Source organism: Diceros bicornis, chromosome 28 (assembly GCF_020826845.1).
Source record: "Diceros bicornis minor isolate mBicDic1 chromosome 28, mDicBic1.mat.cur, whole genome shotgun sequence".
Lineage (NCBI taxonomy): Eukaryota > Metazoa > Chordata > Mammalia > Perissodactyla > Rhinocerotidae > Diceros > Diceros bicornis.
In genome coordinates, this window is record NC_080767.1 from 21,412,416 (window position 1) to 21,666,374 (window position 253,959).

Here is a 253,959-nt window from a genome sequence, read left to right on the forward strand (position 1 = left end):
CTTTCCCTCCCTTATTTCATTTTTTGTCTTTTATTGACTCTCTCTCTGTGAGCTGCCTCAAAGCCTTTGTGTGAAGGCAGGACACATTAATAAATAAATAAACAAATGGTCAATAAAAAAAAAAACTTCAGAAAAAGAAAATGTTAAGAACACTCCCCACCTCTGGCCTCACCTCTCTTCCACTGAATGAACCCAAGGGATGAAGAAGAAATCAGCTGGATTATAAGGGTTCCTGTTCTCTATTAATGCTTAACAGATTACCCCCAGACTTCACAGTTTAAACAACCATTTTATTTTGCTCGAGATGTTGTAGGACAGAAATTCGGGAAGGACTTGGCTGGACAGTTCTTGCTTGGAGTCTCTCATGCAATTTCACCGAGATGTCCACTGAGATTGAGGTCAACTGAAGGCTCAACTGGGCTAGACCTCAATGATGGCTTCACTCACGGGCTGGCAGGTGATGCTGGCTGGGAGATCAATTGGGTTGTCAACTGGGGTATTTACCCATAGCCTCTCCATATGACTTGGGCTTCCTCACAAAATGGCGGCCTCAGAGAATTCAGATTTTTTATACTTGGCAGCTCAGAGTCCCGAAAGTGAGAGACTGAGTGTACAAGGTGGAACCTTCATGGCCTTTAAAAAAACATAACAACTTTATTGAGATATAATTCATATACCATAAAATTCACCCTTTGAAAGTATACAATTTCAGTTGTGCAACCAGCACCGTTATCTAATTTCAGAACATTTTCATCACTCAAAAAGAAACCCGTACTCATTACCAGTCACTCTCTATTTCTCTCTCTTCCAGTCCCTGGCAACCAATGGTCTATTTTCTGCCTCTGCAGTTTTGCCTATTCTGGACATTTCATATAGATGCAGTCGTACAATATGTGGGCTTTTGTCACTGGCTGCTTTCATTAGTATAATGTTTTCAAGGTTCAAACATGTTGTAGTGTGTATCAATACTTCATTCCCTTTTATTGCCAAATAACGTTCCATTGTAGGAAAGGTGCCGGATTTTTTTTTTCAATTGTGATAAAATGACATAAAATTTACCATCCTAAGCATTTTTAAGCATACCATTCAGTAGAGTTAAGTACGTTCACATTGTTGTGCAACAAATCTCCAGGACTCTTTTCATCTTGCAAAACTGTGTTTTCTGACCCAGCCTCAGAAGCTATGTAGCATCACTTCTGCTGTATTCTATTGATTGTGAGTCACTAAGGTTGGTTCAGAGAGAACAAAAACTCTATCTCTCAATGGGAAGAATGTCAAAGAATTCGTGGTTTTAAGACCACCATACAAGTGAGGCATGAGATCTCAAGGCCCTATTTGGGATTATCCTGGGAAGTGTCTCAGGTACATTTGGGTAAAATGTCTGGAGCCCCCGGGGGCCCCTTTGCCCACCATAGTTGGGGGTCTCATCCCGCATCCTGCACATGCTGGTCTGAGGCTATAACAGCTGTTCACAGCTTTCCAGAGTTGGCCACAGTGCTGGGCCAGGTGCAAGCTGGGAGGCCTGGGTCACCTGGGTAATTGGGACTCACCATGGACCCTGGGTAAGTCCCATCCTCTCTCTGGGTGGCCATGTCTCCCCTTCTGGGCCCTGGATTGCTGCGAGGATCCAGAGAGAGCTTTAGCAAACTGAGGGAAAGTGGTTACAGGGGGAATTGTCAATGTGGATCCAGGGCGATGTTTTACACAAGAGGAATCAGGCAGATCTAAACGCCCTAGGTGATCAGCGAAAGGTATTCACAGCCTAGAAACTGACAAGAGAGAGGGCTTAAGGGGAGGGTGCCCTCTGGGGATCTTGTCACCCACCTGCCTGTCTCTCGTTTAAGTTTTCCTAAGACCTCACAACTCAAGACCAGGGCTTCCTGAAGGAGCCCTCACTTTTTTTTAACCCCCTCTAAATGGGTTGGATATTTATTTGTGCTATTGGTGGTCTCTCTTCCCCTGGCCTGTGAGTTCAGGAGGCAGGGCCATGCTTGGGTTTGCTTTGTCCCCAGCTGCAAGGCTTCTTGGAGTGGCAGCTTCTCCTTTCCCACGCTGGGGCGCGGCGAGTCCGTCCTGTCTGCTGAGCCCTACCCTGCCGATTCCTCCCGAGGCCCTGCCCTGGGGACCCTGCGGAAAGCTGGCCCAGAGCCCCTCACTCTAGGCCCCTCCATTTTCGCTCCCTCTTCTAGGCTGAGGTCTTCGGTGGCATCGGGGGAGGGCAGCCCTGCTTTCCCTCACACTTCTCCATAAATGATTTTCTCACTTCTCCAGCAAACTGCCCCAAACCTGCCGTAGCTCTCACAGCAAACAAAACCATCACGTCTCAGAGGCTGCTTCTGTTTCTGCCTCTTCCTTCCTCTGAAGCAATGAAGCACAGAGCAAGTGCCTGCCGGGATTCACTCATCCATTCAACAAATATCTACTGCAGTCTGCTTGGTGACGTGAACTGTTAAGGACTGAGGGTGCCTTCCTGAACAAAAGTACAGAAATCTCTGTTCTCCTTGAACTTCCATTTGAGTGGAGAGAAAGAAATAATGAATAACCAAATTAAATAGTACGCTACCAGGCGATAAGTACTACAGAAAAATAATACAGCAGACTGAGCAGGACAAGGGATACAAGGGGGACTGCAGTTTTAAATAAGGTGGTTGGGGGGCCGGCCCGGTGGCACAAGCGGTTAAGTGCGCGCGCTCCGCTGTGGCGGCCCGGGGTTCACTGGTTCGGATCCGGGGTTCACTGGTTCGGATCCCAGGCGCGCACCGACACACCGCTTGTCAAGCAACGCTGTGGCGGCGTCCCATATAAAGTGGAGGAAGATGGGCACAGATGTTAGCCCAGGGCCAGTCTTCCAGCAAAAAAAGAGGAGGATTGGCATTGGATGTTAGCTCAGGGCTGGTGACACTCAGGAAAGAAAAGGGGAAAAGGGAAAATGCAGGGGGAAAAACATACATTAGAAACCTTTTGGGGCTGGCCCTGTGGCTGAGCGGTTAAGCGCGTGCGCTCCGCTGCTGGCGGCCCGGGTTCGGATCCCGGGCGCGCACCAACACACCGCTTCTCCGGCCATGCTGAGGCCACGTCCCACATACAGCAACTAGAAGGATGTGCAGCTATGACATACAGCTATCTACTGGGGCTCTGGGTGGAAAAAATAAATAAATAAAATCTTTAAAAAAAAAAAAAGAAAGAAACCTTTTGGTGGCTCTTTTTTGTCCCAGAATCAATTGCTGACTTTAAACATGGTCTTCAGGTTGTTCGTGGCCTGGTTCCTGCTTTCTCCAGCCACACAAAGTCCACTACACACACACACACACACACACACACACACATGCTCTGTCTCCACTCTGACCAACTTCGAATGTGCATACTCTCCCTGTACCACACACAGCAGATGCACGCTACTCACAGCATAAATATAAAATAATAGAGGTTTGTGGGAGAACATGGGAGGTTAGCTGAATGGATCTACAAGGAAAACAAGCAGAAGTCCTAGCCATATAGTGTTTAACTCCAACGTCAAGCTCACTTATAACTGCAGATCATCTGCATGTGAAGGGGCAATTAGAGATCATCCATTCCACCCCTCACTGGGGCCCAGAGAGGGATGGTGGTGTCCCTGGGGTCACACAGCCTTATCTGAACATCAAGGCCAGAAATTCTGCTGCAGAATGACATCTTGTGCACGTGGTCATTTCATAAGAGCTCAAGTTCCTCTATTGAGCCTCAGAAGGAGCAACGTCTGGCTGATTTCCCCTCCACCAACTGACCGCGGATGAACTGAGCACCGGAGTTAAGGGGCCCCTCACCAATCTCTGCGACGCCCAAGGCAGCACCATCTTTCCTGACTGTAGATTCTGTCCAGGGGCTCTAGATTTGTCCTGGAAAGACAAGGGAAGACTCTCTGTTGTTCCTCGGGAAGAGGAAAGTCCACAGGTTGTCAAAATACAGAACCTGGAAAGAATCTCTTGCCATGGACCAAGGCTTGGCTGGCTGTGGTATGACCTTATGAGCTGAGATTCTTTGGCCAACATCCAGTTCTCTGCCAGGAGACCAGAGGAGGGGAGTCTCTGGTGGCTCAGAAAGAAAAGGGGCACTTTAGCACTTTGGGGCTAAGTGTTGTAACCCTAACACCCAAGAGGAAGTTAGAACTAAGTGTGAAGGTCATCAGATTGTGACAAAGCCAACAAAAACAGTCAAATGAATAAAGCTGTGTTGCAAATCCTTCGACCAGAGGATGGGGGTAGGGGGTGAGTGCACGGGAGCCTGCTTGTGTGAAGGTCAAGTCTTACTCCTACTTCCAGGTGAGGCCGAAAGAGGTGAAAATTACACTCAAATCACCAAATCCCTCCCAGGCTTCAAGAATACCCATAGCTCTTCTCCCCACTGCTTCTTCCACAGCCTGGCACATCCCTGACAGCAATGGGCCTCCCTCACAGTGCCCGAAGCTGCCTCCATCCCTCACTCCCTTCCAACCTGCCCTGTCTTTCAGATTGAGGCTCTTAGGAGCTGTGTAGCCCCTGAGCAAACGGCTTTTGCAGTTGGCTTCCTCTCATAGAACGGAAATATTCGCCGCTAATGATGATAACAGCTACCGTTTATTGAGCAAGCTCCCACTGCCAGGTTCTATGCTGAGAATTTCACACACCAGTCTTCAGTTAAGTGTTACCGCTCTTCTATGACAGGTTCCATTTGCACTTTACTGACCAGGAAACTGAGGCTCAGAAATGTAAAGCCATTTGCCTGAGGTCCCATAGCCAAAACCGGCTGGCTCAGGATTAGAACTGAGGTCACACTCCCGGCTCAAGGTCCCCTAGTATTTTGCCTCTGGTAAGGTCTCTCCAAGGAGCCAGCTTTCCTCATAGGACAACCGCCAGAGGGTTACTAAATACATTTTAAAATTAAATACTGTTAAAAGTCTCTCATCCCCCAGAAACCCCCAAAAACGGATGGATGAAATGGACAGACAATACACAAAAATAGAAATACCAATAAAAAAACGTTTACCACCCTAGTAAGCAAAGAAATACAAATTAAAATTACAACTGTGTATTGCTCTTTGCTTATCAGATTGGAAAAGATTTTTAAAAGAATGGCTACACTATAGGCCTGGGGCATAGTTTCTTTCATTTACTTCTAATTTGTTGCTATTATGTCCATACGATGGACTTTTCAATTTTTAACTCAACGTGTGTTAAGCTTCGCATGTTTACGACAATGAGCAATAAACATGTTTATGGTAATTGCCAAGACAAGTCAAGTGCAAAACAGTCAGGGGCCACATGGAATGGAGGAGGTAGCCCGGCTGTGCTTGCTGCTCTGGCCCCGCGGCGCGGCTGGGCTCCGGGCCTGGGGCTCCGCCGGGGGTCCGGCCAGTGGGTGGCCCGAGGCCGCCCGAGCCGGGCGCAGCGTGGGGACCACAACTCCCAGGAGCCCGCGCGCCGCCTCGCCCCGACCACGTGACCGCGCGGGGCCCCGGCGGCGGTCGCAGCGGCAGTAGAACCCACTCGGAGTCGGGAGACCCGAGGAGTCAGGAGACCGGAGCGAGAAGGCGCGGCCCCAGCGCCGGCCCAGCGCGCTCACCATGGAGGTGAGTCCGGGCGCCGCCGAGAGAAGCGGATGCGGGTGGGCAGCCGGGGTGGGGCCCCTCGAGCAGCCGAGGCGTCTGCCCCACACACCCAAGGGGGTGTGTTGGCAGCGTTGTCAACTGCGGGAACAGGGTTGGGGGGACGCGGGAGGCAGAGCTGGCGGTGACTTCGGGGGCTTTCTTTTTATTTGCCCCCTCTTGCTGGGCATCAGTCCGGCTAGACGAGCAGTTATCGGGCACCTGCTGTGGCGCAGCTGAGGGTGGGGGCGCGGTGGGTGAAGACAGCCCAGTCCGTGGGTCCCCTGCCCTGGACGCAGTGACATGGGGGAGATTCCGAGAAGGCTCCCATGAAGGGGAAGCCCGGGTGCATTTCAGCCTGCCGCCAGGCGCTCACACACCGAGCACAGCCCCCCTTGTCGGTTCCCTATCTTCACAAGTTCCTGGTCTGATTTTTTGGGAGAGAAAAAACCCAGACCCTGCTACTTTTGCATCCTCCCTACACTTGGGGCAGAAATAGCATTTCAGATAGAAACGCTTGGCAGAGTTCTCCTGGGCTGGTAGAGAATGACAGCTTGCAAGACTCTTTGGTCCTTGAAGAAATCATTTCATTTTCTTCATCCCATGAAGAATGTTATAGAATTTAAGATACAGGAAGCCAATACATACAGGTCATTTAGTCAAACGCCCAGCCCCACCTCCTTCCCGTTCTCTAAAAGGAGAAACAGATGGAAAGAGCTTGTGAAAAATTCACCAGCCAGTCAGCCACAGGACCGGGACCTTAATCTCCCCCTAAACTCTGGTTTATAAGTGAGGGAGCTTTTCTCAAAGTGTAAATAACCCCAAATGAGAAAATAAAGACGAAAACAAGTCCAATTGTTTGAAAACAAGTCCCAAGATTGCTCTCTTCTTCACCACAGCCCCTCCCTACCCAGGGTGGGGCTCTAAATAGCACAGAGAAGTTCAACTCAGGTGCTGGAGGCTGAGATCTATCCTAAGGGGGGAGACATAGAGCCCTGCTCCTTGCATATCTGACCACAGGGCCCTTTAACTGAAAGCTGCAGCCCCAAGTCAGGGTGTGCTGATTTGAATCTTTTTCTCTGGTGAAAAGCCCTTCAGGGCTGCTCACTCCCCAGTGAGGTGGAACTGGACCCTCTGTGTGGTCACTTCCAGCTTGGAACATACTGGACTATCAGTCTTACCCTGGCTGCCTCCTGCTCCTCCTGCTTCAGAAGTCCTAGCCACCTGCTTCCCCATCTGGGTTAGGTGTCCCCAGCACCCCCCAGGAAACGTCCCCCGTGCCTCCCTCTCACTGACTCCATATACCCTGTTGTCATGATCTATTCACTTCCCTCTCCCCTAATAGATGGTTCGAGGGCCAAGGACTTATCACATTCATCTCTGTATCTCCAGCATCTGCAGCCCTAGCACAACAAAAGTAAATGTTGGTTGAAGGAATTCTATTGTTTTATGGGCGTTCAGGTCTGCAACAAAAGCTGTATGGGGCCCCTGAGAGAGCCGGCCCAGGCCCAAGGATGATAGAAGGAACCCAGTTATGGAACCTCTCTGATTAATTAGCCATTGGGGACATTCCAATCATGCCAATTGCTTTATCAAGCCAACGCAGAGGAGTAATGGCGAAACACCCCTCCTCCCGCACCGCATAGATGGTGCTGGAGGCTTCTGCTGAAGTTGGATGAGAGCAGCTCCAGTGTAATGGAACTTTACAAGGTTATTTGTACCTGTTTGTTTTTCCATATCAATCTTTTGTGAACATTTGGCATGTCAACATTTTTTTTTTTTTGAAATCTTAACAAAGGTGATCTCTGGAGAGTAGGACTCAAAATTACTTTTGCTTTCTTTTTGGTACTGTTTCAGCTTTTGACATTGAGCAAGTACTGCTTTCAGATTAGGGAGATAAAAATCTACTTTTAAATTCTTTAACATGATTTTTAAACGGCTGCATAGGTTTCCATTGTTTTCCTGTGAGATCTTGGACAAATCCCTTCCCCTTGTGGGTCTCCTTTTTCCCCTGTGGAAATGAGATGGGAGTAGAGATAGGCTGGACCAGATCAGTGTTTTCCCACTGAGTTTCAGCAGAGCTCGGACCTTTCTCCCCTCTTCCCCCAGAGCCCAATCTTTTATATGGTGGAGTTACGAGGAAGATTTTATTTGCCAATGTTCCCTGGCAAAAAAGTTGAAAACCAGGGGACTAAAAATTCTCTGAGAAAATAAATAAGTCCTGGGGATGTAATGTACAGCGAGGTGGCTGTAGTTAATAATGCTGTATTGTATATTCGAAAGTTGCTAAGAGAGTAGATCTTAAAAGTTCTCATCACAAGAAAAAAAAATTTGTAACAATGTGTGGTGATGGATGTTAACTAGACATATTGTGGTGATCATTTTGTAACATATATATATCTCGAATCATTATGTTGTACTCCTGAAATTAATATAATGTTATATGTCAGTTATATCTCAATAAAAACAACTCTTTGAGGACCCTTCTAGCTCTGACGTTTGAGGCTTCTAATACTTGGCCGTTGTCTTAGAAGGTGAAGGCTTCCACTAGTTGATCCCAACTCAGCCAGGATCTCCTTAGCTGGGTGAGCACTCACAGTGTTTGCAAAGCTGCTGCTTCTGCCAGCTGAGAAGGTCTTACCTGGTGACAAGGGGGGACTTCCCTTCCCTGAGAGAGTGAACTAACTGATTGATCCGTCTGGCTTTAATCTTGCCAAACGCAGTCGGTAAGCCTGGAGTGGGCATTCAGAATCGCCACCCGGTTCCCATCTTCTCCTCCTTTCTTGGCGACCGAGGGGCAGCACGGTGTCCTGGAGTGCACAGGGCTTCGGCATCCAACTAGACCCGGGGGGGATCCCAGCTCTGCCAATTTACTAGCTCTGTGACCTTCAGCAAATTACTTAACTTTCCTGAGCCTAGTTTCCCCATTTTTCCTTCCTTTGAGATGGACCTAATCGTCCCTGTCACACAGAAGACTGTTATGAAACGAGATCATGTATGAAAAGCCCTTGATGCCATCCCCAGCACAGGGTGGAGTGGGTGCCCTTTGAAAGAGCATTCAGACAGGTGCTGTGTGGTCACTGCTTCTGCCTTCATTCTTTCTATAAGGCTCTGAGCTCCTCGAGGGCAGAGACATTAACCTTTGTCCATAATGCTGGGCAGAGAATTGGGCTCAGCAAATGTCTGGTGAATGAGTGAACAGATGTGGAGTATAGATTGAAGACAGCTGCTCCTGCGCTCCTCTGTGATAAACACCACTGGAGCAGAATAGCTGGGGCCCCAGGGGAAAGAAGGGGCAGTCAATACTCGGTCTAGTGCTTCTCCTTTGGGTTTGAAGGGCATGGAGGGGACATCTCAGCATGACCTGAGAGCACTTTGACCTGGTTGGCTCAGTGAAGATGGGCACCCCTCACACCTCACTTCCACCTGGAGCAGGGCCAGCTCAGTTAGAGCTCTGCTGCTGACCCACTGTGGGACCCTGTGCAAGTCCCTGCCCTGTCTCGCCTCACTTGGCCCTGATGACCACTAATGGCCCTTCCAGCACTTAAGTCCAGTGACCCCATTTTTCCGGACATTTAGAGGAGCCTGCTAGAGAGCATTAGGGACCATGATTTCCACTGCCCTAAGCCCCCTGTGATGCAGATTCCTTTCTCTTTCAGATGCATTTCATCTTCTCAGATAAGGTGGTGCTTCTGTTTGATTTCTGGAGTGTCCACAGTCCTGCGGGTAAGAACTGGGAAGCCCAGACTTGTCGCTCGGGAAGCCTGGTAGCTCCAGGCAACAGAGAACCTGGGTTCTGCTCTGTGGACATTTAAGTGAGCCTGACTCCTCTTGCACAAACATTGAGTGGGAACTTTGCAGTTATATTTCATTTGCAACCACTACCCTTCAGATTGCAAAGTGCTCCATTATCTCACTGATCCTCCAAAGGCCCAGAGAAAGGCCAGGGATGCAGCTTTTCCCTCTGGTCCAGGGGAAAGAACTGAAGCCCAGAGAGGGGAAATCCAGTCACACAGTGAGTAAGCCTCAGAGCCAGAACGAGATTAAGGCATCCTGTTGCCTCTTAGCACCTCCCTCATCCAAGGTTCACTGTTGAGCATCAGCTCAGAAGCCCAGAGCAGCTGCTGCAGCCTTGGATCTCAAATGAGACACCAATTTGAAAGAGAAGAGTATTCCTTTGACTTGAAAAGGCAGAGTTGGGCACTAATTCATGATGGAGTTATGTTTCTATTTAAATAACTGCATCTTAAAAATACACTGGAAATGGCCCAAATGCCCATCGTGGCAGGTGCTGATCAAATAAATTATGGTCATCCCTACAATGGGTTACTATTCCAGTAATCTATTGAGGAGTAAACCTAATGGCTTAAAACAACAGCAGTCATTTTATTATTCTTTCTCAAGGTTCTGAGTTGCCTGGGCTCAGCTAAGCGGGCCTCACTCAGGGTCTCTCATGAGGGGCTAGTCAGACAGTGGCTGGAACTGGAGTCTTCTTGGAGACTTCCTCACTCTCACGTCTCCCGCTTGATGCTGGTTGTTAGCCAGGACCTCAGCAGGGGTTGTTGGCTGAACACCTACACGTCTCGTCTCCTATGGCCTGGGCTTCCTTGTGGCACAGCAACCAGGTTCCAAGGGCGAGCGAGTGTGCCAAGAGAACAAGGTGCATGGAATTTTTAAGACCTAGCCTTGGAAGTCGCAGAGCATCACTCCACCTTTATTGGTGGAGGCAGTCACAGAGGTCTTCTCAGGTTAAAGGGGAGGGAACACGGAGCCACCACTTGATGGCAGGAGTGTTGACATTGTAAGAAGAGCATGTGAGGTGGGCAATAGCGAGGTGGCTGTCTTCAGAAAATATAATCTATCAGATGCTGTGAAGCCATAGAAGTAAGGTAGATCTGTGTGAACTAAGGGGCACCCATGTACGAGGTACAGTTGGATGATGACATCAGATGCAGAATAGTATGCACAGACAGGATGCTGTCATTTAGACAAATAAAGACTTCTGTATATACATTGAGTATCCCTGGAAAGCTACAGAGGAAATGCTAACAGAGGCTGCTCTGGGGAGGAGAACTGGGGTTTGGGGAGACTGGGCTGGGAAGATTAACTTTTCACTGTCCACCCTTTTGCACTGTTTGAATTTGCACCATGTGCTTGCAATTACCTGTAATTTTATACTTTAAAAACCTGCATCTTTCAGATGATTTCCTCCTGGGAGCCCAATAAAATACTATAGCTGAGCCATGTAGTATCCCTCCACTTGTAAAATGGAAGTAGCAATTAGCAGTTAATTTTACAAAGCAGCTTTAGTAAGCACTTAATGTTTTCTGTAAAATAACTTATTGTTTTTTTTCTTGCTATTATAAAAGTAATGCACACAGTAGAAACTTTGGACAATTAGGTGAGAAGAAAATAAAAACCTCCTCTATCCTAATTTGCTGAGATAATTATGACTCTTTCGCTGTATCTCCTTCCTTCTAGACTTTTCTGTGTACATACACGTAAACATGACCTTGCTATACACGATCTTCCCTTAAGAAGTCGTGACAGAGATTTGTGCCCTCTGCTGGGGGAGCAGCTGAGGGCAGTGGTGTGTGGCTTCTTCACCCTCAGCCCCTGGCTTCTCCAGGTGGCTCCTCTCCTGATCACAAAGCCACACGCCAGTACGCCAACCCTACTGAGAAAGGGCTGGAGCGGGAAAGAGACAGTGAAGAAGTTCTGAGCCCAACGAGGGTGGGGAGGAAGATGCAAGGGAGAGGTAGAGGGAATGGCTTCAGAGGGAATGGGTGGGGGTGCTCTTCTGCCACCTGTGCCAGGTCCCAGGGGAAGCTGCCAGAAGGGGAGCAGTGCTCGCCTGGCCAGGTCTCTGCAACTCAGCTTCGTGTGACAGGCATGGCCTTGTCGGTGTTGGTGGTCCTGCTCCTGGCTGTGTTGTATGAAAGCATCAAGGTTGGCAAAGCCAGGCTGCTCCACCAGGCTCTGGTGAGCCTGTCCATCCCCAACAGCCAGCAGCTCATCGAAGAGACAGACCAGGATTCTTCAGGCTCAGACTCAACACCAGTCGGCAAAACCCGCCTCAGGTAACAGGCACGGGGTGTGGGGAACGGGCAGTGCTCACATTCACCCTGAGAGGTGAATTAGCCCCACTTCACAGAAAGGAAATTGAGGCCCAGGGAAGGACCAGGACTTGCCGAAGTGCTTACAGTTGGTAAGCAGTGAAGTGAACTAGAGCTCGGGTCTCCTGGTGCCCAGGCCAGAGCTCTCTGTGAACAGCCATTCGGGAGGCTCAGATCTCAGAACTCTGGTACCGGCCTCAGTCTAGCAATGGGGCTGCTGTCCCCCCAGCCCTCGCCCAGATCTTACCAGGCTTCCTTAGGTCACTAAAGCTTCCAAACCCAGGATGGGATCTGCAGCTCTCCCTACACAAGTGATAAGAATTGCTGTCAGTAATGTACCCAACTTGGTGGGGGTGGGGCATGGGCAGCCTCGTCTTTCCTTTCTGCCCTTCCCATTCTGATAGGACAACCATTGAGGGTCCCAATTCTGCCCGCTTTCCAGCTCCCGCTGTGCTTCATGAGCCTGCCTGCTCCTTACGTGGGTGTCTTGAATATTCACAACCACCCTGCAAGGGAAGTATTCTTATTCCTTTTTTGCTGATGAGGAAATTTAAGTTCAGAGAGGTTAAGACATTTGTGCTAAGCCACATTTAGTAAGTGGCAGAGCTAGGAATCGATCTGTCACCAAAGTCCATGCTCTTTCCATTGTAATACTGCCTCCTACAGTGGATTCAGAAAAAAAAACTACCTTAGTGATGATTTTGTATTATCCCTATCAGACACGATAGATTACATCTCTCATCATTTTCCCTTTTTGCCTAGGATGCCAGGAAGCTCAGAGCCAAATGTGGTGGAGAAGTGATTATTCTGGACTCCTTGTACAAGTCCCTCTCCCCTCTCTATCAATGGTTTCTGATATGTCGCTTTCAAAAGAAATCTTGGGACTGGCCTGATGGCTAATGGTTGGGTTCACGCACTACACTTCGGCAGCCCGTGGTTCTCGGGTTTGGATCCTGGGCGGGGACCTACACACTGCTCATCAAGCCATGCAGTGGCAGCGTCCCACATACAAAATGGAGGAAGACTGGCATAGATGTTAGCTCAGGGACAATCTTCCTCACCAAAAAAAAAAAAAAAAAAAAAAAGTCTCTCCTGGGTTAAACATACAAATTATAAATAAGCTGGTCCCGTAACTGAGCTTCCAGCTCATTCCCAACATTAACTTGGCTCTCCTTTTTGTCTAGGTGGCTTTTGTGTCACTTTGGCCAGTCTCTAATCCACGTCGCTCAGGTGGTCATTGGCTACTTCATGATGCTGGCCGTCATGTCCTACAACACCTGGATTTTCTTTGGCGTGGTCCTGGGCTCAGCTGTGGGCTACTACCTAGCCTACCCCCTTTTCAGCATGATTTAGCTGTGAGGGCTGTGCAGGCACCGGGCGCTGGAGACAGCTGGGGCCCCCTCTTCCAGATGTTGAACTTCCAGCCCCACGTCTCCGTTTTCTTCTGATGGCTGTTCCTCATCCCGCTCCCAGCTTCTGGAAACTTGCAGCTGATGCCAGCACTTGCTCCCTGGAGTTCAGAGGCCATTGTAGCTACCTCTCTTCTCAGCCAGCCAGCCCAGGCCTAGTCTGTTGTGCCTTAAGAAGGCTGCTGCGACCAGAGGGAGAATGGAGAGAACAGAACCTGGAGGCAGGGTTGCTGAGCCCGTGATGACTTATCTTTGTGACTCAAAACTTGAGAATTTCCAAAGATCTTCAAGACAGGGAGATGGGTTCTGGGTGACGAAGAACATGGAACCTGGCTGCCCTCTGCTCTCCTGATTTGTGCCTTAGCTAGAGGAGCATCTTCCATTGGATTTCCTGACCTCTTCTGTCTTTGGGGACAGAGACCAAGCTGGCTCCTTTTTCTTACCTTTCTGCCTTTGGGACACACAAAGATGGTCTCTTCTGTGGATCATGTTGACACCTGAAGATTCTTCCTTTTTGCCTACTGAACTCCTGTTTGGCAATTTTGCACATTAATACAAAACAAAATTTTTAATGCAATGACTTCATTGTGTTCATGACGGATGGCAGCATCTGCTGGGACGTGTTTGCCTTTCTTGGGGGAGAGTAAGTGAGAGTGGATTAAAGGCAGAGAAGCAAGGCTGTTTCCAAGGCTCCTGACTTATCCTCTGGATGGAATGAGCTCTTCCCATCAGACTACACTGCCCGCAGTAGGAAGAGAGTCTAACGGCTTTAGGTGTCTAGGGGGCTCTTCATGGCCTCATGCCTGCTCTGATCCTGATTCCTCTTTTACGCAGAACAGACAACTGCGCTGAATAATAGTTAATACTTAATGTTCTCTATTTATTAACTTACCACTCACACATAACAATCTGGTGGGGAAATATGATTAATTCACTTAAAATACCAAGTAAGCCGCGGGGGGTATTGACTGAAGATGCCATAAGCAGTCAAACCAAAGCATTACGTTTGTAGAATTGGATGGGACTCTCCAGATACCTGAACCTCTTCACTTTATAGCACAGGAAACAAGAGACCCAGGGAGAGAACATCACTGCTGTGTACTGTAATGTCTACGCTCAAGTACCTCGCGGGCTAGAGGAAAGATGATCTTAAGCTTTGGGAATTAAAAGAGAAATACATTTTAATAAATATATTTTTAAACAATCTGTGACTGTGCTTTTTCTCCTCGTTTGAACAGCAAGCACACACAGCCCTTATAAGAACTGCAGGAGCTGAGTGGGGCGGGAGCTTATAGTGCTGGCTGTCGGGCTGTCTAAGGACTGAGTCTGTCCACCGCGATGAAGACAACTCGGCTCAGGGAACCCAGCCCTGAAATGCTGAGCCCACAGGCACACACCCCACAAGGCCAGCCTGGTCAACAGGCATTCTTTTGTTCGTGTGACAGACAGTGATCAGGTACCTGTTGTGAGAAAAGTCACTGTCACAAGGACTAGAGGCACCCGTGCTGGCACGATTATTAGTACCTTCTCTCCCTGAGGGCAGAAGCAAAAACATACCAAACCACTTTTTAATTGACAGTAACTGTCACAGAAAGGATAGTATGTGACACCTTTGGGATTGATCAGTGCATTCCCCCACACATGCAGGGAACTGGAAGGCTGCTCAGTGTCACAACAGGTGTGAAGATTTCCCATGTCCGGTGTAGTCTTGCTGATGGAGCCTCACGCATCCATTTATATGTCCTGACCAGCTAAGGCTCCCTCCCCTGGGCCACCGCTGAGATGAGCATCTCCAAGCCCTGCAATCGGATACAATCTCTTTACATTTGAGGCTTTTAGTATAGAGGGCTTTAAAAAAAAATCTATGCTCTAGAGAGACGATTATGTGGTTAGACGCAGTAGGCACTTCAACATTCTTCAGAGCCAAGTCACAAGAGGTGGCATTTTCTCTACTTAAATTTTTTTTTAATTGAACAAACAGCTCGGTAGTACTGCTTATGTGCCAGGCAGCGTCCTAAGCACTTTACAATATTAACTCACTTAATCCTCACAACAAAGTAGAAACTATTTTTGTCCTTGTCTCTAAGACAAGGAAACTGAGGCACAGAGACGTTAAATAAAGTCACCCAGCTAATAAGTGGCTGTAAGTGGGGATAAGAGTGACTTCTGCAAGAGTTGCTGGAGAGGAGACAGTATGTGTCAAGTGCTAAACAACAGTGCCATTTGTTAAACAACAAAGTTTAGCAAATGGTAGTTCTTACTGCCTCCCAGCCCTGCGTATGGGAGACAGGCTCAAAGCTGTCATCAAAAAGGATGATGTCAGGCCAGATGAGGTGGAATTTGAGTTCCTATCTTATAAACATTGCAAAGCAGGGAACATTTTTATTAAAATTATTCTACTGGTTGTATGGTCTTTGGAAGATGCTAGAATAAGTAAAATGACCACAAATATTTCCTCACTACTGTTCTCTTCACCAGTCCTGGGCCCAAGTTTAGAGGGAATGGAAGCTGCTCTCTAAGTGAAGAATCTAGGTGCCACGATGGATGACAGTGGAAGGGAGGGACCCTCCCACCTTCTCTGCAGGCTTCCTAGGGTGTAGAACCAGGTCTGCAGCAGCAAGTGGATGACAGGACTGGTCCTCAGATAACTACAATGCCCTGAGCCTTAATGCGGCTGGGATGAGCTGGGACAGCAGAGTGGTGACTTGCTTTGAAAGACTAAAAGTTCCAAGGTTAGGTACTAAAGGGAATATGTCACAATGCTTTTGAGCGTGTTAACTGACCCACGTCTTTTACAACTCCTACCCTTAGTTCCCAGACAGGAGCACAGACAGCCCTTAGCACCAAATTCAATTTCTCCCCAAGAGCTTGATGTCCTTCAAGACATTTATTTTAGGTTTGTTAATTTCAAATATTCATTGACTTCTTGTATGAGATTTAAGGCAGAGAAAAGACACATGTCCCAGGACTGCAGGCAAGGCTGTTAACTGAACCCGGGTTTAGATGGTGTAATTCATCCTTGGTTCTACCACGGACACCTCACTCCAGGTGACAGGTCCTGCTGCTGGGGCACAGTTGAGCACTGGCAGGCAGATCAGTCTGAGACTTAGTGAAGAGAATAAAAAGCTTGGAAGAGGGCAGACTCTTGTAGGTGACCAGCTGGAGGGGAACCTACCAGCCCTTCCTCCAAGTGGGCTTCTGAGGCGAGGCCACGGTCGCCTGCTGACAAGCCCAGCGTTCTGAAGACAGGCTCACACTCCTCTTCACCTGGCCGGGCAGGGGCTTCAAAGTTGTCCAACTCAGATATCTGAACTACTGTCCTCAGAATGCTCACCTTCACCTCACCCTGTGGCTCGTCTAGACCCAGGGCTGGCTGTGCAAAATCATGCTTAAGGAAAAGGTGATAGAGAAACCTTTGCGCCAGTTTCCTGGGTCTTCATCCCAGCCAGTCAGGGTCATCGTCATCATCATCATCTCCAAAAAGGGGTGTTGGGGGCGGGCGTCCCTTCATGCTCTGACAAAACAGGAAAGAGTAGTCAGTCCTCTCTTGTCCCTGCACCAGATGGACTTCCCGCCTCGGTACGGTGGAGGGAGCCAACATCTCGTCCCGGCTCCAGGGTGGAAAGAAGTTGCTGTTTAGGGTTTTAATGAAAGGACTAACCCTGAGGCCAGCACCTCGGCTCCCAGAGAAAGCTGAGACAAGCATGCAGAGAAGGGAGGCAAGCTTGCAACACAGAGACAAGAAGACCAACTCTGTTTGGCTAATTTTGTCATTTATTTGTGAAGCACATGTATTAACTTGACAGGTTTCCTCTCGTGGTAACTTACACATTTCGTGTGAGGAAAGAAGGGTCGGAGGGGAGAGATGGGAGCAGGAGAAAGAAAACAGAGAAGCAGAGCAGCCCTAAGGGAAGAGGATGCAGGAAGATGAAGGGAGGTTGGGAAGAATACAATCACATTTGAAAAGCCACATGTTGCGGCCTAAAGTAGCCTGTCTGGCTCTGGACGTGGCCCCATTATTTGAGGGAGTTGAACTTAGGAGCCTGACCACATTACCAAGTGGAGATTCCCAAGAGAAAAAGCCCAGGAACACGGCCACAGACTCCCACACCCCTGGTCTCACGGGCCCCTCCTTCGCCCTCCACCCAGGCAGGGGGAAAAGGGGGTTAACCGGCTACGGAGGAGACTCTCCTCACTTTTCAGGATTTGAGATCCTGGCCCTTTTCTCCTGGATTGGCGGGGCACAGGAGCCCTGGGGTAGTGGGGACCAATGCTGGAGACAGGCGTGCACTGAGTCTCCTCTAAGGTACTTTCTGCCCTGTGAGCTACTCTGGCCCCGGATCAGTGTGCACAGGGCCAGCCAAACAGAAGGCAGTGTGACACAGTCAGGGGTTCCTGGGCTAATCCCATCTCCACCACTGACCAACAGCCCTGTACCTCTCTCTGGGCATCAGTTAAGTGATCGCTAAACTCTGACAGTACAGCATTTTAAAATGTGGCTCACTGCTTCTGTTTTGTTCCAGCTAAATTTCTGGCTCCACATTTACCAGCTATATAACCTTAGGCATGTTATTTAATCTCCCTGAGCCTCAGTCCTCTTTCCTATAAAATGGGATAAAAGTACCTACTTCATGGGATTAGTAGAGGATTAAATGAGAATGTCTGTGAAGTAGTTTTCAGAGTACCCAAGAAACAGAAGTTAATGTGATGGTATTAGTATTAATACCAATAATATACTGCTAATTTAAAAATTCCAACTATATTTAGGGCAGTCATTTGGGATACTCAATTGCTTTACTGTTCTTTTTTAAGTGCAGAATTCACATTCAGAATTTTCAAATGAAAATTTAATTCTTGGGAAGAAAGGCTAATGGGAGGAACTGGTGCACTTTCCCCACAGGAACACAGGCAAGAGGGAAGGGTCTGGCACACGCAAGCCGATCCCAGCTCTGTCAGCCATTTTCCCAAGGTTTTGACAAAAGGCAAACCTACCCTGGGTAATACACGAGAGGACAGAATTTGCCCCTATTCACCTCATGTTTCTGTCCTGGGAATAGACTGGACCTGAAGCTGATCTGTGCTCTCCACCCACATCTCACTCGTGACATTCCCAGCACAGCAGCCAGGTGTCCTAATGAGAGCCAGGAATGCTTTTACTTCACACGATGGGGAAGAGCAGAGGCAAGAATCGGGGCTCTGACCCAGGCACGACTCACCCTCCTCGCCTTCACTCTGGAGCTTTGTAAAGCGAGGCAATGCTATCAGCCCTCAACCCATTTTCTGCCCTGGGATGTTGTGATGACAAAATAAGGCAGCAGGTCGGAAAGCAGGCCAAGGAAGCAGACAACGCTCAGAAACAGGTGGTCTCAGTAGCAGCCTGGGGTTTTAGGCCTGGCCCTGCCATTAACTCACTCTGGGGCTTTAGTGAAGCATCCTCCCGAGCCTCAGGCTGTCTATGAAGAAAGATGCCAAACAAGATCTTCAAAGTCCTTTCCAATTCTAAAATATAAATAATGTCCTAGCAGATCCGAGGAAACCTGAGGCTTTAGCAGCCAAACTTTCTTCACTTCAAGTGGAAATAACTCCTGCGTGAACAGAGATGATGACCCCTTTTCAAGAATAAAGTGCTATCTGCCCATCCCTGCTATGCTTACCGAGCAGCCCCCTCCCAGCCCCAAGCCTGCTCCCACAGGGCCCTGCACACAGAGCCCAGGTAGCGGGCCACCAGCAGACTCCAGTTCTCTTCTCCGAGCCGGCGGGGAAGGGCCCCAACGTGGTGGCGAGAGGACTTGGCAGTGCCTGGGATTTCCTTACCACATCGTCTTCATCCTCCTCCTCAGGCTGTGCTGTGGGCCTCGGAACCTTCAGAGTTGCCCCTTTAAACAGTTCATCCTCTTCATCCCCGGAAAGACTGAAAAATTGAGACAATCAAATCAGAAAATGTTGTTCCTGCTTCAGGCCACAGTGCCCACAGGCTCTGGGGTAAGAATCCAAGAGCTGTGGTGGTCACCCAGGAAACCCCATCTCCATGCTGGCCTCTAGTGCTCTTGACTCCTTCCATAACCTACAGCCAGAGCGATACTGTAAAACTCATCAATCACACCATGTCACTCTTCTGCTTAAATCCCTTTCATAGCTTCTCATGGTACATAAAGTCCAAACTTCTAACAGGGACACAAAATCTCACGTGACTTGGCCCCTACCTAGTTTTCCAACCTCAGCTTAACACCACTCTCCTCCTCCTATTTACTGTCCTTCTTTTAGTTCCTTGATTGTGTCATGTCCCCTCCTACCGCAGGGCCTTTGCATGTGCTGTTCTCGCTTTCTGTAATCTCTTCCTCCCACTCTTAGCATGGAAGGCTCCTTTCCATCCTCAGGTCTCAGTTTAAATGTTACCTTCTCAGAATCCTTCCCCAACCACTCAATCTAAAGTAGAATAACTCTCCCTTTATTCTCTATTATATGCCCTGCTTCTTTTTCTTTTTTTAAGCATTTATCATACTTTTATAATATATAAGTACTTGTCTTCCACACTAGACTGTAAGCTCCTCAACTGAAGAACCAAATCTGCCTTGCCCACCACACTATCAAAAGGCCTACCACAGAGCTTTTACAGAGTAGGCATTACTGAATAAATACACGAATGAATGAAGAAGTGAATCAGTGAGTGAGTCAGTTTCTGAGGATGAGTTGTCAGCCCTGGGGGACATACCTGGAATGCTGGGAAGAGTGGCTGGGTCCGAGGGCCACTCCTTCAGCTGGAGAACCTGCCTCTGTGCTCGACAGCTCCTTGGAGGGACCAGCGGATCTGGTGACATCCTCGTCTTTCTTGGGCTCTGGAGGCTGAGGCTCTCCTCCTGGACTGTCAGGCCCTAAGGCCAGTGGGTCCCCCTTCTTGGGGTCTGAAGTCAGGAACAGTCTTGTGGAGCTTTCTTGCTCCCCAACACAGGCATTTCCCAATGGGCTGGCAGCAAGTGTCTCCTCAGGCTCAGAGTCCACAGTCACAGGGCCCGGAGGCTTAGGCGGAATTGAAGTCGGGGGCCCCAGAGCTCTTTGGGAGGGGAGGGAAGCCAGTTTGGGTGGGAGGGAACCATCCTTTATCTCTGAGAGCACCTCCGCTCCTGAGGGCTCCCCTTCCCCTCTCTGTGCCTCATCCTGGAGAGGGGGGAGGGCCTGAGGAGGCAATGGGACAGCTTCCTTGACCACCTGCTCCGATGTCCCCACGGGGGACTCCTGCCTCTCCCTAGTCAGGGGTGCTTGAGACAGTCCAGAATTGGCCGAGACTGACTGCTCCTGGGAAGGTCGTCGAGGTCGCTCTTCTTCTTCTTCTTCCTCGTCTTCATTGCTGCTCTCTCCCTTCTCTGGCTCGTGTTGGTTTAACAGCTGAAGAGTCACCATCTGTTCAAAAGCCAAGGAGAAGGAGAGCATCACCGACAGGAAAACAGCAGCACTCCTAGTACTTGAGTCCTTACACAACTGGTCATCTAGTTCAAATGACTTTGCTTCTTCCTCTCACAGGAGGCTGTCCATACCTGTCCAGATAAAAGTCATTCCAGGCATCCTAATTACTGATGAACAGTCTTGGATAATTTTTTATTCATGATCCCTTAGAAGGTACTTAAGCAATAAGATACCCATTTCAATGAATCAACCAACCACTGGCCGTACCTTGATTGTATTCATGATGGTTCCCAGAATGGTCCTGCCATCATAAGATTCCTCCAGTTCAAACTCTCCCCGCAAGGAGTGGAATACCTGGTTCATGATCTTCTTGACCTATGTGAAGATGTGAGGAGAGAAAAACAGTATCAAAATGCATGCTGCCAAAATCAAGTGATTAAGGGATGCATGTACATTCCAGAGAGGGGTTTGGAAGGCTTATATGAAGCCTCTTAGAATTCTGCAGAGGAACACAGCTGGTCATGAACTGAGACCCTGAAGGCTGTCACTGTGGAGAGGACAATGTTAAATAATGAGCAGCACCTGACAGAAGGGCTATCAAGGATGGGTAAGCTGTGGTACATGTGCCAAAGACTGCTCAAAGACCGTTTACTGGTGCCTCCCTCCCACCGCAACCACCACCAGAGCTGCCAAGGGCTACAAGGATTAGTGGCTAGTAGACGCTGGGCACAATCCCCATTCCTCTCCTGTGATGTAGAGGCACTTTCCATATCTGTCAAAACCTCAGGATAGGGCCCTTCGGGGTCTGACACCAAAGTGGTAGGTTCCAAAGGGTTAATTTTTACTTAAGTTAGACAAGTGTATATTGCTAAAGTTAGAAAAAAAGCTATCACCACCACAAACTAGCTACATTCTTTCTGAATGCCTGATATGCACATTCAGTCCCTTGAGATGACATGGTTTGCTTCTTCAAAGTACCAGCTTACCTTCTCTGAGGGGTCAGTAGCAGCAGCCTCAACTCCAGACATCTGGGACTCATTCTTCTCCAGGTCCTTGAGGTGTTGTTCATTTTGCTCTGTCAGGGTTGTGACTTGGGCCTGGAGGGCTGAACACTGCAAAATGAACAGACTGTGGCTGTGGCCTCGGGAACCTGGACCACCAGGTGAAAGTCAGGAACCCCAGGAGGAGGAGAACCATCCAAAGAATCAAGAGTTAACCGCACACAGGCTTGCTGGTGTCCACACCCCTCCACCCCCACCCCAGGCCTGCTGACTCAGAGCATTCTATTTCCTCATCACTCAGTCTCAACTCACAGCTTCTCCTCTTCTTTCCCAACAAGGCCATGTGCCTTGTTCCTAATCAGCTCAAGAGTAAAATGCAAGAAGCGGGGTATAACTCTATTCACAAAGATATATGAACAATGGACATTAGAAACAACCCATTTAGGGGCCGGCCTCGTGGCTTAGCGGTTAAGTGCACGCGCTCCGCTGTTGGTGGCCCAGGTTCAGATCCCGGGCGTGCACCGAAGCACCGCTTCTCTGGCCATGCTGAGGCCGTGTCCCACATACAGCAACTAGAAGGATGTGCAACTATGACATAGAACTATCTACTGGGGCTTTGGGGAAAAATAAATAAATAAATAAAATTATTAAAAAAAAAAAAAAGAAACAACCCATTCAATGACCTATAAGACTGCCTGCATCATGTCCGAGTCAAAGATTTTCAACTGGATACTTGAAGGAAAGAATATGACCCCAGATATGGGGACTTTCACACCATGACCCTAAGCCATCTCCTCTCTCTCTCTCATTTTATGCCAGATGGCCCACTGTACCCATGCTCCATCCCATCTCTGTGCCTTTGCCCGGGATATTCTGCCACCTTCTGCACCTGACCAAAGCTACCTGTCCTTTGCTCTGCTCCCCTCCGCACTTCCACTTCTGGGCCTCACGGCACTTAACGCTTCTCTTTCTTTCTCTCTGTCTCCCTTTATTGACTGTGAGATTCCTGAGGGCAAAGTTCTTTGTAAGCCCTTCCCCTAACATAATGTCTGGAATACAACTGGCACACAATAAATATTTGCTTAATATATGAAGGATCAAATAATAATGGAAAACATGTTCCAGGACACTAGTGCAGCTTTTTCTTTTCTAGGTCACTGACCTGTCATCCCAAACAAGTATGTGAAAGATTACTGGTAAACTAAGAGTTGAACAAGTATGGTTTTGTTTTCAAGCTATTAACATCTTTTAGGTTCAAAAGGATCTACAAGACTCAACCTGTTTGCCTCAAATTAACTGGGCTGCCCAAGCCATGTGGCCCAGGGAAGACACCCACCTTCTCCTGAAGCTGGAGCAGCTTCTGCTGGTCGGCATCTCTCTGCCGACACACCTCCTGGTACTGCTGCAGGTGTTCATCCTTGGCGGAGGCCAACAGATGTTCACATTTTGCTTCCCACTGGGTCTGTAGCTCAGCCTGTACTAGAGACAGCTGCCGAGAGAAAGTAACCACCATGTCCTGGCAGGGTCCAGTTGCATCTAGGGAAGCCCATCTTTTATAAGGCAAAAAAAAACAAGCTAACAGCCCAGACTTAACAGAGAAGCAACTGTTTGAAAGACCTTGATTACTTTGAAAGTAAATGTACTTTTTTAATGTAAGTAGGAAGATGTCATTGGTTGTCAGGACTCCAAAAGGTACCCAACCAGATAAAGGTGTGACTGTCTAGACACATCCCTAGAGGGCAGGGCCATAAGGTCATCATACTTTTCAGGGTCTGGGCCCTCAACTTCCTAGGTTCAGGAGAAACTTATTCTTGTCAAAATTCCCACAGGTGATCAAGTTGAGGGCACCAATTCACTCTAATTAAACATACCAATATGAATTCATGAACTTACAAGGAGAAAGGCCACTGTCAAATGGACGAGATCCAGCTGTGTCCTGACACTATGCCTGGTTTCCCTGCTGATTATCTAAATAAATCTCTTCTTTTCAAGGACGATAATGTGCCTGAAGGATGGTGTCTGGTGGTTGAAAACACTGGCCTTATCATGTTTGGAAGTTTTTATAAAGACTTTTTTTTCATGTTTTACTTATACAATTAAATTTTCACTAAGCTTTAAAAAAGTAAAGAAGGTTCTCCATGTGACTTCTGGCTCTTCTGCATATATCTGGATCGCCTCCTCCCACCCTTCTCCAAAGTGACAGCATCAACTATGAGGAATGTCATCCTAAAGAATAAGGAAGCAACTAGAAGGTTTTCTGAGTCCTTCATGCCTTCCTTGTATTTCCAAAGTGCTTCAGTTTCCCATTACCTGCTCTGCAGCTGCCTGGTCTGTGGACACTCGAGCCTTTTTCAAGAGCTGTCGAAGTTTGTCCAGTTCCTCCTGGTAAGACTTGCGAATTTCATCTATCTCCTCCTCAGCCTGACAGCGCTCTTGAGCTGACTTCTTTTTCCTTTCTGAGAGGTTCTTAGGAACAAAAGAACAATCATCAGCTCTGGCTGTTTAACAGAGGATAAATGGAGATGCTGGTGGTGGTGGTAGTTATTAACCTCACTGAGTCCTTGTTTCTTTCTTTCTTTTTTTTTTTTAGTGAGGAAGATTAGCCCTGAGCTAACATCTGCCAATCTTCCTCTTTTTGCTGAGGAAGACTGGCCCGGAGCTAACATCCATGCCCATCTTCCTCCACTTTATATGGGACGCCACCACAGCATGGCTTGACAAGCAGTGCCTTGGTGTGCACCCGGGATCTGAACCCCAGGCCGCTGCAGCGCAGCACACGCACTTAACCGCTATGCCACCGGGCCGGCCCCTATTTCATTTTTTAGTTTCATTTTCCCTATATATTTAACATTCTTGGCTATTGGGTGAGAAAAATTGTGACAAGAAGAGCTTTATCTACCATTCTATTAAGAAATGGGGAACATCTTAACAGTGGTGAGGGTACAGGGAAGTGGATACTTTCACACCCTGCCAGTAGGAAAATAAACGGGTATACTCTCTTTGCATGGCATTTGGCAGTCTTGTGAAAAGACTTTCAAAATATGCACACCCAGAAATTCCAAAAATTGTAATTTATCTTAAGGAAGCAATAAATCATGTTAATAAAGACTGTGTGTTACAAGGATGGTCACTATAGTGGTATCTATAACAATGAAATACTGAAAACAGCCAAAAAATCAGAAGGAATGGGTTTTAAAAAACCTGATAAAATCATGGAAGAAACTGAAAATGCAGACCAAGATTTATCCCCTAAAAAAGCACTAGGCCAAAAGGGCTTTACTAGAGGGTTTTACTGAAACCTCAGAAAATATTTGTTCTTTTCATATTTAAACTGTTCTGGAACATAGAAAAAGACAGAAATGTTCCCACTTTGTTCAATGGGGCTAGTATTACTCTGATATTAACATTTCAACACAACAAAAGATACTATAAATAAAGTTAAACAGCCAAACGAGAAAAATATTTCTAACATCTACGGCTGACAAAGGATTAATACCCTTAACAGTGTTTACAAATCAAACTAATATTACAATCGGAAAGAGGGCAAAGGACGTTAAAAAGAGAATTCACAGAAGAAATACAAATAAGTATTAAGTAACTGAAAGCTTTACTACTAATAAAAATACATATTAAAACGAGATAGCATATTTTACCTATCAGACTATAAAGATTAGAAAAACTGACATATGCAGAGTTGAAAAAAGTATGGAGAAATGGGCTTGCTCACATAGTGCTGAAATGTACGCTAGCACACTTCTTCGAGAATAATCTGGCAATATTTTAAAAATTTAGATGTGTAAGCATCTCCTCTGATCAAGCAATTCTAATTCAAGCAATCCATTTTATGGAAATGCTCAAATGAATTCACATAAATAGTTATACAGTACAAGGATGTCCACAGCAGCAACACTTCAAACAGTGAAAAAACAGAAACATAAATATCCATCAATAGGTGAATAGTTAAATAAATTAATGATATAGCCCTACAGTAGACTACTAGGCAGTAGTTAAAAAGGAGAAAGATTTCATTATTAGTATATTGTCCATGAGATTAAAAAAAGCATTAAACATGATCCTATTATTGTTAACAAATTATATCAGTGTACGTTTTGTGTATGTATGTTTTAGTGAGTGCATATGTATGTTTTATACATATCAGTCAACAATCTGGAAGGATAATCATCCGCTATTTATAGCTATTACTTCTAATGCATGAGATTAGAGAGGAAAAAGATAAAATTTTATTTTTTATACTTTTCTATATTATTTGTATTTGTTACAATGAGCACATGCTACTGTAATTTTTAAAAGGAAAATAAAATATTTATTCAACAGCTAATCCTGGCCATTTGGGTCCAACAGAGAAACCTCAGTTGTAGAACTTACCTTTTCCAGAGACTCCTTCTCAGCTCGAAGGTCAGTCAGCTCCTCCTCCAGGGACGTCACCTTGAGTTCCAGTTGTCTCCGGCTTTGCTTTTCACTTTTGAATTTGGACTGTGCTTGCTCAGAGGTTTCTTGGAGCTCTGGGATATAACAGCAGAGATACTTGGCTGTAGAACCAGAGCTGCAGTGGGCTATACAGCATCCCAGCAGCTCCTTCAAAGCTGCATTCTGATCTCCCAATCCCACCATACGAGCATCTTCCACTCACTTCCTTCAGCATCATCTCACTGACCAGCAACAAGTTTATCAAGCCATAAAGTGACTTCTCCACCAACCCATATTTATCTCTGTACGTATGTGTCACCTTCCACACATACAAAATGGAAAAGAAATGTTCTAAACAGTCAAAGACCACCTCCAAAATAGATCACTCCCACAATTCCATTTTAGTCACCATCTCAGGACATTGGACAGATCTTTGTTTATTAGTATTGGTCCAGCCCTTTCTCACTGCCTGGCTAAGATATTCTCAACTTTCTTGGTAGTTGAGACATTCTACCAAGAGTTTACTTTCAAAACATTCCCTCTCAAATAAAGGTATTAGGAATATTGCTTAAAAATGTAATGCATCGAAATTAATTTTCTATGGAAAATTTTTGAGACCCTTAAGGTGCTCTTGTGGAAACTGGGCTAGGGCACCACAAAAGCATAAAAGAGGATATCTGTATGACGTTCAAACCTAAGACTGTCCCTCAGGTGTGCTCAGGTGATGCTCTAAAACGAAAGGGATTTATCTTCAAGGCTTCACTTTATCAATTGACATCAGTGTTGCTTAGCTCTGTTTTCAGGTAAGTCAGCTTTGCTTCTTCCCAGCTCTGCTGCTGCTCCAGCTACACCCTGCCCGCTGGTCTCCTCTGTGCCTCCCACATTTGTCTCCATACACTGAGGCGGATGGATCAACATGGTGGTCTCCACAAATCTTCTATTCAAGTCACCAAGTCTTGAGCAGCACCTCTGTGCCAGGCACTGAACTAACACTACTTTGGAGGAAAGGACTTCACAAAGATGAGCAAGGTGCCATCCTTGCCCTCCAGAGGCTTGCATTAAAAGGGAAAATAGACATTCAAATAGTGCTGATCAAAGGCTAACTCTGCTAATGGTCATAATAATGCACTCAGCAATAAAAAGGAGATCAAATGTTCCAGAACAAACTGGGAAAGTTTCTGAAAGAGGCAGATTTTGGAGAGAAATGGAGGTAAACATTGGTGATGGTGAGCACACCAAGTCCAGAGAACAGCATGAATAAAAAGCAAGACAAGAACTACAGGATGTGCTGAAGCAGCAGCAGGCTGGTTAATATGTCCAGAGCCAGGATGAACTGAGCCACATAATGGGAAATAAGCCAAGCTGGAGAGACCTTGAGTGCTGGGCTGAAGGGTTGTAATCCACCCTCTAAGAAACAGGCAACCATTACAGGAAGCACCTCCTTCTTCAACTTCCACTGAGTCACGAGTTAGAGGAACACATTAACTCTTCCAGGCTGATGAGGCCAATCATAAGTACCAAAGATAGGGAAGGCACCACTCTCCCAAACAAAGTGGAACTGTGGCCACTGATCAACTCTGAAGAACAGTCAGTTCTTTTGTCGTCCTTTATGTCAAACAATCATGTAGGTTTACACTGGTCCACCTAAATTTCTGGCTCAGTCTCCTTCACAAACTTCCTGAGCATTATGCCAAACTTATTTAAATGGTAAAAGTCCTAGCCCCCTCCACCAAGGACACACCTGAGAGCTCTGCCTGCAGTTTGGCAAGTTGGCCCCTGAGGAGGTCTGTCTCCTTCAAGCTTTCCGTCAGCCGCATGTGCAGCTCCGTTTCCTTCTTTTGCTGAGCAGTCATTTTCAGCTGCAGATGAGAGACCTGGGCAGTGGCTGCTGCTAACTCTTCTGTCACCTTGGCCTGAATAAGTAACAAAGTACGACATCACTTTAAACAGGGGTGTCCCTTGTCTCTAAGCGATGACCCAACCTCACATACTCTATGCTGACTGAACAGGTAGGAAGGGAGCTAAGGCCACCTTCAACTTGCATTAAACCAAAATCAAGCCTTCAAACTGTGCCAAGTCTCTGACTCGAGAATTCCTTTGCAGAAATTTATCCTTAGGAAACGTCACACAAGATTACAAAAATTTTGCTACGAAGATGTTCAATGCAGCATTGTCTACAGTTGAAAAAGAATGAAAAAATGCTGAAAAATGGGCTTGATTAAGCAAACTACGATATACACATCCTGTATGCAAATATTAAGAATGGTGCTGTGAAGGAATAATTAGTGGATGGGATAGAGTCACAACCTACTGTTAAATGTTACCAATCTGATACATCAGAAATGGTATTATTCACATTTTCTAACATTTCTATGAACATGTATTATTTTAATAAGAAAAGGATATTTTAAAATTTAAATTGAATGCCTTCAATGCCAATCAACTTCTGAGTCTGTAATTTCTCCGTAGTAGTACTATACTGTGAAAATCAGTCACATGAGAGTAATTGCTTTGCAGGTTCTTAGAAGAACAGCGCTAATGAAAGAAGGGAACACTGCAACGTTTTTAACTGCTCAATGTATTTTAAATGGTGCTCTGTACTAGCCAAACAGGAGCTAAATATTCTCAAGTAACATCTGATGAAACCAAAATGACTACCCTGGAAAACCCTCTAATGATATTCTGAGTGTTAAGGGTGATGATGAAAATGATGATGAAAAGAATGGTCAATGAAAAGGGATGGTAAACAAATGACAAATACCACATTCACTGCACCTGAACTGATGTGCTCCTATAAAAATCAGGAGAAATCAGATGACAGGAAAGGCAGTGAGTGGTTGCTCCACTGGTGAATAGTCCTAATTTTTGGACAGCAACATATTTACGGGGTTGGGCTGTCTCTCCTATACTATTATACTGCTACCACCATTACTCCTCCTATACTATTATACTTTACACACATTTTTACAGTTGCCTGCTTTCTTATTATCATTTGTTCCTTCTTATGGTATTTACTGTGCCCACCGCAGTTTTAAACTTATTTATTCCAAAGCCTTTATCAGCTTTCTAGCTTTCACTTAAAATCTGGTATTTTGGTCTCCAAAAAGTGGAGAAAATGAAATTCAAACTGTACATAAAATAAAAAGAAATATGCTATGAATGAGTATCTGAGAGTACACTGACAAAGACTCTCTCCTTGACCAGACTTTAGTCAGGCTCCTCTGAGCCCCTGACCTTGGCCTCCCATCCCGTCTTTGGCCTGACCAGCTCAGTTTTAGCAAGAATCCTGCTAAGTCAGTTCAGAGAGAATCTCTCCCCGAGATATCTGATCCAGTTCTTCATCTCCAACCTTTGATGTTTAAGTTCTCGGCCTGTCTTTAGCAAGAATCCTATTAGGTCAATTTAGAAGAATCCCCCTATCCATGATGTCTCCTCTTAGTAATTTTCCATCCACTGACCCCCTCACTCGGCTCCTTAGCTATAAATCCCCCACTTGCCCTTACTGCATTTGGAGTTGAGCCCAATCTTTCTCCCCTATTGCAATAGTCTTGAGTAAAGTCTTCCTTACTCTTTTAATTAAGTGTCAGAATATTTTTTTTTTTTTCGCTGAGGAAGATTTTCCCTGAGCTAACATCCACTGCCAATCTCCCTCTTTTTGTATGTGAGCCACCAGCACAGCATAGCCACTAACAGATGAGTGGTGTAGGTCCATGCCCGGGGACCGAACCTAGGCTGCCAAAGCGGAATGCACCGAACTGAACCACTAGGCCACCGGGGCTGGCCCAAAATAATTTTCACTAGGCCACCAGGGCTGACCCAAAGTAATTTTTTCTTTAACAGTATGCAATCTTTAGAGTGAGCTCTAAGATACTTATTTCTGCTGTTCAACAGCTTTAGGTTTCCACCTATTAAACACAGAGGACAACGGCAGCTAGACCTTCCAGATAGAAGACGGGTATTCATCTTTTTGCCCCAAACAGAATAAAAGTTTTACTTACTGTCCTGGTGGCAAATGGCCTAATGGATGCTGAACTAACACAATGCTCAGAGAGCTGTGTATCTGCCCGTGGCTCGGGAGTTCACTAATATCATAGTGAGGACCACTTGCACAAGGGCTCGCAGCAGCTAAGACCACTGGAGGGGATGAATTTCAGAGAAGAGGCAGTGGGATGGTAGTCACTCTCTCACCAAAGGTCAAGCAGAGTGCAGAGTCACTCAAAAGCTCTTTTTTATCTCAGGTCCTTAAATAGAATGGCCTATTAGAAGCATGAAAAATAATACTCTCACCCACACACATATGTGCATAGAGAAAACAGTGAAGGGGTAAATAATACATTAACAATGGTTATCTTTGAGGGGGAGGATTATGGGTGAGTTATATTTTATGCTTGCTTATCTGTATTTTCTAAATTTTCTAGAATGAACAGATGCAACTTTTATAATCAGAAAAAAGTATGTGTGAATACATATATGTGTGTATGTATAATTATAATTTTTTTAAAAAGTAAAGGTTTGCAATATCAAGTGAGAAAGGAAAATATCAAAAACCTACACAACGGATGGGATGGGTCCCTGGTTCCCACCCTGGATCAAATTCTGCTGTTGACATGGAGAGCTGGGAAAAGAACACAATGACAAGAAGAACCAAGAATTCAGAAAAACAAGTGAAAAAAACATTCAAGTCAGAAGCAGGAAAATGGTACCAGAGAGAGACAGTAATTTGATAAAGGAAAAAGCTGACTGGAAGTGAGACCCTGGGCAAGTCTTTTACTCTCTCTGGGCCTCAGTTTGCCCTTTGTGAATAAAAAGGTTAAACTAGATGACCTCTAATAGCTCCTCCAGTCAGAGAGACAAATAATTTCACTTGCCAAATATTCATTGAGCACTTAACTATAAACTTCTGAGCTGTGTCTGAAGGCAGAGAACTGCCTCCAGGGATGAAAGGACCTTCATTATTTCCCTTTAAGGGGAGAGACCACAGGGAAGATTCTTAAGTAATTAAGAAGTGGATCAAAAGCAAAACAGCGGAGAGTTGAGGCTTGCAAAGTTTCACTGAAATAAAGGTGACTAAGTGAAGCACGTGGTACTTGGTACCCGACTCACCAAGAACAGTGACACTCAGCTCAGGAGACAGCTCTCAAAGAGACATGTGTAAAGCACGGTGCCTAGAACCCAGTGGGTGTTTGACAGATGTTAGCTGTTATTACTATTGTTGTTGTTACTGCTGTTTTTGCTATTATAAATAGAGTATCCACCAGGTTCAATGCACTGTGCCAGACAGTTTTGGAGTTTATCAATATGAAACATTTGGGTGGATTAATTAGCTAATTCAGGGGGTTGGCAAACTCTGACCCACAATCCAAATTGGCCTGCAGCCTGTTTTTGTAAATAAAGTTTTATTGGAACACACACACACACACACACACACAATGCTGAAACTCAACAGGAGAGTCACATGGTGAACTTACTCAAAACAAAGGCATCCAGCTGCCACCTCTAGAGATTGTGGCAAAAGAAATCACTAACAAGAGTAGTGATTCCTACTTGGCTGTGTATCAGAATCAAGGTGAGTTTTTTAAAAGTTCAGATTCAGAGCTTGGCTAGATACACTGAATTAGAATCTCAAGGTGAGGTTTAAGAATATGTAACACTGAATTAGAACCTCAAGGAGAGGTTTAAGAAGATTTTTTTGTTTTGTTTTGTTTTTTGTGAGGAAGATCAGCCCTGAGCTAACATCCATGCTAATCCTCCTCTTTTTTTGCTGAGGAAGACCGGCTCTGAGCTAACATCTATTGCCAATCCTCCTCCTTTTTTTTCCCCCAAAGCCCCAGTAGATAGTTGTATGTCATAGTTGCACATCCTTCTAGTCGCTGTATGTGGGACGCGGCCTCAGCCACTGACGCGGCCGTGCGTCAGTGCACGCCCGGGATCCGAACCCGGGCCACCAGTAGCAGAGCGCACACACTTAACCGCTAAGCCACAGGGCCAGCCCAAGAATATGTATTTTTAATCAAGCTCCTCAAGTGATTCTGAGGCAGCCAGACTAGTGTCTGGGAACCACTGATCTGGAATAAGTTAATAGTAATCATTTTAGACCTGAACAGTAACAGCTAGACCAAGCAACATATTTGAGTACCCCTGCTAGGCCTAAGGATTAAAAAAAAAAGGAAAGAGAAAACAAAAGTAGAGGACGGAGAAATACTGATAAAAAGTACATTCAGTAGGGAGTGGTGAAAGGACTCCATTACTATTTAATGATACCAATTTCACAGGCTGCAGATCTTGGTCTAGGCGTTAGGGGTTAGCCATAACAAACAGGTGATGGTGAAAAGTAGCAATGGGACAGGATCAAGTTCAGGACTGGACAGAGCAGGGCAGGGCAAGGCATTGCTTATCTGAGGATAAAGGGTCAAAGATATTACTTGCCAGGATACTACGGCTGAGAGAACACAAAGGATAATAGCATGAGACATAAGTAAGGAATCCTCATCGTTACCAGAATATGAGAAAGTGAGTAAACCCCACAAGTTATGCAGTACATTCCACTCAACTCTTCATGTTTTCAAGAAAAATTCAAATACAAAATATAAACTATTTCTTAAACCTCTGGGAAAATAGCAGAAGAAAGGGCTGAGATCTGCCAGCTGAGAAGTGGTAGCCCACACAAAAAGGAATCCGTTCTGGATAAACAGTGTCACTGGGGCAAAGGCAGGAGGAATGGGCTTCAGAATCAGCCAATGCCAACCTAAGTCCTATTAGAGTCTTCCTTATAGCTACACTCCAGGAATAGGGCAAAATTCCTCATTCTGAACTGACTAAAGTCAAACAGCAGTACTTTAAAATGATCTGACAGACTCAGATGAAGGAGAAAACTAAACAATCTCAAATTTCACTAAAAACACTTGTTACATGGTATAATAGGAATTGTCTGTTTAGTTTCTAATAAGCTGTATAATTCTTACCTTAATCAAATTAACTACTAAGATCAGTGATAGTTTTTGAGTCAACTCATTTCAAAGCATATTATAAAACAAAAATCTGGATGGTAGATATATTAAAATCTGTCAGAAGATATCTAGTTCTCTTCCCAATGATGGCAAAAATTCTGCTGAAAAGCAGACTGGTAGGTACATACACGAGACCACTCCTGAGCTCTACACATCCTGATGGGCTTCTCTCTCCCCAGTTACTTTACCTTCTCTTGCTCAGCATGCAATAGTCTTGCCTGTGTGTTTTCTGTGGCTGTTTGAAGTGAGTTGTTCCTCTTCTCCATCATTAGGTTACTCTGCTCAACATATCTGTGAAAGAAATAGGCAAAACATTAACATTTATAAAGCACCAAATATATACCAGGCACAACCCAATGCACATTCAGTTCTCACAACTTTGGCTCTATACCTTCATCAAAAACAATCTAAAAGTATTTGGTTTCCCTTACATCTGCAGTAATCAAATTTGGAGGCAGGACTCGGAGCCAGAGGTGGACTGCTTTGCATAATGAAGAGAAGCAGAATTTGAAGCGTGTGTGGTAAGGGGGAATGAGAGAGGAAAGGGACAGGAGTAAGAAGGCTGCAAGGAAGAGGGGAGAAGAAAAGAAAGCCGACCCCCACACAAACACACCATGTGGGAGACAAGACACACTGGAGAAGAGAAGTATGGGAGAATGAGTTTTTAAATGAAATGCTATATGCTGTGACATGTTCCCCTGACTCCCCCAAAATCTTTAGAAGGAGATAGAAAAATTACAAAATGCTTGGGTTTCATATGGAAATCAGTGAAGTTCTGGTTGAGTTCTGGTTGATAAAATAAAGACAGCCCACAAAAACGACAGAAGAACTGACAAAGTATTTCTAAGAGTTTTCCAAGTATTAACACCACTTTTAGACATGAGTGAGCCAGGGCCAACAGGAATAAATAAAATGCCCAAAGCCACACAACAAATGAGGAGCAGAGCCAGGATTCAAACACAGGTCTGCCTTACATCACAGCCTACTGAGCTCTTTCTTCTGAAATACCTCTCAGAAAACAAGCAATAATTCACATGACGGGCAGGAAACAAGAAAGAGAAATACATATCAACTGCCCTAAACAAACATGTTTATTTAACTTGGGCATTTACAAATTAAACCCTGTTGTCCGTCTTAGCCAGTGCCCCGTACCTGTCATTACCTCTGATTTCGTTCAATTAGTTCACTAATCTTGTCATTCTGTTCTTCTATCCGACTGCTCTTTTCAAGGATCTCTTGCTTCAATCTTTCATTTTCCTAAATTCAAAATATATGATGTATAACTTAAGTTTTTAAGAGAAAAGTGCCAGATAAAAGGGAATCAACTTGAACTGACAGGTGACATTGTTACATATTTTGAGACAAAAAATTAGAACTTACGTTCACATAGATATAATACTTAAAATAACACATCAAATTATCCCGATGGACACAAATCACTATGCCCAATAGATTAAACAGAAAAATGGCTATAAAATGAAGCAAAATTCTGAAATATTGTCAAAAAGAAATGTTTCCTTCTGACTAGACAGTGATAAGTCACTTGGACCAAATTAAGCCATAACGGATTTTCTAGAATTTCCCAACTCAGTGTAGCATTTATCACATGCTCTCCGTTTTGGGAGTGGAGGTTTTAAAGGGTGCACATATTGGAAGAGAACAGGGGCAAGACCTCCAGCCTGAGTGTTCTGTTCTTGATCCCTCTCACCTGAATAATTCGTTGGATGTTGCTCATAATCATGCTTGTTTCCATTGTAACTGACATGCTAGGAATGAGCAGGGAATTGCCAGCACTATGCTTCTGTAACTCATCAACCTGCAACAGGGGTGCCAGACAGACTTTGTGAGAAATTTTTAAATGGAGAAATGTAATTTACCCAAGATCTGACTACCTGTTTAAGGCGGCTAATGAGTTTGAGACAATCTCTAATGTAAGCTAGAGTTTTCTTCTGCTAACTGGATCCCAATATAATAACCACCCTTCTAGGGAAATAACTACTAACTACTATGAATAGTAGTACCAAGAAAGAGTTTACCAAAGCCCTGGTTGCTCCCTGTTTGTACCCCCGATCATACCCCGACATACATCACAGCCCCAACCCTGACTCAGTCACCTTAGTCATGAGATGATCCATTTTATCTGCCACTCTGCTAACCGCCATTCGAATTTCAGTGTTATGTTGCCGGGCTTCAGTCATGAGAAATGAGGCCACATCACCTGATCCTAAACAGACATAAGCCAAAAAGAAACTTACAAAACTGGTGCAAAGGATATTGTATGAGGAAAGCCAACAGCTCATTTGGCAAAGGAAAGACAGACATGAACATTTCCAAATAGCAGGAAATGCTGTAGGTGAGTCACACTGTCAGGAGATGTAGAGAAGATAGAGGCAAAAGGGCTCCAGAGCTAACAATAACTAAGCCGTGCTCCTGCAAAATGCACCAAGGGATACAGTCTGGTCCAAGGGCACAAGATGCCCACTTTGCTCTGCCATAGCACTAGCAGCTCAGATTGCTCCTCCATTCATCCAGCTGCATGCCAGGCATTGTACCAGGTACCAGGGATAGAGAAATGAATAAAACATGGTTCCTGCCCTTGGCGAGCTCACAGTCTGGTGGGGAGACTCACATGTAAACAGATGATTACAACAGAGTGTTTTAAGTGCAAAAAATGGATCACGTACAAAGTACAAAAGGAGCACAGAGAAAAGCCAGATTAACTCTTTGGTGACACATATATGCACTTATGTCTCTAGGAGGAAGGGAGGGAGGGATGGTAACAATCAGGGAAGGCTTCACAGAGGAGCAGACAGATTTGATGGTTTCCCAGGTAGAGGAGGGGCAGGGCTTCTAGATAAAGTGCACATCCAGGAAACCCTTACCACTCCAGGACCATAAATTATGTTGTAGGATATATTCGCTTCTTCCTACCACTGTCCTAATACCAAGACAAGCTGCAGAACAAGAAGGTTGGATACCGTTCCAGCTGTTTACACTTCATTTTTTTAACACATGACAACCTCACTTGTACATGCATATAAGATACCTGACAAGTTACTCCACTAACTGCTAACAACAGTTTTCTATGGTCACGGGGTTTTAAGGATGGAGGACAGTAACTTGTTACTCTATACCCTTTTGTGTTATTTGACTTTTTTATAAAAGTATATCATTTTCATAATTTAAAAGTTTTAACAAATAGATTTCATTTGAGATACTGAACACCCACAAACAGTCATCATGCTTTCTCCCAATTTCCTCCAATGTTTTACTCTTTTACTATTTTCTATAAACCCTACAGAGCCACTCTGACAGAGGAATTAAAAGAGGATGGCCGAGAAAATGCAAGAAACAAAACAGAAAGTGGGCATGAGGGGTTTTTTGGTATGAGGAAAATGTTCTAAAATTAGATTGTGGTGATGGTTGCACAACTCCGTAAACGTACTAAAAAAGTCATTGAATAGTATACTTAAAGCCAGTGAACCGTATGGTATGTAAATTACACCTCAACAAAGCTGTTTAAAAAAAAAAACAGAAAGGGCAGAGATTAATCGGAGTAAAAATGAAAACGGGATGGGAGGAAGGAGAGCACAGCAAGAGCAGAAGACGAAAAACTGCCTACCTTGAAAATGGGGAGACTGAGAGAGTGGTGCTGGGTACAAGGGCCGAACGGGCTGCAGCTGGGAGGTGACGGCTGATGCCTGAGAATAGGCGTGGGCTTGCATACCTGCATAGGGCTGAGAAAATACCGAGGTACAGCCAGTTTACAAAACATTCATGTCCCGCTTTTCTGCTTAATTTGTCTTTGATGGAATAAAGTGGATAAGCAGAAAGGAGACTCAACTGGGTGAAGGTGGAGATGGATGAGCTTAAGGTTTGGTGGTAGACAGTAATTGCAGAGGAGAGTTACCTGTGTAATCCAGTGGTACCCGGTCACTAAAGGCCTACCCAGAAAGTGAGGGAAGGGGGTCTCAGGGCACTCCTCCATTCTCTGGTGATATGATTTAATTAAGTAGGAATTCATCCCCCAGCCATCGGGCCTATTGATGGTCTAAGAAATTTTAAAACTAAGCAAACTCTGCTTAGTTTTCATTGAGGTAACAGGAGAGGGGTTCATTGAGATTCCAAATTAAATCTACCAGTTTCCAAAGGATGCCTCTCGCCTGCTAGACTCTGATGCTTTTCTGTGTGACCAAGAACTCTCGTTTTCCTCTGAGCCTCGGTTATCTCAACTATAAAATGAAAATAATACCACTTCTTAGGGTTGTTGTGTGGACTAAAGGAAGTGATATATAGGTAAAGTTCCTAACAGCTGGTAAGTGCCTGGAGGATAGTAAATGCTCAATAAACAGCAGCTATCACTTCAATGATGATGGTTATTCTTCCTTGAATTAAGGAAATCCAGCTCATTTCCAGGGACAGACATATCTACCCATCTACCATAAAAAAAAGAAAAAATTTTAGTCTATAGGATAGTAATTCTCCATTAGGAAGTGGGGAGAAGATAAAGTGAAACTTTTTTCAATTCTGATATACCCCGTCCTAATGGGGCACAGCATACACACCATCACTTCCACTCCTCCATTAAGAATTACCAAGGAGGGGCCGGCCCGGTGGCACACGTGGTTAAGTGCCCGCGCTCCGCTGCGGTGGCCCAGGGGTTCGCCGGTTTGGATCCCGGGCACACACTGACACACTGCTTGGCAAGCCATGCTGTGGAGGCGTCCCATATAAAGTGGAGGAAGATGGGCACGGACGTTAGCCCAGGGCCAGTCTTCCTCAGCAAAAAAAGGGGAGGATTGGCAGATGTTAGCACAGGGCTGATCTCCTCACAAAAAAAAAAAAAACAAAAAAAAGAATTACCAAGGAAGTGAGGGCCTGTTATCACTGGTAGTATGTCTTATCCATCAAATGTGTTGGGGCAGAAGAAAGGGTTCACTGTCCTGGCAGACAGTCAGCAGAGGCAGACAGGCTGCTGCCACAGCCTTCTGTAAAAACAGAAAAAACCTACTTCAAGAAATCACTTTTGGAGGATAACCAGACAGCAGAGTTCAGCTGTATTTTCCATACAGCCTCCACCCTCAACTCATAACCATTCTGCTGAGTATAGTGCAGAATCTTAGCCTATCAGTTGTTTGATAGAAAAGAACACAGAAGACTTGAATACATACCCCTCGACTAGACACATGTGAAAAGGAAACAAACGTTGATTGGGCCTTTACTGTGTGCCAGGTCTCGAACCAGGTGCTTCACTTGTTCCTACATTTAATCTTTACAACAACCTGTAGGGTAGGTAATCCTTTGCCTGGTTTAGAGATGAGAAAGTGGTGGTTCAGGAAGGGGGAAAATCTTAAACTCTAATTGTAGGGAACAGCTGCTGTACGAATTGTGCTGGAAGAAGAAAAGAGACTGACTAGAACCATAATAAACTAAAACTTGTAACTGATATGGTTTTAAAATGTTGTTACCTGAAAGGATTGGGCATTTCCAGATACAGCTGAGTGGGAACCGAGAGATGCAACTTGCATTAAGGCAGCAGAGGGTGCTTGGAGCCCAGACACAGACGGCGGAGGTGCTAAGATAAAGCAAGAAGTTTTCACTGTTAGCCACCCCTAGCTTCTTGGTACGAGTCTGGACTAGCACCTTACATACACACCATCACACTTCAGACTTGACCACTTTTCTCACCTAGTCTCCTAAAACCAACTCCACTGGAGTCTCAGCAATGGACTAGTAGGAGGAAACCTGGTGTTCTCAGGTGCATGTGACTCAGGCCTATGAGACCAATAGCTGACAGGACATGGAGAATTACGCACAAGGAGGCATCTCATCAGCTGAAGGCAGATTTCCAAAAGTGATGATGCAACACAGCAGAACACAGCAAGCAGACCAAATACACCTCCAGGTCTGAAAATGCCCTACCCAGGGACAAACTGGCAAGTTTTACACTCTGGTCCAGTTCTCAGTACTGAAACCATGCAGCCTAACAATTTAAGGACAGTGATGATAACTTTGGTGCTGACCCAATTCAAGGCCACAGAGCCTCTGACAGGTTCCTTACCTTGTGAGGCCATCTGTGGTAGCACTGGATGGGCTGGCTGAAGAGAGGGCTGGATGGACGGAGGTGCCATGGGCGGTCCGGCTCCTCGCAGAGCATTCACATCCTGAAACAGGCACAAGCATTCTGGTTGCTATGTATATGGGCCCTTAATTGAAGACTGAGGACGGCTATTCACCCTGAACCTCCTTACAACCAGCGTGGTTTTTTTTGTTTTTTTTTTTTGTGAGGAGATCAGCCCTGTGCTAACATCTGCCAATCCTCTTCTTTTTTTGCTGAGGAAGATCGGCCCTGGGCTAACATCTGTGCCCATCTTCCTCCACTTTATATGGGACGCCGCCACAGCATGGCTTGCCAAGCAGTGCGTCGGTGCACGCCCGGGATCCGAACCAGCGAACCCTGGGCCGCTGCAGCGGAGCGCGCGCACTTAACTGTTTGCGCCACCGGGCCGGCCCCACGACCAGTGTTTTTAGGCAAAGAAGAGGAAGGAAAGGTGAGGCACAGGTTATGGGGAGAAAGCACTGTTATTATGTACTAGAGGAAGAGCCCTTCTCCTTGTAAATTATATCAAATAATTAAATATGGTTAATTTCTTCAATCATTATAAGTTTTTGATGTTTATTGTCTGAAGCAGCTAAAGTGACTGCTCTCTAGAATGTATCATTTTCCAAACCAGCATCTACCTTAAGACTGACCTAGTCTGTTCCCAGAGAAGAGGGGTCTCTTGCAAGGAAACCCGGGGAATAATGCAGCCTCTTCTCTTCTGCCAAATAATCTCCATAGACCCCAAGGTACTCACTGAAAATCAGACAGAGTAGGATTCACTGAGCCTCGTTATCATGCTGTTTTGGGATAATATAGTTTTAGAGTGTTTTCTCTCCATTCTTTCTTTTCATAAAATCAAAGTAATGTTGGTCTTTACTGCAATTCTAAACAAAATTATCCTACAAACATCTTCCTGATTCATAGAAGGGCAAGAAAACCTTGAGGCATGATACACAGTGACTGCGATCTATGCTATACTTCAAGGGCTGAAATCTCTCTGACATGCTTTTACTTTAGAACTTCGCCTTGTCCCCAAATATTCTCAGAAACGTATTACACATTTCTGGAAAGGCATCCCAGTTTTACATCAGCACAGCTCTACATCAACCTATATTTCTAACAATAGAAGGAAAGGAATTATGATAAATCAATGTAACAGAACACTGGGTTACCTTTAAAGGTAATAAAACTTTGCTTTATTTATATTATTGATATTAACATAAATGTTCATTTTTTTTTTTTTTCCCTCTCCAACGCCCCAGTACATAGTTGTATATTCTAGCTGTAAGTCCCTCTAATTCTATGTGTGCCGCCACCACAGCCTGGCTACTGACAGACGAGTGGTGTGGTTCTGCGCCCGGGTACCAAACCCAGGCCGCCGAAGCAGAGCGTGCCGAACTTGAACCACTGGGCCATCAGGGCCGGCTCAACATAAACGTTCATAATATAACATTAAGTTAAAAAATCAGGCTACAAAGCAATATATAAAAAACAATGCCCTTTTTGTTAAATAGGTTTCTTCTTTCTTTATAATTTTAATTATTCTACAATGAATAAGTAGCACTTAAAATTTTTAATAAGAATATTACCTTATCCAAATTGCATTTCCAGAAACCAGATAAAAATCAGTCTTATAACAACAGGCCCCAGAAAGCCTATCCTCCTTTAAAATGTTAAATCTACTTAGAGCTTTTCCAGGAAGAAATAAAACAAAATTGGGAAAAATAAAGCCTATTTTGGAAAATTTTTTCTCAAGAGCATCAGCTTTGCTTTGTTTTATATCAAAGTCAAAGAATCCTAAAAATCAATCTCTGTTAAATGTTTCAGTTCAACTGAAAAAAGGATGATTTTATTCAATAAGGAGCTAACCAATGGGAAAAGAACAAAGAATCAAGTTACTTCAGATGATACACCAAATTCCAGATGGGTTAAAATTTTAAATCTAAATGTGAAATAATAATAAACATTTTTAAAAACCACATGTGATGTTGATAATATGTGAAAGTGGGAAGGCTTTCTAAGCATAATGTCAAAAGCAAAAAACAAAGGCAAAAAATTGAGAGATTTGATTGCAATAAAATTCTTGAACTTCAAAAAAAATCACACCACATACAAAGCCAAAAGACACAACAGTGTGACCTTTAGTAATAGGTAACATCAGTGGAAAGACCAACATTTTCCAAGAGAGTCTAAACATTCAATCAACAAACATGCATTGAGCATATTTTATGGGTTGAGCATCATGCTCCCTAAAGAGTGATTTTTACTGACAATAAAGATGCTAGTAGAAGGCTAAAATAACTACATAAAACTGACGAGTTCTTGCAGTAGATATACGGAATTGCTTCCATTTCTCAGAGGAAGTGCTCCTCACAGTAGAAACATATGTACCAATATCAACCTGTATCATTTTGAATATAAGCTCGCTAAATAACAATTCTGGGTTAGACGCAGAAAAAGCAGTAATTTCAACCAAAAGAATAGAAGATAACACCTGCACTATTCATTCTAATACAGTGAGGGGACATACTTCGATTTCTGAATCATTGGAATCCAGCTGTGGTGGAAGGATGGGCAGCATGGGCTGGCCCATTTTAGCCATCCGAGAGATCAACTTGGCCTTGACTGTATCAGGATTCTAAAAAGAGGAGAGTCAGAAAAATCACTGTAATCAAGGTTCATTCCCTTCAGTCAGCTGTGTTTGGCACTTGCATAAAATCCTTCAGCAAGTACCCCTGCCACATCTATCTGAAACCATTTCTTCTAGAAAATGAAAATTAAAGATTTCTTGCCTAGAAGCATACATAGGTCACAATTAATAATAGCAGTAAAAATAATTTCCTATACGTTGGAATGGACACAGTAGTTTCACATGTATTACTTCCTTTCAATCAAGTCTCCCCACCAGGCATAATTATTCTCATTTTACAGATGAAAAACTAAAGTACAGATTAAAGGAGGGAGGCATTTTAGATGACAGTACCCTCTCAAAAGCCTGGGAGCAATTTAGTAGACAGATATTTAGAAGAGATTTGGGGAGAGAAGGAAACAGGAGCCCTTTGTTCTAAACTCAGGTTCATTTAACTCTGACTTGGCATTGACTACACACTGGCCCCTGTGCTGGAAGCTTCTGAATCCATTAACTGGTCCAAAGTGCAGCCCTGAGTACATAACCCCTGAGGGTGCACAAGATGACCTACTGGGTGTAAAAAGAAATGATCATAATCTCTGGGGTTTTTTTTCTTTTTTTTGGGTGAGCAAGATTGGCCCTGAGCTAACATCTGTGGCCAATCTTCCTCTTTTTGCTGAGGAATATTGGCTCTGAGCTAACATCTGTGCCCACCTTCCTCTGTTTTGTATCTGGGACGCCTCCACAGCATGGTTTGATGACTGTGCATCGGTCCGAGCCTGGAATTCGCACCTGCGAACCCCGGGCCGCCAAAGTGGAGCAGGCGAACTAAACCACTACGCCACTGGGCCGGCCCTATAATCTCTATTTTTAAATTATTTTTAAGCTACAGTAAAAATAAGACGTTAAGCTTGTTTACAGATATGGACAGTACTTTATATAATTTGTAACTGGACATATACTGTAAGTGTGTGCTCATTTTTTCTTAACTGCTGGAGACACATAATCAAGAAAAGTTGGATCTGTCAAGAGAGGACTAGTTATATAAACCATATCCACACAATGGACTATTGTGATCTAGAGATAAAAAGGAATGAGGAAGCTTCCTATACACTAACATGGAAAGATATTGTTATAAATATTGTAATATGTAAAAAGCAAGGTAGGTAATATATATAGTACACTTTTTTTTGTGAAAGGGGAGAGATAAAATATACACTCCTATTTGCTTGCATCTACATAGAGAAACACTGAAAGAATACATAAGAAACTAATTAAAAGCAGTTACCTAAGGCAGGGGTGAGATGGGATGGGGAACATGGGGGCAGAGGTGGGAGTGAGTCTTCTCAAAGTGTATCTTGTTATATTGTTTTGATAACTGTACCATATGAATATAATTACCTATTCAAAACAGAAAATAAAAACTTAAATGTAAAAAAAAAAAGATGGTTAATTTTGTTATGTGAATTTTGCCTCAATTAAAAAAAAACTGTAAAAAAAACAAAAGAAAAGAAAAAAAAGGTTGGAGATCACTAGTCTACAAGAAGTTAGTGAAGCTTAGAAAGAGGTGACAAAAACAGCTGTGTCAAGAGAGTACAATAAAACTAACACTGAACAATTTTTGTGGTTTTTCAAAGATCTGAGATTATAACTGTTTTTCAATTTTCTTGATTCTTGGTTTAACCTTCTGGATTTAGGAAGTCACTTTTTACACACATCAGATCAATTATCTGCCAAATTCCTGATGTGGGATGAATATAAACAAGTAAACAGGGTTGGAGAGAAATTAACCATCAATTTCACTCCACACAATTATCCTGTTTCCCAATGTGGGAGGTGAAGACCACAGGGCTTTAGAACTTGAAGTGCTTCAGCGATCACCTCATCTACAGATAGCAAACTCAGATGCCTTCACGGACCAGGCAGGGCAGCAGCAAACTACAGAGAACATCCTCCTAAAGGCATTCAAATTCAAATTCTACTACAACAGTATGCTAGTCTTTTCATCTTATAGTTGGGAAAACACAGAGGCCCCCGTGACCTGCTTAAAGCCAACTAGCTGGTGAATTAGCTCAGAATTCCTCTGAGAGAACAAAAGTATGAAGATATGTAGGGTTGGCAGTAATTATGATAATAATAAGAACTATGTTAATTGAGCTCTTACAATATGCCAGACACAATACTAAAAACTCCATAGGCATTATTTCATTTAAACCTCATGAAAAATCTCTTGAGAGGTAACTGAAGACATATTATATGTAGGCTCTGAGCTTAATGCTTTAGAAACATATCACAAGAACCCTATAAAGGGGCTGTGAGAATTATTTCCATTTTAACAACAAAGAAGCTGAGAATCAGACAAGTTAGATAATTTTCTCAAGGCCATATGCTTATAAGAATAAAGATTTGAAGCCAGGTCTGTCTACGCAGAAGCCCAGACTAATTTATACTGACTCCCAAGTAAGGGAAATGAACAAAGGAACCATTGATTTCTAGCCTAAATCATTAGTTCTCAACATTTTTTTTTCTCTAACCCACTGGACCGTAGGCACATGAAACCTTCTCAGCAAACTGGGAGTGAAGGAGACAGGCTTGTATACTCACTGTATTCATCGTAAGCTGTTCACTGAGGGAGTTGGATTTGGAACGAAGAGCTGGCTCCCTGAAAGCAAATAAGATATATCCTGAGATAAAAACAAAATCCATAATCACAAGTCCAGATTATACTGGATAAACAAATTGTTTTTGAAAATGTTTGCCAATTTAATGGCTATAAAACAGAATTTTAACTCTTCTTTAGTTTCCACAATCTCTGAAAGCTAAGAAAGATGAACAATTTTCTATTCAGATGCATATTATTTACAGTTTTTTCCTTGGGTATATGTTTTGTGTTTATTATGCCTTTTCTTCAATTTTCTTTCAGATTTTGGCAGGTATTCTTACATATCTTGAGTTGGTGCGTTTACAGACTATGAATATTAATCCTTTGTCAGAAAAAGCTGATGCAAGTGTTTTCCCCATTTCCCTCATCCCATTTTTTTCCCAATTATTTAAAATTATTTTAGCTTTCAATTATATCTCTATTTCTGAATCCTTCTAAGAATCATTTTTATAGATAATTAAAAAGCTTGATACAACTCCAGTATCTTACCCTGATTTGAAAGGCACCGATGTGGGTGGTGACACAATAGGATCAGCAGAGAGGTTGTCAGCACCAGGTATGGGAGAAGGGGCTGCAGAATCTCGGGAACTAACACTGTGCCCATCAGAGCCAGAATCTCTGGCAAACTTGACCTAGGGAAAGATCAACCACAGGTGGATAGGCAAAAAAGGCACCCTTTCCCCTCCATCCTCCTTTCATTTTACTTATTCTCCATCACACAAGTCATTACCTGTTCACTGTAATAATTTTATTTATTTTTTTCCCCCAAAGCCCCAGTATATAGTTGTATGTCATAGCTGCACATCCTTCTAGTTGCTGTATGTGGGACGCGGCCTCAGCATGGGTGGAGAAGCGGTGCATCGGTGCGCGCCCAGGATCCGAACCCGGGTCGCCAGCAGCGGAGCGCACGCACTTAACCGCTAAGCCACGGGGCCGGCCCATTACCTGTTCACTGTAGACAAATGAGAAAATGTAGATAAGCAAAATAAAAATAAATAATAATAATAATCACCTGCAACTACTAAGCAATACGCTGTTAGAATTTTGGATTTAATATTTCACATTTATATTAACTTTGTATGTATATATGTGTGTGTACATATTTCTTACAAAAATGGGGCCATACTGTTTTGTAACCTGCTTTGCTCATTCACTGATACATTAACATATTTCCATGTTACTAAATTATTAGTCTACAACATCATTTTTAACTACTGAAGAATATGTCTAACTTCAAAGGCCATGCCCTTATCTGCTGTTATCTACAGGAAAAAGTCTCCAAAGGATTTTGGGAACAGAAGTCATAAATATCTATGTTATTACAAAATATATTTCACCAATTTCTAGTTGTTGAACAATTTATTTCTAGTTTTTCCTATCACAAACAATACTTCTATGAATAGCTTTATATCTATATCTTTGCACATAAATTCTCAGAAGTTAAATTGTTAGATAAAAGCTTTGTTCATTTTTAAGATTTTTGATAAATACCATTAAATTTCACACCATAAAAGGTGAACTACTTTATACTCCACAAGTAGTGTACAAATCTTTCTCAACACTCTTGTCAAACTGGGTATTACCTTTCTGTTATCAGCCTTGTCAATTTAATAAGCATGTCGATTTGTAATTCTTTGATTATTGCTAAAACAGAATATTTTTTTCTTATGTTTACAAAATGCTAGGCTTGATGGATTCAAATTGGTTTGTTACCTATCACTAGCCATGATTTCCTCAAACTCAAAGGGAAATTGAGAGAGAATATAAGAGCTGTGAAAAGGCAGCTGGAAGCATGTCAATGAAAAAGGGCTGGGATGGCTCCACAGAGATTAGGGCGTCCAATTAGGAAAGGGTCATTGAGAAGAAAAGCATATCCTTTGTTGCAGCAGGAATAATTGTCACAATGAAGATGACCATAATATTTATTTGTATTGTATTGTATAGTTTATAGTCATAAACACTATCACATTTGGAACTAACAATCACAGTATAAAGCAAACAGGGTCTTTTTTTGGGAGAGGAGAGTAACATTAATTTAATTAACCACAATTTGTTACAAATTTTATTATAGAAATTATACATACTCATGATAAAATTTTTAAAATGTCAAAAGTAAGTTTCTGAACCGCATTTCCATTCTCCAGAGAAAATCACTTTTAATCATTTCTTTCAATGCTTCCAGAAATTGTCTATGAATATATGGGCATATATATGTATTTATATTTATATATACATACATATGTACATATGTATGATTGTGTAAATATATGTATGTATATGTGTGTGTATACATACACACATACACACAAGAGATCATACTATCCATACTGTTTTGCAACCTGCTTCTTTCACTTAACAATAGATTTTGGATATTCTTTAAAAAAATAAAAGTCCAGTTTATGAAAAACCATAACTTAACCAGTCCCTTAATAATGGACACTTAAGTTGTTTCCAGTTTTTCCCTATGGCAAACAACGTGACAGAGGGAGGAAACTATATATCTATCTCTATCTATCTATTGAAATCTTTGCACACTTATGTAAACATATTGATGGGATAAATTTGCAGCCACGGAATTACTAAGCCAAAAGTATTTCCATTTGGTAGAAATCACTATTTTATAGACAAAATAAAAAGAAAATTAGTGTTGAGAAGTGATTTGCTCAGTCATAACCTCTTCTAGACTCTGAATAGACAGCCAGGAAGGACATAAGCCTTGGTCTTTAGATTCTAAAGCTCTTTCCAACTATACCATTTCTACTGTAAAAAAAAAAAAAGAGGGCCGGCCCATGGCTTAGCGGTTGGGTGCGTGCACTCCACTGCTGGCGGCCCGGGGTTCGGATCCTGGGTGCGCACTGACGCGCCGCTTCTCCGGCCTCATGGCCATGTCCCACATACAGCAACTGGAAGGATGTGCAGCTATGACGTGCAACTATCTAATGGGGCTTTGGGAGAAAAAATAAATAAATAAAATTATAAAAAAAAAATAAAAATAAAAAAGAGATGTCTTCAGAACCTGTTTTTCAAATATATTTATTTATTCATTTTACTCAACTAGCAAAGAGAACTTATCAAACACAGCACAGCACAATTTCACTCACCCGCCTAATCTCCACCTCGAACACCAGGATAGAGTCTGTTGATTGAGTCCATCCTATTTCCCCTTCAGAGCCAGCAGCACAGGCTGGAGGGATGATCAGCAACCGCTTCCCTCCTTTCTTCATACCCAGCATCCCATCCTCCCAGCTCTTTAGGAATCAGAGAAAAGGAAAAGCTGATCAGACACAAACCTCCTCATAAGACAAAATAAGGTACAGGATCATCAGGTTTCACTCATCTACACTTGCAGGTTTGGACCCCTGGAGAGAGGTCAAGCTCACCCAGCCCCCTCTCCCCCCAACTGGTTATATGAATATGTAGAATACAGTCATGCGTCATTTAATGACAGTGATACGTTGTGAGAAATGTGTCATTAGGCGATTTCGTCGTTGTGTGAATATCAAAGAATGTACTTACATAAACCTAGATGGTATAGCCTACTACACACCTAGGCCAAATGGTACTAATCTTATGGGACCACTGCTACAAATGAAGTCCATCGTTGACCGAAACATCACCATGTAGCATATGACTGTACTGTTTCTAAATTCACTTATAAAAGCTAGCATATCCAGGGCTGGATGAAATACACTTATTTTAGATGATGAAAAAAATTGGGTGGAACAGAATGGGATTAAAAGAGAAATAAAAGCTATCTTTTTTTTTTTTTTTTTTGAGGAAGATCAGCCCTGAGCTAACATCCATACCAATCCTCCTCTTTTTGCTGAGGAAGACTGGCCCTGAGCCAACATCCATGCCGATCTTCCTCCACTTTATGTGGGATACTGCCACAGCATGGCCTGACAAGCAGTGTGTTGGTTCACGCCCCATATCCGAACCTGGGCCACCAGCAGCGGAGCACTCGCACTTAACCACTACGCCACCGGGACAGCCCCTAAAAGCTATGATTTATTAAACATATTTTTCCAAATACTCTGCTAAGTGCTTTACTTGTATTATGTTGTTTAATCCCTAAAATAACCTCATGAGGTTAGTAGCATTATCCCCATTTTACAGATGAGAACACTGAGGCTAGAGAGGTTAAGTAACTGCCCAAGATCAGACAGTTGGCAAACTGTTAAGCCAAAATTCAACACTAGCTCTGTCTAGCTTTAAGGGTCTACAGAAGAAAGTCCCCAAAGGATTCTGGGAAAAGGAGTCATAATGCTATAGAGACAAACTTTTTGCCCCATGGATGAATGAGTACTTCACAATGCATCAATATGTCCTGACACAATGATACTCAACATCAACACGTGTAAAATACTCTCTATTTTATAAAACACTTGCGCAGTTGGTAAAGAAAAAATTCACAATGTGAACCCAGGTCCTCGGACGCCAATCCCGGTGCTCCTCCTGCTATGTCGTAGTCGTTTCCCACAATGATTGGGAAATGCTGATTCAAAGCATCCCAGACAGATAAGAATCACCCACTGTAATACACTTCTAGAAGAAACAGTTTCACCTCTTTCTCTATTAGGCTATGAGAAGGATTTAATAATTTCCTCAGAGTCAAAGGATGAAAAAGAAAGGTAAGGACTAGAAAAAAGAAATGTACCCATCTTCGATATATTGTCTCATAGGCAAAAATCTCCCAAATGCAGATAATAGAACACATTTTTCTCCTCCTACTTTTTATACAGCCTTTCCAGACTCTCAGAAAATATACCCAGGTTAGAAATTTCACAAAATTGAATCTAAATGAAGCCCACTGCAGCTGATAACCCACAGAAGAAAATAGTTAAACCTTTACCTTGATGACTTTTCCTGATCCTAATTTCAAGCGAAGCAGCTTATCCTTGTTAGCAGTGGAGTCAAAAACCTGCAATTTGATCAAAGTAAATGAAGTCAGCCAATTTCAAAAATAATAATAATCATTATGACATCCAACTTAGTACATACCAGCACAGTACTTCTGGAATAGGGAATGTCAAATACACTGGGAAAATAGTTCTTAAAAGACTGAAAAGAAGGGACCACATCATGACTAAAAGGTGTTATCACACTGAATATCTCTGAGGCAATGATTTTCCAGGTTTAAAAAAAACTAAACTTCTACCACCAAGTATTTAAAAGCATTTTCATCTATACTTTTCAAATAAATGATCTCATTTGATGCTCACACCAATCCTGCAAAGTAAGCAGGGTAGGTATCACTAACCTCCATTCACAGATTGGGGGAAAAAAAATTAAGAGCTTAAATGACCTGACAAGGTCAAGTCAGGATAAAATTGAGACCTGAATCCATATTTTTTTGACTCATAGTCTAACCCTCTTTCTATCATACCATACTGCTTTTGAGGCCTTAATAATATTAAAACACAACAAGCCCAATCTATTTACAGTATCTACTATAACAAAAACAGAGAAACAACTGTGAAGAAGGTCTAAAAAGAAGTTTTAAGACCTAATCCGATAAGACTATATTCAAGTTTAAAACTGGTAAAGGAGGACAAGACATACATGTGAACAATTACTAGAAATGGTACTTGGAGTTTCCATTTTCTCTAAGTAGAAGAGACACGGTGACACTGAGCAGATTTTATACATTAACATTTCATGACTATGCCCCAAAAGCGGTTGCAGTGACTAAAGCAGGGCTACTAAAAGATTTCTATTTGCCAACAGCAGCAATTCACAGTAATAATACCTTACACTAGAATAGCCCTTGTGCTATCTAAATGACAAAAGAACCTGCAGGGTACATGTTCTTACCTGGCCCAGCACATGATTCTGAAAGAGCCAGCCAGTATAGGCCACTTCCAAAGAATCGCCAACTTCTACAGCAGGGCCTTCTGCTACAACGAGGTCCTGTGAGAGCACTGCATCCAGGGAAGAGGCGCTGTTGCACCTGGCAATGCACACCTGCGAGACAAAATCGAAGCAGCATAAACTTAGTTTAAGCTCAGTAAGTACTCATTTCAATATCATTAATGCTCTTTTCCAAACAGTGGCAACCACTAACAAAACAGATTGCATGTTTAGAAGTAAACCATTCCAAAGTCAGTAATCTTGCCCGGAATCAAAGTGCCTAAGAGCATGGCTTTGGAGTCAGACTGTCTGGGTACAGATCTGGGCACTGCCACTTATTAACTTGTAACCTTGGCCAAATAACTTAACCTGTCTGTGAACCTAATTTCACAGAGGTTTTCTGTAAAATGGAGATAAAAGCTTTGCATATCTCCTAGGGTAGTTATGAAGACTGAGCTAATACAAGGAGAATAGTTGGCACGGTGCCTGGCACATAACTGCAAGTACACAACAAACATTAGCGACCATTACTATACTGATTTACTGCTTCAGTGTTTGGGAACCTATGAAAGAAGGGAAGCTTCTAAAAAAATTTCAAAAGGCATTTCTAAAAACAATAAACTAGAAAAAAGCCCCTTTACAAAACCACGTTGCATTCCCAGAATTCCTATCTCCACCTTAACCCTACAGATTTAGCCATATTATCTTAGACAAAAGAGTCAGACATATCTTTATGAATAATTATTCTTAGTCAATGTTTTAACATAGAATACATTAGAAACTTGCTACTCATTTTCTTTAAAAAGCTTCATTATTGCAATCAAATAAATGCTAACTAAAACAAAGAGACGTCATTTTTCATCAAGCAAATAAGACTAAAAGAAAAAAAAAGGATAATTCTAAATGTTGGCAAAGGTATAGCGAGATAACTCATATAAATGTGAAATAGTACAATCTCTTGGAAAGCAGTGTGCCAAAGTATATACAAAGTATACACAGAACATAAAAATATTTGAACCCTTGACTCCATCTTTCACTTCTAGAAATCTTTCCTAGGGAAATAATCAGAGAAAAAAAAGACACAGAATTATGTACAAAAATGGTCACTACAGTATCATTTATTTCAGAGACTGAAAACAATCTAAACGCCTAAAAGTAAGAAAATGGCTAAATAAATTAAAGATTTATTTATAATATATAAACCTCATATTATGCATCTCTCAAAACTGTTTCCAAATAATTTTTCATGAAGTGGGGAAAGATGCATTATACATTGCTAACAAAATTAGCAAGATATAAAACTCTTATAAGAGTATATCTACTTATGTATATTATGCATAGAAAAAAAAGAAACATAACGTTAATAGTGGTTACTTTGGGTAATAAGATTATGAGTGATTTTTTAAAAAAATGCTTTTCTAGGGGCCGGGCCAGTGGCATAGCAGTTAAGTTCGCATGTTCCACTTTGGCGGCACGGGATTCCCCAGTTGAGATACTGGGCACGGACCCACTCACCGCTCATCAAGCCGTGCTGAGGCAGCATCCCACACTGAAGAGCTACAACTCTACAACTGTGATACACAACTATGTACTGGGGCTTTGGGGAGGAAAAAGAAAAAGAAGAAGATTGGCAACAGCTGTTAGCACAGGGCCAATCTTCCTCAAAAAAATATATATATATGCTTTTCTAAATTTTCTACAATGATCATGTAGTAACTTTTTAAAAATTCTTTTAAGACACTATTTTTAAAAGATAGTTTTATTTATTCATTAAGATAATTTATGAAATGGAAAATGTTTTAAAGAAGTTAGTTTACATTAAAGTCTCATTTTCAAGCAATTTCAATAAGTATTCCTATTATTTCCCTGAAATACAATAACCTCAGGCGACAAATTTAGCTCGCCGCTAACAAAATACAGCAGGTTATGAGTTTTCCATACATTTTCCTAAAATCAAGGAAAATCTAGACTAGTGTTTGCATTTTCACAGGAAGAATAAGATGGTATTACCTGTTTATTGAACTCCACGGCAGCCTTTTCTGACTCAAACATGATGGACCAGTTTTGTCTTTGGTCATCATAAAAGGTGCTATAGTTATTGGGCCTAACCTGGGGAAGGGAGAAATGTTGAGATAACCATAGGCAGCACAGCAGATAAATCTGACTACCTAAACCCATATAGAAAGGCCTTGACTCAGCTGACCTCAAAGAGAGATATCAGGGAACTTTCTTCTTCCCTCCCACCCTCCACCAACTATCCCTCAGTCCACATTCCCAGAAGGTAGCCAAGAGACCTTTCTGAGAGGCTCTGTTAGGATATCCACTCTGACATCCAGGGCTGAAGCAGATCTAATTCCCACCAGGTATGCACAAACCAATCTCTCCTATGAACTATCCCAAAGGAACTAATGATTCTAATATGGGAAGTCTTACCATTAGCTCAAAGTTCGGATGAATCCTGGCAACAGTAACTCGCTGTTGTTGACTGATATAAAGAAGAATCCTATACTGTACTCAAGCAAACACAGGCAGAAAAAAAAAGGAACAGAAGTCAAAAGGCAATACAAAATGAGCAGTAAGATGTCAGGGGCGATGCTTCATAGAGGTATAAAACTCAAAACTCAGTTCATTCCTTAAAGCTGAGATTTTAAATTATATCTTCTCACTATGCATTTTACTCTCTTCTCATTGTGGCCTTACTCTAACCATAATTAGCAATGTCTTTATTTCATTGGTGTTTTCATTTGTATAAGGGTTGACTAAGAGATACACAAATGACTAACAGGTACATGAAAAGATGCTTAACATCATTAGTAATTAGGGAAAGGCAAATTAAAACCACAATAAGGTACAACTTCACACCTACTAGAATGGCTATAAAAAAAAATCAATGGAGGGGCCAGCCCAGTGGCACAGCGGTTAAATTTGCATGCTCCGCTTCGGTGGCCCAGGGTTCGCAGGTTCGGATCCCAGGCACGGACCAACGCACCACTTGTCAAGCCATGCTGTGGCAGCATCCCATACAAAGTAGAGGAAGATGGGCACGGATGTTAGCCCAGGGCCAATCTTCCTCAGCAAAAAAAGAGGAGGATTAGCAATGGATGTTAGCTCAGGGCTGGTCTTCCTCACCAAAAAAAAAAAAAAAAAAAAAAAAAATCAATGGAAAAATAACAAAGTGTTGGCAAGGTAGTGGAGAAATCGGAACCTCATATATTGCTTGTAGGAATGTAAAATGGTACAGCCGCTGTGGAAATAGTTTGGCAGTTCCTCAAAAAGCCAAACATACAATTACCACATGACACAGCAATTTTCACTCCTAGTATATACCCCAAAGAACTGAAAACACGGACTCAAACATACACTTGTATGCCAGTGTTCACTGCACTATTACTCACAATAGCCAAAAGGGAGAAACAACCAACGGTCCATCAACTGATGAATGGATAAACAAAATTGCCTATACACATACACATTGTTTATAACGTGTTATACACATACAATGGGATATCATCTAGCCATAGAAAGGAATAAAGTTCTGATACATGCTACAACATGGATGGATCTTGAAAATAATATGCTAAGTGATATAAGCCCGACACAAAAGGACAAATACTGTATGATTCCACTTAAATGAAATATCTAGAATAGGGAAATTCCTAGAGACAGAAAGTAGATTAGAGGTTATTAGACAATAAGTGAAGGGGGGATGGGAAGTTATTGCTTAATGGTCACAGATTTTCTGTTTGGGGTGATGAAAAAATGGAAATAGATAATAGCGATGGTTGCTCAATATTGTAAATGTAACAAAGGCCACTGAATTGTACTCTTAAAAATGGTTAAGGGGCCAGCCCAGTGGTGTAGCAGTTAAGTGCACGTGCTCCGCTGCGGGGCCTGGGGTTCACAGGTTCGGATCCCAGGCGCGCACTGACACACCACTTGTCAAGCCATTCTGTGGTGGCGTCCCATATAAAGTAGAGGAAGATGGGCATGGATGTTAGCCCAGGGCCAGTCTTCCTCGGCAAAAAGAAGAGGCTTGGCAACAGATGTTAGCTCACGGCTAATCTTCCTCACAAAAAATTAAAAAATTAAAATTATTTCAAAAAAAAGTTAAAATGGCAAATTTTATGTTTCATGTATATTTACTACACACATACACACACATAAAACCATAGTTAAACAAATAATTAAAATTGAACCTCAGAGGGGAGGAAGAGCCTATGGGAGCTCATATACAATCTTGCACCAGAAAGGACTTTCCTTATCCTACGTTAGGTAGATAGAGTAAGGGGCTGATCACCTTAATCCAATTCAATTATAGATAGATTGAGCCAGTCAGGGAAGGATATAGGTTTACTAAGAGTTGGTCCACTTCTGGGTAGTCCCTACTCTCAAGCATTATCTTCCCAGGCTTTTGATTGAGAGCGTGGAAGCTCTCTGATTCCTCAGTCCTAAATGCCCATCAGAGATTCTGAGCTGAGTTCTTTAGCCCCCTCTCCATGAAGTTCAAAATCTAGCAAATGTATTGAGAGGAAGGTTGCTGCTTGTTGCCAGTAAGGTCCTGGTGCTACAGGAGGACTTAAACTCTATGCACTGCAAGATTGCAGAAGTTTCCCTCTGCCTTTCTGGCACAGCCCCTGGACTTCAACACCATCCCAAAACATCCTATGGAAAAAAAACAACCTTGTGTTTGGAGCTCCCCTAGTTTTTGCCAACCTCTTTCCCACAAAGTTGGCCCATACCTGATGCTTAGTCTACTCCTAGGCATTAGCAAAAGTCTCAAGGAAAGGAAACACTCAGCTCATTGGCTCTTCTCTCTCTGAAATTTTATTCATCTATTCCTCATCATTTCCACAGCTCTCCAATGAATTCTAAAATATATTTGCAATTTATCTGCTTTTTTGTAATTGTTACAGTGGGAATGTTGCCTGCCACAACCTACTGCATTCTAGCAGGTGGTGAAGTCCCAATACCAGAATTTTAAAATCCAAATGGCTATCACTAATGAATGACTAGATCTAGATAATAATCATCGATGGCTGCTAACATGACAAAATGAGAGACAACCAGACATTATTTACCTCCAGATGGGAGAATGAGAGAGATTTAAGGGACATAGTAACCAATTGCAATGTATGGACCTTATTAGATCCTGATTAAAATAAACTGTAAAAAAAAAAGAAAAAAAAGAGACAATCAGAGAAATTTGAACACGAATGGTAGTGAATGAGATCAAAGAATTGTTGTGGGTGTTTTTTAGGTGTGATAATCGCATAATGGTTATGTTAAAAAAATCCTTATCTTTTAGAGATACATACTAAAATATTTACAGCTAAAATTTTATGCTGGAGATTTATTCAAAATAATCTCAGCAGGGGAAGAAGGAAGACAAGCAGGAATTAAGACAAAACAAGATTAATAATTGTTAGAGCTTAGTAATGGGTGTCTGGGGGTTCATTATTCTACTCCCACTATTTTTATATGTGTTTCCAAATTTCCATAATTAAGTTTTTTGTTTATTATTAATACAAATGAGTGTTGTCCATTATATTAGTTACCCTGAACAGGGCATCTTGTCTCTCGGGATCTCGGAGTCTCTGAGGAGCATGGACTCCATGCTCTCAGGACCTCTGAAATTCTATAATTTCTTATGCTTACTTCAACAATGTTCAAACTTGCCGAAGTAGAATTTGAAGCTAGATACAACCCACACAAGGAAATCAGTCTCAAGGCTTCTAGCCACCTCTTCTCTTTGACCCAAACCAATATTACACAATGTGATCAACTGCCATCTCATCATCAAAATTTTAAAGGACAAACACTGGTCATTAATGCAGGCACAAGGACATAATGCTCTGAGTAGTACACTCAGTGTTGTTCATTACCTAACAAAGGAATGTCCTTGGTAAATGGTTTACTCCAAAACTCTCCAAATTCTTAAGCTAGGTCCATATCACAAAGGTCAAACTTAAAGATTTTGAGTGTTTGCAGGCCGTCCCCATGGCTTAGCAGTTAAGTGAACGTGCTCCGCTACTGGCAGCCCGGGTTCGGATCCCGGGCAAGCACCGACACACTGCTTCTCCGGCCATGCTGAGGCCACGTCCCACATACAGCAACTAGAAGGATGTGCAACTATGACATACAACTACCTACTGGGGCTTTGGGGAAAAAAAAAAAGGAGGAGGATTGGCAATAGATGTTAGCTCAGAGTCAGTCTTCCTCAGCAAAAAGAGGAGGATTAGCACGGATGTTAGCTCAGGGCTGATCTTCCTCACACAAAAAAAATTTTTTTAATAAAAATAAAAAAGATTTTGAGTGTTTGGATTTCTTTTAACACACAATAATGTGATTCTAAATGCTACTGTATACCTAATATTAAAAATTCACATCCAATACAAACAATCATTTTAATCCCCTGACACACGAGACATTGGGCAAGCCCAGATAAAAACTAGCGCATCAGCATGACTTGGGACACTTGAATATACATGCAATGTGGGGGCATTCTCACCTCTCTGGCTGTGTGATCCCCCAGGACTGCAGCACCAAATTTGCCCTGCTTTACATATTGACCATTTACGCTACAGAAGCAAGAAAAACAACAGGTATTAATACTTCCTTAAACCAAGTAGAACCAGCTTTCTTTCCTGCCATACAGAAGTGGGACATCTAGTCATTCAGCTTCTAGAAAGGGACAGAGGTGAGCAGGTTATAATTTAAAGCTCTTACACAACTTCCTTACTCTTTAAATATCTATTGTTCATGACAGCTCAGTGGAGTGGCTTTCTCTGAGCACTTAGAAAGGCAGCTGTTGAGGATACAAGCACTTCCCAGCGAGAGAAGACAAGATAACGGCTCTTCAAGGTTTTATGTGCAGAACTCTCCACCCGCAATGTTGAAAAGCATTACTGATACTTTGTCTATGGAAGGGCTGAGTAGCCATTTCGCAATGAACAGAGGCTTACTGAGAAAAAATAGGAGCTTAACCCACCCTGCAACTTCAGAAACCGTTCCCTCTCGGCTACTTACCATCGATATGCATGGACTGCGGTTGCAAACAGTACGGTGGAAGTACCAGTTGCGGCGGGTGCTGCTTTCGGTGTTGCCTGATTTCCTGAAGATGAAGAAGAAAACAAAGTTGTCCTTCATTTCTTGCTTGAAACTGATTTTTAACCATTAAAGCAGCTTCAAAATTCTTCTTTACATCTTCTAGTTAGTGGTATAATGGTTTCGTGACCATTAGCCTCATTTGATCCACAAACAATCCTGTGACCTTGTCTGGGGATGAGGAAACTGAGGCTCTAAGCACCCAAGTGCCTTACACAATGATGGCAGCCAGCCTAGGACTGGAACCCAGGACTCTGGCTCCACTCCAAACAAGTCTTTGGGCTGAAGAAGGAGCACTGTCTAGACAGCCAGGTCATAGTCCATCTACTTTCTTTCCTCCTTCCGATATTTTGACAACTATAATAAATTAAAAATAGTTATTTCCCCTTCCCTTACTTCTGGGGTAGAAAATTTATGACACTTAGATCACATCAATTACTTAACTTTCGCAGTGGTATAGAGTAAAACTAACGTTTTAAAATAGTATATTTGGAACAAATCGCATATTTACACTCTGCACATGAATCTGTTGATGGAAGAGTAGTGAGAACACTGCACGGACATAGTAACCAAGAATTTATTTTCAAAAGTATCCTGGTTTGATTTCTTTTTTCTTTTTTGTATTGTTAAAAACAAGACAACAGGGGCCGGCCTGGTGGCATAGCAGTTAAGTTCGCACACTCCACTTCGGCGGCCTGGGGTTCGGCAATTCGGATCCTGGGCACAGACCTATGCACCTCTCATCAAGCCATGCTGAGGCAGCCTCCCACACACAGCAACTAGAAGGATGTGCAACTATGACATACAACTATCTTCTGGGGTTTTGGGGAGAAAAAAGGAAAAAAGGAGGAAGACTGGCAACAGATGTTAGCTCAGGGCTGATCTTCCTCAAAAAAAAGAAACATAAAGACAGCAGGCCCCAAATGGAGTTACTTATACTAAGTCCCACCAAACCGGGACTTAATTACAGTTTCAGCTCTCCCAGAAATGGAGTCTTAAACCAGTCCATCAGGAATTGCCTCATCAGCACCAGTTAGGTAATCTGCCTGATAGACCCCTGCCATTCTCTAAAGGAATGTAACCTTGCAATAACCAACTCACTTTTTTGCCTAGTATAACTTACTTGTTCCTGCTCCCTTCTGTCTATAAAAGTCTTTCATTTTGTACAGCTCCTCGGAGCTCCTTTCTATTTGCTAAATTGGATGCTATCCAACTCATGAATCGTTAAATAAAGCCAGTAAGATCTTTAAAATTTACTCATTTGAATTTTGTTTTTTAACAGTACTGACATTTTTTTCTGATTACAGAGTATATGTACATGATAGAAAACTTACAAATATAGAAACATATAAAGAAAATAAAAATAACCTCTATTCTCACCACCAGAAAATAAACATTAATAATTTGAGGTATTTATTCCTAGTCCTTTTTCTATACACATAAGCTTTTTTATTATCTTTTTTTAAACAAAATTAATGATATGATTTGACAACCTCCTTTTCTCACTTAGTTATACGCATTTCCTTATACTCTTCAAAATAGTCTCCAAAACAAAGACGAAAGAGTCCGAAAAATGTTTTTTGGTGATTACATAAAATACTACATTATGACTCTACTAGAATTTATCCAATTTCTTACTGTTTTCCATTTCTTTGGACTGTTCCCAATTTTTCTCTATCATAAATAATGCTATAGTGAATATCCTTAAAACACACTTTTTTATATGTACCTCTAATTACTTTCTTGGAATAAATTCCTAAAAATGCAATTATAGGGTAAAGGAATGTAAAAAACTTTGTTTTGTTACATCTTGCCCAAATGCCATTGAGAAATGCCATACCAGTTTACACTCCCACTAGCAGTATGAGTATGCCAGCTCTGCAACCCTGGCCAACAAGAGGGGATCATCTTTTTAAACCTTTACCAAGGGGAGGGGGGCAGTAGAGAAAGGGGAATGCCATCTCATTGTTGTTTTCATTTGCATTTATTGATTAGAGGGAAGCAGAAATTTTAACACTTTCTATAGAATTGTGTTGGCCATTTGTTTTGATGAATTGCCCATTTATGTTGTTTGTTTATTTTCCTAGTCTGGTTTTCCCTATTATTTTGTAAAAACCTACGACATAGTTTTGAATTCAATCAGTACTTTCCAGCTGTATGTAATACTACAATAAACCTTTTCTGGGGCCCGCCCGGTGGCGCAGCGGTTAAGTGCTCTCGCTTTGCTTCGGCAGCCTGGGGTTCGCAGGTTTGGATCCCGGGCGCGCACCGATGCACCACTCATCAAGCTATGCTGTGGCAGCATCTCATATAAAGCAGAGGAAGATGGGCACAGACGTTAGCCCGGGGCCAATCTTCCTCAGCAAAAAAAAAGAGGAGGATTGACATCGGGTGTTAGCTCAGGGCCGGTCTTTCTCACGAGAAAAATAAATAAGTAAAAATAAATAAATAAATACATAAGTCTTTTCCTCTGATAAGCAGTGTATGACAGGAAAAAAAGTAACTAAGGCCAGAGTTAGGTTATCAGGACAAGTCTGAAACACTGAGAAAAATTACTGTCTCCCAAGGTCAGTCTAGCAACCTCCTTCAGGTTTGTTCAACTTCTCCCAATACACGCTATCTCCCTACCTAAAGCCCTGGAAATGGAAGGTTGTTTGTGGATTTGCTAGAGGGATAAATGAGTCAGACATCCACAATCATGTGATCTCCTCACTGGCGACACATTTCTTCCTCTTGGAAATCAGTGTTGTACAAATTCTTGAATTTCCTACTCATGAGGACTTCTTTTAATACATAGTTTCGAATCTTTTTTTTTGAGCAAAGTTTTCTTGAGTTAGTTTTTAGTGTCTGTTCTTTTACCCCCTGCTTTGTTTTCTTCTTCTTCAGGGAATACATATTCCATACGTTGGATCTTCTTTGCTATCTTCAATACTTGTCGTTTTCCTTTAAAACCTTTTCTCTCTTAAATTTTTTATTTTTATCTAAAAAATTTCTTCCTCTTACTTTCTATTTCTAAGGCATAATCTGTTATGTTTATTCATTCTTGTGTTCCTTCTAATTTAGTCTTTGTTTCTGAAATAATTTTTCTTTCATCTCTAATTCTTGTCCAAGTCCTGTCACTTCTGAGATTTTCTAATTCTCATTTATGTTCTCATTTCACGTCTTATATTTTCTTAATGTTAACAGGTGGTTGTAGTTTCGATCTATTTGGTAAGAAAATCTGACAGAATAGAACTCTCACTGTCTATAGGGATATTAATCTGTTCCTTGCTCTCTTTGTTCTTATAATAACTTTGCATGGAGATGGACTCTGATACTGTTCTATTGCTCATTTTTATGTGAAATTTGCTTTTCTGAACTTTCAGAAGGAGGCGTGGTTCAGGGTGGCTTTCCTAACTTCATAGAGCTCCCTCTTCTGTTGTTTTCGTATAGAGTTCAAAAATAGGGTGGCTTCCTCCTGAGACTTCCTGACTCTATTTCTATCCTTACTTTTATGTGGATCTTCTCTCCTTCACTTCTAATAACCCTATATCTCAGTTTTAATTCCATTCCCAGCAGTTTCTTCTCAGTGTGAGGATCTGTCCTGAAAGGTCACCACAGTCGGTGAGTTTCAAAAGTTCACAGGAGCGAAACTGCTCCAGTTCTTTTAGTCCCCATCACTCACCCCTTGTACGTACTCACTAAGTGGGTAACACACTTTCCAGTTTCAGCTTGGCCTGCCATATTTTCCATGGACACCTGTTGGCTATTTTGGGTTCTCCTTGTCTCAAATTCAGACATGCTCCCATTGCTTCCCTGCTTTCTCCCATGCAAATACTGATACTATGCAAGTCTCGTGGCTGTTAGTGGTTTGTCCATACCTGTTCATATTTGGGGGTTCATGAGGATATCTTTTCAATTGGTTTTGTTGTAAATACTATCCGCAGTTTGTCTTTTATATCTAGTTGCCCTGTCTGTTTCTATATTGAAATCTGAAGAGATTCAAGAACTATGCTGCAGCCATCTTCCCCACAAAGACTTGTTATATAAACATCCCTTGACCAGAGAAGGTCTCCTGTATTGCTACTTTATTTTTTATTTGTAAATGCCTACATAAGACTGTATAGGTAATTTTTTAAAGTTGAAATGCCTCTATGATTCCCCTTTAAAAGTGTAATTAACTCGGGGCCGGCCCGGTGGCGTAGCGGTTGGCTTTGCGCCTTCCACTTTGGCAGCCTGGAGTTCGCTGGTTCGGGTCCTGGGCACGGACCTACTCATGGCTCATCAAGCCATGCTGAGGCGGCGTCCCACACAGAAGAGCTACAACTCTACAACTATGATACACAACTATGTACTGGGACTTCGGGGAGAAAAAAAAAAAAGAGGAAGACTGGCAACACATGTTAGTGCAGGGCCCATCTTCCTCAAAAAAAAAGAAAGAAAAAATATATAATTAACTCATAGTTGTTTTCTGATTTAAAAAAAAAATCAAGTTACTTCATTGGGTGGGGACTGAGGTTGTTTACTCTCATGCACATCCATTAACTCAACCACTTTAAATTGAGTCAGAAGCACACTGCTGATGAAGAGATGTGCCAGAGGAAATGTAAAGGCATACACAGCCTACTAGAAATCTGGTCAGGCTATAGCTTAGAGAACGGGAGCAGCAATCCACAGCAAAGCTGCCAAAAGTGACAGGTAAGATTTAGAGCAGGGGGTCAGCAAAGATTTTCTGTAAAGGGCCAAACATTAAATATTTCAGACGTTATAGGCCATACGGTATCTGCTGCAACTATTCAACTCTAAATATCCTAACAGCATCCTCAGTGCCAGGATTGTGCCTAGCACATAAAAGGCACTTAATACTTTCATTTTCATCCAACGAATATTTAATTTAATGTCCCTCACCATCTGTTCTGCTCAGGACGATTTCCACCAGTCCCTCACTCCTCTTCAGGTTCTTACACAAAGACAGCAAAGAACAGAGGCAGGAAGAAAAGCTTTGGAGTGAGTCAGAGCAGGGTTCAAACCTCAACTCTGTCACTTAGCGCTGTATGACCTTGATCAAGTCCCTAAACTTCTCTGAGCTTCTAAAACGGTGGTGGTCTCACCTATTTCAGAAGTGTTATAAGAATTAAATATGAAAATCTATGTAAAGCACCGAGACCAGATACACAGTAGGCGTTTTAGACACATTAGCCCCCTTTTCTCTCCTTTCATTCAACAAATGTTCATTCAATGCTTCTTGTGTCCGTCATGATGAAAGGTACAGGGGAAGAGCACTGAGCATCGCTGTCTAGCTGGGAATAACTCACTGTCAGCATACATCTAACCCATCCAGGTGAATGATGTGAAAAGCAGCTCTTCTTTCTCACCCAAACATGGGAGAGAGCCTACTTAGAGTGCCCTGCTCAGGATTTTGAAGAATGGCACCCACATGGGGCAGAAGAGCTTGCCTGCGACCGTCCTCCATCAGTTTCCAACAAAGGGCACTATCTAGCTGCCGGAATTCAGGATCTCAGAGCTTAGACAGGCACGCACCATTAATGGTAAGCTTGGCCAGACTGACCGAGGATGGACGACTTGGCAAGTTACTTTTGGAAGGCTCTTTATCCTTCCAACTAACCTGCTAGGGGTCCATCCTAACCTCTTAACTTACCTGTTGCTGCTGTTCCCTGGCCTTTCTTAGGCTGCTTTGGGGCTGTATACTGGAAGAATTCATTTCCATGGCCAGCAGCTGCCTGATCCAGTCCAAAGAGAGAGGCCAATCTGGTACTGTTAGTAGAAAATGAAAATGACATTTCACTGGACATATCTCAAACCTGGAATCATTATAAAAGCTGCTCACCTCCAACCTTGAACAAATAAATCCCTCCTTGACTGTATATCCCACCATTCAATATTGAAGTGGCAGCTAAGTGTCTCTGAAATCAAGATTGTATTTCTGATCTGAACAGCATCAGTTCACCTTGCCCGTCCACAGGACTTTGGTCAAGGCATTTCTACTTTCTGGACCTCAGCTTCCGCATCTGCAAACTGAGCTGATTGGTCCAGATGTTCTCTACGGTCTCTTCAAACTGTAAATTCTTGCCTTTAGCAAGTCAGTTTCCTACTTTTTACTAGTTTGTTAAATTGAAATAAAACTGCACTACAAACTTACTCCATCAAACATGGTCCCATTTACCATTTCATCTAAGAAGAAGAACCATTCTTTTATCATTCTTTGCAACGACTCATGCTCCAACCATTCCACTAGATGGCTCTTGCTAAGGTCACTAACAACCTTTTTGTTACTAAACACAGTTTACGAGTCCTTATCTTATTTGGCCTTCATGCTGCCTTTTTACACTGTCAACTAATTTGTTCTTCTTCAAACAAACTCTTTTCTTGACTTCGATGGGGACACCTAGGGGTGGGAGGAGGGAGAGGCCCAAATAAGACATCAGTAAATGCTAATGGGATCTCTCTCTTGTCTTCCCATCTCTCTGGCTCCTCATTTAACTCCCTGGATTCTTCTTCCTTTGCCCAACCTTTAAATGTCCATGCCCCCAAGATTTCATCCTCTCTCTCCCTTGGCAATCTAATTTATTTACTGTGGTATCAAGTGCAATTCAAATGCTGATGATGCTCAAATCTGTATTCCCACCCCAGAATTTGCTCCTGAGTGCCAGACAACAGATACCCCACAGGCCACACAAATACAACATGTCCTAAGCAGAACTCATATCGTCCAGCCCCCAATGCCCCAGCAAAACCTATTCTTACTCTTGTGCTTCCTCTCTCAGTGAATGACACTTTGTGTTGGGGTCCCCAAGACCACCCTCAAGTTCAGTGATTTATTAGAAGGACCACTGGATTCAGCATATAGTCCTACTACTCATGGCTAAGATCTATTACAATGAAAGGATACACAGCAAAATCAGTAAAGGGAAAAAGTGCATTGGGGCAAAGTTCAGGGGAAACCAGGAGCAAGCTTCCAAGAATCCTCTCCCAGTGGAGTGACACAGGACAAGTTTAATTCCTCCTGCAACTAGCTGTAACAACATGTGTGAAGTGTGGTCTATCAGTCATTAGAGACTCAGGCCCAAGGTTTTTTTACTGGGGGCTGGTCATATAGAAATCCTCTAGCATGTACCAAAATTCTAGACTCGCAGAAGGAAGGCAGGGTTCAGTACAAACTCTACTGTTTGTACAAACAGTTTAGGAACAGTGAGCACTCATTTACGGAGAGCTTTGTATCAATCAGTGTGGGGAACCGTTCGCCAATCAAGCTCCCAGATGCCAGCCAAGTGCCAACCTTGTAAACAGGACTTTCTGAGGGTAACGGTCTCAGGTCTACTATATTAACTCTTTTCTGCAAACATCCACAACCAAAACTGAAATCTGGGCATCATCCTTGACTTTTCTCCCCCCCGGTTCATGACCAATCCCCGAGTCCATTTGATTTTACTTGCTAAATATTTCTTGAACCCATTCACTTCTCACCATTCTCACCACTGCTTCCCTAGTTCAGACCACCATCACATCTATCTAGCTTGAAATATTGCAACAACCTCCTGACTCATTGCCCTGCCTTGGTCTTGCCTGCTTCTTATCCATTCTCCCCACTGCACCCACACTGATCTTTCTAAAAACCAAATTTGACCAAGTCTCTTTCCTCTTTAAAAACCCTCAATGACACCTCAATATTACCAAGATAAAAAAACCAGACTCCACAAGACAGCTTTACACGGCCCTTCAAGACCTCGTCTCTCCTTACTCCCCCAGCTTCCTCTCTGGCCATTTCTCATCTCCAACTGTGTGCCACAGCCATACAGAGGTACTTTTAGTTTCTCAAATAAGGCAAGATCTTTCCAAACTCCAGCCCTTGCACATGCTGTTCTGTCTGCCTGAAACATTCTTCCTGTTCCTCTACTCCCCTGAAAGCGGCCCCTAATCTCAAAGTCTAGGCTAGATGATCTGGCTAGGGGCTCCCACAGAACTCCATACTTCATTCATTCAAGAAATATGTGTCACACACTGTGCTAAGTGCTGGGTACACAGTGGTGAGCAAAACTGCATTCTACTTTCAAGGAGCTTATATATTCTAACAAGGGAATCAGACATTACATAATATATAATTGCAAACTGTAATATGAGATATATAACAGGCAGATATATACTCCATAGAGATTATAACACAGTAATTGATTATTTATTATAATCACCACCAGACTGTATATTTTGCCTACGGTCTAGTATGTAATATGCCCAATAAATGAACTCAAAGTCTAGTCTAGCTCTGAGCTCCTCTTCTCCAAAGGCATCCTTAGTTTAGGTGAAGTCAATATTTAAACTCTCCAACAATTTTTTCTGGCCTTTTTTCCCAATAATTTTAATGTATATTATATACTAGCATTCTGCAAAATAAATGTAATATGATTTGAAACTATTACCTTGTTTTCTCAAGGTACTATAAGTTTCCTTTAAATTTCCTGTGAATGAGGCGAACAATGCCTACTTTATGTTTTTTTTTTTGGTGAGGAGATCAGCCCAGTGCTAACATCTGCCAATTCTCCTCTTTTTTTTTCTTTTTCTGGCTGAGGAAGACTGGCCCTGGGCCAACATCCGTGCCCATCTTCCTCCACTTTATATGGGACGCCGCCACAGCACGGCTTCCCAAGCAGTGCGTTGGTGTGTGTCAGGTATCCGAAGCGGCGAACCCCAGGCCGCCGCAACGGAGTACGGGCACTTAACCGCTTGCGCCACCGGGCCGGCCCCAACAATGCCTACTTTAAAGGACTAACAGGTTTAAATGAGATTGCAAGTGTAGAGAGCAGTGCTGGCCTAAACAAGACATCAACAAATGCTTACGAAATTTAGAAGAGACCAAGATTTCTCCTTTTAACGAGGGTAATCTGGGTAGATCCCCTAAAAGAATAAGATTCTGGGAAAGTTGGGCAATGCCTTTAACAGTGAAAATTTACAAAGCTGAGAACCTAGTTAAGATATAATGGCTGATACACAGACAATTGATAAGAAAAAACTGTCCTTGTTAGCTTCAGTAAACTATGGGTATTGAATTTACTATTTTAATTCTGCAAGTATGTTTTATTTCAAGGGAAAGACAGAAAAGTGTCATAGTTCTATGTTTCCATAGATGCCCTAAAGGCCAGCCAACTGATTGTAAAAGCAATCCAAAAGCCAGGTCAACCCAGTTATCTTTCAGATTAATTCTAGTTTCTATTAATATTTTAAAATGAACTCTAGACAGACTTAGGGACATAAGTTTCTTGTAAATTATTACATTTTTCCACTTTTGAAGTGTTCTCAAACGTAGACATCTCTCTATGTTAGCAAAAAAGGGCTTGCTAACTCTAGGCCTGAGTCTTTATGTTTATAATTTATGGCAAAAGTCATTACAGTACTAACTACACTTTAAAAGCAAATGTTAGAGCCAGCCCCGTGGCGTAGCGGTTAAGTGTGCGCGCTCCACTGCTGGCGACCCGGGTTCGGATCCTGGGCGCGCACCGATGCACCTCTTATCAGGCCATGCTGTGGCGGCATCCCATATAAAGTGGAGGAAGACAGGCACAGACGTTTAGCCCAGGGCCAGTCTTCCTCAGCAAAAAGAGGAGGATTGGCATGGATGTTAGCTCAGGGCTGATCTTCCTCAAAAAAAAAAAAAAAAAATGTTAGCCAATGCATTTAGTTGCCAAAGTCCCCACTTAGCCTTAGTTTTATACTCCTTTTCTTTTCTCATCATAAATAATTACACACGCATTTATATTGTATCAAAATATTTTAATAAACAGGGATTCTTTTTGTTGTTAAAGTACTTCTTTTATGATCTGTGGTATTAAATATCTACTTCTATAATAATAATAATGGCACATGGGCAGTCTGGTGGAAATCTGCTTGCCTGATTTCAAATCCAAGCTCTTTTGCTTTTTAGCTGTGTGACCTCAGGCAACTTACCTCTCTGAGCCTTAATTTCCCATTTGTAAAGTGGGTATAATAGTAAAAACTACCTCACAGAGTAGTAGGGAGAAGTAAATATGATAAAGTATATATAGTACTTAGTACAGTGCCTGGCACTGAGTAAGTACACAATATATGTTTTATATACATGTGCACACACTCTATTACCTTAAAATGTCGATTCAATTCAGCTACCCCTGTAAGGGAGAAAGCATGCTCAATCAATGCACAAACTGACCTGCACCTATAAACTGATATCATCATAAATACAAAACAATAGAACTGGAAAGGTCTCAAAGATCACCCAGGGCAAATCCCATTACTCAATAGACTGGGGCATGGAGAGCCAAGGATGGGAAGTGACTTGTCCAAAGTCACACTCCTAACTGGGGTAGAATCAACATTAGAATCTAGGCTTTTCCATATCTTTTACAGAACTTAAAAATGCTTTCTGATATCAGTTCTAGATTTATCTTTTTTCTATCTTTACACTGATTTATTGTTACCATGCCTACATATTATTTTTATATAATCTAAAACAAAAGTATATACATAACTGGCCCTTTAAAAATGCTTTGTGATTATTATTACTGGATTGATTTTATTCTACTACAAAAATGTAAGTTTTTTAGGGGCAGGAACAGTGCCTTATTCCTATCTGTATTAGCTAAAGCCAAGAACCATACACTTAGCAGGCATTCACATATTTCTTCATTTTAAAGTCACAATAGTGGAGAAAAGGCTAAGACCAAAAAAAAAAAGCAAGCCTCCTGAGTGCCATTTCTAGGTTAACCATGGACTTTAAGAGGCCTGGAAACTTGAAACAGATTATCAATCATCTAGACAGCCATCCCAGCACTAACACTCTCACTTCTACTATGCTAAATGGAGTATCCTAAACGGAGTCAAGTAAGTCATATATTTAAGTCAAGACATTTGAAAATTAATAAGCAAGTATATTTACAGTAAATTACAGTTAGAAAGAGGAACTGAAAAGGAGCTGCCGTGCTCACTGTCATGCGTTCTATTTCCTTAGAGAAAACCAAAAAAGGAATAGCTGAATCAGAGAATGTTGGTGAAACTTCCTATATTCTCAATCTTAAATTTGATTGGTTTTTCTGGTTATTACTGGGAACAAAAATAAGTTATCTGTATAACTTTGTTTACTAAGCCTTTTATCATTCAATTAGCTGTTGTCTATGTTTAGGAGCACAGTCACACGCCTAGAACTAAAGTGTTTCCGGTCCTTGATGAGCCTGCTCAGGAAAGCAGCATTGCTGAGCCACCAAGAACTTATCTCAGCCCAGGAATCTGGAAAAGAGCACATGACTGTCATTATCTACCGTGTAATTTTCAGTCAGCAGTGGACTGCTTGTTGCACAAAAGTTGAGAGCCCTACCATTCATTTACAGACTTCCCCCAAATACTTTCATCTAGTGAAGAATGTGAATTTAAAGTAGATCTTGTAAACTTTCAAAAGGCACAGCCACATACAAAACAGGCTTGTATGAAAAAACACGAATTCAAAAGGCTCAATACACAATCAACAGCAGCAGGCTGGACTCTGTGGAAATTTTAGTGAATGTTTTGGGTGGAAGAGGGGAAAAAGGAACCAAAGCACAGCTTAACTCTCTGAGCAACTAAAAGAACCCCAAGTGGAACTAAGTGGATGTAGACCATCTAAAGCAGGGGTGGGGTAGAACAGGGTGGTGAGAGTGAAAAGAAGACTTCAGGATGGGTAGTACAGAGCTAGTCACAGTGTAAGTCAAAAGATCCTATTTAAGGCCAGTGTCATTTTATGGTCATTCATGTACTGAACTCTCCACCAGGACTGGAAGCGACCTGAGGGCAGACACAGCAGCTTAATCATCTTCGTAACCTCGCAGCATTTAGTAGAATGAGGAGTATGTGTTGGTGTATTCATCATTCTTCAGTACACTCTGAAATTTCTTAAACAGATGTTCGAAGACAGGCTCTGCAAGAATCAGAACTTAGCAGCTCACAAGTCAGAAGGGAGTCAAGCTGTCTACTGACAGAACACAAGGGAAAAGGCTAAAGTGATTACTGGAAGAGATAAAGCCCTGCCTCTTGAAAACTTGTACCCCAGGCTAGTATAACAATGACTGGGACAGAGGATAGCGACCACAGTCTCTTACATTGGTTTTAAGCTTTAGAGTGCAATTTCACAGCTATTATTCATTCAACAGGCACTTCCTGAGCAATCGATATGTGCCAGGTACCGTGCTGAGGCTAGACAGAGATGACCAACATATGCAGTCCCAGTCCGGTCAGGGACTCGTAATCTAGTAGGTTCGGTGTGCAAGGATAGACTGAAACACGCCTAGCTGTGGGAATAAGAAAGACAAAGCAATTTATTCTGCCTGGGGCCGTAGGAGAACGGAAACCATCAAAAAGGTGACATCCGAGCTGGGCCTTGAAGGATGCTGGAGCTGACCCACCCAGGCCAATTCTGAAGTGTCACCGCCTCGTGCATGGAGAAAAAAGTCTCACACTGGCCCCAGCTGACTCCTATAAAAACTCTGAGGCAGGTCCTCCCATCAGCAATCACCCCCATTTCACAGAAAGTGAAACTGTGACCCAGAAAGGAAAAGGCGAACCGCAGGGTCATTCTGCGTGTCCGCGGAGATGTCAGGTCCACGATCCAGGCGGACAGACTCAGTTGCGAGCTCTGCCCAGATTCTGAGACCTGCAGAGCACCGGAATGCGGCAAGGGTGTGGACCCGGAAGTGGGGAGAGGTCTGATAAGAGATCTACCCCTTCAACATTTTGCCCGGCTCTCTCAGCCACGCCCTCTGCCCCACGCTTCTCAATCACTCACCCCCCGCTGGGCGAGAGGAAGTCGGCGTCGTCTTCATCGACCGCACCGAACATTGCGCTGGCTTTCCTCCCGCTGCTGGGAAGAACTCGGGGTTCTTCTCGGACCTTTCACTGCCGACGTCGTGAAATGACGCGCGGCGTCTGCTTTCCGGCGGGGCGGAGACAAGCCGCGGGAGGAGGTGGAGCCAAGGCACAGGGGAGGGCCTCGTGGGACGCGCGCCGCGTGGCGTTAGGATTCTCTAGCCAGCAGAGGCGGTGAAATACGCGGGAGCGCCGAAGTCCTGCGCAGGATTGGCCAGCGGAGCAGGCGGGGGCGGGGCAGAGACCGCGTTCAGTGGCGGTCTCCGACACGACGAGCCGGGCAGAAGTGGAGGGGCTTCCGAAGAGTGGTGGAGGGGTGAAGGGTTACGATTCTGAGAAGGAGGCGCCGGTGGCGCGACTGGATCTAGGAAGGTAAGTCCCCCTCCCCCCGCCCCTTTCGCAACCCTGGCACGGGCACAGTCCTTTCCCCTTCGGGACAAGGACCCTCCACGCCACTCTTCTCAGCTTGGCGAAAGGAGAAGGGGCCCGGGACTGGCCGTCTGCAGATCCAAGCTTTCGGCCTTGCCCCTACAGTGACATAACTGAAGTGACCTTGGGGCAAGGTGTTCGGTGCCTCAGTTTCCCCATTTGTAAAAATGGGCGTGACGCCCCTACCGCTTGTTCCCTGTGGCCGACCTCGCTATTTATTCAACGGGCTATTTGTCCAGTGCTTCCTGTGCCGGCTGGTTAAGAAGCTTTTAGACCTCAGAGGTCATCGAATTCAATCCGTGTTCCAGAATTTATGGATAGGAAGAGGAAGGAACTAAACACTCTGATGACTTAGGCGGGCTGGATTGCTGGTCTCTTGATTCAGGACTTTAGTGAGCTGATGGGTGAACAAGAACCTTATCAGCCCTTAAGCACTGCGTGCCTTACAGAGTGGTCGTTGCCAGACTGTGGCTTACATCTTGAGAGAAGGCCCCTCTCTGGAGTCCACCTATGCAGGAGAGCTGAAATATTCTCGGGATGGGCGATGGAAAGGAGGAAATTTTAGAAGCTGAAAATCCACAGCCCCGACCTTGGCCTGGGTTTTGCTTAGTCTTCCTGCCACAGATCTAAGTCAACATCAGTTGTTGCTGACTTCTCTGCCTCCAGTCCATCCTCCCTGTATCTTATGTAAGTGTTTCTTTGGTTAACCTGGTATAATTCTTGGCACAATCTCCGGGTGGGCCTGGCTTAGCCAAGGTGTGGATAAGCAGATAATGTCCCACTGTAGCGTCCATTTCCGTAGATCTCCCTGGAGTTCTTTTACTCGACGCTTCTCCTCTCAGTCAGGTTCGCACAACAGGTGTCCCTTACCTGAATGTCTCAATCTGTTAGCGTGAAATTGAAGTGAAGTGATTTGTAGCTCCCTCCCAGAAAACTCCATAGCTCCTAGTACTTCCCTTGTTCCGCGTTTTATTATAGTTTATGTACTTCTACCACATTGTAAGCTCCTCAAAGACGGGGGCAATTTTATTCATCTTGGTGTCTCCTGTGTCACAGAGCACCATCTTGCCCATAATGGCTTAATTTTTTGTTAGATTGAGTAATTCTTCCCTTATTCCTTAATTTACTCTCTTAGGACTTTTTTCCCATGTGACCCAAAGAGGCCAGTAGTTGTTCTTGCCTTCTATAGATGGCTTCCAGAAAGAGAAAAATGCTGTACTAGCTGTGAACTCTCTGGGTTACTTAGCCTCTTTTGTTAATTGAAGATGATTTTACTAATGTTTAAAACTCTAGGGGAGGGGAAAGAGGGGAATAGGATAGCGAGAAATATTATATGTAACTCTAATTTTAGTTAGTAAAGTATTCCTCTGTAAACTGAGAGAGAGGGCTGTTGTCTACTTCCTTGTTTATTTTACAGATTAAGATGGTGGGAGCGATGAAGGCTGACAGTGTTAACGCAATGATGTAACTGGAGTCTTAGCACATAACTGGAACTCTTTGCGGTAGTTCTGTTTAGAAAGTGGACTTGGCTACCTCTCAGGAGAAAAAAAGAATGAACCGCATAAGTAACATAGCTCTTTGTAATCCCTCTCCCCAGTTCTGGTCCTTGTCCTTCCAGCGCTGAAGCATCTGAGTAGTGCTTTGAAAAAATGCTCAAGGATCCTTTGAACGCTTATCTTTCGTTCTTGCCTGGGGGCATTTTCATCCAGCGTGGTTAAGTAGCCTTTTTAAATGCAGAAATCCTAAAATCTGGATCAGCCGTTTTGATATTTGGGACACCAAAATATGCATTCCCGGATCACTGTTGTGGGAACACGGCTGCTGGTTCTGATTGGCAGTATGAGGAAGGGAAAGATAGTGGTGAGGCTTCCTCAGTCTCTCAGGTTTTAAACTGCAGGATTGGGTGCACTTAAAAAGCCACTGTTTTCCTGAATTAGAATATTGGACTAGGATTCACAAAACCTGAATTTTCATCCCAGCCCTTCTAACTCGCTCTGAGCTTTTGGCCCTGGCTCCCTAAACACTTTCTAAAAGGAGTGGGTTAGACCTAGACATCTAAGTACTGCTAGGGATACAGAGGTTAAGTAAGGCACAACTTTGGTCTCAAGTTTGAATTAAGTGTTTTGTTTGTTTTGCTTAAGTACACAGCTTTTAGATGCATTTATAAAATGTATTGACCCCCTGAAGGTTAACCAGGAAGCAGCAGTTTTAACAATTCCTTTCAAATTATCAGCAGTTTTGCTACAGAGATGACAATTTTTATGTACAGGTACACCCATACTCATCTGTGCTGGTGAATGCATTTTAAAATTAATAGTTTAAAATTATAACCAAGTGAGATCACAGGTGTGGTGATAGGGATATGAACTGAAGATAGGTTTGGCGAGTTGGTATAGTGTTCATTCTGTTCAGTCGCTGAAAACGCAAAAAAGTCAGAACACAATTCAAGAAATACCGTCTGAAAACCTGCTATGTGTACAGCACTGTGATGGGTGTTGCCTGGGATAGGAAAATGAGTAAGTCATTGTTCCTGTCCCCAAAGTGCTTATAGTTGAATAGTGGGGTTAAGCAAAGTATAGGAATAACCATAATAGAAGACATAGCAAGGGGCTGGCCTGGTGTCGTAGCGGTTAAGTGCTCGTGCTCCCCTGCGGTGGCCCAGGGTTCAGATCCTGGACGTGCACTGACGTACCACTTGTCAAGCCATGCTGTGGCGGCGTCCCATATAAAGTGGAGGGAAATGGGTATGGATGTTAGCCCAGGGCCAGTCTTCCTCAGCAAAAAGAGGAGGATTGGCAACAGATGTTAGCTCAGGGCTGATCCTCCTCACAAAAAAAAAAAAGAAAAGAAAAGAAGACATAGCGAAATAAGTGCCATAAGTAGAAATTAATTATTGTAGGATTTCAAAGGAAGAAGAGATCATATCTAGTTTGATGGAGGGTGTGAGGTTAGATAGTGGGCTTTGAAGATGAGTGGGATTCCAAGTGAAATTGAGGAAGTAAGGCTTTCCAGGTTGTGGGGGTGGCTTTGGCAAAGGCACAAAGGCAGGAAAGAAGGCCCAGATTTCTTAAAAGAGTTGCCCTCTTATTTGATGCAATTAAGGCCAGTAGCTGGTTAATTGAAAAAGTGAGTTAAAGCAGGGACTTATACAGACATGAGTCACACGCAGACCTTAAATATTTTATTTTAACTGAAAACATGAACATCTTTTTGCCATTCTTTTGACATAAACCTTTTCTTGGAGTGTAGATCTCAGGGATCTGCAAACTACAGCGTGAGAGCCAAATCTTGTCCTAGCCTGCTGCCTATTTCTGTAAATAAAGTTTCATTGGAACACAGTCATGCTCATTTGTTTGCATATTATCTATGGCTACTTTCATGTACCAGGTAGAGTTGAGTAGTTGTGTGTATCTGCCTGCCTCATCTTCATCTGGTCTTTCCAAAGCTTTCAACTTGGTTTTCATGGAAACAACTACTAGAGAGTCTGTGTAGTATGGTAGTTACATTCTTTTTTTTTTTTTTTTTTGTGAGGATGATTAGCCCTGAGCTAACATCTGCCGCCATCCTCCTCTTTTTGCTGAGAAAGGTTGGCTTTGGGCTAACATCCGTGCCCATCTTCCTCTACTTTATGTGGGACACCACCACAGCATGGCTTGACAAGTGGTGCGTCGGTCCGCGCCCAGGATCCCAACCTGTGAACCCAGGCCGCCGAAGCAGAGTGCACGAACTTAACCGCTGTGCCACGGCGCTGGCCCCGGTAGTTACATTCTTAAGCTCTGGAGACAAATTATTTTGCTGTTTATTAGTTGTATAGGCCTTGGGCAAGTTGCTCAGTTTCCTTCTTTGTAAAGTAGAGACAATGATAGTGTCTAGTTCTTAGGGGTCTGGTGAAGATTTTGAGTTAAAGCACTTAGAACAGTGCCTGGCAGATAGTAAGTACTCAATTAATATTAGCTGCTGCAGTTTTTCTCTTCTCCTTTATAACTTCATTGCTTTACATAATACTTGATTGGATTATATATTTACAACAATAAGCACCACTGGCATAAGTTGGTTTGTGAGCAACCACAACTGATACCCTTGATAAGCACACAACTCCCCTGAGAGGGAGAGCGGAAGTATTGCTCCCATGATATTGGAGAACAGCCTAGCTAGTGTGTTATCAGCCAAATTGGTTAGGAGAGTTCTGTGGAGTAGTTTGCTAAGAGTATAAGACAACAGTACACATAGGGAAGTAGTGGACTCAAATTGAAAAGGAGACCAGGGCCATATTTATCAAATACTTTGAAGGCCAAGGTGACAAGTTTGTACTTAGCCCAGTAGGAAATGGAATTTTTTATTCTAAATGACATGATTGATGTGAAAAAAAAATTCAAATGGTTTAGGAGTGTATGAAATAAAAAATAAATGTTTCCCTAGCCCCCACTCCATGTGAGTAGCCACTTCATTTTTCTAATAGTCCTCAGAATGTGGAGTTGTAAGGATTGAATGAGATAAGGCATGGTAAACACTACTTGGGGCACTGGCATTAATCTGTTAGAAACCTCAATCCAGTCTTTCTTTGCATTATAATCGCAATTTGGAAATGAGAAAAAATGAAGGTTCTAGACTGAATGTGAATAAAGTTAAATGACTGCTGTAAAGATCCTTAAGTCTGTTCCTCTCCTTGTTCTTGTTGCACTTTGGTTCTGCTGTTGATTCCTCTCTGTGCCTTCCTCACCATAAGTGCCACCAAAGAGAAAAAAGATGGCATAATTATCACTGGAAAAGCAAATGTTTACAGTGACAAGATGACTTCAACTAGTGGGAGACGTCAGATAAATCAGTGACCAGGCAGCACCCAGATAACTCTGCCATTTAAAGTTGGCAAGCCAGGCATGACGGGGGAAGAGGGAGGGAGGGAGGAGGGCAAGTTGCTGATGCCTGCACTCCCACGTGCAGCTTTTAGCATAATAATGCCACTTAAAGAAATCAAGTTTTCTGTAGTTTGGGACTAGATATGAGAAGTCATCAAGAGTCTGATACTTAACACATTAAAATGAGCAGTTTATGCCAAAAGAAATCTTGTAGTAGAGACTGCGAAGGAAATGCTTTTGAAGTTTCACTGCTTTGAGCAATATCATTTCATGATTTAGGTAACCTCCCCAAGCAGAGGAGGGGCCCATCCTTAGGAATGCAAAGCCCTGCCGAGAAGGAAAGGGTTGAGAAGGGTCCACCCTACCTCTTTTCCTTTACACAAAGGCCCTAGCCTTTTATGTACAACCTGCTTTTGTAGGCTAAGGACATTATGCAATACAGCATAGTGAGATAGAAACCTGCATGACTAAAGTAAATATGAGAACTGAGTTGGAGGGCTCTCCTAAAAAGCAAAACGCTAGCAACCAGAGTTCGTTAGAGATGTTAGAGTTTGTCAGAAATGTTAGAGGACTTTTTTCAGCCAGGTCGAGTCTTTCCTCTAAATAGGTAGTAAAGTTATTATAAAACTATGCTGAGTGTTTATATAATTTTGAAGCAGTTTAGAGCGACCTAGAAGTTTCAGTTTATGAAACGAAACGCGGAGAAATCCTGCTAACTATGCCCCTGGGTGCCCCCATTCCTCTCTCCTACCTTTTCTGATGGCTTTTTATCAGCTCCCACACAGTCCTGTGCATAATCTGTATCTTAGTACATCTTATACTGTATTTTAATTATTTGTATGTATCCCTCTTCCACCACGCTGAGCTTCTTGAGGACAGGGGTTCATCATATGCCTTCACTCAATAGATACACGATAAATTTGAATGAATGAGTGAATGAATGAAGAGACTGAGTTCCTGGGGGTCACAACAGACAATAAGCCCCAAAGGCCAAATCTAGGACCCTGGTCTTCTGTCTCCTAGCCCAGTACTTTTCCGCCACACCATGCAGCCTCTATCCAAGGTATTGAACAACTTTTCTCATTTTCGTTTATATTCTCTCAGTGCATTTTCATTAAATCATCCATTACTAATTAAAGGGAGGGAAGAGTAAAAAAGGAAAAGTTAAAATGTTTTCTAATTTCTGCCTCATACCAAATTAATTCCCAGTATTCTTCACAGGCAAACTAACAACGTTGTGATCTAGATGATTGAAATCTTACATAATATGACTAAAGGAAAGTTTAAGCAAGGGGAACCTTTATCTGCCTTTGATTGTAACAAGAAGGCAGTTAGAGCAACGTTTTGCCAGTGTGTATGTATCCAACTAGCTAGTGTTCTTTAAAGGAAACTGTAAGAGGCTTTATATATGTACTATATATATAGTATATATATAAACTATAAGTGACTTGAAAGTGAGCCCTATATGTGACTCAGACATCTTCTTTCAGAGATTAATTTTGTCATCTAATGAGTAAACAAGCTATTATTAATAATATTTCTAATTCTACTACACCTTAGAATTAGAAAGTATTTTGACATTTTATTTGATCCTCACAGTGAGATTGGCAGGGTAGATGTTTTTATATCCATTTTGCAATAAAGGAACTAATGCTTGTTGGTTTTAGGTGACTCGTGTAATGTCACGTGGCTAATATATGGCAAACTTGTGTCTATAGCTCAGAGCCTCTGATGTCTAGTCCAGTGTTTTGCCCACTCTTATCACACTGTCAGTAAAACACTCCGAAATCTTTACATAGATCATAATAAAGCACTCATGGTTAGCACATTGGAAATGTGTCAAGACTACCGAAGGATCCAGTAAGAGGAATATGAAAGGGTCCCTCGTGATTGCTTTATTCCAGGATGTGGCTTAGCCAACAACATAAGGTATCAGAAAAATGGAGTATAGTAGCTGGGAGATCCACTCCCCATTGGACTTAGGCCCTTCTGTCATTGCATAACTAAAAGACTTTTTCAGTTTGTTTGTTTGACATATCAAATTTGAGTTGTCCTATTCGGACCAGACAAATAAAAGCTTTTCTAAAGGCCTTTGGGAAGAATGTAGTTGTACACTTGATCTTCTTTGTACGGAAAGGTGAGAGTGGGCAAGAGAAATAGGAGCTTCTGTGTTATTTGCCACTAAGACGGGATATGTAAAGCTCAGAAACCCCTCCTCCTGGGTTGCTTCCCGGCAAACCGTCTGGAGAAATGGACGAGTTGGGGAAAGCGGTTAGCCTAGTGTCACAGAAGCCTTATATGAGAAGCAGATGTTATGCGTTCAGTCGACTAAAGAGTACATTAGCGTCATTATTCAATAACGTGAGCCTCAGTTTCTCCATCTGTGAAATAAAGGAGTTGGACTTAATTTCTTTTTTTTTTTTAATTTATTTATTTTTCCCCCAAAGCCCCAGTAGATAGTTGTATGTCATAGCTGCACATCCTTCTAGTTGCTGTATGTGGGACGCGGCCTCAGCGTGGCCGGAGAAGCGGTGCGTTGGTGCGCGCCCGGGGTCCGAACCCGGGCTGCCAGCATCGGAGCGCACGCACTTAACCGCTAAGCCACGGGGCTGGCCCTGGACTTAATTTCTTTAAGTAGGAAATATATTCACATGGTTCGCAATTCAAAGGGTACATAAGGATAGTGGAAAATGTTCCTTCTACTCCTGTCTACGTCTGACCAGTTTCCCTGCTAGGGATCACAATGTTACCACTTTGTTGTGTCCCCACCCCCAGAGGTAATATAGGTGTTTACAAGCAATGTGTATATACTTCTTCCTCTTTTAAAATTTTTTGCAAACCATTACCATTCTTTGTGCTGCAGTTAAAAATTTGGAATCTTATTTATTTAGCTACCCACTAGTGGTAGCTATGAGGTTAGACATACTCTTTGGTAGGAATAACCTGGGAATATGCAACTCAAACGTGTATCTTTTTATTCTCACAAATCTCATTTTATGTGTATGAAATCATAAAGATCAAAGTGAATATTAGATTAATACGAACTCGGCTTATAAATGAATGAAGTTGTACCTTTAGAAGAGACAATTTGATTGGTGTTGACTTTTCCGATTTTAGAATAAAGAAACTTGTCTATGGGACATGCTTTAAGCACCCACGGACTCTCTGTGGGATAGCTCTGATAAACTGTGGGACAGGAGATAACCAGGCTCACCTGTGCACTATAGCTCCTAAAGTTATAGATGAGAGGATTATAGGGCCTAATATGTAGCTTACTCAGATAGGTCCCACCTTTTCAAGTATAAGCTTTCTTCAATACCAAATTCCTAGGGAAAATTGCTACTGGGTAGCTCAAACTAGATACCTCACTAGACTTCTTTTTTTTTTTTAATTTATTTTTTCCCCCAAAGCCCCAGTAGATAGTTGTATGTCATAGCTGCAGCGGAGCGCATGCACTTAACCACTAAGCCACGGGGCCGGCCCCTCGCTAGACTTCTTTCTGCCTGTTATTTGCACAACTTGTAAAAGGCCCACAAGCTTTCCAGAAACTAAGCATGAAAAGAGTTTCCTTTATTCTGGTTGCAGAAATACCACAAGGTGTATGGTGTATGCTATAGCTTAGAATTAAGGGCTAGGGGCCGGCCCCGTGGCTTAGCGGTTAGGTGCTCGCGCTCCGCTACTGGCGGCCCGGGTTCGGATCCCGGGTGTGCACCGACGCACCGCTTCTCCTGCCATGCTGAGGCCGCGTCCCACATACAGCAACTAGAAGGATGTGCAGCTATGATATACAATTATCTACTGGGGCTTTGGGGGAAAAAAGGAGGAGGATTGGCAATAGATGTTAGCTCAGAGCCGGTCTTCCTCAGCAGAAAGAGGAGGATTGGCATGGATGTTAGCTCAGGGCTATCTTCCTCACAAAAAAAAAAAAAAAGGAAGAATTAAGGGCTAGAATTACTACTCCTTACTTACTCTTAAGATACTACGATAGAAAAGATAAGATGGGCAAAAACATAATATAATGTAGCATATTTCCATTTCAAGATGGCATTTTGAGCACTTCTCTTTTCCTTCCCCAAATCCTAGTGAAATGACTCTATAAATGTAAAAATAAGAAAAAATGTGATATTGTGATTTATAATAAGAAATATATATATTTGGTCTTTATCCTGTTTCTGGCACAGAGCTCCTAAAACCCTTGGGATTTCTTAAGTGAGGAGAGCTATAGAGGTGTCTTTTGTTATGTTAATGAGGCGACTTTTGGAAAGGCGATCTCCCCCGCCCCCCAAGGATGGGGGCTGGTTGCCAGTGAAGCCAACGAATGTGATTGGAGAGTTGGAACTTTCAGCCCCTGACCTCCCTGGAGGAGAGAAGGGTTGGAGATGGACTTCAGTCACCAATGGCCAATGATTTAATCAGTCATGCCTATGTAATGAAGCCTCCATAAAAATCCAAAAGGTTGGGGTTCAGAGAGCTTTTGGGGTGGGGAATCAGAATGCTTCCACGTGCCACTGTGCCCGAGCCAGAAGTTCCTTTGTTCAGGACCTTGCCCCATGTATCTCTTCATCTGCCTATTGATTCATATCCTTTAACATCCTTTGTAATCAGTTGGTAATCTAGTGAGTTAATGAGGTTCCTTAGTTCTATGAGCCGCACTAGCAAATTAATCAAACCCGAGGAGAGGGAGTTTTGGGAACCTCTAGATTTATAGCCACTCAGTGAGAAGCACAGGTAGCAACAGGTTATCTCCGCTGAAGTGCAGGGCAGTCTTGTGGGACTGAGCCCTTAACCCTTGGAATCTGGTGCTGTCTCCGGGAAGTGTCAGAATTGAGTTGAATTGTAGGACACCCAGCTGTTGTCGGAGAACTGCTTGATGGTGGAGAAACCACCCATAAAAAGCATCTTTTATAATTAGAAAACAAGGAGAGAGAAGCCTGCAACTTGGAGACACTTCAAAGAATACAGTTGCAGTTTGGAATCAAATTGAAGCAAATTACTGACAACCTGATTCAACATAGGTGAAGGATGTCCTTGCCTCTGAAGTTAAGTGGATAGGATTCACTCGCACACCCCGAAAACTCCCAAAATGAGAACAGCAAAGGTTAGAAAGAAAGGTTAGCTGTGGAGTAATGGGTGAAGGATAAATCAAAGGACTTGGGGAATTGTACTTATGCCAAGTTTAGAAAGAACAGTAGATTAAGAAGTAACAATAATGAATATCGAGGGTTTACTGTGCTTAGGCACTGTGCTAAGCAAGTGTTTAAATGCACGCTGTCATGAGGTAGGTGCTACTGTCATCCCTATCTTAGAGGAAACTAACTTGCCCTCCTAACGACTATGCTCTCACCTCTGTGAACTTGTAACAATCCTTACAGCAGTCCCATGAGGTAGGCTACTTTTATTATCCTAATTTTAGAGCTGAGGCACAGAGATATTAAGTAATTTTCCCAAGGGCCCCAACCAGTAGGTACAGTTTTACCAGTTAGAGTGAGTATAACTCCCTTGGAGAGCCGCCATAAAAAAGAAAGGGAAGATATCATTTCTACCCACAGCTTCCTCCTCATGTTTTTTTGTTTGTTTTTGGTGGGAAAATATCTTTCCTGCCCATGGCTTCCTCCTCCTGTTTTTTTTGTTTGTTTTTGGCTATTCAGAATCTCATACTCAACTCCCAATCTCAGAAATGCAGGAGTGAATTGTTAGGGACAGACCCTGGAGTGCTCAGCTGGGAGCATATCTTAATTTCGTTAATCATGTTGAAAACTACATCCAGCAATTTCTCCACCCAGGAGTTTGTTTTTTTTAAGTCAGCAAACAGTGCATTTCCTGTTTGAAGTCTGTCTTTCTGGTAGTTCATTTCCTACATTTCACAACTAATCTAGAAAAATAAAACTGCAGGAGATAGATCATTTCACCTTCCTCTGGAACTTAGAAATTTTATTCACACAGTGAGTGAAAAAACCTCTCTCAAATCCCAAAGATCAGTCATATGGTATGAAATTCAGAGTTAGCCCAGAAGGCACTTCGATTATTAGATGGTGGTATGTGTAAATTTTAAGTGAGATCAAGCTAGTTCTGTGCCCTTTTGGAATATCAAAATAAACAAATGCTTTATTTTAGTTCCTAGTTGAATTTTGACTTTCTTTTTCTCTTTTTTTTAAGCTCTCACTTGTTAAACCTCCAGTCCTTAGGTTCTATGTTCTAAATATATTGTGTGGTACGTCTCTATAATTCAGAACTATGGTTCTCGAGCCAGCCCTGATTGCTTAGTTGGTAAAGTTAAGAGCTCTCTGCTTTGGCGGCCCGGGTTTGTTTTCACAGTCGCAGAACCACGCCACCCCTCTGTCAGTTGCCATGCTGTGGTGTCGGCTCACATAGAAGAGCTAGAAAGACTTACAACTAGGATATACAACTATGCTTGGGGCTTTGGAGAGTAGAAAAGAAAAAAAAAGAACTGTGGTTCTCAAATTTTAGAGTGCATAAGAATTAGCTGTATAGCTTGGTAAATATCTAGATTCTGAGGCCCCATTCCCTGAGAGGAGATTCAATAGTCTGGAGTGGGGTCCATAATTTTCTTTTTTAGCCAAAAATCTCAAATGATTCTGATTCAGGCAGTCCTTGGACGACACTTTGAGATACCCTTGAGTTAGGAGGAAAGTAATTAACATTTATTATTTACTAGGTATGTTATTAATGTGCCAGTTACTTTCATATATATTTTTACATTTGATGTTCAAAATATTGTGAGATTTTATCCTCCCAGTTTTATGTATGATCCCCACAGAGTTTTAGTAACTTGTTCCGAGTTTCAGAGATGGCATAACTTTATGCCAGTCAGTGGTCTGACTCTGAGAACCAGGAGGGCTCTCGCTTTTGCTCTTTCTGCTTCAGCAAGGTATCTCTCAGTAAGTATTAAAAGCCACTGAAACGTTAGAATGTCTAAAGCATATCACATTCAGAATGGGTCTAGAAAAGACAAGTGTACGTTTGTTTCTCATTGAACAATGTTATATACACCTAAACTTTTCCACTTGAAATAGGCCCTAAAGATGAATTATTCTATCTCTTCGCTAAGGAAACTGTGACCGTAAAGGTTAAATTACCTAACATAATGGAAAAACCCAGGCTAGAACCAAAATTTCCTGATTTCTAGTCTTACGTTCTTTCATAATTTTATTAATTTATTTATTTTTTCCCCCAAAGCCCCAGTAGATAGTTGTATGGCATAGCTGCACATCCTTCTAGTTGCTGTATGTGGGACGCGGCCTCAGCATGGCCAGAAAAGCGGTGCGTTGGTGCGCGCCCGGGATCCGAACCCGGGCTGCCAGCAGCGGAGCGCGCGCACTTAACCACTAAGCCACAGGGCCGGCCCGCGTTCTTTCAAATTATAATAATGATAAAGGTTAAGCCGAGCTGCAGAATTATCCAGAAGACTGTTGAATCAATGTTTGGGAGTGATGACTCTTTGTAACAGCATTCAGCATTTGAAAGTTCATACAGAGGCATAATAATTAGAGATGATCTGGTATTTTAAAAGAGTAGAATAAATGGTCCATAAAAATAAGTGTCCATAAAAATTGACATTTTTATGAGTTTTTCTTTAAAAGTTCTGTTACTGGGGCCGGCCCGGTGGCATAGCGGTTAAGTTCGCGCGTTCTGCTTTGGCAGCCTGGGGTTTGCTGGTTCGGATCCTGGGCACGGACCTACGCACCGCTCATCAAGCCATGCTGAGGCGGCATCCCACATAGAAGAGCTATAACTGTACAACTACGATACACAACTATGTATTGGGGCTTTAGGGAGAAAAAAGGAAAAAGAAGAAGATTGGCAACAGATATTAGCACAGGGCCAATCTTCCTCAAAAAAAAAAAGTTCTGTTTCCAGCTCTGAAAATATATAGGAGAATGACGTTTGGGGCTTTCATGAATTTTAACAGAAGGCTGAAATGCAGCCTGCGGCTCAGGCTATATGGAAGTCCATTCTCACCTTACTTAGAGCCACATAGAGGTAGAGCAGCCAAGAACACTGCAGGTAACAGTGTTAGCACAAATTGTATGCCACAGCGTGGTATAAAGCTTTGCAAGACACAGCTACTCTGGAGGTAGATAACAACTAGATTTAGCTCCTCCCGGACAGCTTAACGGAGAGAGACCTCATAGACTTGACAGGACACATGGATAGCTTGACCTTGGTTTACTCCAAATGTAGGGAATATCTGCTTGTGGCTCCCAGTAGATGTCGGTCCACATTTCTTCCTAAGCGTCTCTCAAAACTACAGCTCTGTTTCCTTATCTCAGTTGTTCTGGATTGCCTGCAGAAAGCAAAATGGTTAACTTTGTGTTAAGAGACAGGGACTCAAGATAGTTAGATCAAAGTACCGTGATACAGGTAATAGAAAGAGCACTGGACTTGACATCAGAATCTGGATTCTAATTGCAGACTGCCACTAGACCGACTGCCCCAGGACCTTGGCTAGTCAGTTAACCTGTGTACCTTGATGTTCCATCTGTACAATGAGTAGCTGTTCTTGTTTAATCCAGGCCTGTCCTTCAAGTGCAGTTAGGTTTGGAAACAGGGCATTGTTGTGGCTCAGGAAAAAGACCTAAGAACATGCCACAGAAGTCAGTGAAGTTACTATTGGACCCAGACTTAGAATCACTCAATCAACAAATATTTATTGAATATGTACCTAAAAGGTATATTAGACTTCACATAGCCTTAACCTAAGCCTTACAGTGCTTTCTATAAACAAGATGTGGGTCATTTTCTGCAGCCTCATTGTTGAGCCCTCACAGAGCATAATAATAATCCACAGAGTAATAGTACTGCTTTTACATATGTTATGTGGTCTTTTTTTTTCCCTCAGTATTTCTTCCCATTCATTATCTTAGGAGAACAGGACAGATGTTATCTCCATGTTTCCCTGAGTTGCGGATGAAACACGGAAACTCAGAGATCAAAAGTGGTTCTCAAAGAGGTAGGGTGATTTTGTCCCCCAGGGGACTTTTGGGAATGCCTGGAGACATTTTTGGTTGTCACAACTGGGACGGTGCTACTGGCATTTAGTGAGTAAAGGCTAGGGATACTGTTAAACATCCTACAGTGCCCGGGACAGCTCATACAATGAGGAATTACTCAGCCCTAAATGTCAGTAATGCCAAGATGGAGAAGCTCTGACGTGGGTGTTTTACCCAAAAGAACACGACGTGATGAAGTTGGACAGACCAGAATCCAAATCTTGGACTCAGTCTAGTGTGTTTTCCACTGTCCCTAAAACAGGGCATTAAAAATTGGAGTCACTTAAATTCTGGATTTATTGCTAGTGTTTTGGGGAGGTATGAGTGAAAAGTGAGGTTTGTTTATACCGCTGTTGAAGGTTTCCATGTATAGGACAGATTGTATAATCCAATAAAAACCTATTAAGCACTTGCTGTGTGTCTTACAGTCTGCTGTCCATGTCCCCGCAGGGAGCTTAATCTGCTTTCATCATATTTTTTTAATTTATTGAGCAAGTAGCAAATTTGAGTCATTTACCCAAGTGCCTTTGAAATCTGGACACAGCCCCTTTCGCAGCCTCTATAGGTAGTACCTACTGCCAACCTAGAGACCCATGGGACTTTTACAGAACATGTCACCAGGACACTCAACTAGAAATTAGCAGAGCCAGGATTTGAATACCGTCTGATTCCAAACTCATACTCTTAACAGTATTCTGAAAGCTTAACTCTCACCTGCAAAGGGTGGCATGTGACTTGAGAAGCTCTTACAATCCAGGATAGTCATTGTAGAATATTCTTCGGTTTTGCTCCTCAAACCATTTTATAACTCAGAAATTTGAAATTTCTCTTAATCCTTCTAAAATTTTAGCAGATATCTTTCTGGATTCTGACAGATTAAAGGATTATACCCAGGCTCTATACGGATTTTTTTTTTTCCTTCTGTGAATGCCTCACAGAAGAACTTGAGCAGGAACTATTAGTGGGAAAGAACAAATGAAGGCCAGTTATTCTCCACAGCAGCCAAAGTACTCTATAATTATGAAGCTGATCATATCACTCCCCTGCTTATTACTGCTAAACAGCTCCCAGTTGCTCTTGTAATAAAGTTTAGTCTCCTTAAAATGATCTATAAGGCCTTAACTGATACCCTTTCTGCCTCTCTCTTCAACCTCGTTGGCCTCTCTTTCTCTCACTCACTGTGTTCTGTTCATACTGACTTTGAATGACCTTGATTATTTTTTGCCTCACGGATGCTGTCCCCTTCCCTTTCTACCTAACTCCAATAATTTATCAGTCTGTTTAAATGTTACCTCCTTTGAGGGGGCTTCTCTCTTTCTCTCTCCACTTGCCCTCCTCCGTCTAAATTAGTTCTTTCACTTTTATTCTCTACCACAGTGCTGGGTTGACTTCCTTCATACCACCTATCACAATTTATAATTATATATACCTATACATATTTATTTGTTTACATATTTTAAATTGTTTACATTTAGAGTAAGCTCCACAAAGGCAGGAATCTGGGCTTTTTGTACCTGGCTCCTTGAAAGTAGATAGTGAAACCTACATGGATATTGTAAGAGTTAAATACTTTTTGGGCCAGCCCCAGTGGCCTAGTGGTTAAGTTCAGCACACTCCACTTCGGTGGCCTGGGTTCGGTTCCCGGGCGTGGACCTACGCCACTTGTCTGTCAGTGGCCATGCTATGGCAGCGGCTCATATGCAAAAAGAGGAAGATTGGCAGCAGATGTTAGCTCAGGGCAAATCTTCCTCAGCAAAAAAAAAAATTAAATACTATTTGAATGAATGAATATTTGTTCAGTGCTCTTCCAGATGCAGTAAGGAGGTAGAAATTAGTTGCTTGCCATCAAGGAACTTGCTGTGTATATATGCTATTTTTTATCTTGTATTTTAAGAATTGTAAGTCAAATTTTCCATAAGAAAAGATTGCTGGAGAAATTCAGAAAAGAGATTTCTTCTGTCAAGAATTCAAGGAAAATCCCATGGAAAAGGTAACATTTTAACTAAGCCTTAAATAATGAGCTAGATTGTAAACTCAAAAGAGCAAGGGCCATGTTTTAACTTTATCCTAGTTCTGACACATTTTAAGTGCATGATAAATGTTGAATAAATAATGGCAGGAATTGCATACATGCAGAAAATGAGAGATAAAAGACATTACAGGGAGTGACACAAGCCAAAAAGGCATACAAGTGTCCAAGTGCTAAATTTATTCAGGAAAAGTGAGTAGATCATTTCAGTGGAGTATTTGAATGTGAAGAGGATTAGATTGAGATAAGGCTGGAAAGTAAGTCTGTAAGAGAGAGACATAAATGCCAAATAGTGAGCATAAGTGTATCATTAGCAAAAGTTGGATGTGAAGATACTTAGGTTTCTCTTTGCAGACACAAATTAGTTCCTGGGAGTACAGCCTAAAATGCAAATTATGGCTTGAGAAATACATGCAAATGATATCTGGAGTACAGATACTAGTTTAGCTTGGAGTACTGGTTCTGTTATCAACATCATTACCATCAAATAGCAAGATTCAGATTCCTATAGGGCATTTTCTATACTTGGCATAGCTGGAAAGAGAGTGTTTTCTTCCTTATATTTCTGGAGAGGAGCAACACACTAGGCTGACAAATCCCTAGGAGTGTTTGAACAGTTATTATAGAATTCGTATATTCCTGAGAAGCTCTATGCAGTGATTTCTAAGGTCCTTCCAATTATAGTGAGATTTCTGTGACCCACAAATTGAGAGACAGGGCACTCAGTGTTCAATTTCAGGTGTTCTGCATATAGATGAAGAAATGGCTTGTCCATCTCTTTCCAGGCCTAGTTGTTGGAGCCACACTTCCCTCCTTAGCTGGGTCAAGAAGGACAAGCATCCAAGAGGAGCCTATTAAATGTCTATGGTTGGGGCCGGCCTGCTGGCGTAGTGGTTAAGTGCGCGCACTCCGCTGCGGCAGCCCGGGGTTCACCGGTTCGGATCCCGGGCACGCACCGACACGCCGCTTGTCGGGCCATGCTGTGGTGGCATCCCATATAGAGTAGAGGAAGATGGGCACAGATGTTAGCTCAGGGGCAGTCTTCCTCAGCAAAAAGAGGAGGATTGGCAGATGTTAGCTCAGGGCTGATCTTCCTCACAAAAAAAAAGGCTGTTGATGAAGATGAGAAGGAATTTTGGAGAAATACTTCCATTCAACTGTCTCTCCTACCTTTTCTCAATACTGTCCTATCAGCATGATGACGGAAACAGGCACAGATTGAAAAGATCGTAAAAACACTTTAGGGTATTTTGTGAGACCTAGTCCCAGTCAGAGTTGTTAGGAAAGGCACAATGTGCTATGACTATTCAGAGATCTTAGAACTAGACCTTGGAAGATGAGGAGGATTTGTTGGAGTAGAGATTGTAAGGATGGGCATTCCAGACTGAAGAAACAATGTGAGCAAAGATACTAGGCAGAAAAGTGTATAATATGTCCAAGGAACAGTAGAAACTTTGGCTGTTGGACTCATTTGGCCTGAACACAAAGTACATGTAGGCAGAAAGGTAAGTTGAGGCCTTTATCTTAGAGATCTGTGATCTCAGAACAGGGAGGTGAATAGACAATGGAGAGGTGAGTAGGCAGTGGAATTTTTTGAGAGACAAATAGAGCCGTGCCTTAGGTAAATTAATTTGTCATTGATGTATCATATAGGATGAACAGAGGGCAGGGGTACCATTAGGAAAACCCATGTTTGTAGTAGAGCTGCTGATGGCAAAAACCAGAGGCAGGCTGGGTAAATCTTCTTATTTACTCGGCATTAGAAAAAATGTTCAAAACTGTGAGATGTGTGGTGACAAAGTCGTGACATTGGATAAATAGTAAGGCAGGTTTAATAGAGAATAAGCCCTGGGCCAGGAGTGAGGATACATAGATTCTAGCCAAGCTACCTCCACAGCTTTCTAGTATAACATTGAACAGGTTGCTAAGCTCTCTGTGCTTTAGTTTCTCTGAACCAAGAAGAGCGATTGTGAGGATAGAATAAAATAACAGTTGGATTTATAGGAAGGAAATGCCATTGTTTCGTACCGTGTCATTTGTTCAGGTTCCATGCACTTATTCATTTAGTAGATGTACAGAGTAAAGACATTTTCAAGTTGATCTCGTCTTACAGTTTGCTCTGTTTTCTCCACTGTCCTTTTATGTGGCGCTTGTCAAGGGTTAGTGCCCTAGAGACTTAATTCATATAAAGGATCTGAGTTCAGCACTTCAGACCACTAAAGGTCAATAGCAGACAGCATATTCTCGTCCTTTCTTCCATTTTTAGAAACAAGTATGAGTTTTGTTTACAGTCTCCTTACATTTGTCACAAAAAGCAAATATTTTCCAAAAGTATCTATAAAGGCAAATTAGGCCAGAAAACGTAAATGTTAGATTCTTCCAAGAGCTTTGTGTTTTCATACTCTAGGCTTCTATGAAATGAGTAGGTAGAACTAGGTGAATTTGTAATACTCTTCCAACTCTTAAAACATTTAACTTGCCTATGTTACTTCCATATCAACTATATTTTGCTACTTCTTGATATAGAGCTATTGAATAATTTCTAAGCATAGCTATCAAATATTATTATATAGCATTTCAGACTCGCTAAGTGGTAGAGAAGAAATAGAGATTTGCCCAGTGTGTCTTGAACAGATTAAGGAATTATCTGTCTTATGTCTAAGTTGCCAGGGGAGAAAAACAGAAAAGCAATTTATTTCAGCAAACACTTATTGTAATCTGCTACTGTGTGCAGGGTATTAGAAAATGTGGGCGATTCATAGATAAATAAGACAGGGTGCGGTCCTCATAGAACTTAGAATCCAATAGTAAAGACAGGGATAGAGAATCATTCTGTTCTCCTGGAAAGTGAACTGAAAAAATATAGAATTAAGTTTTAGCTCTGGGTGAAACTTTATTAATCATGTAATTCATTGTAGATACAGTTAAGGAAAATGAAGCTCTAAAATATAAAATTACTTGCCCAATATAGTGTTTATCACCCACATCTCTTTCACATTTAAACTAGTCCTCTTTCCTTTATATTTTGTTGCTTATATGGTAGTAGCATGGTCCATTCATGTTTGCCCAGAAGGCATAGGTGATCTAGAGATTGGACAATGGGCATTTAAAACATTGTTTGTCTTTAGCATATGCTCTCTTGAAAATGATAGTCTTCCATGGCTGTATAATGCTCCTTGCAGTCAGTTCCTCCAGGTCTGTCTTGCCCCAACAGATTTCTCATCTCCTTTGCTCAGCCTGAGCAGCCTAATAAGGTGGAGTGGAGATGTGGAAAGATGAAATTTATAATAGAAGGGGGTCACCTTCAACCAGTATCTGGAAACCAAGTATTTCTTTGTCTTATCGTGATTAGAATCAAATCAGGCCCTGGCCTGGTGGCATAGTGGTTAACTTCGTACACTCTGCTTCGGCAGCCCGGGGTTTGCAGGTTTGGATCCCGGGTGCGGACCTACGCACCGCTCGTCGAGCCATGCTGTGATGGCATCCCACATACAAAATAGAAGAGGATGAGCATGTACGTTAGCTCAGAGCCAATCTTCCTCACCAAAAAAAAAGGAAATCAAATCACAGGTTTGCTTTCCGTCTTTTCCATAGATAGATAGGATGAGATTCTCAGAGCAGCTCCTGAGTTACCATCCTTTTTACTAAAATAGATATTCTTAGCTAAGAACTTCTGAGTACAAAAGCTACTCCCACTCATTCATAGCTTCTCTTGTATTCTGCTGAAAACACGTCAGTCCATGCAGCATTTCTTGTTTGCCTAGATCATTGGCCACTCATAAATGAAGGCTCTTTAAGTTTTAAGTGTAACTGTTTGAAGTAGTTTTCCCTTTATGTCTCTGGTAGTTGGTTACTTGGGATGCAGCCCATTAGTCTGATGTATGAATAATTCAGCCAAATAGACTCTGCTGTTACTTAAAGATCTAGATTGTGCGTAGTTTGGTTTCTTTCCATGAGAAGTGCTCACAGGGAATCCTGTGCAGATTGTCTGAAGTAGCAGAGCTCGCCTGGGTATATGGTGAAGAAAGACAAAGTAATATTGAAATCTGCAAATAATCACTAAATTAATTCTTTGCCGGTTCTATCAATATCTTTCTCATCTCAGCCCAGCCATTGCCATGAAGAAAGGCAAGTGAGAATTTGTTGTAGATGATCCCTGGCAGTTATTTTTATCATCAACAAAGGCAAAAAGTTGGAAGGGAAAATGGTAGCCTTTGTTTTAGTGAAGATTTTTGAAAGCATAGAATCTAAGATTCTTTTTTTTTATTTTTGGTGGTAGTGATGTGGTGGGGTTTTGACAATTATTCTCCTGAGTTCCAACTGTCTTTATAAACCTACAGTTGTGGTGAGTGCCCTATCAACTCCCATCACCTGCCAGACACTCTGGGTGGGTAGGTGGGTGGGTGGGTGTGTGTGTGTGTGATTTTAAGGTCTTTTACATTTCTTTTTTTTTTATTGACCTGACCTATCTTCTCTCTACCTCCATTGCATCATTTTACTGACTGTTTTAGTACAATGATACGGCAGAACTTCGGGAGTCATAAGTTTTTGCCAGTTCTGGCTGAGAACCTGTGTAAACCTGATTTGCTCGAGTCTAATACCCTTTGTAAATGAAACTGGCAAAATTAAGTATCCTTATGATCACTGCACGTCAAGAAGGACACAGGCCAAGGAAAGGCGGCTAAAATATCCAAAGGGGTGTGTGTTATATTCATATAATTATGACGACATTTCTGCCAGTCAATTTGAAGTAGGAATGTGAGGCCAGGGCCTAGGGGATGAGTAGAACAATATCATAGCCTTCAAGGGGAAGGGTCTTGCCACTATATATTCATCAAGTTGTATTTCTCCGTCCTGTTTACTGGAAGCTTCTATGTTTTTTCTAAACAACTCCAGTATATTGGCCTGGAATGCCAAGTTATGGAGAGGCCCCTAAGCCCTATTTATTATTGCAGTATCTCCCCTTTACTCCTACATCTCCTTTACCACCACCCACCCCGAAAGGACTGCGTAAGTGTGGAATTCATAAAGCCATCAAGAGAATTTTAAAGTTCACTTTATAGGGTCACTTGAAACAAAGCCAGAGCCATTTCTCAGATTATCTACTAACCCTGTACAGGTCATCAAAAGGCAGGATTAGTCCAATTAAACTGGGTGCTTGATCGTGTGAACATAGTCCATAAGCATGAATCCCTGTTTATGGTAGTCTGCTGTCTTTGACCTTGAATTTCCCGTATCTGTGGTTGCCAAAAGCTTGTAAGTCACCAGTCATAAATAACGACTGCAGAAAGCAGAAGAGCGACTGGATAGATTTCTCTTCGTTTACTTTTTTAAAAATCTAAAAAGAAACATGACCCTAATCGTTTTAAGAATAAAAACTTTCTTCTAATCTTCCTTATCATGGAAGTCAGGAAAGACTACAGGCAGTCTCGGAAAGAATTGTCTGAGGCTCCAGATTACATCTGTCTGAGCTGGAGATGAGGGCCCATGTGGCAGATGTATGACCACTTCTGTGTAGTCTTTTTGTGGGTTCTAATCTTTATAGTCCCCATGGATTATTGTTTCTTATCCATTGTTGTGCAATACCAGGAAAATAGAATAGAATTTGAAGTTCAGACTAAACCTATTAGAAGTAAGGTTAGTGCTAAAACTCGGAATGGGCATCATAATTTAGCCTTCTCGCTAATTTCCTAACTTCTGTCCATAAAAATCATGTTTATTTTGCAAAGAATCTGGCCCTCTAGTTAAGTTTTACAATGTGTTTGTGTTGGTGGAGTGGGGCAGGAATAGAGGAAACTTCTTTTGTGATGACCCTCAGAAGTAGACTGCGAAAGAATTAGACCCTTGAATACAAGGAAGTTTTGAAACCTATTTGTATAAACACCACACCGTCTTTATTAAATGGGGGAAAGAGGATGGGGCCAGCCCCGTGGCTTAGCGGTTAAGTGCATGCGCTCCGATACTGGCTGCCCCGGTTCGGATCCCGGGCACGCACAGACGCACCGCTTGTCCGGCCATGCTCAGGTGGCGTCCCACATACAGCAACTAGAAAGGATGTGCAACTATGACATACAACTATCTACTGGGGCTTTGTTGAGAAAAAGGGAAAAAGAGGAGGATTGACAATAGATGTTAGCTCAGGGCCAGTCTTCCTCAGCAAAAAAGAGGAGGATTGGCGTGGATGTTAGCTCAGGGCTGATCTTCCTCACAAAATAAATAAATAAATGGGGGAAAGAGGAGAACAGAAAGATATGCAAAGCTATATGACATCCAACGTAGAATGTGTCATTTCATTTCTCATATCTAATAGTATTCAGGGCAATAGAAACAGGTTGGCATATAGGTACCCTAGAAACTGAATAGTGTAAAGCCTTCCTGAGAAATAAACTTCTTGGGGCTGGCCCAGTGGCGCAAGCAGTTAAGTGCGTGCTCTGCTTTGGCAGCCCAGGGTTCACAGGTTCAGATCCCAGGCACGCACCGACGAACCGCTTGTCATGACATGCTGTGGCGGCATCCCATATAAAGTAGAGGAAGATGGGCACAGATGTCAGGTCAGGGCCAGTCTTTCTCGGCAAAAAAAAAGAGGAAGATCAGCATTGGATGTTAGCTCAGGGCTGATCTCCCTCACAAAAAAAAAAGAAACTTCTTAACTATTTTATCTGAACTAAGTTCATAGAAACTCATGCTTGATTTTTTTCTGTAATCAATTCCTGGACCAGTTCTCTTGTATTTCTTTAAAGATACATGTGTTTTCTACGATAGAAGAAGGAGCTATTATGAACTATCCACATAAGTGTTGATAGCCACTTCGTGGTCTCAGTTTGGAGACAGGATATGCAGAAAGGGGCTTGAAAGTGGGCTTGGCTAGAATGCTTCGTAGGAGGGCCGGCCCCATGGCTTAGTGGTTAAGTGCGCGCACGCTGCTGGCGGCCCGGGTTCGGATCCCCGGCGCACACCGACGCACCGCTTCTCCGGCCATGCTGAGGCGGCATCCCACATACAGCAACTAGAAGGATGTGCAGCTATGACATACAACTATCTACTGGGGCTTTGGGGGAAAAAATAAATAAATAAATTTAGAATACTTCGTAGGAGAGAAGCAAACAGAAAGCTAATATTGTGATTAATGTTTTCTCCCACAAAGTTCATTCACTGAATTTTCCCCTATCTAAGGTATTTTATCCCCTCATAGTCCACATAATGATGATAGCTTTGTCAGGCACTTTGCCAAATGCTTTATGTCTGTCGTCTCGTTTCCTCCTCCCAGCAGCCCTCCAACGGGTCTTCTTCTGGCCGGAAACCAGCTCCAGAGAGGCTAAGGAACTTTCCCAGGTTATGCAGTCAGAGCGCCTTCCACATTCTTTGGCAGATGTTCTCCAGCTACGTAGTTAAGCTCATGACTCCATTGTCTAATGCAAAGGCACTTCTCCATTATGGGTACCCCTTGGATTCTGTTAGATAAAACTAATTTGCCTGAATTGGCAAAAATTTTAATGAAAGTACAGTATTCCTGATCTTTCCACCTAATTATAAACTCAGCTTGGTAAATAAAATATTGTAGGTAGAGTTTATCATAGATCGAAAGTTAGGAATCCTAAGATTTTCTTGTTGTTTGTTTTTCAGTTCTATCCTTGAGTTATATTCTCAGATTTTTTTTTGTTAGTATTCTTCTTTATAAATAATTTGTAAATTTAATGAAATGGAAGAATGAGGATAAGAAGAAAAGTGAATGGTGGAGATTTTAAACAAGAACAGGAGTTCTTGGAATTAACATGGATGTAGATTGTCCTAAAACCAGAAATCCAGTGAATTGGTAAATACAAAAATTTTCCTAAAGTTCCACCTATCACTCATCATTACTAACTTTTCCACAAGTTCCATTAATGATAATTGCTTTACAAGTCAAGAAACTTGATTCAGCTACTTTGTGGACCTTGAACCCAGTTCTTAGAGACAGTGGGGTGGAGCTAAATTAGAGAAAACAGTTCTTGGAGAGCAAGTAGTTAAAGTTGGCTGTGGAGTTTAGAGAAACTTGAATAAACCAAAGAAAGAACAGCACAGCTCATGATTAAACCATTTTCTTCAGATTACAAATTGAGACAGCAAACAGTATTGCTGTGTTGGTATTCTTTGATTTATTCTTGCTTCAGTACCCATTTTTATTCTGGAAGAAGCTGGGCTTGGATCTTAGATTAAAGCTACCGAAGGAAACAAACTAACACTAACCAACTGCCAGTTTACCTCCTATAAGTAGGATTTCTCTTCTGGAGGGAATGGGTTGGGTGTGTTTGATTGCTTTTAGAAGATGAGTTATCCAAATACGTATGGCTCATCACTGAAAAATCAAGTAGGAAGAGAAATTTATTATTATGCTTTAATAATAAATTTTTTAGTTTTTCCTTTTTTGGTATCATTTGAGTCTGGCATATTCCCATGGGATTTTTCCCAGCACAAGACTTTTAGTGAGCATAAGAACTTGCCAGGATTGGTTTGAGTTTGTGCAAACAGTGGATGTGTGTATGTTAATTTCCACCAGATTTGTACCTTCCTATTCATATACCATTGGGCAAGCTTTGCATAGGATTCCGATATGAGAAATCCATTGTCCACTGACAATGAAGGGAAGTAGATTCTATTCCTGCTCTATTTCCGAGTGTATTTGAATGTGAAATATATCCTACAAAGACGGCACTTCAAAACAGGTGCGTACTTTGAAAGGCATTCTTGAGATGTGGACGTCTGAATTACTGGGTCACTGTATGTCTGAAGAGATTTGAAATCACAGCTTCATTGAGCAGGTGTCTCTAGTTGATAATGAAGCTCCTGAACAATTGGGAACTTGTGGGTCTTCAGAAAACGTTGATGGGAAGAATATGTAGAAGTTCCTCAAAGAAATCAAAGGTACAAATATTAGGTAGTTTGTGGTGCTATGTTCTTGCTTTTTTTTTTTTTTTTTTTTTTAAGATTTTATTTATTTATTTATTTCCCCCCAAAGCCCCAGTAGATAGTTGCATGTCATAGCTGCACATTGTTCTAGTTGCTGCATGTGGGACACGGCCTCAGCATGGCCGGAGAAGTGGTGCGTCGGTGCGCACCCAGGATCCGAACCCGGGCCACCAGCAGCGGAGCGCACACACTTAACCGCCAAGCCACGGGGCCGGCCCTATGTTCTTGCTTTTTAAACTGTCCTTTACATGTTATCCTATGCCCCCAAATGAAAATTGTGACTGTTCACTTTCCCCTTTTAGCTTTTAGCCCTGAAGCCTCCGAGGAAAGACACTGTGTCTGGTTCATCTCTGTCTCTCTCTCAGTCTCTTATGCCAGAAGGCACTCTGCAAATATTCACTGAATCTATGGCCAAGATTCATGTTATGGAATGAAATTATCCTTTATGGTTTTCTTATGCTATAATCACTTTTCAGACTGTTTTTGGAAGAGAACAAAATTTGTGACTTCTACTTCAGTCTCTTTATGAGGATGTGTCAGCAGTCTTCCTGGCTGGCAAAAGTCTTTTCATTCTTATTTTACTTAATTTGCTTGGTTCAAAATCATAATTTATAATCACTCTGATACCAGTGATCTCTCCATCCTACCATGATTCTTTGTCTGGAAACTGCTGCCCATTTACCGTTTGTCCCATCACTGAAACTGTGTGTGCGCTCTCTTGTTGATTATTTTTGTGTGTATTCTATTTTTTACTGTTTACTATAAAAACTTTGCGGACAAAGATCTTGTTACATATCTCTTGGTACCACCAATCTTTTATGGCAATAGTATTAATAAGACCAGACTTTCAAGCTCAATAATTATTAAGTAATGTAGTATCTGGCATGAGAGTTACTTAAATTCAAAGTTGAACTTTGGTTATTCCTAACTGATGCTTTACGTTGTCCTTTTCTGGAAATAAGAACCTATTTCTTAAGGTTCTTGCTGTCCTAGAATCATGGGATAGGAGTTGAAGAGGGGAAAATAGACGGCGGAATATTTGTGCTTTTGAGTTAGACATACATGACTCCCTGTATCTACGTAAATTTTCTAAAATATAACTCTTCTCCACCTCTTAGTAATGCTGTCCTAGTCCCCTGTTTATTTCCTTCACAGCACTAATCACACTATGAAATTGTTCTGTTTACTTTATTGTTTGTTTCTCCATCAGGTGCCTTGTGTGTCTTATTCCCTGTTGAATTCCTAGCACTCAGCTCAGAGTTGGGCATGTAGTATAGCTTCAGAAATATTTATCAATTGAAAGTATAATGAAAGGCACCCTGAGGCTTTTGAACATGGAATACCTGCTTGGAATTTCCCAGGCACTCTTTCCTGCACAAATTGGAGTTGAGGGACACACAAAGAGAGTCCAGCAAGACCTCCCTCTCCACCCTCCCCACCTTTCCTCTCCTCACCCTCACCCCAGCTACAGGAGTTTTTGCTCCTTGGTTTATGTGCCAGATGGACTTTTGCAGTAAAGCGGTGATGTGGTAGTAAAGATACAAGGCTGAATATGCAGTAGTCTAGACTTAATTTAATATAGAATATCCAATTTATACCTTGTTTTCAGTGTTCTCAGCTCTAATGCCCTGCTAGGACTGATGTTGTATCTAAATTCTGAGCACACTGCTTGCCTAGGGCAGCAATAGACCTTTTATTCAAATTTAAATTAGCTGAAGGCTAGTTGTCCTATATGTGAAATTGTGTTCTTAATATTCTGATTGAACACACACAGGCCATCCAATTAGGTGAATCGTCTGAAGTACTTTTTATCTACTGACATTTATGATTAGAAAGCCTTAGAGCAGTTAAATTTCATTAATGGCATCAATTTGTCCATTATTACAGATTGTCTATTTCCTGCAACCCAAAGAAGCTACTTTTCTTCTCCTTATCTCATATCTAAATTTGAACATACATTAAACATATCTATTAAAGTAACGATTCTGCAGAATGAGGGTTAGGTTTCTGAAACCCTAAGTGTAAATCCCTTCCGCCACAGTCTCCAAAAGTGATCCCTATTTGCACAGTTATTTCTCTCTCCATCTGTAGATTATGAAGAATAATTCTGAGTAAAGGTGCTAGGAGAGTGTTCATTCATTGGATGAAATCCCACATTGACAAAGTATTTATCAAGAATTAAGATTTTATTTCCTTAAGTTATTATATATAATTCTTTTTCTTACAAGAATCTTCTGCTGACTCAACTTTTCCTGGAAAAATGGACCATTCTCACCACATGGAGATGAACCATATGGACCACAACACTACCACGGCACCTGCTCACCATCACTCGGCCACTTCAGCCTCCCACTCCCATGACGAGAGCATGGACCATATGATGATGATGGTGAGTGCCACAGGAGGGGCAGCCCAAGCCCTCTCTCACCCACTTGGGTAATAGAAATAATTGAATTTTAGGACTGGAAGGTTGTCTTTAGAGCTCAGTTTACTGATGAGGAAAAACTAAGACCGAGACAAATCAAATAATTTGCCCAAGATCATGTGGCAGATTAATTACAGAGCCATGCCAGAACCAGAACCAAGATTTCTAGGCTTCTTTCTTCTCTATTGCTTTCTTTCAAAGTTGACCCTTTCCTGAATTAAGTTGTGGTCTTTATGCTTTGTGTAGGAAAGAGAAAAATACAAAAGTCGATGGTGGGGGCAAAGGAGAGTACTAGTGGAGAGTATCTGTGGTAGGAATGCTAAAATAAGGAAGAAAGCCTCCCACTTCAGTGTCTCTCATTATCCAGATCAGCTACTTTTAAATGTGCTAAGCTTCTTTACCTAAAATTCTCAGTGAGAATCTTTAATTGTCTCTAATTGTCTTGGTTTGGTTTTCTGGCAGCCTATGACCTTCTACTTTGGCTTTCGGAATGTGGAACTATTGTTTTCTGGTTTGGTGATCAATACAGCTGGAGGTGAGTAAGCCATCAGGTGGTGTTTGAAGGTAACAGTCACATGAGAGACAGTGACAAAGAATCTGGAAACCCAGCACCTCTTTCTGCCATGATTACTGAATCATTATAGTTATGATACATAACCATTTTGCTTCCTGTTTCCTACCTGGAAGGTAAGGATACACAATGCTTATTTTGGTCCTACAGTAAACCTCCCTTAAATAACGTGTATGTTTTAGGGTTTCTGAAAAATAATTTAGATACCAGATAAGAGTCTTTTGTAATCCATTTCTTTTCATCCTTTTCCAGAGTGTTTCCTTGTCTGATAAGTTTTTGGTCCTGGACGTAAGACTCGAGTCAAGTTCGAATGACATAAGCATTTTATATTACATACCACAAAATAACCTTAGGTTAAAAACTATTGATCTAGTACAATCCTTCCATTTTACGGATAAATTAAACCTCAAATAGCAAAACGATTAGCCCTAAATCACATAGAGTTAGTATGTCAGAGCTAGGACAGAGACCCAGACCTTCTAGATCTGCCTACGCCAGTGCTCTTTCTAACTTACCAAACTGTGGTCTGCATCATTCCTGATTATTGGCATGGCTGATCTTAGGGTCCGTCCTAGTTTTTTGTAACTAATCAGCCATTTCTTTGTGTCTATAAGGTCATGTTGGTGTCCCTTAAGTTCAAATTGCACAAGCTCAGTGGTCAATTGGACTGCTTTGCGCACCAGATGTATCTTTGGATCCACAAAATGAATTTGTTCTGGGAAGAAAGGGAGCATTTAGTTTAGGTAGTGTGTTAATTCAGCAGTTTGAATACATTCATATCATTACCAACACTTTGCAGTGTGAAAAACTTAGAGTCGAAATGCCTGTTCAAGAAATAGCACTCAAAAATAAGTCGTTTTATTCCTCTTTTGCATATTCTACATTGTGTGTTTCAATTAACAAGCTAATTTAATGACATCAAGCAACCAGACCAAAAGGTTATTGTTGTTCAGATAATTTTTTGTATCTTAACCAGAAATTGAATATGTTCTTCAGTGGAGGCAATGGTTTTCACTAACACCATCTTAGCTGTTCTCTTCTCTCTGTACAAGTGAAGAGGTAACAATATAATGAATTCAGAAATTGAGAGTAGCACTTTTTCTGTGTTGTCTTTCTAGCTTGGACAGCACACCAGCTAAGGACTTTGCTTGTTTGACAGTACCACCATCTTTTCCTTCCCTATTTAGAAATGGCTGGAGCTTTCGTGGCAGTGTTTTTACTAGCAGTGTTCTATGAAGGACTCAAGATAGGCCGAGAGAGCCTGCTGCGCAAGTCACAAGTCAGCATTCGCTACAATTCCATGCCTGTCCCAGGACCAAATGGTACTACACTTATGGAGACACACAAAACTGTTGGGTAAGAAGATCAAACAGATCAAGTTGGAAGTTCTGGAGAGCTAGATTAGTTAAGCAGCAAAGCAGCTATCTTACTAGCAACAGCCTCCTCTTGAGTTAGTGATTCTATATGACCTTGATCAAAACTGTCTTGGGAGACAAAACCGTCCCATTTGCAACAACATGGATGGACCTGGAGGGTATTATGTTAAGCAAAATAAGCCAGAGAGAGAAAGACAATCACCGCATGATTTCACTCATAAGTGGAAGATAAACTAACACACGGACAGAGAGAACTGTTCGGTGGTTACCAGGGGCAAGGGGGTTGGGGGGTGGGCACAAGGGGTGAAGGGAGGCATTTATACAGTGACTCCCAAACAATAATGTACAACTAAAATTTCACAATGTTATAACCTGTTAAGACATCAATTAAAAAAAAATTGGGTGGGGGGCTGGCCCCATGGCATAGCGGTTAAGTGCGTGCGCTCCACTGCTGGCGGCCCGGGTTCCAATCCCAGGCGCACACCAACACACCGCTTGTCAGGCCATGCTGTGGCGGCACCCCGTATAAAGATGGGCACGGATGTTAGCTCAGGGCCAGTCTTCCTCAGCAAGAAGAGGAGGATTGACAATGGATGTTAGCTCAGGGCTGATCTTCCTCACACACACACAAACACACTAAATGAATAAATAAATACATTTAAAAAAATATTTTTTTAAAAAAAAACACTGTCTCTGGAGGCTTGGGGTTGTGGGTCATGAGTAGGCCAAAGGAGGAATAATAGGAACCCTTCTGCAAACATGACATTTATTCTGAGTTTTAAGTATTGGTCAATTTGGAAGAACGTAAGACATCTGTATTTTAAAATATTTGCCAAAATAATAATAAACAAGTTAAGAAAAGAAATTTAGGGGCCGGCCCCGTGGCTTAGCGGTTAAGTGAGCGCGTTCCACTGCTGGCGGCCCGGGTTCGGATCCCGGGCGTGTACCGACACGCCGCTTCTCCAGCCGTGCTGGGGCCGCATCCCACATACAGCAACTAGAAGGCGGTGCAGCTATGACATACAACTATCTACTGGGGCTTTGGGGGGAAAAAATAAAAAAAATAAAAATTAAAGAAATTTAGGTCAGGGTATAGAAGAATGGCAGAATCCAATTGATTCCTTTCTGTAAAAAATTGTGCCTACCCAGCTCTAGTCTCATTTTGTTTACAATATAAGACTGTACAAATGTCTGTATTCCATCTAAGAAAGTACTTGGATGACTATTGGTTTTTCCCACAGATTGGCAAATGCGTTTTGAGATTCAGTTTTAATAGAAATGTACATCTTAAAACTAAATTGGTGTTCAAGGAATCCTATAGACCAATATCCTACTTTCAAGTAAGCACGATACTGTTTATTCCCATTGTATCAATGAGCTTATTGAGGCCCAAATAGTTTGTGACTTACCTAAGGTGACAGAACTAGTAAGTGACAGAAGTGATAGCCAGGTCTCCTGATCCCTAATAAAGTGCTTTCTACTACACCACCCAACCCTTGATTCTATTTCCATTGTTTTAGAATGTAAACTTTGACAAGGTGGAAGGCCTGAAAATGTTCAGGCAAATACGTATGAGAGGGCTTAGGGCTTCGCTTTCAGGATACAAAATGGAGGTAAGTCAGGAGATCACTCCTCCTTCCTCTCCCCTTTTCCCAAAGAGGGTCCCTCCTGCTGACATATAATCCTATCTGGCCAATGTTTATAAACCTGACAGCCCTACCATGTTTTATTTCCAGGGATCAATAAACAACATACGTACACACAAGTGCCCACGAGTTGCCATGGTGGCTGTGAGGGAGTCCGGCTCAAGTTGAGCTCATGACTACGACTGTTCCCCCTGTCTCCTGACCTGCCGAGCTGCCTGAACACTCCTAGGGGTCCCTGATTGTTGTGTCCCTGTTTGCTCTCCAGGCAACAGATGCTGAGCTTTCCTCACCTCCTGCAGACAGTGCTGCATATCATCCAGGTGGTCGTCAGCTACTTCCTCATGCTCATCTTCATGACCTACAATGGGTACCTCTGCATTGCTGTAGCAGCAGGGGCCGGCACAGGATACTTTTTCTTCAGCTGGAAGAAGGCGGTGGTTGTGGATATCACAGAGCATTGCCATTAACATCAAACTCTGTGGTGTGGCCTTATCGATTGCAGTGGGAAGCAGTTCAAGGCTGGAAGACATGATTCCTACTCCAATCTTCCCTTCTCGCTCCTTATCTCCTTACACACGCACGCACGCACACACACACACACACACACACACACATATCTGCTCAACAGAGGTTTAGCTTACAGTCTCTGAGCTAAACTGGTAACCTCCCTCTTTCCCTAATGAACTGCGATTCTCATTTCTCTTGAGGTGAACCCACACATGAGATGTCCTGTCCTCCCCCATCGCCTTAGATCCAAGTTATAAGTTCTTGTCTAATCCAAGTAGCTTTCTATTCAATGGCTTGATCACCTGATTCCTCTTTTAGACTTCTGTTTTCATTTTTTTAACAGACAATATGTGAATTTGGTGTGTTTTTCCTGGGTCAGTGAAGGAGAGGGATTAACTTCAGCCAGGATTGACAGCAGCTGAGGGAAATTCTTGCCTAACTAAACCCAGAACCCATGCTTACCGTTAAAAAATAAATTCCGGGTCTTTGGACTCAATGAGTGGCAAATACATTGTGCCTTTCCTGAGGTGTGATGTGTTACACTGAAATCTTTGTAGTGGGCAGAGGGGTGGTTTGAGACTAAATACAGGCCTGGAGCTTGCAGAAATGTGCATTCTTGGGTGGCTGACTCCTCAACTTGTGTTCCCACTTAACATTTCATTAGAATGAACTTGTCAATCAAAAAAAAGATGACAATTTGAGAAAATAGAAATAGATATTTTAAAACAAAACGGTTGACATTCCGACTTGCTACCTTGGTTTGTCACAGCTGAATGAAGCGAAAGAGTTTGACTCATTTCCTCCCATTAATTGTTTTCATGTGACTGCCTCTAAACCAGTAGTTTTCAAACTTTAGCATGCATCAGAATCACCTGAAGCATTTGTTAAAACACTGGTTGCTCGCCCTCAAACCAGAACCCCACAATTGGCATTTTTAACCAGTTCCCAGGTGATGCTCCTGCTGATGGTCAGGGGACCACACTTTGAGAATCTCTGCTTTAAACTAAGGGAGCTCACCTGGTGGGTGAGCTTCCTGGTACTGGGCATGGAATTGGAATTGCTATCAGTAGGTGCTATGTCTGGGCTTAACTCATATACTGAATGCTGCTGGTCAATACTTAATCATTCCACAAGCATTGATTCAGCCCCAACTGGATGTATGTGTGCCCAAGCACACGTGCACAAAGGGCTGTAGCCAAACAGCATGGATGAAATCACTAGCTCTTATTTTAATGGATCTGTGGTTTCTTCAAAGTAGCTTGAGATTGAAAAGACCTTTGATCTGCAGTGTAAATCAGCCAGTCATGGGCCAGAAGGGCAAAAGTCCAGCCCTCTCTTTAGAGAGGCTTAGGGTATGGTCTGCTGACGGCTAGATTTTCCTCAGCCCTCAAACTCCATGCCCACACCAGGCAGATCCTCATCCTCTGCATGCCCATCTTTGTTACTCTTGGGGGCTTAATTAGATCACAGGTGGCCAAAAGCTCTTTTCTCATTGAAGAATCACATTGGATTTTTATTCTATTTGGTTGTTAGTCTACACTGCAGTCTTGTTCCCAGCCCAAACTACCTCTGTAAAGTGACTCTTCCTGTGCTGGTCTGTTAAATCCTGCCCTCCTTGGTGCTAGACTCCAGTCGTGCCTCAGGGCAGAGGAGACACGACACAGCTATCCTGTTGGCCTCTGTTGTGGTTTTGAAGTTTGTGCTTTCTCTATGGGTGCCCATTAACTATTTGGAGAGCGAGGAGTGTGTACTTCCATGGCTTTGAACCAAGGGAGGGTTATGAGCCTACTGGATTGAGGTTAAAATCTAAGAACCAACATTTCGAGTTTTGTGCTTTTCTCTCATTCCAAGCCCTTGTAATGCTAACACTTAGCATGAGCAGCGTGAATGACAGGTACTGACAGAGTCCAACATTAAGGTAAATAGCCTGTTATTGTCTCAGAAACCAAGGAATAATAAAACCATGAGAATAATAAGAATCAATGTTTAGTAGTGACCCTGGTCCTCTCTAGAAATCTTAGCATGAGCTGCTACAAAAGACCCTTTCAGGTACAGGAAGTTATCAGTAAGGTAAGAAAAATCAAGGCCAGTTAAGACAAAATGGTATGAATTTGAAACTCAGAAACATCAGTTTGGCATAAGTCTTCAGGTACTCAAGACAGAATCTCATGACAAACCTGAATCCCGCAGTTCTTAAACTAGCTTGCCAAAGGAGGAAGCTAGTGAAGGAGAAAAAAAATTAAAGCTTAAATTCTATCTTTCTTGCGCTCTTGGATTGTGCTAATATAATGATCTTGTTGACTTTCATTTCTGTGTCTGTGTTCATTTGGAATTGAGCCTGACTTCTTTGTTCCTTTTGAATCAGATTTCTCTTTTCCTCTTTCCCTGTTCACATTAGAAGCCCGTATCCCCATTTCTTTGGCCCCTTGTTCTGCTCTGCTTTTCTCTTTCTTTCAGTCTTTTATCCCATAGATCTAGTTTATTAAGTCTCCCTAGCCCTCCTGATGCAATGGATATTGCTATGCAGCAGATATAGATACCAACCAGAAGTTGTAATACTTGATAGAGACCTTAAGCATGGTTCGAGGAGCAACTGTCCGGCTGGAATTTCTACAAGGCTTGGTAAAGAGCTACCTAGTACCATCTGCAGAGTTACAGAATCTCAGGTGCTGTCTCCAGTCTATGCTACAGGAACACTAAGCCCCCCATTGCCCACAAACAGAGAATCCTTTGTGTCCACCAGGGAGTTAGAGATTAAGGTTTCTTCACTACCTCTATGGTAGGGTTGTCTGGAATTCCCTTGCAAGCTGTGGGGCACTGGTCTTGGATTCTAGCCACAAGGGGTTCCTTATAAGGAGAGGGAGCAGAGGGTACACTTTCATGTCATTTAATTTTGATCCTGCCCTCTCTGGCTGCTGCTTTTAGAAGATACATCTAAAGATACAAAGTCTGCACTTGATATTATGCCTTAATCACTGAGTCTACAATTAATGTTGACTGCTTTAGATTGTAAGCTCCTGGAGAGCAGTATTGCTGTAGTAGGAATGTTTTAACAGTGTCATGTACAAAAGAACAAAATAAATATTTTGATTTTGTGATTCTATGTATGTCTTTTTTTTTTTTTGTGAGGAAGATCGGCCCTGAGCTAACATCCATGCCAATCCTCCTCTTTTTTGCTGAGGAAGACTGGCCCTGGGCTAACCTCTGTGCCTATCTTCCTCCACTTTATATGGGACGCTGCCACAGCATGGCCTGACAAGCGGTGCCTCAGTACCCACCCAGGATCCGAACTCGGGCTGCCAGCAGCAGAGCGCGCGCACCTAACCGCTAGGCCACAGGGCCAGCCCCCTATGTATGTCTTTCTACACAGAATGATATCAGAGTAAGTGGTCTCTTCATTGTCCACATAGAGTGTGGCCATTACCATCAGTTTTTAAGATGTCAGTCTTTTAGGTGGCATGATCTCTGTTTTCATCTCACTCTACTCCTCTACTTAAAATGATAAGCTAGTACATGCCAGAAGATCTGCATGACCTTTTGCAAAGGAGACAGGGTCTTCATGAAGCAGCAAATATCTGAGTATACCAAGGATTCCTGAATTTAAAAGCTAACTTGTCATATCATAATCCCTTCCTTGTATTTATACTGTCAGGCAAGAGGCCCTGAGTTGGGCCTCTAGGAACTTCACTGCCAAGCCTTGAGATGAGCATTAACCCTGCCTGTCCCTTTGGTAATGCCAGGATGCAGGTGTTATGTGCCCTTCCTACCAGCCCCTACGTGGGCATCTTGCCATTTAGCACCACTGCTGCTCCCTTCCATAGTGTAGTATGATGAGCAGAGACTTGGGAGTCAGGCATACTTGGGTTTGAATCCTGGCTCCACCACGTACTAGGAGTGTGACCTTAGGCAAGTTATTTTAATAATCCCTAAGCCTTACTTTTCTCATTTATAAAAAGGCAATAATAGTACCTATTTGAATTAGGAGCAATATGTATAAAGCATCCAGCACATAAGAGGCATCCAAGCCACTTGCTGTTAGTGCCGTCGAGTCAATTCCAACTCCTGGTGCCCCTGTGGACAGCAGAGCAGAACCCTGCTCCGTCTTTTTGCACCATCCTCTCACCTTCTGGTGTTGTATCAGACAACACTCCACTGCTATTCACAGGGTTTTCGTGACCAGTTTGTTCAGGAGCAAGTGGCCAGGTCCTTCTTCCTAGTCTGTCTTAGTTTGGAAGTTCCACAGAATCCTATCCACCTTGGGTGACCCTGCTGGTATTTGAAATGCTGGTGGCATAGCTTTCAGTGTCACAGCAACAGGCAGCTGCTACAGTATGACAACAAACGGGTGGTGTGGTTCCCCGACGGGATCAGGAACTCACTGCAGCAATGAGACTGCTGTGTTTTAACCACTAGACCACCAGGGCTGGCTATCCAAACAATCGTAAGTATATTTTTATTGTCTTCTGATTACCATTACTCCAGCTTTCAGGAAAATGAAACGTCCGCTCCTTTGGATAAGGTCAGTATCTCTTGACAAGCACCTGACCATCTTCCTGAGTTTGGGCAATCCAGAAATGAACACTAGGACCTAAGAAATACAGAATCCATGCATGTGATTTCAGTTGTGTCAAAAAAGATTTACAGCTGCAATAAGCTCTTATCTACCAATCTGTTGTCTCATTCTTTATAAATAAAATAGCATGGACGTTTCCTGAGAATTGAAACAGCAGTCTCTCACTCGACCCCCGATTTCCCCACTTTCTTAGACCCAGCAGTGGAAGACCAGGAAAACAGCGTAGCAAGGAAGTTTAGAGGCATGGGTTCAGAAATCAGTCAGCCTGCCTGAGTTCAAATCTCAGCACTACCCCTTAATAGCTGAGCATTAGTTTTGCCTTTTTTAAAGTTAGGATAAAGTATTCTCATATGAGTTGAAGATTACATGAGATAATCTGCATAAGGCGCTCGGTACGGTGTCTTACACACAGAGCCCTCCGAGTATTTGCTATTAGGAGGGAAGGGGAAGAAATTCAGGAGGCACAATGTTTTCATGCTTCTGTGCCTATTCATGCTGGGAAGTCACAGTGACAGAGGCTGAGGCAGAGTCTTGTTTCTTCTTTTTTTTTTTTTTGCCCTTCCATATTGGCCTTTGCAGGCTTAGACATAATAAAACATTTCCCTATCTGAAGCCTGATTCTTGCTGTGTTAAGACTGTAAGATAATAGAATTGAAGGTCCTAGATAAAACTAGAAGAATAAAGGTCTTGTAAGAATGGAAGAAGGGAAGCTATGTATCCTCTTCTATCCCTGCCTCTCCCACATTCTTATTACCCAGACTTAAACTACCCCAGAAAGGCTGGGTAAAACCCCACTAAGGGGTCTTGTTAGAACCTATGATCCTAGAGGGTCTTTCTACCACAGCTGGTTCCCTGTAGTTGAATTAAACAGTGAAAACAATAGAACATGATTCTAAATTACCCTCTGAGCTGCCTCTCAGATTGGCTCCTAGTAGCAAAAATTCTTAGGCAAGTTGGGAAAGGAAGGAAAATTGGAATGATGGTAATACTGTTAGAAGCATTCTTATGTTTCCTTCCACTGCCTGTCCTCCCAAACTTATCCCCAAACTAGTTACAAAGCCATTCTGTCAACAGATTCTGGAAATCCACAACTTGGTCAAGTTTACACCAAATCACTAGAATCTAATCTCCACAAGGGCAAGGATCTTTGCTGATTTTGTTCACTGATGTTACTAAGTGCCTAGAATGGTACCTGGCACATAGTAGGCACTCAATAAATACTTGCTGAATAAATGAGTTAAATGAAAGTCAGTGACAGGGATCAACTAGAAGTGTTTTGTGCTTAGGGTCTTTTAACAAAGATGGAAAGAATGATGTTACCTCTTGTAAGCAATTACCTTTTAAAGATTTTATTTATTTATTTTTTCCCCCCAAAGCCCCAGTAGATAGTTGTATGTCATAGCTGCACATCCATCTAGTTGCTGTATGTGGGATGCGGCCTCAGCGTGGCCGGAGAAGCGGTGCGTAGGTGCGCGCCCGGGATCTGAACCCGGGCTGCCAGCAGCGGAGCGCACGCACTTAACCGCTAAGCCACGGGGCCGGCCCCAGCAATTACCTTTTAAAGTCTGGGGGTTAACAGTGCTATTATACTTCATTAAGGATGTCCACACTTTTCTAAAAATATATTTATTTTTAAAAACAAAAATCAGACAAGTTTTACAGAGTCAAATTTTCCAGAGACAAACGAGTTTGGATTTCAGCTTAGAGTGCAAATTAAGCATTGATAATCTCATGCAGAACTATTTCTCTGCAGGAGGTCAAACAGTCTGCTTGACTACAAGCACTCGATTCTCCAAATCTTGTTTGTACTTCTGCCATCATTTTACTCCATTCCAGGGCTCTGGCACACAAGATAGTCCACCTCTAAAATTCAAAACTTCCAAATTGAGATGAACGATTGTTGGGCTTGGGTTGGGGTTTATAACCAATTCGATCATTAATCATTTGTTCCCGGCTCTTGGGGTCACTGCTGAGCCCAATGGTGCCTTCTCCATCACTGCCTCCTACAACTTCCACATCTTCCTTTTGTTTCTTACGGTTCTGAAAGTATAAAAGTTTTAGGATTAAGGCAACATTCTTTCCATTAGCAAACATTTATTTAGTACTTTCCATGTACTAGGCATAGGGTAAAGGATAGGGTTAGGGTCTATAGAACAATAAACTGAAGTCCTAGGTTCAGACGGTTAGGGCTACAAGGAAGATACAGGGATATAGTGATAAAAGATATAATCCCTACCCTCCAGAATGTCACAGTCTAACAGGGAAACAGGTAAATAGACAATTACAACATAGGGTGATCAGGGCTATGACAGAGGAAAGCCCACACTGCCAAAGAAACACAGAGAAGGGGTGAGGAGTGAGTAGTGGTGGAGGTTCAGAGCAAGAAGCTGCAATTAGAAAGATAAATAACAGTTGGCAGACAAGGCGGAAAGAAGGGTGTTTCAGTAAATTTATTATTCAAGAGAATAGATGCAAAAATTAAGTGACTGGTAAAACAATAACCACCAGACATTAACAGGTTGACTGACACCATGAGATTAAATGTAGCACAGGAATAGGCCTATCTTATCAAAGGCCTAAGTTTGAGGTTTCATTTTGTTTTCAGATAAAAGGTTTGGCTTTTATTTATTTATTTATTTTTTGTTAGGAAGATCAGCCCTGAGGTAACATCCATGCCAATCCTCGTCTTTTTGCTGAGGAAGACTTGCGCTGAACTAACATCCATGCCCATCCTCCTCTACTTTATATGGGACACCGCCACAGCACGGCCTGGCAAGCAGTGAGTTGGTCCGTGCACGGGATCCAAACCCAGGCTGCCAGCAGCAGAGCGCGTGCACTTAACTGCTACGCCATAGGGCCGGCCCAAGATTTGGCTTTTAAGTCACAAGTGACTGCAGAATTCACAAAGTCTATGTCTCAGTTTAATCATTTTCAAAAGGAGAGACTAACCCTTATCCCATAACTACCACTACCTGACTGTAAAGATGATATTAGATGATGAAACTCTCTGAGAGAGGGAACATATGTCTTATCTAGAGTTGCTTACCAGAAGAATGGCTCCACTACTCTAATCACTGCAATTGCCGCCATTCTTCACCACTTACTGCTGAGCTGTGAGCATTTAATGCCAACGTCCAAGTATTACAGTGAATCAAACAAGGTATTACATATATATATAAATATAATGACCTTTCTGAGTCACTCTCTAGTCTACACTACCAATAAGTTACCATCAGAAAATTCGCCCCAAACACCTTTGTAAAATCAAGTTCTAAAAGGCAAACGATGCTAGCATTTTATAAGCCATAAGAACCTCCGAGAATATCCAAATGGAATGAATCGCTTAAAAGGCTTCCTACATGGGGCCAGCCCAGTGGCGTAGTGGTTAAGTTTGCACGCTCCGCTTCAGCAGCCCGGGGTTCACAGGTTCAGAGCCAGGGTGTGGACCTAGGCACCACTTATCAAGCCATGCTGTGGCAGCATCCCATATAAAGTAGAGGAAGATGGGCACGGATGTTAGCCCAGGGCCAATCTTCCTCAGCAAAAAGAGGAGGATTGGCAACAGATGTTAGCTCAGGGCTAATCTTCCTCACAAAAAAATAAATAGGGCCAGCCCCGTGGCTTAGCGGTTAAGCGTGCGCGCTCCGCTGCTGGCGGCCCAGGTTCGGATCCTGGGCGCGCACCGACGCACCCCTTCTCCGGCCATGCTGAGGCCGCGTCCCACATACAGCAACTAGAGGGATGTGCAGCTATGACATACAACTATCTACTGGGGCTTTGGGGGGAAAAAAATAAAAATAAATAAAATAAATAAATAAATAAAAGGCTTCCCACCATGAAAAACTGCTGTTTCAGAATCTAGAGTCATCAAAATGTAATCAAACTAATTTTAGTAACAAATGAAATACCAGTTTTCTACTGGTTTCATTTTAGTTCAGGGCAAAACTATCCCTCCCTCCTAAGTTGCTCTAAAACAGGTCAAACCCACTGGCTAATTGCTTTTAGTAGAAAGACTAACTCAATAGTGAGCTGACTCTGAAGAGTCAAAGTTCAGTACGCTAGCACTTTATGAGACTCACTACAACTGAACTTTACACTTAAAGCTCACCCTTAGAAACTATCAATATGAGCTTTTAAAAAGCAAAAAATTATGATACTTAGAGAACACTAAAGTCTGCTGGGGTGAGGAAGAGGGAAAAGAAATCCAAGTTATCTGTCTTAATAAGAAGCACAGACAATACATAATAAAGCCATTATGTTCGTGGACATGTACAAGATATAATGTCCTCTGCCATAGAGTATAAAATATCTCCTAGGACAGCAAATGAAAACAGACTTGTATTGAGCATCTCCTTTGGGCCTGGTACTGCCGGGAACAGATGCAGAGAAGAATATATTAATTCGTGCCTTCAAAGAGCATATGGCCTAGTGGGGGAAAACAGAAACACAAATAGTTAAAACAGAGTGATAGTGCCTACGAGAGAGGTCAGCACAGGAGGAAGAGGTTGAACCTAACCCAGCGGGGGACAGGTAGACTAGGAAGACTTCTGGCTGGAAGGAGCTGAGTCAAAAGATGAGGTGTTAGGCAGGCAAAGAAAGAGAAAGGGCATTTCAGGCAAAAGGAACAGAATGTGCAGAGGCACTGAGATTCAAGTTAAAGATAATGCAGCAGCGGGAGATAAAGTGGAGTAATGAGCAAGGACCAGGTCATAAAGGGCGTTGCGTGCCTAAGGAATCTGGACCTTATTCTGAAGGCCACTAAAGAATTTAAGCCTTATTAATGGACATCTAATACTGTGGGGTTAGGTTACACTTTAAAATACATACTGAGGGGGCCGGCCCTGTGGCCTAGTGGTTAAGTTCGGTGCACTCTGCTTCGGCACCCTGGGTTCGGTCCCCGGGCACGGACCTATACCACTCGTCAGTGGCCATGCTGTGGCAGCAACCCACACACAAAACAGAGGCAGACTGGCACATATGTTAGCTCAGGGTGAATCTTCCTCAAGCAAAAAGAGGAAGATTGGTCAGGGCCGGCCTGGTGGCATAGCAGTTAAGTTTGCACACTCCATTTGAGCAGCCTGGGGTTCACAGGTTCGGATGCTGGGCACGGACCTACACATCACTTGTCAAGCCATGCTGTGGTGGCGTCCCATATAAAGTAGAGGAAGATGGGCACGGATGTTAGCCCAGGGCCAATCTTCCTCAGCAAAAAAGAGGAGGATTGGCAACAGATGTTAGCTCAGGGCTAATCTTCCTCAGGAAAAAAAAAACATATCAAGCTCCTACTATTTACAAGATGCTGGGAACTAAGTGGTAAAGAAGACAGACATGATTTCCACCATCAAGGTTCCTAATGTAATTGGTTTTACAATAAACAAACAAATCATTGTAAATTATAATAAATGCCATGAAATAAAAGAATAAAGTGCTGTGAGAGACCCTAATGAGATGGAGGCAGCATGGATAGGATTGATACAGCTAACTAAGATAGGCTCAGAAGAGGCCTGTCAGACTAAGGAAATGACATTTAAACTGAGACATGAAGAGAGGGGGAGCACTAAAGGCAGAAGGAAATAATATGTGCAGAGGCCACAGGTAATGAATAGTTTGGCATCTTGAAGGAAATGAAAGCAAGCCAGTGTGCCTGGGGTACAGAGGGCAAGGCAGAGTGGCAGGAGGTGAAACCTGAGAAGGGCCGGAACAAACACATCTTGTAGGCCATGATAAGGAATTCAGATTTTATTCTAAGTGCAGAAAACCACTGAAGAGTTTTAAGGAGAGGGATGACATGATCTGAAAATTTTTAAAGATCATTCTAGATACCTGATGGAGAATGGATTGAAGAGACAAAAATGGAAGCAGAAAGACCATTTTTAGGATGCTACTGAAATTGTACAGAGAGATGATGGTTACTTGGACTAGGGTTGTGCAGTGGAGATGAAAACATGGGTAAATTCTGGAAATATTCTGGAGGTAAAATCAAAGATTTATGGACAGATTGAATACAAAGGGGGAGGAAAAGGGGGACTCAGGTTTCTGGCTTGAGCAACTGCCCAGAGACTGAGATGGGGAACACTGAGGTGAAACTGGTTTGAGGAAGAAATCAAAGAGTTTTTTGTTTTAACATGTTAAGTGTAGTAGGCTGAATAATGACCCCCAAAGCTATCAGGTCCTAAGCCCTGGAACCTGAAAATGTTGCCTTATATGGGAAAAGGGACTATACACATGTGATTAAATTAGGGATCTTGAGGTGGGGGCGTTATCCTGGATTATCTGTGTGGGCCCTAAATGCCATTACATATATCCTTATTAGAGGGGCAGTGGGACACAGACAGAGGAGAAGGCAATGTGATCAGGGAGGCAGAGATTGGAGTGATGCAGCCACGAGTCAAGGAATGCTAGCGGCCACCAGAAGCTAGAAGGGTCGAGGAACGGATTCTCCCCTAGAGACTGCAGGGAGCACAGTCCTGCTGACACCTTGATTTTGGACCAGTGATACTGATTTCACATTTCCGGCCTACAGAACTGTGAAAGAATAAATTTCTGTTGTTTGAAACCACCAAGTGTGTAGTAATTTGTTACGGCAGCCACAGGAAACTAATACATTAAGTTTGAGAGGCTGTAAAGCGTCCAAATAGAGATTTCAAATAAGCTGCTGGTACAAGAGTCTGGAGTTCAAAAGTTGGAGTTTTAAATATTCCTAAGGGTTTGAAAGTTGTGCTCTTACCTCCAGGTCCTTTCGAATGCTCTCAAACTCCTCAATGTCATCAAGCTTCAGCTCCAGGCGGGTTGGTTTTCGTCGCAGCATGTTGAAATCAACATCAAAGGCCAGACCCAGTGAACTATTAGCTGTTAAAAAGGCAGAGAGAAGGAAAAACTGGAGGGGATAAATCTCAGCTGCAAATGTAAGATCAGTTTGTACGCATGCTTGCTAAAATGAATGGCAATAAAAAAGATTCATTTGGGGCCGGCCTGGTGGCGTAGCCCTTGAGTGCGAATGCTCTGCTGCGGCAGCCCGGGGTTCGGACCCGGGCCACACCGACGCACCGCTTGTCAAGCCATGCGGTGGCGGCGTCCCATATAAAGTAGAGGAACATGGGCATGGACATTAGCCCAGGGCCAGTCTTCCTCAGCAAAAAGAGGAGGATTGGCAGATGTTAGCTCAGGGCTGATCTTCCTCACAAAAAAAAAAAAAGATTCATTTGGATTCACACATAGACTTCTAAGACTTTTGGTGTATGATTATTACATTTTTATTACATGATTGAGATCCACAACTTTGTAATTCCAAAAAACTCTTTCTTCAAGAACTTAAAACGCCAAACTACCTATAAAAGAGAATTCTAGGTAACAATCACTTTAATCTCATGCTCCTGTCACATTCAGAGAAATATTCTAGCTAAGAGAATAAAGTTAAAAGATCACATCTTAATTCAGTATAGTCAGTGGGAGAGTATATAAGCCATTAAATTTGATCAACACTACATGAGAATTGTGAGAGATTTGTGATCACCCCCAAATGCTAAAATAAATTTACTAAATCTCACGAAAACTCCCTCTAACTCACCAATTCACAGAGTTGTCCTAAGGATCTAATTAGGTCCTAAATGGATATGTCATTCATTAAACAAACAATTCTTGTGCTCCAGCTACAGAGTTAAAAGGCACAGTCACAGTCAGTGGGGAAAACAAACACATAAACAGAAAATTGCAACACAGTGTAATAAAACTCTGGCAAGGGTAACGCAATGGCACCAAACAGGCACCAATCCAGTCTGGGCTGAGTGTGAGATGGACAGGAATGTGGAGGGCTTCCTGGAAGAGATGATGTCTTAGTTGACTGGTTAAGGACAGACAGAGTAAAGAGATTAAGGGCATTCCAGGCAGAGAGAACAAATACGCAAAGAGGCTCAAGAGAACCCTCCAGAGCTTGAAAACCCTAGGTAATGCTTATGCTAACAAAAAACATTTTTTTGAGAAGAAAATAAAACTCCCCAACTGAGTTTAAAATCTGTGGATTGCATCTTCATATTCTCCACAGCATCCAGTAGAGTGTATCTATAATCACCAGTCAGTAAACGTTTTGTTGAATAAACTGAGATCCAATTAAAGTGAAATGAACTTTTCTTCAGCACTGTGCTATGCTTTTCCATTCCCATTCTTTACATTTTTATTTTAACATAGAAACTGTGACACCAACAAAATTACCCCTATTTTACAGATGACGTCGAAGCTGTTCAGTTTGGTTAATAAATGTCAGCCTCCTATAAAAATTATACATACGTTCCACGGTGAGGATTGATGTAAGATGATTGATGTAACTGACTAATGTAATGAGAATGATGTAAGTGAAAGCTCCTTTAAAGTTTTTACAGACATAAATTATTATTACATGTATCCAGGATGTATCAAGGACTGTGAAATATACAAAGGAAGAAATGTTTCCTTCTCCCACGAAGCTTAGGTGATATTATCAGATAAATACAGGTGATATTATCAACCCAAAACACCAGCACATTACATTTCAAATTGCTTTACATTAAATCAGATAATATCTTGATTCCAGTGTAGGCAAGTGGTAGAGGGAGCCAAAGTTCGAGGGGGGCGGTGGGAGCGGTGGATGCGTAAAAGAAAGAAAAAACTGCTTTGCATTTTAACTCTTCGGCAAACTGTGAAAAATTCTATGAAGCAATATAGAGTAATGGGTACAAGTGCTCTCTAGAGGCAAAAGGGCAGAGGGCAGAGGTTCTAATCCCATCCACCACTTATCACAAACAATTAGCTTCATCCTTCACTGGATTTTAGTTTCTGTAACCGTACTCTGTTGTTGTATGGATTCAATGACGTAATGCAAAGTAAGTTCCAGGAACATAACTTGGCATTTAGTAAACGCTCAATAAATAACAGCCATTATTATTGTAATTGTCCTTGGGCGTAGGGGCGGGGAGGGGCTCTGTCAGCTCGGGAAACACCAACATTTTAAGCATCTCCACCCTCGCCATGGGGGCAAAAGCCTCGTCTTGTTCATCTCTGATGCCCCAGCACGCAGCGGAAGGCAGGGCCATGCAGAGTTGCTTGCGTGCAGATTACCTGACGCCTCACATCCATCATCTCACTCTGAATCTGATACAAAGACTGGGCTGAAGACAAACAACAAAATCAGGCCCTGGCTCCTCCGCCGGGTCTTTATTCTACTTTGGAGCTAGAGTGCTCTTCGAGCTGTTTCTCTCGCCACTGCTCGAATTCATCCAGCTCAGAGGGAGCCCCTGGCAGAGGACTTCCCGACAGCGGAGAACGAGCACAGCTCTCCTTCCGCAGCTCCAGGGCAGCACCCGGGGTCCAGGGTGACGGTTTCCATGGCAACAGGGACCTCCGCTCCAGGATGACGTAAAGCCGCGCGTCGGGCCGGGAGGGACCGCAGGCCCCGGAAGCCCTAGATTCGCTCCCGAGTTCAGCCCGGAGCCGCGCGCCTCGACGCACCTACCTCTTTTCAAGGCTGCTCAGCCCCTTCCCAGAACCTCGGCGCCCACTACGACTCTTCTGCCAGGCCAGCTGGACTACACTTCCCAGACTACTCTCAACCTCTCTCCTCGCAGAACCTCGTCCTCCGCGTGCTTTCCTCGGAGGACTACAAGCCACGCCTCTCGACGCGCCCAGAATCTGTCCTACTACGACTCCCGTCATGCTCCACGCCGCCCACGATGCTGCGCCGGCTGTCGGCCCACTTCCGGTAGGTGACGCAGTTCCGCTTTGCTGGGCGCGCGGTGGACGGTCTGAAACGTAGAGGTCGAGTTTCGCTGGGGCTTCGCGGCTCCAGAGCTCGGCATGGCTTCCTCACGAGCCTCCTCCACGGTACAGAGCTCAGCTCACTCTGGCAGGGAGCGCCGAGGGGTGGGGAGTCCAGCGGGATGGGGCCGTTAGGGAACGGGCTAGGCGGTGGAGGTGTGAGGAGGAGCAGCGTGTTCCCGATCCCTCAGCGCTTTCATGCGCTTTAGCTTATTTGCATCACTCGCTACACCCGCGAACGGTAAATATCTCTTCCCACGGGTCCAAAAACGCAGCTCTGAAAGGGAGGACGTAGTGCCTTGGCCGAGATGTATGTCCGTGTCAGACCTCTTAATTGTAATGAGGCCTTCTTTCTTCCTATCTACAGCCTGACGTCTGAAAACGTTTGAAGTGTATAGACCAGCATCTTTGTAACTTGTTTCCCCCTTACATCGCCTTGGCTATTTCAGTTATCCTTGATATTTCCCCTGTGATGAGCAATAACCCTGGAAGTGTCGTAAAACCGCAGAAGACATTGCACTTCCAACAGAATGAAGTAAACGTGTTTAAAAGCAAACCTTTGATAGGAAAATCACCAAGAGAAATGCACGAGTATCCTCAACTTCTTCCTGTCTGCAAAACTTAAGTGATTGAGAAACACCCCCCTCAATCAGTGAAAACGCATCTTAAGGTGTCCAACTTGTCGTTTCCGTTCGGGAAGAAATAGGACTGACGCTCAGGATGAGCCTCATCCTTTGGGGAAGGCCGGTAAATTGCTAAGGTGAAGCCTTAGGTTAATCCAGGTCTTTGATTTAGCAGGCGACCAAAACTAAGGCACCTGATGACTTAGTCGCTCCTGTTGTGAAGAAGCCACACATCTATTATGGAAGTTTGGAAGAGAAGGAGAGGGAGCGTCTGGCCAAAGGAGAGTCTGGGATTTTGGGAAAAGAAGGACTTAAAGCAGGAATTGAAGCAGGAAATATTAACATAACCTCTGGTAAGATGCAAATTGTGAGTCCATGTTTACCTTTGGTGCTCAACTTTTCTGTAATGAATACCTTCCTAAACTTAGATATCACTAGTTTTATAGTGTCATAAAATTGCAGTTTTAAACTTGCATCTGTGTAAGGTTTTACTTTGCCTACCCCGCTTATCATCATCCAGAACGCCTTTTTCTTAAAACCTTTTATACAGTTTTTCTTCCGTGAATTGTTAGTAATTTTGTCAGGAGTTTATTCAGCGTGTATTTGGCTTCAAAGTGATTCCGTTTGTCTTCTGGAGATCTAGCATAGTTCTGGCATTGGTTTGGAGCTACTGTCGTTCATAATATTCTCCGTTTTTTTAGTTTTGCAATTACTTTTCCCTCAAAATGAAATGTTTTTTAAATTATATAAGTAATAGTTATTTTTATTTTGAAAAATATCAAACAATGTAGAATTGTGAAGTATAAAATCCTGTAATGCTTATTAATTGGGTGTATATCTTTCTGAGAATTTAATAAAGCTATGAAAATGTATAATTTTTTTCCATAAATGAAACCATGATATACAAATAGTTTTGTAACTTGTATTTTATACTCTATGTACTATTGAGGATATCTTTCCATGTCAGTAACTGGTGGCCTACTGTATTTTTAAAATAAAATTATACATGTTTGTCATAAATTCAGACAGTACAGAATGGTATAAAATGAAAAGATTTCTTTGCAGAAAGGATCTCTTTCAGGTTTCTCATTGATCCTCCTACACATTTTCTTTTCTATACACATGCACTTTACAGACATTTTTAACCATTTATGCTGTTTTTAAACATAACTGCATCACCGCTGTTCTTCTCATTTTTCATCCAAATGCTTGTATTTGGTGTGAGTTTTAAAACTAGCTGCTAGAGGGGCCGGCCCCGTGACTTAGCGGTTAAGTGCTCGCGCTCCGCTACTGACGGCCCGCATTCAGATCTCGGGTGCGCACCGACGCACTGCTTGTCCAGCCATGCTGAGGCAGCGTCACACATGCAGCAACTAGAAGGATGTGCAAGTATGACATACAACTGTCTACTGGGGCTTTGGGGAGAAAAAGGGAGAAAAAGGAGGGGGAATGGCGATAGGTGTTAGCTCAGGACCAGTCTTCCTCAGCAAAAAAGAGGAGGATTGGCGTGGATGTTAGCTCAGGGCTGATCTTCCTCACAAAAAAAAAAAAAAAAAACCAGCTGCTAGATTATCCAAAAAGCCTTCGAGTCAAGGAATATCATTTTCATGGTAATTCTTTCTAGTTTACTAGTTTCATTTGTAAGTGTCCCGATACTGGGACTGTTTTAGAGAATAGCTTTGGCAATTGTTAAAACCGCATTTCTATTTTATCTTCTGGATAGAAGAGCCATTTAACTCATTTGCTAAAGATGCTCCGTACTCTTTCTCATCTCATGTAAGCTGTGTGTTTATATGGGTGTAAGGTTGCCAAATCAAACAACATGACTTGAACCATTTTCCTGCCTCTTAAAGCTGTATCATTTAATTTTCTGTGTTTGGCATAATTTAATAAACTGAGAAAGAGTAAACTATATCTATAAAGTGCTTAATAGATTAGACAGTTGACTTTCCCTAGTAGCATACACAGACTCTAATTGTGAGAAATTATTTCTTTTCCTCTATTTGAAGAAGATCTGGTGATTATGCTGATGTTTCCTGTTCTTTTTATAGGAGAAGTGTTTGAAATTGAAGAGCACATCAGTGAGCGACAGGCTGAAGTATTAGCCGAGTTTGAGAGAAGGAAGCGAGCCCGGCAAATCAACGTTTCCACAGATGACTCGGAGGTCAAGGCTTGCCTTCGGGCCTTGGGGGAGCCCATCACGCTTTTCGGAGAGGGTCCTGCTGAAAGAAGAGAAAGGTGCCCTTTCTAGATATTTACTCTTTTCTTTTTTTTTTTTTTTTGTGAGGAAGATCAGCCCTGAGCTAACATCCATGCCAATCCTCCTCTTTTTGCTGAGGAAGACCGGCCCTGAGCTAACACCTATTGCCAATCCTCCTCCTTTTTTTCCCTTTTTCTCCCCAAAGCCCCAGTAGATAGTTGCATGTCATAGTTGCACATCTTTCTAGTTGCTGTATGTGGGGCGCTGCCATAGCACGGCCGGACAAGCGGTGCATCGGTGCGTGCCCGGGATCCGAACCCGGGCCGCCAGCAGCAGAGCGCGCACACCTAACCGCTAAGCCACGGGGCCAGCCCCTACTCTTTTCTTTTTTAACCACAGGGTTCTAGTCCCAAATTTCAGTTGGTAATGTAGCTAAAACTTTAATAGAATGTCTCAGACAATGTTAACAGAATAGTTTAGCCCATAATCTGAGCCTTAAGCCAGTTTTTACTCTGCTACTAATTTGTCTTTATAAACTGTGAAGAAGGCGTTAACATGCTCCTTCCCCTCCCCAGTGTGGAATTTTGAGTTGGGTAAATGTTTGTTGAACTTTGAAAATTTAGACAACAAAGGCATTTCTTGTCAATGACGTAAAACATAGTGAGAAGTGTTTTTTGGATATTGTTGAAAAGGGCACTGTCCTCAGATAACGCTCCTCTTGTGATTTTAAAATTGCAGAATCTCTTTTTTTTTAAAGATTTTATTTATTTATTTTTGTTCCCCCCAAAGCCCCAGTAGATAGTTGTATGTCATAGCTGCACATCCTTCTAGTTGCTGTGTGTGGGACGCGGCCTCAGCATGGCCAGAGAAGCGGTGCGTCGGTGCGCGCCCGGGATCCGAACCTGGGCCGCCAGCAGCGGAGCGCGCACACCCAACCGCTAAGCCACGGGGCCGGGACCTCCAATGTGTCTTCTTTTCTCTGCCTCCATTGCTTTCACATTTAGACTGTTGTAATAGCTCCAAATGTGTTGTCTTGATTGCTTACTTAAAATCCTGCAGTGTCATCGTCTTTTATTTGGAGTAAAAAGCTCCTAATCCTGCTCTTCAGCCTCATCTTGTGCTACTCTTCCCCAGTTTACAAGGCTTAGTAGCCACAGTGGTCCTCCTGGAATGCGCAAGCTTTTTTTCTTTCTACTTAATTTTTCTCCTCTCTTTTGCTTTTAGGGCCTTTTTACTCTTTTGTTCTCAGCATAAATGCCGTCTCTAAGAAGCCTTTCCTAACACCTGACCCCTTGTAAAGTAAGCCCCTCCATTATTCTCTTTCATAGTGTGTTATTTTCTTAGTAACTCTTTCAAAGGGTATGCTTTTATTGTTGTTTATTGTTTATCTTCTCCAACAGCAAAGTTTGTCTTATTATTGTGTCCCTTAGATGAATGTCTTGAATCCCTACTGCCACTATCTTACTTCAGTCCACCATTGAGTCTTGGAGGGTTCCTGCGGTGGTTCACTGTCTTGATTTCCTTGCATTTATTCTTCTCTCTTCAGTCCACTCACCATACTTTTCCAAGGATCTTTCTCAAATGTAAACCCTCCTTAACCATGGCATTAGGAGCTCTCTGTGACCTGGCGCCTACTTACATTTGCAGCCATATCCCTCACCAGCCCTTTTCTCGCGCTCCATGCTCCACCCATCCTGAACTATTTGTGATTCCAAGCTCAACATGCTTTTCTTAACCCCAGACCTTTACATTTGTTAATCCCTCTGCCCCAACTGTCCTTTCCCATTCTTGACTTACTAACCTGACTAACTGAGGACTCAGTTTAGGTAACACCTCCTCTGTGAAGCCTTCCCTGATCCACCTCCCTCCAAGCCTAGGTTAGGTTTCCTTTTATGTTCCCCTTAAGCATCCTCTACTTAACATTCTCATAATACTTAGTATAATGTACTCTAGGTTCCCTGTTACTTTCTGCACCACCTCCCCCCAACTATGCTACTTGAAATCAAGAACTATTTCTTCCTCATTGTTGTATACTTAGCGCCCGAGTCAGTATCTGGCACATTGTGGCATTGAGGGACGGTTGGCTCTCTTCACAGACCAAGTGATAGCAGTACTGGGGCTAGTTGACTCTAAATTGAATAGAGTAATTCCTTATAGTTCTATTTAGGGAATCTTCAAATAAAAAAGATTGAGTGAGGGCTGGCCCTGTGGCTTAGCGGTTAAGTGCGTGCGCTCTGCTGCTGGCGGCTAGGGTTCGGATCCCGGGCGCACACCGACACACCGCTTCTCCAGCCATGCTGAGGCCGCGTCCCACATACAGCAACTAGAAGGATGTGCAGCTATGACATACAACTATCTACTGGGGCTTTGGGGGGAAAATAAATAAATAAATAAAATCTTTTAAAAAAAAAAAAAAGATTGAGTGAAAGAAATCACACTGGAGGTTGAGGCGTGACAGCTTGACTCTTGAAGGCTGCTTGGGGTTTGAATGGTGAGAGAGTAGGAGATGCTTACTCTCTTCTTAGATGTCCTTTTCACAGTCTCATCTCAACTCTGTTTAAATTTTGATTTTTTTTGTTGTTGTTATAGGTTAAGAAATATCCTCTCAGTGGTTGGTACTGATGCCTTAAAAAAGACCAAAAAAGATGATGAGAAATCTAAGAAGTCCAAAGAGGAGGTAAAATATGCCTTTAGTTTCATAGTATAGACATGAAGGAAATGAGAGACTAGTTCTCTCATTTTCTCTTTCCAGTGGTTTGCTTTGCTAGGATGAGGGAGGAAATGTTTTTGAAGACTCTACCTTTTAGGAGTAGTTGTTGGCAATAATTTGTGGTTCCTGTGTAGGTATAAATGGAGATTAGGGAGTTTCCCGTTCAGGAGAGAGAGAACCATTGGCGTTCTTGGTGTAATTTTGAACACGGAACCAGAATCTATTCAGTAAGACCTCACAGAAAGAAACGCTGTAGAAAGCACATATCCCTGATTTCATCCTATTACTGAACTAATTCGCCCTTTTTCTGGGCAGGTACAATAGGGTATTGACAGCTATGAGAGGAGCAGGGATGCTGCAGACTTAACGTTTCTGCTCTTATTTTAACTTTCAGTATCAGCAAACCTGGTACCATGAAGGACCAAACAGCCTGAAGGTTGCTAGACTGTGGATTGCTAATTATTCACTGCCCAGGTAAGGAGAACCTCTAGAAGGAGAAAGAAGCATGTTTTTTCTTGTTTCCTCTTAAGGACTGAAGATCTGCTTTATAATGACTGTGGTTGTAAAATGAAATTGAGTGGTAGAGATACTTGTGTAGACCCTTATCTACAACCCATTTGCTCATGGTAATCATGTTTTTATGTCACAGAGCAATGAAACGCTTGGAAGAGGCCCGTCTCCATAAAGAGATTCCTGAGACAACCAGGACCTCCCAGATGCAAGAGCTGCACAAGTCTCTCCGGGTAAGATGCTCTCAGCAATTATCCACTGTCTTAAAGGTTCTTAAATATTTATTAGATTTTCTGCTTTGACCCGCCTCTAGGAAGGTAAAGGCAGCTATAATTATTTGTCTGCACTTACACTGTTGCCATTTGGGAGGAGCCACCAGTGAAGGTGGCAGGAATCTGCTGTATTTTGTACTCAGCAGAGGCCTATGGTTCTGCTCTTTAATTCTTCTTTTTAATATGTCAAAGCTATACTTTAGATCTCTCCACGCTTTTCCTGTTTATATTTAGCTGACACAGAAGCTAGTGGTTCTAAGACTAGAAGACAGCATGCTGGAGTTCTAGATGAGCCTTGACTCCATTCATTCATCAATATAAGTGTCTCCTAACAAAAATAGTATAAAAGAATCTTGAGTTGATTAAAACTGTAAAGTTGCTTTTTTATGGTGGAAAAGCCAAGAAACTCTTGGATTAGCCTATTAATGATCACGTTTATCTTTCTTTTTTTTGTCTTTAAGTCTTTGAATAATTTTTGCAGTCAGATTGGGGATGATCGGCCTATCTCCTACTGTCACTTTAGTCCCAATTCCAAAATGCTGGCCACAGCTTGCTGGTAAGTCCCATGTTACAGTGACTTTTTTTCCTAAATGGGGGACTGTTCACAAGAGACCCCAGAGATCCATGACATGTAGCAGTCTGTCGTGTTCTTGACACTAGCAATTTGGAATGGGTCATACAGTCGGCTTATAGACTGACTACTATCCACACCTGAATATAGCTTTCCTTTTTTGGTTGTGTGACCTAGGCGAGATACTTCATCTCTGCCGGCTTCAGTTTCCTCATCTGTAAGTAGGATGAGATAATGTCAGTAAAGCATTTTGCCTTCATAATGCCTGGTATGTGGTAAGGACTCAGTAAACATAATATAAATTAGTGTTTTTATCTTTATTTTTAGTTATTTTTATTTATTTTCTACTTACCACCACATATGCAGAAAACTCTTAGGTTGTGATAACTTTGTTGTTTTGTTCTATTTAGTTATTGAGTTAGTTTTGTGGGACCTGGCCTCTAGTCAGGGGGAACTTCCCTACATTATATTCACGAGAACTACTTGACTAGGCAGAAATTGAGACTGGTTCAGGAGAAAGCCTGTCCCTCTACCTCCCCAAGCTTCAGTTACCTTCATTTTAAAGTAGAAATGATCGTTCCTGCTTTCTGTACCTCACAGGTCTGTTATAAGGATTATTTGAGATGATAGATAAAAAAGTAATTGGTTGGAAATTTTCCAGAATAAGTCTTTTTAAAAAATTTACTTTGTAAGCAGTAAAATGCTATTCATGTTTAGGGAGATAGTGTCATTATTAATATTACTATTATTAGATAGTTTAATTTGTCCTACCTTCCTTCACAAATTGATCCAAAAGTTGAGGAGAAGAGCAACTTGTGCTATATTAATTATAGTCCATTGGAGGCCTCTGGTTGCTTGAAACCTGGTTGTAGCTTTCTCCTGTTACCTTTCAAATGATAAGCCTTTTACTTTTATTTTTCTGTCTGCCGCTGTAAAGTTTATTGGGGGTGAGAAGAGATTGTCCTTTAGTAATGTTACCAAGGTACCTTTTCCTTCCCAGAGCAACCCTGGCTGAGATGCTTTCCTTTGTATTTGATAGGAGTGGGCTTTGCAAGCTCTGGTCTGTTCCTGATTGCAACCTTCTTCACACTCTTCGAGGTGAGTTGGAATCTTGTTTAAATCTCAGTCTTTTTCCCAGTGTGAACTCTGTCAAGGAGTAAAACTGTAAAACTCTGCCTGACTCGCAGATCCAGTACATGCAAGGTTAAATCTTGATTTGACGTGACTTGGTTTGGTTTTCTCTGACTGCAAGGCTGGAAGATGATAACGTCATACACATACCACTTTTCTCCCAGGTCCAGCCCCACTCTGGCATTTTACAATCCCTAAATCAAAAAACAAAGTGTGTTTGTGTTTTGGTTTTTTTAACGTAATTTAAATATTAGTTTAAATTAAAATAGTTCATTTTTTTAAGTAGTCAAATAGTTACTTTAATATTATTCTTTGTATGTCCACATGTTCTCTAATATATGTCTACATTATTCCTCATAGTCTGTGTTTGCACATAAGTTATAAGGGGGCAGGAGCTCTTTAACTTTCATCTCTTAAACTCTTTCAGGCCATAACACAAATGTAGGAGCAATTGTATTCCATCCGAAATCCACTGTCTCCTTGGACCAAAAAGATGTCAATCTGGCCTCCTGTGCTGCTGATGGTTCTGTGAAGCTTTGGAGCCTTGACAGGTGACTATTACTACTGTTCTGTCCATACTGCGGTCACTGAATTAAATAGGTGATTGGCCCTTGGGAGTTGAAAAAACTGGCGTTTAACCCCAGAGATGCTGTAAGAGTCAAAGTATAACTTGGACTAAAAACAGAATGGAGGAGGGCCGGCCCCGTGGCGTAGCGGTTAAGTGCGAGTGCTCCGCTGCTGGCAGCCCGGGTTCGGATCCCAGGCGTGTACCCACGCACCACTTGTCAGGCCATGCTGTGGCAGTGTCCCACATGAAGTGGAGGAAGGTCGGCATGGGTGTTAGCTCAGGGCTAGTCTTCCTCAGCAAAAAGAGGAGGATTGGTGTGGATGTTAGGTCAGGGCTGATCTTCCTCAAAACAAACACAGAATGGAGGATTTCTTTTTCTTTTTCTTTTTCTTTTTGAGGAAGATTGGCCCTGAGCTAACATCTGTTGTCAGTCTTCCTCTTTTCTTTCCCTTTTTTCTCTCCAAAGCCCCAGTACATTGTTTTATATCATAGTTGTAGAGTTGTAGCTCTTCTATGTGGGACGCAGCCTCAGCATGGCTTGATGAGCTGTGAGTAGGTCTGTGCCCAAGATCCGAACCGGCGAACCCCAGGCCACCGAAGCAGAATGCGCAAATTTAACCACTACACCACCGGGCCTGCCTGCTGGAGGATTTCTTTCTTAGACCTTTTCTCACCAGAGGAGTTGTCAGGTCTTTCTTATTTGTTAACTTTGGACCTTGATTTTTGCCTGCAACGTAGTGGCCACTGTTTCCCGGCTCCAGTTGTTCTGGAAAGATCCATTCTACCTCCTATGCAATGGATTTGATGTTGGAAATTGACTAAAGATAATATTCCTGGCAGCACGTTGGTTCTTAGCAAACAGCCACAGGGGAGAGGAAAGTGAGGTCTATCTGGCAATATTGCCAAGGAAGAGATGTCTCCTCCCAGCAGCGTCATCCTTTACCTAGACTATTTTCCAATTACAACTTTTTTTTTTTTACGTGTTTGTGATTATTGTTTTCTGAGAAATTTTTGGAAGCACCTTGTTGGCTAAAAGACATCTGAATTCAGTTACTTAGTTTTCTTTCTTTAGGAAAGCGCGTGAGGCTGTTATTCCAGGGTTTTGTGAAGAGCTAATTAGTGTCTCCACTCTGGCAGACAAGGGCTTACCTGTGAGCGCAGCAAGTTTTAATTGGCCTTGGTAATACTTAGCGGTATTTGTTCCCCTAGGACTTCGATTAGTTCTGTGTACGCACATTGACAAAGTTCCCTTTTTAATTGCCCTCTTTAGGGTTCATGTTTATTTCCTCTCGCTGGTGTTTCAGATCTTCTTTCTGTGGTTGCTGTGCAGTAGAATTGAATGGCCACCAGACGGAAGCTAAGTGTCTGTCTATTTAGGAGTTCCTTTTTCCATGCAGATCCTGAACAAGCTAAAGTTTGAGAAAGGTTTATCTATAATCCACTTGAACCAAAACTGTGATTTCTGTAGCCTCACATCTCTATGAAAGTGTATTTTCTTTCTAGAATCCCAGCACTGCTTTGATGCAGAGAGACTATTTTGCTTCTCAGGCTAGAGTATTTTGTTTTTCTCTAATCCTAAGTAGTGTATAGCATTAAGAGTTTATTAAGTTTTTGAATTGAGGCAGAAAGACAGTGTTTATTGAAGTGCTGTGGACGGTTTTGCCCTGAGGGCACATGAAATAGTCCCAAATCTTTTAAAACCTTGAGGAGAGACTTAAATTATTATTAGCCCTAAAGTTTTAACAAATTACAAGTTTAGTTACAAGTTGGCTTCTCAGTGGTACAGAATGGGTGTGTCTCTGTCCAACAGTTAATAAATTCAATGAATATTTCCATGAGTATGAAATAGTTTAGTCACATGTTTGATTCCTTTTCAGTGATGAACCAGTGGCAGATATCGAAGGCCATACGGTGCGCGTGGCCCGTGTAATGTGGCATCCCTCAGGACGTTTCTTGGGCACCACCTGGTAAGCCATCCTGTTGCTGTTCTGTCTGTACCGCCTGTGGCCTCTTGTTAACCCTTTATGGCTTTCTGCCAGGTAAATTTTTAGAGCAAAGATCTTCAGGTCTTTTCTTGGACTGCACTGAGTGAGAATCAGAAGAGTATGTGGCATAGTGAGGGCTTAAGCATGTTTGCTTGTAAATTGAAGTTAATCGAAATTTCAAAATCACTAATGGCCAGAAAACTAGGATTTTCACCCTTTCTTCTCTTTCTTGACCAATATTAGAGGTGTATATTTTTTTTTTGACTACACATTGTATTATCATCTTTCTGCTCACAAATCCATCTCCCTTTCTTGTTCTGCAAGTTCGTTGAGGCTAGAATCTGTTAAAGAACTTTTTAATTGTGGTATAATTTACTTGCAGTGGAATGGATTTATTTTCAGTGTGCAGTTCAGTTAGTCTTGACAGATGCATGCACTCACGTGACTCACATTCCTGTATTATTGAATTGTTTGTGCCGCAGTTTATTTATCCATTCTCTTACTGACGGACGCTTGGGCTGTTTCCAGGTTTTGGTTAGTCAGAGTAAAGCTACTATAAATATTCTTGTACAGTGCTTTTTGTGGACATGTTTTTCTTTCCTTTCTCTTGAATAAATACCTGGGAATGCAATTGTTAGGTCATAGGGTAGGTGTCTGTTTAACTTTTTAAAACTTCCAAGTGGTTTTCTAAAGTGGTTGTACCATTTTACATTCCCAAAATTTTGGTTGCTTCATATCCTTGCTAACATTTGGTGTTGTCAGTCTTATCATTTTGCCCAGTCTAGCAAATGTGTGTAGTGAAATCTCATGGTTTTCTTTCTTTCCTTTTTTTTTTTTTTTTGTGAGGAAGATTAGCCCTGAGCTAACATCTTTTGCCAATCCTCCTCTTTTTGCTGAGGAAGATTGGCCTTGAGCTCACATCCGTGCCCATCTTCCTCTACTTTATATGGGACACCGCCACAACATGGCTTGACAAGCAGTGCGTTGGTCTGCACCCGGGATCCGAACCTGCAAACCCCAGGCCGCTGAAGCGGAGCGCGTGCACTTAACTGCTGCGCCACCAGGCTGGCCCCTCATGGTTCTCAGTTTTATTACCCTAATGACTGTTGGTGTTGAGTACTTTCTCAGGTGCTTATTGACCATTAGTATATCCTCTTTTGTTCAGTGTCCAGGTACTTTGCCCACTTTTTTAATGAGTTTGTTTTGTTTCCATGCACATAGACAGTTCTCCAACCATTTATTGAAGAGACTCTCCCTTCCCTATAAAAATTGCTTTGGCACCCTCATTAAAAATCTTTTGAGGGGCCCGGCCTGGTGGCACCAGCGGTTAAGTGTGCATGCTCTGCTGCGGCGGCCCGGGGTTCACCAGTTCAGATCCTGGGCACGCACCGACACACCGCTTGGCAAGCCGTGCTATGGTGGTGTCCCATATAAAGTGGAGGAAGATGGGCACAGATGTTAGCCCAGGGCCAGTCTTCCTCAGCAAAAAGAGGAGGATTGGCAGATGTTAGCACAGGGCTGATCTCCTCACAAAAAAAAAAAAAAATCATTTGAGGGCCTGGCCCAGTGGTGTAGTGGTTTAAGTTCGCGTGCTCTGCTTCGGTGGCCTGGGGTTCGTGGGTTCAGATCCCAGCGCGAACCTACACACCACTCATCAAGCCATGCTGTGGCGGCATCCCACATACAAAAATAGAGGAAGATTGGCACAGATATTAGCTCAGGGCCAATCTTGCTCACCAAAAAAAAAAAAAAAAAAGTCATTTGACCATATAGTCGTGGGTCTATTCTATTCCATTGATCTGTTTGTTTATGACTGATTTTTGTATCCCCGGCATCCAATTTAGGCCCCAATAAATGTATAGATGCTCAGTGAAAGAAAGGACATAACAATGGAATTGGGGACGAAAGAAGGCAGCAGACTCTTTGCTGGGCCATTCTGAGGGAATTCTGTTCTTCAGATAGCCACTAGAGTAGGTTTATGGGTGGTCCATGGTTTCCCTGTTAGCACCCAAGATAGATATGCTCAGTTGTTGAGACATTGTTTATGCCAGGAAAGGATTTCTTGTTAATATGGTCCTATGAATAGTTCAGAAGCACAACTTGAATTACAGCTATTGATAGTACCTTGCACATTGTAGGAAGTGAATAAATATCTGCTGGTTAATTGTCAGTTTGATTTCTTAGCTATGACCGCTCATGGCGCTTATGGGATTTGGAGGCTCAAGAGGAGATCCTGCATCAGGAAGGCCACAGCATGGGTGTGTATGACATTGCCTTCCATCAAGATGGCTCTTTGGCTGGCACTGGGTAAGGCTTCTTCCACATAGCCAGGGGCAGCTCAGTAGTCTCACCTTTTACCTACACCTGCTTCCACAGAGAACTGGATTCGAATGTTGATTTATATTCTCTTATCAGGGGACTGGATGCATTTGGTCGAGTTTGGGACCTGCGCACAGGACGTTGTATCATGTTCCTAGAAGGCCACCTGAAGGAAATCTATGGAATAAATTTCTCCCCCAATGGGTAAAACAACTCACTGAATGAGGGGCGGAGAGGGTTCTTGGTCAGAAAGTACTCTTCATTTCTGACTTTGATACTACCTCTGACCCACAGCTACCACATTGCCACTGGAAGTGGTGACAACACCTGCAAAGTGTGGGACCTTCGACAGCGGCGTTGCGTCTATACCATCCCCGCCCATCAAAACTTAGTGACTGGTGTCAAGTTTGAGCGTAAGCCTTCCTCCTGTTTTAAGCCTAATCACAAAACAGACAGATTGCATTCTGGGAATGCAGGCCAGGCTTTAGCTTAACTTGGAAATGGAACAAGAGAGAATTTGGACTCTGATGAAGGAGCAAATTATGATCTCCTTCCCTCCACCGTGTGTTCAGACAGAGCTATGGCACAGCATGCTTCTTGTTGCTAGGAAGTAAAGATGACTTCCCTGAGTGCTTTACTCATTTTTTTCTCCATGGAAGTTCTAAGCACTGAATCTGTAATATTCTGCACAGCTTGTCTATCAGGGAAAGAGCCAAAAAACCTTAATAATGTTACTTGTTTTCCTCAGTCTGCATGTAGATGTCCCTTTTTCCTGGAGGCCTAGAAGGAACATAAGTCAGAGTGTTGTTGGGTTTTTCTGCATGTGGAAATACCTTCTCTTTCGAAATAGTGTGTTCTAGCAGATTTTTGTGCTTTTATTTTCTTATGGTCTTGTGAATACTTGAATTCCTCAAGCAACTCCCCTTTTCTCTTGCAGCTATCCATGGGAATTTCTTGCTCACTGGTGCCTATGATAACACAGCCAAGATCTGGACCCACCCAGGCTGGTCCCCACTGAAGACTCTGGCTGGCCATGAAGGCAAAGTAATGGGCCTAGACATTTCTTCCGATGGGCAGCTCATAGCCACTTGCTCATATGACAGGACCTTCAAGCTCTGGATGGCTGAATAGGCAGGACCATGGAAAAAGGACTCTAACTTCAAGCTCTCCCTTAGAAGCCGTTTTCAAAAGAAAGGAATTCATGTGTTTTGTTCTATCATGTTTTTTGCCAGTTACCATGTATAGCCCCATAGTAGAATTGGATTTCCATGTCAGCCCCCACTCCAGGGAGGCAGCCCAGTCCCTGGGTGTTGGTGAACCCCTTTCATGGTTGAAATTTTAATTTTCATTTTCAAGCCCTGCCACGAACTGTGTAGACATTATTTTTATTAATCTTTTGTTTGAATGCCCTATTGCCTCTCTCACAGCACTCAGGATTGTGACTGGCTCCATTTTTATTTCTTGAAACTTGGCTTCCCTTTACATGGTACGTGCTTCAGGACTACCTATGATCCACAAAGCAAGGCGACTGGACTGCAGTCTGGAAGCCTTGAGTAAAGAGGCACATCTCCCCACGCACTGGTTACATAATGCCTGGCAGAGCGAGAACCTCTCCTCCACCTTGAGACTTGGGGGGTGAAGAGGTAAACCACAGGTCTGCTCAGGGTGATGCAGGAAAGAAGATTTGACCTCTTCCTGTTGAGTTCACTTGGAATGCTGACAGCATCAGGAAGCTCAGAACTGAACATTTGCTTTATCTGAAAATGTCTTCCATTCTGCTTTGAAGTTTGGCATCCTTCATGTTACCCCAAAGCTAGGTCATTGTGTCAAGATTCAGTGAAATTTCTGGAAAGCAAACATGATGTCTCTATTGTGCAACTTCCTTTCTATTGCTTCTTTAAAGGATGTACCCTTTGTGTCAGGGTAAATGTGGAAAAAGTCCCTGATGGGTATTTCTAAATAGAAACTTTTTCTTCTTTTTTTACATAGTTGCTACAGAGTAAATCCTGTTATAAAAACTGCCCTTTAAAGAATTATTTTGTAAAGCATTTTCTGAGTCTTAGTCATTGGTTCATAGAGGTCCCTTTTTTTGGTTTGAGATATAACAAATCTCAAATTGGCTTAACTCCAGTTTCTATCTCTTTAATAAGCACTCTCAATAATGTTTTTAATTTTTTTTATTTTATTTTTTTTGTGTGTGAGGAAGATCAGCCCTGAGCTAACATCCATGCTAATCCTCCTCTTTTTGCTGAGGAAGACCGGCCATCTGTTGCCAATCCTCCTCCTTTTCATTTTTTCCCCAAAGACCCAGTAGATAGTTGTATGTCATAGTTGTACAACCTTCTAGTTGCTGTATGTGGGACGCGGCCTCAGCATGGCTGGAGAAACGGTGCATCCGTGCGCTCCCGGGATCCAAACCCAGGCCGCCAGTAGCGGAGCACGCACACTTAACCGCTGAGCCACGGGGCCGGCCCTTCAATAATGTTTTTTAAACAGAGAAGGCTGTTGCATTGTGGGCTAGACTACCAGTGAACTGTATCTAGACTTTAATTCTCATTGGCCATGCAGAGGTGACCTTAGGCTCTTTCCATCCCAAATATGCAACCACCAACCTCTGAGAGTGTACAGTAAATTCACACAAAAATACAGGGATTTGGAAGAAGAAAGGATTGTGGAGAGAATTCAAGAAGGGCTTATATGGTGGCTTGTTCTTGAACGTTCAAAACACTTTTCATTCACTGTTCTGGAGAGGCTGAGAGTGGCTTTGTCTAGCTCTATTCTGCAAACTATGGATGTGTGATATATAGGTAAATATTCTGTTTAATCTGGTTCCAATTACAACTAAATAGTCGCATATCTTGTATACCTATTAAGCAGAATTCTCAGCTCTACCCTCTGGTGGGCTCTTCACTATTTAAGTATTAATTGGCTCTATTTCCTCCATAGTTGGCCATGAAAAGAAATTATTTTTCATTACTCCCTTGTAGTATGTGTAAACTAATACTGAACATTAGTGTATTAGCATGCAATTTGGGTATAGTGTGATAACAGAAGTTTTCAGTTTTTCAAGTTTAAATTTTACTATTCTGCTAAACTTGTCTTTTTTTTTTTTTTTTTTGGTGGTTGTTCCAAGGAATTTAGAGGTTAACGACTGGGTAAAAACATTTCACCTAAGCCTTTGACAAAATGTAAATCTTGTTTGGAATATACATTTCTTCACTGGAAATATTGTAAGAAAGCAGTTAGCTGAGGGGCATAAACCATGGGTGGCATTTCATGATAATGTAGAAATAAATATAACCGCCACTTAACAGGACACTTACTCTCTGCCTAGACACTGTGCCAGGCTCATGGAGATAGCTCGGTTAATCCTTATAGTCTTATGAGTTAATTATTGTTCCCTTTTACAGACAAAACTGAAGCTCAAAGAAGTTAAGTAACTTGCTCAAGGTTACCCAGTTAGTAAGTGGTGGAAGCTGGTGTGTCTGTCCATGACCCTGTGAAAAGATTTCATAAGGCCTTTCCTGAGCATGTAGACAAAAAGACCAGTCCAGCCAGCATGGCCTGTACAGCATGTTTCCTGGACAAAGCCTGAGCTTTTTAACTGTTCCACCTTTATACTGCCCTTTTGACAGGTCACTGCATCTCTTGGTCTGACTTCATGCCAAAGCGAGTTAGTAATGTCACCACTTCTACTTCATGTAGTGTTATTCGACAAGAAACTATTTGCATTTTGGGATTGATGATATTTTGTTGCGTGGAACTGTCGTAAGCACTGCAGCCTGTTTTAGCGTCCCTGACCTCTGGAGGACTAAAAGCCAGCACAGCCCACCCTCTTCACTGGAGTTCCAAAGATGCTCCCAGACATTTGCAAAGGCCCCCTGGGAGAATGGCACTGCCCCAAGGTTAGAACTAGTGACTGTGAAAAGAGGAGATGCTGTAAAGTTAAGTATATCCTTCCCTATCCAAAAAACCTCAAATCTGTCTTTCTCATTTGGATGGTGTATCAGCCACTTCAAGAGTGTGAGTTCTATTTCGACTGAAAGTCCTCCACGCCTTACTAGCCGCATGACCTTGAATGAGGCAGCCTAACTTGAGGAGTCTTAGCTTCATCTGAACGTGGTGAGATCACTGCCTAACTTACTTGCCACAAGGTTAAGGAGCAAAGATGTGTCAGTGGGGAGAGGTCGAGTCCCAGCTTTAGTGTAATTATCTTTGATGGCGCAAATGGAGAGGTAGGTGCTGGTCCCCTGGCGAGGTGTGTGGGTCTTTCCACTTTTGTAATGGAAAATTTTTTGTTCGCATTGGAACTTGAGAGCATTTGGTTTTACTAAACTTGAAATGTATGTCTTGGCTATTTTGGAATATCTTGTACATTAAGACCCCTAAGAATTAATAGAAGCTAGTTCCATTCAACTCACAAAGTGTTAGAGCAAATCAAAGTGACTCGGTGTCTGGCTTCTGAAAGCTTTTTCTACAAATTCAAAAAACTCAAAATGTTGTCTTTTCATAATTGTGATAGCGTTGTAACCACTTAGATTGTTTCAGAGCCCTGAGCCCCCAGGCAGTATTAAAACTGGGGAAGCAGAAACCAGGGTTATAGACACTGCAGAGGCGGTAACTTGCAGTCAAGCAGCAGCCTGAGCGTCTACATTCTGTCTAGTTTCCTTGGTTCCTCGATTCTGTTGTATAAAATGAAAACCAGGATCCCCCGCCTGCGTGGCCCGGGATGGGAGCTGAGGCTTTTATGCTATGCAGGGTCTCACCCTTAGCTCTTGAGGCTGGAATTATAGTGCCTGAGGGAGGGGAGTGACAGCTGCACACTGCCCCTCCCAGGAGGAGTAAACACTCTTCCAAATGCCAGGCTTTTGATCTACTGACCCTGGCTGCTTTCACCTTTAACCTTTTATGCTCTTAACGTTCTATAAACCACATACCAACAAGAGGTTGTCTTGTACAAGAAGCAACTGAATGAGCATGCCCTCCCTGCTGGTAAGGGCTCTCTGCCAGTGCTGGATACTGCTCTGCTCTTCCCCGAGTTCTGACACAGCACCAGCCAAATAAATGGTTGTAGAATGAGTAAGTGAATGAACGAATGAACGCAGACCATTTTTACTGGGACTCGTAGTAAGACATCCAAAGAGAAAACTGAAGACACACGTTAGCTCACAGAGTTGAAGCTCACTTTCCAAATTTTTTAGCAACACATAATAAAAAGAGCAATTCAAAAAAATGTAAACTGAGTTCAAAGCAGCTCCAAAGAGAAATGCAACTTGCTATTTGGGCAGGTCAGGTTCCGGAGTACCGTCGTCCAGCCCTTTGGCACAACTTGCTACATAGCTCTGTAGCCACAGATCTGCTTCTCTCCCCTTCCGTGACTCCATGGTTCACACACAGAGGTCTCTTCACCTCCTTCTCCAGCCCTTGAGCTTTCAGAGGTTCTCAGTATAGTAGGATTCTGTTTCCAGAAGCAAACACATGGCCCAACTGATCCCTGGATTGTAAAAATGAACAATACTACAAAGGAAGACAGCCCCAAATGGGGCTCTGCAGTCCCCATACCCAGCAGCAGCTGAGAAAGGCTTGGTTCCTTGTCCGGAACAGACGCTCACCCCACTCCCCAAAGGAACTGCTTGGTCCAAAAGATGGAGAAGATGAGCAACAGAGCGACGCTGAGGATGACAGCCATCAGGTAGGCAAAGATCCGGAACTGAGGGTTGCGGAAACACTCCCTCAGAGAGTAGTGGCTGGGGATGGGGACGGGCATAGGCCTGGTGGCAGGGGCCAAGTCCTGGGGAGGCCCAGTCTGGCTCGAGGGTTCGGGACCTAGGTCCAGCGTGTAGACCCGGGGCTGGCGCAGGAAGTAGCGGCTCTTGGGCTGGTCCTTGAGCCAGAGCTGACGGCCTTGCAGGATGACGTGGTGGGGCTCCAGGCGGAGCAGGGCAAGCATGGCCGTATCCGTGGGCAAGTCAGTGACAGGCTGCCCGGAGGCCAGCACAGTGGGCTGGCGACAGAGCGGACACAGCAACCGGCGCTGGGCCGGAGTCACCAGGCTGAGGTGGGCCAGGCATTCCACGCAGAAGGAGTGGCAGCAGTCCAGCACTTTGGGGGTGTGGAATGTGTTGTTGAAGGGGTTCCAACAGACAGGGCACTCAGCCTCAGGCTCCCGGCCCTTCTGCTCAGCCATCCTCAGACCAGATGCCGGGAGGCCTGGCGGGAGATGTCCTGGCAGACAGAGAGAAGGAGAAAAGGAACACCCATTGAGCTCCTGCCCTGTGCTCGCTCCTAGGCTGTGTTCTGTGGGTCGTTAAAAGGTATTACCACCCACAGTTCACAGATGAAAAAACTGAGGATCAAAAAGAGGAAGTGATTTGTTCCAGATCACCCAGTTCCTAAGCCAGGGAGTTAAGTCTGGTGCTCCTGCAGCGTCCCTTCTAACAGGGCGAAGGGCTGAGCCACCCCACCGTTAATGAGCTGCCGCTGAATGAGACTGCACCCCGGCTTTGGAAATGGATAAAAATGCCCCTCCTGCTCCATGTGACTGCCCTTCGCTTCTCGGACTCCAGGGAGAGAGAGGGGAACAGTCAGATATTTCCTTCTCTGCTGCCTCAAATCCCTGACTAGTGCAGAGATGGGCTTTGTGAATTCCCCGGTCTGTCCCTCCGCTGGGGACAAATGCCAGGCCCTCGGTCTCTCCTCCCATTGGGCTACAAGGCCAACCCTCTTGAGCCCATTTGCCCAGTCTCTGTGCAGGGCACAGCCCTGGCCTGGCAAGGGGGCCCTGGCAAAGCTTCTCCCCTTGACCTGGAAGCTTGGAGAGGCGCCCCTTCCCGGGTCCCCGGATCAGCCCTTCCAGAACCTCCTCCCAATACTTGGCCTCTTCTGGCTCCTCCTCCCTCCCTTTGTCCCAGGAACCCCCAGGACACCCACCTGGGCTTCGTTGGCACTAGGATGGTCAGGCAGACTACCCTGAAGGGCTTGATGCTCCCGTCTCTCCCTCTCCTAAATCCACAAAGCTTTGGGAGGCTGCCTTCTTGCCACCAACCCCGGGGCCGTCTCCATGGCAGCGCACACGCAGCACCTGGAGCTGCCAGGTGGCCCAGGCGGCAGCCTCCTGAGCTCACCTGGCTGCAGCGAAGGCCAGGGAGCTGCCTGGGTGGTGGGGCAGGGAAGTGGGGGAGCAGAGTTCCCCTGGGGCGTGGCAAACAACCAACCCTGGAAGCCCAGTGTCCGCAAGATCGTGGGCGGTCCCTTCAAGACCCGGGATCCCCAGCCGGAAAGGCAGGGATGGCAATTTCCTTTTTCTAGATTGTGGAGAGGGTAAGTGAGCCTTCTGGGTTTCCTCTCTCCTGGGCCCTCGTTCTTTTTTAAAATGGCTGAAACCTCCTCACACAAAGGAGCTGCCTGCCCTGCACTTCAAATGCTGTGAAATTCACCAACTGCACAGCCTAAAGTCTCTGAATATCAGATTCAGAAAGTTCTCTCCAGTCCCCTTCTGATCATTTAAGGCGCCCAAGTAGCTGCAACCAGAACTTGCAAACCTGCTGCCTTCTTTGTTCTTAGAACACAGACGGCCAGCCTGGCAGGTACTGGCACTGAGATTTTAGAGTCCAAGGGTTGGCAATCCTACCACCCTTGACACCTTAAAAGGGGGACTCAGGAAGGAGGAGGGCTGGGGCCGGCCCTGTGTCTTAGTGGTTAAGTGCGTGCGCTCCGCTACTGGTGGCACGGGTTCGGATCCCGGGCGCGCATCGACACAGCGCTTCTCTGGCCGTGCTAAGGCAGCGTCCCACATACAGCAACTAGAAGGATGTACAACTATGACGTACAACTATCTACTGGGGCTTTGGGAAGGAAAAAGGGGAAAAAAAAAAGAGGAGGATTGGCATAGATGTTAGCTCAGGGCTGATCTTCCTCACAAAACAACACAAAAAAAAAAAGGAAGGAGCAGGGCTGCAGCCCCACTTCCCCATTTCAACCAGAAACCCTTAGCTTTTCTCTATCGGTCATTTGAGTAAGTTGAAGAGTTGAACTGCTGAGGAAATAAAGTTTAAAAACCACTTCTTCCTAACCACCCACTTTGCATATGGGAGGCGAGAAGTGACTCTCACCCAAGGTCACCCAGCTAGTCAGTGGTGACGCTGGGATTTCTAGTCCACCACCAGGCTGCCGTCATAAAGACAGGACACCTCCATTCAGTCCACCTGCTGGATGTGTATTGTTAACTAGATAGTAAGTGTTTGTATTTTATCAGGCGATTCCTCATGGCCTTAAGTCTCTCGTGGTAGGAATCCAGGAACTGTGCAAGGCGGGGGAGGGCAGCGAGTCCCCCTTGTGCCCCTGAAGTGACATCATCTACCCTGACTGAGTGCACACCTGAAGCAAAATCCGCTTACACTCTCCCCCATGCTTCCGGGTTTTCTTCTAGACCTCTGTCACTGCTCCGTGTAGGGAAGAGGAAATGAAGATATGGAGGAGGAGGATGGAACAGCTCTGACCAGAGCTGGGAGAGTTTACCAAGGATCTTGACCAATGGACGCCTTCTTCTGTGGACCATTCATCCATCTGCAAACATTTGTTGAGTCATTGAGCGCTCGCCAGGCGCTGTGCTAGGCGTTGGGTAAATAATGGTGGACAAAATAGACATGGTCTTTGACCTCATGACATTTAGAGTCTCATGAGGGAAAGAGACATTTCAGGAGTAATGGGCCATAAATAAATACATAATTTTAATGAATGCTGTAAAGGACAGAAAGGAAAATGGGCTTGGGGGTTGCAGATGAGACCACCAGGGAAGGTTTCTCCAAAGAAGTGAAATGAAAGCTGACACTGAAGGATGGCAGGAAGCCATGCTGCCTGAAGGGAAGAACATTCCAGGCCAAAGGGACAGTATGTACCAAAGCCCTGAGGTAAGACAAAGCTCCGCCAAATTCAGGACGTGAAAGGAGGTCACGGGGTGAGGTGCAGTGGGTGGACCTGGGGTGGAAGAGTGGCTCAGAATGAAGGAGAAAGGGAGGAGGCGGGCCCTAGAAGCTGGGGAATGGATGCGTCTGGATTTTATTCCAGGGTTGAGAGTGCGTGTGTGTGTGTGTGTGTGTGTGTGTGTGTGTGTCTGTGTGTGTGTGTGTGTAGGGGGGGTGACCTGATTCTGTTTCCATCTTAAAAACACCATTCCAGCTGCAGAGCAGAGAACAGACTGAAAGGGCAGAGTGGAAACGGAAGACCAGTTGGGGGCTCCAGCAGGGGTCCAGGCTGGGATGGTGGTGCTTAATGTAGGTCAGGCGGTGGTGGAGAAGATCCAAAGGGTGGGGTAAAAGAATCTTCCCAAGAAGCAGTGGACAGCATAGATTCCGGAACCAGGTTGTTGAGGCTCGTGACCCCAGATCCACTGCTCATTAGAGCTGTGATTCCAGGTGAATTGCTTAACCTCTCTGTGCCTCCATTTCTTCTTCTGAAAAGGGAGCTAAAAGTAATACATTGGAGGGCAAAGCTCTTAGATAGAGCCTGGCACCCAGTGAAGACTATCTGTGTGGTAGTTGGCGTTATCCCTGCAAATGGATTTGAGAGAGAGGCAGGGTCTGAGGCTACGACAGTTTTCTGCATTGAGCTTGGAGGAGCCCCTGACTTGCAGAGTGTCAGAAGCAGACCTTTAGTACTTATCAAAAGCCTTGAAATGTGCATAGCCTTGATCCAGCATTTCCCTCACTGGGAACCTATCCCCTGGAAAGAATCAAGGACCCGTGCAAAGATCTGATTACAGACATACCCATCAAAGTAGGGTTCTAATGGTGAAGTATTGAAAACTACTCAATTATCCAATAGTAGGACATTGATTAAATAAATTGTGCTTCATTCATATGAAAAGACATTCTGCAGCCTTTAAAGTGATGTGATATGGGCCAGCCCAGCGGCGTAGTGTTAAGTTCACGCACTCTGCTTCGACGGCCCGGGGTTCGCAGGTTCGGATCTCGGGTGTGGATCTACGCACTGCTTATCAAGCCATGCTGTGGCAGCTTCCCACATATAAAGTAGAGGAAGATGGGCACAGATGTTAGCCCAGGGCCAGTCTTCCTCAGCAAAAAGAGGAAAATTGGCAACAGCTGTTAGCTCAGGGCTAATCTTCCTCACACAAAAAAATAAATAAAATAAAATAAAATGATGTGATCAAACATCTATTAATATGGAAATATGTTCATGATATGTCATTAAGTGAAAAGAACCAGTAATAAACCATATTACAATATAACCCAATTTTCCAATATATCTGTGCAGTGGAAAAATGTCTGGAAAGACAGATATCAAAATGTCAACAGTGGTCATCTCTGGGGGTAAGATTATAGGGGTTTTGTTTTGTTTTTCAATTCTCTTATCTGAAAATTCTCACTTTACCACAGTAAGCTTGTATTACTACCCTTAAAGATTTCCCCGCTCTCCCCAAAGCAGAGCTACATTTTCTGAAGATCCATGGCCATGGTAAAGGGCTATCAAGAGGGATGATCATTGTTGCATCAAGCACCCGGCCCTTATCTGCCGTGGTCCCTCAGCATCTTTGGTTGTTTCCGGATCAGCTGGTCAGACACCAGCCTCTCCAGGAGAGACTCTGGCCTGTATCCACCCCCCATTCACCCTCAAGCAGGGACATCTCAGCTACACGAAGTGCTGAACATTGCCCGAAAGCATCATCTCAGTCTGTGACCGAGTCAGTCAGCCAAATATTAATTGTCTGTAGCCTCACCCCAATGTTTTCAACCTCAAGAAGAGAGAGATGAAGAACTCGCATTTTTATAGCACGTCACAGTTTACAAAGGGCCCCAGTCCTTGCTAGGATTGGAGTGCAGTGACTCACATCTAGATGATATAATTGCCTTTTATAATTTTTTCCATTTGCCAGAGGCCAATTGATTCTTTAAAACCGCAGCTGTGAAGGAGGCAGGCTAGGGAGTTGAAAGTGCGCAGGCTTTGGAACCAGACTTATTTGCTGTGAGGTCTTAGACCAATGGCCTACCCTCTCTGAGCTTCGTTTTTCTCTGTAAAATGGGCTAATAATCCCACCTTACAAGGTTGCTGTGAAGAAGGGGTAACGTAACGTGTAAAAGCACAGCAGGCGCTCCATACACAGTTAGCGTGATACTTTTATACCCATTTTACAGATGCAGAAGCCAAGGTTCAGAATGGTGAAGTGACTTGCCCAAGGCTTCACAGCTAAAGAGTGGCTGAGCTTGAAAGAAGATCCCAGGAGCCCAGCCTTCCAGGCCAGCGTTCACCCACTGGGCCCTGGGGCCCCGCGACCCAGCCCTCCGTGACTCTCTCTGGCTCCTTACCTGCTCGCTCAGAGCCTCCTCCACCTTCTCCCCGCGCCCTGCAGCGTGTGCCCTGTGCTCGCTTGTGGCTTGGTTTCCAGGCAGTTGTGGGCGGGTCTTATTTGCATGGGTCTTCGGCAGCTCCTGGCCAGCTCTCTCTGTTTCAGGTTTTCCTCTTCTTCCTTCTCATGACTTGAACTGTCTGCGTGTTAGACGGGAGATAGCCTGGAAGCTGTGGTTTCATCTTCCTCCTGTGAGTCACTCTGGCTCCTTCTCGGAGGGGGTCAGAGTCCACTTACCCTCGCAGGCCTCTGTCCTGGGTTGGGTTGGTCTCCTGCCGTGGTCTCTGAGTGCACTCGCCCTCTGCGTGCTGCCTTACCTCTTCACTCATGCACAGCCTTCCTTTGACGGGAAGGTAGGCTGCCTCTAAGCCACTCTGCCCTCGGCCCAGACAGATCCTTCCCTATTCCGAGCCCCGACAACCGAAATACAAAGGGCTCTTGCAGAATATTAAGAAAAAGGCAAATAATCAGGGAAGAGTCATTTAAGCATAAGCATGAAGCGCCTGTGTTCTCAATCAAGTGGGACTTCTGGGTCAGAGTCAAGTGCTTGCTCAGAATCCAGACTCTACTTACTAGCCATGGAGACTTGAGTGAATTAGTTAACTCGAAGCCTCAGTTTCCTCACCCGAAACTGGGCATAATAATTTTACCTACTTGATCTGCAGATTAAATGAGATAATCCATGTAGAGATCATAATAACACAGTGCCTGGTACACGGGAACACGCAGTAAATGTTAACCAGAACGATTATTATGATATACGATCAGGCAAATCACAAAGAAATGCAAATGGAGTATCTATGTAATTGTTCAACCTCATTTGTAATTATAGAAATTCAAATTTAAATGAGATACTCATTTTTTTCCTATCAGACTGACAAATATTAAAATAACAGTAGCTAAAAATGCTGCTATTATTTAAAGGAATAATAGCAGTTTTCTTTGTGCTTTACTAAAGCTTCTGATCTGTGACAGTGAATGCTCCCAGCAGTCCCAGGAGGCACAGGGTCCAGCACAATATGGGATACAGAAAATCCTCAACTTATCCTTACTCTTCCACAGATAAGGAATCAGAAGCTCAAAGTGAGTAAGGGGTCGATTTGCCCAAGAGCTCGTGAGAAACAAGTTAAAGGGGGCCGGCCCCGTGGCGTAGCGGTTAAGTGCGCGTGCTCCGCTGCTGGCGGCCCGGGGTTCGCCGGTTCGGATCCCAGGCGCGCACCGACGCACTGCTTGTCAAGCCATGCTGTGGCGGCGTCCCATATAAAGTGGAGGAAGGTGGGCACGGATGTTAGCCCAGGGCCAGTCTTCCTCAGCAAAAAAAGAGGGGGATCAGCATGGATGTTAGCTCAGGGCTGATCTTCCCCACAAAAAAAAAAAAAAATACAAGTTAAAGAACTGGGACTACAGGTCTGGCTCTGAAATCTGTGCCAGTGCCTTACTTACCACCTGCCAGAAGCGTGTTCACGTGGCCCATCTTCTGTTCCTTCTCATGCTCTCTGTACATATGGTCCTCTCCTTTTGTTCCTTTACTGACCTTTTAAAGGGGTTTGGAAAATAAACAACAATACATAAATGTATTTGACTGGTGATATACTCAAATACTCTAGTCCCTTCATTTTGTGTTTTTAAAATTTTATTTTATTTTAGAATCGGTAATACTTTCACGTTGTTCAGCAGGAGAAAGGTTTGATATTGCAATGAAAATGCTCTTCTCCCAGCCGCCTAGTGTCTCTGAACATTAAGGTATTATACTCTTCATTTCTTGTGTATCTTTCCAAAGATGTTTTATGGGTACACAAACAAAACACCTATGGTGAAACATCTGTGTATTCCTTTGCCTCCTTTTTATGCAAATGTGCGTATTGTCTACACCGTTCTGCACCCTGCTTTTTTCACATAATGCTGTATCTGAGTTCTCGTTCTGTATTAGTCCATAAAGAGCTTTGTCAGTTTTTAAGTGATTGTACCATAATTAATTGAATGGCTGTACCATGAATTACTTAACTATTCTCCTATTAGTCTAATCCCTTCATTTTAAATATGTAAATATTGGATGGAAAAATAAATGCTGAACTGATTACAGGATTTACATTAGCCTAGAATTGTGTGAAAATAAAGTTGTGAGTTTCGGGAAGTTTTAGATCCCTAAAAAAGATCTCTAAGCAATTTTCCTGCTCTTTCTGAGCCAGAGACAGAGAGATGTCTTGAAGCATGCCTTGGTGGCCTGGAGATCGCCCTCAGCTCTGGAATTCCCCCTTTCCAACATCATGGCTGGTTAACTAAAGTTAGTGGGGATTCAAGAAGACACCGCTTCAGCCCAAGGGATCTGTTTGTATTTGAGAGTTTGGAAGCCATGCTTTCTGGTTTGGCAACATTCTTGCAAAGCATGAGGAAGTTCATACACTTTGACCTAATAAAATAATTTCCTGGAGGTATCCAAAAGATATATGTGATATTGTGGTTTATAATAAATAATATTTGGTCATTGTCCTGTTCCTGGCACACAGCTCCTAAAACCCTTGGAATTTCCTGAGATGAGAGCGATAAAGCTGTCTTTTGTTTTGTTAATGAGGCAAATTTTGGAAAGCTGCTAGGTAACCTAACGTTGGGGGCTGGTTGCCAGGGGAACCAACCAAGGGATTAGAGAGTTGGAACTGTCAGCCAGGTTTACCCCACCCACCTCCTGGGAGGGGAGAGGGGCTGGAGACTGAGTTCAATCACCAATGGTCAATAAGTAAATCGATCATGCCTATGTATCTGAGGCTCTGTAGAGACCCAACAGGACAGGGTTCAGAGAGCTTCCAGGTTGGTGAACTTGTCGAGATTGAACTTGGGGAGAGTGGCGCACCTGGAGAGGGCATGAGCGCCCTTTCCCCATCCCTTGCTCTATGCATCTCTTCCGTCTCCCTGTTTATCTGTGGCCTTTATAATAAACTGGTCAACGTAAGTAAATATTTTCTCTGAGTTTTGTAAGCCACTCTAGCAAATTAATCTAACCCAAAGAGGGGGTCTAACCCATCTATAGCTGGTTGCTCAGAAGCACAGGTAACAACCTGGACTTGCGATTGGCATCTGAAGCAGGGGCCAATCTTGTGGGAGCCCTTGACCTGTGGGATCTGATGCTATCTCCATGTAGTTGGTGGCAGAATTGAGTTGAATTGTAGGACACCCAGCTGTTGTCGGAGAATTGCTTGGTGTTGTTAAACACACACACATCAGAATTGGTGTTAGAATCGGAATATGCCTGTATCTTTCGATTGAGTGAGGATGTTCATCGCAGTTTTATTTTAACCACAAATGACTGAAAACAACATAAAAGCCCAACTAAAGCACATCAATTAAATGGAAAACTACATAATCGTGTAAAATGATGTAGAAGAATTTGTACTGACTTGTGGAAATGGTCACAATACACTGTAAATGGCGGGGAGAGCAGTTTACAAAACACTGTATGTAGTATGAGCCAGATTTTGTAAAACAAAATTTTTATATAAAGACTGAAATGCTGTGAGGCAAAAATGTTACAGTGGTTATCTCTGGGTGATGGGCTTACTGGTATTGTCATTTTCTTCTAATCTATATTTTCTAAATTTTCATTAATAAATATGTATTACTTTTGTAATACGATAGGAAAATTCAGTTGGAAAGTAAGTCAGGCTGAGTTTTCTGCAACCAGGGAAACCAAACTTAAAAAGAAAAGCAGAGAGGACACATAAGAAATCGGTCAGGGCACTGCAGGCATTGAATAGAATAAACCATGGCCCTTCTCCGGGTCACCAATTGTCTAGTGAGCAAATGCATTATTACAATGTCTCTGAGTGGTCCAGGCTAGGGAGTCCTTTGCAATGACTGGAAAATTTTTCCAGGGAGATAGCCAGGAGAGATAATTAAGCGTCTCAGGAATTTGAGTTGAACAAATTTAGTTCATGCCTGGGGGGTGAGGTCGGCCAGCCGGAAAAGCACCTCGTCTAAGCTGTACTTGGAACCGGATGAGTGAAGAGTCATGAGACAGGGGAGCCCAGCCAAGGTCTGGAGGGGCGGTGCAGGGCAGTACGGACCCATCGGGGGACGAAGAGGCAGCAGAAGGCGGGGATGAGCAGTGGAGGATGGAGAAAGGCAGCCATGAGGCAGATTTGGGTCAGCTGGTGATCAGTGTTTAACAAGCCCCCCCACCTCGCCGAGGGCAGAGGGCAATCTCCCTGTGGGGCATGACGTTGTCATCCTCAGAACCTTGCCTTAGGCCTGTCTGGAGTTTAGGACAGTCCCAGCAGCGTAGGCATTTCCTGGAAATTGTTAGAAATGCAGAACCTCAGGCTCACTCCAGACCTGCTGAGTTAGAATTTGCATTTTCACAAGATCCCTAGGAGATTCAGAAACACAGTAAATCATGAGGAGTACTGATTTAGGAGAAATATCCCCTACATATGCTCCTTGACTTATCCTGATTACATTCGTCTCCAGATTCATAAAGATTTCCCCAGGACTTGACACCTTGAAGTAGAAATCCTAGACAGGGCTGGGTCAGTCCCAACCTGGGAATGGGCATCACACTGCATCTGCTTTATGCAGCACCTGAATTGGTTTTACAAGGTCACAATCCCTTAGGCCAGAGATGTTTCAGAATTCAGAATTTCTCATAGTAAAGAAGATCATATGATATATTTACCATATATTAAGTAACTCTCCCAGTGGGATCTAGGGCAGTACCCTCTAATCAAATGCATTAATATTCTGCAATTATTATAAATATTGACACCAAAAAGAATAAACACCGTAAGGTCAGGTCAATTTTGGCACCAAATTTAATGAAAAAACTTTGCCCTCAGAGTGTGGGGATTTTAGAATTTTGGATACAGGTTGTGAACTATTTTATTCATTTTATTTTTAGAATGTGTCAGCTGAATAGTTAGAAACATTAATGTGGTACTATTTCCCAGCCCTCGTGAACCTCAGACTTAGCAGGAACTACAAGATCTAGATATTCTTTCAAATATAAGGTAGTTTACATACTTCCTCTCATCCAGCAGGGCACACCTGCCATGGTTATTCCCAGATCAACTCAAGGGGTTCTGTGAGAAGCAATTGGATTTTGGTGAAATTAAGAATTTATCCCAGCTAATATCGATGCAAAATGTCAGAGCTGAGGCTGGAACCCACGGCCTCTGACTCCTGGTCTCGTGCTTTCCTTCTCCTGCCTTCATCTGAGGATGGTATGTGTGAGCTCTTGGGCAGCCTTCTCCTCCCCTCTCAGTCCCCGTGCTGTGTCTGCAGAGGACAGGCTCCGGCTGAAGGATGAAGGATAGCACGCTTCTTGCACATGCCGCCTGGTATGTTTAGCAACATGGAACTGAAATTGAACAGCTCTTTCTCCAGCTGGGCTGTGAATGAAGCATCTCATCTTTCAGTCCCCTAGACCTGCAGCCACGTCAAGGTGGCAATAATTGGCCCTCGGAAGGTCCTTGGTGTGAGTTGATCCAGGCACAGCCAGCTGAGTCCTCACACTTATTCTGAGGCCTTTCTCAACATAAGCCCTGCCAGGAAGACAGTGGCAAAGAGTTGGCTGGAGGTTCTTTGCATTAACAAGGTCCAAGGAGTTTCCAGGAAGGTCTCAACGGTCTTCTCCAAATGCCAGGAAAGAAGGCTCTTGGGCCAGGGTCCATCTCTGCTCTTGTAAGGCTCAGCTGGCAACATTGGTGAAGGGCCCCCTCGCAGAGCTTTTAATAATAATTTTTTTATTTTTTTTACTTATTTATTTTTTTCCCCCAAAGCCCCAGTACATAGTTGTATGTCATAGCTGCACATCCTTCTAGTTGCTGTATGTGGGACGCGGCCTCAGCATGGCCGGAGAAGCGGTGCGTCGGTGCGCGCCCGGGATCTGAACCCAGGCCGCCAGCAGCGGAGCGTGCGCACTTAACCACTAAGCCACGGGGCTGGCCCTCGCGGAGCTTTTAGAGTGTCGAAATCAGGAAACCAGGGACCTCCCTCCTCTCTGGGTCTGCAGGGTCTCATTCCTGCTCCTCCTTGGCCTCCTGGTCTCTACCTTTCTCCTCTGTGCTCCTCTCTGTATCTTTATCTTCCCTTCTCTCATGGGAGTTTATTCTTTAACTTTTATTGTAATACATGTCCAATACAGAAAAATTAGGAAACTCAGATGAGTATAATTATTACCGAGCCTTAGGGACAATGCTACACACTATTCTAGGGGCTCTACCTGAATTTTATGACTTATCCCCGATGACAACTCTATGGGTAGGTCCTATCATCATATCATCTCTGTTTTACAGATGAGGGCACTAAGACACAGAGAGACCAAGTCACTTGCCCAAGGTCACAGGGCTAGGAAGTGGCAGCCTGGGATTTGAACCAGGCAGTGTGGGGCCAGAGTCCACATCCTAACCAACAGGCCATACTACCACCTACCACGAGAAAATAAACTCACCCAAAATCCTACACGTGGAGACAACCACCGACATATTTAAATGTATAGCCTTTCAGTCTTTTTTCTTTATAAGTATTTTAAATATAAAATCTTTTTTCATAAATTATTATAAAACACATCATATTCTATGTACTGTTTTGTAGCCTAATTTTTTCACTTATCTTTCTACATCGTAATCTTCTACAATCTTTTCTTCAAAATGAAAGTAGTCTTTTTTTTTAATTGGAAAAGTGATAAAGGAAATAACAAATTTACGTATTTGCTTGTATATGCATAAAATATCTTCGAAAGAACACACTAGATGCTGTTAACACTGGTTACCTCTGGAGGGAGCCCGATGGAAGGCAGACATGGTTTGGAGGGAGACTTTTTATTGTATAACCTTTTGTATTCTTGATTGTGACTGTGTGAATGTATTATTTATTTCAAAAATAAGGAAGTTTTAAAAATGAAGCTGATTCATCTTCATTGCAAAAAAAAATCAAACAATACAGAAAGGCATAAAATAGAAAATAAATTCATCTTTAAACTCAATATCCAGAGATAATACTGTTAACATTTTTCCTCTATTTCTTCCAGACCTTTATCTATGAATGTAGAGATACATGTGCAGGTATGTTTTTACCCAAATGGAACAATGCTGGAGGGTGCTCTTTTGTTACCTGTGATTTTTCACTGAGTGAATCATGGATATTCCATGCAGCCTCATTGTAAATATCTGCATGGTTATCAGTCATGTGAAGTTGGCCAGGTTCCAAAAGACTATTTCCAGATGAACTGAGAGAGTCCAGCATGGACGTACAGTGCTGGCTGACACCAGTCCCCATCACCCCCAATCTGGGCTTTTCAATTTGCATGTGCAAGACCTTGAGTAAGCAGGGTGCTGTGTTCCAGACCCTGGGGAGGTGACATCTGGGATGGAATTGGACATTCCTTCTGTCCAAGATGTTTAACCTATGTCACTTACTCCACAGGTGCAAATACCTCCTACACGCCCCACCCCTCAGCCTTCGTGCCCACCACCTCTAGAATAACGTCATTGAAAGTAGAGGACCGTGGTGGGAAGAGCCAGTCTGCATGTCCAAAGACCTGGGCTCCCATCTGGGCTCTGTCACATGCTGTGTGAGCTCTGGCAAGTCACTTTCCTTCTCTGTAGATCAGAGGCAATAATCTCCACGCTGCCTATCTCATGGTGTTATTTTATTGAAGACTCGGATGAAATTATGATTGTGACAGTAGTATGTAAAATATAGAGCACTGTATGCGTATCAAGTTTTATTGTTAAATTCTGGCCTCTTAACTGGAAGTGTCAGGAAGAAAAGCAGACATCAAACCCAGCTGGTTCAGCTTCTCTCCAATGTTGGCTCGTGGAGCTCACACCTCCCTGGTGTGCACGTCAATGTCTACACACTCATCTTTAAAACCGAGGGTTGCAGAGTTTAAGAGCACCAAGTGTTGGCAAGGATGTGGAACAGCTAAAACTCCACTAACTCCCTGCACAGTGAGTGGGAATGTGAACTGGGACAAGTTTTTTGGAAAAGAGGTGGTATTTACTAAAACCAATCCTGCAAATTACCCTATGGCCCAGAAAGGCCACCGCTAGTTTTATGATGAACACAAATGCATGCATATGTTCACCAACGACATTATTAGAATGTTCATAGCAGCACTATTTATCAGAGCCCCAAATTAGAAACTATCCAAATGCCCATCAGTAGTTAGATGGATAAATTATACTATTTTCACACAATAGAATATTGTACAGCAATGAGAAGGAATGATATTCAACTACATGCAACAATATGAATCAATCTCACAAATTATGTTAAGCAAAAGAAGCCTGACCAAAAATAAGAGTACATACTTGTTTCACTTAAATCTATGGTTGCATAACAAACTACCCCAAAACTTAGTGTCTTAAAACAATGGTTTCTTATTTTTCATGATTCTGTGGGATAGCTGTGCAGTTTCTCTTCTGATTTCATCTGCGGCTGCGTTCAGCTGCAGATGTGGCAGGGTTGGAAGGGCCAAGGTGACCGTGTTCATGTATCTGGTGGTGTTCAGGTCTTCTCCACATGGCCCAGGTCGCCTCCCTGACATGGAGATCTCGGAGTAGCATTCCAAGATGGTGGAAGGGAGGCTGCCAGGCCTCTTAAGGCTGAGCCTCAGAAGTTGTGTAGCGTTCCTTCTTCTGCATTCTATCAGTCAAACCAAGTCAAAAGACCAGAGCAGATTCAAGGGTGGAGAAATGGATCCTACTACCTACTGGTGAGAAGTCACATTGCAAAAAGGTCACACATACAGGGCTGGGAGAAATTTGAGGCCATATTTTCCATCTCCTACAAGAAAGTATGATTCCATTTATATAAAGTAGAAAAGCAAACAAAACCAATATATGCTGTTACAAATTCCCTGGCAGATAGGCCTGGAGGGGAGGATGAAGGAGAACATCTGGGATCCTGGATGTTTTACTCTTCTTCACCTAGCTACTGGTTACTAGAGTATGTTCAATTTATGAAAATTCAGCAAGCTATGAACTTAAGACGTCTGAAATTGTTTATGATTGCTATACTTGAATTAAAAGTTAAAAATATATATAGTAGATTAAAAAGAAAGAAGTTCATTTCTCGTTCAGGTCACAGCCGATCAGGCTGTTGGAGCAGCTCAGCTCCTCGAGGTGATTTGGGGCCCCAGGTTCCTTCTCTCTTGCTGTTCCATCAGCTGTCTTCAATAGTTGAAGCTGTTCCTGGCAGTCTGCATTCTAGCTAGCGGAAGGGACCCAGAGGGGTAATCCCAGACAAACACGTTCCTTTCAAGCTAATAAGGTGGAAGTTACACACAACACTTCCGCTCACCATCCACTGACAAGAACTTATCCTCACGGCTATGCCTGGCTGGCAACGTAGTCTTAGCTGGGCAGCCTGTGCCAATTTCAGGAAACAACTAGCAGGCCGCCTCGTTTTCAGTGACGAAGATGTTCTTTAACAATTATGTTTTCAAAAGGCCACTTAGAAATAGCTAAGTTCCTTTTTCTCAGTGTTAAAAGATTAAAAACACCAAGTGACCTGAGTTCTATGCTTGTAATTCCTGTGTCAAAATGAAGGGCATTAATAACCATCACTCATTTTCCTTAAATATATAAATATATTTAAATTATAAATATATAAATTTCTTTAAATTTTAAATATACAATTGGCCAGATTCCAAGAGCGTATAACTTTCCTGGAGAAGTCAACTGTCTTTGGAAAATTCCTTTATATGATTTAGACAGGTAGCCTCTCAAATGAAGTGTTCAATGCATGTTCAACAAATGAATGAATGCATTTTAGCAGCCTGTATTTTAGGTGCTGAGAATACCTGCTTAGAGCATATAAGACTAAAAAATCCTATAAAAATTTATTAATCTATTTTCTACTTAAAATGCACAGATAAGGAATTTTTACATCAAGCACATGTGCAGAGTTTAGGGACACAATTTTACTGGTAACAGAACCCTGCTGATTCACCATCTTATTCATCACTGTTTTCTGACAAGTATGTCCCCTCTCACAGCAAGCAGCCTGTTCCCAACCCTAGGACCCCCTCCCAACCCACTCCCTTGGATTTCATGACTTACTGCCTGTCTTCCTTCTAGAAGAGAGTCAGCCGTAGCACTAATAGTTCAGGATACACTAGGACTTTCCCTGAGACAACTGTCTACTGCTCCCAGGCACCTGGCCAGGAGGATCTCCTTAGAGCCAAAAAGTTAACAAACTGGTCTAGAAAATACACAAACAGTGTCATGGTCTATAAATCTCTAAAATGGACTTTGTGACATCATGCAAAGGCAAAGGAGTGGGGAGGAAAATATTCCAGCTTTGAGTCAGGCAGACCCAGGTTCAAATCTCTTCTTTTCCTTCCTACCTGTGTGTGTGTAACTTTGGGCAAAGGACTGCATGTCCCTGGGCCTCAGCCTCCTCATCTGTGAGATGGAAATAACAATAAGAATTGTAGTGAGAATAAATGTATTCAGCCGTCTCTAGGTGCTCAATGAAGTAGCTTCCTCTCCCACTACCCCTCTGTCCTTCCAGAGCTCAAAGATCCGTAACTGAAGGGATTAAAGGGAAGCCCAACAATGACTACAGGTTTAGAAGATAAGATCTAAGGAGAACGGGTGAAGGAACGGGAACTGTTTCGTGTGGAAAGGAGAGCATTTCGTCTGCACAGAGAGGGCAGTAAATAACTGTGCCTACCATTTGCAAGCTCCCACTACCTTGCTTGGCATTTAATAGTCACGACCAGTCCTCAGAACAGCCCTGCAAGGAACGTATGATTATGAGCTCCATGTTATAAAGAGGAAGCTGAGATTTTACAACTTGCCCAAGATCATCCAGCTAAATGGAGAAGAGGAGATTCAAACTCAGGCCTGACGCTGTGCACTAGCTTACGGCTCTCCGCCCGTCCGTGGAGACGGCGTGGGAGAGCAGGCCCTAAGGAGGAGCAGAAGGGGACAAGACGGCTGTCAGCCCCTGGGGTCAGGGACAGGCAGGGGCGAGAGAAGACAAACGCAAAATCTTTCTTTGGCTGGGATTCATCAGAAAGGGAATCTCCAGGCCTCAGTGGCCTTATGTGTGGGCTCGCCTGAAGGCAGGAGGGACTCTACTTTCCTTGGAGGAAAATGGGCTTGTGAGCACCAGACTGACCTCCTGGGGGCCACACAGGCAGACCTGAGCACCCTGCCCTTCCTCACTGAGGGGGGCTCAATGGCACACAGGCGAGTCCATCCTCTACTCTTTTCTCTACATTCTATTGTCATTGCAGAGACTCCCTTTCCCTCACTCTGGCCATGCCCAAGAAAGAGTTTATATAAAACTAAATAAAAATATTAAAATGTACAAATGAAACTTTTTGGGCCTTAATCTTGGAACTTCTCCATTTCCTTATCCGCAGAACAGGTTTGACGACTCCTACAACTCTGGAGAAGGCCCTGTGGCTGTCAGCCACTTCAAGCCAGCCCAGGTCTTATTTTCTTTTTCTTTCTTTTTTTTTTTTTTTGTGAGGAAGATCAGCCCTGAGCTAACATCCAATGCCAATCCTCCTCTTTTTTGCTGAGGAAGATTGGCCCTGGGCTAACATCCGTGCCCACCTTCCTCTACTTTATATGGGACGCCGCCACAGCATGGCTTGACAAGCAGTGCCTCGGCGCGCGCCCGGGGTCCCAACCCCAGGCCGCCAGCAGCGAAGTGCGCGCACTTAACCATTACGCCACGGGGCCGGCCCATGTCTTATTTTCATGTACCCTCAGCACCGGTCTCGGAAGGTACCAGAAGCAGACAGCTTGTGCCACCTCTCGCTCTGCTACTACTCCGAGTAGAAGCCAAGGCTTTGCTTTCCTGCCCCATCTCTGATTCTTTACGCTGCTGAGGAGCAGCAATGGGAGCTCAATCTCATGTCTGCAATCCATTTCCTCTATGGCGCTGCCCCATTCTTCCCCATCTAGACAATTCTGAGGCAACCAAAACAGTTTCTCTCCCACTCCATTTTTTTCTTCTGTGGAGATGTGGAAAAGGTCAGTTCAATAGGCTCAGACCCTGTGTTCTGCCTCACAGACAGAGGCCTATCACTCACACCTACAGGTCATCATTTTGAGCCATAAACTTGTTTTTTTGAAGAACAGTTCCAAAATCTCATTAAAAATTGCATTTGGGGGGCCGGGCCCGTGGCTTGGCGGTTAAGTGCGCGTGCTCCGCTACTGGCAGCCCGGGTTCAGATCCCGGGCGTGCACCAACGCACCGCTTCTCCGGCCATGCTGAGGCCGCGTCCCACATACAGCAACTAGAAGGATGTGCAGCTATGACATACAACTATCTACTGGGGCTTTGGGGGAAAAAAAAAAAAAAAAAGGAGGAGGATTGGCAACAGATGTTAGCTCAGGGCCGGGCTTCCTCAGCAAAAAGAGGAGGATTGGCATGGATGTTAGCTCAGGGCTGATCTTCCTCACCAAAAAAAAAAAAAAAAAAAAAATTGCCTTTGGATTTAACTCTGATTGAAAACCTTATGTTTAGTCCATGTTTCTAAACTCTGCACCTGATTTTCTTCTAACAGAAGAAATTGCCTTCTAACACTGATTTACCCTCTAAGTGAAACTAAGCAAAGAACACCAGCCCCACATCATCCTCCCCTCCAGGTAACATGCAAAAACAAAGCCACACTGAGAAAGGGGGGGCTGCAGTTTGATATTGTCCAGTGAATGTCTCTTGGCCTCAGAACGCTGCCACTTCCCGCAGTTCCAGCCCTCGGCCGTGGTCCACTCTGAGTAAGTGAATTCCTCTGCTGAAACTTGCACACAATAAGGACATGGTGTCGCCAACAGCCAAGGAAGTCAAAGGTCCTGATCCATCCAGAGACAAGGTGAAAAGGCAAGCTGGGGGAGGAAGGCAGAACCAGCAGGTGAGGCCAAGAGTGCAATGTCCCTCTGAGAAGTCCCTGTCAATAAAGCATCTGCTACCAGTATCTAACCCAGATAAGAGAGGCACCGCATGCTTCAGAGGAACGTGCACCAGCGGGGAGGTCAGAACTTGGCTCAACCCAAGACTTCAACTACAGAGAATGGCACTCGGACCCAACAGGATGTACACCACCTACAAGTATGTTCAGACAATCGGGGCCTCACTTGCAAGGACTTGTTAAAAAGTGGCCCTCAGTTACCAGCCCAGAGAACAAAGCAGGGGGTCCGGCCCGGTGGCGCAATGGTTAGGTGTGCACACTCTGCTTTGGAGGCCCGGGGTTCGTGGGTTTGGATCCCGGGCGTGCACCGACACACCGCTTGTCAGGCCATGCTGTGGTGGCATCCCATATAAAGTAGAGGAAGATGGGCATGGATGTTAGCCCAGGGCCAATCTTCCTCAGCCAAAACAAAAAAAAAAAGAAAAACAAAGCAGGGGCCAGGGAAGTGAAAAACAGATAAGGATACTGATCTTCAGCTGCTGGCTTCCCGGGGACTTGCTCCCTTCAAGACAAAGGACAATGGGGGGACAGTCTGGGGGTTTCCAGCTGACCCAGTCTCCCTCCATCCACATCTTGGAGGCTGCTCTTCTAAGAACCACAGGCACACACCTGGTGGGCAGGGCAGCACTTTCAGACCTGGTTCTCCCTGATCTTAGGTGTATGATCACCGAATCTAAAACAGCTGCTCTCCCCACTGTCACACCTGGGTGGCTGGAGAGACAACTCCAGGTGAGGGCACAGCAGGGCTGTCCTTACTAGGGAAGTTTGGCTTGCGTGCCAGTAGACATGATCCCACATCTTTTCTCTGGGAGACTGCTCTATCCTCCCCTTCTGGGGAGTAGAGTTCCTGGAAGATTCCTGCAGAAGGGATTTGGTTTGAGGTTCTCTAAATTAATGCTAGTCCTGTGTCTGGCAGAAACCTGTGCCCAGGACAGGATAACAGGCAGGCAGTGGGGTGCTGGTAAATTGGCTTTCTGGAAGAAAAACAACAACCACGTTTATTCACAGTGTTTGCCAATTTTCGTGGTGTAAACACTCCTAGGGTGACCACATTAAATATTCCTGACTATTTCACAATCGGCCAGGAGGAGCCGGCTCCGGCACACCACTGCCTCGAGGAGCCTGGGGAGCTGTGGTCCCTAAAACATCGTTTCCTCTGGTGCTGGGAAACGTCACGACCTTACTGCGATCTCACACCTTAGCTGCAGAGTCAAAACAGTGCAGTCTTTCTGAGACTATCTTTACTCTCCTCTCCCCCACCAAGAGCCAAGGCTCTCATTTTAGTCCTTGAAAAATGAATTTAAAATTGGCAATTCTTGTTCTCTTTTCCAGACATTTTGAGCATCACAAGTTAAAACCTGATGAAGAACTTCAGGTATAAAAAATATAAGAGCCAAATATATTTGAGCTCTCAGGAATCAGTCTGTATAACAGGCTACCAGGGGTTACGTGGTGATGGCTTTTAGTCAGAGGTTGAACAGAGATTCTGGCATCTTGGCGTCATCTCTTAACCACTAGGGGACTAGAGAGTGACAGGACATGGGTGGCTTTGTATATGCTGAGCAATGGAAAGAAAGAGTTTTAAGGAAGCCTTTAGGACTTCATGTGTCTCTGAGAAGCACTAACAGCAGGCTCTTTACCTCCAGTATCTTGGTTCCAAATCTTCACCCTGCAGTCATGTGATGAGGTAGCAATCACAGGCATCAAGGCCAATGCTCTTGGTAGAAAGACACAGGATGCAACAGTCTGGAAATGCCCCTTATACTCACATATTCTGTTCCGTGTCTGCCTTAGGTCCCACAGCTGCAAAGTAATGACATAGGCTAGCTCATACATATGTATTTCTCCAGCTTCACACATGCTTCCTTCGCTGATATCCATCGCCTCACACTCTCACCCTTATTCCCTCCACTTACCTACTCATGTAGCCACCCCTTATCTCCATCCACCCCATCCACACACCCAACCATCCATCCATCCAGTGATTACTTTAAGCATCAACTATGTCTCAAACAACCGTGGTTAAGGATGTGCCAGAAAGCTTGTTGTCTTCCTCATTAACATCATGGTTAGGGAAGTGAAAGCTCCAAGTCCTACAGCATGATGGGACAGGATGGGGTGGCCTACTTTCTACAACAGTTCAAGAGCTGCCTTTTATCAACCTCTTGGCATCTGTGGGTCCTGTGGGGACCCCACAGTTAGGAGCACCTTCTCATAAGTACATACAGGTGCAGACCTTCTGATTTAATGACCAGACGCTGAAGCTTATGACCACCAGAGGTCATATGGAAGACCACAGTCTACAATAAGGGAGGTGATACTTCCACCAGTCCCACTCTTGTTGATACAGATCAGACCACATCAGGAGAATAATGTTCAGGGAGGAGAGAAAACTGAATTGTGTCCAAAAAATAATGAAATCACTGGATACCACATCATCCAAGCAACAGTTGTAGGAGCTGGAAATGCTTAGCTTGGAGAAGAGATGCCACATCAAGAGCCTGAGATTCAATGCCTCAACCTACACTTACTAGAGATGTGGTTTTGTACAAGAGATTTCAACTTGCCATGCCTCTATTTCTTTATCTGTAAAAGTGGAATTATAATAGTACCTAACTCATGAGGTTGTTTTAAGGATTAAATGAGATAAGGCATGTAATGTGCTCAGACCAGTGTCTAGCACATAATAAATGTTTTATAAAATGGGAGTCATAAATTGTTCTCTTTGGATACTAGATAACCCTTTCAATTGATATTCTACAACTAGGAATCGAAGGTACTTTGGAGGATCCTAGACAATCTATCCTGAAATTAATTGCAGGGAAAGGTATCTGGGTAATGGATGGGGTGGGCCCTTGACCAACACTGGAGTTCCAAACTTCCTGAAGAGTTTGAACCTTTTTTGCTGTGACCACATGTACAATGGGAATACACTTGTTCTTCAAACAATCCCTCTCCTTTCTAAGCTCTGCTGGGAGTAGGGACATCAGCAGGCCCATTCTGCATTTAGTGCCTTCCTATCTTGACTCCATCCCATTCCTCTTTTTTACGATCAGTTCAGAGAGCCCTAAGCTGACAGATGTTTCTTGACAGAAGCATCTGGAATGCAAAGATCACCTTCAGTATGTACTTGGGATAGGCCTGAGCCATCAGGAAAGCCTGCCTGTACAGCCCAGGACAGACACAAGGCCAGAGCAAGTAACTTGCTTATCAGCAACCAGACACCGGGAGTCCTCACAATCTCTTACCGTGGCCTCGCAGCCTTCCCCTCCGAAGCCGCTGCTGCAGGAGATACACTTGTGTCCATCCTCACTGACCTCGCAGTGGGTCTGAATATGCTGCTTTGCGGGAAAGAGATGAGCCACCTGCAGCCCCCGACTGTCCCATAATCTGAAAGAAATTACAGCAGGAGATGAGTCTGTAGTAAATGTGTCTGAAATACGCCTGCAAGAGCCTGCTAACGTGAAAGGCTTGGCTCTTTGCTGCTCAGCCAGTCAGAATGGAACGCCATGATTTACCTAAAAACAGCAGCATGAACTGGATCACTCTCAGAGACTCCACAGCCAGCAGGAAATAACCAAATGGAATGATATCGGAGTTCTTTCTATTTTGAGATCTAGTTACTAGGAATTTAGAGCAAGCATCTTAATTGTACAAAGTTAATTTGTTAATTTGGTCCTTTGGGATACTATTTTCAACAGACAAGAGGATATTTCTGTGCCTGTGATTTAAATTTTTTTAAAAACATACTTATTATGATACAAAGATTTACAGGCCTTGGGAAACCTGGGCCATGGGGTCCACTGGGGAGTGTTGTGTTTCGCCTCTCTCCTCATTTTTATCTCTTTACCTCGTTCCTACCAGTTTCTGAGTAAAATCTCCTCTGAGATCCAAAGTTTCTAGTAGTGCTTTCTAGACGGAGAATGATTTAATTTGACTGCCCTGATGGCGACTCTGCAGCTCCTTCTCTGGGGGCTTCCCCTGAGGGCCGGGTGAGTGAGAGCACCAGGAGCTGAGCAGGGGTAGCAAGCACAGCCAGGCAGCCTGAGGGGTGGGGCACACAAGTGGCTGGTCCTGAGGTTAACCTGAGCACGTTCACACAGCAGGCGCTGCTAGCATCAGGTGCTTCGAAACCATCCAGAACAGGGGCTTTTTCCCGGCCTGACCTCCTGGCATTCGACCTCTACCCAGACCATCCAGGGGGCCAGATCAGAGAGGCGCCAGCACCAGCGGGGGGCAGAGGGGCGGAAGGCCCTGGGAAGGGCACAGCAATGTGGAGAAGCAGAGTGGGGATGGGGTCACGTAAGCATGCGAGCCACAAACCTTCACCAGAAACACCTTCACTGCCGCTCAGTTAGCCCACCTGAGGGTTTTATCTTCAGAAGTCTGCAGTATATATGGTTCTCCAGGGACCCAGCACAGGTGAGTGACCTGGAAGAAGCAAAATTTTCAAAACATCTCCATACCAAGTCATTGCTCTGCTGTAACTCCTGTTAAACTGTGCTAAATAGCATCTCTGCACCACTTCTCAAGGACGCTGAACTAGTAATTTGACTTAGAGGGATTTTATTTTGCAGATACCCACCCACCAGTCATGCTCTACTTGTATCTCCTAGGTTATCAGCAAGGACAGCAGCTGGCCAGCTGTGAGTCCCAAAATGCACGCAGCACTCAGAGTGCCTGAAACCCAAACACGTGCTAGAGAACCGGTGGCCGGCGACAGCTAAGGAGCACAGCCCCTGTCCTAAAGCGGGACCACTGAAATCCTAGTCTAAGGCCTCACAGGGTTCAGGAAGGGTGCTCTCGACGCTCCTGTGTCTCTTTATCCCTGCAGCCCCCTGCTGGACAGGCACGAAACAGTTTTCAAAACGATGCAAGGCACCAAGATTTTCTTCCAGCAACCTCCACAAATACGGAGGGCAAAGGGCAGGCACGTCTTGCCATTGACAGTTGTCTTCAAAATTGGCAAAGATGACGATGGCTGACATTTGATGACCACCACGTCAGGTGACACCATTCTCCTCATTTTGTAAATGAAGACACTGAGACTCTATTTAACTTTCTTGGGGTAATACAGCTAAAAAGTGATGGATCCAGGATTCAAACCCAGGTATGACTGACCCCAAAGGCTGTGGAGTTATACACCAGTCCTCTACCAGAAAACACTGGTTTTCATAAATGCAGCAAATTATACAGAAAGCCAAAGGTAATACTTCTCTGCATAATGTTACATACACAGAACACAGAGCATAAGCTTTGAGCTCCTGGAGGACAGGGACTGTGTCCTGGGTCACTAACCCTGCTCCTAGCACAGTGTCTGGCCCACAGAAGAAACGGGATGACTATGTTTTGAAAGAATAAATGAGGACACCACTTAAAATTCCAGTGTAAACTAGCAGAATTGTTCTCTGGAGCAGAGACCCGAAGAGACCAGCTAATCCCACACCCCTGGGAGGCCAGGCTCTGACAGAGTTAGGCGGGAGCAGTAATTGGGACTCAAGCTTATGCGTCTACGCCTGGTTGTGGTCTCCTGATCTCGCTGCCAGGCCCTTCCCCTCACCCCATGCTCCCTTCTGCGGCCCGGCTCTGTACCCAGATTGAGTCCCTACCAGGTTCCTGGAGATAGAAGCTCTCTCCACACACTGTCCAGTCCCCACATCCCACAGAAGCAGGGTGTTGTCCCGAGAGCCAGTGCACAGCTGTGACGAGTCTTTGAAACAATGGCAAGAAGAAGGTCTGTGAGATGGGCCTGGAACAGGGCTTTTCCAAAAAAACAACAGCACTGGGAAGAGATCTGCTTTACTTTACCTGGACTCACAGCCAATCCAGTGACCACCATGGCATGGGCAGAGAACTGCTGCCTTGGCTGTGAGGAACCGTGCAAGTCCCACATCATGACCATCCTGTCACGAGAGGCGCTGAAGAACTGGTCTGACTTGTGAATACAGGCTATCTGCTCAAGAAAAGAAAGCTCCAGTGTACTTGTCTGATCGGACTTTAAATTGGGAAAAAGACCTGGGGATAAGTGTGTTAGAGCCTGTGTTCTCTCTCAGTCTGATGCCCCGTGTCTGGCATTTTGGGAAATATCATTTTGTGTGCTATGGCATTGTGGCCGATGCCTAGTTTCATTATGATGGAGTTTGTACCTTTTCGTGTGTGTGTGTGAGGAAGATCAGCCCTGAGCTAACATCCATGCAAATCCTCTTTTTTTTTTTTTGCTGAGGAAGGCTGGCCCTGAGCTAACATCCGTACCCATCTTCCCCACTTTATGTGGGACGCTGCCACAGCATGGCCTGATAAGCGGTGTGTCAGTGTGTGCCCGGGATCCAAACCCGGGCCGCCAGCAGCAGAGCGCTCGCACTTAACCGCTAAGCCACGGGGCCAGCCCCTGGAGTTTGCACCTTAATGTTTGGTTCATTCAGGTGGACTTGGGAGAGGGGAGTTATATAAATTGGCATTCTCTATCATTTTTGCTAGAAGCTCACTCTATTCTGTAAATGCTATTGAACAAATTAATTTTTATTTAACTGTTACTGGCTTTTAAAAAATTTCCCCGACTAGATTAGAAGGTTCCTGAGCGTAGAGATTTTGTCACTTTTCTAGCTAGAGTAAACACACAGGAAGCCTTCAATACACGGCCCTATCAAGTTAGGATGGGTCAGGGAGACCGCCTGAGCTATTATAGGCTCAACAGAAGAAAAACTGTGTCCAATCCACCTGCAGCAACAGCCAAGGGAGGGGCTTGCGCTGCTTTTCCCAGAGGAGGGCTTCGCGGCATCGAAAGAAGCCCTTGCATTTTTCCTTAAGACTGAAATTCAACCACTCGTACTATCTAGAGCTATTAGATACGCCTTTACTCGGCTCCCAAGCCCTCCACGGTAATAATCGTTGACAATTACCTTGGTGATTTCACGTTCGTGTCCTTTGAACCTTTTCACCACATTTCCAGTTTTCCAATTGTAGGCCACAACTGTCTGCAGAGAGGCATTTGAATATTTCAGTTTAACTGAATTTTTGTTAACTTGAAACAAGCAGCCTTCACTTCATTCTCTACCTAGTTTCTCCCTCTTCATCAAGCGACCTGCATCGAGCATTAGGGTTTAACGCTGTGTCCCTCCTCACAACCCCCTACTTTGAGTTTCTTTTCTTTCCTCCTGATCGTTCCTCTGTCTCTCCCCGAGACCCTGGGCCACTCCTCTGAGCCTCACTGATGGGTTTGGGGCTAACACTCCCCAAGGGGAACTGATTCAGGATGAGGTTCTGGTTGTAGATGCTGAAGGAGAATTCTACATGAGATTTTTTTTTCCCCCTAACTGTATCATACTTTTATATTAGTTTCGTGTGTGTGAGGAAGATTAGCCCTGAGCTAACATCTGTTGCCAAATCCTCCCTTTGCTGGGGAAGATTGGCCCTGAGCTAACACCTGTGCCCATCTTCCTCTGTTTTATGTGGGACGCCTGCCACAGCATGGCTTGCTAAGCAGTACATAGGTCCATGCCCGGGATCCGAACCTGCGAACCTGGGCCACCGAAGTGGAGCATGCGAACTTAACCACTACGCCACCGGGCCAGCTCCGGGTTTGTTTTTTTTTTTAATTTGTCATCTTAATCATTTTTAGGCGTATACTTCAGTAGTGTTGATGTATTCACATTGCTGTGAAAAAGATCGCACTTTTTTTTAATTTCCAAAAACATCATCCATAATCCCATCTGCCAGAGAATCATTGATAAAATTTTCTTTCCATCCCTTTTCCCTGTATACACTTTAATATTTTGTTGTAAGCATTCCTCCCCCAACCAGGATTTCTCCAGCCCAGTCACCGTAGTTAATTGCTAGAGAGTAAGGAGCAAGTTACACTTGACCTAGTTAAATCTCAGTTTCTTAATCTGCAAAACGAGGAGGATAATCTTGCCATTTCCACCCCTCACAGGGGAGGATCATAGAAATAACATTTCCTACATCGAAGATAACAGATTTGAAGACAAAATGCTGCCAATTAAACTATGGTACCATGCTTTATCACCAATTTTTAGATGCCTACTGATTTCAGAGGTGTTAAAATGTGAAAACATGTGCATCTTAGAATCAGTGAAATACAGTATGAAAATGGAATTTGAAGATTCTAAAAGGCTACTTAAAACGAGAGGCATCATTTACTACACAAGAACCAACACTTTTGCTACGAATATCTGAGCTGTGAGAGTTACAACAGATCCAAATGTGAGGGAGAGAAAGGAACCAGATTCAAAGTGACAGTGGGAGGAAGGGCAAAAACAGAGGAGGGAGGAAGCATGATACACACCAACTAGAGATTTTGGCAAAAGAGCGGCATAAAAGGTGAGATTAGAAGGCTCCTTTTGACGACAAATAACTCTGGTGTCTGTGTATAGGTGTAAAAATGCATTGACTGGAGTAATAATACTTGCCATTTATAAAGAGCACGTGAGTGGTCTGGCACAGGGCTAAGGGTCTTACCATTTAATCTTCACAACTGTCCTGTGAGGTTGGCATTCTTATCCCCATTTAATAGACAAAGAGACTAAAACTCAAGAAAATTAAAATTGCCCAAAGTAACGGGAAGTCGCAGAGCAGGGATTGAAACTGAGTCCCTCTAACTCTAAATCTCCTATATTTGCACTACTCAGCACTGCTGCCAGAAATGCAAAACCAGCACTTCCTTTCCAAATACCTTCCCTTCTCCGCGGTAAGGTGGTTCCCTGGGAAGCACTGCACACCCCACCTTATCTTTTCCTCCAGAGACACAAAGGTCTGAGTTCAGAGCAGCAACAACGGAGACGGTATCCACGTGGGCTGGGCTATACTCTTGAAAAGCTTTAGTCTGAACTCTCTCTTCTGTAATTCCATCAGGCCTGCCAAAGACAGGGTGGAAGATGAGAGGCCCAGTGGTATGGGAGCGCACAGCGGAGCAAGGGGACGACGAGTGTGAGCTACAGCAGCAACTCGGGCCAGCCTGAGAAAGACGGAAAAGGAGTAGAGAAAGGAGACCCACTGACTTTGCCAGAAAGGGTATTACTAACTCTGAAAATGCTCAGAATGACTGAATGAATGGAATCTGATAAAGGGGAATCCTGAAGGCAAGAAGCTGGTGGTCTTTGCTCACACTAGAGATTATTCCCAAAGACGCAGTACCCCTCTCTATGTGGCTGCAGACACCAGCTAATCAGCTGCTTCTTATCAAAAGAAAACAGACCAAACTGACTATTCGGGGAAGGTCATCAATACTCCCCCCGGGCCTTCTCTTTCTTTAGTGGAGAATTTTAACGGGTCACGATAAATCTTGGGATCCCCAGGCAGGACTGCTGTACCTGTATTTATAAGTGCTGTGTTTGAGTTTGCTCTGCAGTTTCCCCATCACGGCCCAGAACCTACAGGAAACCTTCTGAGGAAGAGCTCGTTTCAGACGGCACCTGAGGAGCAGCATCCCTTGTGGCTGCTGGAAGTAGTGTTCCCTGTTTAGTAAAAAGAAGAATACATCCTCTTAACTTTGTTTGGCACAATCCTGGTAGTATGGGTATGTAAAAATAAATCTTTTTCGAGAAAGACTAATTAGTTGTACACATTTGCTTTTCCTCCCTTCCCTGCCTCACTCTTATGGCCCTGGGAATGCACCTTCCAAGAAAGCATTAGCAGCTAAACAAAAACAAAAACAAAACTAATTTTAAAAATACTGAGAGTTTCCTCAACAAGTTAAACATAGAATTACCATATCATCCAGTAATTCCACTCCTGGGCATATAGCCAAAAGACTTGAAGACAGGTGTTCAAACAAAAATTTATACATGAATGCTCACGGCAGCACTGTTCACAATAGCCAAAAGGTGAAAACAACCCAAATGTCCATCCATGAATGAACGAATAAACAAAATGTGGTCTATCCATACCACAGAATATTATTTAGCCATAAAACGAAAGGAAGTACTGATACATATTATAACACAGATGAATCTTGAAAACATGATACTAAGCAAAAGAAGCCAGACACAAAAGGCCACATATTGTATGATTCCATTTATATGAAATATCTGTAGTTAGCAAATCTAGAGAGACAGAAAGCAGATTAGTGGTGGCCAAGGGCTAGAGTCATAGGGGAATAGGGAGTGCCTACTTAATAGGTACAGAGTTTCCTTTCGGGGTAATGAAATGTTCTGGAACTAGACAGCGGTGATGGTTGCATAACACTGTCTATGTACTAAATGTCACTAATAATAAATTTTATGTTATGGGTATTCTACCACAATAAAATAAATACTAAGAGCGTGTATTTGAAAATAAAACATAATTTACAGTAGTGAAGCTTCTTGAAAAAGAGTGTTAATTATTCCAAAAGTTTTTAACCTTCCTAGCTTGTGGGACTGTTTTTAAATAATTTCACTGTGACATTTCTCTAAATCAGTGTGCCAGGGTCCGGAGGTTACTCTGTAGGAAGAATGAGATGCGAGAGACAATGACACTAAATGAGACAATACAGCTAATGACCTAGACCAGAGGTTCTCCAAGTGTGATCTGAAGACCGCTGGGGATTCCTGAGAGCCTTTCAGGGAATCCGTGAGATACTCCTTTTTCCAACTATGTCTCTTTGTGAGACCTACTTTTTTTCATATACTTGAACCCAAACAACACATTGCAGTAGACTGAATGCAGAAGCAGATACGAGAATCCAATTGTCTTCTGTATAAGCCAAACATTAAAGAGTTTTGCAAATATGTAAAACAATATCACTCTTTTCCAACCAAATTTTATTGTGTTTTGGAAAGTATATTTATTTTTCATAAAAATTATGTTATGTTAACATGCAATAGGTTTATTATTATTATTTTATTTTATTTCTTTCCTCTTTTTTCTTTTTTCTCCCCAAAGCCCCAGTACACAGTTGTGTATCATAGTTATAACTCTTCTATGTGGGACACGGCCTCAGCATGGCTTGATGAGTGGGAGTAGGTCCACGCCCAGGATCCGAACCACTGAACCCCAGGCCGCCAAAGCAGAACACGCGAACTTAACCACTACAGCACCGGGCCGGTCCCATATTATTATAATTTTAAAATGAACTAATAAGTAAATATTTTTTAAATTTCTCAGTCTTAATGTCAACAGGAGGTGGCAGAGTAGAACCCAATCTATAAGCTACATGAACAAAAGCTCTTTGAGGTCCCCAATAATTTTTAAGAGTGAAAGGGAGTCCTGGGCCGGCCCCGTGGCTTAGTGGTTAAGTGCGCACGCTCCGCTGCTGGCGGCCCGGGTTCCGATCCCGGGCGAGCACCGACGCACCGCTTCTCCCACCATGCTGAGGCCGCGTCCCACATACAGCAACTAGAAGGATGTGCAACTATGACATACAACTATCTACTGGGGCTTTGGGGAAAAATAAATAAATAAAAATTATAAAAAAAAAAAAAAAAGAAAGGGAGTCCTGAGGCCAAAAAGTTTCAGAACCACTGACCTAGAACTTAAATAATGTCAATAATGGATGATATATTAGAAAAAAAAAGAATTATTAAGTGTGTTCCAGATTTACTTGCATCATCCCCAACAACTAAGAAGGCTAGAATTAAAGAGAAAGAGAGACACTCATCCATATGCTCATTCAGGAAATACCTCTTAAGCACCTAATTCACGCAGGTCCTATACTGGCTGCTGGTAAAACAGAGAAAAGAAAAAAAGAGAAACCGGAAGATGTGACCAGCAGGGACATCTGCTGAGACTGAAGGTATGTGACTAGGGGCTAATCTCAGCTACTCTGGGTCATGTGTCCTCTGCACCTAGCTGTTCCCTGAGACGCCAGAGGGCGGAGGGAAATATTTGGAGAGGCTGGAGTACCGGTCCCCATCTCTTCTGGGGTTCCGTTAAAGAAGTTCTAGGAGACGAGTTTCTTATGGGCACAGCCAGCCTAGCTCTAGGAAGGATGGTCTACAGGGAGAACAGCAGCTAAAACTCACAAAGTACTCTCCATCATATCATTACCGTTAAAAAGATAGAGTTTTCCAGAAAGAAGACCAGCCTACATTTTGAGAAGTTGCCAGAATTGACCCCCTGACAAGAAGAGGGAACAAGTACAGAAGGACACCACACCGGAAAGGACGCTGAGTAGCATCAGGGGCCCTGGGCTCTGGCCCCAGCTTGGCCTAGGCTCACTGTGCGTCCCTGAGTTCCTCCCTTCCTCACGCTGGGCCTCAGCCTCCCCACCTATAAATGAGGACACCAGATTTAATGATTGTTGGTGGACTCTATGCTCCCTAAGAGGAAGGACTCTGTCATATTCATCTTTCTACCTCAAGTGGCTTTCACAGTGTGACAAAAACATTTGTTGTCAAGTATCGAATCTAAGGTCCCTTCCAGCTCAGACATTCTAGGATTCTCTATAATAAGCATAAGATGTGCTGAAAGGAAAAATTCTAGGATAGTTTTCAAAAAGCTACGGATGTTGTATTGTTTATAGACAGACAGATGTGCAGGGTTTCCCATCTGCCAGCCTAACCCATTTTTCAACACTGACATCAAACTAAGGACAGATGCCATCCATAGATCTAGGTCACTGGGAACTGCAGATGCTATAAATGGATCATCTCTGCTTAAATTGACTGCATCCTAAACTGGTATCTTCAGAGAGCCACACTTCCCATCTGAAGAGTATTCATGGGACAGTCTAAGGAAAAGATGACTTTTAGAATTACTTACCCCCAAACCAATAGGAGCTTCTTGGTGAAGTGCTGGATTCAATGCTTTGTAATGTTTATCCTTTGGAAAATAGTTCAGGCAGCCACTTCTCAATCTCTGTAATTAGTGAAAAGATGCTTAAATTAATCTCTTCTCTATCTAAGCATATGCTTGTACTGAAAGGAGATTTACAAAGTAAATAAGGACCTTGTTAACTAAGGAGATTGTTCACTGTACTTTTCCCAAAGAAAGAGATATCTTACAAAACTCTAAGATTTTATAACTCTCACATTTCAATAATTAAGGAAAGTATACCATATGTTATTTATACATCAATTTTAAATATGCAAATAGGATATATTTAAATACGTCATTAAACACGTTTATTTTACTTATAGTACCTACCTTCAAAAATCCTCAGAGGTGACCGCTTTACAGCTTACTGTTTCTGTGGGAAAGGCAAATTCTCCTGTCTAAAATAATACTTTAATAAGTATGAATCATAGAATTTGAGATGGAAGAGCTTTTCAAAATCATCACATATAAACCCTTTATTTAAAGATGCGGAGGGGCCGGCCCTGTGGCTTAGCGGTTAAGTGCACGTGCTCTGCTACTGGCGGCCCGGGGTTGGGATCCCGGGTGCGCACCGTCGCACCGCTTCTCCTGCCATGCTGAGGCCGCGTCCCACATACAGCAACTAGAAGGCTGTGCAACTATGACATACAACTATCTACTGGGGCTTTGGGGGAAAAAAATAAAAAAATTAAAATTAAAAAATAAATAAATAAAGATGTGGAGAATGAGGGCAGAAACATTATTTACTCAAAATTATAACTAGGCAGACTTCTTGACTTCTAGTCCAGAATTCCCATTATAAATATCTACAAAGAAGAAACCAATTTTACTGCATTTTAACAACTCTATTTTAAGAATTCAAATAAATAAATTCTCATTATCGATTGACAGCGTAGCTTAGTCTAAGAAGTAAGAGCAGCACAGAATAGTCAGAATAACATTTGATTAAGTGCATTAGCATCAGAATTAGGACCAGGTCTGAACTGCAGTTCTACTGTGGCCTTGGGCAACGTGTTGAACCTCTCTAAGTCTGTTTCCTACGTGTAAAATGGCATAATACCTCTAGCATTGGGCTTCTGTGTAGATTAAAAATAGCACTTAAGGGCCGGCCCTGTGGCTTAGCCCTTAACTGCGCGCTTTACTACTGGCGGCCAGGGTTCAGATCCCGGGCTCGCACCGACGCACCGCTTCTCCGGCCATGCTGAGGCCGCGTCCCACATACAGCAACTAGAAGGATGTGCAACTATGACATACAACTATCTACTGGGGCTTTGGGGTAAAAAAAAGGAAAAAAAATAGCACTTAAGAGGTGCCAAGGACTGTTTTAAGAGTTTTATATTTATTAACTCAGTTAATCTATTCCACAAGCCTCTGAGAGAAATACTGTTACTATCCTCATTTTGCAGATGAGAAAATGGAGGCACAGAGATGTTCAATAACCTGCTCAAGTTTACAGATAAGCGGCAGAGCCGAAACTTGAATCCAGGCAGTCTGACTCCAGACGCCTTGCTGTTGACCAGCATCCTATACCGCGTCTCTACAAAGCTAGTGCATATAAAGCCCTCAGTTCAACCTGGCACACTGTTGATAGTAAATGACGCCTACTCCATGACTGCTAGATTAACAGTGACCTCAATACCAAAAGGAGGACTTTCACCCTTATTACTACTACTCTTAATAGACACATATTAAACATATATAACAAATATACTCAGAGAACATATACAAATGGATATATGAGTCTGGAGTAGATTAAACTGAAGCCAGTTATGTCCCCTGCCCAGAGGGGTTGATCACACTAAGGCTAAGAATTTACTATATTCTATAGCAAGGCAATTTAAAATCTTGAGAACAAAGTATATGTACATGGATGATATCCATATTGTTGTAATTTATTATGAGTAGATAATCTCATAACTGATCTAAGAAATGAAAATACTATTCAGTTATCTTCCATTGTTTATATTGTGAACATGTAATATACTTGAGAGGAGGAATAGTGTCTTGTTCATTTTTGTATCTGTGCTTTAAGCATAGGCAGGGAGAATGGAAGCAAGGCAAATATCTACTGAATGAATGAATGAATGAATGAATGGCATAATAAGGTGAAGAGTCTGCTCTGCAAGATGCTTTTTAAGGACCCAACACTACAAGGGTCCTTTAAAGCTGCCTGACAATAAATCCTTCAGGGAGCAGTTACCCGCCTCCAGCCCCAATTTCAGGCCTGGACAGGCTGGAGAGGACTTGGGAAGGCTATAAACCCAATTACCGCTCTGGGTGTCCTTGTTAGTTCTAGACGGAGCCAGGCCTAAATCTGAATCCCAGGATCCATTTCTGCCCCAATCTGCTTTCCAAAGACCTTGAGATAGCCAATGGTCACCCTAAACAACCCAGAGAATTCTCTTCTAACTCTCCAGTGCAATATTCCTCCATATACTCCAGCATATATCCAGCTGTTATTTTCCAAGAAGAAACTGGAACTCAGAGGGTTGTGACTTGCTAAAGGTCACACGGGGGCAGAACTGGGGAACTGGACCTTATTTCCCTGGACTCTTGCTCCACTGTTCATGTAAATGCTGATTTCACATCTTCCCTCTCCCCAAATCTCCCTGTGCACACATCTAACCTACAATCTGGGAGACCAAGGCATCTAAACCAAAGAAAAAACGGAAAACCACAGTAGAAGCACGAGGGAGGTGGTGTGATTCAACCCTCCAATGGTACAGACAGGGAAACCGAGGCCCAGAGAATAAGAAGGTGTTCCCCAGAGTCACAGAGGGAGTCAGTAATAGGCCAGATCCCCCATTCCCCAAGTTCTGGGGACAAACTGTGTGCAGTTTTTCCTTTCTGGCGCTTCACACCACAAATGCCCCTCGTCCACTCCGGGCGGACGGCCAAAGCTTATTTTTGATGGGGGTGGAGGGGGTGCCAAGATGAGAATCTAGCGCCACCCACCGCAAGGTCGGCCCTCGGAACTCCCTCCTCGCGTCGGCCAGGTAGGAGCGCTAGGGTTCCCATTTCCCCGCCCGCCCTCTGAGCCCCCTCCTGGGCTCCATACCCGTCGGCTGGTTGGCCTGGCCGGGAGCAGAGGCCGGCGGGGCGCCGAGCCAGACAGCGTCCGCAGCCTCCACGCTCCACAGCCTCCCGCGCCTCCGCCCCTAGCAACGAGGCGCGTCGCTAGGGCGGGAGTCCGGGCGAAAAGCGTCCGGTCGCCCTCGCTGGCTGCCGGACGGCGGTTCCGCTCGCCTGAGGTCTCCCCGCTCTCCGCGCTGAGAGCGCCCCGCCCTGCTTTCTTACTGTAACAATGCGTTGATGAGGTTCCAGAGAAGAGGATGGATGTGCCCAAGACCACGCTGCCAGAGAATCTATATAATGCAAGGAAAGTGGGTACCACCGTAATAGTCGCGGAGAAAGCACTTCATAAATGTCATCTGTTAAATTATTATTCGCCCAGATAAAGGGGTTGCTTTATTTCTTTGAATTTTCCGTGATTTCACTCAGGCAGAGAGCCCTTCTTTGGACACTTCCCCGGTCCCCCACTCACCTATTCCTTTCATTCTTTCTTTCATCAAACCTTCTCAATCCAGCGCCATGGCAAAGAGACCCCTCAGCCCCTTCTTGAGATCCAATGGGAAGACAGTTCCAGAAACTAACAGCAGCTCCGGGACCAGGTTTTTCCAGCTGCAGTCATTGCTTCCAGACTCGAGTCTGTTCATCTCTGTATTCCTGGTGCATAGCACAGGGCTCGGTGCACAGTAGGGCTTGTGGAATATTTGTTGAATGAATGAATAGATGCATGGCAGGGATCTTAGCCAACATTCCTTTTGCAGCCTAGTAGTGCCTCCTGCATGCTGATCTCCCAGCAGAACTGCCTTCAATGAAGACTTGGGAAGTTTCTGAAATTTAGGTACCTGTGGAAATGGAGGGATGGGTGGTGAGGGAAATTTACCTTCACAAAATATCAGGGCTGACCATTGGGTCTATCTTCCAACCCAGGAGAGACTGCCCTCCACAGCATCCCTGATGAGGGTTCCTCTAGCCCCTGTTGATGCTTCTTCAGTGATGATGCAGTCATGACTTTCTGAGTCAGAGGCCTGTTGTTAGGCGACTTCCTCCTGGCAGGAGCTGGTCTCTACCCCCATGCCACTTGCAACACTGATCTTACTTCAGAGCTGAGGGCTCTCTACAAACTCATTCCCCCTAACAGGTTGGTAAACCTTCAACCAGGAGAGACTGGTTGCTTTGCCCTGGGGCACTGAGCCTAGCTCAGTGCAGCTACAGAATTGACTTACCAGATCCCTGCCCTCAAGCTGCTCCAGCTCTCGGGGCTGCAGCCCTCCTAGAAGATGCTTTAGGCTTAGGGCACCCGAGACTCCCAAACTGGTATCTCCAGACAGATTTCTCTCCCGACCTGTGTATCAACCTGCTTCCTGCCCATCTACACCTGGCTGTCTAAAAGACACTTCATCCTTGACATGACTCACACTGGAAACATATCTTCCCCACAAGCCTGTTCTTCCTCTTTTCTCTCTGAGTGCTGGGCACTACCATTCATCAATCACCCACACCAAGGAACTAGAAGTCATTGGTAACTTCATCTTCTCTTATTGCTCAAGAACAATCCCCAGGACTTCTCAATTCTCCCTCCTAAATATCCTAAAAATAAGAATCTGTCCACTTCTCTCTACCTACCTCCTTGGTTCAGGCCAACATCATCCCAGGGTGTGATAGATGAAATATGGCCACATATTGTTTGTAGCTTCTCCCATCAGGACTGGCCTTGTAACTTGTTTTGACCAGTAGGATGTGGTGGAAGTGACATTGTGCTACTTCTGAATTTAAGCCTCAAAAGGCCTTGTATTTTCTTCTTTTCTTGGAATACTGCCACCATGGGAAGAAGCCCGGGCAAGCCTGTTTAAGACACGTGTTCCATCAATAGCCAGCACCCAATGCCAGACATGTGAGTGAGACTATTTTAGACCATCCAGCCCTAGTTGAGCCATCAGATGACTGCAACCACATGAGTAACCATCAGCAGAACAGCCCAGCTGAGCCCAACCCAATTTGCCAACCCACAGACTTGTGAGCAAATAAATAGTTGTCATTTTAAGCCAGTAAGCTTTAGAGTGGTTTGCTATACCCAATAGATAACTGATATCCAAGATGAACTCCAAATTCCTTCATTAGGTCTGTAAGGCTTGGTATATATGTCTTTAGCCTCACCTTCCACATCTGCCACCCCACTATATGCTTCAGCCGTCTAAATTTGCAGCTCCCTGGCTCATTTTGATGTCACCTTTGAATCCTTGCACATGGAGTTCTCTCTGTCCAGGGCATCTCGCCTACATCCCCTCCCCAGTCTTTGTCTGGATAACTCTGTATCCTCAGCTTAGAGGCCATCTCCTTCTCTACCCTCAAGTCTTCCCTAACCATTCCTCTCCTCGCTGAGACTGTTAGCCATCCTTCCTTTGTGCTTCCAAAGTCCCCACACTTTCCCCAACACAGCGTGATTTTTCATTGACTTGTCTCTCTGACTTGACTGTGAGCTCTGTGTGGGCAGTGACTGAGTGTTATTTACACCTGTGGTTATTGCTAGTGTCTAACACTGGGTCTAGTGCAGCACTGCAATAGAACATTCCACTATGATGGAAGTGTCCTACATCTGTGCTGTCCAATACGCTAGCCCCGAGCTTCATGTGGCTATTTAGCACCTGAAATGTGGCTAGTGCAAGTGAAGAATGGAATTTTGAATTGTATTTAATTTTAACTTTAAATTTAAGTAGCCACATGTGGGTAGTGGCTATGGTATTGGACAGCACAGGTCTAGCACATAGTAGATGCTCACTGAGTTTTTTTGAATAAAAAATAAAAGAGGAAGACAGCCATGGGCAGCCAGTTAGGACACAAGATACAATGGAACGGGTGTAAGCAACGTCATTTCATGGACCCCTTTCCCCATTCACCTTTCACTCATCAGCCTAACACTACCAGTGCCTCCAACTCTGCCTTATGTAACTATTATCCTAGTTCTTGGCTGTTTACTGCCTGAGCTGGTTATTCTGTCCTGGACTTGCCCAGTTTCATACTGTCCCTCCTTTGCAGGGTGCTGGTCCTAAGATCCCTCTGGAGATGCCATCTGGTCGCATCCAGTCCAGTCTGGTCAGGAGAGAGCAGAGAGGACTCTCTCTCCTTGGGGGCCTGGACTTCATCACAGGGGACCCATGTGGTCTGAGTCTGTCTGCACTGGCAGGCTGCTAACTCCCTCTTAAAGGTGACAGTTGAAACTGTCAAAACGTCACAGGACAAAAGAAGCCACAGCGTTGTCTTCTTGTCACTCCTGGAAACCGTGCAAACCCCAGTCAGATGACTTCCAGCCCTGACCCCAGAGACGCTGGTTGGATCAGGGTCTGAGGAGGGAGGAGGCATGCGGACAGGGCGAGGCGGGGCCAGTGACAGGCCAGGGCCCCCACCAGGCAGAGACAGACAAGCGCTGGTGCTGCGGTTAAAGAGCAGCCCTGAGGGAGAGTAAAGGCTGGGGAAGAATAATCTTTTCCAACAGACTTTTTCAAATGTTCAGTGCCAAAAAGTTTAAAGAAGAAAAAACAGACCAAAACCAAATGTCCTAAATGAGCAAGTGAAAAGGCAGGTTACAGAGCAGAATGTACAGATAATCCCAGTTTGATAAAAATAAAGACGTTCCCACCTATGTCCTATGGTCAGGGGCTAATGAATATTTTATCATGCGTGTGAGGATCTGTAAATATACTTGTAGCACCTTTTCAGAATGTGAATTGTATGCAGTACTTTGGCGAGGGAGGAGCAGAGTTTACGGCATAAAAAGAAATTTTGCCCTTGCTGGTCCCTCTGCCCGGAAAGCTCCTTCCCCAGACATTCTCAAGGCACGCTTGCTGTCTTTATCCAGGGCACAGCTCCGGTGCCACTCCTCCGAGAGGCCTCCTAGATCAGCCTTTCTAGATCAGCACCTCCATCAAGCTCTCTGTCCTATAATGCTTGAGTCTTTTCCATAACTCTGAGCACTGACTGACATTATATTACCTCTCCATTTGTTTTCTATGTCCAGGAGAGTAGACTTTGCTCTTCCTTACTGCTGTAGCCTCAGTGTCTTGAATCCAGCCTGGCATGTAGGTAGGTGCTCAATAAACCTGTTGAATGACTAAAATGTAACAGAGGTGTCGATTCTTCTCTGTCCCTAGCTCAGGGTGGCCTGCCTAGGCAAGCCTTAAAGTTTAACTACAGCCCTCTCCACTCCCACCAAGGTCCAGTGGTCACCTTAGAGCAGCAGCTTTCCAACTTTTTTGACCATGACCCTCAGTAAGAAATACCTTCAATCTCCAGCACTCACACACGTACATTGTTGGGGCTTAGGGCAGGCTACCCCCAAATATCCCACAATAGCATCCTGAATATTTTGAATTAAAGTTACTTGAGAAGCAAAAAGGGCGTTCTGACCCTCCTGTCTCTGTTCCTCCTGAAAGCAGGAAATAAATCTCCCATGTGAAAGGTGCTTTCCCTACATCCTTATCACCAGAGCTGGGGAATTCAGAGCCGAGAAGCCTGCATAGACAAACCTTGCTAATTTCCTACTTTAAGCCTAAACTCTGCTTAAATTCCTCACTAATTACTTACCACAAATCCAAGTTTGTCCTGCCATTCCTCACACATTTATCATTTCTTTGCGTAAAAGATGCATATACTGCCTGCTTTGTTGACTCTCTGAGCATCATTTCTCTATGATCTCCAATATGTACGCATTAAACTGGGTTTTTCTCCTGTTAATATGGTCTTGTGTCAATTTTATTAGTAGTCCAGCCATAAGAACACAAGAAGGGTAAAAAAGGGATTTTCTCCCACCCCGACAACAGGTATATGTAACTGAAACAAACAAATGAGAAAACTCTTACTATGAGTACTGTTTCTGTTTTTTCTTTCTTTTCTTTTCTTTTTTTAGATGCTGGTCTCCACCCCTTGAATTGAGTTGACACCTACTAATGGGTCACCATTGCCTTAGGGCAGTGTTCCTAGGAGCGGTCAGAGGGCTCATTTGTATCCAGGTCACTGGGTGACTGCTACAAATGCAGCTTCCTGGCCCCACCCCAGACTTAGTGAATGAGACTCTTACTGGAAAGTCTGCATGCTAAACGACCCCTCTCCCCTGACCACCCCAGGTGATTCTGAGGCCTGATAAAGCTTGAGAGTCACCACTTGAGTGCTTATGAGCATCCTGAGGCCTCCTGTGGGGACATGTGTCTAGCAGGGCCTGATGCAGGTTTAGGGAAGGGACTGATTCTCTAGTTCCAGTCCAACTCAGCCCCAGAGTGGTGGAACCGATGATCCCAGTTTTATAAAAGTCAATCCATCCCCACCGAGCCCCTCGCACTGTACCTCCCTCTGTTTTCTTTGTTCTTACCCCATCCCCAGCCCTTAAAAGAAAAAAATTCTAACCACAGTCTCTAATTATAGTGGCCTATTTCCATCCCCACCCCCAGAAGAGGGTAAATGCCATTATGAGGCCTTCAGCCTCCCACTGGGATGCATTAGAAACTTCTTTTTTTTTTTGGTGAGGAAGATTTGCCCTGAGCTAACATCTGTACCAATCTTCCTCTATTTTGTATGTGGGTTGCTGCCACAGCATGACCACTGACGAGTGGTGTAGGTCTGCACCTGGGATCCAAAGCCTGGCCGCAGAAGCGGAGCGCACTGAACTTAACCACTAGGCCATGGGGCCGGCCCCCTAGAAACTTGATGCTGAGAACGCTGCACTCCCCTCGTCCAAGAATCCCACACAATTTACATTCTGAAAACCTGCTACAAATATAATTTACAGATCCTCACACCTATAATAAAACATTTATTAGCCCCTAGTGTATGCCATACACCCAAGCTAAACACTTTGCAAACAAGATCTCATTTAATTCTTGAAGGAGCCCTCAGAGATAGATACTATTATCATCCTCATTTTGGAGATGAGGAAACTGAGGCACAGAGGGACTAAATAATCTGACCAAGGCCCCATAGCTGTAAGTGGCATAGCTCTGGGGCTGTTAGATGCCCTTACCCTCAGGGCTGAAGCTGTAGGGCTGAGATAAGGGAACAGTGCTCTTCTCTTTGTATAGTTGTTCCTTAGAGGGGCCTCAGGGTAGAGGTGCCTAAGCCCCAACAGCCGCAGGATGTAGGGATGTTTCTTTTCGATTTTGCTCTCACAATCTCACAATCAGAATACTCTCAGACACCCAAGGCCTGGCCCCTTCTCCATTTGGCTGAGTTCTCTCCTCAGGCCTCTGCCAAGACCTCCTAAAGTGGGGTTTGGGGGTTGGGAGCAGTGCTCTCCTCGTATGCCCAGGCCGGGAGCCGCAGTAGAGGGCTCAAACTGGACTTAGACGGACTTACCAGATCCTAAGAAAAACAGCCCCAAGACAGCTCAGCTATATATTAGCGGTGGTTTCTTCTGGGGGTGGGTTTTTCATCCAGGTACTTATTTGCATATTCTATTTTCTTCAATAAACATGCATTACTTTTTTCAATACTAGCTCAAAAAATTTTTCAAATTAAGAAAATCTGGATGTAAATACTTTGGGCGGGGGAACGCAGCCTTACACAGACCTTCCTCATTGGGCCTTAATATGTAATTTAAAAATTATTAATCCTGTTAACCATAAATCAAACTGCCTGGGTTCCAATTTCATCGCTACCAATTAGTAACTGTGATCCCTGGCAAGTTATGGCAAGGCAACCTCCATAAAAATGGGGATCATAGTAGCACCCCCATTTTACAGCCGAGTCCCTCGAGGGTACTCAGCCAGTGAGCAGCTAAATGGGATTGGAGCCCAGGCAGCCTGACACCAGAACCTAGCTTTACGCCACTTGTCCAAAGCTGCCTCTCAAAAGGGCTGTTGCGAGTATTACATGATAGAAGAGTTATAAAGCACTTAGCAAAAGCCTAGCACTTAATAAGCGCTCAGTTAAGTTTCCTATGGTCACATCAATATCTGGTGTTCTGTGTTATAAAACAAGGACGCATACATGCGATTTAATTCAGCAAAAAATCAAAAGGACTGCAGAAGCTGGCGGCACCTGCCCCGGGGTCGGGTGGGGGGTGCGGGCGGCCGCCCACCGAGCGGCGGGGGGGGCGGGGCGGGAGGAAGCGCGGTGGCGGGCGCGGGGCCGCCGCTCCGGCCCCGGGGGCGGGGTCAGGGAGGCCCCGCCCAGCAGCCACCTGCGACAGGTGGAGCGCGCGGCGCCGGGCGCTCGGCCATGGCCGCGGAGAGCGCCGGGCTGGGGCCGGGGCCGGGTCCGGGACCCGGGCCGGGATCCGAACCCGGGCCGCTGTGCCCCGCGCACGGCCAGGCTCTGAGCTGGTTCTGCTGCTCTGAGCGGCGGCTCGTGTGCGCCGCCTGCGCGGGGCTGGGCGGCCGCTGCCGGGGGCACCGCATCCGCCGGGCCGAGGAGCGCGCCGAGGAGCTGCGGGTGAGCGGGGTGGGCGCCGGAAGGCGGGGGCTCCGAGCGAGGGCGCCGGAAGGCGGGGGCTCCGAGCGAGGGCGCCTGGGGCGGGCGGACCTGGCAGCTGCTCCAGGAGCCCAGCTCGGCGGTGGCACTGGCTGTCGAACGAGGCGGTTAAGGGTGTGGCCTCTGGAGTCAGGCCGACCTGAGTTCGAATCCCACCGCCGTCCGTCCTCCTCCTAACTCTCTGGGCCTCAGTGTCCTCATCTGTAGTTTGGGGCTAATAATAGCGCGCATTGATTAGCGATGTCGTGCGGTACAAATAAGATAAAGGGCGAAATGCTGTTTTGCCTATCACATAGTGCCTGATCCAGCTGCCCTCTCCTCCTGCGTTGCTCAGTGGACGGACCGAGAGCCGGGCCTGGACTCGGGCAATAAAGGGCTCCGCTGCTCCAGCCACCCGGGACAGGGTGTGCCCAACTCCCGCCCCGGTGGAAGCTGACCTCTCATAAACCCGGCCCTTCCCCACTCCTCAGCCCCTCGGCTCGAGGCCCCTCCCCTCGTCCACCCTTCTGGCTTCCTGGTGAGGTGCTTTCTTTTCCCTTCAGGATTGGCCTTGACCGTGCTTCAAGCTGGTTTCACCGGGGGAACGGAGCCGGCGGGGAGGATCTCGGAGGTTCCTTTGGGAAGCCTTCCCCTAGGGTGTCTCCCCACCTCCACTTCAGCTTGGCTCGGGCCTGGGGCTGGTCACTTTCCTGTCACCACGCCTCCCTTGGGCTGCTGAGAGTGGAAGTCACCCTGGGGCTTCCTCCCTCCTTGCAACCTAGCTGTGGCCCCTGGGGGTCTCCTTGCAATTTGATTAAACGGCTTCATTCTCCCAACCTCTCCCCGGAGCTGTGCCCAGCTCTGAGGCCGGAGAGCTCTCTCTGGGGACCTCCCTACTCAGACTGGACTGCAGTAAACACACCTGACTGGGGGCTGGGGCCAGGAGAGATTCGGTTATCAGCAACACCTCAAAGCTCTTGGTTGGTCCTGTCACCACGATCCACAATAGTGCTAATGAAAATAAACTTGTATAATGTGATATAATAAACTTGCATAGTGGATAGAAACTTTGCAAGTCCCAAAGGACTTAAGGGTCCATCATCTCATCCAGACCAGCCTTTGAAGTGGTCCTACCTACATTTTACAGATGAGGAAACTGAGTTCCAGAACAGGGCAGTAACTCCTCCAAAGTTCCTGATGTTCAGGGGCTGGACTAGGCGAGTCATTGACCAGGGCAGAGGAAACCACATCTTTGCGTCAGTGGTTGGAGAGAGGAAGTGATGCTAATGGGAGCGAGAATTTAATGAAAACCTTAAAAAAAAAAAAAAAGTTTCCATCAGGTCTGAATCTGAGTGGTGGATGGGTGGAGGCTGGCACAGAGTGGCAGGCCTGCTGCTTGTTTTGGAACGCACTGTGCTCAGGGCACCTTAGGGTCCTGACGCCCTAAGCATATTCATCTCCCTTGCCTGGAGGGAAGGTTGTTTTGCCTTCTCTCTCTCCAGTTTTGAGTAGCTTTTGCCTTTTGCACACTCCTTTCCCTATCCCTCTAACTAGCAAAGAAATTTTGCCCCGGGGGAAGATTCTTACTGAACTGGGCAAAAACAGCACCAGTTCAGCAACTTCTCTCTTACCTCCTGCATTCCTGCCCTGTAGCTTTTCGGAAGCTAGTCTCAGTTCTCTGAGTCCTCTGATATATGGTGATCCTCCCACTCAACTCAATTCTGTAACTTTGTATTGGGTGAAGTGTAAGACTAATTCCTAACTGAGGGGGGGCGGGATTTACAAGGGCTTCCCAAAGGAGGTAGCTGAGTTGCCTTTTGGCAGATGGAACTGGGGCAAAGCTCTTAGGGAAATTGTGGAGGGGCTGCTGCTTGGAAGGGCTCCCGTAGTTACCTGGAGAAATAGAAAAGCAGGGGCCTGGCCATCCCTCCTTGGGCAAGTCACTTCTCTGTGGGCCTGAGCTTCTTTTCTCAAGCTCTCCCCTGCTTTCTTGGGCGATGCTCACAGCTTTGGGCGCTGTGAACTGCTGAACCTCTGTGGTCGAGGAAGTGGGTGTTCATTCATGCAGTTTATTCAGGGCCTTCTGAATAAGGCCCTTCTAGGTCTCTTCTAGGTAGTGGGACATAGAATAAGTTAAGTCATGGTGCTTATGTTCCAGTGGTGGGGGTAACAGGTACAAAGAAAGTAAACAAACACATAATATACAGTCAGAGAGTGATAAGTGCAAGGGAGAAAAATAAGCAAAGCAAGGGAATGGGGGAAGGATGGGAAGTGGTAGGCAGAGTGTGAAATCTTTGAAATGAAGGTTTTGGAGGTGGTATGGTTTTCAATAATGATGAGGTCTGGGACATGACCATGGGAGTGGACGGGGTACAGGAAAAACTCATTGGAATGGAGTGAATGGATCAACATGGATCAAGACGCCATGGGTGTCATTTGTGTTGTAGAACAAGATTGTGGACCAGTGTGAGCGACTGCAGTTACAGAGTGCCGGCATCACCAAGTATGTGGCCGAGGTCCTGCCGGGGAAGAATCAGAGAGCAGTGGTAGGTAATTCTTCCCCTTTCCCCTCTACTCTGGGCCCCCTCCTAGGATAAGACCCCAGTCTTAGGAGCTTGGACCAGTCTAGGGTCCCTTCCCACCTCACAGACTCATTGTGTTACTAGCAAAGCTGGATGGCCAGGAAGGATGGTTTCCCATATCTCTGAGCCTTGGTTTTACCATTTGGGCAGGGTGGACTATTGCCAGTGCCACACTGGGTGCAAAGCCTCTGCTAGAAAGTGACTTTCTAGGGGTAAGGGATCAGGGAGGGTAGCATACCATCTAATTATTTTGTGCTTAGCCCCCAAATTATAAAATAACCTAGGGGGCTGGCCCCGTGGCTTAGCAGTTAAGTGCGCACGCTCCGCTACTGGCGACCTGGGTTCGGATCCTGGGCGCGCACCGACGCACCGCTTCTCTGGCCATGCTGAGGCCGCGTCCCACATACAGCAATTAGAAGGATGTGCAACTGTGACACACACCTATCTACTGGGGCTTTGGGGAAAAAAAGGAGGAGGACTGGCAGTGGATGTTAGCTCAGAGCCAGTCTTCCTCAGAAAAAAGAAAAAAAAACAGGAGGATTAGCATGGATATTAGCTCAGGGCTGATCTTCCTCACAAAAATAAAATAAAATAACCTAGGGACTTGCACAGTGAGTATTTATGACAAGCTTATGCAGTAGACGGCAGTAACATCCATTTTTACAGATGGGGAAATGGGTCCCATAGAGGTTAACTGACTTGCCCAAGGTCCTACAGCCTCCTGCCAGAGTCAGGTCTATGACCTGGATCTTCTGACTCCCCAGCCAGTGCTCCTTCTGCTGTGCCCCACTGCTGATCCTTTATTCAGTTGATTCATTGCCACTGCTACATCCTCACTCTCAAGTATGCCCTTCAAGGGCAGGGGCTATAAGTTTCTTTCTCCGCACTCCCTCCCTCCTTCCTTCCCGCATAGTACATGTGAATGGACCGTTGGATTTAGTAACGTGCACGGCATTGAAGATCCTGACAAGAGGCGTTTTGTAGAGACGTGGGGTGAAAGCCTGATTTGAGTGGGTTTCAGAGAGGATAGGAGAAGAGCAATTTGGGACAGCTGACACAGGCAAAACTTGATGAGCTTTGCTGTAAAAGGGAGCTGAGAAATGGGATGATGGAGGGGGAGACATGGGATCAGGAGGGCTTTTTGTTTTATTTTTAGAATGGGAGAAATTACTCTGTGTGTATATACTGATGAGAATTGTCCAGTACAAAGGGGAAAATTAATGATGCAAGAGAAAGGGAAATTGGGCACAGCAAAGAGTGTGAGACCTAGTAAATGAGTGGAAGGGTTGGCCGTAATAAGAGCATGGGCAGTTCATCCACAGAAGCAGAGAAGGCAGCGTGTATGGGCATAGGTGCAGGTAGATGGGTAGGTGATGGGCAGAGCTTGTGAAGTTCCCTTCTGATTGCTTCTGTTTTCCATTATTTATCACCTTTGCTGTATGTTCTTAATGATGCCATTTGTCATTTTATAGATATGTTTTGTTCTCCATTAATCTGTTAATGTGGTAACATATTAAGAGTTTCTAATGCTAAATTATCCTTGAATTCCTGGGGAAAACCAAACCAACTTGATCATAGTGGTTTTTTTTTAACTTTTAATTTTGAGATAATGTAGATTCACATACAGTTGTAAGAAATAATCATATAGCAGTTCATCCATTTTCCCCCAATGGTAATATCTTGCCTAACAGTAGTACAGTTTCATAACCAGGAAATTGACATTGATACAACCCATCTTATTCAGATTTCACCGGTTTTACGTGCACTCATTTGTGTATCTAATTCTAGGCAATTTTATCAAGTGTATAGATTTGTGTGACTACCACCACAAGGAAGATACAGAACAATTTCGTCATAAGGATCTCTTGTGCTACCCTTCTATAGCCACGCCCCAGCCTCCTTCCCTTTGTATTATTGTTATACAAATTGTCTGGGTTTGGATTGCTAATCTTAGTTTAGGGTTTTTTAAAAAGGATTTTTAAAAAGGATTTATGCTCAGGAGTGAGATTAGCCTATGAATTTCATTTCTTGTATAATCCTTATCAGATTTTGGTATCGGGATTATATAAGCCTTATTCAGTGAGCTGGGAAACAGAACTCTATTTTCACTGGAGGAGTTTGTATAAGATTGGAATTATCTATGCCTTGAATGTTTGGTGACACCCCCTGTAAAACTGTCTGGGCTTGGCAGTATTTTTATTGGTAGATTTTTAACTGCTGATTCATTTCCCACCGTGATTATAGGATTATTCCTGTTCTTTCTTTTCTCTTTGGTTTTAGTAAATTTTTTTCTGGAAAAATGATCTATTTTGTCTATTTTTAAATTTAATGGTATAAAGTTGTTCTTAATCTTGATCAAAGTTGCCACAGGTTTGTCTATTTTGTTAGTCTTTTCAAAGAACCAGCTTTTAGTGTTTTGATCCTCTCTTTTGTATCTTTTATTTCATTATTATTTCCTCTTATCTTTATAATTTTTTCCTTTTTTAAATTTTTAAATTTTATTTATTTATTTTTTTGTGAGGAAGATCAGCCCTGAGCTAACATCTGTTGCCAATCCTCCTCTTTTTGCTGAGAAAGATTGGCCCTGGGCTAACATCTGTGCCCATCTTCCTCTATTTTATATGGGACGCCGCCACAGCATGGCTTGACAAGCAGTGCGTCGGTGCGCGCCTGGGATCCAAATCTGCGAACCCCCGGCCTCCCAAGCAGAGCACACGCACTTAACCGCTGCACCACCGGGCTGGCTCCCCTTTTTTCTTTCAGATATACTCTGTTGTTTTTTAACTTCCTGAGTTAAACACAGTTATTAATTTTAGTCTTCTTTCTCAAGGTGAACATTTAAACTATATATGGTATTGATAGAAGTACATTCCATAAATTTGATGTAGTATTTTCATTCAGTTGTAAGTATTTTTAAATTTCCACTATGATTTGTTCTTTCTTTCTTTTTTCTTTTTTTTGCTGAAGAAGATTCGCCCTGAACTAATATCTGTTGCCAATCTTCCTCTTTTTTTTTTTATATGTGAGCCACAACCACAACATGTCCACTGACAGACAAGTGGTGTAGGTCTGTGCCCAAGAACCTGGGCCACTGAAGCGGAGCATGCCGAACTTAACCACTTAGGCCACTGTGGCTGGCCCTATGATTTGTTCTTTTACTATGAATTATTAGAAATATATTTTTAAATCTCCAAATGTATGGTTTTACTTTTCAAGTTATTATCATTATTATTATTTTTGCTGAATGCTAACAACTGCATTGGTAGTATGTATGATATCAGTTGTTTGAAATTCGTTGAGACTTGCTTCATGCCCTAAAATATGGTCAATTTAGGTGAATGTTTCATATTCACTTAAAAAAATGTATTGAGTTCTATATATGTTTAGTAATTAAGCTTATTAATTGGTTCAAGTCTCTATACTTACTAGATTTTTATCTACCAGATTTATTGATTACTGGCAAAGGGCATTTACCTTTGCCCTTATGATATGATACACGTTCATATCATGCTGTAGAGTTGTCTATTCTGCCTCATAATTCTGTCAATTATTCTTTTTATATTTTGGTGCTATTTATTAAATGGGTGTAATTAGATTTGTTATATATTCTTGGTAAACCATTCCTTTATCACTTTATAATGACCTTTTATGCCCAGGAATTCTTTTTTTGCCTTAAAGTCTATTTTGTCCTTTATTCATTACTATAGCAGCAAATATTTTCCTGATATATTGTTTTCTTTCCTTTTACTTTCAACTTTTCCATGTTCTTATGTATTTATTAGGTGTGTCTTATAACTGGATTTTGTTTCCTTTTTAAAAAATACAATCTGATAATCTCTGCCTTTTAATGAGGGAGTTTAATCAACTTATCACTATTGTGATGGCTGATATATTGGATTTATAGCTATCATTTAAACTTTATGTTTTCTATATAGTCTGCTTTTTCTTCTCCTGCTTTCTTTTGTGTTAATCAACCCTTCTTCCCCCTTTTTCCCCATACCAATCTGAAAGTTAGATATTCTATTTATAGTTTATTTTTGGTACCCTTAAAATTTTAACATGAATACTTAACAATGTCTAAAATGAGTCACCCTGCATAATACAAGCACCATGAGCAAGCTTTAGCCCGATAACCCCCCTGGTCTTGCGTGTTGTTGTCTACTATTTTTGTTAAGGTACATCTTTTAATAAATTCCCCCATTCATAGGAAATATTCCATTTTTGATTAGAGATGTCTTTATTGTGCCCCCATTTTGGTATGATGGTTTAGATGAGTATAAAATTCTAAAGTAAATCACAAACCCCACGCCACGCAGTTGAATCCTCAGCTCTTGATTACCCTGCTTTTCAGTTTCCTTTCTACTTTTGGACTCCAGGGGATTTCCTTTATTAGCTGCCAGGGCAGCTACACTTTTAAAAGGATGTTTGGGCTATTCTTCCAGCATTTCTGTGTTTTGTTCTAGGAGGGTTTTTAGTTTATTCTGTCATATCTTTGGAAAGAGAAGTTTTCTTTTTTTCTCTGCTGTTCTTTTGTGGGAGTGACTCAAGAAATGTGTTGAAATTGACTGCAGTCTTCTAGTCAAGGATAGTGTGATGCCTCTTGGGTCAGGGTCTGTTCTTGATCCTGATCACACAGTACAAACATGGCTGCAGAGACCCAGCCCCGTGGGGAAGGCATCCAGGTGAGATAGAGAGAAGGGCAATAGCTAGTGTTGTTGAACACTTATGTGCTGGGCTTGGTTCTGTTTCCTTTAAATGTATTAACTCATTTAATCCTTACAAGAGCCTTGTCAGGTAGGTACTGTTATTATCCTCATTAGACAGATGGGAAAACTGAGGCATAGGGAGGATAAGGAACATGCGCACAGTTCCACAGATAGTGGTAAGTGGAACAGCTAAGATTTAAACCTGGGCACTGTCTCTACAGCCTAATTTCCTGACCCCTATGCTATTTTGCCTCAAGAGAACACTGAAGTTGGAGGCTGAATTCCTGGGCTCACTGGGCCATTCACTTAGCCACTGTCTCTTCCCCACTGGGCACATTATGGGATAATCATCCCCTGCACTGTACAAAGCAGGTCTTCAGGGAGAGGGCACAGGGAAAGCTGCAGGCTCTCTGAGACGTTCTGGCACGGAGACAGTTCTACTCTCACTTGTCTGGCAAGAGTGCAGGTGCTTCATGCAACAGACGCCTTTGGGAGAGACTGGTTAGCAGATGGCATTGGTGTAGGGGAATAGTGTTGGACTGAGAGTCAACAGAACTGGGTTCTAGTCCCAGCTCTGCCACTGACTTGGCATGTGAGCACTACCAAGAAATTTTTGACTAAGTTGGAAATAACTTTCCCATTCAGTCATTCAGTAAATGTTTGAGTACCTACTGTGTGCCATATACACACAGTTTGAGTACCTACTGTGCTTGTTGGTAGGAAACACATGTTAACTTCGTTGACTGAGAATTGATTTCAGGCCTCCTGTGTGACAGATAAGAATTCTACCATGGAATGGACAGATTTAGGAAGTAATGAGCTTTTTGTCCTCAGACATGGTCAAAATATCAACTAGACTGCTGTTGGTGTTTGTCCTGTTCATGGGGATGACTTTTTAGGCCTTTCTGCTCTGCAATTCTATGGTTTTCTGATCTTGGTCCCTTGGCCTTTGGATTCCCAACTGTGAAACAAGCAGGTGATTCTAGTTGATCTCTAAGCCCTTCCCAGCTCTTCCATTCTGTGATCCTGGCTCCATGAGATATGGCCTGGATGTCTGGATCTCAAACGTCTTTACCCTAAACCACATTTGGGAAATCTTAGAGCTGAGATGGCTTAAGGACTGTTACTCCCATTACTGTGCCTATGGCAGACATTGCTAATCAATCTCGGCACTCCTTCCGGCTGAGCCCAAACCCTCCTAACCTTGACTGGGGCTTTGCCAGACCCGACTCCTCGTTCGTTTTATCCCTTGACAGAGCACAGCCAGCGCAGCACGGGAACTGGTCATCCAGCGGCTAGGTCTGGTAAGGAGCCTGTGTGAGAGCGAGGAGCAGCGCTTGCTGGAGCAGGTGCATGGCGAAGAGGAGCGGGCCCACCAGAGCATCCTGACGCAGCGAGTGCACTGGGCCGATGCGCTGCAGAAGCTCGACACCATCCGCAGCAGCCTGGTGGACATGCTCACCCATCTGGATGACCTCCAGCTGATTGTAAGTCAGGCAAGGGTGAGGGTGTGACCAGTTGGCCCATCTCCTCAAAAGTTTGAAAACATCGAGAATGTTTATTGGTAGGAGGTAGGTGGAAATGATCATTTGGAGCAGGGATGAAGCAGGGGAATAAAATTATATAGATTTTTTTTTTGTACCTGATGACTACTGTTTCCATAGTGAGCAAATATTTATTGAGTGCCTACTGTGTGCTGAGCATTGTGTTATGGGGTGGAGTCATGGGGTGCAGCTGTCAGTGACTCACAGCCTTAGAGAGGAGATGAATACATAAACTGATAATGCGGATATGGAGGGATATGCCCAATGGTAGAGCACATCACCGGGAGCTAAGGGCCGCACAATCCGGGCCTGAGGTGAGTGGTAGTCAGGGAAGGCTTCCTGGATGAAGTGACTTAGAAGCTGATGCCTAAAAGATAAGAGTGGCAGCTATGTTAAAGGAAGTGGGGAGGTGGAGAGAGTTCAGAATCATGCAGCGAGAACACTGCACTCAGGGGAGCTGACATGGGGTCCAGTATGAAAACATAGAGCTCATCCTTAATCCTACCACCCGGAAATTACCATGATTAATATTTTGGCACATATCCTTTCAAAGTATTTTGCATAGATATGCAAATACCTGCAGTTTTAAGGGGATGGTGTGACATCTGAGTAAATATGCCAAGCAGAGAAGTGAGAATGTGGAACACCTGAGCCGTCCCACTGCAGTTCAAGTAGGGCAGTTTCCATGACCGCCCTAGATCGTGCATTCATTTAGTCACACAGCTTCCATGTAGAGAGCACATTGTGGCCCAGACACGGGGACAGTCACGATGGAAGATTCAGAAAGCGTCCCAGCCATCTAGGAGCTGACAGTCTTGATGGGGGTGTAATGCTGGGTACATATGTGAATGTCCTGAAGTGTTGTTGAGGGAGAGTCAGGATGCCATGGGGCACAAGGGACAAAGTGAGTGATTCTGAGTGTGGGATGAGGGAGGTATGTGAAGAAGAACCTAGAAAGCTTTGTTGGGTCTTAAAGAAGGAGTGGAATTTTTTTATTCTAGAGTCTGTGTGAGCCCTCCACCCTAGTTGAATATATTCAAGTCTTGACTGCCTGCTGGGTTTCTGGTGCCAAGCCTGACTCTGTTTTCTTTTCTCACAGCAGAAGGAGCAGGAGATTTTTGAGAGGTGAGTATGGCCCCATAATTTGCTTGGGCAGTCACCGAAACCATGGCCCTTAGGCCTCCACCTAGTCCGTTGCGTTCAGGCCTGCTGCTCCCAGGAGAAACCACAGGGCATGCAGCTGAGTGGCCTCCCTGGAGCCAGGCTCAGTGGACTGGGGGCTTCCTGACCCTAGCCTGGAGAACTGCTTTAGACCCATGTGGACGGGCAGTGAAAGACGTACTTATTAATCAGGGGCCCGCCACGGCTTTTCTTAAATGTTAGCCTATTAAAAAATGTACAGTCACCCTGTCGGAGGGTTTTACCACTTCATCTACAGAGGAGAGTGCTGAGACTCAAAGAGGGGAAGGGACTTGCCTGAGCCCCAGAGCTGGAACGTGGACCCACACTGACGCCTGTCCCAGTACTGCATTCTCTACCTCACTACCCCTTTCTCTGATGAAAGAATCTATGAAACTTAAGTCTGCATCACACTCAAAATTTGCATTTTAGTTATGCAATAATAAAGGAATTTCACCAGGCCCTACCTGGGTCTAGGATGGGTGCCAAGAGCCTGAGGAAGTGGCTAAGAGGATGTAATTTGCCAGGCAAAGAAATTAAATTGTTACACCTTCTGTGCAAGATTTCAGAGCTGAACTTGGGGAGCACAATCCGTTCTTCTTATTTATTTTTGTATTGAAGCTTCAATAGCAATACATGTGCATGAGAGGAAAAAAAAATTCCACCTATATAAAACCACTTAAAATTAAAAATGAGCGTCCATCATCCCTTCTGAATCTTGTTCCCTAGAGGTGATCAGTTTTAACAGTTAGAGGTGTGTCTTGTGGGGGCCGGCCCCGTGGCTTAGCCGTTAAGTGCTCGCGCTCTGCTACTGGCCGCCCGGTTTCGGATCCTAGGCGCGCACCGACGCACCACTGGTCTGGTCTTGCTGAGGCAGCATCCCACGTAGAGCAACTAGAAGGATGTGCAACTATGACATACAACTATCTACTGGGGCTTTGGGGATAAAAAGGGAAAAAAAAAAGGGAGGAGGATTGGCAATAGATGTTAGCTCAGGGCTGGTCTTCCTCAGCAAAAAAAAAAAAGATGTGTGTCTTATGGACTTACCTATATATAGTCATAGGAGAGTATGTGGGGGTTTTTTGCTTCTTTAAAAAAAAAAGTTGTTGGGTTTTTTTAATAATTTTATTTATTTATATTTTTCCCCCAAAGCCTCAGTAGATAGTTGTATGTCATAGATGCACATCCTTCTAGTTGCTGTACATGGGACGTGGCCTCAGCATGGCCGGAGAAGCGGTGCATTGGTGCGCGCCCAGCATCTGAACCCGGGCCGCCAGCAGCGGAGCGTGCACACTTAACCCCTAAGCCACGGGGCCGGCCCTAAAAAAAAAGATTTTAAACACAGATGGGAATTTTTTTTTTTTTTTTTTTTTGGTGAGGAAGGTTAGCCCTGAGCTAACATCTATTGCCAATCTTCCTCTTTTTGCTGAGGAAAATTGGCCCTGGGCTAACATCTATACCCATCTTCCTCTACTTTATATGTGGGACGCCGCCACAACATGGCTTGAGAAGCAGTGCATAGGTCCGTGCCTGGGATCTAAACCTGCGAACCTTGGGCCACTGAAGCGGAGCGTGAACTCAACCTGCCACCAAGCCGGCCCGCAGATAGGATCATTTTATACTTGCAGTTCTGTAAGTTATCAGGCCATCTTGGAATCTTTCCATGTCAGTACATTTAGATTTACCTCACTTTTTGGAAAGTCTGTGAAGTATTCCATAGTATGTACACACTCAAATTTAGTTTATTGTCTTGTTTTAATGTGTGCTTGGCTTGTTCCTCCTTTTTCCCTCTTATAATCTTTCCACATTTCTGCTAATCTTCTCTTTCTCCTTTATCTTTGTCTTCTTCCTCTAATACAGTCTGTCCTCAATATCAAGCTGATATGATTTTTGTAAAAATTTTGGATCTCTAATTTTTTCTTTGGAAATATTTCAAACTTATAGAAAAGTTGCAAAAATAGTATAATGAACTTCACCTAGAAATACTAATTGTTAACATTTTGCCACATTTGCTCTCCCTCTCACATTTTGTCTCTTTCTTCCTGTCTATGAAATGTATATATAGGGCCGGCCCCGTGGCTTAGCGGTTGGGTGCTTGCGCTCCGCTGCTGGCGACCCGGGTTCGATCCCGGGCGTGCACCAACGCGCCGCTTCTCCGGCCATGCTGGGGCCGCATCCCACATACAGCGGCTAGAAGGATGTGTAGCTATGACCTACAACTATCTGCTGGGGCTTTGGGGGAAAAAATAAATAAAAAAAAAAAAAAAAAAAAAAGAAATGTATATATAAAAAGCTTGTTTTTTCTGACCTAGTTGAGTGTAAGTTGCAGAAAGCATGACCTTTTATCCCTAAATACTTCAGCATGTATTTCCTAAGAACAAAGACATTCTCTTCCATAACCACAGTGTAATTATTAAATTCAGGAAATCTAATGTTGATATAATACTATGATATACAGTCCACGTTCAGATGTTGCCAATTGTGCTAAAAATGTTCTTAACAGTGTTTGCATTTTTTTCCCCTTGTCCATCTGGTCTCTTTTAATCTGGAATTGTTCCTTGGCTTTTTTTTTTTTACCTAAACACTTTTAAAGAGTCTAAGCCAGTTGTTTTATAGAACATCCCTCAATTTGGGTTTATCTGATGTTGCCTCATGATTAGATTCACGTTACTCATTTTTGGCAGGAATGCCTCCTAAGTGATGTGTCCTCAGTCTGTCCTTTCGGGGCGCATGATATCGCTTTGTCCCATTGTCAGGATTTTGATCACTTGGATAAAGTGGTGCCTACCAGGTTTCTTCATTATAATGTTACATCTTCCCTTTCGTAATTAATAAGCAATCCAAGGAGATACTTTCTGTGTAAATAGCCTGTTTACCTTCAGACTTTCATCCAATAGTTTTAGCATCCATTGATGCTAAGTGAATGAACCAACAAGCAAATAAATAAATGAATAATTCAGGCAGGAATAATGAATAATCTTGTCTGAATTATCCATTTATTTATTTGCTTATTTGTTCATTTAATTGTTTAGTATCAGTGTAGACTCATGGATTCTTATCAATGAATATCAATGAATTTTATTCAATGCATTATATTATTGCTACTGTTCTTTTTTTTTTTTTTGGTGAGGAAGAGTAGCCATGAGCTAACATCTGTTGCCAGTCCTCCTCTTTTTGCTGAGGAGGACTAGCCCTGGGCTAACATCTGTGCCCATCCTCCTCTACTTTATTTGTGGGATGCCTGCCTCAGCATGGCTTGATAGCGGTGCATCAGTCTGCACCCGGGATCTGAACCTGCAAACCCCGGGCCGCCGAAGCAGAGTGCACAAACTTAACCACTATGCCACTGGTGGGGCCCACTACTGTTCATTTTGATCTTCAAACTGTCCCAGATTTGGCCAGTAGGAGCCCCTTCAGGTGGAATCCTGTGTCCTTTTGACAGGTCCCCATCACTCTTTGAGCACTTTCTTGCTTTCTGGAACAATGAGATATCCAGGCTCAACTTGTTCTTTTCCTGCCTCAGCCCTGGAATCGGCTATTTCTCCAGGGAATCTTGGTTCTTTTAGTGGGGAATAGTATTTAAAAACTGAGATCTGGGCATTAGGTGTGTTCATTGCTACTGATGTGTCCTTGCTTCCAGGCCTCTCAGTGGACAGCGGACAGAGCTATGAAGTGAGTGTGTGCGAGTGTGTGTAACTTTTTTATTCATGAGTTTGTATCACAACTTTTTTTTTTTAATAGGAATCTGCTTTTTTTTTTCAAGACTTTTTAGATTGGCCCTGAGCTAACATCTGTTGCCAATCTTCCTCCTTTTTTTCTTTTTTCTCCCCAAATCCCCGGTAGATAGTTGTATGTCATAGTTGTATATCCTTCTAGTTGCTCTATGTGGGACACCGTCTCCCCGTAGCTTGATGAGCGATGCATAGGTCCACGCCCAGGATCCAAACCGGCGAACCCCAGGCCGCCGAAGAGGAGTGCATAAACTTAACTGCTACGCCACCAGGCCAGCCCCTGTATTACAACTTCTAATTCCAGTCAAACACCACAGGGTTTTTCCTTTGCCTTCCCCCATTCTATATTTGTATCTTTCTTCTTTCACAGTATGAACCCTAGCTCCCAACAACAGCAATATTCATTTGCTCAATCCCACAGTACAAGCAAAGTTGTTTGAGAATTGCTAAACCCATATTACTATTGACAGATCTACTAGTAGAGTTCAAGAGTTGTTTGTAGTTCTTTGTGCCTTTAGACTGAGGGTGTATACTCTCAAAGTACTGTGTTCAAAAGTTGTCAAGCCCCTGGGGCTGGCCCGGTGGCATAGTGGTTAAGTTTGTGTGCTCCGCTTCAGTAGCCTGGGGTTCACAGGTTCAGATCCGGGTGTGGACCTATACACTGCTCATCAAGCCATGCTGTGGTGGCGTCCCACACACAAAAAATAAAGGAAGATGGGCACAGATGTTAGCTCAGGGCTAATCTTCCTCAGCAAAAAGAGGAAGATTGGCAATGGATGTTAGCTCAGGGCCAATCTTCCTCACCAAAAAAAAAAAAATTGTCAAGCCCCTTCTAGCTGGGAACTCACTTGCCTGAGAAATGCCTTTGTCAGCTCCAGTGTTCTTTCCATGTCCACAGCAACAGACTGGGCATTCTGATCCCAGCCAGGGCCCTGCTGTGTCCGAGCCCCATTTCTCTCCCACTCCTTTGGGGTCACGAGTTTTCTGTACAATGAGGCAGCAGGACCAGCTGGTTCTCTAGACTCTAGTGTCTACAGTTGGCCTCAGGTTTGCCCTGGGGTGGCTTAGCACTGCCAACATCGGCTCCTCTTTCCTCCCCACCTGATGGCTGGGGCTCCTCCAGACCCAGCCTCAGTGCTTTGAGAAGATGGCAACAGACCCTCTCTTGTCCTGACCACAAAGAGCCTTTGTTACCAGCCTGCTCTCAGCTTTTCCAGGGCTCTGTTCACCTCGTTCCTCCCAAGCCAGGGCAGTCAGTGACAGTCTTGCACAGAGCTCGCATCCGCGAGGAGACATGCCCCCTCCTTTCTCCCCTCCTTATTTATGGGCAGAGCCGGGAGACAAGGGGAAGAGAGCGTGTGCTCTCAGAACCGCTGCCTGATCTCAACCATCTTCAGGATTACAGGCAGTGGGCGAGTTCTTTCTCAGAACTCAGTTTAAAGTCTGCAAAGCTCTGTGGGGAATCCTCACTTTAACCTACACCCCTTTGAGGTTTCACTTCAGGTCACAGGAAAAATGATGTTGGATGATGCCCGGACTCCAGCCTGGGTTTGTTCTGTTTTTGCATGGAAGCAGGACTTGAATCCAGCTCCCCTTTTTATTAGCCGTATGCCTTCTCTGCACCTCTGTTCTCTCCTGTCAAATGGCATAACGACCACCTCCCAGGTTATGGCAAAGATTACGTGAGATTCTGTATAGAAAACAGCAAGCCCACAGCCTGGCTGCTTAATCCATGGCGATTCTCCCCTCCTGGGCAACTTACGTTCCCCAATTCCAACTCCTCAACCAACCCCAGGCCCCCTGTTAGCTGAGGAGAGGTAGTTATTGGGAGCCAAGTGCTAAGACTGATTTACAGTTGGGGTGGTAACTGATGGTCCCTTGCTGTGTGATCCCTCAGGGGTGTTTGCATTTTAAGAGCAGAGGTTTTGGAGGGAGGCAAGATTTTCCTGAGCAGGATGTTGGAGTGGAAGATGCACAGGGTTTCAGGAGGCCCAGGTCCTAGTCCCAGCTCTGCTGCTAACTTACTGACAGACACTGGCGGGTTCCTTCCCCCGCAGAGCAGACCGACTCCAAGTTCTGATACTGGCACCAAGTATTTACCTCCCTGTAAATCATCTGTCTTGCTGAATTAAGGCTCCTGGGTGGGGGCACAAGAAGAATGCCCACCTTCCCTTTTGGCTCAAGCCCCCTTTAGGGGCTCTTATGTGGGGTCTGACTGCCAATCTTGTTGTCACTCTTGTTGGAAGATTTTGTATCTCTCCTCCTCCCATCACCCTGTATTGATCCAGATACATTTCCAGAACCTTCCTGAATCTGTCTTTTTTCCTGCACAAGGACCGAGGAAGCGGAGGGCATTTTGGATCCCCAGGAGTCAGAGAAGCTCAACTTTAATGAGAAGTGCACTCTGAGCCCACTACTGACTCAACTCTGGGCGACAGCGGCTCTCGGGTCCCTCTCAGGTGAGGAGCTGCTGGAGCCCAGCACCAGTTGGAGCAACTGGGCGTCTGTCTGTCTGTCTGGGGTTTGCTGCTGGGTCAAACTGGGCACTGGTGCATCTCGGAGGGTGGCTTTAGCAAGCAGTGGTGCTGAATGCAGGCCTGTCAGTTGAGCCAGGGTTCTGGACAGGCCTGGGGCAGCTGGGCAGGTCCTTCCCATTTCAAGACCAACCTGCTCTGTGGTTGGGTCTCGGATAAATCTTGTTCCTGTAAGTCATGTCCTCATGTGCTGCCCTAGTAGGACAGCTCAGTATGATTTCTTGGAAACCTTTAAGAAGGTATAATTCTCTTTAAGAAGATATAATTGATGGCCAGCTGGAGAGCATCTGGAGCGAGAAATGAGGGGCCTGGATTTGCCTCACTTATTCACTTAACATTGACTCAGATCGACTGTGGGCCTGGCCTTGTGCTGCATGCTGGGCCGCAGAGGTGAATGTCACATGGAATTTCCACTTAGTGCAGGGGTTCCCAAAGTAGGCTTCCCCCCAGCTGGATGGAAGCTTCCATACTCCCAGGTGTGGCCTTTTCACAATTCACAGAAACGTTAGGTTTTTTGTTTTTTGTTTTTTTGTGTGTGAGATCAGCCCTGTGCTAACATCTGCCAATCCTCCTCTTTTTTCTGAGGAAGACTGGCCCTGGGTCTAACATCCATGCCCATCTTCCTCTACTTTATATGGGACGCCGCCACAGCATGGCTTGACAAGTGTGTCAGTGTGCGCCCGGGATCCGAACCCAGGCCGCCAGCAGGGGAGCACACACACTTAACCGCTTGCGCCACTGGGCCAGCCCCAACGTTAGGTTAATGGGCTGAATTTTTCTGTTTTAACCCTGCCCCACTGCATGTCATCCTTACAATTCTGGTACAAGCTACAGCGTGTCTGCTGAGATTCTGGTATCAGTGTCTGATTCACAAGTGGTTGGAAACTGCATTATCTGATGCTTCCTAACCTCGAGGGGCCACGTCCCTAGGACAAGTCTGATCTTGAGGCTGCAGATATGTCCCACCAGAATGCAGTATGATCAGTGCCAGATCTAGGAACAAACACTGGCCCTGCCACCAACTGTGTGTGTTACCTTGGGCAACTCACTTCTCCTCTCTGGGCCTTATTTCTGTCAGAGGTTACAGATGAGGGGCCTGGACTAATAATAACTGTTATCATGGCCACAATTTATTGAGCACTTATTATAAGCTAGGCACGTGACATGTATCATCTCATTTGATCCTCATGACCACCCTGTGATAAGTCCTATTTTGATCCCCATTTTACAGATGAGGAGATTGAGGCTCAGAGTAAATGGCTTATCTGAGGTCACCCTGCCAGTGAGGGATGTGGTGAGGAAGCCCTTTGCTACTGGTAGGACCAGGTTAGGGGTGAGGGTGGGCCTGGGGCAACTGAGGATTCTTTCTGGCAGGCACAGAGGACGTGCGTATTGACGAGAGGACTGTCAGCCCGTTGCTGCAACTGTCGGACGATCGAAGGACCTTGAGTTTCAACGCCAAGAAGTCCAAGGCCTGTGCAGATGGCCTGGAACGCTTCGACCACTGGCCCAACGCCCTGGCCACCACCTCCTTCCAGGCTGGGCTGCATGCTTGGATGGTGAACGTCCAGAACAGCTGTGCCTACAAGGTGGGCGTAGCTTTAGGCCAGCTGCCTCGAAAGGGTTCTGGCAGTAACTCTCGTCTGGGCCACAATGCCTTCTCCTGGGTCTTCTCCCGCTATGACCAAGAGTTCTGTTTCTCGCACGACGGGCAGCATGAGCCACTGAGGCTGCTGCGTTGTCCGGCCCAGCTGGGCATCCTGCTGGACTTGCAGGCACAGGAGCTGCTCTTCTACGAGCCAGCCTCGGGCACGGTGCTCCACACCCACCGCGCGGCCTTCCCTGGGCCCCTCTTCCCAGTCTTCGCAGTGGCCGACCAGACCATTTCCATCGTCCACTGACCTCTGGCCACGGGGAGGCCACGTCTACCTCCCCACCTCCCTTCCAGGCCACATGTCTACCTAGTGTCCTTTTCCCAAATGTTGCCTATGCCCGATGGGCAGCTTTGGGAGGAGTGGGGGTGTTTCAGAGCTGGGTGCAGCCCTTAAATGCTGGGTATCTATGGGGAACCTGCTGCTTCCCGGGCCTTCATCTCCCAAACCCACCAGGCATCTGCTCCTCTGAGGGTGTCTTGTCCACCACCTCATCTCTAGCGTCCAGCATGGTGCCTGGTGCATAGTGAGTGTGCAATAAATATCCAGCAAGTGAGAGGATGGATGCATGGATGCATGGATACATAGGTTGATGGATGGACAGGTGACTAGGTGCCTGTGGTAGACTCTTCTGGAGAAACACTGCCTTTCAGCCCCCTGCCCCCCAGCTTTGAGCATGTAGAAACGAGGCTCTGGCAGAACAGCCTGTGGCTGCAGCTCTTTCATCCTCTTAATTCAGTGCTTCTCAATCCTTTTCATGACAAAGCACAAGGAGAAAAGAATATTTTTCTAGCACACAAGGACAATCTGGAAGGGATTCAGAACTCCTGCCAGGCTGCTCCTGGCCAGAGGACTCTGGCCTGGGGGGCTGTGTTCTTCCCCCAGTTTCTGCCTGGCCACTCGGAAGACCAAGGAGGTCCTATCTCCAGGTAACCTGACTGCAACACACCCACTGGCAGCTCGGCCTCCGACTTGGCAGCTGAGCTGCAGCCGGTGCCCATGCGACAACAGGGACAAATGTTTCTCCTGACTGCTGCTGACAAGTGTCCCCACCTACTGGCCCCCTCTGATATGTGGAGACCTGGGGCGAGGGCTTCAAGCAAGCAAGAGCTGAGGGAGTAAGAGGGCCAGCCTTAGAGAACATGTATGTACATTATTAAAGGTTTTAAAAGATTGAACAGTTTCTTCCATATCCTTTGTTGGTAATTGGGCAAATCCCCCAAGTGCCAGCTCAGATCTTAGACGTGCATTTGCTGGGAAACTGATGTCTTCCTCACTCTTCTCCACAGTCCCAGAAATAAGTGGGTGGCAGCTCAGCATCCATAGCCGAAGGAGCCTGGAGACAGCGTTCTGTGCCCTGCCTTGTTGGGACCAAGGGCAGGTCCCTTCCTGTTGTCTAAGGAGGTCACACTAGAACAGTGGTCCTCATATTTTTATTTCATCTGGGAACACAGTTCAAAGGCAACCTTCCCTACAACTTCAGGCTCCTGGGCCCAAAGAGGGGGCCTAGAGCCCTCCTCACTCTTAAGTTTGCTCATTAATTTACTTGAATCCCTAGGTGAATCAAATCCAGTCTACAGACCTATTGGCAACTGTTTTGGTTGAGATGATTTCTGAGGCCCTTGCAGCTCAGCTCTGAGACCACAGCTCATGACCCGTATCCTCATTGCCTGACACTTGGGAATCAATCTTCGGTTGCCTGGCCTTGGCACCAAGCCCAAGGCAGACAGACCCAGAAGAGTCTGAGAAGAGCTCCCCTGCCCTTACCTGGGTGCAGCCTCTGCCTAAACACCTGGGTCAAAGCCAAGCTCTTGTATTTGGCACCTGAAGGCCCCATGCCGTGCTCCTCAAACCACCAGTCTAACTAACTCCCCCAGCAGCCTTCAGTCCTCGGCTCATGTACCTGCTGCCAGGAATGCCCCTTATCCCTCTGCTCATCTAAATGCCACTCCCCAGCTCAGGGTCCACACCAGAGCCCTCCCTGTCTGTTGGCACCACAGCATACACTGTATGTGCCTGCCAATGTGCTTCCCACCTGTGGTTTTATGGCAAGGCAAGAGGTGTCCAGTCAACACCAAGTAGAGAGGTGGTTACAGCAGGGAGAGGCAGGAAGACATGGAATTTTAAAAACCAGCCTACTACTTCAATCTCAGTGACTCCCCCTATGGTCCCTACACCCCGGCCACTTAGAGCTCCAGCCTGTTCCCTGTCCTTTCCTGCTCCCACGCTAACCCCTATGACTGGGGTGCCTGTCAAGACTGACATCCTTTAGGATACCTTCCCTGTTCTCCCAGGATCTCCACTGTGCATCTTGTGACATGGACCCCTTCCTTCTTGCAACCCAGCGGTCACCCCAATGGGCTTTGGAGTCAGACACGCCTAAACTGGCACCCTGGCTCCCTCATGTACTAGCTGTGACCTCAGGCGGGCCACTTAACGTCTGACTCCCTTTCCTCATTTGTACAGTGCAGGTCACACTATCTAGGCCCACTAAGTAGCTTGAGGGTTATATATGCATAGAAAAGCCTTAGCAGAGTACCTAACACACAGCAGACATAAATCAAGTTTCTGCTCAGGGCTGTAATTACGTGTTCCTTGTCTACAATCTCTTTATATGGTCCTTGAGGATATGTCCCTACACAGCTTAGGATGCTGATTCCCAAAGTAAGCTCCTCTGACCTCAGGCTTCCAGGAGACGAGTGTAGAGGCTTCAGGGCCTGACTGAGGGGCTCTAGAACCTCTGCTTCAACGCTAGCAGTTTCTCGTTTATTCCTGTTTTGCATGTTGGGGTTCCATGTAAGATCTTCCATGACAAAAGGGTCCTGCTGCTAAGACAAAGTTTGCAAGAGCCTGGTTTTGAAGCTAGTTGGGCCTTCACTGAGTCCTGTCGGAGGTGAGGCGGAAGAGGAACACAGCTGTGATGAATGAACCAATTAGGTGATCAGGAGCTGGTTGGGACAGGGCTGAAAGCCCCACTCACTGCTTTATAGTCAGAATGTGTTACGGAGGCTCCAGGGAGAAGGGCAAGGCCAGATCTCAGGAAGGAAGAGGCTCCCCGTCTCCAGTGTGTGTTGGGTGTAGCCACTTCCCTCCCCAGACTCAAAGCCCTGGAAGGGAGCCCTCCAGGCGGACAAGGGCCGGCAGCAGGTGGGACAGTGAGGGGAGGATGTGTTCTTGGGGTACAGAATCCATGATCGCAGGGTCCAAAGGCCCCGGGCCAGCCACCAGGAAGCTGTGCATGCCTACAGCTCGTGCCCCCTTGTAATCACAGTGGTAACTGTCCCCAATATGGGCTGCTATGGCCGGTTCCACCTGAGCAAGCCGCAAGGCCTCGTGGAAAATTCGGGAGTCCGGCTTGGGCCAGCCAGCAGCCTCAGAGGTCAGCACAAAGTCGAAGTGTTCCCGCAGGCCAAGACCCACCAGGATGTCCTCTAGTCGCCGATCAAAGTTGGAGACCACTGCCAGCCTCAGACCTCGTTTCCGGCACCCCCTCAGGGTGGACTCAGCCCCCTCCAACACCTGCCAGTTGCAGGGGCTGCTGAAGTCCTTGTATAGCTGGTCAGCGATGGGGGCCATAGCCTGGGCATCCCGAACACCTGCTAGGTGGAAGGTCTGCAGGACCACATCCAGCCACCAACGGCGGGAGGTGAGGCCGTGGCTCAGGCCATAGTTGGGGAAGCTGTGGCTCTGAGCCCTGTATGCCTGCCCAAAGGCTTTACCCAGGGCCGCGGCCTCTACCTCCAGCCCATGGGCCCGGGCTGTGGTGGCATATTCCTCCCCCACCGGGCGGCGGAGGCTGAGCAGTGTGTCCTTCACGTCCCACGTCAGCAGTCGTATCTGTAGCCGGTGAGCCATGGGTCTGCAGGAGGGGGCCAAGTCCACCCCACGTCTGTCTCAGGTCCCAGGTGTTGAAGGAAAACTGAGCTGGACAAGACCACCCCTCCACAACCAAAAGGTCTGCTCTTTCTAGGCCTCCTGGGTCAGATTTGCTGGCACTTGGGTAACGTCTTCACAGCAGACAGTCCTGGAATGAGACAGCAGGTGAGGTGGAAGGTCAGGCCTTGGAGTCAGAGACCGAGTGGGTTAAAATGCTGGTGCTGCCCACTCTCTGTGTGACCCTAGGAATGTCACTCTCTCATTGTGTCCCTGTCTCACGTAAGAGGAGCACAATGACCCAACCTTACAAGATGGCTCGACTAAATGAGATCACCCGTTCATTCCACAACAAATTTCTGAGCATCTATTATGTGCTAGGTGCTAGGGAACAGGGCAGATTTCCAGCTCTTGTGGCATTTACAGGCATTAAAGAATAGTGGGTACAGATATGAGACAGAGAACTATACAAACACTAAGCATGAGGAAAGCAGCATGTACCATGAGGATATAAATCCAGGGACCCCCATCTAGTCTTTGTCGTCAGGGAACTTGCTAAGCAAGTGGAGTTTCATTGGAGATCTGAAGAATGACTATGTGGGGAACGGAGGTGGGTAAGTGTTCCTTGCACTGAAAACAGCCAGTGCAAAGGACCTGCGGCAGGGCAAGGAGTCTGGTGCTTTGGGTAGACAGGGGCTGCTCAGGTGGGGCCTTATAGGTCAAGGAAAGGAAACAATAATTATGATTGCTATTACTATCGTTAACAATGCCAAAGACAGAGAGTCCTTGCAAACCATCTGACCATTTTAAACCTCTGACTGTCTATGAAGGAAGACTGAAACCAGAGAGGGGCTGATATTCACCTAAGATGAGTCAGCGGCACAGCTAGGACTAAAACCCAAACTTTCACACTCTCTGGCCAGTACTCCCTTCCACTGCATCATGCTCAGATATACTTGGATTTAAAAAAAATCTGATTTGGTGTACCTGTGCAGCACAGGGAAAAAGGCAGGACAGAGCAGCCTGGTCCTACGTATCTCCAAGCCTCTCTGAGCCCTAGCTTCATCTTTACTGGAGGTAATAACGTCTGCCTGGGTGAAGAGCCAACGAAAGGATTACTCACCCAATGCACAGCAAATTCCTCAGCCTGTTTGTCCACGTGCTGGGAGCAGCTTCTTTCCCCAGAGTTGATTCCAGACAACCCCAGGCTTCCAGACGAAACCTGAGGGGCCAGAGTTCAGAGTGCAGCCAAGTTGTTGCCGAGGGACGGACTTGGCTGGCGAATGTGGGGTCAAGCCTTACAGGAAGTTCGTCAAAGAAATAAATTTAAGTCTGTCGGGACCTTAGAGAGACCCATCCAAAGACCACCTCACTCTGCAGGTGGGTAAATGGAGGCCCAGAGAGGAGCGGAACTCACCCAAAGTCACGCAGGGAATCACTGGCACAGGTAAGACTAGAACTAAGGGCTCTCGCTCCCGACCCACAGCGTTTTCCATTTCTGGAAGCCAGAGGTGGGGATCTGGGCTGCAGGCCTGAATTGGTCACCCTGCCTCCCCACCTCCAGGGCTCAGTGGCGGCAATGTCCGGCTACCTTGCCCTCAGAGCCGCCATATGCCGCCGTAACCTGAGGCGGGAGGGCCCGGAGTCCGCGCTCCGACGGCTCGGCGCCGTCCCCAGGGCCCAGGACCCACCTGCCTCGCAGGGAAGCTGGTCAGGCGGGAAGCTGCAGCCGCACGCCGGCTCGGGAGAGCCGCGCAGACGCCCGGCCGTCCCGCGGAGCCACAGAACCGCCAAGCACTCCTCGCAGCCGCTGCTCTCCAACTCCCAACCCTCGGCTCTCCGCCACCTCGGCTTCTCCTCCTGCCCCTCCGCCTCGTCTCGCCCCCGCTGCTCCTCCCCGGCCCCTCCGCCCCCGCCCCCGCCCCCGCTGCTCCTCCCCGGCCCCTCCGCCTCGCCCCGCCCCCGCTGCTCCTCCCCGGCCCCTCCGCCCCCGCCCCCCGCCCCCGCTCCCGCTGCTCCTCCCCGGCCCTTCCGCTTCGCCCCGCCCCCGCTGCTCCTCCCCGGCCCTTCCGCTTCGCCCCGCCCCCGCTGCTCCTCCCCGGCCTTTCCGCTTCGCCCCGCCCCCGCTGCTCCTCCCCCGCATCTCCGCCTCGCCCCGCCCCCCTCGCTGCTCCTCCCTGGCCTCTCCGCCCCCGCCCCCGCCCCCGCCCCTCCCTCCACCCGGCGCCCTCAGTCACGCGCCCTCACGGCGATCCTCCGCGTCCTTTCCATCACCCTCTCCGCCCCTTCGTGAGACCGCACACCCTCCCAGTTCCCCTTCCGCGCCCTTCTGCCCCCCACTCTGCGTCTCGCCGTCGCCTGGCACTCTCTCTTACCTGTGTGCCCCCGTCCCCCCATGCCTTGGCAGTACCCTTCCTTTACCTCCCTTTCTGCGCTCTCTCCGTTCCTCTCTCTCTCTCTCCTCCAGGCCCCTCCGCTTCACTTGGATCCGGACACCCCTGGGAGGTGCCCAAGCAGACTTGGGAAGAGGGAGATTTAGGTCCCGGCTTGTCGTGCTGAGTGGTGTGTGGACTTGGGCAAGGCGCTGCCCCTCTCTGGTCTGAGTCCCCCAATCGGTACCAGAAGGGAATTGCCTTCAGTTGGAAACTCGTCTAACCTAAGACAATTTGCTGAGGGTAGAGTCCCCTGCAGTAACCTAGCTGCATTTGTTTTTCTTTTGATAAAAAAAAAAGCAATCAAGCTTGTCTCAAAAGGATTTAAAAATACAAAGTGTACAAAGTAAAAAGCGAAAGGCCAGCCTCATTCACTACCTACCTATTGAGCATCTGTCTGCTCTGTCTCTGAACTGTCCTTCACTGAGGATACGGTAGGAAACAAGAGGGGCTTCCTGCCTTCATGGAACGTGGGAGGGCCAGACAAAAATCAAGGAAATAAACAAGATTTCAGATAGTGATAAGTGCTGGAGGCAATAAAACAAAATGGTCCCATGAACAGTGACAGGGGCCTCTGAATGAGATGGTTAGGGGAGGAGCAAAGATCTGAATGGCAGCCGGGTGAATATTACGAGACAAGCGCTCCAGGTGAGGAACTAGCAAGTGGGAAGGTCCGGGGCCCCAGCCTGCTTACTGAGCAAGGGCAGTGGCCGTGGGCCGGAGAGGAAGGGAGGGCCTCCCAACCCACCTCCCTCCCCAGGGGTTGCTGCCGCTTTGGTTACTGTGCTTTCAGACATTTTTCTAGGCGCACCCAAACACGCATATAATTTTCTCTTCCTCCCCTCCACCCCTCTTTTTTTCAAACAAAACTTCCTCCCATATTCCAAGGCTGCTCTGTTCACTTCATTCCGAATCGCCTCAGTGGCCCTGGGCTCCAGCCTGAGAGAGAGTACAAAGTGCAGAGTCACAGTCCTTGGGCCTGCAAGGGACAGCCTGGCTCCAGGGACTCGTCAGCAAAACTCATTATATGTCACAAGCATGATTCCTCGAAGTGGGAGTAAACAGGGCGATTGTGAGGCCAGAGGTCCACTTGCATTTCACAGAATCCAAGAGTGTCTGAGATTGTCCACTTTGCAGGGTCACCTACACCCAATCCCTTAGGTTCTGGTCCCAGCTCTGCCACCTGACCCTCTGTAAGCCCTCCATTAAGTTCTTTTGCTCTCTGGGCCTCAGTCTCCAATATGCAAAATGGGGAGATTGGCCAAAATAACTTCCAACTGAAGTCCAGACGAGCTTCAGGTTAATTTCCAAGATAATTAACTTTGCCCATGGAACCTCAGTTTCTCCATATGTAAATAGAGCATGTCTACATCAGGATCAAATGAGATCACAAGGAAGAGCTCTTTGAGAAGTAGATAATTCTTTTCAGATGAGGAAATTGAGTCTCTTGCGAGATTAAACGTTTTGTTTGAGGTCACACAACTGTTTCAGCCCAGGGCACCCACTGCAGAAGGGGGGCATTTTCATTATGATCTATGTGAACCTGCCCCCTGGAGTTGTGGCCCTGATTTAACTGTCCCCTGGGTTCTGCCTTTCTTTCTCTGAGGAACTTTTTTCAGCAGATAAAAGGAGCATTGTGGGCCAGCCCTGTGGCTTAGCGGTTAAGTGCGCGCGCTCCGCTGCTGGCGGCCCGGGGTCGGATCCTGGGCGCACACCGACACACTGCTTCTCTGGCCATGCTGAGGCTGCGTCCCACATACAGCAACCAGAAGGATGTGCAACTATGACATACAACTATCTACTGGGGCTTTGGGGGAAAAATAAATAAAATTATCAAAAAAAAAAGGAGCATTGTGTGTCATGGGAAAGCCAATGACAGGTCCCTGCTCTTCTGAAACAAGATTCTTTTTGATTTGCCAATGCAAAAATGGGTACACTTCCGGGTGTAGTTTCCTCCCTAAGTCAGGTGACAGAAATCCTTGGAGGGTTTCATCCCTTGATCTATCCAGTGTGTCCCGGCCTGGTGATTGCTCCTGGAGACACCTGGCATGTCACTCTACTGGACGCTGGCTTAAGTTATTTCTCTTTGAGAAACCAAGTTTCTCACATGAGGGCTTTTTCCTTGAGATTCTCATACCGAAAGCAGTAAGTTAATGCAGGCTGGGCCCACCAGACATACGTCTCTCCCTAAATTTTCATTTACTTACTTTTTTAAGTTAACTTTTATAAAAATATACATAGAGAAAAGTGCAAAGAAGTGTATATGTCCTTGAGTTTTTACAAAGTGAACATACCTATGCGACCAGCACCCAGACCAAGAAAAACAGCATTTCCAGAACCCTGGAGCCCCTGTTCTCTTCCAGTCACTTACGTCCACCAAGGGTAACCACTATCCTGACTTCTAATTGCATAGTTTTACTTGCTTTGACCTGCATATAAATGGAATAATACAGCATGCACTCTTTTGCTCAAAATTTTATTCGTAAGACTCATTTATCTTGCTATGTGTAGTTGTAGGTCATTCATTCCCATCTCTGTAATATTCTATTCTATAAATATACCACATTTTATTGTTGATGGACATTTGGCTTATCTCCAGTTTTGGGTTATTACAAATATTAGAAAATGTTGCTATGGACAGTCTTGGGTATGTCTTTTGGTGAATATATGTACACGTTTCCATTGGGTAAACCCCTAGACGTGGAATCATCAGGCCATAAGGTACGCATATGTTCAGCTTGAGTAGACAGGGCCAGTTTTCTGAAGTGGTTGACAATGTAATGTCTCAGTAATGTCTGAGAGTTCCAATGGCTCCACATTCTCAACAATTAGCATTGTCTATCTTTTAAAATTTTAAGCATTCTGATGGATGTATGGTGATACCGCATTGTGGTTTTAATTTGAATTTCTCCATTGATTAATGAAGATAATACCTTTTTATATATGTATTGGCCACGTTTTCATTTACTTTTATTTACACAAATAACACATGAATATATCTTTGTTAGATGTAATACATGAATATAAAAATGCATTTGAAGTTAATACATAAAAAGCTCAAGACCCTCTAAGACCAATCCCTCACCTCTTTAGATATTCTGACCACTGTTTCTGTGATTACAAGAACCCCACGTGGTGGGCATGGCCATTTGCCCCAATATCCATTCTCTCCATCTTTCTTTTTTTTTTAAATAATCTTATTTATTTATTTTTTCCCCCAAAGCCCAGTAGATAGTTGTATGTCATAGCTGCACATCCTTCTAGTTGCTGTATGTGGGACACAGCCTCAGCATGGCCAGAGAAGCAGTGGGTCGGTGGGCGCCCGGGATCCGAACCTGGGCCGCCAGCACCGGAGTGCACGCACTTATCCTCTAAGCCACAGGGCCGGCCCGTCTCTCCATCTTTCTTAGTAATTGAACCCGAGTTTTAGCTGAGCACATGGCTGTCCCACTAGGCTTTATTTTCCAGCCTCCCTTACACAACTAGGTGTGGCCATATGACTAAGTACAGACAAGGGCCTGGGGACAGAAGTGATGCGTGCAGCTTTTGGCTTGTGCCCTTATAAAGAAGGGTCATGCCCTCTACTTGCCTGTCTCTTCTTCCTGCTGGCTGAAAAGAGGAGCTGACGGTGGGAACTGGACCTGCCATCTTTGATCATGAGATGAAAGCCGAGATGTGTTGAAGATGATAGAACAAGGCAGGAGCCACGACCCCCAATACCATGTAGCTGATAGCCCTGGACAGCTTGGAGACAAATAGGTTTCCATCTTAAGCTATCATTATTTTGGCTTTTGTTATATCCACTGAACTTTAATCCTAATACAGAGTGACTAGAGCATGACTTTAAATTGGGTGTCAGGGCGGGTTTCTTTGAGGAAGTGACACTTAAGCCAAGATCTTAGCAAATAAAAATAAATAAATTAATTAATTAAATAACAAATAAATTAAAAGGAGACAGCCATACAGATTTTGGGGAAAGCATTCCAGGCAAAGGGGAGCACTGGTACAGAAGCTCTGAGATCCCAGCAGCCTTCAGTGTGATGAGGCAGACTTTGTCAATCATGGTGCTAGATCTTCCATGCCATTGTTTACAGTGACTGAACCAGGAGGCTGGTCATGTGACCTGAGCAGGGCCAATCAGAGACCTCCAGAGGTTTGTCATGTGAACGATGGGACAAAAAGGATCTTTGTCTGGGACTGTAAGTCTTAAGGACCACTTAAGGATCATGTTGCTGTCAAGTGGCAAAAGTCCATCTTCAAATAAAGCTAAGCTGAGGCAAACATAGATAAGAGCTGGGAAGGAACAGAGTCTTCCATGAGAGCCTTTGACCCTAGACCCTACCACATCTGACCTTATCACAATCCAGTTATGAAAACCAATCATTTCCTTTTTTGCTATTGACTTGGGTTTCCGACATTTGCAACCAAGAGTACCCAGAACAATATGGAGTATGGGTGTTCCAAATCATAGGCCCTGATATGTGGAATTGGCAGAGTCCACGTGGGGTATGGAGCATGTCAGGATTCCTCCTTCCCTAGTTGGGGAATTGGTAGTCAAGTGGCTGGTTAAAATGCCTGTTGTTCACTAAGATACCACCTCACGCCTGCCCGTTAGAATGGCTATAATCACCAAGACAAAAAACAACAAGTGTTGGAAAGGATGTGGAGAAACAGGAACCCTCATACACAGCTGGTGGGAATGCAAACTGGTGCAGCCTCTATGGAAAACGGTATGGAGATTCCTCAGAGACTTAAAAATAGAGATGCCCTATGACCCAGCCATCCCATTACTGGGAATCTATCCAACGAACCTGAAATCAACAATCCAAAGAGGCTTATGCACCCCTATGTTCATTGCAGCATTATTCACCATAGCCAAGAAGTGGAAGCAACCTAAGTGTCCCTCGACTGACGGTTGGATTAAGAAAATGTGGTATATATATACACAATGGAATACTACTCAGCCATAAAAAAAGACAAAACCGTCCCATTTGCAACAACGGGGATGGGCCTGGAACGTATTATGTTAAGTGAAATAAGCCAGAAAGAGAAAGACAAACACTGTATGATCTCACTCATATGTGGAATATAAACCAACACATGGACAGAGAAAACTGTACTGTGGTTACCAGGGGCAGTGGGGGTGGGGGGTGGGCACAAGGGGTGAAGGGAGTCATATATATGGTGATGGACAAACAAAAATGCACAACCCAAAATTTCACAATGTTAAAAACCATTAAAACATCAATAAAAAAAATGCCTGTTGTTTTTTGTGACCCTCAACCATATGTCCACTGAGGTTGTAATTTTAGGGATCTTAGTAAAGCAAAAAGTGAGGATGGTGGAATGTGCTGGCTATCTGTTGTGGCCTCCAGGAGGGACCAACAAGAAACAGACAAGCTACAGTCCAAGCTGGCACGTTGAGAGGGAAATAAGAAAACCAAGTCTTGTTAAGAGAGGCCCTTAATGCTTGCCAATGGGACGTGACACCTGGAAGTCTCAGAATAATATGCCTTGCTGGTGGTGAAATCTGAGTTCTCTGAACGAGGATAAAATTACCACTAGCCAAGAGCAGGGTGTACTGCAGGAGACGGGGACCGTGGAGGAGCCAGATTTCCCAGGACCACCCAAACTCTTCCAGCTGCCTGCCTGGCCATTATTGCCTCTGTAGACAAAACACAGGAGGGGCTGGAGAGGACACCAGGCTGGCACCCCAGGTGATAAATCCTGACTCCAGAGGGCGCCACCCACATAGACTACCATGCCTGAAGGCAACTCAGCTCTTTGGTCCACCCCATTACTGGAGCTAATAATAGCATCATGTTAGACTCATAATTTTGCTACTGTTTATTAGGAGGTGGTATGGCACAGTGGTTAGGTTAGAGGCCTTGCAGTTTGGCTATATGGGTTCAAATCCCAACTCTGCTGTTTTTCAGTGACTGGGAGTCTAGACCCAGTTCTGCCACAAACTTCTTGAGTTGCCTTGAGTGAGTCATATAAGCTCTCTAGATACAGTTTCCTCATTGGAAACCCAGCTAAATTTAGCATTCCTCCTCCACCCGGACCCTGTGCCAAGCTTCCTCATCTCAGTAAATGGTCCATCAGCCACCCAGGAGCTCAAGCCGAGTTCATCCTTCACATCTAATCTACCTCCTAAATCCATTCACTTCTCTGTCCCCACTGTCACCACTGTAGCCCAGGCCACATTTCTCATCTGTACTTTGCCAATCTTATCAAAATGCTTTTATAAGACGCAAATCAGAACGAGTCACTCCCCTGTTTAAAAGCCTTCAAATGGCTTCCCTTTCTCTTAGAATAAAATCTGAAAAGCTAACATGGCCTTTGTCCCTGCAGGGTTTGGCCCTGGTCTCTCTCTACCGAGTTCAGGTCACCTCTTCCTCTGTCCTTCCCTGTGCTCCAGCCACACCAGCCTTGTGTTCTTCCAGCTCATTCCAGCCCCAGGGCCTCTGCACGGCTGCTCCCTCTGCCTGGAATGCTCTTCCCCAGACAAGTCTTAGCTTGGTTGCTCATCCTTCAGGTCTAGGCTTAAATGTCAGTCCCTCAGGGTAGCATTTCCTGCTCCTTCAAACCAGACCAGGTCCTGGTGACCTCCTTCACATCACCTGTCACTGGTCATTGGTGAACTGTCTGACTCCTGGTTCTCCTCAGGGAAGCTCATCCTCATTCCACTCGGTTTACCATCACCACCCCAGGGGAGGGTGCGGGTCTGGACACAGCGTTGTTTGCTTGTTTGTGTCACCAACTAACTGCCCCGAGGAACTCAAAGGAGGTTTTGGAACTGTTTTTCCAAATTGTTTTTTTTAGTTAAGAGATGCAATCACCAACCGCCCTGAACCGGTCCAAAGCCCACTGCAAGAGCGAAGCCTCTGCAGACAGACCAATAAGTGCCCAAGAGATTACCTTTGCTTCATTTTAATGCTCAGATCTCCACCCCAGACGGAACTTAGGCCTTATTACCATAACATTCGATGTATGTGGGAGCCTGCACAAGCGAATACTCACCTCTTCCTTTTGAATATTCACCCCCCCACTCCCCCCACCCCCCGTCCAAAATCAAAGGCCCCTACTTTCCCTTGCTGGGGGAGCCACAGCTTTAGAAGTAATTCCCCGTGGGCTCCTTATTTGCTGCAAATAAACTTAATTTTATGTGACAACTACTTCTGGTGAAGGCTTTGATTTCAACTCACCAAGAGGCGGATCCACTTTGGTTTAGTAACATTTGTACCCAAAGGGCTGTGTATGTCTCTGTCTCTGCGCCTGGAAGAGAGCCAAGCCCAATACTTGCTTGGCAATGATGAGCGTGAGATGGCCTTGAAATACCTTCCCTTCCTCACTAACCAGAAAGGAGCTCAAGGGCCAGGAGACAGGAAGCCAAGAAGCTAAGATGGCCAAAGGTTCTGGTCTGGGCTAAGCCTGAGGCCCATCAGTGGCTCATCTCTGATGAGTGTTTCGGGCCCCTAGGTGGTAGATCCGGGCTCAGGCTCCCTGGAAGGTGAAGCTTTGCAACTCTTCAGGCCCTGATTTTGGCCGACCACCTCCCAAAAGGCTGAGATCAGGTGTTCAGTTAACTTGGCCACACTGCTGGGGAAGACTACCAGGAGTCAGAGGGCACTGGTCTGACTGTAGGAGCTGCTGGAGTTTATAATTCGAAATTTTATTATCATTTTTTTCAACTTTTTAAAAGATTTTTTATTTTTTAGGAAGATTGGCCCTGAGCTAACATCTATTGCCAATCTTCCTCTTTTTCTTTTTTCTCCCCAAAGCCCCAGTACATACTTGTGTATCATAGTTGGAGATCTTCTATATGGGATGCCACCCTAGCATGGCTTGACGAGCAGTATGTAGGTCCACACCCAGGATCCAAACTGGCAAACCCCCCGCTGCCAAAGTGGAACAGGCAAACTTAACCACTACACCACTGGGCCAGCCCCTATAATTCTAAATTTTAAAACAGGTTGTGTTGCTTTAAGGTCCAGACTGAACTTGCTTTTTGGCAAGTTGGGATTCCCTGTCCCTATGCAGATGGGCAGGTGGACTTGCAAACTGACCCCTCCTTAAATGGGCCTTCACTTTCACTAGGGGGAAACATCATGTCGTGCCAGTCTGAGAAGAACGAATTGAGACCACTCATTCAGTTGTTCAAGCCAGAAACCCAGGAAGGCACCCGTGTTTCCTCCCTTTCCCTCGCCCTTGCCCCCCATGGATTTAAAGCTTCAGCAAAATCAGCTAATTCTGTCTCCGAAATGGATCCTGAATACATATGCTTCCTCCTTTCTCCACTGCCACCACCCTGGTCCAGGCCACGTCATTACTCACCGGGGTCTGCCATAGCCTCTCAACCAGACTCTCTCTGTTTTTGTGAGGAAGATCGGCCCTGAGCTAACATCTGCCAATCCTCCTCTTTTTGCTGAGGAAGACTAGCCCTGGGCTAACATCCATGCCCATCTTCCTCTGCTTTATATGGGACGCCGCCACAGCATGGCCTGACAAGCGGTGCGTCAGTGCGCACCCGGGATCCAAACCCGCGAACCCCAGGCTGCCGCAGCGGAGCGTGCGCACTTAACCGCTTGCGCCACCGGGCCAGCCCCTGGACTGTCTCTCTTGACCCTCCATTTGTTTATAGGAGCAGAATGTGGGAAAATGATTTTATCACACATAACTCTGGTTAAGATCCTTCAGACGGCTTTGTATCAGATGCAAAATAAAACCCAAGCTTCCTACAAGGTGTAGGATCTACCTTTCCTGCCTCCTGTCCTGTCACCCACCTTCTTCTTCTCATCCTGCTTCCAGCAACCCCGCCAAGTTCCTCCCACTGCAGGATCTTTGCAGACTTAGTATCATTCTCGTAGCTTCCAGTGTGCTTCCCTCTGCTCTTTGTATGGATCTTTCCTAGTTCCTCAACCTCAAGGAGGGCTTCTCGACCACCCTCTCTAGAGAGGCCCCTCATCTGTTATTCTCTGTCAGATCCTCTTTCCTTCAAAGCATCTATTACAATTTGTTAACTGCTTTGTCTGTTTTCTTGTTGTCTGTCTCCCCCATTCTCCTTGTATAGATTCCACACAGAGAAACAAGCTGAGGTCTGTCCTGCTAGATCCCCAGTACCCAGCACCATGCCTGGGCAGGGAGCCAACATTTTCAAAAAAATATCTCTTCAATAAAGAGCCTTTTTGGTGGTGGCATCTCCAACAATCAGGAACTTTGTCCTTGCCTCTGAATTTTGATCCTCAGGCAGTGTTTCTGCTCGTTAATGAGTAATTCTTCTCTGGGTTTACAGCTCACAGTAGAACAGATCTCAGGCAGCCTGGCAACCACTGGCCTGTGTGGGCATCGCCTTCTAGTGGAATCACAGCAAATTTCAACTCTAAACCTGTGGATGCCAAACTAGGCCTTGGTCACAGCACCCAGCTCTGCTGCCAGAGGCCTTAGGCTTTCCAGGGCTTCCGAGGATCCAAGATCCAACTGCCCTCCTCTCCCACTAGCGCTCCAAGCCCCTCTCCCAGGCCCCACCAAGCCTGCACTCATGACTCCCGGTGGCTTTCAAGCTGAAGCCACACCAGAAAAAGGAGCTAGAGCTGGCAGAGGTGAGCCTCAGGGCTGACCCAGGGGAGGGGTGGGGAAGCTTGGGAGAGCCTGTGAGGATGTGGCTGCGAGTGGTAAGATTTGGCATGCTGGCAGAAACCACCTGGCATGTGAGCAGGAAGAGGGCACGAGGACACAGTTCTAAAAGCAGCATTTACTTTGGTTTTCACTTCTCCAAGGCCCCAAGGGACCTTCTTAAAGTTCTCGGGTCTTGCACACTCCCTCCATCACTCCTTCAGCCACTGCAGCAGCAGAGGTGTGTAGTAGGTGATGATGATGTCCGCACCTGTGCGGGCAGAGAAGCAGGCAGCGGGGGAGGGGCGGGGCATCAGCTTTGGACACACCTTCTGGGAGACGAAGGCCAGGGAAGGAAGAAGGCACAGCCCGGGGGCATCCCAACATAAGACTGAGCCCAGCTCTGGTCAGTTCTAGCTCTCTGTACATTGTGTGACCACAGGGAAGTCATATTCTCTTTCTGGGCCTCAGTCTGCCAATGAGTAAAAAGCGCAGTGAGGGAAAGAGGTGAGCTGCAATCCCCTTCTTGCGCTGTGTGCTACCCCAACAAAACCAGCTCTCATGTATGGAATGATAAGCATATGCCACTGACGCCTATCAGCTTACTGAATCCTCATGACCACCATGCACCGGCTATCATATCCCTAGTTTACAGATGAGGGCACTGAAGTTCCAAGAAGTGCCTTGGCCAAGGTCTCAAAACCAAAAAGTAAGAGAGGGCTCTGCCTCCTTCACTGTTCCATGTTCTGTTCTGCAGTTCCACATCTCTTGCTTAACCTGTGTCTGTTTAGATCACTGGTATTTCCAGGCCTAAGACTCCAGGCTGTCCCATGACTTCACTTCCCTCTCTGGGCAAAGTGCCTATCTGTCCCTGTGGCAAACATCAACACCCCCCTCCACCTGGTTACCTGCTCTGCGGAGAGCGGTCATGGCCTCCAGGACGGCAGCCTTGAGATCAAACGCCCCAGCCTGGGCTCCGTGCCACAGCATGGCAAACTCTCCAGAAACGTGGTACACGGCAAGAGGGAGCTCAGGGTGCTGCAGAGAAGCAGCGGTGGGCAGACAGGTTGACGTAGAGAGGGGGGATGCCTCTGGGAGTGTCCCCTCCTCTCTGCCCAACCTGTGACCATGTTGAGCGCCATGCCCTGAGTCATTGCTGCTGGCAGCCTGGCCCATTCTTGAACTGCTCCAGCAGAGCGGTTCAAAGGCTCCTGCGAGCCCTGGTGCAGAAGCCCACGGTGGTTGCTGGGCAGGGACGGGGAGGGGGAGATTCCTGTTCAGAGGCAGATTGCTTCCAACTCTGAGATTCTGTAGTCCCCCAATCTAAGGTCCCCGAGTGTGCAGACAAGCTCTCTCACCTCCCTGAGCCCCCTCTGTCTCTGCCTGTGCTCACCTTGTTCTTCACCTCCCGCACAATGTCTAGGTAAGGCATTCCCGGTTTCACCATGACCATGTCAGCTCCTTCCCGCACATCCCTGTCCTAAGGGAAGAGATATGGTGTGGGCAGTGCCCGGGATGAGAGGTGGGAAGGGGACAGGCTGGGCGGGGCTCAAGCCCTGGTCACTCACCACCGCTCGGAGGGCCAGGCCTCGTGCTCCAGGCGGCAGCTGGTAGCAGCGGCGGTCTCCAAAAGCTGGGCTTGACTGAGCCGCATCCCTGGGAAGCAGAGGCATCAGTGGGGGCTCCAGCTTTGGGCTAATGGGTCAGGGATCTAACAGCGGACCCCTGCCTATCCCCACTCACCGGAAAGGTCCATAGAAACAGGAGGCAAACTTGGCACTATAGCTCATCACAGAGACCTACAGGGAGACAATGGGGGTCGAGGCTCAGGCAGCCCTTTCAGATGTCCCAGGGTGAGGTGACGGGGAGAGAAAGGACCTGGGCCTCTGGTCTAGTCCCATTGGAGCTCTGGGCCTGGATTTCCCCATCTGAGGTGCAGAGGTTGAGCGGATCCCAAAGGCCTCATCCAGCGCTGTCTTCAGTTCTGCGATTCTTGGCAGATATGGGGGCAGGCCTGGTCCAGGCTCTCTCCTCACCTCCCAATGCCCCTCCCCACGCTCCCTGCCCCTACCCTGTTGCCAAGTTCATGTGCCATCAGAGCATCCTTGATGGCTTCCACACGTCCGTCCATCATGTCCGACGGGGCTACCACCTGACATCCTGAGGGGCAGAGGGTGGCCTTCAGAACTCTTGGACACTCCTATCCACTCTCCCACCTCCCTGACCGGGAGGCGCTCATCCCTGCTGGTGGCTGGTTCACTCACCTGCCTTGGCATAGGCTAGTGCCACCTCTGCCAGTCGCTGGCGGCTCTCCTTGGCTTGAAGTGCCCCATTCTCGCTCAGAAGCCCTGCAGGACAGACAGCTGGGTGTCGGGGAGCATCTTGGGCTCTGGCTCGTCCCCATCGTGGGGAGAACCGTGGGTGGCCACAGGGCTGGTGGAGGGAGGGCGCTCACCGCAGTGACCATGTGAGGTGTAGGGGCACAGGCAGACGTCGCAGGCCACCAGGAGGCTGGGGAAGGTCTTACGCAGCAGACGGACCGCCTCAATAGTCGGGGAGTCCTCGGAGTCGGCTGCGGAGCCCCGCTCGTCCTAGGCAGGGGAAGGACAGAGCAGTGTGTCCGTTACATAAAGCCTTCGGGAGGCACGGTGGCCAGCCATCAGAGCACGGCCCCGGCCCTCTCCTTTTATCATCATCACAGCCCCTGGACGAGGAAGCACAGCGAGGAGTGTCTCCATTTTACAGAGGGGACTTGACTCGCCCAGTCAGAGTGTTGCAGTCCTACTTAGCTTCCTGACTCTACAGGGGTGCTGTCTTAAGGGCAGGGGCCATGTCCATTCACCTGTGGCCCCAGAGCCAGCACAAGGGTCAGCGTGGCTCCTCAGCTCACCCTCACCCAACCGCCCCCCGCGCCCCCGACATCCTCCTCCCATTCTTCACCTTGGGAACTCTGCTGGGGACGCCAAACACCAGGACACAACGCAGGCCCTCTTCCACCAGGGGCCTCAGCATCTCTTCTAGCCGGTTCACACCATACCTGCATGGAGGTCACAGGTCAAAGGGCTGCTGAAATGAGGGAGGTCCCAGGCAAGGGTCCCTCCCTACCCCTCCACGCTGTGCCTCTGTTAAGAGCCAAGTTGCACATGGCACCAGGAGGGCTCAAGCCCCACAGTACAGGGAGGGGCAGGGACAAACCCACCAAACAGATGGGAAAACCGAGGCCCCAAGGAGCAGAGCTGTGGAATTCAGCTGTGGAAGGCCTCTCCAAGGTTCTCTTACTGAACTCCCTTCTGAAGCTCAGCTCTCCTCTGCAACAGCCTCTGCTGTGATGCCTCTGGTGGTGGGTGGCTCATTACTTTACGAGGCTGCCTCTTCTGTTGAGGAACAACTTTGGCCCCGAGAAAACCCTTCTCTCTACTGAGCGGAGGTCAGCCTCTCCAGATTTTCCACCTTTCGAGTCTGCTTCTGCTTCCTGGCACCTCCACCTGTGAGATCTCTCCCTCCATCATCCCCTTGCCCTCCCCACCGCCATGTCCCCTACCTGGCCACTCCTGGGAGGCTGGCGATAGGCTGTACGTCATCAGGAACATCCCTGCAAGAGTGGGGGGTGGGCTATGGATTGGGAGCTGTGGGAAGGACCAGTGGTGAGGGATAGGGGAGCGGGGAAGGACTGTGGAAGTGGAGATGGTGGAGGAGGATGGGACCCAGTGTCTGGCTCCCCTGCCCGGCCAAGCCCAGGGCCTGAAATAATAACAGGAACAGCAAGAATGACAGTGACAACAAGAGCAAGTGTACCACAAGAACAGTCATCACGGAAGGAGCCAGTGGTTAAGAACTTGGCTCCAAAGTCAGAAGGCCCTTGGCATCCCAGCCACTTACTGGCTGGGTGAGCTTGGCCAAGTCGTACCATCTCTTGGAGCCTCAGGCCCTTCATCTGTGGCCTGGGTGGATTCATCATTCATTCAACAAACATTTATTGAGCACTTTTATATGCCAGGCACTGTTCTAGGCTCTGGCGACACAACAGCGAACAGACAAAAATCTCTGTCCTCGAGGAGGTGACATTCTAGGCGATAATGTCCATACCTTCCTCATATGAATACCGTCAGCAATGAATGAGATAATATAGATGTCGGTGCTTAGCATAGTACCTGGTATACAGTAAGTACTCAATAAATGTCGGCCGTTGCTATTATTAATCACAACTGCCACCTCTTACAAATACACAGCACTTTACAATCTACAGAACACCTTCTCAGCTTCTGTCTTATTGCAAAAACTCAGGATAGCAGGCAAGGATGATTCTTCTTATTTTCCAAATGGGAAGACTGAGTTCTTTTCAAGAACTGTTCCTAGTTCGTTTCAAGTTTGTTCCTAAAACTGCTGTCCCTAACCCAGTAAGCCACTTCCAATACTTTAAGCTCTAAGCTGACAGCCCACTTTACCACCCGTGACAACGCAGATGCCTGCTCCAGTCACACACACGCACACACGCACACTCACACACACCCTGCACATCAGAGGCCTGGCCCGTTCCTGGGGACTCACGTGACGAAGATGGGGTAGATGAGGTTGGAGGCATTGAGGGTGGTGGAGGCTGCCTGCCAGGTCCGAAGCAGGGGGTGGAAGTAGCCGCTGTGCAGGACTGACTGGGGCTGCATGGTGGGCAGTGGCGGCACAGGGCAGCCAGCTGGCTGGAAGTGAGGGCTCCTGAGGTGCCTGCTGTGTGCTCAGCGCTGTGGGGGCGACAGGAGGCACATGAGACGTAGTCCCTGTCCCAGGAGCTGGGCACATATGCCCAGGCTCTTCCAGATTCCTGCCTCCCCTGCTCTCTAGCTCCTCTTAGTGCGGTTCACCACTCCCTGCTGGTCTACGACAAGATAAGTAGAGGGGCCAGCCCCGTGGCGCAGCGGTTAAGTGTGCGTGCTCTGCTGCTGGAAGCCCACGTTCGGATCCCGGGCGCGCACTGACACACGGCTTGTCAGGCCATGCTGTGGCGGGTCCCATATAAAGTGGAGGAAGATGGGCATGGATGTTAGCTCAGGGCCAGTCTTCCTCAGCAAAAAAAAAAAGGAGGATTAGCATGGATGTTAGCTCAGGGCTGATCTTCCTCTCTCTCTCTCTCTCTCTCTCACACACACACACTTAATAAATAAATAAATATTAAAAAATATAAGTAGAGAAATGAAAATAGGCCTTCAGAAACTTTCATAGCAATTTGAACCTAATAATATAAAATTTGGGCTTGTATTTTATATGGTCTCTCTCTCTTTTTTTAAAATAACACGTCTCTAGTAATTCATTTTTACTGTTTTTTTTTTTGCTGAGGAAGATTAGCCCTGAGGTAACCTCCATTGCCAATCTTCCTCTTTTTCCTGAGGAAGACTGGCCCTGAGCTAACATCTGTGCCCATCTTTCTTCATTTTATATGTGGGATGCCTGCCACAGCATGGCTTGATAACCGGTGCGTAGGTCTGCACCTGGAATCCGAACCCGTGAACCCTGGGCCGCCGAAGCGGAGCGCGAGAATTTAACCACCACGCCACTGGGCCGGCGCCTCCTTTTTATTGTATTTTATCAAAGAATCAACCTGTGACGGATTGGAAATTAGTTGAGAAGCACTGATCTAGCCAACATTTAAACTTCATTTATTCCACGGAAAATGTCTATGTGCTTGGCAGAAATTTTAGATACGCCAAAAGAGAAAAATATCCTGTAATTCTACCTCTAAAGAAAAGCACTGTTAACCCCTCTTCTTATGGACTTTTTTTTTTTTTTTTATAATTTTATTTATTTTTTCCCCCAAAGCCCCAGTAGATAGTTGTATGTCATAGCTGCACTTCCTTCTAGTTGCTGTATGTTGGAGGCGGCCTCAGCAGGGCCGGAGAAGCGGTGCGTTGGTGCACGCCGGGGATCCGAACCCGGGCCACCAGCAGCAGAGTGCGCGCACTTAACCGCTAAGCCACGGGGCCGGCCCCTCTTCTTATGGACTTATCTGGCACAATGCACACTAAGAAGATTAAACAGCACTGTGCCAGACAGTCAGACAGACACGCTCCCTGTAGGGTGGCCACTGAAGCCCGTCTTTTCCAGCCCAAGCTCGTCTGCTGCTCCCCAAGCCACACCTGACCACCTTCTGGCTCTGCTCACCCTGTTCCCTTTACCTAGAAGAACTGTGCTCTTTCCACAACATCCCCATCCCCAAATCCTGCCCGGTTCTCCACGAGGCGCCCCCTCCCTCCCTCTTCCAGTGAAGCTTCTCTTTTGCCCAGATCACAATTTCTTATCTTATATAACAGTTCTCTGTGGACCTATCTTATCTCGTCCCAGTAGACAGAGCATCTGCAGGGCAGGGTCCATAGTTAGTTCATTTTTGCCTCCCCCACAGCTCTCTGCCACACAGTAAATATTTAATTACACAAAGTACAAGACAATATGCCCTAAATGCCAAATGAGGGATGTAAGACAGAAGGAAGCTGGGGCATTAACATTTGTTTCTTGAGCACCTACTATGTGCCAGGCCACGCCAGGCACTTGCACACATGATTTCTCATCGAGCTGGCACGACAGTCCGGGGAGGGAGGGCTGACTGAATGCATCTCAGAGAGGAGAAGCCTACCATAAAGGAACCATGAGTCCAGTGTGAGTTTGGAGGTCAAAAGAAGCTTCTTGAGGGCCGGCCCCGTGGCTTAGCGGTTGAGTGTGCACGCTCCGCTACTGGCGGCCCGGGGTTCAGATTCTGGGCACGCACCGACGCACCGCTTCTCCGGCCATGCTGAGGCCGTGTCCCACATACAGCAACTAGAAGGATGTGCAACTACAACATACATCTACTGGGGCTTTGGGGGACAAAAAGGAGGAGGATTGGCAATAGATGTTATCTCAGAGCCGGTCTTCCTCAGCAAAAAGAGGAGGATTAGCACGGATGTTAGCTCAGGGCTGATCTTCCTCACACACACACACACACACACACTCACGCACACAAAAAGAAGCTTCTTGGAAGAAGAGGACTTGAACTTGTTTTGCAGGATGAGTGGGTTCAGCTTGGCAGAGGGAAAGCAGAGAATGTTCCCTCAGGAAGGGAGGAAAGGGGCAAAGGTAGGGAAGGAGGAATGGCTGTGGACTGTTCTGTGAACTGAGGAGGCCATCTAGGACGAGCGTATGGAGGGCAGGGGACAAGAGCGGGCCAGACCAAGGTCATGGAGGATTTCTGAGCAGGGCGCGGGGGAGTGGCCTGGTCAAAGCATGGCTTTAGGAAGATGATTCTTGCAGCCCGAGCAGAGCAGATTGGACGCAGAGGAGCACAGAGGCCGCGGGGGTCAGAGGGGCGGAGAAGGAGGGGTCCTCGTAAGGCAGCCAAGAGGCAGTCTCTAGGGGCGTATCCTCTGAGCTTGCTTGACCTGGAGGGCAATGGAGACAGGGACAAGGCAGGAAGAGGGCGGCGGGGAGCTGAGCCTGGAGAGGAGGAGGAGAGCTCCATATTAGACATTTCCTTTGGAGGTGCCTGGGGGAACACCCAGTAGCCAAGCAGGGAAAAAAATAAAGAACCACTAATCTCTCCTTGTACGAATGGGACCTCAAGCCCCAGAGAGGGGCAGGGACTTACCCAAGGTTACACAGCCAGTTAGAGGCTAAAACAGCAGGACTAGGAGCTTGGAGTGTCGACTCCCAGGCAGTGGGTCTTTCTCCCCACAGTCTCCCAGGCCTCTTTAGTTCCCTCCCAATCAGCTCAGGGGCCCATTTTATCCGATCCTCCTCTTTGGCAGGGTTGGGGTTATCAGGAGCCACAGAGCGATCCACCCTACCACCACGCCCCTGAGCCGGCCACATCATCTGACACAGGGCCAAGCCAGGTTGCCCCAAAGATGTCCCAACCCCGAAATGAGCAATCATTCAGCAGATACAAAGTCCTGAGCGCCCATTTTGTGCAAGATTTTGCTCTCAGGTCTAACCAGGGATTAGCCCAGCTCAGAGAAGTTAAGTTACTTGCCCAAGACCACACAGCTCGTTAGTAACTGCACCAGTATTTGAATTTGTTCTAGACAACGAGTGCAGGGTTTTATCTACTATACTCCACAGTACTGATGAATACTTGATTCAGTAGCCCTCTTTCTGCCTATAGTTTCTTTGCCTTGGGGGCTGGAAAGATGTAGGAAACAGAAAAATATACTGAGTGTTATGTTATGTGCTGGGCACTGGACCAGGTATTTTCTATACATATTATCTCATTTAATTGCAGAGAGTTGTTCCAACTTTTAATGCTAAGGAAACAGAGGCTCAGAGAGGTTAAGTGACTTGCTCAATGTCATTCTGGAGAGTCAAGTCAGATTGTGAAGCTAGGTCTACACGTCTCTGATTCACTTCTCGGAGAACCACCTTGGTAGCAGGCCCCTAGCTTCTGGACTCCAAAGCTGTATTCCACTGGCCTCAACTCCCCATCTACTTTAGAAGGCTAAGGGAGCACATGCCTCCTGCTTATCAGAAGCAACAGGGCAGGGGCCGGTCCAGTGGCATAGTGGTTAAGTGCGTGCGCTCCGCTTCGGCGGACTGGGGTTTGCTGGTTCGGATCCTGGGCACAGACCTATACACTGCTTATCAAGCCATGCTGTGGCAGGCATCCCACGTATAAAGTAGAGGAAGATGGGCATGGATGTTAGCCCAGGGTGGTCTTCCTCAGCAAAAAGAGGAGGATTGGCAAGAGATGTTAGCTCAGGGCTTATCTTCCTCACAAAAAAAAAAAGAGAAGCAACAGGGCCTAGGAGCTGCCTAGGAGCTTTGCAGTCCAAATTGCACCCTGAGGAGCCTGGGGGTTTGGGGGTGGGGGACAAGGGGGGAGGGTGAGAGTGGTGAGGGGAGGCCTTACTGGGGGAGTTCCACTTTTATCTGTTTTTCTTTAATTTTAGGGTTCAGAGAGAGAAACAGGTATCAGTGCTGAAAAAATAAAAAAGTTGAAAATCACAATCCTGTTTAACCTCTCACATTCTGATGTGGAAAGTGGGATGCAGAAAGGCGACAGGACTTCTTTGCCATCCACAGCAAGTTAGGCACAGAGCTGAACTTGACCATGGCTCTCCTGGCTTCTAGTCCAGTGCCCTGTTACCTACACGACACATAGTCATTTTGTTCTAACACGTGCTTAATCAATACCTGTGGAGTAGAAAAACACTCCGAGCAACAGAGGTGCATCTCTGTTTGCAGAGACAAACCCAGGCAGAGGTTTTGATTTGTAGAAAGTCCCTCAAAGATTGGGAGATTTTCACACACTTGCAAGTGGCACTTCTCCCAAATCAACAGAGCCTGAAAGCCACAGCCTAGATCCTGTGACACTACACCGAAGACAAGAGCAAGTCACCACGGGACCCAGCACCTGTGCTCACCCACAGTAAAACAGGTTAGCTTAGCTGGAAGCAGTCTAGGGCAGTCAGAAAAAAACATGTTTCAGGGCCAAACAGTGCCACGTCTGGTCTCTGCTGTGTGTGTGACTTTGGGCAAGGGTGCTGGCCTTCCAGAGTCTTCATTTCATAATCTATAAAACTGGAATGATACTATCAAACTATCAAAGCCACGGAGAAGATCAGAGAGAGTGAAGAGGTATGTCCCGGGCACCAAGTAGCCACATGGTAAACGCGTAACTAGGGGCCGGCCTGGTGGCGCAAGCAGTTAAGTGCGCGTGCTCCGCTGCGGCGTTCGCAGGTTCGGATCCCGGGCCCGCACCGACGCACAGCTTGTCAAGCCACGCTGTGGCAGCGTCCCATACAAAGTGGAGGAAGATGGGCACGGATGTTAGCCCAGGGCCAGTCTTCCTTAGCAAAAGAAGAGGAGGATTGGCAGATGTTAGCTCAGGGCTGATCTCCTCACACACACAAAAAAAAGATAAATGCATAACTACCTTTGTTATTATTAGAAGTAGAGCTGAGCTGGAAGGAGACCACCTCGCCTGCCATCACAGCTGTGCCTTCTGCACCACACCCAGAAGGTAGAGCTTTCACTCAAACCTGTGTGGGCCACAAGGTCTTCTAAGATATTTGAGGGGGGGTCCCTGCCTTCCAGCAGCTTATGTGGTGGAGGAGAAATAATCACCATACAGATGCTACAGTAGAGGGGAGGACTAGGTGCTGTGGGAGGGACCTGTGTTTCTGGGAGTCAAGGATGGCTTCATAGAAGAGGGAACATTGAGGTATAAGTAGTTTCCAGATTGATTGTGAAGGTACCTCCTTCCTTAGAAGGCAACTCCCCCAATCTGGGAGTAACCTAAACTGGGCTCCGAGAGCTGCCACCAGGAGGGGCTGAGACAGTACCGCCAGGCCTGAATCCCCCGATGTTGTGCTCCGCTGAGGACGCCAGAGGCTGTGGTCTTGGCACAGAGGGTTGTGAGCTGCTGCCAGCTCTGGCAGGCTCTGCTACTGGCCAGGGAGGAAGCAGTCAGGAGGGCCAGCTAGGTAGAAGGTGGCCAGGGCTGAGAAATTCAAAGCCCCAGAATGGCCCAGGACAGCAGCTGTCACACAGTTCTGAAAAGGGACAGACTGGCTGCCTGTTTATTCAACCCGCATTTCCTGAGTATCTACTCTGGGCCTGCCCCGGCGCTAGATACAGGGATTAAAGAGAAGAATGAGACCCAAGCTTTGATCTAGGGCTTTGAAGAGCTGGATCTCCTCTGGGCTTAGCCATTTGGAACTATAAGGAGAATGTGCCAGTTCCACAGACTCCTAGAACTTCTGGGCTAAGAGGCTCCTTAAAGCTCGCTGATTACATCATTGAAATGATGGTGAAGCTGGCTCAGAGAAGGGCCGACACTGGCCCCAGATCATGCAGGGGGTCGGTGGCAGATCCGGGGCTAGAATCCAGGTTTCCAGCAGCCAAGTTCTCAACGCCCACCTTACCTCTTGCAACTTTAAGTACAGATTTCAGAGCTGCTTACCAGAAGACCTGGGCTTTTGGAGAGCTCTGGGTGAAGGGGGTGGGGGAAGAAAGAGGTAGAACGGTGACTCTGGACCTGGCTGCAGCTGGCAGCATGATGGTTAAGCGTGTGGGTTTTGGAGTCTGAAGACGTGGGTTCAAATCCTGATTCTGTCACTTTCCAGCTGTGTGACCTTGGTTTCCTCATCTGGCAAATGGGGCCTTGAACCGACCTCAATGGGCTGTTGTAAGGACTGAACGGGCCAGTGCATGTAACGTACGTACAAGCTTAGCACAAAGCGGCTGTTATTGTTTCCATCTCCCTCCCCCAGCTTGCGAGGCACCTCGGGCTCTGCACTGATGGAGACTGCCCCAGCGGTCTCCAAGGGGGTGGACCCTGCAGAGGAGACGCGGAGCCCAAGGCTACGGTCCTGCAGCAGGACCATCTAAGACCGAAAGTAGGAGCCCCAGAGGGGCTCCGTCCCCAGCTGCACCGCCAGCGCTTCAGGCGAACAGCACAATCTGGGTCTGGAGATGCGGGATTCTCGGTGCCACGGCCCCCGCTTCCAAGTCCGCCACCTCCCCGAGCCCGGCCCCCTCTCACCTGCCTTCCCAAGGGCTCCCAGCAGCCGCTCCCGCCAACGCTGTTCGCGTTCTGGCCTCCCCCGGGCCACGTGGGGGCGGGGCGCTCCGCCGGAAGCAGCTGCTCCCTATCACAGCCCGCCCCAACCGGCACGCAGGCCACGCCTCCTGAGGGCTGTTTGCAGGCGGTTTGTCTTCTCCGGCCGCGGCCCCGCCCACTTACGTCAGGCTCGAAGCCTGGCCAATTGGGTGTGCCGAAGGAGTTAGAGGGCCCGCCCCTCCCCGCGCCGGTGTCCGCTCTTGGGTGGGGAAAGGCCCCAGGGAGCCCACGTGGGGAGGCAGGAGCCGCGCGGGAGGGGGCCTCGCTGGTGAGCCTGTCGGGGAGGCGGGTACAGCTCTGAGGTTCTCTTTACAGCCTAGCGCATATTTGGCGCTGCTTAGTTGTTTGTTGAAAGAATAATTGGATGTCAAGGACATTAAAACAACACCATAATGCCTAACATAGTAGCTAAGTCCACTTTTGCGGACTGAGCATTTTAAAGTTGTTGAGTTCAGCAGCAGGCTGGTTTCCAAGGTTTCAGAGAAAAATTTATTCTAGCCTAATTGCTCAAGGCCTGCTCTGTGCTATGGGTTAGGAGATGTGATGTGAAAGACATGGGCACTTTGGGCGTCAGACCTGTCTGTGCTGGGTACAATGAGAGTTCTGACTAAAGGTCTGGGGGGCGGGCAGAGTATGTACAGGGGCGGGAGGGATCTGGTGAGGCTCATGGGGCATGGGTGAACTGGTAGGATTGGATGGGTGAAGTAGGGGTCGGGATCAATGCTCTAGCAAAAGAATGCCTTTATAAAGGTGTGTCAGGGATTACGGACAAGTTGACTGAACTGTAGAGGATGCCAGTGGGTTGTTATTACACTTATTCTCAGAGTATTTCTCAAATTCTGTACCAAGCCTGTTTTACACAAACTCGTTATATTCCAAGTTAAACAGGCAGAGAGGCTTAATGCTAGAGAAATACGACACTGCTGAGTTCCCGGCTAGAGTTCTGATCTTTGTTCAAATAAGGAAGGTGGTGGAAAGGAAGTAATGTTTTTTGTGCATTAAAGAGTCAGGGACAATACCATACATTTTACATTCACTTACCTAGTTTTGACAACTTTGTTACTATTCTCATTTTACAGATTGGGAAAACAATCGCCAGGGAGATTAAATAATTTGCCCCATGTCACACTGGGCTTTCTCTGCAATGCCTGCTAACCAAGCTCCTTCAACTCATGGTGGTAATTACTGTTCATTTTTTTTCTCAGTTTTGATCCTCTGCCCAACATTTCTTTCATGACACCCGTTCCATCTCTGAGTTTATTAATAACTAAAAATAATTAGGATCATCTACCTCCAAGAGCCCAAACAGGGTGGGAAATTAAAAAATGGTCCTATTTGGTGTAATCTTATGTTTCTCACATCTCTCTCTTATTCTTGACTGAAATACCTGTTCCCACCCCCACCCCCCACTTTTTAAAAATAATTTTACCTTAATCTTTCACTCATATCCATAAAAAAGTATTGTGAATGCAACAATATGAATACATCTTAAACATAATGTTGAGCAAAAGGAGTCAGACACAAGAGTACATGTTGTATGATTTTGTTTATGTGAAATACAAACCCAGGCAAAATTAATCTGTGCTGTTGGAAGTCAAGCTAATGACTACCACTGGGGAGACAGTGACTGGAAGGGAGACCAAAGGGGCTTTTTAGGGTGCTGGTTGTGTCATTTATTGATCTGAGTGGAGTTACATGGATGTGTTTAGTTTGTGAAAATTCCTCAAGCTCTACACTTATCTGCATCTTTTAGTATGTATATTATACTTCAATAAAAAGTAAAAAAAAAACCCACAAAACTATTGTGAATGCCTCCCAGGTAGGTACATGGCATTGTGCTAAATGCTGTGAAAAGCATAAAAAGAAAGAGAGATTAGTGGTTACCAGGAGCTAGGGGAAGGAAGCATGGGGAGTAACTGCTTGACAGGTAAGGAGTTTTATTTTGGAACTAGATAGATGTGGTGACTGCACAACATTGTGAACGTGGTAAATACCACTGAATTGCTCATTTAAAATGGTTAATTTTATGTTCTGTGAATTTCTTTTCTTTTTTTTGCTGAGGAAGATTTGCCTGAGTTAACATCTGTTGCCAATCTTCGTCTTTTTATATGTGAGCCACTGCCACAGCATGGCCACTGACAGACGAGTGGTATAGGTCCACGCCTGGGAACCGGGCCTGGGCCACCAAAGCAGAGTACATCAAACTTAACCACTAGGTCACTAGGGCTGGCCCTGTTCTGTGAATTTCATCTCAATTAAAAAAGAAAATTGGTTCATCAAATGCAATGTGGTATTCTGGTTTGGATCCTAGAACAGGAAAAGGATGTTAGTGGAAAAACTGATGAAATATGAATAGTTTGCATTTAATTGATAGTTTTTTCTTAGTTTTGACAAATCTATCATGGTTATGTAAGATGCAAACATGAGGGGAATTTGAGTGGTGTTTATATGGAAACTCTCTCCACTCTGCAACTTTTCTGTAAATCTAAAATTGTTCCAAAATAAAAAAGCTTATTAAAAAAAGAGAAGCAAGGCTGCGGGCCACTGAGAATAGGACCCCCAGCTTTCATAAATTAGTGGTAAGATGTTGAGCAAGACATTTCTCTCTTGATGAGCCTCATCAAGAAATTGGCAAAAATAGGGGCTGGCCTGGTGGTGTAGTGGTTAAGTTCATGTGCTCCACTTTGGCGGCCTGGAGTTCGCAGGTTCGGATGCCCGGGGCAGACCTGCCCACCGCTCATCAAGCCATGCTGTGGCGGCATCCCATATACAAAGTAGAAGAAGATGGGCACAGATGTTAGCTCAGGGCTAATCTTCCTCAGCAAAAAAAAAAAAAAAAAAAAAAGAGAGAAACGTTACCTTAGCCTAGTAAGGAAACTTCAAAATCTAGATACCACTATAGGAATGATATAGGTGTGGTTGGGAAAATCTGGTGGATGACCTCAAAAGATTCTTCCCAGTTCTAAAATTCTGTCGTTTTAAGTCATTCCCCACTCTCAGGAAACATTTTTCTTAGGTAGTCAAGGTTTGGTAAGAACTAAAGCCACGTGGAAGGAGAGTTCTTTTGGGGATTCATAGTTGAATGAAGCCTTATGTTGGAGTAGATTAGAATAGAAGGTAAAGCAAGTCCTCCTTAAGCAAGCTTTGAATAACAAGTTTAAGTATGGATTTGATTTAATAGGAAGCAGTGAGGGACTGTAAAATAACAATGTTCCAGGAAGATCCACTTGGCAAGCAGTACACAGGGGAAGCAGAGATGAGGCAGGAAATGGCTCAAAGGAAGCCACAGGAATCCAGATGGGACTTGAGGGCTTAGCTGAGCTCATGGGAATTAAGAAACGATGTTTCTGCTGTGGAGAAGGAAAAAGCCACTGGATCTACATTACAGTTGGGGTGTATCTTTGTGAAATGTTATTTATAAATCCATGATTTGAAAAAGCTATATAATGCGACAGGTAATAGGGCGTTATGGTTGAGATCATGGAGGTAACAGCAGTGCTCCTTCATAGGGTCTAGGAGTTACTACTTGAAAGCATTTATAACAGTGCAGACACCTAGCAGGGACCTAATATGTTGAGAGCTGTTGAGCATCTTGTATGTGTAGGGTGGCTGGCAGAGCCATCGAAAGCCCTTGCTGTGGTTGAAGAGCAGCGCCCTTGCCTGTGAATGAGCAGCATCTGCTGGTCATCCAAGGTGATGCAGGATCCCATATTGACAAAGGTCTGGCCCAGTCCACACCCCAAAAACTGTACAGGGCATGATCAGTCGGTCCTCCCCAAAAGCACACTATAAACAAGCAGGATGAAACAGGAATCATCACTTTTAACAAGAATGTTCTTTATTTGTACAAAGCAATATAATTTTCTCAACATTCTTCACTCATCAACAAACTTTTCACTGCGTTCATTTAACATATTAACAGTGTCAAACTACACTTCACTACCTGTCAACCTCCAAGCGCTCAACTTAGAGACAAACCAAAAAGTGCTTGGAGTACCAAATGGAAAGAGAAAAAAAAACTAAGAAAGGTCAATTGAGATAACTTAGAAGCAGTTAAAGGGAGTAGGCCGGAGGGGGTGTGGGGGTAGGGGAGGTGATTCCTGAGCACCATCAGATTTCCCTTAAGGTTCAGAGAGGTTTACAAAATCATTTTTAAAAGACATGAGATTAGAACTAAGGAATAAGAGGAACCTGCCCTTTGGGATATTAAGCAGGTTATCAAAGTTCCTGGATTGCAGAAGTGTGATACGGAGAGGGAGAGAGAGTGGGAATGAGGAGCAGAGGAGAGGCAGCAGAAAGGGAGCGAGAAGCACACAGGGAGAAAGTTGTGGTGAAGTAAAACAAAGTTTGGAACTTGTCATGAATTGGAAGAATGAAAAGCCATAGTTACAAGTCTGGAAGGACTGAAAGAGAAAGCCTGGAATTTTATACCTTCCAGAAGGTGACAATAAATCCTAAAGCTGTACAGTGGCAGGCAGTGAGATGCATTTAAGACTAAACTACCTGTTTTGTAAGTAGGAGATTAGCACACTTGCTTGTGTAATTCCACTTTACACTGCTGATGTAAAATATACGTGCCCGGAGAGCAGCCACCCCAGCAGGTCAAATGCCTACAAGCAATATAGAAGGGCTCCAAGCCAAACGGGTCTGTAGAAACCGAAATCCTATCAATGTTACTGTCAACTGAAGAGACAATGGAACAGATTTCGTTGTTCTTTTAGTAGTTTCCTAAAGCTAAACCATTTTGACCACTTGTAGTAACCTAGTATTGCCAAACATTGTATAATCAAACAGGCTGACCATGATCAAAGCCCCAATTTTTCCTGAGCCTTGACTGCCTCTGTGATCTGGAACACAGCTGGCAGTACAGAAGTTATTATTACTTTTTTAAGGGGAGGGAACTTCCACAGGGATGGAAGGGAACTGGGGATCGAAAACTGTCTAACCATATATATACACGTAAAACAAGAGAGATCAAATTGACTAAATTAGCCGTTCAAAATCCCTCTTGCCAAAGAGTCATAACCTTCAGAATGGTTAAGCAACAGCATTCTGCTACTCAGATGCTCTGAGTGTGGGAAGCGCTGGTTTTGATAATTGTAGTCAGTTTTTGTTTCGATCTCCTCAGGCTCTTCTGCCTAAGACTACTCTGCCCAGCAGGGAAAAGCTTCACACAAACGTGTACCATGTTTCAGAGTGGTACCTTCCAAAGTGCCACAGTCTCCCCCACCCTATTCAGTTGTCCACTTCCTCCTCTTCATTCTGTTCTTCTTCTTCCAGTCTTTCCTCATCTTCATCGTTGTCCTCATCCCTGCTCTTGTCTGGCTCTTCTGAATCTGTTTTTTTGTCTTTGTCCTTCTTCTTTTGCTCTGAAGCTTCCTTCTTACCTTTCTGCTCCCTCCTATATGCTGTAAGGAGGAAGGGGGGAGTTAGGAGGCAGGGCTGAACCAGACAGACTGCAGAAGCTAACTCCATTGTATACCTGGAAAAGCTGAGGCACAGAAGGAAAAATAACCTGAAGAGCATCACAAAACAGATCTGAAGTCGTGCCAGCTGAACTGATTCTAAGTCACATCCAATACTTGCTCATGGGACTTAAAAGAGACTCAGGCTGAGAAAGACTCAGGACCAGGTGAGCGGGTCACACAGGATGCACATCTACTTGGCTGAGAAAACGAAAGGGTCGTTACCTTCCAGAGCTTCTTTTAACGGGTTGATGAACCGCTGGAACTCCATCTCCTCCATGGCAGAGAGCACATCACTGGCATTCAGTGTCTTGCGTTTCCCTTTCATCGCGAAGTTGTTGGCACTAAAAGAAGAAAAGAAGAAAGATTAAGTGCCATGAGAGGCTGTCAGAGACCCCCCTTGCCGCGTATGGAGGGGGTGGGAAAAGGAGCACCCATAGGTGGAACGGGAAACCCTAGGTCTTAGATGCATGGATTTTGATGACATGGTAAGCACCCTCCCTTCCCTGTACAAAAGGATTAAAGCAAACTTATTCTGTTGTTTTATTTTGCTTCAGACTTGGCAAGAAGTGGAGAACTGTGAACCTCTCTCCACTGAGATGGGACACAATTATTGGGGTCTGTGGGCCCCAGGCCAGGACCTCCGCGAGCCGGGGGATCTCTCGCGCCTCCCCTATGCCTCGGCCCCCGCTGAGCTCTGGCGAGCTCCGCCCGGCTCACCAGGACGTGGCATACAGCACGAAGACGCTGGCGGCGCGGGAGATGGCGCTGCGGGCCTCCTTGGAGATGTTGACACCGTCCGGGAGCTGTGGGGAGAGCTGGAGTGAGCGAAGCTGCCGGCCCAGGACCTGCTTCCCGCCTGCCCGCTCGTCTGCCCCGGCCCTTCCGCCAGCCCGAGCTGCTCACCGCCTCCTTGATGATCCTGGTGATGACGGCGTTGGGGAGATTTAGGTCCTCGGGCCTCTCCGCCATCGCCGCCGCCGGGGCCCACGTCTCCGCCTCAGGCCTCCTCTTCAGGCTGCTACGGCGTCCAGACTTCCCGCGTCGCCACGATCTGACCCAACAAGGCTTCCGTCCCGCCCCCGCACTGCTCACTCTGTGTCCCACAGTGCCCCGCGCGCCATAGCCTCCCTCCTCCCCCAGCCCCGCCTCCGCCTCAAGTTGCCGGTGCATCCGAACTTTGCACGCCGCTTTCGTTTTGGCCCGCCGGGGATTCCGTCTGACCCCATCGGCACCCAGCGTCCCTTCGCAGGCTGGTTTCTCTGCTCATGCCACCAAGAAGTCTGGATGTCTCGCCTCAATTTAAGTTTGGCTCACTGGCGGTTCCGTCCATTCCCCATAGTGCTCTGCGCCGCTGCCTGGCGACGGCGCAGACTGACGGCTAGCGTGGGAGACGAAGGCGTGGACTGAGCCGGCGGGGCGGGGCTCCTTCGGACGAGGGGCGGGGCCTGTCGGGCGGGGCCGCGCCGGGAGCGGTGATTTCCCGGTGGGCTTCGGTCTCTTAGCTGTTTGGTATCTGCTGTTTGGTATCCGGGACCCGTTCCCCGGGGCGGCGTTCTTCCACTTCCTTTTCCGGAACGAAGCGGGGAATCTTTTTTCAACTCTGCCGGAGCTGATGTCCATCCTTAATCTTTTCACCACTCCCGACTCTGTAATCCTGTTAAGAATAACTGTTAACTTAGAATTTTTGAACGCAGACTGCTTTGCAGCATAGCGCTAATGTGGCAGCACAGAGATGGGCATGACTAGACCTCGGGGCTCACTTCTGGCTGGGCAGGTAACGAAAGGGCAACGAGCAGCCGGTTGCAAGAATAACGCAAGACCTTCGCGTTCAAAAACAAACCCTGTTAAAACTGTGTTTATTTTTTAGTTCATTGTGTTGTGTTCACCGTACACCTTTCCGGGTCAAAAACATTACCGTGCTTTTGCAGTGGCTTTTTAAGTTGTGTCATTTTCATGTTAGGTGCGCAGAAATTGTCCTCACCCCCACTGAGTACTAATGCTGCTCTCTTTCTTGAAACATGTCTGAAGTCACCCTGCTTCGTTTTCCTGCTGTTGTTAGAGACATGAGTACAGAGAAATATTTCCCTATTATGAGAAAAACAACAACAAATGTGGTGATAAATGGCAACCGAAACTGCTTCAGTTAGAGACTGTAGCGTCTGGTGGCGGAACTCTCCACTTGGATAGAACAGACCTGGTTTAAAGATGTCAGGAGATGCTCAGCTCCAGCCAGTTGCTGTCTATTGGCATTGGGCCCCCGTGTTGGCAGATATTTTGTTCTTTATGAGGAGCCAGAAATCTGGACATCATGGACCATATTTGCATTTTAAAATAATGGCTCCAAGTCCAGGCCAAACAACACAAGTCATAGGCCAGGTGCAATCCCAGGCCAGTAGTTGGCTAGCTTTTGTCTAAAGTATAAGCTCTTTAAAACAGGGACTTATTTTGTTCATTGATAGTCTCCATGCCGGTAACAGGTCCCCTCAGATATTTGGTAGTCAATAAACTTGTTGAATAAAAGAAAGATGACAGGGACACTGTTCTTAAAAAGTTTTAGGGATTAGGTGGTAGTGATTGCCTAAAACATTTCTCCAGAGAGAAAGATGATAATATCTATTGAGCACCTATTATATATTGTACATAAAAGTACGTTATCTCATTTAATGCTTCTACAAGCCTACTTAGGGTTTTTCCCTCCCCTGCTTTCTATGAGGAAACAGGCGGAGAGAGGTGAAGTCACTTGCCCAAGACCATGCGGCCAGTCAATGAAAAGCCAGTGGCCTCTGATGCAACTGCAAGTCTACTGATTTGCTGTTTGAGCAAACCCATTCATTTCTGGTGGGTATTTTAGCTGCCCGTATGAGAATTGGAGCATATTGAAAAATGAAGCATGTCTTCCAAAGGTTTGAGCCATCTAAAGCACTTCTGTGACTACATTCGTTGTAATTTGATAAACTTTTTTGGTGATGATGGCATCTTCTCCCTAATGATTAATGAAGGGGAAAAGGAAAGGATGCTAATATTTATTTTGAACTATATGGCAGACCTTTTTTTTTTTTGTTTTTTATTTTTTGTGAGGAAGATCAGCCCTGAGCTACCATCTGATGCCAGTCCTCCCCCTCCCCCTCCTTTTTTTGCTGAGGAAGATTGGCCCTGGGCTAACATCCGTGCCCATCTTCCTCCACTTTACATGGGGTGCAGCCACAGCATGGCTTGACAAGCGATGCATCAGTGCGCACCAGGGATCCGAACCTGCGAGCCCCAGGCAGCTGCAGCAGAGCATGAGCACTTAACTGCTTGCACCGGGTGGGCCCCCAGACCTTTTAATATCTATTAACTAATTTTTTTTCCAATTACTTACTTTCTTATTTATTTTTTTGTGAGGAGATCAGCCCTGTGCTAACATCTGCCAATCCTCCTCTTTTTTTTTTTTTTTTTTTTTTTTTGCTGAGGAAGACTGGCCCTGGGCTAACATCCGTGCCCATCTTCCTCCACTTTATATGGGACGCCACCACAGCATGGCTTGCCAAGCAGCGCGTCGGTGTGTGCCTGGGATCCAAACCGGCGAACCCCAGGCCGGGCCGCTGCAGCGGAGCATGCACTTAACGCTTGTGCCACTGGGCCGGCCCCTTCAATTACTTACTTTCCAAGGATTTAATTAAGTGCTAAGGACATCTTGAAGTGCTATCAAATATTTATTAGATTAGGATCTTTTTGACAATAAATATGGATAAATTTCAAAAATAGAATACACATGTAAATTTAAAATAATACCTTATATTTATAAATACATTAATTTTTGTAATGACTCTGTGAAATAGGCTTATCCTCATTTTGCAGATGAGGAAACAAGCTCAGATTGGTTAAGACCCAGGTCACTCACTTGCCACTTTACTTCGTGCTGAGATGTTTTCATACTTGCTTGTTAGCCAATTCTTAATTATCCTGTGACCACCATTTACCTATATGGGTTCATTAGAAATATTTTATGCTTTGAGTCCAAATTCAGATCTGGAATGAATGGCTAATGTATAATACTCCCTAGTTATGTGGTGGTTATTGTTTCTCCAGGGGGCTAGAAAGCTGCAAGATGGGTTCTTGTCCTAAACCATTTGTAGCTGTGGACTCACCAGATGAAAGCCAGTGGGATGAAACCACTTGCGACCTGGCCGTTTGTCAGCATCCACAGTGCTGGGCAACTGTCCGCCGGATTGAGAGGGGCCGCCCTCGAATCCTGGGCTCCCCCTGCGAAACTCCTCCAGATGCTGAAGGTGAATTAGCCAGCCCTGTCTCCTTCCTTCTAAGATCCTTGAACTATTTCTGTTTGGCTCCCTTTTGACATGTTACATGTTTTGTTCTGGTCTGCTTTCTCAGACAAACTCCCAGTGCTCACCATTGTAAACATCTCAGATTCCTGCTTCCGGGCCAAGAGACTTGCTCATCGTCGTTTCTCAGGATTTACCTTCACCAAGGCTCACTCTTTATTGTCTCGAGGTTCAAAGTTTGACTGCAAATTTCGAGGCAGGTAAGTTATCATGGAATCTTCCATTAAGAGCCTACTATCTCAAAATTCTAAGTTGACTTCTTTTATCCATGTGTAGTAGACTTTGAGAAAGCTGGATTAAAAGTAAAACACCATTTCCATTAAAGAAGTGGTGAATAGGCAGTGGGAAACAGAAAGAAAGCATTCTTATTTGTGTTGTAGGAGTTGGTTACAATGGAGGGTGTATTAGTTTGCTAGGGTTACCATAGCAAAGTACCATAGACTGGGTGGCTTAAACAACAAGTTTATTTTCTCACAGTTCTAGAGGCTAGAAGTTCAAGATTAAGGTGTTGGCAGAATTGTTTTCTTCTGAGCCCTCTCTCCTTGGCTTGTAGGTGGCCGTTTTCTCACTATGTCTTAACATGGCCTTCCCTCTCTGTATGTCTGTGTCCTAATCTCCTCTTCTTGTAAGCACACCAGTCATATTGGATTAGGGCCCACCCATATGACTTTATTTTACCTTATTTACCTCATTAAAGACCGTGTCTCTAAATAGAGTCAAATTCTGAGGTATTGGGGTTAGGATTTCAACATAAAAATTTGGGGGGACACAATTGAGCCTCTAACAGGGAGTATCTCCTCAGCTTCTGTAGGTCATCAGAAAACTGTGCTGTCTTTCTCGTCTTTTATTTTTAGGTATGAAACCGTTTGTAAGATCTCGAAGGCAGAAGCAATGGTTTCCTTTTGAGTCTCTTGCAGAGTCTAGGCACCCAATTAGTGCTTGCTGATAGAGGAAGCTAAGGGACGGATCTGTGGAAAACATAGACTGTTAGAATTCGAAGACCCTGTTGCCTGGAATCAAAGCACTAAGTGGCCCTTATACTGGTTTCTTCTCTCCTGTTTCACTAAAGCAGCCCTTGATGATTTCTGTTAGGCTAAAGATAGTATAGGAAAGGTTAGGATTACTTTCTGGTTCTCTAGGATTTGAATCCTAGGAAAACAGCAGCTTCTCCCAGTCAGGGCCTATGAGGGGAAAGACCATGCCATCATTCATTTAGTCACTCACTGAATTCACAAATGTATCTTAGTGGGGACCACTTTGCTGGACACCGGGGACACAGTGGTAAACAAGATACAGTCTTTACCCCCAAAGGGCTTTCAGCCTATTTGGGGTGGCAAAGACCCATTCAGTGTGATGAATGTGGCGAGAAGGGTACCCCCTGGGGGTGTGGAAGGACACAGGAGGAGTTCCTAACCCAGGGTACTGCCTCCTGTACAGGTGGCATCTGTGCCTAGACCTGAAATTAGAGTACCAGTGAGGTGGGAGGTGGACGAGGAGAGAGTTCTAGACTGCAGAAATAGCACACGCAAAGGCCTGGAGGCAAGCAGAAATTCTTTAGGTGTCAGGAAAATAGTTCCCTGTGTCTGGAACATAGAGCAGGAATGAGAGAGTGGTCAGAGAGGAGGCTAGGGAGCTGGAGTAAAAAGCAGGGGCCTACATCACGCAGGACTTCATAAATCAGGCTAAGGAGTTGAATCCTTATCTTATACCTCTTTGCAGTATTCATTCATTCATCCATTTAACATGTTTTAAAAATAAAATAGCAACTGATATGAAAATGTAAGGGGATGATTTTTATTGTGGTAAATATATATAACAAAATTTATGATTTTAACCTCTTTTTTTGGTTTTGTTTTTTGAGGAAGATCAGCCCTGAGCTAACACCCGTTGCCAATCCTCCTCTTTTTGCTGAGGAAGATTGGCCCTGAGCCAACATCCATGCCCATCTTCCTCTACTTTATATGGGATGCTGCCACAGCGTGGCTTGACAAGCGGTGTGTCAGTGCATTCCCGGGATCCGAACCTGTGAACCCCGGGCCGCTGAAGTGGAGTGCCTGCACTTAACCACTTGTGCCACCAGGCAGGCCCCCATTTTAACCATTTTTAAGTGTATAATTCGGTGGCATTAAATACATTCACAATGTTATGCAACCATCACCGCTATACATTTCTAGAACTTTTTCATCATCTCTAACAGAAGCTCTGTACCCATTAAACCATAAATCCCCATTCTCCCTTCCCTCCAGCCCTGGTAATCCCTATTCTATTTTTTGTCTCTATGAATTTGCCCATTCTAGGTACCTCATATCAGTGGAATCATATAATATTTGTCCTTTTGTGTCTAGCTTATTTCACCTAGCATAATGTTTTCAGGGTTCATCTATCTTGTAGTATGTATCGGAATTTCATTCCTTTTTAAGGCTGAAAAATATTCCATTATATGTATACACCACGTTTTGTCTGTTTAACATGTTATTGAATATCTACATCAAAGGTACTTAAACTTTTATTGATAGTGATGTAACTATCTGTAGTTGGAGAGAGAGAGGCATAAGCTATGAAATCAGTGTGATGCAACAAATAATAGTGAAGGGCTTGCAATGTGCAATGTCTGTTTGGGAGCTGTTCCAGGAAAAACAAGCAAACAAAACTTAAGGAGATGGTGAGACCCTGCATTCGTTTGGTAAGTATTAAGCCCAAGGTTTTCTGTAGATAATTAGAAGGCTTTTCCTCATAGCACTAAGTTTATCATCCCAATAACTCTCTCGTGTCTCTGTTTCATGTTCGGAAACTCTCATTTTTTAGGCCTCGGAACGCTTTACCTGACAAAGATTTAATCAACCATACTAATAGATCTCCTGAAGGAAGTCACAGATCAAAAAAGGTACTTCCTCAGCATTTTCTCTTTACTAGTGGGAATAAAATATTTGCCTGTATTAACATTTGGGATGTCTATAATCTGAGTAATGATGATAATCATGATGATGATAACTAGCTAATATTGGACCCTTACTATATGCTAGGCTTTGTGCTAATGCCTTTACATGCTATACTGTTTCCAGAAATCCCAGACACTGTGGGATTGATTTGTGGCAGCTTGGCATAGGTAAGAGTTTCCTGTTTCTATCCTGCAGAGAGCATGTTCAGCTACTAAGTAAACCCTCATCTCATGATACAGGGAAATTACAATGCTGGAATGTCAGACCTAAAATGGCCTTAAGGTCATCTACTCTGATGACTTTCAGACTTTTTTAGCTATGACCTACAGTAAGAAATACATTTTACAACAAAATATCATGGAACAATCTTTATCCTAACTATGGTGATGTACTCCGATATTTTCTGTCCCATCCTGTTTTATTCTATTTCATTTTTAAACAATGTAGGCTACAAGTCATAATATTTGATTTCCTGACCTATGAATAAGTTGCAGTTGCAGTTTGGAGAACATTACTATGGTCTATCTCATTTATCTTACAGTTGAGGAAACTGAGGCCCAGATAGGAAGTGATTGGCTAAAACACATAGCTAGTTAGGGGCAGCGGTAAATTAGAGTTTAGGAAGAAAAACCCTTCTACTTATCTGCAATAAAGAGAGATTTACTATTCTTTGCAGTCCTCCTGCCTTTTGTTTTTTTCATGAGATACTTCACTTTGCAATGTCATGTGGTGGAGAGTGTAAGGGACTAAGAGACGGTAGATGGGTTTGAATAGATGAAGGAACAAATCACTTACCTCTTTGACCTCTTTAGAACGAGAGAGTTAGATTAAATTAGTTTTAAATTAATTATTTGAATAAATAATACATGCACATGGTTCTTTTTTTTTTTTTTTTTTTTTTTTGTGAGGAAGATCAGCCCTGAGCTAACATCCATGCTAATCCTCCTCTTTTTGCTGAGGAAGACCGGCCCTGGGCTAACATCTATTGCCAATCCTCTTCCTTCCCCCCCCCCCCCAAAGTCCCAGTAGATAGTTGTATGTCATAGCTGCACATCCTTCTGCTTGCTGTATGTGAGACACGGCTGAGGCCGGAGAAGCGGTGCGTCGGTGCGCGCCCGGGATCCGAACCCTGGGCTGCCAGTAGCGGAGCGCACGCACTCAACCACTAAGCCACGGGGCTGGCCCATGCACATGGTTCTAAATTCAAAAAGTCTAAAAGGGTTTAGAGTGCAAAGAAGTCGCCCCTATTCCCCCAAGCCAATCAGTTCCTTTTCATGGGGAGAAACTGTTTTTTTTTTTTTTTAATAATTATTTATTTATTTGTTTTTCCCCCAAAGCCCCAGTAGATAGTTGCATGTCATAGTTGCACAACCTTCTAGTTGCTGTATGTGGGACACGGCGTCAGCATGGCCAGAGAAGTGGCGCGTCGGTGTGCACCCAGGATCCGAACCTGGGCTGCCAGCAGCAGAGCGCACGCACTTAACCGCTAAGCCACGGGGCCGGCCCAAGGGACAAACTTATTTTTAATAAATTTTTTTTTCCTTCCCTGAACCCTATCTTATAGACTAGGTGATTTATAAGGTTTCCTTGAGCACCAGTGTTCTAGTGTCTTAAATAGCTAAATGTGAAAAGAGTTATGACTTTTACTTTTATGTAGATGCCTATAGTTGTAGACAGGCTATAAAGGTAGATAACCTGCTTCTGTCTCTATCAATTCCCTCCCTGATCCCAAAGTGTATTGTATTATCTGCAGGGGATCTAAATCTTTGGAGTGGGCTGGGCAGAATGAGTAGTGCTCCCTTACGTAAGCCCCAAGGTACCCTCATATGGGATGGGGTTGGTAGTTGCTAAGTGCCACCCTAATGTCACAGGGAGGCAGGGGTGACTATTCACATACAAATGCTCACTCTTGCAGAGTACCTGTACTGCTATCTGGTTTTGTGGGAGAATATTATGAAGATGTTTGGGGGATGAGAAATGTCTTTTTATCATCTTCTGAGCCACCATACCCTTTTGGTTAGCATGATAATTCAGTCCTTAGTCTGGTACTGAATACATCAGGAGCTGGTACCTTCAAGCCAGATGTAGGCTTTGTATCTTGCTCTTAGTTTTCAGTGCTGAATTTGAATGAGACACAACTTCCCTGCCCTCAAGATGTTAGAAATATGGCTGTAATCTGGATCCCAGAAGAACCAGGGAAGCACGTGAGGTAAGTGTAACGTCTAGAACTCAGGTGTCTTCAACTCTTGTGTTCTACAAATCCCTGCTGTCCTCTGCAGGCCTCCAATTTGTGATCTTTTTTAGCCGCCTCATTGCAGGTAGCAGGAGGCCAAGCAGAGAAGAAGATCATGGTCTCTCATGTTTGCCTCTTGTTACACTGGAATTCTGTTTTAATGCACTTTGAGATTCATGCTGTGGGACTTCCCTACATCAAATTTTACGTGGCAGCAAATAGCATACAAGATAGGGCCCAAGGTATTTGTGAGGTTCAATTCAGAGACAAATGCTCTCTGACTATCGGTTTTTCTTATTAGCTATCAGCAACTAGTGAAAAAGTTTTCAGTGAAGCACGGGACTCTTTGGTCTCACCCCCAAGGCCTAGTACAGCGGTACGAAATGAATAGCATACAGAACTTGTGTACAAAGCAGAGCGTGACCAAGATCATTTGGCGAAGGCCCAAAGGCTTGCTCATATTGACAAGCACTCTGGAAGAAAGTGTTCTTTTGTGACTGCTAGGCTTTCAGATTCTTGTTCAGTGACTGTTGAGAGATGATGAGGCTTACGAATTTCTTTATCTTTTCTTTTTTTTTTAATGATCCTGTGAATGCTTCTTTATATATGCATTTGTTGTGTATATATATGGTGTAAACAAAACCCCCTGAAGGGTTTATTTCCTTTCGTGTGAAAAAAAGCCCAGAGGTAGATGGGCCAGGGCTAATATGTCAGCTCCGTGAGGTAATCAGAAACCAGAGCTCCTTCTGATTTGGGGCCCTCGTGCTTAGCCCGTGGCTTCCGTCTTCTAAAGTGCTTCATGGGGGCCTGTAAGGTCTAAGTTGACTGCTAGAGCTCCAGCCAGCGTCTCCATGTTTGAGGCAAGAAGGAGGAGGAGGACGACAGAACAAAAAATTCTTGAGCACCTCCTCTGTGCTAAGCAGTGAGAATTCAGCGGAGAACCAAATAGACACGGTCCTTGTCCTCTTGGAGTCTTATGGTGGTGGGGGCGATTCAGACATTACAGACACACCTAAGTGTATAATTATTAATTTGGATTAATGCTGTGAAAGTACATAACTGGATTGTATGAGAGAATGGGGGAGAACCTAATTCAGATGTGAGGGTGGGGGAGGTCTTGTTTTTAGCAGCCTCTGGGCAGCAGGTACCGCTGGGCTCCCAACCAGCCATCTTTGAGTACTGAATAGCTAGAAATCTGCATGGTCATCATCGACAAATATCCTTGGTGTTTCTGTTTGAGATGTCTGGGAATAAGTTGTGGTTATTCGTATTTCAAGTCTAGCTGAGAAGAAGCATGTTGTTCCCAGCCAGGATGTGGAGAAGAAAGGAAAGAAATCTACAGTGGTAAGTTTGATGTTTGGCCAAACCTTTATGATACTACTCTGTAGAGTTTATTTTTGTTTTCCTTTCAGATAGCTTCCCCCTTCTGCTATTTTCTCTTTCTCTCTCTCTCTCTCTTTTTTTTTTTTTTTTGCTGAGGAAGATTTATCCTGAGCTAACATCTTTTGCCAATCTTCCTCTTTTTGTATGTGTGCTGCTGCTGCCACAGCATGGCCACTGACAGGTGAGTGGTGTAGGTCTGTGCCCAGGAACTGAACCTGGGCTGCCCAAGCAGAGCACGCTGAAGTTAACCACTTGGCCCCTGAGGCTGGCCCCCATTTTTTCTTTAAATGAACAAAATCTGCAGAAGAAAACCTCTCTTAAAGAATAGTTACCACACCATTTTCTATTCAGAGACTCTTTTTCTCTACCTCCTCCCTGGAGGAAGGTGAGGGGCACCTTGAAATATGTTAGGAGGAACTGTAAGTATGCAGTTTTTAATTTGGGGTCAATTAAAAACTAATTCGCAGTGTGCTGGGAATAGAATTTCAGTGGACTAGGAGTTATAGTGGACTTGGGCCTCTAATTTGAATTCTCCCATTTTTTGGGTAAATGTAGCCTTGGACAGTCCATACAGCTAGAATTGGAAAATTGCTACATCCATGAGAGTGGTGTCTTGGTTCATTTTGTTCATTGCTGAATCCCCAGCTCTAGCATTGTGCCTGGCAAATAGTTGGCCAATAAATATTTGTTCACTTTGTTCACTGAATAAAGTAATAACCTTTTTGGAAAAAAACAAAACAAAACAACTAAACGCCTTAAGATCTGAACTCAGCAGTAGGGTTGGGCAGCTAGAGAGGAAAAATGTGGCGGCCCTCACAGTGTGTGTGTGGGGGTGGGAACTGCTGGAATAGATCTGGAAACAAGGAGGTTCATGTGCCAGGGTTGTGTTGGGAGGCTGGAATGTTGATGGGAAGAAGTGGCATTGAAGAGAGTGCTTCTCGGTGTTCTTCCATTATTTCTCTTCCAGAAAGACAAGTCATCTCTGGTTCTTTCCGGAAAACAGAACACAGAAATCCAGTTGGGACCTCCAGGGATGACTGTGCCTCCGCCCTCTCCAGTACACTTTTTTGAGCAACTAAATTCAGAATTCATACCTTCCTGGAACCAGTTTGACATGTTACCTCAGGATCTGTTGAAGGAGTAAGTGTCATGTAAACCTGTGGGAGAGCCAGAGCATCTGCTTCTCTTTGAAGCTGAGAAGGGTCTAAGCAGTGTGCTTTCTGAGCAGGGACGGGAGAACACTGCCGCCCTACTTGTTCACTGAGTTCTTAGACTTACCAATAATATGCACCAATAATATCACCACTGTTTATCAAGTTCTTACTGAGTGCCAGGCCCTGTGCTAAATCAGCACATTACATATATTCTCTCATTTAAACCTCTAGTAGGAGGTGACACTATTGCTCTCTCTTTTTTTTTTTTGTGAGGAACATCGGCCCTGAGCTAACATCCGTGCCCATCTTCCTCCACTTTATATGGTCACTGCCACCATGGCTCGACAAGTAGTGCGTCCTTGCGCGCCCGGGATCCGAAAGGGCGAACCCTGGGCTGCCGCAGTGGAGCGTGCGCACTTAACTGCTTGCGCCACTGGGCCGGCCTTGCTCTCTGCTTTTTATAGATGCTTAATGGGTAAGTGGGAGGCAGAATGGATATGTGCTTTGATGTGAGACAGCCTTTGAATTTCGTCTTGAAGCTTACTGGCTTTGTGAATTTTGGTAATTTATTTAGCCTCTTTAAGTCATTTTCCTCATTTGCAAAATGGGTATAATAATACCCGTCCTCGGGGTATTGTAAGGATTCAGGGGTATAAAGTGCATGAGCCTGACAAGTAGTAAACGCTTAGTCCATACAGCTACGGTTATCATAGTTGCAGCTGAAAGCTGTTACTGAATGAGCACCTGTTGGTATAGGCCTTTTCAGACCCAAAGTGGAAATTTCTTCCAGTTTGGAGCTCTTGTCATCTCTTTCTCCTCAGCCCCACTCTCCGAGAAGAGCTGTTGCTGACTGTCTGGCTGTCTTTGTCCCCTTCAGCCTTTTGCCAGATGAAGGGAAAACCATGCTTTGTCCAGAGATGAAGACGCAATTGGCCATGATGAGAAAGAAACTTCCTTTGGAAAAGAGCCGCCCTGACAGTGCCATTTCTGCTAAGATGTTCTTATTTGTACACCCCCTCACCCTGCAGGTAAGAGCTAGGGAGCCTCAGAGAGAGATGTCTACATGCAAACCCAGACATCTCTCTTCAAGGCTGGAAGAGTTGACTTTCTATTTCTTCTTTCTCTTTGATCCTTCCATGCTGGACCCAAGCCCCACACGGGAGCTGGGCTCTATTAGGTGAAAGCTACGTATGGGGAGGGGTTTGAGGAGAACAGCGTTCTCTATTTCTTCCGCACTTTGTTCCCCACACCTTCATCCCCCTCCAGAGCCCCTGGAACAATGCTGCACACACCAGGTTCTCAAAGAATGCTTGTTGACTGAGGAATCTATGCATTCAGGGGATGTATTTTGGGAAAGAGAAAGACCTACAGTAAAGCTTTTCTTCTCGTTATTTTTCTCTCCAGAGACCAGCATTGAGATATCCTGGACATTTGAAGAGATTATATTATAACCTGAATACAGAAGATAGGTTTTCTGGTGCTGCCAGATCTCCAGGTACCATTCCCCCTCAGCCCACATTTCTCATACTTAGTTTTGGTTTCAATTCAGTTATGTTTGTGGCCACAGTCATTCAGGGTCACATGTAGAACTCAGGAAACTGCAATTTCACAAAGAAGCCCCCCCCCCCCCCCGCTTTTGGTCCTGACCAGAGAGAGTGTCACCATTGTGGAGCGGGGCACAGCAAGCAGCCCAGGGGGAGGGTGGGAGCTGTCAGGGAGAAGAGGATTGAGCTGACTCTCTGGTCACCAGGTCACAGGGAGCAGCAGCAGCAGCAGCAACAGAGGAAGGTGAAGACGCCTCCTAAGAAACAGGTAGAATGGCAGTGAGGGGACCCCTAGGACTTGCTGGGACCGGACAAGTGGGTGCAGCCTGGAATGGGAAGGGGTGTGTGAAAGGTGGGATTCTCCCTGCTTGCTATTTCGTTATTGATACAAAGTTCCTGTCTGGTTGTAGATATTAACTTCCTTCTTTTAGACTCTTTTTGAAAAGTTTTCTTCACTTCCAAAAGTCCTAATTCACTTCCTCCTCCTGTGGGTTTCAGGAGGCTAAGAAGAAGTCCAAGGGTGATCCAGGGAGCCAGAACACTTCACGTGAACGTTCAGGTACTGTGGTTTATGACTCACGCTATGGTAAGGGGAGTATGGGTTTGGGAGTGACAGAATCCCAGGACGTAGCTGAGGGCAGGGAAAGCTGAACATGTTTGTCATTTGGGGACCTGCCTTTGTCAGACACTCAGAATTCTCCTTGGAATGCTTCGGTTTGGCTGGTCTACCATGCATCATCCATCAGATATTTACCAAGCAAGCAAGCTGGGCCAGATGTCTGCTTCTCTTGGGGATTTGAGAGATGACCCCGAGCATGAGTCAGAGTCACTTTTCTTCAGGTCCAACTTTAGAAAAGGCAGAGCAGTTTGAGCACGAAGAGCCAGCACGAAGCAAGGACCCCTGAGGGTCCATTGGCCAGTGAGGCAAGGGCCAGGGCCCCACACTAGAGCCCCAAGAGAGTTCTAAGGAAGCAGAGTCCAGGGCCCTGCACTTCCCAGCCACAAGGTAAAGTCTCCAGAGCCTCAGGTTGAAATCAGCATACCATCTAGCCCATGCAGGAGGTAGGGCCATGCCAATTCTTGACAGGTGGTCCTTTTCCTCTAGTGTTCATGCTGGAGACGAGAATGGGTATCTCCATTTTTGGAGTCCTTATCACATCTGAGCTGAAGGATATACTTACCTTGGTCCCCCTGACTGTTCTCAGCTTGAATACAGGATGGGAGGGAGGGAGAAAGAATCCTCTTAAACCTTAGAAGAATGTTCTGCCCTACTCAGATTGGACATTGCTGACTGGACATTGCTGACTGTAATGTGAAAATAACTGTTTAATCATCAGATTTCACTCTCCAACCCGGGGGCACTGGGAGGGCTTGGGTGAGATGTTTCCTGAGAAGGATGCTGCTCTCTTGGTTTATTGCCCGTCCCACTGAGCTCTCTGATAGCAACAATGTCCTCTAACCCGAAGATCTAAGGAGGTTCCTGACCTTCATATGGGAGGTAGACAGAACCAGGGCTGTGGCCCAGGGCGGGAGGTGACTTGTCCAAGGTTAGCACCCATCCAGGGTGACGAACACTCCCCTGAATTCCATTCGGGTGCCTTTTGTTCCTCTTCCTGATGTCTCCAGAAGGAGCAGTTTTGCTTGGGTGACTGGTGCCCCTTTGACTCACGTTCTTAGAGCAGTGGCCTTTCCTCACTGAGTTGAGAAAGGCCTTATGGAAGAGATGATTTTGCATTGGATCTTAAATATATGTGAGAGTTTTCCCCATATGGAAGAGAATTCCTGAAAGTGGGACTAGCCTGTGCAAAGGCATCTTGGAGGAGCGTGGCTATTCAGGGAAGACTGAGCAGTCCACGATGGCTGTGGGGTTGGGTATTTAAGGGAGGTGGTAAGTGATACAGAAGAGGTCGGTAGGGGCCTCTATAGCCTGCTAACGTGTTTGGCCATTATCCTCCAGGTCAGTGGTATTTCACCTTGACTGCACACTGAAATCAACTGGGGAGCTTTTAAAACCCCAATACCGGGGCTGCACCCCAGACCTACTAAATCAGAATTTCTGGTGTTGGGACCCAGGCCTCAGTGTTTTTTAGAACTCCCCAGTGCTTCCGGTGTGCAGCTAAGGTGAGAACTAGTGCTGGTAGGGAGCCAACAGAAGTGTTGAGCACGGGAGTGCCTTGCTGGGCTTTGCCTTTTAGCATGATACCTCTGGTGGCAGCTTGGAAGATGTTCATTTAGAGAAAGGGATATTGAGAAACGAAAGAATGAATGCATTTAGGGACTAGTTGGGGAAACAGTTGATGCAAAAGAATCAGAACTAGAACTTTTTTAGGGGAGGGGTTTCATTTTCAAAGGCCAACATGGGTACATTGGGGATGGTGCAGGGAGGTAGGAGGAGTGTTCATAAACTGAAAAGGTAGGATTAGGGTTTCTTTTGCTGCTGTGATGTGCAGGTACCTGCCCCGTAGGTTTCTTGGAGGAATCCTGTGTCTTTTAACACACCCTTTACCTTAATCTCTAATTCTGTAATAGATGTGGTCACAGTCCCAGGTGAACAGAATTACAAATAGAACTCAGAAGGCCTGGCTCCTTTTCACTGCCTCTAAGGTCCTGTCTTGTCCTGGATGGGGAGTTACTGGTAGACTAGGGATTCAACTAGAAGCCCAGCAATGGGATATGAAATGCCAATAAGAAGATGGTTGAATTGACTTTGTGGTCACTAGGTCACAGAACTCCACCAGGTCAAGAAAGTGACAAAAAGCAGCAGCAGCAGGTGAAGAGAGAAGGCCCCACCTTGAAACAGGTGAGAGTGTACGAGGGCCATTCTGCTAGGGCCCCGTTTCAGTTATCTGTTACTGTTGAACAGACCACCCCAAAGCTGAAACCGTAGTGGTTGGTCATTTCTCATGACCCTGCGGGTTGGCCGGATAGTTTTTCTGGTCTTGCTGGCTGTCACTCATGTAGCTGCATTCAGCGGGAGGCTGGGCTGGGGCCGTTGGCTAAACACCTCAGTTCTCTTCCCTGAGGCCTCTCCACACGGCTAGTTTGGGCTTCTTGACAGCATAGTAATCGCATGAAAGCACTTTCTTAAGCGATGGGTCTGGAACCGGAACTGTGTCATTTCTGCCACATTTTATTGGTAAAAAAAAAAGCACAAGTCCAGCCCAGAATCAAGAGGAGGGGAAATGGACTCCATCTCTTGATGCAAGGAGCAGCGGGTATGTACAGGAACAGGAGGGATCCTCGGCAGCCATCTTGGGAGGCAGTCTACCCTTGGTTGACAGCTGGGGATGGGGAAAGTAGGTCCTGGCCTCATCTGGTCAACCTGGAGGACAAAGAATGTGTGCTACAAGCTGCTCTCTTCAGTCTCAGGAGGTGGCGTGTTGTCCTGTCTTAGATGTTGATTTCTCCAAGAAAAACATCTTTTAGAAAAATCCTTTGTTTCCTAAAGTCTTGATTCAAGTTTCCTTATACTTACTCTAATGAATTTCAGGATTCCACAGAAAGACCACAGATGGACTACTCTGCAAACTACCTGGATTCCTTCCCCAGCAAGGAGAGTAAGTTATTAGGGTGGAGGAAGCATAGTAAGTGACTGAGGACAGGGAGAGCTGAACCTGTGTAGCCCAGGACGGTTCACTTCCCTGGAGGGCACAGTCCTCATCCCTCAGAAGGGTCCTAAAGACACCCCAGCCCTTCCTTTTCTGTCCTCCATTTGTCACAGTTGGGAGAAGGCTACAGGTGCAATTAATGACTGGGTCTTCTTTTAGATCCTGAATTATCCAAGACAGAACCCACTAATGAGGACATCAGTGCTCAGATGGAGGTTGTGCTGGCAGCCCAAGAGAGGACCCCAGAGGACCTTTCAGCCAGTACGTCTAGAACAAGCTGGAACCCTGAGCTCAAACTACTGAGGATTCTTCAGGCCACTGATGATGAGGACGAGGACGACCCATGTTCTGGGGCACAGAGTGAAGAGTCTCTGGAGGCATAGGTGGAAGGCATCATCGGGGCAGGATGCTTGGACTCCTGTGGACAACGACCTTGAACATAAAGGCAGAAAGGAGAGGGGACTTCTGCTCCCTGGAGCCTTTACCAGGGCCTCACCTTAGGGATTCTGTTTTCTTCATTCACTTCCACTTGCCTCTAAAATAAGAGAGGAAGAGAAAGCCCCGCCCCTTTTAAACTTAGGTTGTTTCTCCTCCATTAGGGCCAGAATAATTATAGTGATTAAACACAGCTCCTGCTAAATCAAAAGACTCATTCTCTGTTTCTGGGAGGGGAGGAGAGATATTTCTTGGTATTTTTTTTCTCGGTCACTTTTATCTCCTTTCTGAAGCTCTGAAAAGTTTCCCGTTTTGGAAAATGAATTTGGCCTGTGGGAACCCCTACTGTGTTCTTATTCTCTGGAAGTGGTTTCTTTTGGGGATGGCATCCGCATCATTATCAAATCATATTCATTGTGTTATCTGTATATCTGTTATGTGTAATATTCCTGTGTAGGTGGTTTGGGACTTGTATTAACCTGAAAGAGTCTAACCCTCCAGTTTCTAAATTATTGAGTCTGCAGGAAAGTTTCAGGGATGCTCATAAAGACTCAGAATTTCAGAGTCTCAGGGTTCCTTGAACTTGGTTTTTGGAAGGATTTTTTTTTCATATTTTTGTTGTTAAAGTTTTTAATATAGAAAAATTTTAAAATTACGTAAAACTAAAGAGAATAATATAAGGCAACTCTCATGTATCCAGGATCTTAGATTTGGGCACTAAAAGCCCTTGCCCTGGGCCCCATGTCCCATGAGCTGGGGCAAAGGCAGTCGGGGCCCCAGGATTCTCAGGAGCTCTGCACCCAGGGTTGAGCCTCCTTCCCACAGCGGGGGCTGGGGGAAGAAGAGACCCCCCCACCGATCAGTTGTGCTCACTGGAACTTGGCCTCAGCAACAGGCAGCTGGGGGCAGGATGAGAAATGATGACATCCTGTCCATCCTGGGAAGACAGCCCTCTGACTTGGAGCTGGTGGGAGAGGGAGCCCTGTGTTCCTGGGCTGCAGCTATCCGGAGCAGAGTTTCTGCCTCTCTGAAGTCGGGGGGTGGGGAGAGGGCGGGCATGGGCCCAGGGTCACGTACCATAGACTCGTGCAGTTCTTACGTAGTTTTTGTAAATTGAACACATTTCTTCATTTGCTATGTGCTCTTAGGACCATTTGCAGAGACTTAAAAAAAATAATTTGCACCAATTTCACTAGAGAGCAGTCTGTGGAGTTCCTCACAGTGTTATGCTGGAAGTAGAATTCTGAACTGGGCCTGAGATCTTTCTATAAAGAGAGACTTATCCCTCATCAATTATTTGGTTCCTCTAAGTACAGTTCGTAGAAGAAAGGCAGATTAAATGTTCAACTCCTTTTTAACACTGTCTCAAGACAGACCAAATTAGAAAGCTAAAACTGCTGCCTACCCATTCCTGCGCTTTTCCAAGCCAAATCAATATGACGTGACATTGTTTGTGTTACGAGACTAAACTGTCCTTAGCTGAATCTTCATGGTGAGAGGGATGCAAGAGGCATTATGTGGGCTGTTTTTCTGAAAATAATTATTTCTTGAATGTACATTGCATTGCAGAATGTCTTCTGTGGGCTAACTTAAAAAGTGACAACTTTTTTCATTTCTCTTTAGCCTACCCTCAGACCTGTCCACCCGAGCAAACAGTTCCTAGCGGGCAGTGGTGGGTTGAGGATGGGGCAGGGCTTAGCTTTCATTTATGCATCTTATCTGAAGACTCAGAGAAGAGAAGGTCTAACTATTTTATAACTAATTCTACCACTTTACTTACTTAGTAATGCAACTCCCAGAAGTTGGCACATTCTTTTGAGTCCTGTTGATGAGTACAAAGTTACTTTTTGAATCATGACATATTTTGAGTGAGAAGATACTTGCTATCTGAACACAGCCTTTGCTTCTGTCTTCAAAGGGAGAAACAACATTTGCAGGCTGTAACTTGTTTCACTTTGTTATACCAATCCCTCAAATTTGGATAATCACAAACAGAATTTAGGGAGATATAATCTACAGACCACATCACAGTTTTCACGGCGCTTTACACTCACTATTTTGGTTGGTTCTCTGGCCAACCAGAGAACTCCATTTTCTAGATTAGGAAACTGAGGCTCAGAATACAGGGCTGATGATAGCTCATTTGGGGCCTTTGAGTGTATTAGAAAAAAGGCACCCTTTAAGATACTCTACTACCATCTGCTGAAAAATTATCTCAATGAATATACAAATCTACGATGATTACAATATGAGCAGCACTCTTAGAGTTGGTCTACAACCTTCACAACAGTACCTGGCGGTCTTGCTGGAGAGGTTAAGTAATTTGCCGGAAACCAAAGGCAGCAGGTGAAGGGGGCTGGGCTTAGAACCCAAGTCCTTGATCTTCTCATCCACTGTGTTCTGACGCCTCTGAGTCCCTCTCTTTAATGCACAGCTGACAGTCTTAATCAGAACGGAGGGATGAAGCCACATAGAAAAGAATCGGCTGAGGGCTGGAGCCCTCATGAACCCTTCGCTTCAGCCTCCCAGTGTTCTGAGAGAGGAGGAGCCAGGTAACTGCTGCTAACTGCCTTTTCCCAACAATCTGGGCCATAGGAAGCAGGAGAATTAAGGCCTAATAGCCAGGAGGCTCCAGCCAGACTGGCATGGAGATCAGTTTTACACGCTTAAGCCCACAAGAGAACTTATGACAGCCTCTTGGCATATTGTCCCAGGAGCCTTATATTACCAAAAAACTAGTTTCTGGTTTCTTTTGTTCTTTTCTATGTCCTTTGGGATCCCTACTAGGGATAGGCTGCTTCATTTGGGTCACTATGGTTTTCTGAGCACGATTCCCAGTGGCACCCGGCCCTGTTTGCCATGTGTGTAGAAGCAGAGTCAATGAAAGCATCTTCAGACATCCTGCGTCCACACTTCGCTCCTCACAGAGCCAGCTGTCTTTTCTTTTGGTATTGGTCCTAACATCTGGGGAAACAGACTCTGTTCTTCATTGGTTTTGGATTACAGAAAGCTCCCTTTGGTGGGAGGGAGTCAGGGTTTCATCCATAGTAGCAGTGACCCTTAAAAAAAAATCAGTTTATTCAAATATGCCTAAAGGAATTGTTTGCTAAATTAAGGACAGAAATACCTTTAGGTAGAAATGATTAGAGGCCCTTTGGAGTCCAGAAGAATCTGGAAAAGAATTTCTAAATTTTCTCTTTCAGTTGCCATAGGGTACCAGGGTATAAAACTAATTTGTCCTTCTGTTTCTACATTTACTTAAAAAATATCGAGTATTTATTATATGTTAGAGAATAACTCCCTAGATTATCGTGAGAGAGAAAGGAAAAGTTCTGGAGAAATGGTGGAGAGTCATTCCCAGGAATATAGCTAGAAATTTTCCTGGATCAGTCGGCGAAACTGTTTGGGACCACTAGGTGGTGACATTACATTATGAAAATGACAATCTTCCAAGACTGGAGGCCTCTGATGATTTCTGAGACCATGTATACCCAGCCAAAGAGACTTTATGAGTGAATGGAGAAAAACCACACTTCACCATTTACACATGTGGTCCATTTTAAATGCTCAAGGGGACTGGTAGCTCCCAGAGGGACAGGGCTGTCTATCGTTGTCATGGTCATTGCCCCAGGTTATATCCCTGGCATGTGGTAGGCATTCCATAAATACTTGACAAATGAGTGAACTAGTCTTTGAACAATTTAGATTGTCATTGGAAGAACCATTTCAAAAGTGCAGCAAATTCTGGAACACGCCCAGAGGCTTAGGATTGGGGAAGTTGGGAGCTATTGATGATCCTCAGTTGGGGAGACTGAGGGAGGCAGCATTTGGGAAGGCAGAAATACGAAAAGCAGAGGCCGGCCCAGTGGTGCAAGTGGTTAAGTGCGCGCGCTCTGCTTCGGCGGCCCAAGGGTTCGCAGGTTTGGATCCCCTGGGTGCACATGATGCACCGCTTGTCAAGCCATGCTGTGGCAGCGTCCCATATAAAGTGGGGGAAGATGGGCACAGATGTTAGCCCAGGGCCAGTCTTCCTCAGCAAAAAAGAGGAGGATTGGCATGGATGTTAGCTCAGGGCTGATCTTCCTCACCAAAAAGAAAAAAAAAAAAAAGAAACACGAAAAGCAACCTGAGGCTCTTATACTGCTTTGCATCTCCTAAATTTATCTTGAGAGATTTCACAAGTTTAAAAATATAGGGAGGGTTTTTGTATCTGTAAAAATACACATTTGATTTTTTTTCTCAAGCCTATATTACTTGTAAGGATGGTTTTGTTTTGGAAGAGATCTCCAAAAATAATTTACTCCGCTCTTCTCTGCCTCTCATTGACCAGTACATTTGTTCATTCAATCATTTATTTGTTATGAATTCATTCATTCCACAAATGTTAACTGAGCACCTATTATGTGCAAAGCACTGGTCTAGGCTGTGTGATCACCTCTGACGTTTTCCCCTCATGGCCCCTTTGAGTTCAATTAATCACCAAATCATATTAGCTAGAGCATCCAAATCCATGCTCTTCTCTCTGTTTCTTCTGCTCTTATCCTAGTCCAGGCCTCCATCTTCTTTCATCCGGGTTACCGCGTCAATGCCTGATCTTTACTGGTACATCCATTCTCCCCGTTCCAACATACAAATATGACCATGAGACTCCTTTCCTTAAAACTCTCCCTCACCCTCAGGATCAAACCCAACCTCTTTGGCTTGTTTTACAAGCCTTACAAGGTAGGCTGTGATCTGGTAGGTCCTGTTCGTCACCCCAGCCCTGATTCCCCCGACTCCCACCTCGTTCTGTGAGCTCGAGCCATGATTTTCTTCTTCTAGTTCTTCTATTGAGCCCTGTCCTCTCTTACTTCAGATGTTTTTTTCCCCATACTTTTCCTGTAACCTGTAAAATTCTTTTCTTCCCCCCTCTGCCTGGCTACTTTCTTCTCATTCTTTAGGTCTCAGCTGACATGTTACTTATTTGGGGAAGCTTTTTCTGACCACTGTCAGGGTGGGGTTCCCCTCCTTCACTTTCCCTCTCATAGCCTTTCTGGAGTTCACAGCGTCTGTTGCCACCCTCCACGGCCAGACTCTGAGTTCTGTGACTGGCATCTGTCTTCGCTGCATATCTTTAGCATCTAGTTGAGTGCCTGGCACGTCGTTAATGCTTGATAATGTATGCTGAATGAGTGAATGAATAAAAAATATATATGACATATCTCCTTTGTTTAGGGTAGGGATAATGTAGCAGTGTGAGCTGAGTGGTACAAAGAAAGAGTTAGTGATAAGAAGAAGGAGGGGACACTTTGGATGGTATTATCTGAGGCTGAGTTAGGTTTTGGTGGGTGGAGATATTTGTGGAGGAGGCCTTTAGGTAGAGGGAAGTGACACAGGTGGGAAAAGTTTGAGGGATAGGCAAGGAGTGTGGTGTCCTGTCTGGGAAGGGTGGAGGGTAGGACTGGAGACAGCTTGTGACTAGATTGTTCAGGGTCTTGAATGCCAGGCTGGAGACAGTGGACTCTATTTGATAGCCACTGATGGCTTTCAGCCTTTTTGTGTGTGTGTGTGAGGAAGATTAGCCCTGAGCTAACATCTCTTGCCAATCCTCCTCTTTTTGCTGAGGAAGATTGGCCCTGGGCTAACATCCGTGCGTATCTTTCTATATGTGGGACGCCTGCCACAGCATGGCTTGATAAGTGGTGCATAGGTTGGCACCCAGGATCCAAACTTGCGAACCTTGGGCTGCCGAAGCAGAGCATGTGAACTTAACCACTACGCCACCAGGCCAGCCCCAGCTTTCAGCTTTTAAATAGGGGAGTGATAGGACTAAATTGCTGCTTTGGGAAATATTAACCTAATGGCAGTGAAACATGAATTGGAGAGAGACCAGCAAGACCAGTGAGACCAGATAGGAGGCTATCATAGAAGTCAAGATGGGAGGGGATTGGGACCTGGATTATGTAGGTGGCCATGAGAATGGGGACAAAGGGACGTTGTGCAAAGGAAGAATTAACAAGAACCTGGAAACTGGAAAGAGAGGGAGGGAGAGGAAGGAATCAAGAATTTTCAGCCTGATTCAGTGAGGTGCTGTCATTATCAGAGATTGTGAAGTCAAAAGGAAGAACCAGTCTAAGGAAAAATAAAAGAATTAATTCATCAAACCTTTACAATGGAGTTATTGCCATATATGCTTTTCACTTATGGAAATTCAAGCAGTGTGTGGGGCCAAAAAATGAAGCACAAGTGGGAGGGAGTGACAGAGAGCATATAACACAACTGGTGGGGGCTGTTCCAGCTTTGCCACTCGATGAAAATACATCCCAGAGGTAGTGCAAGATGAGGAGGGTACATTTGCTGTTCCCCTTTTGATTTACAATACCATGTGTATTTTATGAGTGACTAAGGGCTTATTTAAGGGTAATTTTGGCTATTCACAATCTATACCTTTTATGCTGATTTTAGATCTGAATTCCCTGGCAAGATAGGGCTTTTAAAATGTGTGCCAGACACTAGGCTGGGCAGTAGGCAGCTACTAAGAAGACACATCTCAGGGACTGCATTAGAGTCGCTCACAGTCTAGTTGGGTAGAAAGATATGGAAGCAGACAATTAGAGCTACAGTCTAGGAGAGCAGTCAGGGAGAGGGTGTGTGCAGAGAGGAAGGAGATTGTTGGTCAGTGTGTCACAGCAGAGGTGGCCCTGGGCCCTGGAGTGGAGGGAGATCTGGGAATCATCATCAGAAGGGGTGAGCATGGCAACAGGAGTGGAGGAGATCCCAGAGGGGGAGAATATGGAGGAAGGAAGGGGACTAAGGGGCACAAGTCGGTAGCATACTCCCACCAGAAGGCAGGAAGAGCCATAAAATAGAGGAATTATCAGAGAAGTGGGAGTGATTTTCCCAGTTAGGAAGTCAATGGTGATCTCTGAGTGAATAGTCTCAGTAGAGTGGTGGGAGCAGAAAAAGGGGTCTAAGAGTGACTGGTAAGAATCTGGAAGCAAAGGCAATACATGCCACTTCTCTTAGTTACAGCTCCAGTAGAACGAACCTAGATATAGTCCCAAGTTCCCAATGAAACTTCCCTAGAGAATGGGATCTCTGGATGCCATGACCTCTGTCCCTGTCTGATCTGCTGCCGTCCACTGGAAGGGCTCTTCATCATCACAGTACACTGATCCAGAAATAGGCTTTGCTCTACATAAGCCTTATATTCAAGCTTGCGTGCAATCCAGCTGAGCCACAGATCTCAGCTGTGGTTGTTGCATTTTATATTAAATATGTCTATATTATTTTCTTCCGTAAGTAGATTTCACATTTCCACATGACTGCAATTGCTAACTTGCTAATAGCTTCCCTGGAGATTGCTTCTTGCAATTATCTCATCAGAATTTAGACAAGGCAACAGAGAACAATTTATTCCAGGATGCAGGGAGCTCTGGGTGTTTTTTAGTCAATGTTTCCTTATTCTAGTTCTTTTAAACAGATTCAAATAATAAGAAAAAACTCTTTTCTATGTACCCACGTAGTTACCATTTCTGGTGTTTTCTTCATTCCTTTGTGTAGGTCAAGACTTCCATATGATATCATTTTCCTTCTGCCTGAAAGACTTGAACATTTCTTGTAGTGCAAGTGTGTCAATGATGAATTCATTCAGCTCTTGTAAGTCTGAGAAAATCTTTATTTTCACCTTCATTTTTGAAAGATATTTTTGCTGGGTAAAGAATTCTATGTTGGCAGTTTTTTTCTTTCGATACTTTAAAGATGTTACTTCACTGTCTTCTGGCACGTCTTTCTTTTTTTTTTTTAATTTTTTTTTGTGAGGAAGATTAGCCCTGAGCTAATATCCAATGCCAATCCTCCTCTTTTTGCTGAGGAAGATTGGCCCTGGGCTAACATCTGCGCTCACCTTCCTCTACTTTATATGGGATGCTGCCACAGCATGGTTTGACAAGTGGTGTGTCGGTGCCTGACTGGGATCTGAACCCGCGAACCCTGGGCCGCCAAAGCAGAGTGCGCACACTTAATCACTACGCCACAGGGCTGCCCCCTGACACATATTTCTGATGAGAAGTCCAATGTCGTTCTTATCTTTGTTTCTCTGTACATAATGTGTGTTTTTTTAATTTTCTCTTTTTCACTGGTTTTAAGCAATTTGATCATGATGTGCTTTTGTATACATATTTCTTCATATTTCTTTTGCTTGGGATTCATTGAGCTTCTTGGATTTGTGGGTTTATAGTTTTCATCAAATTTGGGAAATTTCCACCCATTATTTCTTCAAATATATTTCCACTTACATATCTATTAGGCTGCTGAAAGTTGTCCCACAGCTCACTGATGCTCTGTTCTTCTTTTTTTTTTTAGTTCTTTTTCTCTGTGTGTTTCTTTTTGGATGGTTTCTATTGCTATGTCTTCAAGTTCACTAACCCTTTTCTTTCTCCTACAGTGTCTAATCTGCTGTTAATCCCATCCTGTGCATTTTTTAATCTCAGACATTATATTTTTCACCTCTAGATGTTTGATTTTGTCTTTTTTTGTATCTTCCATATCTCTACTTAACTTGCTGTTAAAGTGCTTTTTGAACATATAGAATACAGTTGTAATAACTATTTTAAATACTTATCTACTAATTCTATCATCAGTGTCATTTCTGGATTGCTTTCCATTGATTTTTCTCCTCATTATGGGTCACAATTTCCTGCTTCTTTGCATGC

The 253,959-nt window shown here is 44.8% G+C and overlaps 12 protein-coding genes across 30 annotated transcripts; 5 read left to right on the forward strand and 7 right to left on the reverse strand.

Annotated features, from left to right (window-relative positions):
• Positions 1-269: 269 nt before the first annotated feature.
• Positions 270-70,219, reverse strand: FKBP15 (FKBP prolyl isomerase family member 15). 5 transcript variants are annotated; one of them, XM_058523803.1, is made up of 29 exons: positions 70,088-70,218; positions 62,948-63,063; positions 57,232-57,316; positions 56,714-56,783; positions 52,639-52,713; positions 52,216-52,314; positions 50,170-50,319; positions 49,208-49,276; positions 47,457-47,603; positions 44,845-44,987; positions 44,298-44,355; positions 41,595-41,702; positions 39,023-39,125; positions 38,430-38,536; positions 36,584-36,698; positions 35,076-35,185; positions 34,670-34,777; positions 34,124-34,218; positions 33,150-33,252; positions 27,696-27,867; positions 25,913-26,049; positions 23,837-23,992; positions 22,863-23,015; positions 21,512-21,637; positions 20,793-20,900; positions 19,837-20,522; positions 18,939-19,035; positions 16,538-16,638; positions 270-633 (listed from the first exon to the last, which is right to left on the reverse strand). In XM_058523803.1, the coding sequence occupies exons 1-28, from the start codon at positions 70,138-70,140 to the stop codon at positions 16,561-16,563; spliced, it is 3,627 nt and encodes a 1,208-aa protein (XP_058379786.1). In that variant the 5' UTR covers positions 70,141-70,218; the 3' UTR covers positions 270-633; positions 16,538-16,560. The 5 variants fall into 5 exon arrangements, with proteins under 5 accessions (XP_058379786.1, XP_058379785.1, XP_058379787.1 ...); XM_058523802.1 differs by lacking the exon at positions 270-633 and adding an exon at positions 14,387-14,923; XM_058523804.1 differs by lacking the exon at positions 270-633 and having other exon boundaries at positions 15,997-16,638; positions 33,180-33,252; positions 70,088-70,219.
• Positions 5,446-14,330, forward strand: SLC31A2 (solute carrier family 31 member 2). Of its 2 annotated transcripts, XM_058523809.1 has the most exons (4): positions 5,446-5,584; positions 9,259-9,325; positions 11,490-11,679; positions 12,900-14,330. In XM_058523809.1, the coding sequence occupies exons 1-4, from the start codon at positions 5,579-5,581 to the stop codon at positions 13,066-13,068; spliced, it is 432 nt and encodes a 143-aa protein (XP_058379792.1). In that variant the 5' UTR covers positions 5,446-5,578; the 3' UTR covers positions 13,069-14,330. The 2 variants fall into 2 exon arrangements, with proteins under 2 accessions (XP_058379792.1, XP_058379793.1); XM_058523810.1 differs by lacking the exon at positions 5,446-5,584 and having other exon boundaries at positions 11,416-11,679.
• A 94-nt stretch (positions 70,220-70,313) lies between the features above and the next one.
• SLC31A1 (solute carrier family 31 member 1) lies at positions 70,314-103,157 on the forward strand. 2 transcript variants are annotated; one of them, XM_058523806.1, is made up of 5 exons: positions 70,314-70,539; positions 97,667-97,827; positions 98,326-98,398; positions 99,622-99,790; positions 101,722-103,157. In XM_058523806.1, the coding sequence occupies exons 2-5, from the start codon at positions 97,699-97,701 to the stop codon at positions 101,921-101,923; spliced, it is 573 nt and encodes a 190-aa protein (XP_058379789.1). In that variant the 5' UTR covers positions 70,314-70,539; positions 97,667-97,698; the 3' UTR covers positions 101,924-103,157. The 2 variants fall into 2 exon arrangements, with proteins under 2 accessions (XP_058379789.1, XP_058379790.1); XM_058523807.1 differs by lacking the exon at positions 70,314-70,539 and adding an exon at positions 70,574-71,283.
• A 4,964-nt stretch (positions 103,158-108,121) lies between these two features.
• On the reverse strand, positions 108,122-116,126 carry CDC26 (cell division cycle 26). Its single transcript, XM_058523816.1, has 3 exons — positions 116,021-116,126; positions 113,264-113,385; positions 108,122-108,576 (listed from the first exon to the last, which is right to left on the reverse strand). Exons 2-3 carry the CDS (start codon positions 113,342-113,344, stop codon positions 108,400-108,402), a joined length of 258 nt encoding a protein of 85 aa, XP_058379799.1. The 5' UTR covers positions 113,345-113,385; positions 116,021-116,126; the 3' UTR covers positions 108,122-108,399.
• An 11-nt stretch (positions 116,127-116,137) lies between these two features.
• Positions 116,138-132,305, forward strand: PRPF4 (pre-mRNA processing factor 4). 4 transcript variants are annotated; one of them, XM_058523811.1, is made up of 14 exons: positions 116,138-116,266; positions 117,118-117,298; positions 118,997-119,183; positions 121,735-121,822; positions 122,250-122,329; positions 122,505-122,598; positions 123,099-123,193; positions 124,248-124,306; positions 124,767-124,890; positions 126,785-126,874; positions 129,077-129,199; positions 129,308-129,415; positions 129,506-129,624; positions 130,149-132,305. In XM_058523811.1, exons 1-14 carry the CDS (start codon positions 116,219-116,221, stop codon positions 130,340-130,342), a joined length of 1,590 nt encoding a protein of 529 aa, XP_058379794.1. In that variant the 5' UTR covers positions 116,138-116,218; the 3' UTR covers positions 130,343-132,305. The 4 variants fall into 4 exon arrangements, with proteins under 4 accessions (XP_058379794.1, XP_058379795.1, XP_058379796.1 ...); XM_058523812.1 differs by having other exon boundaries at positions 117,121-117,298; XM_058523813.1 differs by lacking the exon at positions 116,138-116,266 and adding an exon at positions 116,292-116,388.
• Positions 132,306-134,258: 1,953 nt separating this feature from the next.
• On the reverse strand, positions 134,259-140,754 carry RNF183 (ring finger protein 183). The gene is made up of 2 exons (XM_058523815.1): positions 140,533-140,754; positions 134,259-135,436 (listed from the first exon to the last, which is right to left on the reverse strand). The coding sequence occupies exon 2, from the start codon at positions 135,396-135,398 to the stop codon at positions 134,820-134,822; it is 579 nt and encodes a 192-aa protein (XP_058379798.1). The 5' UTR covers positions 135,399-135,436; positions 140,533-140,754; the 3' UTR covers positions 134,259-134,819.
• A 7,610-nt stretch (positions 140,755-148,364) lies between these two features.
• On the reverse strand, positions 148,365-169,373 carry WDR31 (WD repeat domain 31). Of its 6 annotated transcripts, none has more exons than XR_009215913.1 (12): positions 169,307-169,373; positions 166,195-166,290; positions 162,825-162,968; positions 162,239-162,368; positions 160,398-160,472; positions 159,307-159,451; positions 159,108-159,208; positions 157,862-157,929; positions 156,747-156,888; positions 155,139-155,301; positions 150,916-153,415; positions 148,365-149,351 (listed from the first exon to the last, which is right to left on the reverse strand). XR_009215913.1 is itself a non-coding variant. In XM_058523820.1 (11 exons), the coding sequence occupies exons 3-11, from the start codon at positions 162,938-162,940 to the stop codon at positions 151,297-151,299; spliced, it is 951 nt and encodes a 316-aa protein (XP_058379803.1). In that variant the 5' UTR covers positions 162,941-162,968; positions 166,195-166,290; positions 169,307-169,373; the 3' UTR covers positions 150,557-151,296. The 6 variants fall into 6 exon arrangements, 4 of the variants coding, with proteins under 4 accessions (XP_058379803.1, XP_058379802.1, XP_058379800.1 ...); XR_009215914.1 differs by lacking the exon at positions 148,365-149,351 and having other exon boundaries at positions 150,557-150,973; positions 151,245-153,415; XM_058523820.1 differs by lacking the exon at positions 148,365-149,351 and having other exon boundaries at positions 150,557-151,307.
• A 7,147-nt stretch (positions 169,374-176,520) lies between these two features.
• BSPRY (B-box and SPRY domain containing) lies at positions 176,521-195,854 on the forward strand. 2 transcript variants are annotated; one of them, XM_058523822.1, is made up of 6 exons: positions 176,521-176,733; positions 179,199-179,297; positions 185,296-185,526; positions 186,683-186,708; positions 192,828-192,952; positions 194,402-195,854. In XM_058523822.1, exons 1-6 carry the CDS (start codon positions 176,521-176,523, stop codon positions 194,926-194,928), a joined length of 1,221 nt encoding a protein of 406 aa, XP_058379805.1. In that variant the 3' UTR covers positions 194,929-195,854. The 2 variants fall into 2 exon arrangements, with proteins under 2 accessions (XP_058379805.1, XP_058379806.1); XM_058523823.1 differs by having other exon boundaries at positions 186,686-186,708.
• On the reverse strand, positions 195,815-200,405 carry HDHD3 (haloacid dehalogenase like hydrolase domain containing 3). 2 transcript variants are annotated; one of them, XM_058523825.1, is made up of 3 exons: positions 200,244-200,405; positions 199,676-199,774; positions 195,815-198,703 (listed from the first exon to the last, which is right to left on the reverse strand). In XM_058523825.1, the coding sequence occupies exon 3, from the start codon at positions 198,532-198,534 to the stop codon at positions 197,779-197,781; it is 756 nt and encodes a 251-aa protein (XP_058379808.1). In that variant the 5' UTR covers positions 198,535-198,703; positions 199,676-199,774; positions 200,244-200,405; the 3' UTR covers positions 195,815-197,778. The 2 variants fall into 2 exon arrangements, with proteins under 2 accessions (XP_058379808.1, XP_058379807.1); XM_058523824.1 differs by having other exon boundaries at positions 199,676-199,849.
• Positions 200,406-210,718: 10,313 nt separating this feature from the next.
• ALAD (aminolevulinate dehydratase) lies at positions 210,719-222,186 on the reverse strand. Of its 2 annotated transcripts, none has more exons than XM_058523826.1 (12): positions 222,100-222,186; positions 215,148-215,335; positions 214,141-214,191; positions 213,540-213,636; positions 213,055-213,190; positions 212,864-212,947; positions 212,671-212,759; positions 212,343-212,398; positions 212,168-212,255; positions 211,993-212,079; positions 211,508-211,637; positions 210,719-210,870 (listed from the first exon to the last, which is right to left on the reverse strand). In XM_058523826.1, exons 2-12 carry the CDS (start codon positions 215,258-215,260, stop codon positions 210,812-210,814), a joined length of 990 nt encoding a protein of 329 aa, XP_058379809.1. In that variant the 5' UTR covers positions 215,261-215,335; positions 222,100-222,186; the 3' UTR covers positions 210,719-210,811. The 2 variants fall into 2 exon arrangements, with proteins under 2 accessions (XP_058379809.1, XP_058379810.1); XM_058523827.1 differs by lacking the exon at positions 210,719-210,870 and adding an exon at positions 210,882-211,071.
• A 3,807-nt stretch (positions 222,187-225,993) lies between these two features.
• Positions 225,994-228,734, reverse strand: POLE3 (DNA polymerase epsilon 3, accessory subunit). The gene is made up of 4 exons (XM_058523828.1): positions 228,549-228,734; positions 228,363-228,448; positions 227,868-227,986; positions 225,994-227,585 (listed from the first exon to the last, which is right to left on the reverse strand). The coding sequence occupies exons 1-4, from the start codon at positions 228,612-228,614 to the stop codon at positions 227,413-227,415; spliced, it is 444 nt and encodes a 147-aa protein (XP_058379811.1). The 5' UTR covers positions 228,615-228,734; the 3' UTR covers positions 225,994-227,412.
• Positions 228,735-229,415: 681 nt separating this feature from the next.
• Positions 229,416-245,519, forward strand: C28H9orf43 (chromosome 28 C9orf43 homolog). 2 transcript variants are annotated; one of them, XM_058523830.1, is made up of 14 exons: positions 229,416-230,483; positions 231,717-231,916; positions 232,020-232,170; positions 234,776-234,854; positions 237,018-237,118; positions 238,420-238,486; positions 239,493-239,665; positions 240,557-240,707; positions 241,084-241,174; positions 241,430-241,491; positions 241,722-241,782; positions 243,944-244,023; positions 244,714-244,780; positions 244,991-245,519. In XM_058523830.1, the coding sequence occupies exons 1-14, from the start codon at positions 230,398-230,400 to the stop codon at positions 245,212-245,214; spliced, it is 1,593 nt and encodes a 530-aa protein (XP_058379813.1). In that variant the 5' UTR covers positions 229,416-230,397; the 3' UTR covers positions 245,215-245,519. The 2 variants fall into 2 exon arrangements, with proteins under 2 accessions (XP_058379813.1, XP_058379814.1); XM_058523831.1 differs by having other exon boundaries at positions 239,529-239,665.
• The last annotated feature ends 8,440 nt before the right edge of the window (positions 245,520-253,959 follow it).

What these genes read in the sequence shown, in the direction of transcription:
- SLC31A2 (XM_058523809.1), top strand. An exon ending in GAGTGTCCACAGTCCTGCGG is followed by an intron (nt 9,326 to 11,489) that starts GTAAGAACTGGG and finishes TTCGTGTGACAG; the next exon opens with GCATGGCCTTGTCGGTGTTG. An exon ending in GTCGGCAAAACCCGCCTCAG is followed by an intron (nt 11,680 to 12,899) that starts GTAACAGGCACG and finishes CTTTTTGTCTAG; the next exon opens with GTGGCTTTTGTGTCACTTTG.
- FKBP15 (XM_058523803.1), bottom strand. Translation starts at nt 70,140, where the DNA reads ATGTTCGGTGCGGTCGATGAAGACGACGCCGACTTCCTCTCGCCCAGC. An exon ending in TCGAGGTGGAGATTAGGCGG is followed by an intron (nt 44,988 to 47,456) that starts GTGAGTGAAATT and finishes ATCTTTCCCTAG; the next exon opens with GTCAAGTTTGCCAGAGATTC. An exon ending in AACAGCTTACGATGAATACA is followed by an intron (nt 41,703 to 44,297) that starts GTGAGTATACAA and finishes TCCTCTTTTTAG; the next exon opens with AATCCTGATACAGTCAAGGC.
- SLC31A1 (XM_058523806.1), top strand. Translation starts at nt 97,699, where the DNA reads ATGGACCATTCTCACCACATGGAGATGAACCATATGGACCACAACACT. An exon ending in TGGACCATATGATGATGATG is followed by an intron (nt 97,828 to 98,325) that starts GTGAGTGCCACA and finishes GTTTTCTGGCAG; the next exon opens with CCTATGACCTTCTACTTTGG. An exon ending in GAGACACACAAAACTGTTGG is followed by an intron (nt 99,791 to 101,721) that starts GTAAGAAGATCA and finishes TTTGCTCTCCAG; the next exon opens with GCAACAGATGCTGAGCTTTC.
- CDC26 (XM_058523816.1), bottom strand. Translation starts at nt 113,344, where the DNA reads ATGCTGCGACGAAAACCAACCCGCCTGGAGCTGAAGCTTGATGACATT. An exon ending in GCATTCGAAAGGACCTGGAG is followed by an intron (nt 108,577 to 113,263) that starts GTAAGAGCACAA and finishes TTATACTTTCAG; the next exon opens with AACCGTAAGAAACAAAAGGA.
- PRPF4 (XM_058523811.1), top strand. Translation starts at nt 116,219, where the DNA reads ATGCTCCACGCCGCCCACGATGCTGCGCCGGCTGTCGGCCCACTTCCG. An exon ending in CTAAGAAGTCCAAAGAGGAG is followed by an intron (nt 121,823 to 122,249) that starts GTAAAATATGCC and finishes TTTAACTTTCAG; the next exon opens with TATCAGCAAACCTGGTACCA. An exon ending in GCTAATTATTCACTGCCCAG is followed by an intron (nt 122,330 to 122,504) that starts GTAAGGAGAACC and finishes TTTATGTCACAG; the next exon opens with AGCAATGAAACGCTTGGAAG.
- RNF183 (XM_058523815.1), bottom strand. Translation starts at nt 135,398, where the DNA reads ATGGCTGAGCAGAAGGGCCGGGAGCCTGAGGCTGAGTGCCCTGTCTGT.
- WDR31 (XM_058523817.1), bottom strand. Translation starts at nt 162,940, where the DNA reads ATGCTGCTCCTCAGGTGCCGTCTGAAACGAGCTCTTCCTCAGAAGGTT. An exon ending in CTTCTATCTCCAGGAACCTG is followed by an intron (nt 157,930 to 159,107) that starts GTAGGGACTCAA and finishes TGCTTCTTCCAG; the next exon opens with GTCACTCACCTGTGCTGGGT. An exon ending in GGGAAGGCTGCGAGGCCACG is followed by an intron (nt 155,302 to 156,746) that starts GTAAGAGATTGT and finishes ATTACTTTGCAG; the next exon opens with CTGTGGGACCTAAGGCAGAC.
- BSPRY (XM_058523822.1), top strand. Translation starts at nt 176,521, where the DNA reads ATGGCCGCGGAGAGCGCCGGGCTGGGGCCGGGGCCGGGTCCGGGACCC. An exon ending in GGAAGAATCAGAGAGCAGTG is followed by an intron (nt 179,298 to 185,295) that starts GTAGGTAATTCT and finishes ATCCCTTGACAG; the next exon opens with AGCACAGCCAGCGCAGCACG. An exon ending in TGGATGACCTCCAGCTGATT is followed by an intron (nt 185,527 to 186,682) that starts GTAAGTCAGGCA and finishes CTTTTCTCACAG; the next exon opens with CAGAAGGAGCAGGAGATTTT.
- HDHD3 (XM_058523825.1), bottom strand. Translation starts at nt 198,534, where the DNA reads ATGGCTCACCGGCTACAGATACGACTGCTGACGTGGGACGTGAAGGAC.
- ALAD (XM_058523826.1), bottom strand. Translation starts at nt 215,260, where the DNA reads ATGCAGCCCCAGTCAGTCCTGCACAGCGGCTACTTCCACCCCCTGCTT. An exon ending in CACCTCACATGGTCACTGCG is followed by an intron (nt 212,948 to 213,054) that starts GTGAGCGCCCTC and finishes TCTGTCCTGCAG; the next exon opens with GGCTTCTGAGCGAGAATGGG. An exon ending in TGCGGGAGGTGAAGAACAAG is followed by an intron (nt 211,638 to 211,992) that starts GTGAGCACAGGC and finishes GCTTCTCTGCAG; the next exon opens with CACCCTGAGCTCCCTCTTGC.
- POLE3 (XM_058523828.1), bottom strand. Translation starts at nt 228,614, where the DNA reads ATGGCGGAGAGGCCCGAGGACCTAAATCTCCCCAACGCCGTCATCACC. An exon ending in CCAGGATCATCAAGGAGGCG is followed by an intron (nt 228,449 to 228,548) that starts GTGAGCAGCTCG and finishes CTCTCCCCACAG; the next exon opens with CTCCCGGACGGTGTCAACAT. An exon ending in GTGCTGTATGCCACGTCCTG is followed by an intron (nt 227,987 to 228,362) that starts GTGAGCCGGGCG and finishes TTCTTCTTTTAG; the next exon opens with TGCCAACAACTTCGCGATGA.
- C28H9orf43 (XM_058523830.1), top strand. Translation starts at nt 230,398, where the DNA reads ATGCGGCCAGTCAATGAAAAGCCAGTGGCCTCTGATGCAACTGCAAGT. An exon ending in GACTGCAAATTTCGAGGCAG is followed by an intron (nt 232,171 to 234,775) that starts GTAAGTTATCAT and finishes CTCATTTTTTAG; the next exon opens with GCCTCGGAACGCTTTACCTG. An exon ending in CACTTCACGTGAACGTTCAG is followed by an intron (nt 241,783 to 243,943) that starts GTACTGTGGTTT and finishes TGTGGTCACTAG; the next exon opens with GTCACAGAACTCCACCAGGT.